The sequence below is a fragment of the Bos javanicus genome, chromosome 8 (genome assembly GCF_032452875.1).
Source record: "Bos javanicus breed banteng chromosome 8, ARS-OSU_banteng_1.0, whole genome shotgun sequence".
Taxonomy (NCBI): domain Eukaryota; kingdom Metazoa; phylum Chordata; class Mammalia; order Artiodactyla; family Bovidae; genus Bos; species Bos javanicus.
In genome coordinates, this window is record NC_083875.1 from 69,487,301 (window position 1) to 69,735,400 (window position 248,100).

At 49.9% G+C, this 248,100-nt stretch overlaps 2 protein-coding genes, 1 long non-coding RNA gene and 1 other non-coding gene across 5 annotated transcripts; 1 reads left to right on the forward strand and 3 right to left on the reverse strand.

Annotated features, from left to right (window-relative positions):
• Positions 1-6,475: 6,475 nt before the first annotated feature.
• On the reverse strand, positions 6,476-115,334 carry GFRA2 (GDNF family receptor alpha 2). 2 transcript variants are annotated; one of them, XM_061426945.1, is made up of 9 exons: positions 114,536-115,334; positions 109,231-109,545; positions 100,385-100,468; positions 72,847-73,201; positions 22,137-22,246; positions 21,347-21,487; positions 19,262-19,434; positions 8,596-8,649; positions 6,476-7,896 (listed from the first exon to the last, which is right to left on the reverse strand). In XM_061426945.1, the coding sequence occupies exons 1-9, from the start codon at positions 114,573-114,575 to the stop codon at positions 7,774-7,776; spliced, it is 1,395 nt and encodes a 464-aa protein (XP_061282929.1). In that variant the 5' UTR covers positions 114,576-115,334; the 3' UTR covers positions 6,476-7,773. The 2 variants fall into 2 exon arrangements, with proteins under 2 accessions (XP_061282929.1, XP_061282930.1); XM_061426946.1 differs by lacking the exon at positions 21,347-21,487 and having other exon boundaries at positions 114,536-115,279.
• TRNAG-UCC (transfer RNA glycine (anticodon UCC)) lies at positions 17,712-17,784 on the forward strand. Its single transcript has one exon. It is a non-coding gene; the product is annotated as a tRNA-Gly (tRNA).
• Positions 115,335-128,449: 13,115 nt separating the features above from the next.
• Positions 128,450-232,106, reverse strand: LOC133253331 (uncharacterized). Its single transcript, XR_009738288.1, has 3 exons — positions 214,452-232,106; positions 135,679-135,844; positions 128,450-128,568 (listed from the first exon to the last, which is right to left on the reverse strand). It is a non-coding gene; the product is annotated as an uncharacterized LOC133253331 (long non-coding RNA).
• A 3,704-nt stretch (positions 232,107-235,810) lies between these two features.
• On the reverse strand, positions 235,811-241,994 carry DOK2 (docking protein 2). The gene is made up of 5 exons (XM_061426948.1): positions 240,290-241,994; positions 239,011-239,292; positions 238,678-238,765; positions 237,413-237,597; positions 235,811-236,938 (listed from the first exon to the last, which is right to left on the reverse strand). The coding sequence occupies exons 1-5, from the start codon at positions 240,350-240,352 to the stop codon at positions 236,315-236,317; spliced, it is 1,242 nt and encodes a 413-aa protein (XP_061282932.1). The 5' UTR covers positions 240,353-241,994; the 3' UTR covers positions 235,811-236,314.
• Positions 241,995-248,100: the final 6,106 nt, after the last annotated feature.

Consider the following 248,100-nt stretch of genomic DNA (forward strand, 5'->3'; position numbering starts at 1 on the left):
CTCTGTCATCCCCTTCTCCTCCTGCCCCCAACCCCTCCCAGCATCAGAGTCTTTTCCAATGAGTCAACTCTTCGCATGAGGTGGCCAAAGTCCTGGAGTTTCAGCTTTAGCATCATTCCTTCTAAAGAAATCCCAGGGCTGATCTCCTTTAGAATGGACTGGTTGGATCTCCTTGTAGTCCAAGGGACTCTCAAGAGTCTTCTCCAACACCACAGTTCAAAAGCATCCATTCTTCAGCGCTCAGCCTTCTTCACAGTCCAACTCTCACATCCATACATGACCACAGGAAAAACCATAGCCTTGACTATACGGGCCTTTGTTGGCAAAGTAATGTCTCTGCTTTTGAATATGCTATCTAGGTTGGTCATAACTTTCCTTCCAAGGAGTAAGCGTCTTTTAATTTCGTGGCTGCAGTCACCATCTGCAGTGATTTTGGAGCCCAGAAAAATAAAGTCTGACACTGTTTCCACTACATCATACTACATTTGTTAAGCAGGACTCTATAGTTTAGATCTTTTTATTCATTTAGATGAGTCTCCCTTAATTCCCCAATTCAGACAGTGAAAAATCTGCCTGCAGTGCAGGAGACCCCAAGTCCATCCCTGAATCAGGAACATCCCCTGGAGAAGGGAATGGCTACCCACTCCAGTATTCTTGCCTAGAGAATTCCATGGACAGATAATAAGGTCGCAAAGAGTCAGACACAACTGAGTGACTAAGACTTTCACTAACTCCCTAATTAATCCAAATGAGAGGAATTTGGTCCCAGATTGATGGAGGGATGTAAGAAAATGCATAATGAAATCTGAAGAGGCCAAACCTGGGGAGGGGAATGGCAGTACCTAGACAAACCACAGGAGCGGAGGAGGCTGCTGAACATACTGACGTCAACCTCATAGTTTCTGCTCTCAACTCCACTCCCCATGGAAGGGAGAGGACCCTAAGCAGGGACTGGACCAGACAGTGAAAAGAAAGTGACGTAGTTCAGTCGTGTCTGACTCTTTGCGACCCCATGGACTGTTGCTCACCAGCTCCTCCATCCATGGGATTTCCCATGCAAAAGTAATGGAGTGGTTTGCCATTTCCTTCTCCAGGGGATCTTCCCAACCTGGGGATCAAACCCAGATCTCCCACATTGCAGGCAGACACTTCACCATCTGAGCCATGCAGATGTGATGGTAACAACAGGGCGGCCAGTTCAGGGACCTTGCGTGGATACGGTCCCTTGAGATCCTGCTCAATTGCATCCGGCCACTGAGAGGAAGAGCAGCCTGACCTGAAGCAGAGGACTCTGGGAGAGAAGGCATCACTTCTCCAGGGTCTGCAAATGCTAAACAAAAACACCCTCACCAGAAGGTGACACTGGAGAAAGCCAGCCAGGCAGAAGGCTCAAAAGAAGGAGGACAAAAGCAGAGTTCCTGGGAGAGAATGATCGTGATTCCAAGCGTGTGCCCAGTGGAGTCCCTAACAGGACATGGCCACGGGGAATCAGCTAACCTTGGACACAGCCAGAGCCCAGAGCTCACATCGGTGGTCAAAACCCCTCACCTGCCTATCAAAGGTAGAGGAGTTGCCTCAACAGTAAGGAAAGGAGTTTCAAGGCCACAGCCCCGGCCTGACAAAGAGGGTGGAGAGAGAAGGGGAGCAGATTTTCCAGGGAAGCAGCCTCCAGGGTTGGAAGTTAGAGGTCCTCCAAATGATGAACAGAACCCGAGGGGATCCCCGGGAACACCCATCTCCCACTGGAAATCAGTCACATGACCAGTTACACTTGTTCTGGGGGAGGGGACACTCGCAGTCCTCCCACTGTTCTGAGATGTAGAGTCTGGAGTCCACATGGAGATGCCCAGGACAGGACCAGACTGAGCTGTGCCCCCGATGCCTGGAGAAGAAGGCCCAGCCTGCTCTCTGAGCAGGGTCCCTTTCCCCAGACAGACTTGGGACAGATGATGGGGTGGAGGGGACGAAGTCCCACCAGCCAGCCGATGCCAAAGAGTGATGAGGCCCACAGCACTAGCTCAGTCCCACCCTCCCCGGCAGCAGAGAGGGACCCAACAACTCTGTCTGCTCCCCCAGACTGCCCTATCTTTTTCACACATACCCTAGGGCTGGACAGAGAGATGCATGGGTTTGGATGAGTTTGAGGGGCTACTGGAGGGGTCATCACCGTCCCCTGGGATGACAGCATCTGTGGACCATTTCCAATCATCAAGAAAGTCAGGTCTCCGCACTTTGGGAGAAAACATGATTTCAGCAGCCCCCCAGGTAGAAATGCTACAAATACACTTTTGGGGGGCAGGCCTTTTTGTCCTTCATGTCACTGTGGCCTTGAGCTCACCCAGCTTTCTAACACAGGGAGAATTAAGAGTGATTTCAGGTTTCTGGGGCCCCAGAAAATAAAAGGCCTTTCATCTTGCACTGAGGATAAAAATGAAGGATGGACTGGGCCAGCAGTGTCATTCTACAAGGGTTTGTTTGGCCAACAAGGCTGGACTCTGGCTTGAAATGAAGGAGAGTGAGAGCTACGGCCTTTATTTAAATTGTCAACTTCCCGAGCATGGGTGGGCAGGGGATGAGGGGAGAGAGGTCAGCCCACCAAGCAGGCTTGGAAAAAAATTAAGGGGGAGGTTTTCCTGAAAGCCTGTCTTCCGGCTGCAAGAGCTTCAGCACTTGAATCATGCCAGCCCTGGTGACTCCACAAGCTCCTCCTGCAGAGATGTTAGATGAGGATTACTCACTTCCGCCCAGTGGGTGGTCCCAGTGGAGGAGGCTCTGTCACCTCTGACAGCCCAGCAGGACCCAGGTCAAAGTGGTGACTCAAGAGCGCCCTCCCCAGGAAGGGAGGCCAGGGCCGGCTCCATGGGTGTTCCCCCATGGGTGTGGACTGTCATCTGAAAAGAGGGAATGAGGCAAAGCGTGAGGGGCACCACCATCAGCCATCCCTAGAATGAGCCCCAGGCAGCAGTCTGCAGTTCTGCATAAGATGCTTGGTGAAAAACTGGGGCAACCAAGCAGAGTGGCGGTGCTTATTGAAAGAGAGATGAAGTCCATCTCCTTCCAAGTTATTCAGTGCCAGGCTGGTGAGTTCAGAAATAGCTGGCAGTCATAGAGTCACAGAATCCTGTTGTGGACAGGAACCTCAGAGAGCAGTGCCTCTGACCCTTCCATTTGTAGATGAGGAAAGTGGGGCCCAGCTGGGTTAAGGGACTTGCTGATCGCTATGCAGGGGCTCTCAGGGCCCTGCTGCCCTGCTGGGCCTTCTCTGCATTCTCGAGTGACCTTCTCCCCTCCCATCCATGGAGCAATAGCTTCCCTCGCTCTGGACCCCAGGTCCTGCTCCACATCAGATGCCTTCCTGCAAACCAGGGAGTGATGCCCCCTCCTCAGGGTCCAGTGGGATGCTTGGGTGCATGAATTGAGAGCAGCTGAAGTTCAAACCCATAGACAAGACACAACCTCAGAATAGTCCATGCAGCTGCCATGCTCCAGACCACACCTGCGGGTGTATGACCTGCAGCCTACCTGGATGATTCCTCATAGCCCCTGCCCGAGGTAGGGCCTCTCCCCTAAGCATCCTCTTCCGCAGCTCACCTGCCTCCACCTCCCCATCACAATGGCAACCTGCCCTGTCTTCCATCCACCTGGGGGTGATTAAAGCCCCATCATCCACTTCACTCCCTGCCACTGAAGCCCTGTGGTCAGACAGCCTGGGATTGACAGCTTGGGCTCAGAGGTCATCTAGAACACGGTGGGCAAACAGCAACCCAGGGGTCAGTTCCAGCCTGGACCTGTTTCAATGAATCCAGTTTGACTGGAGCACAGCTCCATCACTTACATATTGCTACTGGCTGTTTTCAAGCTACAATACAATGGCTGAGTTGGTAGTTGCAACAGAAATGGCATAGCCCAAGAAGCCTATTACATTAATTACTTGGCCCTTGATAGAAAAAGTTTGCTGACCCCCAATCTAGAGCAACCTTTCTGAAGCTCAGGGAAGCTCAGTGACTTAGCTAGGTGAGCCAGAGTTAGAATCCAGGTCCCTGCACACCCTCTCCAGGAATACCCAGACTTCTGGAGGATAGAATATGGACTTGAATTAGACCTCAGACTCCCTCCACATTGACAGCCCTTTTTTCCTACAGGGAAATCACAGGGCAGATGGTTCTGCTCACAAAGCATCAAGGTGCTTTGACTCTGAACCCATTCCCAAAAGCTAGAGTTGAAAGTCTGGGGCTCCCACTCTGCAGTGAGTTCCCAAGAATCCCTGGGAGCAAAGCCTCTCTGGTCTGGCCTCGGGCCCCACCAGGGACCCCATGCCAGCCTGCCTCCTTCAGTTTCCAAGGCACTGTCCTGGCAGGGTATTCCATTCAACCCCAACCTCTTAGGAGGCAGGGCTGCTGGCCGCCTTACACAGATGAGAAACTGAGGCTTAGATTGAACATGGCCACCCAGTTAGTGAGCAGCACATTTGGAACTCAATTCAAGGTCTGCCTCAATGTATCCTCTTTCTGATCCTTGAGCTGTGTGGCCTCTTGAAGGCCTGGTGGAGAGAGCCGGGCCCAGCTACAGCCTGGGGATCAAGTCCTCAGAAGGCCTCGCAAGAGCAAGGTTGGGTTTCCTGGGAAACCTGTGCTCCAAACAGGGCCTGGGGTGCAGAGAACTAAGGTAACAGTTTTGTCTCTCATCTCTGAACAAGCAAGGGCCCAGCCATGAGGCTCACACACTAGGGGCACCCCGGGCCAGGGCATGGCCCCCTGGATGCCAAGTTCTCTGAGCCTCTGAACCAGCCTCCTTGGATTCCCCACCACCACTTTGGGTCTCTGCTGGGCCTTTAGCCTGGCTGAGTGGTCCTAGCTGCATTGACAGGAGGGCAGCGGGAGCAAGAGCCAGGTCAGAAGCTGAGGTCTGGGTTCTTAGCAGAACCAAAATCATCCCAGGTTGGAAGCTTCCCCCAGGGGAAGAAGCATCTTTATAGGGTTTCAGTATGTACAACACACTAGACCCTAGAAAACAGAATAAAATAGGCTTCTAAATGGATGCATGCCCCAGATCAGGAATCCCCATGAGACTAGTGACCCAAAACAAAACAAAAAAATCCTTATTTTATAGACTTTGCTGACTCTGGAGTAAAGGCACAGTGGGCCTATACATCATGTGTTTGACTCCCCAAAAGAACCCTAGAGTAATTCTGACTCTCTGGTGGTGGCCCCTACCAATCTTGCTTTGATCTTTCCTGCTTCTCTTCCCATCTCTGCCCCCCAAGCTTAATCTCAATGTCTAGGCTCAAATGTCTTAATGTTACTAAGATCCATTCAAATCATTAAACTAATTAGCATTAAGATAGTAAAACTTTATTCTTCACAGTTTTATTTACATATTTTTAGAGGGTCATGGAGAACAGGAATTGTCTCAGCCAAAGGAATGAATGTTTAATGGTAAAATTTTAGCTATGGGATACCTGAATGCGGAGATGTTTTAAGTCACAGTAAAGCTCTCCAGCCTCTATTCCTCCTTCATAAAGGCACCTCTGTTTCCTTTGGGGAAATCATCTCTCCCCATGATGCAAGGCAAGGGCTTATCTCCCATTAAGGATGCCAGAGTGAAGAACAGGGAAGCCTGGGATACTGCAGTCCATGGAATTGCAAAGAGTTGGACCTGACTTAGCGACTGAACAATGTGACACCCAAGGGGGGTGGGGGGGCAGGAGATAGGCGCAGGGCCCCAGTTCAGCCAGTTGGATGATGGTTGTTGTCATTCATCACAAAGGGGTCAGCACTCTGACCTTGTAGATTCTGCTTTCTGTCCTTTCAAATGTCTTTTGGTTCCTGCCCAAAATTTCTTGGGTCCCCCACCCCCCGCCCACTCTGTGGGCCACCTTCCCCAAAGGCTTCTAAGTAAACCAGTCTTTGCTGTTTGCAAAGAACATGGATTCCCGACTGAAGGGCCATTCCACCTTGCTCTACCCACAGGAAGGCTAGCGGTGGCTGGGGAAGAGGGCAGGCTGGCTCACTGCCCCTCCATCAGAGGCTGGGACCCAGGAGGCCAGGTTCCTGCCTTCACAACCACATGAAAAAAACAGGAGTCCCCACAGGAAGACCAACTGTGCCACCTCACAGGGCCAAGCAGGCATCCGTAAAACAAAAACATCCACGAGAAGTGACATTAGGCTGTCTGCCATCGTCCATCCCCACGGCTACTTCCATTCTCTTCCAGTTTGGGGCCAGCAGGCATTGGCCTGTTCGGGACGGGAGGGAGGAGATGACAGGTGAATGAACCAGTAGGCTCAGCACAACCAGGAACTCAGACCCAGGGAAAGTAAAATCGTCTCCATGCAGAGCCCCAGTACCTGGCCCGAGGACACACAATGGACAGACACACGTGTGTACACGTGGACACTCACATTCTCCCAGGGCTCCCCAGGAGAGCAACAGAGACGTTGGCACTGGGCCAAGAACAAACCAGGAGAGGCAGCACATCCAGAGTGAAGCAGAAGGCAGATTGCTTCCTAGTACGTTTATTGGAGCCTTGGCTACGCGTGATACCAATCAGGAACTCCCCTCCACGACCCCGTCAGCCCGACTGGGGCAGAAACACAGGGAGCCCACCTCCTTTTCTTCCCCCGTTATAGACAACATTATTAAAAAAAATAAATTTTACAATAATACATTTTCGCTCATCTGTTACAGTATTATTTCCATAGGTTCTTAAAAAAAGGAAAGGAGAGGGAACCACACGATATATGTATACGGATGTGTATATACATATATGTTGAGAAAGGAGCTGCGTTATGTACATACAGTGGGCAGTGGGCATTTGTCTCAGAAATGAGAAGAGAGAAGGTGGGCGAGTGAGGCAGGGAGGAGAGTGATGGAGGGAGTCGCAGAGACCAGAGCGTGGTGCCGGGAGACGGCCCATGGTGGTCTCCTCAGTCTCAGTGCCTGGCCCCTCCCTCCAAAGGGAGACCCACCAAAGGGACCCACAAGAAACCAAGGGAGTGGACAAGGAATCATTTCTCTCTGATTTCAAAGGAGGTTCTTTGCCACCAAGGAGGAAGAAGCCACCTTGAGGTGTTCCCAAGTTTTGCTCTCAACCCCCAGCAGGGTCTCCCAGGCAGGTTGGGCTCCACAAGCCCCGCCAGAGCTGCCCAGCTCTCCCCCCCATGCTACAGTGGGGATCAAGGGGAGAGCACCACACCCGTCCACAGGTCAGATCCAGCCCTCAGAGCAGGGAGGCGAAATAAACTCCATCCTGGAAGCCAAGTAAAGGTGCTGACGGTGCCCAACTGGACCCCCAGGGGCCAGCCTTGCTGCCCTGATGCCTGACGCCCCCCGCCAGTCCCCAGCAGGTCCCCTTACAGGGGAGCTTGAGAAGAACAGCAGCCATCCTGGCCCCGCCCATGTCTCTGGGCAGTAGGGGTGTCGTCTGGTCTCATGGCAGCAGGGTCCAGAGAGGAAAACCCCCAGAGAAAAGTGAAGGGTATCTCTAGACCTGCCATGTGCCCTCCTCGACGTGGGGTTTCCCCGGCCAGGGGGCCTCTGGGCCAGCTCTCAGGCTGCCCGCCTGCTTGTCTGTTTGGTTTAGAAAAACTTCTCCAAAGAAGAAACCTGGGAGGAGACAGGTTCAGAGACAAAGTGGGAAAAAACATCTTTTTTTTTTTTTGCAAAGTGTGTGTGTGTGTGTGTGTGTGTGTGTGTCTGTGTGTGTTTCCATTTTGTCAGGCGGGTGTTCTCATCCGTGTAGCTTTCAGAAATCTCCCGATGGGATCCCCAGAGCCTACAAGGCCAGCTTCAGCATCAGGAAGGATGCAGCAGTCAAGGCAGCCGACGGTCTGGCTCTGCGGGGGCCTGAGTTAGGTTTGATCACCCTTTTACTCCCTGGGATGATATTGGTTGTGAGCTGCGGCCAAGCAGAAGAGAGAGAGAAGCAGAGAAAAAGACAAATGAGTCAGTAGGGCTGGGCTGCCCTGGCGGCTCAGATAGTAAAGAATCTGTCTGCAATGAGGGAGACCTAGGTTCAATCCCTGGATGAGGAAGATCCCCTGGAGAAGGGTTAGGGTTAGGGTCCCCGAAGGAGACCCTGAATGGGAAGGAAATGGCAACCCACGCCAGTATTCTTGCAAGGGAAATCCCATGGACAGAGGAGCCAGGCGGGTTACAGCCCAAGGGGTCACCAAAAGTCGGACACGAGTGAAGGAACTTAGCACAAACATAGATATAGTCCTGTGCTGGGTCTCCCTCAAGGAAGGGCCCAGGTCCTTTTCCATCTCTCCACCTCTGCGGAGTGTCCCAGAACCAGCACAGAGCAGGCCGCTGGGTGCACATGTCTATAGAGTCAGGAGGGCTTGCCAGGATCTCGCCTCAGAGCAGCCTGAGCATCTCCCCCAAGAGACAAGGAAAGGCCCTGGCAGTAACTTCTGCACCCACCCATCCTCACCCCGCACAGAGTGAGCGCCCACCCCGGTTCAGGCAGCCTGGCAGCTGAGCTAGCCCAGCCTGTGTTATGGAATCTGGGGGCTCCAAGTCCAAGCCTCGCCTAGAAAACAACTCCCCTCCCCGCTCAGCCCCTGCACCCACCCGCACTGTGCCCCTCACTCACCTCTGTGAAGCACATGCTTAACTCTTGGGAGTTATTGGCCTTCAGCCCCTGATCCTGTGGGAAAGAAGGCTCTAGTAAGGGTGGGTCACATGGCTGGGTCCCTGGCCAGGCTTTGTCCCCATTCAGATGGGATCCCACGTTTCGCAGCCGTGCCATCCACTGCTGGCATCGCGCTGGGTCCCTGGCCAGGCTTTGTCCCAGATTCAGATGGGATCCCACGTTTCGCAGCCGTGCCATCCACTGCTGGCATCGCGCTGGGTCCCTGGCCAGGCTTTGTCCCCATTCAGATGGGATCCCACGTTTCACAGCCGTGCCATCCACTGCTGGCATCGCAGGGTACACAGAAAGAGCACTGGCAACACAGGGACCTGTGCCCTCCTCTGATACCCACAGTGATTAAGTCCTGTCTCCTCTGGGCTCCTGAAGAAGACAGCTCTAACTCTGCCCTCCAACTGACAGCATCATAGAGTGATAAGGTGCTCCCAGGTTTGACTACCACATTCAGAGCTCCACTTGACGAGGCAAGGACCATACTTTTCTTCCTTGCATAACAGCTGCTCAATAAACATTACACAGTAAGTACCCTACATACAAACAAGTTCCATTCTGAGAACACGTTTCTAAATCCAATTTGTTCATTAAGTCCAACAATGTTTGCCTAGGTACCCAACAAACTCGGCTATGCGGTTGTTGTTATTCTTCAGTTGCAAAGTTGTGACTGAGTCTTTGCAATCCCATGGACTGTAGCACACAGACTCCTTTGTCCTTCACTGTCTCCCAGAGTTTTCTTAGATTCATGTTCATTGAGTCAGTGACGCTATCTAACCATCTCATCCCTTCTCCTTTTGCCTTCCATCTTTCCCAGCATTAGGGTCTTTTCCAATGAGTCGGTCATACAGTACTGTACTGTAATAGGTTTATACTTTTCATACAAATAATACATAAAAACAAGCAAACACAAAATAAACATTTTTAATCTCACAGTTCAGCACCTTGAAAAGTACAGTAATATAGTACAAGAGCTGGCATACAGGGGCAGGGACTGAGCAAATAGGCAAGAAGAGTTACTGCCTGCAGAAGGGTGAGGAGATGGGAGATGGTAGAAATGAAGGATCAGCAGCAATAGGAGATGGACAGCAAGCTGCAATTTCACTTACACCTTACATGACTAGACATATGAACACACATTCACATTTTTGAAAGTTTGATACCTGAAGGTTTGTATGTAGGGGACTTACTGTACTCATTAATATTTGTTAACTGTCATTCATTAACAAGTCTGTGAATGAATAGATGAGAATGAATGAATGAATGCTGCAGATCAGAACTGACACCTGAGTGCCAGCTCCAGAAAGATCATGAGTCCTCTCACTGGGCTCATGGGGAAGACAGCTGTGATTGATTAGTGATGTCTGCCACTGGGGCCGGTTAGGCAGACATCTGGCCATGGTGTCAGGTGTTAGCCATTCCTCTGAAACAGATGTCTGGCACCTGGGAGCTCTGTGGTCCAGGTGAGGAATAAGAACCAGAGGGTGTGCATGAAATCAGCCTTTTGTTGCTATTATCGTAATAGTGATCCATGGGAACCAGCTGGGGGGTGTGATGATTCTATCTGGCCATTGGCTCTGGCCACCAGAAGCAACTGGAAAGCCCAAGAAATTATGCCTAAATCACTGCTTCTGGCCAGAAGTACTAATAATACCTTAAACATTACAGGGCATCTGGTCAGCTAAACAAGGCCCCAGCTGTCACACAAAGGCCCCAGCCAAGAGCAAAGTCACTACTGATGGAGAAGATGTGATCATGGTGACAATGAGCACAGCCGAGGTGGAACCAGGGACAAGACCTAGGAAGATCCTGTTTAAGACCACAGCACCAGGAGCAGCAAGTGCTAAGATCTAGCCCGGCCAAGCCACCAACCAGGGACTCTGCAGAAGGGTATCTGCCCAAAGGCTCTACAGGATCCAGGGACTGGATTCTACTGCCCAGGATCAAGTGTCCAAGGAGATTCGAGCATCGGGCAAGGAAGAAAGGGAGGGAAGGAGCAGAGAGGGAGGGAGGGAGAGAGTAGAAGGGGGAAGAGGGAGCTGACAGCCACGGACGGGGGGGAGCAGAGGAGGAGGAGAGGGAGCAGGGGAGGGGGAGGAAAAAGAGGGGAAGGGGAAGGAATACGAGAGGGCCCTTCACCCCCTCCTCAGACCCATGTCATTGTGAGAAAGGGATGCCATCTCCCAGGGCCAGGGCCAAAGGACTCCGACCCAGTGTGTGGTCTCTGGTGGGGCCACAGGGACTTGGTGGGGGAAGGACTGGCCCCGTAAAGATCAGGACAGGACCCTCCTCAGGCTCTATCAGTGACCCACCTGGGATCCATCACCCACAGAACTTGCCCAAACCCTTCTGAGCCAATGGCACTTCTGCCAGGCAGGCTTCAGGGTTGACTTGGCCCACAGTGAGTGTGTGCTGAGAGGCCCAGTGACACGCTGGGCTTCCTCTGGCTATCCTCAAGAACTGCCTTCATGTGCTGCAAAATCCAGCTGATAGATGCTGTCCTCAGAGACCCATCCCAGCCTTTCTCTTTTAGACTGCAGGGTCCTAAACCTTGGTGTCCCTGCTATGGATGAGCCCTGTTATCCAAGGAAGGAAGGGCCCCAGAGACCACAGCCCAAGGCTCCAGTTGGTTCAGCCACTGACCCCAGGTGAATCCCTTCATCTACTGGCACCTCAGCTTCTTCGTCTATAAGATAGTGATCTACAGTCAAGCAAACTTCACTGACCCACCGTGAAGATACATGAGACCACGCATATGGCACAGCAAAGCCAAGCATGTGTATGTGTGTGCTCAGTCACTCAGTCGTGTCCGACTCTTTGTGACCCCATGGACTGTACCCTGCCAGGCTCCTCTGTTCATAGGATCTTCCCAGCAGGAATACTGGAGTGGGCTGCCACTTCCTCTGCATAGACAAATTAAAGGCCCCTTAACCCCCAAGCATGACTCAGAGCCAAGCGGAGCCTGCATCCAGCACACTCCCAGGACTGGGGCTTCAAGGTGAGACTGGGTTTAGCTGGTGGACTGTGGCTACCCCAGCTCTGGAAGCAAAGCCAGGGAGAAGCCCCAGCCCCATGGAGATCGCACCCTGCCACCTGACTTCCAGAAAACCCAGAGCAGATAGTGAAGGCGTGAAGGTTCCAGTAGCCTCCCCCAAGGGCAAGCCCAAGACACCCGCCCCCATCCTCAGTCCTAGGCACACAGAACAGTGCAGGTGTTTGCTGGTCAGCCGACCTTTTCTGCCAGTGGTGGATGGAGGAGATGTAGAGCTAAAGAGGTTCCACTACCCAATGGCCAAGGCTTAGGCTCAAATTCACCGCCTCCCTCATCATTAACTCTCCCACTGTTCCCCACGGGAGGTTCCAAAGATGAATGAGTCACAGCCCTGTTCACAGCCCGATGAGAGAAATAAACACCCACACAGTCAACTCCATACCAGTTCAGCTAAGACTGGGGGGGAAGGGAGAGGCTGTGTCCTCCCCAAGCCCCCTCATCACGCTGCAGGCTGTCCTCTGAGCCCACAGCCCACCAAGGCCACCTTTGATGTCCATCTCAGCCGATAATCTTGGCAACAGGGAGGGAAGAGGATGGCAGCAGAGATAAGGTTCATCCTTCTAGAAATTTCTCCCACAGAGCCCTTTGCCCAGGAAGTTGGAAGGAAATTATTGCCTTCCTCATCTTTCTGGCCACCTCTGTCCACACTCCCAAAGCCACATCTGGCAGTCCCAGGGTCTTGTGGGTCCGGCCCAGGTGCAAGGGACCAAATGTAGTGTTGTCTCTATGGGAAGGGCTTCCCTGGTGGCTTGGATGGTAAAGAATCCACCTGCAATGCAGGAGACCGGGGTTTGATCCCTGAGTCAGGAAGATCCCCAAGAGGAGGGCACTCCAGTATTCTTGCCTAGAGAATTCCATGGACAGAGGAGCCTGGCAGGCTACAGTCCATGGAATCTGAGCAGTCACCACCACCACCTCTATGGGAAAACTTCTGGCTGGAACTGGCCGATCCTGTCTCCTGCTTCTGTTCCTGCCTCCACCCTCCCCACCCCACCCCCTGCCTCCAATCTCAGTGCCCCTGGCCTCAGTGCCTCCCCTACACATGCCCAGGAACTCCTCATCCTCCCCTCCCCGCTACCTCCCTAATACAAGCCCTCCTTTCTTATTGATGACTATCGACTATCGCTGACTGTCGCAAAGTTCTGCTAACAGTTCCCCAGTCTCCTTCGCTTGACAATCAATCTCCACCTGCTGTCAGATTATCTTCCCAAATCACACTTCGCATCATGACATCCCAGTTCAAAAGCTTTCAGCAACCTCTTCACAGTCACCACTTCATCCTGCAAATCAGGTTTGACTCGCCACCCCCTCCTTCCCATATCAGAACTCTGTGTTCTCACAAACTCATGATCTGTGTTCCTTTAGGTCAGGGGGCTTCCATGATAGCTCAGTTGGTAAAGAATCTGCCTGCAATGCAGGAGACCCCAGTTTGATTCCTAGGTTGGGAAGATCCACTGGAAAAGGGATAGGCTATTCACTCCAGTATTCTTGGGCTTCCCTTGTGGCTCAGGTGGTAAAGAATCCACCTGCAATGCAGGAGACCTGGGTTCAATCCCTGGGTTGGGAAGATCCCCTGGAGAAGGGAAAGGCTACCCACTCTAGTATTCTGACCTGGAGAATTCCATGGATCATATAGTCCGTGGGTTCGAAAAGAGTCAGACATGACTGAGCAAATTTCACTTTCACTTTCAAAGGTCAGGGGGAGATGTTTCTACAAAGGGTCAGAGAATTACGATTTTAAGCTCTGCCGGCCATCACATCCAGCCCAACACAACTCTGCCTACAGCACATGGACCACATGTGACAACTGGGTGGGGCCATGTTCCGTAAAACCTGATTTATCCAAACAGGCAGCAGGCCAGATGCGGCAGCAGAGCCCCTCCTCAGCTGCTCTGCACTGTCCTGAGTCCCTGCCTTGGCTCCCTTCTCTCCCACTCCTCCCCATTCCATGTGTCTGCATCCCTACATCATCCATCAATTCTCCCTATTCCTCCTGGCCCTGGAGCAAGGTCCACCTGCTCCATGAGTCCTGTGCTTCCAAAGCAGCTTCCTCCTCTGGATCCCATAACGCCTTATTTGTCCCTTGGTGTGCCCATCACTTCCTGCCCCATAATTCTCTGAGCCAGCATGCACTCTGACCCTCCCACCAGTATGAGGACCAAGGTACAGGCCTCACAGGCTGGTCAGCCTCAGTGTCTGCAACAGAGTGACATGCGGTGAATTTATATTCAATAAATGAGTGAAGGCACTGATGGATGAATAAATGAATGACTACAAGAAAGAGATGAAAAGAAGAAATATGTTAGCCTCTCAAAGTTTTGAATTGGGCCGAGTCTGTAAACAAGAAATATACTGTCTATAGCCATACCACCCTGAATCTGCCTGATCTTGTCTGATCTCAGAAGCTAAGCAGGGTTGGGCCTGGTTAGTACTTGGATGGGTGAAATATATGCATAATAGGCATATAGAAACACTGATGGGCCTCTGGGGCCCATGCTCTGATGGCCATAGGCCTGTGTGCCCAGTAAGAGAATCATCCAGAGAATAGGGAGGAGGAGGGAGAGATGGAGGTGGGACTCTTGGCAAGCCCATCAACTCATTTTTAATTCCCCCAAATTTCATGGGCAGTAGCAAGAGTTAAGAGCAGAAACTGGCTGATAGAGACAAGGAATGCAAAGGAGAAATTCCGTTACTAAGGTCCTGCAGCCCTGGGGAAGATGAGACTCCAGGTGACCTGATGGGGCCCTGCAAACTGGCCCAGAGCCACCCACGGGGAATGCTAAGGACACTAGAAACAAACCAAGTCCAGGGACAGTGGGAACCCACTGCCAGTGTGCCCCGCCCACACTGTGCCACCCTGGTGCGGCTCCATCACATCACAGCAGACAGGACAGCCTGCTACCCAATCCTCCTGCACCCTTGACAGAAAGACTTCCCCTTCATACCTCACAGCACACAGAAGGCACCAATGAGAGGGAGGGAAGCTGAATCGAGTTGCCTGCAACAAAACAGACCATTTTCTAGAACAGAGAGCTGGAAGTTCCCACAAATCGAATGCTCAGGACCCTGGGCTCTTTTTGTCAACCTGTGTGGGGCATCTGCTTGATGCCAGGTGCTAGGCACTTGATTGTAAGGGCTACCAAGGGGGCGATTTTTCCAGTAGTCATTTATGGATGTGAGAGTTGGATCATAAAGAAGACTGAGCATCGAAGAATTGATGCTTTCAAACTGTGGTGTTGGAGAAGACTCTTGAGAGTCCCTTGGACAGCAAGGAGATGAAACCAGTCAATCCTAAAGGAGATCAACCATGAATATTCATTCAAAGGACTGATGCAGAAGCTGACGCTCCAATACTTTGGCTACCTGGTATAAAGAGCCAACTTACTGGAAAAGACTGATGCTGGGAAAGATTGAGGACAGGAGGAGAAGGAGGGTGACAGAGGATGAGATGGTTGGATGGCATCAATGGACGTGAGTTTGAGCAAGCTCCGGGAGATGGTGAAGGACAGGGAAGCCTGGTGAGCTGCAGCCCATGGTCGCAAAGAGTTGGATACAACTTAGTGACTCAACAATAACAAAAGCGGCAATGCAGCTCCTGTCCTCCAGGGACGCTCGTCTGGTTGGGGGAGCAGAACACATCCTGATGGGGGCCAGAGGGTGTCAAACAGGAGCCCTAAGCAAGGAGAAGGCAGCTTGGCCAGAGCTGAGTCAGGAGACCACCCAAGGGACAGCATCCAAGGAGGATTCAAAGGCAGAGAGCTGAAGAGAGGGGAGGGAGACACCCTCCACTCAGAGGGACTGACAAGTTCAAGGGCCAGCATCTTGCTCAGCCTGGACCTTGGGCCTACACCAGGGGGTACACCATGGGCTTCAGAAACAAAGGGCCCTGGATGAGGGCACGAGGTAGAACAGCCTCCTATGGATTCTCCGCTGTAGGGACCATTGGGTAGAAGAGACGGAATTCACACTGGGGATGTGTGTGTGTGAGAGAGAGAGAGCAGGGACAGAAGGAGATACCATTCTGCAGATCCTGCTGCACTCTCTCCAAGCTCCAGAGAGCACCAGGCTGGCAGGGCCACCCGGAGAGGGGACCACAGCCAGGAGTGGAAACATACAAGAGCCAGACTCTAGACAGTATCAAGGACCCCAGACAGAGGGCCAGCTCGGGGTCTGCCCAGCTGCCAGCTCCTCTCTGGTACCTAAAACCCCCCACATTTCTGCTCAGCTGCCTGCCATGGGGACAAGAGTTCCTCTGTCCCCAGACCCTGCCCCCACTGTGGGAAAGTCCTCTGGGGGAGCAGATACAGAGAAGGTGACAGCACAGTGCAGCCAGAAGAAAACTGTCCGGAAGGCAGAGGCTGGGACAAGTCACTGTCCTCACTGGGCTTCCACCCTTTGAGGTCTGGGAAGCAGCTCTGAGAGCCCTTCACTCCTGACATCCAATCACTCATGCAGGGTCACCAGCTGGCTGCCATCTCTGAGTCAGTGAAGAGGGTCCCTAAGGCTTCCCCCAGGATCCACCTGTGGAGGAGGAGGAGGAGGAGAGTTAAATAACCTCACCTCTCTCTCCAGGGGTGTCTGGGATGCACAGCTTTCCTCTCCCTCCCTCCCCGGCTCAGCTCCCCATCTCTGCCCTCAATCAGAGACTCCCTTATGTCGCCATGGGTTGCAGTCATTCCCAAGGGCCACCACAGAGCCCCTCCAAGCTAGAAGAGCTGAGGAAGGACAGACCACCCACACCAGCCTCTAGCCAAGCTGAGGGCAGAGATGCAGCCTTATTCGTTCAGCACTTCCAGCACTTCCAGTAGTAACAGTAGTCTTTAAAAGACTAAAGCAGAATCAGAGGGACTTCCTGGCAGTCCAGTGGTTAAGACTCCACACTTCCACTGCAGTGGGTGTGAGTTCAATCCTTGGTGGGGCAAGATCCCACATGCCAAAAAATTTAAAAACAAGAAAAAAGCACTTCCTTTTCGGTTTCTGAGAGAAGAAATGGGGGTATAGGGATGGTGATGGATGGGTCCCTCTCCTGGGAAGGCCGCCCATGCTGTCCTTCCCAGAGTAACTTAGTCAATAGACCTAAGGGGCTCTACGGGAGACAGGTCTGGAGGATCCCCCAGCCAGACAGCTCCCCGCCCCCGGGATTCAAAACAGCTAACATATAGGTAAGGTTCCTCATGCACATCGTCTTCCATAGAGATCATGCATTAACCGCCCTGTAACCAAACCGAGTGTAAGATGAGACAGTGAGCCTGCAGCCCCAAGCTGGAGCTGAAAGAAACCAGCCCCCGAGGGGCTGGAGAGGAAGGCTGGCAGTGCCCAGAGGGACCTGGGGACCAGACCAGAGCCCGGTCACCTGACAGGTGGCACAGCCCCACCAGCCGAGTTGCCCGTTGCTCTAGCATGAAATTGAGCTGGTGACCGTCTGTGGAGCAGCCCCTGAGCCCTGCCAGCAGCCGCTGAAGCATGTTCAGTGTAATTAGGAGCTGCCCAAGGGTGACGTGCACACCGCAGCCCCAATCAGGAGGGGTGACCTAATAGAGGGGAGCGGGGCATGGAGGGGCCACGCTGGGCAGGCCTGAGGGCACTTGGAGGTCGGGTGTCCACGAGAAAGGGAAGAGGGAGTGGGCTTCCCAACCAGGACGGGCACCAGCAGGGGATGCCCAAGGGGCCTGGATGCCACTTCCGGGCCCCATCCCTGCTCAGGTCTCATCTCAGGACTCCAAAAGCCCGCTGTTCTTTATCTCTGGGGGTACTGAGATTAGTGTTAGTGTTAGTCACTCAGTTGTGACCAACTCTTTGCAACACTATGGACTACAGCCCACCAGGCTCCTCTGTCTATGGGATTTCCCAGGCAAGAACACTGGAGTGGGTTGCCATTTCTTCCTCCGGGTGATCTTCCCAACCCAGGGATCAAACCTGGGGCTCCTGCATTGCAGGCAGATTCTTTACCACTGAGCCACCAAGGAAGCCCTACTGAGGTTATATGGACCATCAAAAATTGCATATATTTGAAAATTCCCTGATGGTCCAGTGGTTACGACTCTGCACTTCCACTGCAGGAGGCCCAGGTTCAATCCCTAGTCAGGGAATTAAGATCTCACAACGCTCGAGGCATAGCCAAAAAATGTTGTATATATTTAAGATGCACAATCCAATACACATAAGTACTGTGAAATACTCACATGAGTCAGTCATCACATCCATCACTTCACACCTCTACCGTTACCTTGTTTGTTTGTTTGATTTCTTTTTTGTGCTGAGCACACCTAAGGTCTGCACATTTAAAGTCTTAGCAAGTTTCAAGTACCCAGTACAATACGTCAACTACAGTCACATGGCTGCAGCCAGCTCTCCAGGACTTATTACTCATCTTGCAAGAATGAAACTTCATAGAGTGTGCCTACTGGTGATCCCACCAGCCCACCCCACTCAGACTGCATCTTCATTGCCCTACACAGCCAGGCTTGTTCTTGCTGCCCCCACAGCCATGCTCACACTGAGCCCCATTGACTGGACTCCAGACCCCACCCCTCCTTGGGAATTCCAGCCCCAACTCCTGCCTGAAACATCCCTTATGCCCCACCATCCATGCCCTCGCTAATCCCTCCCTCCTCTGCTTCCCCTGATATTCTGCACCAGATCCTCTTTTAAACTCTTTCTTCTAGGGTGTGAGTGTGTGCACAAGTATATATAAGTGTGTGTGAGAGAGTACGTGGCGGGGGGGCGGTGGGGGTGTTCCAATCAGATCAACATCCTAGGCAAAGACTCTACTATAGCAAATGGTATGATGGCATGAGGGAAGCTCAGCAGAGACAAAGGCTGAGTGGGGAGTCCTGTGATGTGTCTCCACAGTGCCATCCACATGCTCCCCTCTTGTGGCATGGACCATACCCCATGTCTGGTGCTTGTTGAACTGTCTGACCCTCAACAATACCCCCAAGGACCACAAAACACAGGACTTTGTCAGCCTCATTCACCAATATCTCCTTAGCATCTCACATAAGATCTCGACCAAAATGTGTGCATCACACCATTGGATGGATGGACGGATGGATAAACAAATGAACATCATGGGTTGTGGAGTCAGAGGTAGGTTTGAAATCTTATTCCACCACTATTGAACCAGCTGTGTGACCCTGAGGGTGTGGCCTAACACCCCTGGGCTAGCTTTCTGTATGTAAAACAAGGATGCCAGCATCTCATTGTGTGAGAATTCAATGAAATAGGTAGAGTCCGCTAGCTAGTCTACAGTACCTGGTCATCAGTAGATGGCAAGTGAACGCTAACCATCTCATTTCTCTGGCACCCCTGTGGTATGTAGTACAATCCTGAGATAGAACAAGTGTCTAATACTTGTAAGGTGATGTCCAGCGAGTGAATCATGGAAAATTAACTCCCACCAGCTCTTTCTGCCTCTTGCATCTTGACCCAAAGGGAGGAGGTTGTGTGCCCCATCCCTGGTCCCCCGTCTGTAACCTCCCACCCTGCCCCTGACATTAGATTCTTCTCTCAGCCCTCCACCTGCCCCAGCTCCATATCCGCAGTGCCCGAGCTATAGCCCCTCACCTGGACAGATGTGCAGGTACTGATGACACTGGTCCCCAGGCTGGTGCTATCACTGAGGTCATCTGGCAACGAAGGCGTTTTGTCTACCCGAGGGGCCTGTGTGGCCTGGAATGGGGGGCTTTTAGGGGACAGGTTCACATCTGTACCATTGCCAAAGGCCTGGATGGCATTCCCTATGGGGAAAGAGAGCAGGGAGACACAGAGAAATCAGGGGCCCCTCCGTCACTCTGCCCCTCAGCTGAAGGTATCCCAACAGCTACCTTCCCTGTGATGGCCTGGAGCTGGGGGCAGGGTGGAACTTGTCTGAACTAACTTGGCTGAAGCTCCCTTTCAGATACCTAGCAAGGTCTCATACCCAGAGAAGAAAAGAGCAGGAGGGAAGCTGGGATAGAAGATGTACTGGATGAGGAATGAAGAGGAAGAGAGAAGTGGGAGCATGGGGAGCCAGGCGGGGAGGAGCAGGCCATGCCCAGGGCGTGAGCTGTCTTCTCTGCAGCATTCGGTGCTGCAGGCCATGCCCCCCACTGCATGCCAATGGCCCCCAATGCAGCCCCCCTCCCCAGGTGGCCTCACCCACCCTCAGTCAGTCAGTTAGACTGATTCACTCAGGACTAACTACTGAGACCTTTTGGACAAAATTGTGTCCCCAGTACCCAACCGTATACACAAGACCTACAGGAAGCTCCACCTCCAAGCCCCAGAGGCACCTCAAGTTCCTCAGGTCGCCGCCTGACTAGGCGCCACTCCCTCCACTGGAACACTGGCCCCCCGCCACATTTTCAGCACTGAAGGTCTGCCATCTCTTCTCCACTAAGTCACCCAAGGCCGAAACCTCGGTCACCCAGGACACTTCCCTAACCACCCTCTTGCCGGCCACGAGCTGACCTCTGAGAGGTCGCTCCACCCATCTCTCCTCCCCATCCCACCCCAACACTGCTCTGGGTCAGTGGGCACCGTCCTCCGCCCGGGGCACCTGCTACATCCTCTAGTGGACTCGGTTTTGGGTCACCTGTGAGAACCATATCCCTACCCTCACCCCCTCCACACGAGAAGCAGACAGTGAGCCTTCTGAAATCAGATCTGACCACGACACCACCTGTCAACACCCCTTCACCAACCCACATACCACCTCTGCCACCTGCAGGACCCTAAGATCCAAACGCCTTCAAGTCTGCTTGCCCCCCTCCACGAGGAGGACTCTCTCCACCTGTCCAGGTAACCCCAGGCATCCTCGCGCTCTGTGGCAAGGATAAGTGGTCCACAGGTTCCCAAAACCCACCTCTGCCTAGAGCAGACCAGCAGGCCCTTGCTGCCACTTCAGCTGACCAGTGCCCAGCAACCCCCACTGTGGGTCAGCTTCCGAGAAGCCTTCAGGGACCCTTACCTCCAGGATGTCTTGGGCATCCCCACCTTGTGCTCCGGCAGAACCCTCTGCAGACCTCCACCCTAGCACAGCGCCCCCTGTACTATGATGGTCATGATGCTCTAATGGTGCCCCCCTTCAGAGGGTGAGCTGCTCAATGACAAGCCCTGTGACTTCCATCTCTAAACTCCCGGTGCTGTCAGAAAGGCAGGATGGACAGATGGACAGAAGGAAGAAAAGAGGAAGGGACAGGGGGAGGAGATCTTTCAATGGGGGGAGGTGGGTGTCAGACTAGAAAGACCGGGCAGATGGAGCTTGTGGCTGACTTCTCTCTCTGGCCTTCAGATTAGTAGGAGTTTGATGACTTAAGACTCCAATTCCCAGGGGAAATCAATCCTTAAAGGGAGAAGTTAAAGAAGCCGAGACCCTCATCACAGGGCAGTCCCCAAGGGAACCTGGTGAAACCGTCGGGATAACAGACTAGAAACCTTCAGCCTTAATGTGACAAAGATTGAGGCCTCCAGAGGCCTCCGGACAGCTCCAGGGAGCATCTCCAGGAGTGCAAAACCCACGGTCTGCGTAGTCAACCCCCTACTGGAGAAGCTCCACAGGGACCACCAGCCACTGCAGGGGGAAGGAGGGCAGGACCCGGCACAGTTCCAGGGCCCCCAGGACAGGAGGGGCGGGAGGGCTCCTGACGGAGTGGATGTGGGCGGACTCACGGAGGCATGGGTTCTCTGTGAAATCCTTCAGAAACTTCTCACACTCTTCCTCCATGTTTCCACTCCCACGACAGCTGCACCAGGGGGACACCACGATGCCCGTGGGGCTGGAGTCCACGTAGTTGGGTGTTATATCAAACCCTGGGCAGGGAGACAGGGAGGCCAAGCAGAGAGGAACAGTAAGGCTTCCCTCCTGGCCCCCAGACCCCAGGCACATCATAGAGGAGGCTTGGGACCCGTCCCCCACCCCTCCACCTGACCCCTAAACACATACACATCACAGCTCACAACCCAAACCACGAGGGTCGGCAGGGGGGTCATGGCATAGAGGACAGCAGAGGGGATACTCAGGAGCCCCCACCCAGAGCACGGGCCCTGGCTCTCTCCTATACCAACAGTCAGGGAGACTAAGGCTCTCTCCCGGGTTTATGTCCCAGTGCCAGCATTGACTAGCAGGGTGAACATGTGCAAGTCACTCAGTTTCCCTAAGCCTCAGTTTTCCCATCTGTAAACTGGAGCCCTAACCCCCACCCAGAAAGCTCTGTTTTGAGATTTACGTAAGACAGTCCATGTAAACTGCTCAGTGCAGAGCCTAGAATGTCACACAATGAACATCACCCTTCTTATTTTGGAAGCTGCCTAAGATTCTTGGGGCTCCTCCCTTGTGATAAAACCCCAGCTCCCGTCACAGCTCCTATCTGAAACCAGGCAGAGGAGGAACTGGACTTCAGTCCCTAACTGGGCCAGGGGCAGCCGGGAGCCACTGAGATCCCAGGCTGGGGTGGCTTACCGATCATGCCAGCGTAGGAGCCCAGACACGCTTGGTAATTGTCGGTGGGGCAGCTGGTGAGCGTCTGGTAGGAGGCACGGCAGTTGGCATGGAAGTCCGCCAGCCGGGACCTGGGGTCAGGAGAAGACCATGGAGAAAGCACGTTAACCTGGCTGACCTCCCGTCTCCTCCAGGGCACAGCAGCTCCTTCAGAGCCTCCCAGGGCAGGAGGAAGCCAGGAAGGACAGAGAGGAGGAAGATGGGGGGAAACAAGTTTTGGGGGTTTCAGGCTAGGAACTCCTTGAGGACAGGACTTCCTGGAAATTGAGGCATCCAGTTTTGTTGTTGTTCAGTCACTCAGTCGTGTCCAAATCTTTGTGACCCCATGGACTGCAGCACACGAGGCTTCCCAGTTCTTCCCTATCTCCCAGAATTTGCTCAAACTCATGTCCATGGACTCAGTGATGCCATCCAACCATCTCGTCCTCTGTCACCCCCTTCTCCTCCTTCCAGTCACCCAGTTTAGGCAAAACCCATTCTGAACAGATCTCTCACTTGGAGGAACACAGAGAGAACCCAGGTGGGTTTGCTGACAATGTCTGGGACTCAGACAGGAAGGCCGGGCTCTGCTTCCTGCTTGGTCACACTCCTGGTGACCTTTCCCAAGTCCTTCAACACATTGTTACTGCCACCCTACAATCCCTGCCCAGGGACTTCCCTGGGGGGTCAGTGGTTAAGAGTCCACCTTGTAATGCAGAGGATGTGGCTTTGACCCCTGGTCCAGGAACTAAGATCTTATAATGCCATGGAGCAACTAGCCCGAGAGCCACAAGGAGAGAGAGTTCATGTGCCACAACTCAGGATCTGCATGATGCAACAAAGATCCAAAGCAGACAAAAAAATAAATAAATAACCTCTGCCCAGCCACCTCATAGGGCTTCCCTGGAGGCTCAGAGAGTAAAGAATCTGCCTGTAACGCAGGAGATCCAGGTTTGATTCCTGGGTTGGAAAGATCCCCTGGAGAAGGAAATGGCAACCCATTCCAGTATTCATGCCTGGAGAATCCCATGGACAGAGGAGTCTGGTGGGCTACAGTCCACAGGGTCTCTAAGAGTCAGACACGACTGAGCAACTAACACTTTCAGCAGGATCCTTCTAGAGGTCAGTGGGACCAACTCGCAGGGAGGTTAAAAAAAAAAAAAAAAGAGTCCCCCTAGGATAAGACATCCCTCGGGCATTCCTGACCCTTCTCTTCTACATCAAATCAGAGCAGAGCCTCCAGGGCCGTCCCTCCACTAGCTCCTCAACCCTGCAAGGCACAATCAGCATTTTCTTCCCCTGGTGACGTAACCTGTCATCACCTGCTCCTCTCTGTCAGCATGGATAAAGCTGCTTTGTACCCATCTGCACACAGCTCTGAGTTCCCAGAACGACCGTGAGCTGCCGGAAGGCAGCCGCTGTCTGAGCCTGTCTGTCCCCAGCCCCTAGCACCTTGTGTGGAGTTCACAGGAGGCCCAGGGCACCCAAGTCTAACCTGCACAGGTATTTCTATTCCTTCTTCCTCCTGCCCTACTGCCCCGGCCCCAGGGCTGTTGCCATCAGCCTGGGCTGGGATCACTGCCTTTCTCCCTACTACTCAGGCTGTAGTGTATAAGAACGCTACAGTGGCCACAGGAAGGACCATCCGCCACCCTGCCCATGCTCTGACCACACCACAATATTTCTCACAAAGCCACCTCAAAGATCACCCCCAATTCAGCTCCCCTGCTCCTCCACTGGAACTCTGTCCACATCAGGAAGGAGAAGGGAGAGAGAAAAATGAGAAGTTGAGAGAGACCAGGAACAGGACAGCCTAAAAGGAACACCCTCAATAGAGGCGTCCACTTAGGTCCTCCCACGGGACAAATCCGGATTTGCCAGGAGGCACCACAGTCCCAGGAAAGGGGGTATAGGAGAAGGAAGAAGCAGCTCTCCAGAGCAATTTGATGCCAAAGAAGCCTCATGTGTCCCTGAACTCCTGCAGCCTGCAGAGACAGCAAGGGGCCGGAGATGGAAGGTGAGCTCCAAGCTGAGAGCCAGGGGGCGGGGTCTCACTTCAGCTCCGCTCCTAACTCACTGCAAGACCTCAGATGAGTCCTTGCTTCTTGCGGACTCATTTTCCTTATTTATCCAATAAATAGAAACTGTTTTCACAGTCGGGGAAGATGACAACGTTCTGGAGATGGATGGTGGTGTGGCTGCATGACAATGGGAGTGCACCCAATGCCACTGAGCTGTGCACTCAAATATGGTGAAAATGGCCAATTTTATGCTGTGTATAACTGACCACAATCAAAACGTGACTTAAGCAGAGGTCCATTCATACCCACTTCTTATGACCAACTCCTCACAAAAATTCTGAGATATGCCAAGCAGTTGTTAGCACCCATCCCCCTTTACAGAGGAAGAAGCTGAGCCTCAGAGGAGCTGAGTAACTTGCCCAGGACCCCAGAGCTTCTAAACAGCAGAGCCAGAACTCCAGCCCAGAACTCCAATGACAAGGGCAGCCCCTTTAGGCAGGCCCCCCACCCCCATCCCACTCCTCTACAAAAGTATCTTGTCCTCCACAGGAAAAGAGAAGCAAATTTGCATTGTCTCCACCCTACCTCCTGCCCATAAATCACACACTGTATCTGCTCACACAGTCCCCCAAACAGGGAAAAACAGTACTTCCAACCAAGCTCCCAGCCACTGCAGAATAAGACTTGGTCTTGAATGGTCAGATCAGCGTCTGTTCTGCTACATGAGCCCAGCAAATGAATGAAGGTCAATGAGAGGTGGTCTCTGCCCACACCCCAGACCTCCAGAGACCTGCCAGGGAGCCAGGAAGGGAAACGGACTTAAGCAAGGAGGATCTGGAGCCAACAAACCAAAATCTCTAAGCAGCTATCACAGGTTGAATTGTGTCAGCCAAGGAGCCACATGGCTTCCCTGGTGGCTCAGATGGTAAAGAATCTGCCTGCAATGTGGGAGACCTGAGTTTGATCCCTGGGTCGGGAAGATCCCCTGGAGGAAGGCATGGCAACCCACTCTAATACTCTTGCCTGGAGAATCCCCATGGACAGAGAAGCCTGGTAAGCCACAGTCCATGGGGTCATAACAAGTCGGACAAGACTGAGAGACTAACACACACACAAGGAGCCAGATGCTCATCCCTGGTGCCTGTAAACCTGACCTTATTCAGACATAAGCTCTTTGCAGATACAGCAAGATGAAGTCACAGTGGATTAGGGTGAGGCCTCAGTCCAATGTCTGGTGTCCTTATAAGCAGAAGAGAAGAGACACAGACATACGGTGAGAATGCATGTGAAGATCCAGGCAGCACTTGGACTGATGCATCTATAAGTCTGGGCTTCCCAGGTGGTGCTGGGGTAAAGAATCTGGCTGTCAATGCTGGAGATCCGGGTTTGATCCTTGGGTCAGGAAGATCCCCTGGCGGAGGAAAGGACAACCCACTCCAGTATTCTCACCTGGTAAAACCCATGGACAGAGGCGCTTGGCGAGCTACATAGTCCACGGGGATGCAAAGAGCTGAACACGACTAAGCTACTAAATATCCACACACCCTTGCAAGTCCAGGGACGCCAAGGAGTGCCGGCAACACCAGAAGCTAAGAGAAAGGCATCGAACAGATTCTCCCTTCAAGCTTGCACAGGGAGCACGGTCCTGCCAACACCTGGATTTTGGACTTCTGTCCCCTAGAACTGTGAAAAATCAGTTTCTGGGTCTTTTTAACTGCATTACAATTCCTCTACAGTGTTGTATTAGTTTCTGCTGTACAACAACATGAATCAGTCATATGTATACATATATCCCCTCCCTCTTGGACCTTCCTCCCACCCACCCCTCTAGGTCATCACAGAGCCCCGAGCTGAGCTCCCTGTGCTGCACAGCAGCTTCCCACTAGCTGTCTGTTTTACACATGATAGTGTATCTATCGGAGAAGGCAATGGCACCCCACTCCAGTACTCTTGCCTGGGAAATCCCACGGATGGAGGAGCCTGGTGGGCTGCAGTCCATGGGGTCGCAAAGAGTCAGACACGACTGAGTGACTTCACTTTCACTTTCATGCATTGGAGAAGGAAACGGCAACCAACTCCAGCGTTCTTGCCTAGAGAATCCCAGGAACGGGGGAGCCTGGTTGGCTGCCGTCTATGGGGTCGCACAGGGTTGGACACGACTGAAGTGACTTAGCAGCAGTGTATCTATGCCAATTCCAACTCCCAATTCATCCCACCCTCCCTCTCTCCCTATGTCCACATGTCCATTCTCTACATCTGCATCTCTATTCTAACCTATACAAACAGCTTCCCCTGTACCATTTTTTCTAGATTCCATGTGTATTTGTTAATATATGATATTTGTTTTTCTGACTTACTTCACCCTGTTTGACAGACCTATATCTTTTCAGTTTCTGTTTTAAGCCACCCAGTCTGTGGCACTCTGTTAAGGCAGCCACAGGGCACTAACACAGCACCTTCAAAGACTTCATTGTTTGCTCTGGCTGAAGGTCTCCCTCTAGAAGGAGCCAAGAGGATGTGGTCAGGCCCCAGCAACAAGGAGCACTGCAGCTGGGCAGCAGGAAGCCATGGCTGAACTCCTGCAGGGCGCAGGGCTGTGAGATTACCAGCAGAGATGCTAGCTACCATCTCCTCCCCACCAAAGAGAAGTTAAAACAAGATCTCTTAACCAAAATACAGAAGTCCATTCTAATGCCATTTGATCACATGGAGAGCCCAACCCCCTCCTACATCTCCTCAAGGGCTCACTGTCAGTTCTGCCCCTGAAACCCTTTCGCCCACCAGGCACATGGACTTCTCCCACCTCTGTGCTCAACTGCATACAGACTTACTGATATGGCCGTGTCTGCTCCCCGCAACTGGAACATACATTCCCAGAGTGGAAGACTCTACTGACTTCTTCATCTATATCCTCCAAACACCTTTGGACTAGTGGGAGATATCCACTGGTCTTTTTTCCAAATACGTATTGAGGCCCAGCCATGTGACTGACAAAGCAGTGATGGGAATGGCACACATGTCAGTGAAATGTCAGAAAGGACATCGATGGGGTTAGGGCTGAGTGCCCACCAGGCCTGGGCCAGGCCTCCACAGAGGTCAGTGCCAGCCCAGTGTCCTGGAGGAGCATGATGCCTGCTGCAGCAGACCTGAGCGACCTCCCCATCCTACATGCAGGCCTCACGTCCCTTCTGCAAGGGTGGGTCTCCAATCACTGACACGGAACATTGAGGTGCTTAGCAGCCTCACGTCCACGATGCCCCTCAAAATATCACCAGACCCCAGGCTAGAGACAGCGGGAACATGTGAAAATGAGAAATTGATGCCCACAGGGACAGACAAGGTCATCCAGAGAGAGGGGGTAGGTGAAGGAAGGAAGCCAGGACTCAGAAGGGGAAAGAGTTCTGATGCTCAGTGAGAAGGGGACGACAGATCCAGCTGCTGCGAGAGGAGGAACAGCTGTCACACGGCTGTGCACAGTCCACTGCTTGCCCGACACATGACCTTGGGCAGGCCTGTCGTGTCTCTGGGCCAGCGTCCCCAGTTATTCAACGGGGTGGGCCGTGCCGGCCTAGCTCCCTCGTCGGGTCTGTTAGAGAGCTGGGCACACAGAGGAGGCACCGTCCTTACCTTTTTTCTCTTGTCCAGACATCTTGTCCCCAGCACTGTGCCTGCCACTGGCAAACAGGAAATAGCTTTTCCTGTGTTTGATGTAGAAGAAATACCTGTTCGCCTTGTTGTGGTAGGTCTGGGCCCCACACAAGGTGAGTGTATCAAGGAGAGATGACAGCTCCCACCGTCTCTCCATCCGGCTCCGGAGTCCCCCTGATGGACCCAGATGAACAATGGCCTCCCTGCCCCACTTCACTGTCCACGCCACACTGAGGACACAGGAGCAGCAGGGGGCCCTTAGCCAGATCCAGGGTGACCAACGAGGAAGGGCCACCTCGCTCCTCCGAGGCTGTGGCCTATTTCCTTCACAGCAGCCCTACGGTTGTCTTCAGAGCACAGGGAAGGTAGAGAGAGGAGCAGAGGGGAACGGTGGAGGGAAAGGCAGCGGCTAGGCCTTCTGTCACTCTATTTCTTCAGCCTCAGCATCCTTGTCAAACCAGAGTGACCACTTAGGAGGACACCATGTCCAGGTCTCCAGGAGGCCTTTGATTGTTCAGCTTCCCTCTGTCCCTCAAGACACAGCCAAATCCACATAGCCCACTCCCTTGTCCAAGCAGCCGGCTCCATCCACGGCATTAGAGACCAGTGGCGTCAATTTCCTCCAAGCCGGCGACACTCTCAGCTCCAACCACAAGTGAATCAGCCAGGTCCCAGTAGGTACAGTCTCCAAGGCAAATGTTATCCTTTCATCATGCATGGCAAGCCAGCTGGGGATCTTGGGCCAGCTGCCACTCTTCCCTACAGATGGTGTGAGTTCCCCAGTCTCTTGGACTCCATTCTCACTTCCAGCAACAGACTTTTCCTCGCCCAGCCCCATTGCTTCCCAGATGTTTGCCTTGAAGAGGCCCCATAGGATAGATGGCATAAGAGAAAGCATGAGAGAAAGAGAAGACAGACAGACAAAGGGAAAAAACAGAGAGCCAGCAGAAGAACCATCAGTGAACACAAGCCAAGTCCACTCTCAGTGAGATGGAGCAAAGACTGCCAAATGCGTTCAGGGTAGCAGGTGGATCTATCTGAAACACGCAGACCTCTTTGGGTTGGTTTCATCAGCCACTGTAGCCTATTCAATCACAGGAAAGCAGCAGGAGAGGAAGAGAGACACTTGACCCCCGATTTCATTAAACAGCCACCAGATTAAATGTAGGACATCCAATTAATTTGAATTTCAGATCATTGATAATTTTTTTTTAGTATAAGTACATTCCATGCAATATCTGGGATATACTTATACCAGTTTCTTTCTTTTTTTTTTTTTTCTTTTTTCCAGTTTCTCCAGCATTCAAGTTTAACTGGGTAGCCTGTATCTTTGTTAGATCTGGCAACCCTATCTGATGGGCTGATGTGCTCCTGCAAAGGGAAAACGAGGCAAAGCTGGAAGTGCCATGGTCAACCCAGACAAGCCAAACCATCCAGACCTGGCCGGTGGGAGAGGGTGGACTTCCTATAGCTCAGTAGTTCTCAAAGTGTGGTCCACAGACCCACAGCACCAAGTGTAAAAGTGGGAATTTGTTAGAAATGCAGATTTTCCAGATGCCACCCCAGATATAACAGATATGAAATCCAAAGGCAGGGGCCAGCAATCTGCACTTTACCCAGCCCTCCAGGTGACTCTAATGCAGGAAAAGTTTAGGGATGCAACAAATGGTACAGGCTTCAGAGCTGGGCTTGCGGGGACCCTTCAGGCCCACTCCCTGGTCTCAGCTTTAAATACGGACATGTTATCACCCAGTCAATGGAAAAAAGTAATGCTTCAGGCTGTAGCCCAAGAAGGTTCACAGTTAGATGGCTAGGCGTATGCACATTTGTACACACACAAACACACACACATACCTATCCCCATACAGAACAGTCACACTTGGGTATACTTCCCAAGTGGTGCTAATGGTAAAGAACTTGCTTGCCAATGCAGGTAACGCAAAAGACATGGGTTCAATCCCTGGGTCAGGAAGATCCCCTGGAGGTGAAAATGGCAACCAAGTCCAGTATTCTTGCCTGGAGAATCCCCATGGACAGAGAAGCCTGGCGGGCTATGGGGTCACAAAAGAGCTGGACATGACTAAGTACACACACACATCTCAATTCTTTGCTTTGACCTTGTCAAGAAAGCACAGGTACCTGTTATGAACAAATCTCTCCCTTGGTCCAGGTTGCAAACACCTTCTCTTACACAAAGGCTTTCTCCAATCTGTCTGGCTTAGAATAATACTATGGTAAATTGCACCCCAGAACCCCAAAGCGTTCCAATGCTGGCCAATACATAGCTTTAGCGTCTGAAAGTGAAAGTGTTACTCACTCAGTCATGTCTAACTCTTTGCGGATCATAGCCCACCAGACTCCTCTGTCCATGGAACTCTCCAGGCAAGAATACTAGAGTGGATAGCCATTCTCCTCTCCAGAAGATCTTCCTGACCCAGGGATCAAACCTGGGTCTCCTGGATTGCAGGTGGATTCTTAACTTCTTAGCCACCTGAAGATCTTGTTAACTTTGCCAAAGTCCCATTTATCAGGTTAGATCTGTTACATTGCTGCCACAGAAATCAATGGGTTTCTACTAGTTTAGAATCACAGGAGGAGGACAGGAAGCTAATATTTACTGAGGGCCTCCACTCTGCCAGGCATGGGTGTCGCATTTGACTTTCTGAACAATCCCACGAAGTAGACTATTTCACAGCAAAGACACAACAACTCCAAGAGGCAGGTCACATGGTCACACACCCTATAGCCAGCACAGCAGGGCCAGGTGCCTACCAATGAGAACGAGGTCTTTCTGCAGCTTTGCAGCCATGACCCACCACTGCTAACGATGCTTCTGGGGGCAGCCACCAGCGCTGCTGCGTGCTAATGAGCAGGGCACTTGAATATTTCATGGAGGGGAAAAAGGATTCCCAAGAAATACAAATTACTCACGATGGGCTTCAGAGCTGATTTAGGGGAACGTAGAGGAAATGGCTTTAATAGACCCAAGTGCTTCTGGAATGGCTTTCTGAGGTTCCCTCCAGCGATGCAGGGCATGGTTAAGCAGGCTCAATGTTACGTGACACCAAGACAGAGAGAAATGGATTTCCCCCATGGGCCTGCTTTCTGACACCTCCGGGGTTCACTGTAGACAGCCTGAGCCCCGTTCTTTCCTGCCTTCTCTCGGAGGCTGCTGCAACTTCTCATGAAATTACAAATCCACTTGGTTTCCTTCCCTCCTGCTTATTCTTTAAGTATACGTGGATATTTACTCTTTCTGTCCAGAATAGCTGCTCCCCTTAGGGAGAGCAATTCCTCCTCTGGCCAGGTAGTTCTTACAGGCTGTCAACCATATGCTCCACCTTCTGGGGCTACAGGTGCACAGATGACCCAGGCTGCCCCTGCTACACAGGTCTCTCTTCCTGGCCACACTGACCATCTAGGATAAGGAAGCAACACAAGCTAAGCCAAGCACTGCCCTGCCCTGAGGTTTTCCTAAAGAGCAAGGAACAACTTTCTTTTCTTTCTAGTGATTAAAGCACCAGAGATGTGAGCCCAGAAAAACTGGGACCACAGATCTAGCCTCACAGTCACAATAAAGATAACATGCAGCTAGCCTGCCAAGAGAAGCAAAAGTTAGAGACAAGGAGAAACAGAGGGAGACCTATTTGCACTTGAGTCCTGGAATACACCCTTGCCCCTTCTATATTTTACTGAGAGTCAATAGATTACTTTTCCATTTTTCTCAGGGTAGTTGGGTTTCTGCCACTTAAAACAGAAAATTTTCTGACTACTACTTAGCTTCACTCTCTGATTTTATCTGATCTTCTTTGCCCAAGTTCAAAGCAACCACAAAAGGCACACACTGAAAGGGACACATACCAAAAACCCACAAAGGGTCTATCTAACCCATGTGAGACAGCCAGGATCACAAGAACACTTCAGTGCAAGTAACCTGGAAAATGGATGATGGTACTATTCATGAAGGAAGACAGACCTGGCCTTGGATTCTTCACTCAGCTTAACTAGAGAGGAACGGTTCCAATGGATAAGCCACAGAAAGCCACATCGCTACTGAAAATGACAAGGATGCTGTTGTTGCTGTTCAGTCAACAAGTCATGTCCAACTCTCTGTGACCCCATGGACTGCAGCACACCAGGCTCCTCTGTACCTCACTATCTCCCAGAGTTTGCTCAAATTCATGTCTGTTGAGTCGGTGATGCTGTCTAACCATCTCATCCTCTGCTGCCCCTTTCTCCTTTTGCCTTCAATCTTTCCCAGCATCACAGTCTTTCCCAGTGAATCGGCTCTTTGCATCAGGTGGTCAAAGTACTGGAGCTTCAGCATCAGTCCTTCCAATGAATATTCAGGGTTGATTTCCTTTAGGATTGACTGGTCTGATCTCCCTGCTGTCCAAGGGACTCTCAAGCATGTAGATTATACCAATATATGAAAATTCAAACATGAAATAACGTTAAGGGATAAAAAGCAGGAGACAATATACTTATGCACCGTAGGCAGAACAGGGGAAAATGGTCAGTGAACTGACACAATCCAGAAATAAATTTCAAAAGATGCTAATAGAATCCACTGTTCATTATATGCTCTTTTAATAAAGTTGGTTTAAGATAGTCACTATTTCTTTACATTTAATTGAATGAGGCCTCAGGAATCCTGGGTTATTATAAACAATGATTTCTTGAAGTCTCTGGTTAGAGAAAATGTTACTGGTCCCAGAAGCACCAGAAACTGACCCTTGATCACAAGAGAAAGAGGCTGAGAGAGCAAAGCTGCCATCTCAGAGTCCTGGCCCCTCACTCCAGGGCAGCCCTGAGTCCTAGGAGCTGGCAGGTGGGAGAAGAGTCTGATACCAGGCTGGGAAATGCAGACTGAACCCTTCTGTATGTGACTAAGACCTCAGGGCAGGCTGCTGCCAAAAGCAGGATTTGTTCTCCTCCCCCAGGAAGTCCTGAATTCTATGAGAACCCCACCTATACACAGAAGCAGGCCCAGCCCTGAGGTCCAGTTTATGGCATCATGTCATGCTGGCTGGGTCTGAACCCTGGCTCAGCTACTCGCTAGCTGTGTGGCCTTGACTCTGTCATTAAACCTCTTCTAGGCCTCCATTTCCTCATCTGCAGAAGAGAAGGGATCACAGTACTTACCTCCAAGTTCGGGAAGATCCCTTGTAGGAGGGCATGGCAACCCACTCCAGTATTCTTGCCTGGAGAATTCCATGGATAGAGGAGCCTGGTCGGCTACAGTCCATGGGATTGCAAAGAGTTGGACACAACTGAGCAATTAACACTTTCACTTTCACTTTTCATGCTCAGGATGGGCTTCCCAGGTGGCACTAGTGGTAAAGAACACATCTTCCAATGCAAGAGACACAAGAGACATGGGTTCAGTCCCTGGGTTGGGAATATCCCCTGGAGAAGAGAATGGCTACCCACCCCAGTATTCTTGTCTGGAGAATCCCACAGACAGAGGAGCCTGGTGGACTACAGTCCATGGGGTTGCAAAAGAGTCAGATACGACTGAAGTGACTTAGCATGCACACGCACACCCATGATGCTTCTCCATCCTCTCTCTTCAGGCCAAAGGAACAAAATCTCTCTGATCTATTAACAAGCATCTCCTTCATTTATGCGGTCACACAAAGTGCTTCCACTAACATCACCAGGCTTTACCCTGAAGCTAGCATTATTACCGCTGCTTTACAGATAAGGAAATAGAGTCAGAAAGAGATTAATCAGCTCACTTAACATCACAGCAGCAAGGCAGAAGTTGCTGTTGTTGTTTAGTTGCTCAGTCGTGTCTGACTCTTTGTGACCCCACGGACTGTAGCCCACCAGGCTCCTCTGTCCATGGGATTCTCCAGGCAAGAATACTGCAGTGGGTTACCATTTCCTCCTTCAAGAGATCTTCCTGACTCAGTGATCGAACCTGGGTCTCCTGCATTGCAGGCAGATTCTTTGCCCCTGGGGAAGCCCAAAACACTTAGCTTCAAATCTTAGCTCCAAAGCCAGTGGGTCTTCCCCTCCACCCCGCTGTCCCCACCCTGACCAGGCCTTCTCTTTTCTCAACCCAGTGTTTCGTCCCCTCATTTGGAAGCTACAGCAAGAGGGAGGTTTATTTCTCTTCCGGTGTCATCTCAGGGAATCAGCCACCCCCCTTTTCCATCGATTCTGAAACTCACCCAGGATCCTCTCTCTCCTCCAGGTGAGCCATGAGGGCATCAATAGCAAATGACCTAGAGGGACTTCCCTAGTGGTGCAGTGGATAAGAATCCGCATGCTAATGCAGGGACTACGTTAGAAGATTCCACCAAGCAACTAAGCTTGTGTACCGCAACTTCTGAGCCCTCATGCCCAGAGCCCATGCTCTGCAACAAGAGAAGCCACCACAACCAGAAGCCCATGTATTGTAACAAACTGTAGCCCCTGCTTGTAACAACTAGAAAAAGGCCTGTGCAAAGTAATGAAGACCCAGCGCAACCAAAAAGTAAATAATAATAAAAAGCAAAAAAACCTGGAGGGGACTTCCCTTGTGGTCCAGTGGCTCAGACTCCATGCCCCCAATGCAGGGGGCCCAGGTTCAAACTCTGGTCTGGGAACCTGATCCCATATGCCGCAACTAAGAGGTCTCCTGCCACAACTAAAGATCTTGCATGTCGCACAGAGTATCAAAGATCCTGCATGCCACAACTTAGACCCAGCAGAGCCAAATAAATAAAATATAAAAAAAGAAAGAAAGAAAAGAAAATGACCTGGAGATATCTGTGGTTGGAGCCACTGGACCTCAGGTGATCAGAAGCCATCAGTTAGAACCAGGCCACCATCAAAAGATTAGCACACCAACCAGAGTGGCCAACAGAAGCCTGCTTTAGGAGAAGACAGAGAGAGTCTGGATGGGGCAGAAGCCAACCTGAGCCCACGTGGATCTCCCACCCGGGGCCCAGAGATGGGAGCCAAGGCCATATCCTTCCTCTAGACACCATCACTGGATACAGTCCTTCCTGTTCTCTAAAAACACAGACAGATAGGCAGATGTCCTTTTATCCAGTTCCCGTTCCCACAATCCCTTCACCTGTGTTCCAAACCTATTATTACCTGGTAAGAGGAGAAAAGAATTAAACGTATGCATCATTTGATTTTAATTGAAGGACTGTTCTATTTCATTGAACTGCTAAGTAAGCTGAACAAGAGATTGTGTTTACATAAGCAAACCCTGAGTCACTATAGACTTGCTGTCACATTAAGTCAATACTTATGAAGGCTCTCTATTTAATTATTCAGTGAGGATTGACTTATTATTGTGTTAAGAGTATGGTTAGCCTTGAGCTAGGTAGCCAGTCAGCTGAAAGGTTTCTTTGGACTTTCTCTGAATGCTGATATGGTTCGTGCTGGTGGTAGGAGGCTGGCTTCTCCCCTCTCTCCCTCCCTATGGCCACCCTCTCTCCTGCTCCAGAGCAGAAAGCTCCAGGTTCACCTCCCTCAAGTCCATTAAGTCAGGGGTAGGAGGCGATCCTGCAGTGGCCAGGGAGCAGGCAAGGTCCCAGTGGCCAGTGGTCAGGCCCTCGTGTGATCTTCCTAAGCCTGGGGATTACTCCTAAGACCCTGACACGTTAGGGCTCGTGAGCTAAGTTGGGGCTTCCCTGGTGGCTCAGTGGGTAAAGAATCTGCCAGCAATGCAGGAATCACAGGAGATGCGGGTTTGATCCCTGGGTCAGGAACATCCCCCGGAAGAAGCCATGGCAATCCACTCCAGTATGCTTGCCTGGAGAATCCCATGGACAGAGGAGCCTGGCAGGCAACAGTCCATAAGGTCGCAAAGAGTCAGACAAGACTGAAGCAAATTATCAGGCATGTATGAGCTAAGTTGAACACTCTCAGCCTTCATCCTTCCCATTTTAAGCTGAAGACCTCCCACTAAAAAGACCCAGATCCCTCCCCAGCTTTATGAATTCCAGCATTTCCCCCTCCCTCCCACCTCCACAGAGTGTTTCTTGACCTTCGTCATCCATTCAAACCCTATGATTCCAGGGCATGTTTGTTACAGAGACTCAGATAGGTTCTGACATCAAATTATAGTTCCTGAAATGTAACATACAGACGAAAATCCAGCCTAAACTGCAGACCAGTGTGAGGGGCACAGTGATGGAAAGCAAAATGCCAGGCACCAAATGACCTGGGTTCAAGTCCCAGCTCTGCAAATCACAAAGGGTACAAGCTTGGGCGTGTTACCCCACAGTGAGCATCCTCATCCAGAAATAAAGGTCTAGTCATTTCTGGGAAGAGTCACTAAGGTTCCCATACAGCACCAAGAACTGTGCCCAGCCTGCGGGTCTCAGCTTTTTGTGGGACTTACTCTGACTCTGGTGACTATGGCCCCACTCATGACCCCTGAGAGAGGACTTCCTAGGATTCAAGAGCCCAGCATTTGCCACCCTAACTCCACCCATAATTGGGACTGTGATGACCTCTCCAATTCACCTCTCCTCCTCTTCCTCTCCCTTGCCCAAACCCTCGCAGAGAAAGCAAATGGCACATATTCCCCAACCATGATGGTTCACAGATCCTTATCCTATGGTCTCTTCCTGTTGGGAATGCCTTCCTCCAACCACATGCTCCTTAACTCCTCTTCCAGTTCACCCTTCCAAACCCAGTTCAGGAGGTGGGGCTCTTCCAGAAAACCTTCCATAAGGCTTTGCCCCAACTCTGAACCTGTTTCACAAACTCCAATTATTACATTTGCACCCCCAATCATACCATAATTTGTATTTTTTGTATCTGTTTCTCAAATTAAACTATGAATTCTTTCAGAACAGCAAACACTTTATTCATGTTTGAATCCTCCGTGCCTGGAGTAATGCTTGACACTGAATAGAGACTCAATAGCTATTGGATGGAAGAAGGAAAGGAGAAAGAGAGGAAAGAATGGACGGATGATGGATGAGTAGATGGATAGATGGATGTGTGGGTGGGTGGGTGGATGGATGGATGAGTGAATGGATGGATGAATGGATGGATGGATGAGTAGGGGGGGACGGCTGGATGAATGAGGGGGTGCGTGGGTGGGGGGATGGATGGATGAATGAGTGGGTGGATGGGTGGGTGGATGGATGAGTGAATGGATGGATGAATGAATGGATGGATGAATGAGTGGGTGGGGAGGATGGATGGATGAATGAGGGGGGTGCATGGGTTGGGGGATGGATGGATGAATGAGTGGGTGGATGGGTGGGTGGATGGATGAATGAGTGGGGGGGGGAATGGATGGATGAATGGATGGAAGGATGGATGGATGGTTGGATGGATGAGGGGGCAGATGAATGGATATTTGAGTGGATGGGTGGATGAGCGGATAAATGAATGGGGACTGTATCTGAAGGCACAGACTTTCGTCTAAGCATGAAGAGTCAAGAACTCTGAAACACCTCCCCTTGAAAAATAAAGTTACAAGCAGCTGGCAGCAGGGCAAATGCATCAGCTTCACATTAACTTTCGCACTAAGATAGGTCAGCCCCCCAGAATGCCCTTGGGTGGGTCTGTCTCCCTCCACTCCTCAGGTCCTGCCCACTGGTTGTCAGGAGCTTGGAAAAGTATCTTTGCCATCTCTGGCAACAGCCATTCACTAAAGGAGGCCCCTGTGGTCTGCAGGAATTAACACATATCCTTAAGCATCACTCTTAACACGAACAAGTGCCTTGAGGACCCACAGAGGAAAATTCAATGAGTCCCTGTGGAGAAAGGCTGGGTAAACTGTCCATTCTCACACAAGCAGAAGAGCAAAGGAAATCAGTGTCAGGAAGAGTATGTGGGTCAAAACGCCCACTGCCTACAAGCTATAAACCCTGGCAACATCACAGTATACCTGTTAGTGCCTCAATGGCTCCGATACCTACACAGAAGAGTGTGGCAATGAAATCACACATGCAAAAGTGAACAGTGAAATCATAAAAGCAAAAGTACTTCTGAAAGACAGAACTCACTCTGTACAGGTTTATTCTTTTTCTCTCTGGGAATGATGAAGACAGAGTAAGAGCAGGAGCCGGAACAGGGACAGAAGGCTGATGTGACAGAGGGAGAGTAACCTGCACCCTGCAGCCCAGCCTGAGCAAGACGCAGAAAGGACCGGGAGTTCGGGTCTGCTCTCCCACAGGACTGGGAGAACTCACCTTCCCCCTTCGGACACAGAGGCCGCAGTGGGCCATGGGCCCTCAGTCACTTCCCCACCACCACCAGCATCCTCTTTCCAAACCTTCTAGAGCCCACTGCAGAGACAAGTATTTTTCCGATCAGGCAAATCTCTGGGCAGCTATGCCACCACTAGGAGTCTTTCTCATTATATAGACTAATGAGAACGCTGTGCTTCCCGGGAGGAATTCATCAAGGCAACATCTATTATAAACGACATTTTTCCTGAACTAACAAAGGATGTGAGGCTGGGGAAACTAGTTAAAAGGAAATGTTTAGCTGATTCCAGAAACCATTCAGAAATTAATGACCCACCCCCTTGCTGGCCAGCACTCCCCTCTGTGCTCCGCCTCCCACTTGGACCCCCTGCCCTAGCCACCCACCTCCCACCACTGGAGCCAGCAGGTAGGGGAAGGAGAGAGGTGCCTGCTCCCAGGAATACACTGCCCGAGGAGGAGAGCCAAATCTTAGGCACTGGCATCACTGAAGCATATAAGACCAGATTATTTGTGGTCCCAGCTTGCTGATGCAAGATGAAAAATACAGCAAACTCCGGCTGCTGAACTCAGCTTTTTTTCCCCCTTCTCTTCTTTCTCCTTCGCTGAGGTTAGTGTTTTACAAAAAATGGCCTGAAAAAATAAAATCTATAAACTGAGGGGTTCCAACCTGTCAGCTTGAGGTCAGGCGCACAAAATGAAGGCAGTATTCGGAGAGGAGAGAACTGAATTTGGGTCTTCTGTCTCACCTGCAAGCAGGATGCTCACTTACACGTGTCCTCACTTGCACACCCACATGAAGGCCATGACAGACGCCACGCACACAGGTCACAAGCATCCCCAGGCAGAAAGTTCTCATTCTTCCAACTTGTAAGCCCTGAATCTTGAGCAGGTCCTTCCTGCTTCTAGCTCCAGTTCCACAACAGATGTCAGCTCCATGACTGACATCACAGGACCAGGAGCCATGACCCTTCCACATGGTGGTACAGGTACCAATGTTGACTACAGGGAGCTGCGGGCATCCCGTAAGGAGTGGGCTGGGTGGAAATCAGAGGGAACATGGCAAACGACTCAGGGAAGGTAGGTGGTTATGGAGTCCCACTGCATTAGCCACCAGCCCTCTGAAAACTACTATAAATCAATGAAACATTAGAACCCTGGAGCTTCTGAGATTTGAACCGGAGCCTATGGCTTCATCTGAGAAGACCAAGTGTGAAGGCAGTCCATCCCCAAGTGGCAGAAAAGAGATGGTGACTTCTATGTGAAGACAACACCAGGAAAGGAGCAAGAAGACTCTTAGTGAGCTCATCAAGGGTTTGAATGCATTTAAGTTGGGAAAGATGGAAGGCAGGATGAGAAGGGGATGACAGAGGATGAGATAAGCTGGACGTCATCTCTGACTCAATAGAGGTGAGTTTGAGCAAACTCTGGGAGATGATGAAGGACAAGGAAGCCTGGCATGTTGCGGTCCATGGGGTCACAAAGAGTCAGACACAACTCAGCGACTGAACAACAATTTCAGAATAAGCAGATTCTGGAGCTCAGAAAAATTCCCCACTGCTTCAACTGAGTCTCTCACACATACTCTGCAGGGCTCTATCAAGGCCGAGGTTCAAGGAGGGAACAGGACACAGGAGTACAAGGTACAAAGGGAAGAAAAGACCATGAATGGAAATTGAGACACAGGGAGGGGCAGACCCAGAAGAGACAGAAAGTCACCATGGCAACTGTACAAGAGAAAGAGAAGTGGACCCAGCGGTGGAAAAATATAAATGAGTGGGTTCTTGAGGCAGAGACTAGAGTAACATCCCCGAGTTTGGATGCAAAGAACCCTGGAAAGATGCCTTTCCAGGGCACGTGGGCAAACTTAGGCAAAAGGAAGTCCCTGAGGAGCCAGCCACAGACTGAATGTTTGTGTTCCCACAAAATTTATATATTGAAACAATCCTCAGTATGATGGTTTTAGGAGGTGGGGACTTCGGGAGGTGATTGGGTCATGAGGGTCATTCATGCTCATGAATATCATACAAGTTCTTTTTTTTTTTAATTTAAAGAGATATTATTGAAGTATAGTTGATTTACAATGCTGTGTTAATTTCTTCCATACAATAGTAGTTGAGTTTTTAACATGACAGTGCATTTGCAGTAGCATACAAGAATATTAATCATATACACTGGTTAATGGGTTTACCCTGTCAGCTCAGAGGTAAAGAATCCACTTGCACTGCAGCAGATGCAGTCTCAATCCCTGGGTGGAGATCCCCTGGAGGAGGGCATGGCAACCCACTCCAGTGTTCTTGCCTGGGAAATCCCATGGACAGAGGAGCCTGGCGGGCTACAGTCCATGGGGTTGCAAAGGAGTTGGACACGACTTAGTGACTAAGCAACATTGGTTAGTGGTAACACTGGCAATTACCAGGAACAAAATAATTATTATACATGTTCCTATGAAAGAGATCCAGAGAGCTTGTCCCTTCCACCATGTGAGGACACAGTGAGAAGACAGCCAAATATGAACTAGCAAGTGGACCTAACCAGACACCAATGCCTGTGCCTTGATCTTGGGCTTCCCAGCCTCTAGAACTGTGAGAAATCAATGTTTGTTGTTTATAAGCACTACCCCCCATCCAGTATATGGTATTTCTGTTATAGCAGCTCAAATGAGCTAAGACAGGGTTCACCATCAAGCCTTCATTCTCTCCAGTGAGTTCAGGGGCAGGGCTCCCCAGGCCCACTTGGAAAGTTCTAAGCCCCCAGGGGAATTCTAAAATGAAGGTAGTGTCCTCACCCTATCAACCCCAGCTGCTCATTCTGTCCTCTTCCCATTAGGCTAGAAAGTGGCTTGACCATAACACCACTGGACATCCAGCACTTCCTGTAAAACAAATGCCAGTTCCTGAAGGCTGCCCCTGTGGCAGGCTCTTGCTGGGCAAGAACATTACCTTCCTGTGCAAGAATCTGAAGGACTGCTCTCTGGGACCTGGGCTCAAACATTATCCTCCTTGCTCCTAGGGTGGAGGGAGGAGGCAACATTTCAGTGTGTCAACGAAGGTGGACCCCCCACAGCAGCTGGCACACAGCAGGGCTGACTTGACAGACATGGCCCTGGTACAGGAGTCAAACAGGGCAGGAGAAATGGATGCTGATGGGCACGGTGGGCAGAAAGCTGCAAACCATGATGACCCAGACCCACCAGGACACAAGAGGAACCATGTGTCACCAGGGTCTGCTCAAGGAGAGCCACCAGAGGACACCCCAAGAGGCACAAAGCCTGAAGATATCAGTTCATCAGGGTGATGATGTCTGAGCCCCAGTCCCCAGGGGGCAGAGTCCTTCAGATTCCTGCACAGGCAGGAGAGCCTGACAGCATCCTCCCATAGATGGTCTTCATGGGGCCTGGCAATTCATGGTGGCCCTTCCTGCTGCCCCTTGGCCTAGATGTCCTTAAAGGTAACCTGAATTTCATCTGGGTATTTCTGGGAGTGATACTGGGGTTCAAAAGAAAAAGTAGAATCTACCACCACATTTGAAATGGGGTACAGTGGGTTTTAATATATGTGAATGAATGTGGCAATGAGGAAGGTAGACCAGTTGTACAGCTGACAGGGGAGCTATCCCTTGACTACCCAGCTTCATTCCTCTGCAGTAGGAGGTCTACAAATAGTAGGTGGACAGGCTGTTAGAAGATCTTAGGCAGAACCCTCTCAAACCAGGAGGCAAACTGGGAATGGCAATTAGAAATCAGGTGGCTGGTGATCTGTTGGCAAAGGATCGGTAAGGGGTGAAGGCTGCCATTTTAATGAAGGTGTCCAGGACTCTAAGACAATGGTAATTCCATGTGCATAAAACTGAACAGAAATGAAATCAAAAATAATTATGTTCTGGGGGACACTCAGGAGTTGGCAGAGGATCCCCCGACCCACCTTCTAGGCTCGAATCCAGGTAGCACACGTAATGGCATCCCAAAGAGTGTCATTCCTGGTAGAAGTCTCTGTGGGCCACACTCGGTGTTGACCAGGCTACCACAACCTGCTGCAATGGAGCCATGGCCCAGACACAATCTCTGGACACCTACCTTCCAGGCTAGGACTTTCTCCCACTCTCCCTCATACAGCAGACCTTCTCAACACCCATTGCTTTTGACCCCTCCTGCTCTAAAGGAAAGCAGAAGGTGGCAGCAATGGCCACAAATGAGAACAAGATACCACCCAAGCTTCCAACTTCAGAGCACAGCATGCCAACTGGGAGAAGTTGGGGAGTCAATGATTAACATCATCTGTATTAATACCAGCTGTAGTAGTGAGTGCGTACTCAGTCGTGTCTGACTCTGCGACCACATGGACTGTAGCCCACCGGGCTCCCCTATCCATGAGGTTTCCCAGGCAAGAATACTGGAGTGGGTTGCCATTTCCTGCTCCAGGGGATCTTCCCGACCCAGGGATCAAACCTGCATCTCCTGCAATGGCAGACAGATTCTTTACCACCGAGCCACCTGCTGCTGCTGCTGCTAAGTCGCTTCAGTCGTGTCCGACTCTGTGCGACCCCATAGACGGCAGCCCACCAGGCTCCCCGTCCCTGGGATTCTCCAGGCAAGAACACTGGAGTGGGTTGCCATTTCCTTCTCCAATGCAGGAAAGTGAAAAGCGAAAGTGAAGTCGCTCAGTCATGTCCGACTCTTAGCGACCCCATGAACTACAGCCTACCAGGCTCCTCCGTCCATGAGATTTTCCAGGCAAGAGTACTGGAGTGGGGTGCCATTGCCTTCTCCGACTGAGCCACCTGGGAAGCCCTTAATACTAGTTAGTTCATCCCAAAGGAGGTTTCTGAGCCCCAAACTGAGGCATTAGGGCTGGGTTGTTTCAATCCAGCTCCCAACAAAGAGCAAGCCCTGCTCGCACCACAAGGAAACCGGCTGTTGCCCCACACACACACAACTACACACTCGGGGCTGAGAGGCTCCGAGGTAGGCAGCCAGGTGGAAACCTTCACGGAATCCCTATGCCCAGCCCGGGGAGTGCCACAAGGAGCTGAGCCAGCCCAGACACTTGGAATCTAAAACCTGCACTATGGAAACCCGTGGGTTTTTTAATGCAGTTTATGTCTCCTACATTTTTATGCAGTTTATGTTTGCTATAATTATTTCCATCTCAGTCCTTACTGAGACCTACTGAACTAATAGTAAATAATAATAGCTAACAATTCCAAGCATCTGCTGTGTGTCCGCTAAGCACCTCTAAAAGTATTAACGGATTTAACCCTCATAAAATCCCCCACCAGACAGAGAAGGAAACCAAGGCCTGGAGAAACGACTGAGCATGCCTGGGAAGTGCTGGGGGCTGGGACTTGAAGCCTGGTCTGTCTGGGGTGCAAGCCCAAGGCCACTGGTCCTCTCAGAGGGGCAGATGGGCCTGGACCGCGGCTCCTGTGTGGGAAGGACATCACCCACTGGGGTTGGGTATGATGGGGGCAGCAGAAGCCAAGAGAGAGGCCTCACGGTGGGGTCACAGCCATGAGGGCAGAGCCAGTAGCTGCCTGACCTTGAACCTATTCCTCCTGTTTCCCTTCCCCCTCAAGAGTCACTGGGCTTTGTTGTCATGAGGAAGACTGGTCCCTTATAGGCCTACAGCACATCTGCTTTTCTTGGTCTTTGCCTTCAAAATGGTGGTCTTTCTCCAGCTCCTCTCTCTGTCCAGGAAACCACAGTGACCCCTCACACACTGCAGAACAGACCCCAGCCCAACCTCACCCAATCAAGTGCCCTGGAACCCACCCTCCCACACCCTCTGCCTTCCTTAGAAATCCCCCCTTAGCATTCTCCACCCTTCCATGCAGCACCTGCTCACTGGAGGTCCCTCCTCTCTCTCATGGGAAATTGATGGTCATGAACTCTGCCTGGGCCCACCAGCCTTGGGAGTCTCGGTCTTTCTCTGGCTGATGACTCCCCTGGGGAGGTGTGGGAGACCCTGTTTTAGTGTGTTCATATTCCAGGGCTCTCATGGCAAGTCACCACAAACCGAGGGACTCAGTGTAGTGAAAGCATTAGTCGCTCAGTCGTTTCCAACTCTTTGAGACCCCATGGACTGTAGTCCACCAGGCTCCTCTCTCCGTGGGATTCCCCAGGCAAGAATACTGGAGTGGGTTGCCATTCCCTTCTCAGGGGATCTTCCTGACCCAGGAATTGAACCCAGGTCTCCCGCATTGCAGGCAGATTCTTTATCACTGGAGCCACCAGGAGAAATAAGAGGAATTAATTCTCTGTCAGTTCTGAAAACTAGAAGCCTGAGATCAAGGTGGCAGCAGGGGAGGGGGCTTCCCCACCTCTCACAGCAGCTGGTGGCTCCCGGGGATCCTCTGGGTTTCCTGGCCTGAAACTGCATCGTTCCCATCTCTCTGCCTCCATCCTTCTCCCTGTCTGTCTGTCTGCCCCGTCCTTCTTTAGTGTTAGTTAGTGTTAGTGTTAGTCACTCAGTCGTGCCCGACTCTTTGCAACCCCATGGACTGCAGTCCACCAGGCCCCTCTGTCCATGAGATTTTCCAGGCAAGGATACTGGAGTGGGTTGCCATTTCCTTCTCCAGGGAATCTTCCCAACCCAGGGATCAAACCCGGGTCTCCTGCACTGCAGGCAGATTCTTTACCAACTGAGCTACAAGGGAAGCCCAACTGGCATGCTGCAATTGGCATTTAGAGTCCACACTAACCTAGTGTGGCCTCATCCTTATTAATTACATCTGCCAAAGAAAGAAAGTGAAAGTGAAGTCGCTCAGTCTTGTCCGACTCTTTGCGACCCCATGGACTATAGCCTATCAGGCTCCTCCATCCATGGGATTTTCCAGGCAAGAGTGCTGGAGTGGATTGCCATTTCCTTCTCCAGGGGATCTTCCCAACCCAGGAATCGAACCCTGGTCTCCCGCATTGCAGGCAGACGCTTTACTGTCTGAGCCACCAGGGAAGCCAAGACCCTATTCAAATAAAGCCACATTCTGGGGTTCCAGGTGAACCTTCTGGAGTTTGGGGAAGGGCTATTCAACACACTTGCATTCACCCATCTCCTTCTCCTTACAGCAAGCACTTGACCTCACCTACTCCCAACGTCAGCATGATTCAGATGCAGGCTGAGACCCTCTGTATCTGGCCTGAACAGCCACTCCTCCAAGAATAGGCTTTTACTCTCCATTGTCTCAGTCTCTGAGACTACCCTGCCCGTGCTGGGAGAGGATCTGGGCGCCTCCAGCACAGACCCCAGGACCTGCAGCCCTGATGCCCTAGGGGACTGATTCCCACTGTGCTCTCCCCCTGGGCAAGGACAGCTATGGGCCCTAAGCTTCACTTCCTCTGGTTCCCAGACTCCAATCCTGCGTCACCCCAGGGCCAGGCATGCCCCAGCATGGGAGCGAGGGATGCTGCAATTGGCAGCAGACTGGCTGTGTCAGGAGCCAGCTAGACTCATGCAGGAATGCTGCCCAGTCTTGTGTAGCCACCAGCAGCAGCCTCCACACTTCGCAGAACCCCATCTTCAAGGCTGAGGTCCATCCGTGTGTTCTGTTCACGCCACAGTGGTCTCTCTGCACTGGCATCCCATTGCCACCAACTGTGTGGATTCACGGCAAATATTTTGATTGCTTTCCAAAGGATAAACAGGCAGGGGTCATTTTAATAGTAAAAACGCCAGCTGGATATTAAAACAAAAGTTTTTGGATGTTCCACACAAGCAAATGGCAGATAAATCTGGGCCACTCTCCAGCCCAGGCGGCCTCCTTCCACCATTGGAAGAATTCTAGAGAACACAGAGAAGGAGGAGACATCAGCAAATAAATTCCTGCTCACAGGTGCACCTTTGTTGTGGTGGTTTGGTTGCTCAATCGGGTCTGACTCTGTGACCCCCATGGACTGCAGCAGGCCAGGCCTCTCTGTCCTTCACCATCTGCCAGAGTCTGCTCAAACTCACATCCACTGAGTCAATGATGCCATCCAACCATCTCGTCTTCTGTCGTCCCCTTCTCCTCCTGCCCTTAATCTTTCCCAGGATCAGGGCTTTTTCTAATGAGTCAGCTCTTCGCATCAGGTGCCCAAAGTATTGGAGCCTAAGCTTCAGCATCAGTTCTTTCAATGAATATTCAAGACTGATTTCCTTTAGGATGGACTGGTTTGATCTCTTTGCTGTCCAAGGGACTCTGAAGAGTCTTCCCCAGCTCCACAATTCAAAAACACCAATTCTTCGGCACTCAGCCTTATTTACAGTCCAACTCTCACATCCATACATGACTACTGGAAAAACCATAGCTCTGACTATACAGACCTTTCTGGGCAAAGCGATGTCTGTGCTTTTTAATACGCTGTCTAGGTTTGTCATAGCTTTTCTTTCAAGAAGCAAGCATATTTTAATTTCATGGCTGCAGTGATTTTGGAGCCCAAGAAGAAAATAAAGTCTGTCACTGTTTCCATTTTTTCCCCATATATTTGCCTACAAAGTGGATTTGTTTGTCACTGCACATCCAGAATCTTCTCTACTGGCTCCCTTACCCTGCCGATGCCAGGCAGAGGCCCCAGAGCAGACCCAGTGCCAGGGTTCCAGCAAGGGTTGGTTCTGAACTTTCACAGTGAAGATAATCACCCAGGATGCCATGGGGAAATTGGATCTCTGGGCCCCGAATCCAGGAAGCTGTCTCAAAAGGTTTTAGGAGGGATCTGGGAATCAGCCTTTTAATAAGAGCTACAAATAATGGAAATGGGGAGACCCATGTGGAGACCCTGCATGGTAACTGTGACAACACAGCCCCTGGAGCCAGCCCTGCTTCAGACTTCTGCTCCACCCTATATCCTGTGTCATCTTGGGCAAGTCACTTAAAAGTCTCTGGCCCACAGTGCCCTTATGTGAGCAGAGAGAAATAATAATCGCATTGTAAAGAGCACTTGAGGGACCTCCCTGGTGGTCTAGTGGTTAAGATTTCACCTTCCAGATAGTTAGGGAGTTGCATGGATATCTGCATGCTGTTATATTTAAAATGGGTTACCAATAAGGACCTACTATACAGCACATAGAACTCTGCTCAGTGTTATATGGCAGACTGGATATGGCGGGGGGGCGGTGGGGCGGGGTTCAGGGAGAATGGATACAGGTATATGTATAACCAAGTCCTTTCACTGTTCACCTGAAACTATCACAACATTGTTTGTTAATCAGCTATACCCCAACACAAAATAAATAGTTTAAAAAAAAAAGACGTCACCTTCCAATGCAGGGGAAGCTTCCCTGGTCAGAAAGCTAAGATCTCACATACCCCTTACAGATTAAAAAAAAAAAAAAACATAAAACAGAAGCAGTGAAAGTGTTAGTCGCTCAGTCATGTCCAACTCTTTGCGACCCCATGGTCTATAGTCCACCAGGCTCCGGCGTCCATGGGATTCTCCAGGCAAGAATACTGGAGTGGGTAACTATTCCCTTCTCCAGGGGATCTTCCCAACCCAGGGACTGAAGCCGGGTCTCCTGCATTGCAGGCAGATTCTTTACCATATAAGCCACCAGGGAAGTCCAATTATATATAGCAAATTCAATATAAAGACTTTAAAAATGGTCTCAGTTCAGTCATTCAGTCGTGTCTGACTCTCTGCAATTCATGCGCCCCCATGAATTGCAGCATCACAGGCTCCCTATCCATCACCAACCCCCGGAGTTCACTCAGACTCACGTCCATCGAGTCGGTGATGCCTCCAGCCATCTCATCCTCTGTCGTCCCCTTCTCCTCCTGCCCCCAATCCCTCCCAGCATCAGAGTCTTTTCCAATGAGTCAACTCTTCACATGAGGTGGCCAAAGTATTGTAGTTTCAGCTTTAGCATCAGTCCTTCCAAAGAACATCCAGGACTGATCTCCTTTAGAATGGACTGGTTGGATCTCCTTGCAGTCCAAGGGACTCTCAAGAGTCTTCTCCAACACCACAGTTCAAAAGCATCAATTCTTGGGCTCTCAGCTTTCTTCACAGTCTAACTCTCACATCCATACATGACTACTGGAAAAACCATAGCCTTGACTAGATGGACCTTTATTGGCAAAGGAATGTCTCTGCTTTTGAATATGCTATCTAGGTTGGTCATAACTTTCCTTCCAAGGAGTAAGAGTCTTTTAATTTCATGGCTGCAGTCACCATCTGCAGTGATTTTGGAACCCAAAAAAAACAAAGTCTGACACTGTTTCCACTGTTTCCCCACCTATTTCCCATGAAGTGATGGGACCGAATGCCATGATCTTAGTTTTCTGAATGTTGAGCTTTAAGCCAACTTTTTCACTCTCCTCTTTCACTTTCATCAAGAGGCTTTTTAGTTCCTCTTCACTTTCTGCCATAAGGGTGGTGTCATCTGCATATCTGAGGTTATTGATATTTCTCCCGGCAATCTTAATTCCAGCTTGTGCTTCTTCCAGCCCAGTGTTTCTCATGATGTACTCTGCATATAAGTTGAATAAGCAGGGTGACAATACACAGACTTGACGTACTCCTTTTCCTATTTGGAACCAGTCTGTTGTTCCACGTCCAGTTCTAACTGTTGCTTCCTGACCTGCATACAGGTTTCTCAAGAGGCAGGTCAGTTGGTCTGGTATTCCCATCTCTTTCAGAATTTTCCACAGTTTATTGTGATCCACATTGCCCAAAAAAATCTTAAAAGTAAAAATAAATAAATAAGAGCACTTGAGGCTAACTGAGTGTGACAGGTCCTCAGTGACAGGTACCTAACACACAGCTCTGTCAATGTCACCTACCTTGGAAGGCACGCCCTTCTGGGCAAGACTGGTCTCCCCAGGGAGTGGTATCCCTAGCAGCAGCAATAAGGGGAAGGGACTTGTCCCCTTGGGCAGCCAGGCCTCCTGGGGTCTGGCGAGCAGAGTCTAAGGCCTGTGCCCAGGGAAGCAGATGCCAAGTGGCACCTGCCACATGGGGTAGCCCAAGACCAAAGTACGATGGAGATAAGGCAGAGAGACGCTTGGTCTCAGGAAAACAGATACACCCCAGGCTGAGGCTAACCTCTGTGTTCCCTTCCCTAAGTCTCTCTTTATTTAAGTGTCATTAACAACTGATCCTAGTTGGGCTGTGAGGTTTTAGAAAGTGGAGAGGCGTTATCATTGGAGCTTGAGTATTAAAGGCAAGCAGGGCTTCCCCCACCCCATCACAGGAAGGAAGTGTTGGTGGTCATCCCAGAGAGAGCCCCAATGGAAGAGGGGCCCAGGAGAGGAGGGTAGGGGCCAGGAGACCTCCCCACCTTTTACTGTGGAGAGCCTGGGTTTCATTATTATTAAAGAGGATGGCAACTTCTTTACAGAAGTAGCATCTACAGTTCAGAGAAACTGAGAGAGTGGGTTGATAAAATTCACAGACCTGCTCTCCCATAGAAGCTCCCTCTCCCATGGGGACACACACTTTCCTTTGCTCATGCACCCTCCTCTGAACACATACTCATTCCCCAGAGAATACACACGCTTGCACAACTAATCCCGTGCACAACTACTGAGCCAGCGCTGTAGAGCCCACATGCTGCAACCACTGCAGTCCACTCAGCCTAAAGCCCGTGCTCTGCAACACGGGCCACCAAAATGAGAAGCCCTCGCACTGCAACTAGAGAGTAGCCCCCGCTGGCTGCAACTGGAGAAAGTCTGCGTGCAGCAACGAAGACCCAGCGCAGCCAAAAATAAATACATAAATCCTGTTGTTGTTCAGTCACATCGTGTCTGACTCTTTGCGACCCCATGGACTGCAGCACTCGAGGCTTCCCTGTCCTTTACTATCTCCCGGAGTTTGCTCAAACTCATGTCCATTGAGGCAGTAATTCTATCCAACCATCAAAGAGAACATATATGCTTGTATCTCTCTTCCTCCCACCACCATCCCCAAAGGGCACCCCCTGGGCGGAGTCACCAGAGAATAGCTCTTTCCTCCTGTTTGCTCCCACAGACCCAGGGCCCTGCTCTCAGAGATGGACAACCTAGAAAGGGAGCTGTACCACCCAGGATGCTCTGGAAGGATGACCCATCATCTGGACCCCAACCAAGAAATCTAAAGAGGGGATGGGCCAGTGGGCAGACCCCCCACATCCTCTCTTCCTGGCAAGAGGGGGAAGTGTAAAGGTATTTCTCTGGTTCTCAGTGTTTGGGGTCAGGAGGGACCTTGGAGACCAGTCAGCCCAACCCCTCCTCACTCCAAAAACGAGGAAGCTGCTCCACAGAAGCCCCTGTTTCTGCTCCTGTCCACACACCAGAGAGGTTGAGTCTGGCCTTGCACAGTCATCCAAGCAGAAAGCACTTCTCCCAACGGCTCAGCTGATCCAGTGGCGCCTCACCCGGTATTTCTGTCCCTGAACCTCCCTCCTGAGGGCACACACCCTCCACCCGCATCTTCCCATATAAAGTTACAAATCATGAGACAAAGACACTTTGGACCTCGCTGGGTGGCAGGAAGCTTACCAATGCCCTGACCCCACAGTTCTTCTCCATCACATACTTCCCTCTCTCCTGCCCAAATCCTGGTAAGATGGCAAGTCACAGTCAATGCAGCATGTAAGCTGGGATAAGCATCATTTCCTTCATCCCCTTGCCTTTCAGATAAAGGAGCCAATGCTGAGAGGATACAGAGCACCCCTGAGGTTTCCCAGAGAGAAGGGGCTGGTTTAGGAGCAGGACCCAGGGTTTCTGGTCCAGGGCTCATCCCATCCACCAAGCTACTGAAAGCACCCCAGCTCACACTTCCCTCATGTGAATATAAAGTGGTACAGTCACTATGGAAAATAGTATGGAGGTTCCCTAAAAAACTACAAATAGAGTCACCATACGATCCTGCAATCCCACTCCTGGGCTTACATCTGAACAAAACTATAATTCAAACAGATACACACACCTTAATGTTGATTGCTACCCTGTTTACAATAGCCAAGACATGGAAGCAACCTAAAGTCCATTGACAGATGAAAGGGTAAAGAAGGTGTGGTACACACATACAATAGAGTGTTACTAGGCCACAAAAAGGAAGGAACTAGTGCCATTTGCAGCAAGCTGGGTGGACCTAGAGTCTATCATACTAAGTGCAGTAAGCCAGACACAGGCAAATACCATAAGATATCACTTAAATGCGGAATCTAAAATACGACACAAATGAACCTATTTACAAAACAGAAGCAGATCCACAGACATTGCAAACTAACTTACGATTACCAAAGGGAAAAAGGGGGAGGGGTAAAACAGGGATTTGGGGTTAACACATACACACTACTCTATGTAAAATGGGCTTCCCAGGTGGCACCAGCAAAGAACCTGGCCGCCAATGCAGCAGACATGAGACATGGGTTCAATCACTGGGTCAGGAAGGTCTCCCAGAGAAGGAAATGGCAACCCACCCCAGTATTCTTGCCTGGAAAATCCCATGGACATAAGAACCTGCCGGGCTACAATCCATAGGGTCGCAAAGGGTCGGACGTGACTAAAACAACTTAGCTCACATGCACGCAGGCGTAAAATAGATAAACAACAAGGACCTACTGTATAGCAGAGGGACTATAGATAATATCCTGTGATAAATCATAATGGAAAGGAATATGAAAAAGAAAAGAATGTGTGTGTGTGTACATATATATAGTGCACCTCAGAAACTAATACAACGTTGTTAATCAACTATATTTCAATTCATTTTTTTTTTAACTTTCTGAAAAGAGGCTCTTGGCCATGCACTCTCTCTACCTGGTCCTTACAGCACCCTGCCTGGGTCAAGCCTCACTGCCACCATCGCCAACTCAGGTGCTCACTTGTCACACGATGCATAAGCAACAGCCCTGGATGAGACGATATCCGCTGCTGGTGGGACAACCGTCACCCCTCCTAGGCCCAAACCCCCCTCATCCGAACCCCCAGGCCCACTGTCTGTGACAAAAAAGGTGGAATTGTGCTGCTGCCCAAGGTCAACAGGGAAAACCACCAATGATGAAGATTTGGCCATGTCCTTTGCAAAGAGAACCGAGTTCGCCTCTCCTTATCCATCTGTGTGGCCAACTCTCATTCCAAAAGTCCTTAATATGCTCTCGTGTCCCTTTTCTTGTGTCCCTTTTCTTGTGTCCCTTCATCTTAAAATATATTTTTTTAATCTGAAAGGCTCTACCGTAACAGCACTTTTGTAGATCACTTCTCAGGCAGCTCGCCAAGAACAAGGAAGCCGCCTGAGTGGAGAGTATAGTGTTTATACACTAAAACAGATATTTTACTCCTAAGAAAACCCTTTATCACTTCGCTTCAGGTCTAATGGTGCTTAGTGCATAGATAATCTGAACACACAGGTGATCTGGTTTTTCTGTTCCAGAGAAAAGCAGGGAAAGAAAACAGGGGACAGAGGAAAACTCCCAGGGGCAGGGAGAACCTTCAGCAAGAAGTGACGGCAGACACAGGGTATAAGACAGAAATTCTAGAAAAGCAAAACACAGTGACTCAAGATTCACAGTGTCTAAGGCTAATTAGTACAGGAGCCAACAGTCTCCTGTAAGAAATACCTAAGGCATAGTGGGTGCCATCTGTGTGAATTAACTGGTAGTCAAGGAGAGCACTGTGTCATTAAGAAAAGGTTAAGTTACCTCCTGCAATCTCTGTTGCAGGCCACAGAGAGCATTTAGGATTCACCAAGCATTTCTGGCGCCCTGCATCATGCCAGCCCTGGGCTAGGGGCAGGGGTCTGTGTGCTGGCACAGCGTGCAGGCCACATGGCAGCTGCAGGCAGAAGAGCTTAATGCAGAAGACACCGAAGATGAACTGAAATAATGACAGGTGCTCTCACCTTCCTCCCCCGATATCCACACGTTCCCTTGCGAAGGAGAGCAGGCATCTGAGGCCGGGAGGCCTGAATGTCCCTGCCGCTTGTTTTACTTGGCTGTGCCATCTCAGGTACAGCATGCAGGATCTTGCTTGTGCCATGCGAGCTCTTTGTTGGGACTCTCTCATTGTCTAGTCGTGTCATGCCAGCTTAGTTGCCACAGGGCATGTGGGATCTTAGTTCCCCGACCAGGGATTGAACCCTGCACTGCAAGACGTATTCTTAACCACTGGACCCACCAGGGAAGTCCCAGAGGAGGGCTTATTTTCAGAAGCCTTGGGAAGGCAAACCAAGAAGAGGAGGTGCCAGGGCTTGGTGATGGAGAGGGAAGGCAGAGAAGCCCACTGGAGCTAGAGAGAAGGCCATTCCCCAAGTTAAAGGAAACCTGGGCTCCTCGAGCCCTTGTGAGGAACCCCCAGGGGATGTTGAACTGGGAGCCCCACGGCCTTGAGGGTAGTGCCTGGTGGAGGGTCTCTCTGAGCAAGTCTGGGGTGAGTGGAGATGACAACTGTGGGGGCTAGGGGGGGGCGTCTGGCCCACACGGTAAGGCTGGTGGGCAGGGCAATACCACAGGGTGGACCATCAGCTCCTCACCCCTGGAGGCTTCCCACGCCTGAGCCTAGATCCCGGGGAGTGGGGCGGAGGGGGCACAGACAAGGAAGCTACATTCACTGGGGCTGCATTTCCTGCCAGCCAGGCTGGGGCGGGGAGAAGCTGGAGCGACCAAGAAAGATCAGGAAATGCGATCTGACCCAGGATTGTTGTCCAGTGAAATCCACATGTTACAACTGCAGTGCATTCTAAGAAGAGCTCTGAAGGGTGCTGAGATGAGCGGGTGTTGGGAACAGAGAACACAGCCTCCAGGAAGACAGAGAAACCTCAAAGAGCCGGTGACCTCAAAGGGTCTGCTAAGATCAACAGGCTCCTTCCATTTCATTAGCAGGAAGGCCTAGGCAGGGGAGCCGGTTCCCACTGGACCCCAGAGGCAGGGAGAGCAGAGACAAGTTACACATCCAGGGAGGCTGGGGTCCAGGCGCCTGGCAGGAGGCCAGCAGAGGAGGCTGCAGGCAGGAGTCTGAGATGGGGGGTCTCAGATCCTAGATTCTTCTGATACCAGAGGCAGAAGGGTCCTGGGGTTGAGTGCTTTGAAAAGTTCATTCGGAGGACTTATCTGATGGCTGCTCACTGCTAAGCTGTTAGATTGCAAAATCCATTTCCAAATGGCCTGCTCATCTGGGAGGAGCTGCAGAGACTGTATATCAGGAGCAGCCACCCTCCCGACGGTCCGCATCCATCTCCCAGCTTCCACAGGCTGCAGACATTCCCATTCCCCAGAGCCAGCCCCGGCCCCATGTGTGTGTGTGTGTGTGTGTGTGTGTGTGTACATGCACTCACACACGCGCTCAGTCATGTCCGACTCTTTTGTGACCCCATGGACTGTAGCCCACAAGGCTCCTCTGTCCATGGGATTCTCCAGGCAAGAATACTGGAGTGGGTTGCCATTTCCTTCTCCAGGGATCTTCCTGACCCAGGGATCATACCCGTATCTCCTGCATTGGCAGGAGGTTTTTTTCCACTGCTGAGCCACCTCGGAAGCCCTCTGCAATCCCTGACCCCCTATCAACTTACCAGGCACCTACTCTGGATCCAGCCCCCCAGGTTGCCCACAGCCCAAGCTCAGGCAAAGATGGGTCATTTCTCATTAGAATGAGCAGATGACAACCCTGGCATTTATGCACAGCATCTGGTCAAAACCAAGGGAAGAAGCCCCCAGTCCTATCCTCCGCAGCCCCCACACAGCACCCTATACCTGAAGATGTGTGTTTCAATCCTCCCAGGAGAAAGAAGACAAAGAGAGAGAAAGGCCTGGCCCCGTCCCCATTTTAACCACCTGACAGGTTATTGTGGGCCCAGCAGGACCCACAGCTGAGCTGGGGGCCACTGCAAACCCTGCTCGAGTTAAAATACATCTATCTGCAGCATTCAGAAAATAGCTATCTACAGTGTTGCTTTCAGCTATAATGGAAAACTGATGGCTTTTATCTCCCCAACTTTATGACTATTGATGGGATAGAGGCTGAGGTTTGATGACCATTTAATAGCCGACCCTGTGCAGTTAGAGGAGCATCAGAAAGCAATGAAAGCACCGAGATGATTGTCTGGCAGAGAATTCTCCACTGAGGTCCAGGAAGCAAAACAACCACCCTCCCCAGGCTCCGACAGAAGAAAATCAAAGTCATCATCATTTCTGTTTCTCCCCCCTCCTTTCTGCCATTGACCTCTGGGAGGTTGATCCAGAGGGGAGGGAGGGCAGTGGGGGAACAGGAGCAATGCAGGTGTGAGCCCTTATGGAGAAAGGAAGAATGCGGAAGGGGCTCTGGACTGAGGTCCCAGGATGGGCACCCCACACCCCACCTCTCCCAGCCCAGCCTTCATTGTGCCATGGACAAACAGCTGGGACTCTGGCAGGACAAAAGGGACTCAGGACTGTTTGATGAGCTTCCTGCAAAGAGCTGGAAAGAAAAGGAAGGAAGCAGAGGTCTGGTCTAGCCCATGATCCAACTGGTCTTAGACCTTCTGTCCACAGTCAGAAGCCAAAAGCCATCTCCAGGGCTCTGCATGGACTCAAGCATTGAGTCTTCCCTGACATTCCGCCCCTTCCCTCTGTGGGGGAGACCTACCCATCTCTACCCACTTTCCTCTCCAGGGTACAGGCCTTTAAACATGACTGGGAAGGGTGGGAGGCAGTCAGAGGAGCTGGGGGGTAATGGGAAGGGGGAGATTCTTTGCAGCATTCCAAGTACCTTCCTGGATCTTCTCTCATTTCCTATTCTACAACAGCCCCATAAGGTAGACAAGACAGATTTGATTCTGTCTGTTCTTTAAATGACGGACTCAATGGACATGAACTTCAGCAAACTCCAGGAGATGGTGAAGGACAGGGAAGCTTGGGGTGCTGCAGTCTATGGGGTCGCAAAGAGTCAGTCACAACTGAGTGACTGAACAACAACAAATTATTTAAATGGACTTCCCTGGTGGCTCAGTGGTAAAGAACCCACATGCCAACGCAGGGGACACAGGTTCCATCCCTGGGTCAGGAACATCCCCTGAAGGAGGAAATGGCGACTCACTCCAGTATTCTTGCTTGGGAAATCCCGTGGACAGAGGAGCCTGGTGGGCTACAGTCCATAAGGTCGTATAGAATGGGACATGACTGAGCATGCAGGCACAATTCCTTTAAATAAGGAACCTCAGAGATGTTCCAGGTCCCAAGTCTGGGACCCCAGTGTCTGACATCCCTGTCCAGTCAGCCCTCCACCATGCCAAGCCACCTCTCAGGACAGGGTGCTGCCCAGACCTGACCTTTTGCCTGAGTCCTGTCCCTTCCTAGCTGCGTGACTGTGGGCAGGTAACTCTACCTCTCTCGCCCTCAGCTTCTTGATCTCTAGAATGAAATTGCGGGGAGTGGGGGAAAGAGCTTCAAGCCTATTGCCAGGTGGAATTATGGATCCCCCAGGCTCCACCTTCAGATACAAGGATATCGTGCTCTGTCCACAGCTGCCACCTCCTCAGACAGCACAACTTCCTCCCATCACAAATCAGGACGAGGCTCACTGCAGGCAGGGCAGGCCAGGCCCCAATCCGGCCAGCACCCCCGTCATACCTCACAACAGGGTCCCTGCAAGCCACACCTCCTTCAATCGGTGCAGGAGACGGGGTGCTCAGGCCAGTGGGTGGCAATCTCCAGAGTCCTCTCTCCGCATCTTGGGCCAGTGCAGGTGCTCTGGTGAGCTCTATCTGAGGCTCCCCTATGCCAACTCAACTTCCTTAAAGACACAGGTGCTAATTAAAACAACTAGAAAACAATGAGCCCAAAAAAGAAGGAGACAGAAGAGGTCGCCAAGAGGTGGCCAAAGTGGTTCCTCCTCCCTGGGCATCTGTGCATGAGTTTCCAGCAGGGGAAGGAGGAGGCAGGGGCCCCCAGACCTGTCTACCTGCCCAGATTTCTTCCCTGCACATTTTCCAGAAGGTAAAAGCCCACCTCTCCTGCTAGCACAGTTCCACACCTCCTTCCAATGGCAGCAGAGAGAGCTGGCCGCTTAATGACCTTGGCCGCTGCAGCCCTGAGTCTTCTGAGCTCACTGCTCACCACTTGGGAGCTACTATCTGTTGATTTCTTAGGGATTTCCAATCGTCTCTGCTGCAGCGAGGGGAGGATTAGCAAGTCGCAGGCAATGATCCTTGCTCGGTTACTTAAAACTCCCCCTGAGAAACAAACAGAAAAGCGAATGGAGAAAATATGCCACTGCCCCAGACCTTCCTCGCTTCCAGGCTCAGCCCGTCAACACTCTCCAGCCCTCTCCACTGTGGCTGCAGCTCTGATCTCCACATTAGCAGCCGGCTGATTTTTTTTAACAATGCCAATACACATACTGACTCCTAAAACCTTCCACTTCAGGCATCGCCTTCTGTCTTTGGCTGGATGCTTAAGAGGCCTCTGCCTTTTCCATTCTCAAATTGATGCCCTAGTACAGTCCTCATCCTGTGCACTGCCCTTAGAAGTTACAGGAAATGACTACCAGCTCCTGAACGGCCTGTCAGCAGAGAACAACCCAAACTCACAAATGGAAACTTCCCAGAAACACACCTACCCACCGAGAAGACCCCGGCTCAGCCCAGTCACCTGTCCTCCCCTGCTTCACAAGGAAGGCCTGAGTCCACGAGACAACAGCTCTCTGGTTGCCTAAGTGTCCCCTTCTGTCCCAGGGCCCAGAATGTCTGTCCCCTTCCACATGCCAAGCTCCAATCCAATTATGAGATTCTTACATGACAGAGCAAATGTCCACATGTAACCATAGCAAGTTCTGCGTGTCACCCACAGAGAAAAGGAGACTGCCACCAAAACCAGTAAACCTGGACAAGCCAACACATTAAACATTAATATAGCGGGGAAAAGCACTAATAAAACAGCACACACTACACAACATCACTGTTGTCAAAATGTGTGGATACCTAGTATTAAAGCCTGGAGGTACACATTCTCCTGAACGTACACTCATTTCAGGGTGATTTCAGGGTGCTGGACTTGCGGATGATGTCTACTTTCTTGAGTCGACCTTCCTGTCTTGGCAGAATTATGTTTTATGGCGAGCACATACAGCTTTTGTAATTAGCAAAAGCAGGAAAGTGAAGTTCATTTTGAAAACCAGGAGAAAAAGAAAAAGAGAAGGAAGAGAGGGAAGGGGAGGGGCAGGGAGGAGAAGGGAGCACAGGGGCCTCCTGGTTCATGCGATCCATTCCCTTCACTTGAACTTGAGAGACAAGAGATTCACAATCACACCAGCTCAGAAGGGACAAAAGTCCCAAACCTGACACTCATCTGAGGCCTGGCAAGGGGCCCCCAGCCTCTGCTCTGTACCTCTTAGGATGGGGCACATGTGCTTAGTCGCTCAGTCATGTCCGACTCTGTGACCCTATGGACTATGGCCTGCCAGGCTCCTCTGTCCATGGGATTTCCCAGGCAAGAATACTGGAGTGGGTTGCCATTCCCTTCTCCAGGGGATCTTCCTGACTCAGGTATAACCTAGCTCTCCTGCATTGCAGGCGGATTCTTTACCATGTGAGCCACCAGGGAAGCCCCTTAGAATGGGGAACTCCTACCTAACAAGATAACTCATTCCAGTTTCCAACAAGATCATAGAGTTAGTTATGGGCCGAGGTAGTTGCAATAATATTAGGATTTAGTATAACTCCTAAACCAGGACTCTTCACCTGCCTCTGTTTCTTCCTCTTATTGAGCAACAAGTTTGGAGTCTGCTGGAATTAGGAACTGACAGGTGGGAGGCTGGGAGGGGCTGCAGGAGTCCCTATCTTCCCAGTGTCTCCCCAGAACATTTCAGAGCTCTAGTTACACACACACACACACACACACTCCTCCCTCCACTGGCGCCTGTGCTCCGAGCAGGACATCGCTCTCTTCTGGGACATCCATGTCCAGTCTGGTTTCCCCTTCTGCCCCGTTCCGGAAGCTTCCTTCCCCCACAGCTGCAGGATCCCCACTCCACATAACCTAACATGGCTCTTCCAGCCACACGGCTCCCTTCCTCTGAACACCCACAGCAGGCAGTTTAATCCTTACAACACTTAATTAAGCAGGGCCTCCTCTTCATATTAAATGTTTCCACACGTGTGAGCCTTGTCTCCCCAAATGAGCTTACAAGCTCTTTGAAGGGACTAATGTTTACTGTGCGCCTCTGTGCTCAGAGGCTCTTCCTCACAGCTTTATTTCACTTAATCCCATAATCTCAATCTCAAGCCTCGACCTCTCTCCCAAACTCCCACATATACATTTCCACTTGCCTGTTCCAAAGGCTTCCCAACAAATAAGTTCAAAACCCCAACACCTTTCCTCTATGCCCAGACTGGGGCTTCCCTGGTGACTCAGACGATAAAGAATCTGTCTGCAATGCAGGGGACCCGGGTTCAATCCCTGAGTCGGGAAGATTCCCTGGAGAAGAGCATAGCAACCCACTCCAGTATTCTTGCCTGGAGAATCCAGGGACAGAGGAGCCTGGTAGGCTACAGTCCATGGGGTCACAAAGAGTCAGACCCGACTGAAGAGACTAACATTAACACTATGCCCAGACCTCCTGCTCCCATCTCTCAGGTAGTAATGACTTTGTCAGCCAGGCGGTCAACAGGTCAGAGACTGCAGTGTCCACCTGCCTCCTCCCACTCCCTCACTGTCCACATCCAGCTAGTTCTGGGAACCGGCCTCACCCCTCACACCCTCTGGCTTGGCACTCCTGATCTCAGGCCCCATCACAGTGGGCCCCTAGGACACCCCCGTCTCCAGCCCCTCTCTCCTCTGACCCATTGTGTGCCCAGCGGCCAAAGGGATCTTCTTTTCTAAAGCACTAACAGTACTGGGTCTCCTGCCTTAAACACATCGTGGCTCCTTGTTGTCTTCTAAGAAAATCAGACTTCTTGGCTAAATGCACAAAGGTTTTATAAGCTGATTCTCCCTTGCCTGCCCCTCCTTTTTGAGACACACATAACCCCCGAGAGAACCAGAAGGGCCACCTTCTAGAACAGGCCTGCTTGCTCCTCCTTCAAGCTCAGCTCGGACACCTCCTCCAAGCTGCCTTCCATGATGGCCCCTGCCAGCCTTGGGGGCTGGCCCTCCACCTCACAGCCCGCACAGCCCAAGGTTTAACTCAGCATCCTGGGTGCTGAGTACCTAGCAATGGAGCACCCCGGAAGTCCTGGGGAATAAGGGACCAAGCTTCCTCGCAGCTGTAACTGTCCTGATTTTTACAAGAAGCACAGAGGTTGTGTGATGTTAAAAAACCCAGTCAAGCTCTCACAACTGCCAAGGTAAGGATCTGAAGCCAGGGCTGCAACTCCAGCCCCTCTGAAGAACACATCCAGGGAGTCTTTTCTTAAGCACCCCCAGCCCAACAAAGGCCGAGTGATGGAGAATTCCCGTGCTCTGAAGGATCCTGCTGGACAAGTACAATGCATCCTGGGCCAGGTGCGAGCAGCTCTCCCCAAACTTCCCTCTCACTCCATATGAGTCAAACTTTATTTCTTGGGCTCCAAAATCAGTGCAAACAGTGACTGCAGCCATGAAATTAAAGACGCTAGCTCCTTGGGGAAAAAGTTATAACAAACCTAGACAGCACATTAAAAAGCAGAGATGTCACTTTGCTGACAAAGGTCCACACAGTCAAAGCTATGGTTTTTCCAGTAGTCCTGTATGGATATGAAAGCTGGACCATAAAGAAGGCTGAGCACCAAAGAATTGATGCTTTTGAACTGTGGTGTTGGAGAAGACTCTTGAGAGTCCCTTAGACAGCAAGGAGATCAAACCAGTAAATCCTAAAGGAAATCAACCCTGAGTATTCATTGGAAGGACTGATGCTGAAGCTGAAGCTCCAATCCTTTGGCCACCTGATGCAAAGAACTGACTCATTAGAAAAGACCCTGATGCTTGGAAAGACTGATGGCAGGAGGAGAAGGGGGTGACAAAGGATGAGATGGTTGGATGGCATCATCCACTCAGTGGACATGAGTTTGAGCAAATTCCAGGAGATAGTGAAGGACAGAGAAGCCTGGCGTGCTGCAGTCCATGGGGTCACAAAGAGTTGGACACAACTGAGTGACTGAACAAGAACAACCACTTGAGGATCTTACTGTTCTTTGGTGCTTAATTCAATGTCCTAGTTCTTCTCTAGGTGGGAGGGTGCTAATGGTGGTCGCTACGCTTACTCACCTCAGACACCCTGGGACAATGGAGCCATTTGTAGGTCTCTGGGTCTTCTAAGATATCCCCTGAAAGGGCCCTGAGGAGGACAGCTGGCCCCAGAATACCAGGCTAATCTTACTTAAAAAGAAGGAGGGCAGGATTTCTCACCTCTGCAGATACCACCCTGGGAAAGCAAAGACCACATCCTGGCTGGCCACAGGAGAAGTCGCAGCCCCAACCAGCACAGACAGGAGATCCGGCACAGGCAGCCTGGCAAACCTTTTAGGCACTCCTCGGGCTGTTCTAAGAATCCCTCGATGAAGAATGCTGAAGAAGCAAAGTTCCTCTTGGCAGCGCCAGAGTCATCTTCTCTAAGAGGGTGAGCCAGCTAGGTTGTTCAGAAGAGCCTGGCACTTAGAGAAAGGTCTCTTCCCACACTGTAAGGAGTCTTTCGGCTGTGGCTGGAGAAACTGAGCCCGTGGCCACGATTCTGATCAGGTTTCTTTCTTTCTTTCTTTCTTTCTTTCTTTCTTTGTGGCTATGCAGCTTGTGGGATTTTAGTTCCTGGGCCAGGGATCGAACCCAGGCCCTTGACAATGAAGGCACGGAGTCCTGACCATTGGACTGCCAGGGAATTCCCTCTGATCAGGTTTCTGTCATCATCACTGCATCAAAATTGCTGTTGAGGAGGTCACCAACATCCGCCACTTTCCCAAATCCAGTGGTCACCTGCCTCTCCTCACCTGATGCTATTGGCAGCATCTGGCACACCTGTCCACATCTTCTTTCTCAAAAATCTCCTTTGACTCCTGGTGTGCCATAACAACACCTGCAAACCCTTACCATGCACTTCCAGGAGGGCAGGCACATTCTTAGGGCCTCCTCTCATGCTAGCCTCTCCCTAGGAAAACCTACACAGTCCCCCGGCCTTAAACACCATAAATATGCCAATGACCCCCAGAACTTACAACATCAGTCAAGCTCCAGATAGGGCTGTCTCAAAGGCATCTCAAAATTCACATGCCTGGGATGGAACTCTCCCCCTCCAAGCCTTCGCCATTCCAGAAAGTGGCATCATTGCCCACCAGGTGGCTCAAGCCAGAAACCCGTGAGCTCTCCTTGAGCTCCTCTGTCTCCCTCACTCCCACATCAAGGTACATCATTTCCATCTCCAAAATATCTCAGATTTACCCACTTATCTCACTCTGCACAGCCACCCTCTGGCCTGGGCTGCTGTCATCTCTGATCTAGTGATACTTAAACAACCTCCTCTCTGGTCTCTCTGAGGTCATTCTTGCTGCCTCCCTTAATTCTCCACCCAGTAGCCAGAGTCATCACCCATTATCACACTTTAGATAATATTACTAGTTGACTTCAGAAGCTTCCTTCTTTTTATTTATTTATTTTTAATATTTGTTTATTCACTTGGCTGTACCAGGTCTTGGTTGCGGTTCACGGGATCCTCTATCTTCATTGTGGCACGCGGGATCTTCAGTGGCAGCATGCACACTCTTAGTTACAGCATATAGGACCTAGTTCTCTGACCAAGGATCAACCCAGGCCCCCTGCAGTGGGAGCGTGGAGTCTTAGTTACTGGACCACCAGGGAAGTCTCTAGATTTATTCTGAGTACACTTAGAAGAAAAAAAGCTTCTGGGGACCTCCCTGGGGGTCCAGTGGCTAAGACTCCACACCCCCAATGCAGGGGCCCCAGGTTCAGTCCCTGATCAGGGAACTAGATCCCACACGCTGCAACTAAGAGTTCACATGCCAAAACTGAAGAGTCCACGTGCTGCAAGTAAGACCCAGTGCAGCCAAATAAACGTTTTTTTAAAAAAAGAATAAATCCAGACTCCTTGCTCCAGGCTGGGATGGCCCCGTGCGACCTAGCCCTGCCTGTAGGTCTCTCCCTGGTTCCCTCAGCTCCAGCCACACGAGCCTCCTCTCACGGCCCCAGAAATGCCAAGTTTCTCCCCTCATCCAGTTCCTGCATGTGCTATTGCCTCTGTGTGAGATGTTCTTTCTCCCACCTGTCTTTCTTCTGGCTCCTCACTCTTCAGGTCTCAGCTTAAATGTCACCCCCGCAGATAAATGTTCCCTGACCGCTCTGCCCAAGAAGGTCCCCCCTTCTTCCCCCATTACATTCTATTTCTACATCCTGCTCATTTCAAAGATATTAATCATATACTTTGCTTGATTATCATATATACTGTATTGCTTGTTAATCATATGCATTGTTTGCTTGATTATTGTCTATCTCCTCCATCAGACTATAAGCTCCAAGGGGGTGTGGACCATCTCTATTGTGCTCTCCAGTATCTATATCCGGTGTCTAGCACAGTGCCTGGCACATAATAAATATCTGTTAAATAAATAAATAAATTTTATGTATGTATACATATATATAGTGGTACATTTATATATTCGAGCTTCCCAGGGGGCACTAGTGGTAAAGAACCTGCCTTCCAACGCAGGAGATGTAAGAGACACGGGTTTGATCCCTGAATCAGAAAGATCCCCTGAAGAAGGGAATGGCAACCCACTCCAGTATTCTTGCCTGGGAAATCCCACGGACATTAGAGGCCGGCAGGCTACAGTCCATGGGGTCACAAAGAGTTGGACACAACTGAAGTGACTGAGCACAGCTCGATATATTATATATAAGAATATTTTTAAAAGAGACCGAATTGGGAAGATAAAGTGTTAACAGAAAGCCACACGGTCAGTGCCACATGAAGGATGCAGACAAGTTCTAGGAAGCATCAGTGACAACAAGGTCGTACTGCATAGTGGAGGGAACTGTATTCACTGTCCTGTGCTAAACCACAATGGAAAAGACTAAGAAAAAGAATGTGTATGTATGTATCACTGAATCTCTTTGCTGTACAGCAGAAATGAACCCAACATTGCTAATCAACTAAACTTCAACAGAATTAAAACAATGTCTACATAAAAAAATAGAATGCATCAATGGAAGGAGAGGCCATGAGAGGGCTCAGAGAGATGAGAACCAAACAGACGCTGAATGAAGTATAAGTCTAGGGCTTTCCTGGTGGCTCAGATGGTTAAAAAAAAAAACTCTGGGGCAGCACAGGAGACCCAGGTTCAATCCACAGATCGGGAAGATCCCCTGGAAAAGGGAATGGCCACCCACTTCAGTATTCTTGCCTGGAGAATCCCCTGGACAGAGGAGCCTGGCAGGTTACAGTCCATGAGGTTACAAAGAGTTGGACACGAATGAACAACTAACACACACATACCAGGTGCTACAAACTGAATGCTTGTATCCCCCCAAAATTTATCTGTTAAACCTTAATTCCCCATGTGATGGTGTTTGGAGGTGGAGTCTTTGAAACACAATTAGATCATGAGGGTAGAGCACCATGACGGGACTAGCAGCCTCATGAAAAGAGGAAGAAACACCCAGTCCCTCTGGGCGAGCACCAGCCAAGGAAGAGCACATAAGAACACTACTCTGAAGAGGACCCTCACCAAGAGCCCAACTGTGCTGACACCCTCACCTGGGATTCCAGCCTCCAGAACTGTGAGAAAGAAAGCTGGGTAAACACTCTGGTCCATAGTATTTTGTTATAGCAGCCCCAGGGATAGAGACAGTAGCAAGGAAAAAGCCCACACCTCTATCCACTGGGTGGAAGCAGAAATATCAAGAAGCCCAGTGAACGAAGCAGCATCTGGGTAGCTGAGAGCATGCCCTGCCCCATCCACAACAGCCAATCATAGGTGACGCCTCTAGTGTGAACAAACCTGACTGACCTGTACTCTGATTCTCTCTGCATAAGCGGCATCCACTCACAGTGGGTCATTCCTCCTGCCAATCACCCAGGGATGAGCGGGTTCTCACTCAGAACTCCACCAGTGGTAGCCTCAGCTAGACAAGGGGTGCATCTCGTCTCTCTCGGGTGTGAGCTTTAGGGAGCCCAGGTGTCCAGACACCAGCCCAGATGGTAAAAGCTACAGGTGCTGTCTGTCCAGTCATTCTGACCTCCCTGTAGTGGCCAGAGCAAGAAGTCATGGAAACCCTATCTTGCAAACTAAATATCTAGGCTGCAGCTTCTCTCTGTGTTTGTTTTCCCAGAGCCTTTAGCAATGTTCCACATTCCAGCCCTGTGTCAATTTGCCACAGGAAATTCCAAGAGGAATACTCTGGGCACTCTTGGTCCAAAGATCAAGGGTGAGCAGGACCCCTAATGAGGCCAGAAGCAGAAGCCAGCATGGGATCCCCAAGGAGAAGATGGGTCTCACAGTCTCTGGCCAGACAAAGGATCCCAAGCCCCTCCCCAGCCACTGCAACCTTGCTGGTTGAGTCTTCTTCAGGAGGATGGTGACCTCTTTGTCCCATGGCACTCCTGGGCACAGCTCTGCTCCAAGGCCAGACGGACCTCTGAACAAGGTTCATCCGTCTGTGGCTCATCTGCCCCAAGAAACAGCTGCTCTCTGGGCCACCAGGGTAACCCAGGGATGGCTTGGTAGGGAGCAGAGCAGAACTGGGATTTCAAGAGAACCCGAGTGGAAATGCTACCATCTAGTTCACTGCGTGGCTCTATCCCCATTGCAGAGGCAGTCAGTCACATGTGTCCTGTCACTGGACTGTCAAGGGCCTCTACCTACTTCATTAACTCTCCAATCCCAACATGAAGCCTGGCCCAGAGTGGATGATCAACAAACAGCTATCAAATGAATAAAGGAGGGACTCCCCTGTTGGTCCAGTGGTTAGGAATCGACCACCCAATGCAAGGTACACGCGTTCCATCCCTGGTCAGGGAACTAAGATCCCACATGCCATGGGGCAACTGAGTCTGTGCGCCACAACTCCTGAAGCCCACGTGCCTGGGGCCTGTACTCCACAATAAGAGAAGCCATCACAATGAGAAGCCTGCCCACCACAATGAAGAGAAGGCCCCGTTCACTGCAATTAGAGTTAACATGCAGCAAAGAAGATCCAGCTCAGCCAAAAATAAATAAATAAATTTTTAAAATTTTTTAGAAAATGAATAAAGGAATGACCCCAGGACCCCCATTCCTCCTGCTACTGGTGAACCAGTGGTCCCAGGAATGACTAGCTGGGTTCTAGCAGATCTGCCCCGTCCACGATTCTGCCCCTTCCATGTCAGTGGCAGGCATCACTAATCAATCACAGCTCCCTTTGCTAGATTCATAATCCTCTAGGCAGCCAATCCAAGTTGGCCATCTGGAGATGGAAGAGGTTCTTAATTTGGGGGAGGTCAAGGAATCCTTTAAGAATCTAATGAAAGCAACAAGTTTCTCCCCAGAAAATACAAATAAAACTTTACATATGATTTTAAGATATTCAAGATTCTCTCCTTTTAAAGGAAAGGCTTGAAAGCCCTCCAACCACCTATGAAAATAACCATTTTGAGCTAACCTGCTGAAAACACCAGCCAACAGATTCTGTAGACTCCAAAAGGAGCTCAGGGACAGCCTCAGAGAGCCAAGAATCAAACCCAGACCTGCCCATCTACACTGCTTACAGATACCAGACACACTTCAAGCTAGGCAAGGGGGCAAGGGTCTTGCTGAAGGGGCACCTCCCCACTCCCTGCAGACAGCTGAGACAGGGGACCCCAACCCCTCCGCCTTCCCAGCAACCCTCTCGGACAAGGACAATGTCCACTGCATAAAGGAGCCCAGCTAGGGTAGCCCCAGGCTGAAAACTATTTATACACGTCCTCAGCATCCAGAGGTTAAATTACAGCTGGAGATGTGGCACAGGGCCAGCCCTGAGTTATTTATATCCATATCCTCTTGGCAGACCAAGAAGAACAGGGCATTCTAGGGGGCCTCTCTAAGAAAGACCTACAGGCACACAGTTTACAAGACAGCACAATCACAATCATCCTTCCCATAGCCCCGCAACCGCACCCTACACACACACACACACACACACACACACACACACACAGTCTGGACCATCCTTGCAATGACTGTAAACTGAGAAAGTAGAAACCAAAAGTTTGTTCTAAAAAGGAAGTAGGTCATGGCCACTGAAGGGCTGGGGTAAGGGAAATTAGCCAAATTCCGTTGAATCATTCCAGGAGATTCTCCAGGCTTTCCAGACTCCACATCAGAAACCTTTGAAAGGAAAAGCCTCTCCTGGTCCTAAGTCCACAGCACTCAATGCCCATGAGACATGAACCAGATGAAAGTAGAAGGCAGGGTTCCCAGGGTGAAACTTCAAGATGAGTTGGACCCATGGCTCAAGCAGGAAGCTTCCACTCTCAGAGGCTCCCTCCCTCTGACCCCAAGCTGATCCTGGCCCAAAGAGCAGGGGAAGGATTTAGAAATGCTTCCAACACCCTGGGGCCCCAGCAGGAAAATACCCTTGTTTAACCAAAGCTTCTTCAAGCCCTTCTGTTTAGTTCTTAGTGACAGTCATAAGACAGCACAGCAGAGTCTGTTAAATATCACACGGGATGCACAAGGCCTGCTGCTAGGGGCAGTGCACAGCACATCAATGGGCTTGCTTTAATGTCGTGCCAGGTGAAGGGAGTCTTGTAGAGCCCCCCACAGCAGTCCTGGGCCAAGATTCACTCAAACAAAAGCCTTGGCACAGCTGGGCCAAGTCCCAGAGCTGAAGGGTGAGGGGGGGCCGACAGGTCCAGTGAAGTGCAAACTGGGCATTAGAGCCCTAGAGTGTGGGGCATGTTCTAGCAGATGCCTGCCATGGCCGCATTCCCAAAGAGTCAGCCCAGAGAGGCTCTCCCATGACCCCCATCAAGGCCAGTTCCACCCGTTAAAGTAACCAGGAAAGAAAGACTTGAGGGTCCCCAGTTCTTGCTCCAAACACAATGGCACTGGGCTCTCCCTCTTTCACAGTCAAGATGCCCACCTGTGGTGCTCATCAGGTGGGCAGAAACCTGGAGGTCACCAAGGCCAGGAGGGAAGGGAGGACACAGTGGAGAACTGCCTGGTCTCCAGGGGTCCCTCCCCAGGCATTCCTCTCTCCCTGGGCTCATCACGGACCACAGAGGCAGGGTCCATGCGTCAGTAAGCCAAGCCTGCAAAAGCATGGAAAGAAGTCAGCTCCTCTCCTTCAAACCCGTCCTTCCACCCCATCTACCTTAATGAGGCATCTCTGGTCATTTCCTCTTGTACCAAGAGCTCACCTCTCTGGAAACATGACCTCAAGTGGAAGCACACGGGGAGAAGGCAGACAGGAAAGCCGTGTGATGGACTTAGACCCAAAGACTAGGAAGTGTCCTGGGAGAATGGGGAGCATCCTTGTTTGATCAGTGAAGAAGCCCAGGGCATAGGCAATGAAACAGTCACCCAGGACTTCTCAGGAGACCAGGGGTAGGGCAAGCACAGAAGGTAGGCTTCCCGGCTGCAGGGTCACCATGGCAACCTCGTCCACCCACCTCCCACACTGAGTCACAGGCAGAGCTCCCCAAGGATACGTGGCCACACTGCAACGGATCCCCAGGTCCTGCCAGACTCACCCTAAACTCAGGTTCTGCCTCCATCCCTGGTCCTCCCACTTGCAGGTGCGTGCTTAGTCGCTCAGTCGTGTCCGACTCTGCAACCCCATGAACTGTAGCCCACCAGGTTCCTCCGTCCACGGGATTCTCCAGGCAAGAGTACTGGAGTGGGGTGCCATTCTGTTCTCCAGGGGCTCTTCCCAACCCAGGGATTGAACCTGCATCTCCTGTGTCTCCTGCATTGCAGGCAGATTCTTTACCCGCTGAGCCATTGGAGTCCCACTTGCAGGACCACACTTTAAATCTGCCTGGGGATGGGAGCTGGGTGGGACCAGAGTTGTGGAAGATGCATTAGAAGAACACCCTGGTTCTAGACCAGAGGCTCACCCAGCCACATCTGGGAGTACCTGGAACTTCCTACACGGGACCCAACTCAGTAATCCAGATGCAGCATGTTCCCTGGGAGTCCCACGGTTGCCGTTGTCTAAACTTACAGCAGGATGCATGGCACTCGTAGGCTTGGCTCAGTGCCTCTCAGAAACTGTCAGCCCTCAGGTCCTGGGACACCTCATTCTTGATCCTCCGATAGTCTTGTTTAAACACCCTGCTCCATGCTCTCCCATCTCTTTAGGAGCTATGTGTATTGTGCTCCCTTGTTGTTCAGTCGCTCAGTCATGTCCGAACTCTGATCCCATGGACTATAGCACACCAGGCTTCCCTGTCCTTCACTATCTCCCAGAGTTTGCTCAAACTCATCTCCATTAAATCAATGTTGTAGTCCAATTATCTCATCTTCTGCTGCCCTCTTCTCCTTTTGCCTTCAATCTTTCCCAACATCAGGGTCTTTTCCTCCCTTGCTGCTACTGCTGCTAAGTCACTTCAGTCGTGTCCGACTCTGTGTGACCCCATAGATGGCAGCCCACCAGGCTCTGCTGTCCCTGGGATTCTCCAGGCAAGAACACTGGAGTGGGTTGCCATTTCCTTCTCCAATGATTGAAAGTGAAAAGTAAAAGTGAAGTCGCTCAGTTGTGTCTGACTCTTCACAACCCCATGGACTGAAGCCTACCAGGCTCCTCCTTCCATGGGATTTTCCAGGCAAGAGTACTGGAGTAGGTTGCCATTGCCTTCTCCCTTAAAACACCACTAATAAGAGGGATTGCCAGTGTTCCCAAGCTTGCTCTGCTCAGGACCCCAGAGAGACATCCACCTGAGGCTTGATGCCAGGCCCACTGCCCACAGCCCTGGTACACCTGGCCTTAGTCCCAATGCCCCAGCTTTTGGTCACTGATCCTGGACTCAGGCTTGGCCTCTAGCCCCTCCAGGCCCTCATCCATCCTGTCACCCACATACGCTGTGTGTCATGCAGCCTGACAAGGTCAGTGCAGCATTCAGGACAAGGAGAATCACGTCTCCACTCAATAATCAGTAGGTTCCTCCCATCACATTTTGGGAGTGATATCCCCATCAAGTCTTGACTTTCTCTCAGCTCTCAGGAAGCTGAGTCCCAGCCCAGGACCACCCCCCACCCCCACCCCCAGAGCACACATGTGCTGCCTTGGTGCCCGACTTCCTTTTCTGGGCACGAGTTTTCTACCTCTAATCATCCTCTTGTTGTGTTCATAGATTCATTTTGAAAGTGAAAGTCGTTCAGTCCTGTCCAATTCTTTACGACCCCATGGACTATATATAGTCTATGGAATTCTCCAGGCCAGAATACTGGAGTGGGTACCTTTCCCTTCTCCAGGGGATCTTCCCAACCCAGGGATCGAACCCAGGTCTCCTGCATTGCAGGCGGATTCTTTACCAACTGAGCCACAAGGGAAGGCCAAGAATACTGGAGTGGGTAGCCTCTCCCTTCTCCATCAGATCTGCCCAGCCCAGGAATCGAACTGGGGTCTCCTGCATTGCAGGCAGATTCTTTACCAACTGAGCTATCAGGGAAGCCCACCCCAATCGTTTTTGTAGGCAATAAGGTATGTTTCTTTAAGTAAGCAAGAGAAAAGCCCACCTTCTTCAGGCTTTTCCAGCTCCACAGGGATCAGTCCTTCTCCAAACTCCAGCTCATTTTCCAAACCAAGGCAGTGCCTCCCCTCAGCCACACAGGCCAGGAGCTCCCTTCCCTCTGTAGCCCTGTTCTCCCAGATCCCCGAAACAACCCCAATCCCATTCCTCTACTCCAGCTTCTTCATTGAGCTCCAGGACCATAGATTCAGATGCCCCCAAGACATCTTGGGCATGGCAATAGTCCATGCTGCACATTCAACATGCCTGTCGAATGGCTCCATTGCCCCCTAATTATCAAACGAGGAAACAGGCCACCACTCACGTATTCATTCAACTATGTTCACAGAGTGCTTGCCATGAGTCAGGCTCTATGTGCAGGACGAAGTGTGGAGTAAAGTGGAAGTGAAAATGAAAGTCGTTCAGTCCTGTCCGACTCTTTGCAATTCCATGGACTGTAGCCCACCAGGTTCCTCTGTCCATGGGATTCTCCAGGCAAGAATACTGAAGTGGGTAGCCTTTCCCTTCTCCAGGGGATCTTCCTAACTCGGGGATCGAACCCAGGTCTCCCACATTGCAGGTGTATTCTTTACCATCTGAGCCATCCCAAGTGTGGAGAAAATGAAAGAGAAATGGCATTGCCTCCAGGGAACTTTCCACCAGTCCCCAGGCCTGTCACACACTGATACACTTCTAATACTGATATGCTCATACACTTACACGCTGATACTGATTCATGGATACTGAACTGACACACTTCTCTCCATGCCCACAGCCCCTATCTTATCTGGGTGCCCACAGCACCCAGACCAGGGTGCTACTTTGGAGGAAAACACTGGAGATAGGGTCCAGCTCTGAAAACAAGGGAGCTATGCGACCTTGGGCAAGTTACCTCCTCTATTTGATCATTTGGCAGATAAGTATGATAAGAGAACCTTCCTCATAGCCTTGTTGCAAGAACTAATGAGATAAACTGTATAAAAGACTGCTGTCTGGGATGCAGTAAGCAGGCTCTGCTCATCTGCTTATCACAGTTGCTATCTCCCCAGCAGCCACACCTCTGACCTCCCCTCCCCAGGACCCAGCTCCACGTGCACCCACCACCTACAGGGACCCATAACCCCAGGCTCTCTCCTACCCGCCAGCCTTCGCATACACTTTTCCCACATACAAGTAACACAAGATATAATCTGAAAAAGATGTTTCATCCATACGTCCATTTAACAGCTGCCCTCCACAAGAAGTGGGCTCACTGTGTGTTCCTTGTATTTGCATGCCAGACTCGCTCCCTGGCTTTCTCATTCTCATGTTCCAAGGTTCAGCTTAAGGTCCTGTCCTCTGTATCCCCAGGCTGAGGCAAGGCCCTCCCCGTACACACCTGCATCCGGGAGCCCACAGCTCTCAGCCCACGGCACTGGGATCCCTGCTCCCCTCCTCTGTCACCCTTCTGGATTGGGTGCTACTCAAAGAGCATTGTGTTCACCTCTGCTTGCCCATGCTTTAGAACCACTCACTGGATGCCACAGAGGCTCAATATATATGTTAATAACAAACAGGAAAAACAGGAGAATTATGGACACACATTTCAATTCGTTTTAACAAAACAAACCTTCCAAATAATTAGATACTCATTAAGCAATTACTTATGCCAAACTCTGCGCTAAGCTTTAACACACATGTCATCTAATCTTCATAATAATGCTGTGATGTGGGTGCTTTATTCCCATTTCATGAGTAAAGGAATGGAGACTCAGGACATTTGAAAAACAGGCTCCAAGCCACACAGCTAGTGAGTGGAAAAGTCAGGACTCAGACCCAGGACCATCAGATGCTCCACACTCCATCCAACATTTGCTGAGCTCAGCTCTAAGTGTGAAGGAGCTGCCTCTGGGATGTGCAAAAGCCCTTCCCTGATGGTCAGAGGACCTCACTGGGATAATGGGATAATGGCTGGGGCTTCCTTAAAGGAGGAAAGGTGGACTTAAAGTCACTGAAGGTCCTCTCTTACTCCAGGTTCTAGGGTCTCTGATTTTAAATTAGGAGCTCCTACAGTGGTTCATCTTGGTCACCCCACAGCGCTTAGCATGAAGCTGGGCACACAGCACAATAAATCTGTACTGAATAAAGGAATGCACAGATGAATGGATGAATGAATGAATGGATGGATGGATGGATGGATGGATGACAATACATTTTGCACATATCCCAGTCACCCTCTTTGTTCAGCTCAGGATGGTAGCCCAGCAGACACCGGAACACAGAGCGGGCAGAGAGCCCCCTACCGGCTCCCCGCGGAGCTGCAGCAGCCCCTACCTGCACAGGTGGTCTGTCCGGCACAGGCTGCGGAGGTCCAGGCAGTTGGGCTTCTCCTTGTCCTCGTAGGAGCAGCTGGGCAGGATGGTCTGGCGGCGGCGCTCGGCGCACGCCTGGTCCTGACAGGAGCAGAAGAGCATGCGGTAGGTGTATTCGCTGGGTACGCGGTCAAAGAACTGGCGCAGGGCCTTGTGGCACTTGCGGCGGTTGCAGCGCTCAGTGGGCGAGATCTCACGGTTGCAGATGGAGATGTAGGAGGAGCGCAGCTTCTTGCAGTTATCGTTCAGGTTACAGGCCTTGGCGGCATCCAGGCAGTGGTTGCTCTTGGTGCTGACCGCCGGGTCTGCCCCTGTCCCTGGAGGGAAGGAAGGGGGCAGTCAGCCCACGATGGGGACAGCCCCCAGTCATTGTGCTCTCTGCCTTGGCTTCCTCATCTGTTAGATGGAGATTATTTAGCAGCCCTCCTGCCTAAGGCTGTGATTAAGATCAAGTGAGTTAACATGTGGGTCCACAGAGTAAGCCGTATGTATGGTGTGCTTTTAGGATGACAACTGTTAATCCAAAGCCTTATTTAAAATTTATTTCAATAACAGTATGAAGTTTCCTTAAAAAAACTAAAAATAGAACTACCATATGATCCAGCAATCCCACTCCTGGGCATATAACCAGAAAAGATTATATCTAATTCAAAAAGATATATGCACCCCAATGTTCAAAGCAGCACTATTTACAATAACCAAGTGTCCACAGGCAGAATGAATGGATAAATAAGATGTGGTGTATATATACAATGGAATACTACTCAGTAGTAAAAATGAAAGAAATTATGCCATTTACAGCAACATGATGGACCTAGAGATTATCATACTAAGTGATGCAAGTCAGACAGAGAAAGACAAATATTATATGATATCACCTATATGTGGAATCTAAAAATAATACAAATGAATCTATATACAAGACAGAAACAGACTCACAGAAGACAAATTTATGGTTACCAGAGGGGAAAGGGGAGAGGGAGATAAATTAGGAGTATAGGATTAACAGATACAAACTACTATACTTAGAACAGATAAGCAACAAGGATTTACTGTGTAGCACAGGGAACTATATTCAACATTTTGTAATAACCCATACTCGAAAATAATTTGAAAAATATATATGTATATAACTGAATCACTTTGCTATACACCTGAAACTAACACAATATTGTGAATCAACTATACTTTGATTTTTTAAAAAAAATCACAAGACAAAAAAAGCAAGCAACTGGGTGTTCATGGCTCTGTTCATGAAAGTTGGAAATGGGGAAACAAAGGGACTGGCTCAAGAGCACAAAACAGGATGGCAGCTGATGCAAGATGGGTCCCTGGGCACCCAACAGCCACACACGTGAACAGGGCTTCTGATCAGGGGCACTGCCAGCCCTTAGGAAGTTCCCACTCTAGGATCTTCAGTAGCCAGGGTACAAACAGAACAACTATCACCATCCTCATCCCCACCACTGTCACCACTGAAACTGTCCCCACACATTCCAAAAGGCCCCATGGTGTGGGGGTGCCACTGTGCCCAGTTTGTGCCGAGAGCACTGAAAGCAAGCACTGGACTCGAGCTCGGCAGTGTAAGGAGAAGGCTGAAGGCCAGCCTTGGACTCCAGCAGGGCTGAGCCCTCATCAAGCAAAGTGCGGATGTGCTGAATGCTGGGACCTTAGCGTTAGAGCCATGGCTTTGAGCTTTGTGCCCCTGTCTGCAGAGCAAAACATCTTGGGCACAAAGCTGTAATCCCGTAAATCGTCAGGCTCCTTCTGTGGTGTCCACTCCACCCCCCAAGTCTCAGTTGTTCTGAGAGGAACACACAGCAGAGGGACCCACCACCACCACCCACAGAGTGTCTCTTGTCCATCCTGATGACAGAGCAGAGAAGCAGGAGTTCAGTCTGCAGGCGCCTCTCACCCTCCATGACATGCTAGTGAGAACTGAATGGAATCTTCAAGCACACTTCAAGCACCAAACCTGAGCAGGAGCCCAGATCCAGCCAGCACCGCGGTACACCACAGACAGCCACCGGCTCAGGATGAAAAGCCATAGGTTTTCATTCATTCCTCATCCACCCAAAAAATGCTTTTCAGTATTTCTGTCTGCTCAATGCCCCACCCCCACAAGGGTAGGAAGGCCTACGGGGACGCCACACCCACCCTCCCATGGCACTTCCAGCCCAGGTCCTAGTGTTCTGATCACTCGATCATTAAAGATCAAGTCCCACCTATGCACAGCCCTCTACCTTCGAGGTGTTGGGCTGGACATGGAAGTGTGAGATGAGGATCCTCTCAAAGACCTCACAAATCTAGCTGGGAAACCAACAGAGTAATTAAGACTGGACATTCTAAAACTGAGGCATCTGCATTGATCCCTGGTCCTGATACTTGTCACTGGGTGGTCTTGAGCAAGTGACCAGGCCTTCCTTTACTCGGTCTCCTTGTCTGGAAAACAGTACCTACCTCATCGCGCTGCTGTGAGTATGATCAGCTCATTTCTCTCTCTCTTGTGATAATTTTGCCCTGTTACTACATCTTCTCCATCAGGTAATACACTGAACATCTTTAAGGGAAAAAAGGAAATTGTGATCACATACCCCCTACTAAAGGGGTTCCCCTGGTGGCTCAGTTGGTAAAGAATCTGCTTGCAATGCAGGAGATCCGGGTTTGATCCCTGGGTCGGGAAAATCCCCTGGAGAAGGGAATGGCAACCCACTCCAGTATTCTGGCCAGGAGGATTCCATGGACTATCCACAGGATCACAAAGAGCTGAACACAACTTTCACTGCACTTCACCTATCTTTCTCCTCCTCTTTAAACAAAACCCCTCAAACAAGTCATCTGTACCAGTGGTCACCTTCTCCCCTCCCGTCCTCTCCTAGACCCACCGCAGCCTGGGGTTTCCCTTCTCACTTGGCAGTGATCAGAGACCCTAGGGCTTCCTCCCGCTCTGCCCGCCGGCACACTGGATACAGCTGGTGGCTCCTCCAGCCCCCTTCCCTCACGCCTTCGTGCTGCCTCCCTGAGCTCTCCTTCCAGGCCTGCTTCGCTGCTTCCACCTTCTCCACCAGGGCTCAGGCCCCTCTTCTCTATATGCACCCACTCCCCTGGGCCTTCACTCACGCTCAGCCCTAAACACCATCAGTACGCTGTCAACTCCCAAATTTATACCTCCAGCCAGGTCAGAGACCTCCACTCTGAACCCCAGATCAAGACGTCCAACTGCCTGCCCATCAGCTCCACCTGGAAGGCTGACACCCGCATCTCAAGCCACACTCCACATGCTCCTCCAGGGGCATCCCCACCCCCAGTCTTCCTCAACCCTCCAAAAAACAAGCCCAGGCTTCCACTAGCTCAGGCCAAAAATCTTTGCCCTTCCTAAACTCCTCTCTCATCCACATCAGAAAGACCTGGTAGGTTATACCCAGAATCCAGTCACCCTCACCACCACCACCTTGGTCCTGACCATTGTCACTGCGTACTGGTAAGGGCCTCCTTTCCAGTCTCCCTGCTCTGTCCTTTCACCCCCACCCCCTGCCCACCCCCAGAAGTCTTCTCTGATCACAGTTGGAGCAAACCTTCTAGAACCTAAGGCAAAGATAATGCTCCCAGGCCCCAAAGCTTCCAGTGGCAGCCCCATCTCATTCACAGGCCTCTCCATCCATGCCGTCCAATATGGTGGGCGCTCCTGAACATGGTCACTGAACAGGAAGTGAAGCTAGCCCGAAATGAGATGTGCACACCAGATTTTGAAATCATAATAAGAAAAAATAATATAGCATTTCATTTCAAATCACATTTTCCTTGATTATATGTTGAAGCAGTAATATTTGGGATATAGTGTGTTAAATAAAAATATCATTAATTTCACTTGCTTCTTTTTAAGTTTTTAATGGAGCTGGGAGAAATTTCAGAATTGGTGGGGGAGGGATAAATTGGGAGACTGGGATTGCCTTATACACACTACTATATGTAACCATATATAAAATAGATAACTAATAAGGACCTACTGTGTAGCACAGGGAACTCTACTCAGTACTCTGTTATGGTTTATATGGGGAAAGAATCTACAAAGGAGTGGATACATGATGTATATATAATTCATTCACTTCGCTGAACTCTTGAAACCAACAACCTTATAAGTTGTTAATTATACTATATGCCAACAAAATTTTTTTAAAGAAAGAAATGTGAAGGGCACATGTGACTCACACATACTTCTGTTAGCCAGGGCTGCCATATATGACCTCACTTCACACTCACTTCCCCTGCACTTACTCCCTTCCAACCATACTCGCCTAATTGCTCTTGCTGGGATGTGCCACTCGTGACCTGACCTCAGAGCCTTTACACTTGCTGTGTTCTGCCTAGAATGCTCTCCCCCACCCCTATGACCACACAGTTCCTTTCCTCACTCCTTTCAGGTCTCTGCTCAAATGTTACCTTATCTGTGAGTCCTCCCTGACCATCCTGTACATAATAACAAGTCCCTCCCCTCACCCTCTATTCCAATCTCTTCCGCAGACCACTCATCACCATCTGCCACAGTATATACTTATTTATTCATCTGTATTTTTCAACTAAATACAAGCTCCATGAAAGCAGGGGGTGTGTCAGTTACACTCATTGGTGTATCCATGGTTGCCAGTGTCTGGTACATAGTGAAGGCTGAATCCGTGTGTGGTGGGTAAAAGAATAAATGTATTTAGAACAGTATCTATAGATCATAATGAGCTTCCCTCATGATGATGGCTCAGTTGATAAGGAAGCTGCCTGCAATGCAGGAGACCCAGGTTTGATCCTTGGGTAGGGAAGATCCCCTAGAGAAGGGAATGGCAACTCACTCCAGTATTCTTGCTGGAGAGTTCCATGGACAAAGGAGCCATGGGGTCGCACAGAGTCGGACGTGACTGAGTGACCAACACTTTCTTTCCTTTCACTCGTTCATAATAAATGTTCAAAACATGTTGGCTAATAATATTAAGGAAGCCAAAAGTGACACAGGACCAGGATATCAGTCAGTACAGGACCACGTCCAAACATCAACGTGGAGGGACTTCCCTGGAAGTCCAGCGGTCGAGACTTCACCTTCCAATGCAGAGGGTGCGGGTTTGATCCCCGGTCATGGAGCCAAGATCCCACATGCCTCATGGCCAAAACTTGCCCCACGACTTTAAAATTGGTCCACATCAAAAAATCTTTTTAAAAAAGCATCAGTGTGGGGCCCAGCCCAGTAGTGCTCAGAAGTGAAAGCCAGGGGGCAATCTTCAAAGACAGACCTCACTCCCAACACCCTGCCTAACCAACAGCAAGCAGCCTGATGAAGGCAGGAAGAAAAAAAAAAAAAACATGCCTCTCCCCTTCTTGTAAAAGTTAAAGGGGAATTAGGGCAGACAGGGAATCAAGATTCATTTTCCTACATATTCAATTAACGAATCTTTTTTTAATTTATTTATTTTTTAATTGAAAGACAATTGCTTTACCGTACTGCATTGGTTTCTGCCATACTTCAATATGAATCAGCCACAGATATACCTACCTATGTCCTCTCCCTCTCGAACCTCCCTCCCACCTCCCACCCCATCCCACCCCTCTAGGTTGCAATTAACAAATCTTCATTGAGGATCCACCAAGTGCCAGACACCTCCCCAGACCCATGGCTGGGGTCAAGGTCAAGGTGATGCTCATGTATCAGGGAGTTCATGGCGCTACCTGTAGGAGCCAAGAGAAAATCATCCTGCCCAGACCAGAAGGTCCCAGAAGCAGGGATCGCTCTGCTGCAACCTACAGGGTGAGGCAGAGGAAGCAGAAAGAGTGGAAAGGGGGTCCCAGGCAGAGGGAACAAACAGCAAGATCAGAGGTTGGCAAGAATCTATAGCAATGCAGCATGCCTGGAGATGGAGTCTGGAAAAGGGACCACCAGAGATGATGCTGGGGAGCCAGGCAAGGGTTTTCAGCCATGGAATTGGGGCAGCAAGGGGCGGGGGGGACACGTGCCCTTCCAAGCAGTTCCCTGAGCAGCTGCCAAGCCACTCTGCCCGGGCCAGGCGAGGACCCAAGGATGCCTGTCTACACAAAGCCTGTTCCAGGGGCACCGCCTCCATGGGAGGGCCCTCCGGGACCAGCCAGGTGCTCTTCCTCCTCCAGTGCACCTGTCAGGATGCTGGCTGGTAGAAGCGAACAGCCACACAGCCTGGGGCCTGAGGTGAAGGAAAAGAAGGCTGTGAGGGTCCCCAGAGGGAGCGGGACAACAACCACGAATGAACAGCAGCTAAATCAGGCCCTTGGCTGCCTTCAGGTTCCCAAGTGCACCCTCCCGCTCCCCTCAGCAAGTTCCCGAGTAAATGCAATGTAATTATAGCCTCACGGCTTCCACTTGGAGCGTGAAGAGTGAAAGCTTTTGCTAAGGGGGTGGGAAATGTAAACCCCTGGGCCAAAACTTGGTAAATTTCCTAGAAACACACACACAAAGGTGGCGATAGTAACAACAATCGCCTAGTTACCAGGAAGATGCCCCTTCTGATCCTCCTGGAGGGGAGACAGAGGCCAGTGGGTGGATGACAGGGCCCCACTCCACCCTGGAGAGAGGCCCTGGGGCTGGGCTGCTCTGATTGACCTGTTAAGTGAGGAACGAACTGCCCAGGCAGACAGGCCTGGCACAGCCTCTCCCCAGCCCATGCACTGCCCCTGCATCTGCACTAAGGCACCTGTCCCTAGGGTTCTCCTGAAAGCAGGAGGAGAACGGGATGACACAGGATGAGATGATTTGATGGTATCAGCAACTCAATGGACATGAGTTTGAGCAAACTCTGGGTGATGGTGAAGGACAGGGAAGCCTGGCGTGCTGCAGTCCATGGGTCACCAAGAGTCAGATACGACTGAGCAACTGAACAACAACAAACCTCAGGAGTCCAAAAAGTTATGCTATCCTTTTCAAGAGTCCCCACTGGGGGACTTCCCTAGTGGTCCAGCGGTTAAGAATCTGCCTACCCATGCAGGGGACCCGGGTTCGACCCCTGGTCTGGGAAGATTTCACAAACCATGGGGGTAACTAAGTCCGTGTGCCACAACTACGGAGCCCACACGCCACAAACACTGAAGTCTGAGTGCTCTGGAGCCCACAAGCTGCACTACTGAGCCTGTGTGCTGCACCTACTAAAGCTTACACACCCTAGAGCCCATGCTCCCGGCAACAAGAGTAGTCACTGCAATGAGAAGCCCACAGCGTCAAAGACAGCGCAGCCAAAAATAAATAAATATTAAAAAAAAAAAAAAAACCTCTCCACTGGGGAAAAAGGATGAGATGCTGGATTGCAAATACCAGCCTCCCCCAGCCCAGTGTGGGGCTGTGGCTCCTGAACCAAAATATCCAAACAAGCAGGGAGGGAGGTCCCCGCTACCCCACCCCTATCCCGCCCCATCCCTGCACAGACCACACAGGACCTGCCAGGGATTCAGGAGCAGGAAATTCCTCCCAGGCCTGTGCCAGCCCAACTGGCCAAGGAATAAATGGTAACAGCTGCTCCTGGGAAAGGGAGGTGGGATTTAACCACGCCTGGCACTTCCCAAAACACATTCTCCCAGCTCCAGTCCCTGGGGACACAATCTGGCTTCCCCCTGAGGGCGGGGCAAGGAGGAGCCCCACTGTGGAGGGGCAGCTTCACCCTTGCCAAGCCTCATCCACCTACCCTCTTCCCTCCTGGGACTCCGCCCTGCCAATGATGATCTGTCTTCAAACATTCAAAATGATATCCTTGAATATTTGCTTTTACAGAACTAGGCTTACCAAACCACAGTTACCAGGTACCACCTATATGGTTTTGGCCATGTTACCAGTGGGCTTCCCTGGTGGCTCAGGTGGTAGTAAGGAACCCGTCTGCCAATGCAGGAGACTTGGATCCAATCCCTACGTCAGGAAGATACCCTGGAGGAGGAAATGGCAACCCACTCCAGTATTCTTGCTGGAGAATTCCATGGACAGAGGAGCCTGGTGGGCTACAATCCATGGGGTCACAAAGAGTCGGACAAGACTTAACAAATGAACAACATCACCAGTACACTTGCACTAATATTTAATTTTTTAATCTCTTAATTCTTAAACAAAATGAAATATTCACTTTTTAAGTTTTTGAATACCTACCTAGATTGGTCCTGCATGATAACCGTTATGTTAATTCTGAATTTTTCCAAGACCTCTTAAAATGCACAGCTATTGAAATTAAAATACTTATCCCTATGCCCATCTCCCATTCCAGCAACAATGTGCCTGCCCGTGGAGGGAAGTAACTGATTCAAAGTTCTCAAACTCTGGTGCATTTGTGACTCACTTAATCTGCCTGTTACTCACAGAGGCTCAGCCAGCCCCACGCCAGATGCTTGCAGTGGAGAGATCTGTGGCTGGCACCCAGAGAGCTGGATTTCACAACTCTGCGTGATGCTGAGGCTGCCTTCCAAAGGTGGAGAACCAGAGAGTAACAGGAGAAGCGGAGCTGCCCCGGCTTGGTCCCCAAGCACACACACCCCCCACAGCCCACCCACAGTCGACCAAACCCATCCTCAACAGAGGAAGCTTATGGGCTTCTGTTGTTACCAGGGCATGTCCCCAGGGGCTTCACTCTCACCCCAACCAAAAAGCCCATGAGGGTAAACCTTCCAATCACAAATAGGCCTTTCCCTGGGGAAGCAAAAATAAGATGTTCCTCTTTCCACAAGGCTTCAAAGCAACGGGACCCACGGTTTTCAGCTCTCCCTTCTGACCTTCCAGGAAACGGCCACGCTTGTCCCTTGCCCTGAACCCTGCTCCTAGCCGCCACGTCCACCCTCCAGCTGACCCTGGGCCTGTGGGCCATGCTCTGCAGCTCGGCCCCTAAAGTGGGAGTCAGAAACCTGGGCCCTAATTCCATCTCTGCCTCTCCTGAGCGTGGGAAGCCCCCAGTGAAGTCTGACCTCTGGGTTTCGTCTCCTGACCTGGAAAATGACAGGCTTTGAACTACCTGGTTTTCTGTGTTTTGTGACTCTCCTGCCTACTCCCATCCCCCATACACAGACCTGTGCAGGGCTCTGAGGTCTGGAGGGAAGGAGGGAGCTCCCCGTCCCACCCTGTCTCTACAAACCAGCTGAGGAGTCCAGCTTGCCCTGTGCAAACGCAACAACATGTATGCACACCACAACCACAACACACACACACACACAAGGCCTCACAATTGCACCTGCCTCCTCCACACACAGCACCAAATCCCAGTGTGCCAAGCAGCTGTCAGCCAACAGCTGTTTCCACGTGCTGACGACACACCTTAGAAATCCAGCTGTGAGTTGAGAGAGAGAGTCCGGGCTCTCCAGGGGCTTTTATTCTAGGGAGAGGAAGACTGGCAATAATCACATGAACAAATAAATAAGGCAAATTAAAGTGTTATAAGTGCTATGAAGAAAATCAAGTGAGTAGAATTCAGAAGAGAATGAGGGAAGAGGGAAGGGCTGTCCTAGGAGGTGACATCCAAGCTCAGAAAGAATGATGGGCAGGAATGAAACGTGGAAACAACCCCAAGTCAGAGAATCCCAAGCAAAAGGAAGAGCATGTGCAAAGGTCCTGAGGCAGGCTGAGCTCAGCGTGTTTACAGGCAAAAGGAACGGGAAATGGCTGGAGTTTTGTAGATGAAACAAATGTAAGAGGGAGAAGAAGCCAGAGGGGCAGTCAGCAGAGGGCACACGTGACTTGCAGGGCAGCATAAGAACTTCAGATTTTATTCTAAGATGCAAAGCGCTTATTTTAAGGATGGGAGTCACCCAACCTCAAGTACTTTGCCTGACATATGGAAGACAGAGTTCCCATGAAGGGGTGAGGGTTAAAGCGGAGGCCAGTTCCAGGCTGTTGTAGTAGCCAGTGAAAGACTGTGGCAGCTTAGAAAGAGTGAAGACTGCAAAGATGTCCAAAAAATGAGCCCAATCTGCAAATAACTTAGAGATAAAGCCAACAGGATGGATTGGATGCTGAAAGGGAAGAAGGAGAGAAATCAAGGAAAACTCTTAGGTGGATGGTGGACTCATTTTGTGAAACAGGAAAGACTTGGAGGAAAGAAAAAGGGGCAGAACAAAATGTTTTCAACTGATGTCTGAGATGCCTATGAGATGTCCACGTGGTGAGGTTGAAAGGCAGGAGGATCATGGAGGCTGGAGTTCAGGAGAGAGGTCTGAGCTAGCGATAAAACTGAGCATGACCGACAATGAAGGCTATTTAAAGCCATAAAACTACACGAGGATGAAAATAAAGAAGAGGACAGGCGTGGTCAGGACAGAGCTCAAGGAGCCATCATTTAGTAGAGATTGGACCATGAGGTGATGGACAATCAGGAGATACTGGTGCCATGGAAACCAAGACAAGAGTTTCAAAAAGGAGGTCAGTCAACTGAGTCCAGATAATAAGGTGTGCAAGGGGGGGCAGAAAGGCACTCAACAATGAGATGTAGACTTCACAAACTCTCAGCAGGGCTGGATGGAAGGCAGGAAGGGTGAGGAGGGCAGAGGAAGGGGTAAGGAGAAGAATTTCTATGTGAGGAACCCACCTTCCCTGCGGGTGGCAGTCACCCTGACCATCACCTCCATGCTTCTTGCCCTGTGGGGCCACCCTGCCCAGTTCTCCCTCAAGACTCACTAACTTTTACAACAGTCAGGTACTGAGCATCCACTACATACAGAACACTGCTGGAGAAGTAACGGGCAAAACTCCTGTTCCTAGAGCTTACATTCCAGCGTGAACAAGAGATTATAATCAAGTAACAAATGGAAATTTTCCCCTTGGCCTGAGGCTGACTCTGCAGGCTGCACAAACATCCCTGCCCATCCTGCCTGGGGCTGCACTGGTGATAAAGACCAGGGACTCCCAGCTGTGTTTGGGGAGTTGGAGGATCCGGTGAGCCACTGACTAGCAGAGCAAGTGTGCACAGGTAATACAACCTCTTTCCGCCTCTTTTTGCTCATCTGCAAAATGAGGATACAACACCCACCTTGTCTACACACAGAACTGCACTAAAGACTACAACGGGATAAAGTGAAAGTGAAGGGCTGAGTCGAGTCCGACTTTGCAACCTCATGGACTGTAGCCTACCACACTCCTCCATCCATGGGATTTTCCAGGCAAGAGTACTGGAGTGAGTTGCTGTTTCCTCCTCCAGAGGATCTTCCCAACCCAGGGATCAAAGCCGGGTCTCTCGCATTTTAGGCAGACGCTTTACCGTCTGAGCCACCAGGGAAGTCGTCCCTAATAGCTCAGTTGGTAAAGAATCCGCCTGCCACGAAGGAGACCCTGGTTCGATTCCTGGGTTGGGAAGACTGGAGAAGAGAAAGGCTACCCACTCCAGTATTCTGGCCTAGAATATTCCATGGACTGTGTAGTCCATGGAGTCGGAAAGAGTCGGACACGACTTTCACTCACAGCATCCTAGGGAACGATAACAACGGGATAAAGCAGATGCAAATACCACCAGCAGTTTCCAGCCCACAGCACATGTGCAAAAAATGCTTGTTTAAGAATGTGGTCCCTGCTGTTGGAGGGAATGTAAATTGGTGCATCCACTGTGGAAAACAGTATAGAGGTTTCTCAAAAACCTAAAAACAGAGCTACCAAATGACCCAGCAACTCCACTCCTTGGTATACATTTGAAAAGGGCAAAAACACTAATTCGAAGAGATACATGCACCCCAATGTTCACTGCAGCATTATTTACAATTGCCAAGATATGGAAGCAACCTAAGTGGCCATAAAGATGATGTGGCATGTGTGTGTGTATATATATGTATATATACACATATATATATATTCCAGTGTGTGTTAGTTGCTCAGCCGTGTCCTGCTCTTTGCGACCCCATGGACTGTAGCCCACTGGGCTCCTCAGCCCATGGAATTCTCCAGGCAAGAATACTGGAGTGGGTAGCCATTCTTTTCTCCAGAGGATCTTCCCAACCCAGGGATCGAACCCAGGTCTGCATTGTATATATATATAAGTATGTATTTGTATGTATTGGAGAAGAAAATGGGAACCCAATGCAGTATTCTTGCCTGGAAAATCCCATATACGAGGGAGCCTGGCAGACTATAGTCCATGGGGTGGTAAAGAGTCAGATACAACTGAGTACACAAGCATCTGTGTGTGTGTGTGTGTGTGTGAGATGGAATAGTACTCAGTTACAAAAAAGAATGAAATTTTGCCGTTTGCCGCAACGTGGATGAGCTCGGAGGGCATTCTTCAAGTGAAATAAGTCAGACAAGATAAATACTGTACGATGTCACTTATATGTGCAACCTACAAAATACAAGTTAGTGAATATGACCAAAAAGAAGCAGACTCGGATATAGAGAACAAATTAGTGGTTACCAGTGGTGGCATGGGGAGGGGCAACACAGGGTGGGGGCGTGGGAGGTAGAAACTGTCGGGTAGCATGCAGGCTCAAGGATGTATTGAACAACACGGGGAATATAGCCAATATTGTGCAGTAACTATAAACGGAAAGTAACCTTTAAAAACTGTATAAAATTTTTTTAAAGATTTTTTTTGTGGACTATTTTTGTCTTTATTGAACTTTGTTACACTAATGCTTCTGCTCTAAGTTTTGTAGCCCCAAGGCATGTGGGATCTTAGCTTCCCAGCCAGGGATTGAACTTTCACCCCCTGCATCGAAAAGCAAAGTTTTAACCACTGGACTGCCAAGAAATTCCCCCCAAATTTTTTTTAAAGAATATTTTCCCTAGAAAGACCCTCCCCTCCATCCCTCTGCTTTGACACGGCCCTGCTGAAAGTGGCCTGTCCAATGTGCCTCTCTCTCCAGTCTCACACATCACACACAAAAAGCCAAAAGGGCCCCTGGTCTCCCCATTCGTAAGCAAGAGAAGGGTTTCAGAGCTCCCTCTGCTTATCTGAGAAGCCTGAGACAGCAGGACCTCAGCGATCCTTCTCATCCCTGGCCCCCACACCACCGGAATTGGTGGCCTGGAGCCCCACATCACCCAGCAGGAAGCGGCATGAAAAGACAACTGAACTTCCCAGGAGATGACCGGCCAATCCCAGCATGCACTCCTGCCAGTGCTTGGCTGTCATTCAAGGCCCAGAGATCCGGTGGGACCCCAGACTTCATCCCCCACAGCTCTGGTGCCCACCCTCCTCACATAGGCCCCAGCAGTCGTAGTCCAGGCTTCCTATCACACTCGATTTTCTCTTGAAACTTCACCCTCACCTTCAGCCCCTCACAGCATGCGGCCACACCAGGACTCTCCCGGGCACCTGCATTTTTGGAAACAGGCCAATCCACCAAAAGTCAAGTTGATGAATGACAAATTCACGGCAAATCAATTCTAAAAGAAATCAACTGCTTTTGAATATCATTTTATATTTTGACAAATTGTAACTGCTGTCAGAATTCTTTCTGTAAATGGCCTATCAGTCTTGATTTTATGTTTCTAATAAAAATTAAAACTTCATTAGAGTATTTCACATTTGAAGGGACTTTTTAGCCACTTTTGAATGCTCGTTGTCCTTTTAAATATAGTCTTGGTGCAATTTTTTTAATATTTAGGAATTTTAGCATTCTCATACCTTTTCCCACAACAGCCTATCAGCTTTAATTGTTTATAACAGTTAAAAGCCAAAATTGAGCCATTTCATATTGGTGTGGTTCACCTTAATTCTTTGTCAGTTTCTTTTATTTCTGGTGAATGAAAGTAGGATTAGAAGCACCAATCATAAGCTGAATTTTTTTTACTGATTATGAAATATACCTTTCTTGCTCTAAGAAGTCAACATCAACTCCCAATGCTTAGATTCCTGAAAAGCTGAATATATCTTAAAAAACAACAGTGAAGACCATTTGTAAAAAAAAGAAAAATCTTCAGAAGCCATGAAAATCATTCAAATGTGCATTTCTAAAAGCTTTAAAAATAATGAAAAGAAGGATTTCCCTTGTGGTCCAGTGGTAAGACTCTCTGAGCTTCCAATGCAAGGGGCACATGTTCAATCCCTGTTTGGGGAACTAAGATCCCATATGCAAAATGGCGTGGCCAAAAAATATATTTAAGGGGGGGGGGGAAAGTAAAATAATAATAATGAAAAGAAACAAGTTTTGGCAGATCCATAAATTGGTAAAATCAATCAGTGATGTGGTCATTTGGCATACTGGTTTTGGAAGAAGTGACCATTGGGCAGCTTATAGACAGCTGATCACTGAGCCCAGAGGTGGTGGGGGGTCCTGCTTTCTCCTCAGGGCCATTTTTGGGCCATTTCTCCTCCTACGGGACTCCTGATACCAGTCCACCCCCCTACTTCTCCTTGGCACTGTTATCTATGGACCCGATCATTCCCTGCTGCCCCCGCTCATGAATGACCTCACACCCAGCTCACTGTCCTCCCTTCTGCCCAGTCCCTGCTACCCTGCCCAGCAGCTGCCCCTCCACACTCAGCCTCCCTGCCTGACTCAGCTCTCTTTTCATCACTGGCCCTGGTTTCAGCCTCCTCTGCATGGAGAGCCCCTGCCTCCCTCCCTGTCTACATTCTCCCTAAGTGACCTCATGATCCCAAGGCTGTTAGTACCATCTATATGCTAACAATTCGCAATCTGTACATCAACTCTGACCTCTCCCAGAACTCTGGGCTTACATCCAACTGCCTACTTGGCATTTCCAGGTGGAGGTCTAACTAGCATCTCAATGTCCATGTGGCTGAAAGAGAACCCTGGATCTCTGCTCCCCGCCCCAACCTGCTCCTTCCGTCACCTTCTCCATTCTAGTAAACGGTGGTAGCAGTGTTGTTCAAGCCTAAATTATCAGATCCCAGTAGATCCCAGTTCTGTGCATCTTTTCCTCTTTTGCTGTCATAGCACGTGAGCCACTGCAACAGCTCACAGGCTCTCCCTGCCCCCTGATCCACCCTCCCATGGCACAGGAAGAACCTTTTCAAAAACATAAATCATACTGTGCCACGCTGGTATTTGAAATCCTCAAAGGTTTCTCATTGCTCTTAAAAGGAAATCTTAACTCCTTAACTTGCCTGCGGCATCTCAGGGAGTTGGCCCCTGCCCACCTCTGTGCCCACCTCCCAAATCATCACTGTCCCAGCCCACCTTCCAGAAGTCTCACCCTCCACCACACGGGTCCCCACCTGTGGGCCTTTACCTGCTGTTCCTTCTGCCACTCCCAGAATTTCCTACAGCAGCATCCTTCCCGGGAATCATACTTGGGCATTTCCAATCCAGAGTAGCCACAAGACAATTAGCTCCTCATTGTATTTTAATCCTTACTCAGCATTCATCACTATCTCACTTATTTTTGAGAATTTGCTTGTTGGCTTGTTTGGTTTTTCTTAGTCTCAAGCTAATCGGATGTAAGCTCCATGAGAGCAACAGACTCTTCTGTCGTGTCCACTGGATCAGGGCATGGCATGCAAGGGATGCTCCGTGAGAGATGGACTGACACGCACACCTCTGCAGTATGGGTACCAAGCGTCCAGAGCCCAGCAACATAACCTCCTGACTGTAGAAAGCCGCGAAACTCACAGTAAGTTTCAGTCTGTTCATTTTTGTTGATCAGAGAATGGCCTTCCATCCCCTAACATCCCTCAGTATTCACCCCTGACCCCCACTCCCAGGGCTTCCCTAAGAGGTCAGAAAGGGCCTGAGGGCAATGTCTGTTCCCCAAGGGAAGGACCACCACTGCCCACATTCCCACTCAAGTCTCTCCATCCCTGCCTCCCTCCCCTCCCCCCACTCCACGTGCAGAAGGGAGCCACAGCCAGAACTCATAGACACACATCACCCAACACTTACACACCACCCACACACATATGTCACCCAACATACATACCACCACACACACACACCCCCACCCCACACACATACCACCCCACCAACACCACACACATGCGCACCCCACACATATACACACCACACACATACACACCACCCTACACACACTACACACACACACCCCACACACCCCACTCTACACATACACACCACCCCACACATACACACCATCCCACACACACTACACACACACCACACACATACACACACACATACACACCACACATATACACACCACACATATACACACCACACATATACACACCACACACATACACACCACCCTACACACACTACACACACACACACCACACTCTACACATACACACCACCCCACACATACACACCACCCCACACACACCGCACACATACACACCACCCTACACACACTACACACACACACCCCCCACCCCACACACATACCACCCTACCAACACCACACACGCACGCACCCATACTAACACAACCCCACACGCATATATCACTCTACATATACACACACCACCCCATGCACCACCCCCCACACACCCCACTCCACACATACACACCACCCCACATACACTACACAAACATACACCTCACACATATACACCACACACATACACACCACACATACACACACCACCCCACACATACACACCACCCTACACACACACACACCCCACCCCACACATACACACCACCCCACACACACTACACACATACACACACCACCCTAAACACACTACACATACACACACCACCCTACACACACTACACACACACACCCCACACATATACACACCACGTATACACACCACCCTACACACACTACACACACACACACACCACACACACATACCACACATATACACACCACCCTACACACACACACACACATGCCCCACACAAACACAACCCCACACGCATATATCACTCTACATACACACACACCACCCCATGCACCACCCACCCACACACACCCCACTCCACACATACACACCACCACACACACACACACCACCCCACACACACACACCATCCCACACACACACACACCACACACATACACCACCCTACACACACTGCACACACACACACATACCACTCATATACACACCACACATATACACAGCACCCTACACACACCACACACACACACACCACCCAGGCATTCACCACACACACTTATCCTCCCCATCTACACACTACACACATGTACACATGTGACCCCAGTCAGATCTGTTCCTTTCTCTACACATCCATGGGGTTAAAAGAACATGCTGACAGACCTAGTTAGGAGGAGCATTCCCAAAACAGTTACTCAAATCCTGCTTTCTACCCAGATAAATAAGAGGAGCACAGTTCCTGGCTAAGTCAGGAGGAGCATGAGGGGCACCAGGGTGGGGTGAGGGGTGGAGAGGGTGTTGTGGGGAGGAATGGACCGAGCCCTGCATGCCAAGAGTGCAGGGTGAGCCCGGAACCACCCTCACCCCCGCTGCCGGCAAAGCCTGTCTATCCACCCACGGGGAAGCAAGTAGGTGCCCCTAGAAGATGCTATTTGAAGGGAACCAGAAACACTTTGCCCAACCAAGACCTCACCCCAACCATAGCACCTGAGCCTCTATCTTTAAAAAACCTCTCATTGGGTTAAATATTGTTCTCTCCTTTTTTCTTTCATGGACACAAAGAGAAGTAAACATGAAGCCACTGGCACTCTGCTCACACCTCCTGCAAGCAAATCCTCCTGGCCGGAGGAGCCCGGGGGAGAAGAGGAAATGAAACGGAAGACAGGAAGCGCTTGGCACCCGGATGGGGAAGCTGGCCTCCTCCCATCGGTCCCAACTGCTGACCAGCATGGCCAGAGTCACGGGTCACCACCCCCCACCCATTTCTCCCTGTCCCCACAGCCCCTCCCCATGCCACACCCTCTCCACCCTCTCCTCGCCACCAGACACATTGTCCCTGGAAGGGGAGGTGGAAGAGGTGACAGAGCTGCAGCTAAGGCCCAATTTTCACTGATGCTCAGAGACTCTGACAGCTGTTAGAAGAAGAATGTGATTTTGAAATTTAAATAACACGCTTCTGCATTCGGCTCAGGCAGACAACCTGAGGATAAGCAGTTTATCGCCTGAGCCACCATGCGGGGGGCAGGGAGACGGGCTGCAGTTCCCCCCGCTATCCCCTGCCCTGAGTCCCCAAAGCCTCTTCACAGGGGCTGCCTTGGGATCGAGTTCCCTCTGAGAGGCACCAGCCGACCTGCTGGGCCATGCTTGTCTCTTCAGCTCAGCAACTTCAGGGGAGGAGGGGCAAGGGGGCCCTCAGCGGAGCCAGGGAAGGGAGAGAGCCTCGCAGGGCATCCGAGAGAAATGAGCCAAGCCCAACTCTCCGGGTCTCTACTCATGCACTCCGGTGACCTTCACGGGGGACTGACTCTGGAGCCCAGGGCTAAGCCACTCCTTCACCCAAAGGCAGCTCAGCCCCACCCCACCAGGGACTCAACCCGAGTCAGTCACGCTGAGCTGTGTCCCAGAGAATTCCTGAGCAAGAGTCCCAAGGGAGGAGACCCCGAGAGGCCAATCTTCCATCTGCCACAAGGGTCTCCAGTCACTGTCCTCTGAGCCCACGAGACCTAGAAGTGGGGGTAGCCTCTGAGCCACGATGCTGCTGGGATTGTCACCCTCAGATCCCACTCCCCTCCTCCAAGACTTTGCTGATTTCCCCTGGCGCCACCTACTGCTGCCTCCCTTGGGCTCTTAGGGCTACACTAGCACCATGGATAAACCACCTCGTGGGTGTCTAAGCCATGTCCACCTGCCCCAACGATCCAGTGAGGACACAGTCTGATTCCCTTCAAAGCAGCATCTCAGGTAGTGCTTGCATCACACCGAGATCCACCTCTTCCATGAAACCCTCAGAAGCCCCCAGTCCTTCTCTAAACCTCAGGGCTACCCGACAGGCAGCCCACATGGGGCACCTCAGACCCACCTGGACCTCTTAGCCAGCCTTCCTGGTGCAGCTCTAAGAGCTCACACTAAACCACTAGCTCCCGCCAGCACCTGGCAGCATCATCTGTGGCCACTACCTAGGGTGCTCCTGAGCTCCACTGCCTTCTGGGGAGGTCACCACCCATCCTTGCAGGGCTCCATTTTACAGATGAGGAAAATGAGATTCAGTCAACTGATCCACCCTGTAGTCATTCAGTGAGTAGGGTCCAGCTAGGATTCAAACTAGGACCAGCAGGTCTCTAGTCCGCCACCATCCTCTAGCCCAGGATCCTCCATGGATGGGTGTCAGTGCCAGTGTTAGGCACCCAGGGAAACACAGAGATGCGTGGGTGCAGTGACACAGAGCCCAACAATCACACTGCAATCATATTCGTGCCCCCAGCACGCAAGAGTAAGCACTGTAATAAGAACGAAGCACAAGGGCACAGAGGGGGAGGGTGATGTCCCTCAGGGGCCATTTCCAAAGCTTCTTGGCAAGGGTAGGGTTCCCTCCTCTCCTGAGGCCCCTGAAAAAGGACCAGTGGAGCCTCCAACTAGAACACCCCAGAGGTGCAGAGAAAAGGGAACCCTCCTGCACTCTTGGTGGGAATGCAAACTGATACAGCCACTATAGAGATCAGTATGGAGATTCCTTAAAAAACTAGAAATAAATCTACCATATAACCCAACAATCCTACTACTGGGTATAAACCCCAAGGAAACTGTTAGGTAGGTAGAATAGGGAAAAGGAGTCCAAAATGGCGGTGGCTACTACTCATTTAGGGAAAAAGGCCCTCCAAATATTACTAGAAAGGTCCTTCAGAGGAACAGGCCTCCAAACAACTATAAAACAGGTGGTCTCCTCTTGTCCCACTTGCCAATTAAACAACCCCCAAGGAGCTCAAAGACCCCAGCTGGCCCAGCCCATCCAACGACGTGGGGCCTACCCAGGAGAGGACTGGCAGATGGACTTCACCAAGATGCCAGTTTCTCAAGGGTATAAATACCTATTAGTCATGATAGATACATTCACAGGATGGATTGAAGGCTTTCCCACCCGGACTGAGAAGGCTGAGGAGGTGGTAAAAAAAACTGCTTCATGAAGTCATTCCAAGATTTGGTCTGCCCAGGTCATTACAAGGTGACAATGGGACATCATTTACTTCTAAGGTCACCCAAGGAGTCTCGAAAGCATTGGGCATTACTTATTATCTCCATTGTGCCTGGAGGCCTCAATCTTCAGGAAAAGTAGAAAGAGCCAATCAATTCTTAAAATCAGTGATAAAAAAGATAACCCAGGAGACCTCCCTGGGATGGAAGGGGGTTTACCAATAGCTCTCCTCCGCACCCGCATTGCCCCTAAGGAACAGGTTGGTCTTAGTCCTTATGAGATTCTATATGGGAGACCTTTTGCTTATGTCAATGACCTCTTCCTAGATCCAGAGGTTCAGACCCTCCAGTCTTATACCATGGCCATTGGGCAATTCCAACAGGATATACGCTTGTAGGGTATGAACCAGGACCCAAAAGATTCTAAAGAGTCACCACTGTATGCTCCAGGGACTCAAGTCCTAATTAAAGTCTGAAAAGATGGGTCCCCAAAGGCTCAACTCCAGCCCACATGGAAGGGCTCCTACCCTGTAATACTTTGTACCCCCACAGCAGTCAAGGTACCAGGACATGACTCCTGGATTCACTACTAATGAGTCAAGCCATGGAAGAAAACAGAAGAGGACACTTGATACACCTGTGAGCCCCTGGGAGATCTCAGATACCTATTCAGAACTACCAATGAGTGCCATTCTAATGAACACCCCCAAAATCTGGTTTCTGGGGATAAGATTTCTCAGGATAACTCTAAGGAGCCAACAGAGCTTGACAGAGACTGTACTCCAAAACAGACAGGAGATAGATCTTCTGATCCCTGAACAAGGAGGGACTTGAGCTATCCTGGCGATGTGAATTTAAAATTGACCAATGTCCCTACTAGTCCTTGTTATGCTATATTGATGATGCTTATGATTATTCTATGTACTGTCAATTGTCTAACCTGTTTTGTCTCTGCCCAGGTCAACCAGCTACAACATGCAGTGTCAGTTCAACAAAGATATAAAACTACAGCTGACCACGGAAAGTATCACACACCCTTGGACACCGCTATAAGGACTCTGAGGTTTGAGACTAGCAAGAGGGGGAGGCCCAATACCCCTCGCCGCCCCAGCTCAGCAGGAAGTAGCCAGAAAGACCTCGATGCCCCTATTCCCAAAGAATTGGGCCTTCCATCTCTTGAGGGGGGAATGTTAGGTAGGTAGAATAGGGAAAAGGAGTCCAAAATGGCGGTGGCTAAAAGACAAGGAAGGTCAAAGGAAGGTCCGAGGACCAGAGTGAAAACTTCAGGCAGAACAAACAGCACTCCTGGATAAGCCCAATGTGCATAGGGCAGGCCCAGGTGGAGGGAAAAACATATAAAAGGAGGAGCCAAAGCGCTTTCTCTCGGACTCTATCTCCCGAGTGCGCGCACGCTCTCTCTCTCTCTCACTCTCCTGCTATCTTCTAAATAAAATAGAGCTGTAACACTGATTTGCCTAAGAGCTGTAGCACGGTTTGTCCAAGACCCGAGAGCTGTGACGCACCGAGGGCTTTAATGTCCGTCGCTCCAAATCTTTGTTGTGACGAGACAAAGAACCGAGGAACATACACTCGAGTGACAAAACCATAATTGAAAAAGATGCATGCACCCCAATGATCATCGCAGCACTGTTTACCTAAATGTCCATTGACAGATGAATGGATAAAGAAGTTGTGGTACATACACTCAGTGGAATATTATTCAGCCACTAAAAGGAATGCATTTGACTCAGTTCTAACAAGGTGGATGAACTAATAGCCTATTATGAAGAATAAAGTATCAAAAAGAGAAAGACAAATATCATATTTTAATGCATATGTATGGAATCTAGAAAGATGGTAGGGATGAACCTAACTGCAGGGCAGCAGTGGAGACACAGATAAGAGACTTGTGGACACAGGGAGGGAACGAGAGGGCAGGACAAATTGAGAGAGCAGCGGGGAAACACATACATTACCATATGTAAGATTAGATAGCCAGTGGAAATTTACTGTATGACTCAGGGAGCTCAAATCCAGTCCTCTGTGACAATCCAGAGGCGGTGGGATGGGGAGGGAGGTGGGAAGGGACGTTCAGAAGGGAGAGGACAAACTTATACCTATGGCTGATTCATGCTGATGTCTGGCAGAAATCAACAAAGTATTGTAAAGCAATTATCCTCCAATTAAAATTTAATTAATTAACTTTTTTAAAAAAAGAACATCTGAGGAGTGCAGTTTGGTGCTCCGTGATGACCTACATGGATGGGCAGGATGGGAGAGAAGATTCAAAAGGGAGGGGATATGTGTATACATATAGGTGACTCACTCTGTTGTACAGCAGAAACTAACAACATTATAAACCAACTATACTCAAATAAACAAAATAAAACAAAAATTTCCTTAAAAAAAAAAAAAAAGAACATCCTCAGGCCTCTCCTGGCTCCATCCAAGCAAGACAGCCCACCCCAGACGCTCACAGCCAACTGACACTGTCACCACCCATCACTTCTTCCTCTAACCACTAACAGAAGGCCCAAGCCAGGCCTCTCACCAGCCACCCTGTGTTCCCACCTGATCACAGTGAGCTAAGGCCACAGAGGCCCAGCAGGCGCCCCAGGGACCCACTGTCCCCTAAAAATCGCCCAGCCACCTCCCACTGCAGCCCCCACCCAGCATGAACATGGCTGGGAGGGAGCCTCATGTCACCAAAAGCCATGCAACCATCTCCCATAAACAGGCTCCAGGACAACCTTGCCTGAGCCGCTGATGGCCTTGGAGAAATCACTCACCTGTCAGTTGTAAAAAGTGAAAGTTGCTCTGCTGCTGCTACTGCTAAGTCGCTTCAGTTGTGTCCCACTCTGTGCGACCCCATAGACGGGAGCCCACTAGGCTCCTCTGTCCCTGGGATTCTCCAGGCAAGAACACTAGAGTGAGCTGCCATTTCCTTCTCCAATGCATGAAAGTGAAATTTGCTCAATTGTGTCCAACTCTTTGCGACCCCATGGACTATACAGTCCATGGAATTCTCCAGGCCAAGAAGCTACATGTTTGAGTCCAATATCCCAGGTACTGGGCCAGGAATCTACATGCAATTTCTCAATTTTTTGTTGTTGTTTTTGTTGTTTAGTCACTAAGTTGGGTTCAAGTCTTTGCAATCTGATGGGCTGTAACCCATCAGGCTCCTCTGTCCATGGGATTTACTAGGCAAGAATACTGGAGCAGTTTGCCATTTCCTTCTTCAGGGATCTTCCTGACTCAAGGATCGAACCCACGTCGCTTATGTTTCCTGCGTTGGCAGGTGGGCTCTTTACCGCTGAGCCACTGGAGAAGCCCAAATTTAATAGCAGATATTTGCATTTATTGTTCTTGTCCTCTGTCCACAGGATTTAAAACCTGAGCAGGTAGGTGTTGCCATCAGTCCAGCATTGTGTAAGAAGAAACCAGGGCTTAGAGCTGAAGCACCGGAAGAAGTCTGAGGAACATGACGGGCAGGGGGACAAGCAGGACTGAATCCTGATGTGGACTACCCCTTCACCTGGAGCCGCAGTTTCCCTTGTTGCCAAGTAAGGAGTGGGCTTAGATGATCTCTAAGTTCCCTTCCAACTATAGAAAAGACAAGTTTGCATAAATTTACTCTGTACCCACGGATAAGATGGTTGGATGGCATCACCGACTCAGTGGACGTGGGTGGAGTTGGTGATGGACAGGGAGGCCTGGCGTGCTGCAGTTCATGGAGTCGCAAAGAGTCGGACACAGCTGAGCAACTGAACTGAACTGAACCCACGTATCTGGCAACGCCTGTACCCATGTATCTGGCAACACCTGCATCAGGTGCCCAAGGCCATGGAGGCCCCCAGCCTCACCAGTAACACAGAGAGAGTGCCCACTGACAGCCCCGTAAAGGCCCCTGCCTGCTGCTTCTCCCTGGCCCTGAGGCATGGCCCAGCAGTCGAGAGGGAAGCCACTGCCTGGCCCAGGCCCTTCATCCTCACTTTTACGGCCTCACCCCTTGTAGATGAAGCATTTCCTTTCCCTCACTGTTCGCATCACCCCTTGCAGCCCTGAGAAGCCTGTGCACCACAACTAGAAAGTAGCCCCACTTGCCGCAACTAGAGGGGGAGGAGCAACTAGAGCGCGCAGAGGAACAAGGACCCCACACAGCCGAAAACAGATCAATAAAGAGACAGTAGCAACTTAGCCCCAAAGATACAAGAGCAGCCTCCCCCAAGTCCCTGGGTTCCAAATGGGAGTATTACAGTCTGGAGAATTCCCAGTTCTGCCCCTCACCACAGCCTTTCCACATCAAGATGGTGGAGGGGGCAGCCTAAGACCACATATAAATGTGTGGAAAGGTAGGAGACAGTGCTTCATACAATCGTATTGGGCGGCAGCCTTATCATCCTGAAGCATCAGTGCAGGACCTGAGGTCTCCCAGGCTGGGCCTCCCCAGCCAGCGAGCCACAGGTGGGTCATACACCTGCCCAGATATTGACCCCTCAGCCTCCTGGGCAGGCAGGCAACAGCCATGACCATCTGAGCTCCAAGCTGCTCTACTCCATCCTATGGATGTCAAATAACACCACCGTCGTCAGTGCGCCTTGATGAGGTCAAGCCTGCTCTAAGCTCACATCTTCCTTTTTCAGAAAAGAGACATAAGGTCTGGAGCAGGGAAGTGACCTGCCCAAGCCCATCAGCTGATCTGTGGCAGAGACTATGCTGGAATCAGGCTCGCAGTTCCCCACTCAGCCTTCTTTCTGCTGTGTGCCTCCTACCACGGTCTGCTTGGTTTCTTGGTGGCCAGGTTTCCCTCAGATAGAGCCACCCCATGCACCAACTCGAGGGCTGCTCTGGGTGAAGCAGGGGCAGCAGGCGCAATGAGGGGGAGCCTTGCCCTCACTGTGGGGAGTGGTCCCCAGAGCCCAGGGATCCAGGGTCATGCGGGGCCCAGTTAGATTGAGTGAGCTGCAGACCAGCAATCTCCTCATTTGTCTTGTCAACCTCCTTGTCCTGCAGAATGCCAAATCCATTACAGAAAGATTTTCTGCCAGGAAGATACTTAGTGTCAGTCTAGGAAGCACTGGAGATCCCAGCTCGGGTGAAGACCTCTGACCTTCAACCTCCAGGGAGCAAGCCAAAGCCATTTCTTCCCTGGAGGTAAATCCAATGGCTCCCGCCCAGACAGTGGCACCTTAGCTTGGGGTGGGGTAGGAAACGGGTAGGTCAGGTTGCTAGGATTTCCCCATCACAGCATCCACATGCCAACTACCTCCTCAATCTGCTGGAGTCCCCAAGCACTGCCTCCGAAAGAGTGGCCCAAGGTGGTTTTCTATCCAAAACTAATCAAGAGATGTGAGAATCAAATGTCTGTGCTAGGGGGGGCCTCAGCCAGTCCATCAGCCAGTTCAGCCCCTGAGAGATGGGCAAGGCTCATCACAGAGTCATCACAAAGCCATAAACAGAGACAAGATGGGTACCTCAGCCATCACCCCATTGCAGGGTGTGAGAGTGAGAGCCCAGGGCAGGCCACTCCATGCAGGGACCATCTGTGAAGTCACCATCCCATCCACCGCCATCCCCGCCACTACCAGTGCCAAAGGCACATCCAAATGGTCCGTCTTTGGCCACTGCCTCCCTTTTCATGGGTCCCAGGATTTCTCCCACCAGGTACATGTGTTATCACCACCTCTTAATCCCTTAGAGCATGCCTTCTCAACAGAAAAGGAGGGTATCAGCCCTAAAGGAGCAAAAATGGGCTCCTGGGTAAGCAAAAAAAAAAAAAAAGGAGATATGACAGTGGCATGTGGCCCTCCAAACCTCAACCCTATCCGACAAAATTTTATTACTTAGCATTGGCTATGGACTGAATTGTGTCCCCACCCTAAATTCATGATGCTGAAGCCTTAAACCCCCTAGTGTGACTGTATTTGAAGACATGGCTCTTAGGAGGTAATTAAGGTTAAATTAAGGTCATATGGATGGGGCCATGATCCAATAGGATTAGTGTCCTCATAAGAGGAAGAGGCCTTTCTTTCTCTTTCTCTCTGTCTCTCCCCCCTCTCTTCTTTCTATCTCCCTGCTCCAATCCCCCACATCCTTCCCACCCATCTACACCCCCTACCCTGAGAGGACACAGTGAGAAGGCTGCTGTCTGCAAACCATGAAGCAAGCCCTCTCCAGAAACCGAACTTGCCAGACCTTGACCCTGGACTTCTGGCCTCCAGAACTGTGAGATAATAGACTTCCATCATTTAAGCCATCCAGTCTAGGATATTCTTTTATGGCAGGCCCAGCAGACTGAGACTATTTCTCTCTTTAGAATTAATTTTTCTCCTTAAAGGGGCAACAATGAAAAAAAAGAAAAATTTGGGAAATACTGTCCTGGATTCTTCATTGGAAAGGGCCCAGGGTCTCGCTAGAGAGTCTTTCATTTCAGTCTAGAGTTCTGCTTCTCAACTGGCAGTGACTGTTCCCCTCAGGGGACAAGTGGCAGTGTCTGGAGACGCACTGGGTTGTCACAGTTTGCGGGGCTGCTCCAGGAATCCAGTGAGTAGAGGCCAGGGATGTTGCTAAACACCATACACAGGACAGCTTCTGCCACAGAGAGGATTACCCAGGTCAATGGCAACAGCACTGCTGTTGAGAAACCTTGGTTTAGAGCAAAAGAAACTTCAGAATGTTTCACAGTCACAAAGTGCCAGAAGCCTGAGATTTGGGGCCCTACACTCACAGGTCTCGGTGAGAAAGCCCACCCTGGTCCTCTTTAAGCACGACTGGTGACTCCAGAAAGCTCATCCCAGCCTCCACAGAATTCCCAAGACCAGAAGGCCCTCCCCAGTGCCCAAGTAGAGGTAGGCTGCCCTAGACCCATTGGTCACCCAAAAGCCAGAGGGAACAAGGTCAAGAAGAAAGAACCAAAAAAACTCACGGGGCTCCTACACACAGACCATGGCAAGCAAACTGGAGCTCAACTGAGCCTCTCACTCCCTAGGCAGCCTGAGGCAGGAGTGGCCAGGAAGCAGAGGCTCTCCTCAGAGGGATTTCAGAAGCAGAACGCCCAGGGGAGACAAGAATTTCTGAACAGAATGGACGATGGTGACAGGAACACAGGCCACCTCAACTAACAGCTCCCACAAGCCCAGCAACATGCTCAGCCATGGTCAACCATTGGTTCATTCTGACCCTACGGCCATCCAACAAGATAGGTGCCCTCCCCTCTGCACCAAAGAGCAAACTGAGGCACAGAGAGGCTGAGCAAATTTACCAAAGTAGAACAGCTGGAAAGGACCCAGCCAGGCAAGATGAGTGACAAAATGGGAAAGCAATACCAGATGTCAGATTCAAGACCTCCTGCATGGCAGGTCATTCTAGGCCATTCCCATAAATGCTTTAGGCCACACACAACCTCGGTGGTGGTGAGAAAGGGGGAAGGTGTCATGGTTTTCTCTTTACAGATGAAGACCCCAGATTTGGAGGTGTTCAGGGGCTTACTGGCGAGAGGACATCTCACCCAAGCCACAAGGTTCGATCTGCCAGCCCCAGGGGACCTGAGCAGAACTGTCAAGGCCCCAGCACAAGCCCACTCACCTGAGAAGATTGAAGCAAGCCTGAAGATGTCCGAGAGGCGGGCGGTCACTGGCTCATAAGGTGAGGCTTCATAAAACTCCTCGCCTGGAAGAGAGAACCGCATCAGACCAGGCTCACATCCTGCCCAAAGCTTTGCACACTTTATGTGGGTAAGGTATTTCTCTCCAACCAGAGCAGATCAGACTGCCCAATACAGCTCTCTCATGACTCCCTGCATGCCCCGGCCTCTTCTAAGGACTTCTATATGCTTCTGGAAAGAAGGCACAGGGGAAGGTGGAACCCTGATACTCACCATGGAAGGCCAGGTATTAAACAAATCCCAGGATTTGAAGCCAAAGGACTCTCCAACAGTCATTTAGTACAACTTCCTCATTTCACAGGAGAGGGCTCTGACGTGGCCCAGAGAGGTGAAGCAACCTGCCTGAGATCACACAGCTCCTCATGGCAGACCTAGAGCTACCTGGCCCTGACACTAACATCCTCTCCCATCACAACAGACTGGCTCTGCCCAGGCTTACTTGGGTGCATGCATCCTCAGTCATGTCTGACTCTTTTGCGACTCCATGGACTGTAACCCACCAGATTCCTCTAACCATGGGATTCTCCAGACAAGAATACTGGAGTGGGTTGCCGTCTCCTTCTCCAGGGGAACTTCCCAACCCGGGAATTGAACCCACCTCTCCTGCATTGGTGGGCAGATTCTTTACCACTGAGCCACCTGGGAAGCCCATACCCCAGCTTAAGGGGACAGGATTTCCCCATTGCTTCCCACCATGTCACCAGGAGTGACTGGCTGAGGTCCACTGGACGGAGGCCTGACCAGTGACTCCTGTATGCCTTCCGACCTGTCTTCCCCTCCACCTGCTGCCCCTCCCCCAGGCTCTGGGGTGCACCAGAGGCTCGAGGATGTGAATGAGTGACAGCAGATAAATGGCGGATGACTGCCCTGGAGACCCAGCACCACCTCAGCGGGACTCCTGCCCCCTCCACCAGTACCTCAGCAGGAAAGGGAAGATCCTCGAGACGGACATGATGGTGAGAAGAAATCAATGGATAATCACTCAGACTGTGTGTGCATGCAGAGGGGGCGGGGGAGACAGGTGATGACCACAGCCTCACACATTGATTTCCTGTCCACCTGAGGCCCAGAGCCACAGGCAAGCTCACCACCTAAAGAGGAGTCCATGGGGGTGGCACCCCTGCAGGGGGCCACCTGAAGGAAGGGGCCGGCCTCCGGGGCTGGCCTCCGGGGGAGGGGGGTCTTGGAATCTGCTTCTTCAGCCAGGCCCCAAAGTCACCCACAGGCTAGCCCCTGACTGGCTCTCTGCTGGTCCAGGGACAAGGCATCTCTCCACTATACTAGGATGACCCCCCAAAAAAGGGTACAGACCCCCCCCCCAGAGGACATGAAGGGGCATCTCTCCACTATACTAGGATGACCCCCCAAAAAAGGGTACAGACCCCCCCAAGAGGACATGAAGGGGCATCTCTCCACTATACTAGGATGACCCCCAAAAAAAGGGTACAGACCCCCCAGAGGACATGAAGGGGCATCTCTCCACTATACTAGGATGACCCCCCAAAAAAGGGTACAGACCCCCCAGAGGACATGAAGGGGCATCTCTCCACTATACTAGGATGACCCCCCCAAAAAAGGGTACAGACCCCCCAGAGGACATGAAGGGGCATCTCTCCACTATACTAGGATGACCCCCCAAAAAAGGGTACAGACCCCCCCAGAGGACATGAAGGGGCATCTCTCCACTATACTAGGATGACCCCCCAAAAAAGGGTACAGACCCCCCCAGAGGACATGAAGGGGCATCTCTCCACTATACTAGGATGACCCCCCAAAAAAAGGGTACAGACCCCCCCCCCCAGAGGACATGAAGGAAGAGCATGCCCCCTGAGAAGTGGCCCCACCCTTCACTGTATCTCACAAGAACACCCTTAGGCCCCACCCGATCCAGCACACAGGGCGCCTTATGCACAGGGGGTGCCCACTGGTATCTGCCTAATCCAAAGATGACTCTTTGGTCCAGGCCTGTCTCCAACCCCACCTCCCCCCCGGGGCCTGCAGGGCCATCATGGGCTTGCAAGATCTCAGCATCCTCCCCTTTGCCCACCAGCACTGGAGAAACTCCCTGAAGGGGGCGGGGGGTGGAGCGTACCAGCCATGCTAGCTGGTGCAAACAAATAACAAGAGAACTTAGGAAGTGCTTTTGTAATAACGATGAGGTTATGTTGTGCTTTCTTCATACTGGCACTATTAGAAGTGCTTTAGATGTACTAACTCATTTAATCCTCTTAATTTCCCCAGGGGCTAGGCACTATTATTCTCCCTATTTTTCTGATCAGGGACTGGGGCATGGAGATGCTACAGCACTTGCCCAAAACACACAGCCGGTGAGTGGCAGAGCTAAGTTTCAAATCCAGGCTGTTGGCTCCAGAGTCCAAGTACTTAACCAGTATGAATACTGCCTCCAAAAATAAAAAGTGTTACCGAAACCAAATTCTTAAACAAGTACTACCAACCCTGAAGATTCATTGGAAGGACTGAGGCTAAAGCTCCAAAACTCTGGCCACCTGATTCGAAGAGCTGACTCATTGGAAAAGACCCTGGTGCTAGGAAAGACTGAAGGCAAAAGAAGTGGGCAGCAGAGGATGAGATGGTTGGATGTTATCACCAATTCAATGGACATGAGTCTGAACAAACTCAGGGAAATAGTGACAGACAGGGAAGCCTGGTGTGCTGTAGTCCATGGGATCGCAAAGAGTTGGACACAACTGAGCGACTAAACAACTCTTGCATACTTTTCACAGAGCTGTCTTCTCCTGGCTGGACCACTTCCCTACAGCAGGGCCTGTCCTTCCCTATAGCATCTGACACAGCACTGTGCCTGGGTACAGATGGGCTAGTATGACTGATTGGCCCAGGGGATGGATCTCTGGGGAAAAAGAGCCTCTTCCATGACTGGTTGGGAGGGGCCCATCCTATTTAAATCAATTCTCCTTGCCTGCTCCTGCAGCAGAATTCACCATCAGGAAATCTGAGGTCTGCCTGGCAGCAAGACTGAAGTCAAATGCAGGATGTCAGACTCCAGGCCCACGAGCTGGGAGAGGACATGTAGGGAGAACCCTGTGCACTTCACATTTGCAGAAGCAGGATGACCTTGAACTTCAGCATTGCCACTGGAGGAGGCAAGAAGCCTGGTCTCAAGTGCCCTGTGCAGCCAACAGTGACATCCCTCCCCTCACCCCAATGTAAATACTGGTGATTACGGGGGCGGTTATGGCAGAGGGGAAGACGAGCTCAAGGCCACAGCTCTCCCCCAGGGCAGTGGTCACTTTTCAGTTACTCAGTTGTGTCCAGCTCTTTGTGACCCCATGGGCTGCAGCATATCAGGCTTCCTTGTCCTACACTGTCTCTCGGAGTTTGCTTAAACTCATGTCCATTGAGTCAATGATGCCATCCAACCATCTCATCCTCTGTCACCCCCATCTCCTCCTGCCCTCAGTCTTTCCCAGCATCAGGGTCTTTTACAATGAGTTGGCTCTTCATGTCAATTGGCCAAAGTACTGGAGCTTCAGCTTCAGCATCAGTCCTTCCAATGAATATTCAGGGTTGATTTCCTTTAAGATAGACTGGTTTGATCTCCGTGCAGTCCAAGAGGCTCTCAAGAGTCTTCTCCAGCACCACAGTTCGAAAGCATCAATTCCTTGGCACTCAACCTTCCTTCAGAGAAGGCAATGGCACCCCACTCCAGTACTCTTGCCTGGAAAATCCCATGGATGGTGGGCTGCAATCCATGGGGTCACTAAGAGTCGGACATGACTGAGCGACTTCACTTTCACTTTTTACTTTCATGCATTGGAGAAGGAAATGGCAACCCACTCCAGTGTTCTTGCCTGGAGAATCCCAGGGACGGGGGAGTCTGGTGAGCTGCCGTCTATGGGGTCGCACAGAGTTGGACACGACTGAAGCGACTTAGCAGCAGCAGCAGCAACATTCCTTATGGTCCAACTCTCACATCCATACGTGACTACTGGAAAAACCATAGCTTTGACTATATGGACCTTTGTTGGCCAAGTGATGTCTCTGCTTTCCAGGACAGTGGAAAGGGGTCTACTTAGAAGAGTCCAGGGTCTGGTCCCACCAGCAGCTTGCTGTGTGCCCTGTGAGGCCTACCACACCTCTCTGCATCTCAGCCTCCTGCTAGAATGATCTCAAGGCCCTTGGCAGTTGGGACTGTCTGAGAGTTCAGCTCCCAGCTCTGCCCACACATGGACTGCTGAGGTCCTCAGTCCATGCAGTGAGCTCAGCCTCAGGTGGGGAGGTGACAGGTAGGGCCTCTCTCTCAGAGGCAAAAGGTGGGACTAAGTCTGTAGGAATTGCATCCACCAGCAGGGACCCTGGAGAAGCGAGAATCTAAGTGCAAACCCACATGAGTCTCTCCACTCCTTGATCCCCTCACCCGTCCAGACCCAAGTCAGGTTATCAAAATGCTAAGGTCAGGAAGATCCCCTGGAGTAGGACATGGCAACCTACTGCAGTATTCTTTCCTGGAGAATCCCATGGATGGAGGAGCCTGGTGGGCTCAGTCCACGGGATTGCAAAGAGTTGGACACAACTGAAGTGACTTAGCACACACACACGCACAAGGAATAGGGAGGAAGTGCCTGCATCTTCCCGGGAGACCACTCTTCCCACTCCAGGAAGAGCCCCCTCTCAGGAAGACTCTGTCCTTCGGAGGAACACCACCTGCTGTTACTAATAAAAGGCCTCCGGGTTCCCCAGTCAGCCCCGAACAGAAACCACTGGCCCAAAGACCCAGGGGAGGGGACTGAGCAGTCTGCAAGGGGTAGGGAGCATGGTTCTGAGGAAGGAGAAAAGCAGGGGCCTGACTTTCTAGAGTGGACCCAAAGAAGGGCCTCCCAGACTACAGGTGCCCACACAGGGCCCAAGGCTTCCTCAGTGCTCTCGCCCTCTGAAGCACACAGTAGGTATTTAACAGATGTTTGTTGAGTAAATGAACCAACAAACCATCTCAAGCATTGGGATCCAGAGACTCTACAGTCAGAGCCCTCTTGGGTTGAAGGGGCCTTGAAGACGTGGCAGAAGGCAGCATAAAATGCATATTATGCTTTCTGTTGTCATCAAAACACCTCACCACCCAGCTCCAAGCAAGGTCCCCAGTGCGCTGATGTGGTGATGCTGAGGGTGCCAGTCCAATGGGAAGGGTCTCCAGTGGCCCATCCAGCTCTCTAGCCCTAAACTCTTCTATCCCCTCCCTTCCCATTCTGCACCTACAGCAAGCCCACCCACCTTCTGCCCAGTCTCCCTTGGGTTGAAACCAAAGGCCGTGGAAAGAAAGCAAAAACCTAAACAAACCGGCTTCCTGAATTGGGGCCCTTACTGTTCTGTGCATGGGGAGAAGGAAATGGCAACCCACTCCAGTATTCTTGCCTGGGAAATCCCAGGGCAGAGGAACCTGGAGGGCTACAGTCCATGGGGTCGCAAAAGAGTCAGACACGACTGAGCAACTAAACAGCAACATGGATTTGTCAGTTTCTGTTATGTGAGTTTTGTAAGAAGTTAAATAAGTCTTCTTTGTGATAAATATGTATTCTGTGCATGGAGTCAGCCTGGGAGGGTAGGAGGAAGCCAGCCCCTTATCTCACAGAGAACAGAGCGCCCCTCTCTGTGGCTAGTTCCCTCTCTTTGCTAATTTCAAGTTCTAGGACTCCAGGTTGCCAGCAACAGAGAAGTCACCACTCAGTTCATGAGGAATTACTATGTTACTAATGGTGGTAATACTGTTAATAATTCCAAGCCTGTTTATTCCTAATTTTAGGACAAATTTGAAACTTCTGAGCCACTGGTCAGGAACTCATCACTATCCAGGCTCCACCCTGGGCCCAGCTTCCTCCTGCCCCTCCAGCAGCTGGGGCAGGGGAGGCGGGCTGATGACCCTCAGATTCCAGGCTGACACCTCCCCTCCCCTAAGGGCACAGTTCCACATCACACCCCTCTCTCTTCTTAACCTCAGCCTCTCCATTGCTTCTGTCCTACTTTAGAATTTAAACTAGTCGACTCTCTTTTTTAAAAAAGTCATCCTTTGTTCTCTATCTTCACATGCTTGCTAAGTGGCTTCAGTCATGTCCAGCTCTTTGCGATCACATGGACTATAGCCTGCCAGGCTCCTCTGTCCGCGGGATTCTCCAGGGAAGAATACTGGAGTGGGTTCCCATGCCCTCCTCCAGGGGATCTTCCTCACCCAGGGAGTGAAACCACATCTCTTTTGTCTCCTGCATTGTCAGGTGAGTTCTTTACCCCTGAGCCACCTGGGACGGCTACGGCTAAGTCACTTCAGTCGTGTCCGACTCTGTGCAACCCCATAGACAGCAGCCCACCAGGCTCCCACATCCCTGGGATTCTCCAGGCAAGAACACTGGAGTGGGTTGCCATTTCCTTCTCCAATGCATGAAAGTGAAAAGTGAAAGTGAAGTCGCTCAGTCGTGTCCGACTCTAGCGACCCCATGGACTGCAGCCTACCAGGCTCTTCCGCCCATGGGATTTTCCAGGCAAGAGTACTGGAGTGGGGTGCCATTGCCGAAGCCCTGTATATTCACACCAAAATTCAAGAAGTTGTCCACAGTCATCATTCCCAGTTCCCCAGCTCCCAGGCACCCCGCTAAGCAGGCTTCTGCTCCCAGTGGCCACCTAAGGAGTCTCCCCAAGGGCACCAGGTACACTCTCCATCCCTCTCCTGTCCGGCCTGAAGTCTTGGAGGCTGTTGATCCTCCTTCCTTCTGACAGTGAGCTCCTCCCAAGGGGCTCCCTCCCACCTCACCCCCACAGCCTCCTCATCACCCCTGCAGCCCATCTTTCAATGGCAGTGATCCCAGTAGTTCAGTTCCTGACCTCCTCCCAGTGTGACTGTACCCAATCCCTTGGCCCCAGTTACCACCTGCAGGCTGCTGGTGACTTCTTTTTTATTTTTTATTGTAGTTGATTTACCACATTTTTATTTATTTTTGGCCACACCCTGCAGCATGTGAGATCTCAGTTCCCCAACGAGGGATCAAACCCACACCCTCTGCATTGAAAGTCGGAGTCTTTATCACTTCCAAGGAAGTCCTTGCTCATGACGTCTCAATCCTTAAGTCCAGTCCCCCTTCCTCACCTGAGCCCCAGCCCTGCACGCCCAGCTGTCTATAGGGCAGGGCCGATGAGGGGCATATAACTCCAAAACAAACGCATATCTCCAGCCCTCCCCCGACTCAACACCTTTGCCGTGAGGAGCCCCCTCAGCCACTCAGCTGCCCCAGACAGAAGCCTGGGGGCCCTCCCTGACTCTTCGGGCCTTTCACAAAGACCTGTTGATTCCAACTCCTGGGCAGCTCTTAGATCTTTCTTTCCTACCACTGTCCTCGTTCAGCCGCCACGTTCCTGGCCTGCACCACAGCAGTGGCCTCCAAACAGTCTCTCCAATCTGCTCTCCTGTTGGAACCATGTGAACTTTTTCCTGAAGCACAGATCATCACATAAAACCTCCAAGGGGTGCTGCCCACCAGATCCAAACCCCTCCCATCTCTCCTCCTCCATCCCCACTCCACTTGCCTCTAGGTGGCGGTAGTGGTAAAGAACACATCTGTCATGCAGGAGACAGAAGAGATGAGGGTTCAATCCCTGGGTCGGGAAGATCCCCTGGAGGAGGGCATGGCAACCCACTCCAGTATTTTTGCCTGGAGAATCCCATGGACAGAGGAGCCTGGTGGGCTAGAGTCAGACACGACTAAAGCAACTTAGCACCACTGAGTTACCTGCGTGTCTGTAAGGAAGGTCAGCTAACCTGCATTACCTGCTGCCCTTTGCCCAAGCTCTGTCCCCCACCTCCCACACTCTCCCCACATGCCTTCACGAAATAACTGCACCTCACTCTTTAGTCTCAGCCTGAAGCCCGCCTCTTTCAGGAAGGCTCTCTAGATTTTGCAAAAAGGGGTTAGATGCCCTTCTTTGGCTCTTCCAGAGCCCCCAGTGCTTTCCGACAGCACTCACTACATCACCAAATGACAGAAAGTCCCTGACTTATCTGTGTCCCCCGAGAAGAGGAGCTCCACAAAGGCAAATGCTGCCCCAGCTGCTCTGGACTATTAATGCCTAGCAGCCAGGAAACTCCCAGTAAACAGCTGTTGAATTAATAAATGAATGTCTGACCCAGGAGGCCTGCAAATCCTCCACACCCTAGTCTGGAGGCGGAGGAAATGGGGGAGGTGGTTGAGAGGCTTACAGGTTTGGCCTTGGAAATTGGAGGAGGGCTTGCCCAGGGCTCTGGGACCTGCTGCCCACGTGCCCTCCAATCCCTGCTGATGGTGCCTAAGACAGGTCAGGGGTCAGGAAGCTACCAGAAGGGCAGGCCTCCTGGAAGCAGGCAGGCAGAAGAGGGGCAGCAGAGAGTGGCAGGGGCTGGTCTGCTCACATGCAAACCTCACAGCTCCGCCCGCACGCAGCCAGTCCCTTCTCTCTCCTCTGTGCTTTTCTCCATCCACCTGGGCACTCTGGCCTCACCTGCCCTTGTTACCGCGACACACAGCCAGCCAGCCAGCCTTGGTCCACTCCCCATCCAGACCCCCATCCCCTCTCATTCCACCACCCTGACCCTTTCTCCTCCCTAGCTCCTCCTTGGTCTGTCTCTCCAGCAACATCTGCGCCCCCCCTCTCCAGGTCAGATGATTACCTCCTCTGGGTGCTAGGTTGCCCAGGAGGTGGAGAGAGACACAGCGGGCCAGTCCATCCCGTTACCAGGCCCTCCCGCTGAACCCAGGACCCTGGCCGGCCTTACCCTCGGTCAGCCCCAGGTGGATGCTCCAGTAGATCTGCAAGCACTGCAGCTCCTTCTTCATGCCCCGCTTGCAGCGGCAGTCGTAGAGCGGGCTCTCCTGCAGCACCTCCAGGGCTGCCTGGCACTCCTTGTTGGCCAGCATAGTGTTGCGGTCCCGGCCGGCCAGGCACTGGCGCAGCGTGCGGTAGCGGGAGCTGCAGTTGGATTCGGCCGCACACAGCTCATTGGCCCGGACACAGTCCACTGGGGGGCGCCAGCCGTGGAGCTCGGGGCCCTGCGGGGAGGAAGGGCTGGCCAAAGAGCGGAGGGTCTCGTCTGGGTGGTGGGGAGGGAAGACAAGCATGAATGAGGGCCGCAGTCTCCGACCCCAGAGGCAGGCCTGGGGGCCCTTCTGGGAGAGTCACACCGGTTCTATTCAACACAGCAAGGCCGATTCAAGGCTGCCTGCCCCAGCAAGTCAGAGTAAGTGCTGCTAAAGGGGCCCAAGATACCACCATCTCTCCTCAGACCCCAAAGGAGAAAAGTTGTCTTCGGCCCTGGCCCTACATGACCCTTTTCTGGTTCCTTCCACGGCCCTGGGCCCAGGAGCACAGCCCAGAAGAGCCAGAGGCCCCAGCCAGACCACAGACGGTCTAAGATGCCAGGAGTCCAGAGAAGGATCCCTCAGCCTCAGCAGAGAGCTGGCGGCTGATGGGCCTCCTAGGGCAGGCCAAGGGGAGATCTCAGTTTCAGAGTAGCCAGGCCTCCTGCCAGCAACCTCAGGTCCAAACAGGTCTGGCCAAGGAACCAGCTAGGCTGACTGGTTAACTCTCACAGCCTGTTAGGCTCTCAAAGACCAGATCAGTCCTCGCGTTCCACCCTCAGAAAACTGAGGCCCAAAGAAGGGACGTGACAACTCAAGGTCACACCCAGGCTAAAACGGCCCCTCCGACCCCCAGTCTGTCCATTTTGAGTCCCCAGACTTCATAAGGAAACAGGGACAGACAAGCCTGAGGTCTGAGGAGAGCTCAGAGGGAAGCACTCCTCTGGGGGACCCGGCCCTCCACACCATCCTGTCCAACAGAGACAAAATCCACCATGGAGACAAGTTCCACCCCAGCCCCCCAAAAAATGCTGGGGCCCAAGCAACTCCATCCCACCACGCCCACAGATACCTCTCTCTGTCTCTGTCTCCTTCTCTCTCTCATTTCTTTTCCTCTTTCTTTCCTCTCCTCCCCACCCTTCCTTGATACCCTCTCCCCTCTGTTTCTCCTTCTTTCCAGAAGCCAAGTAATAAGTCAGCTGCAAGTGGACCCTGGCCTCGCACATGGACCCTCGCCTCCCCAGCATGGCCTCCAGTGTCCAAACCCACAGTCCTCGAAAAGGAAGGGGTCCGGGAAGGAGATACGGAAGGGAAAGGTACAGAAAGGGCCGCTTGGTCCTTCCAAAAGCAAGCTCCCCAAACAGACATCATCCCAGTCCCCTGGTCCCCTCCAAGCCCCTCACTCAGATCCTGCCCCACAAAAAGGCCATGCCATGGCCCGGAGCCAAGACTGAATTTTCCAAGACCAGAAGAGTGATGGGGGGGTTTCCGCACTCCATTCTGCCCCGAAACATAATAAGATCTTAGGCAGAAGTCTCCCCCATCCCCTAATCCCAAAGAGTCTCCTCCATTTTGACCGAGAACTCCCACTTCTCACTCCTTTCTCCCAAGAGGCCCTGCTCAGGGAGCAGCTAGCACAGGGAGACAGCGACACCTAGAGGCAACGTACTGCACTGCAACCCTGTCACTACCCACGGGGCCATGGAGGGGAAACGCATCTAGAAATGAACTCCTGGCGGACCAGGCCTATCCCACCAAGAGAGCAGGGGGTGGGCCTGGGGTGGAGAAAACCTCAGGGTCCACAACAAAAGACTTTCTTTCTCTAGCTGACCAGACCTCTACCTCAGGACAGGAGGAGCTGACAGTTATGGCCAGGCTTGAGCAAGACCACTAAAGAAACCAGCATGGAATGTGGGCATAGACATAAGGCATCTGCCCAGGGTAGGATGGAGAAGCGCCCTCCCACCCAAGCCCAGGCGCGGGCTTTATTGCCAGGCTTCAGCAAACTCCTGGGTCTCTGCAGGACTCGTGTGCAACAGGGCCCTCCAGGATCAGCTCTGTTGACCCGGCCTCACCTGTACCTGCCGTCCCACCTAGCCAACCAGGTAGCCAGCCTGCTGGAGCCTTAGGACTGGCCCAGCCCTGGGCCTTCCACTGACTCTCCTCACCCCAGCATCCCAGCAGGCGTCTCCTCTTCCACCTTGGCGTTACCTGAGGCTGCACAGCGGGAGATAAAACGAGAAGGTGGCCTCCTCCCCAGGCTTAAACGTCAGCACACTAGCCTAGGGAACTGGGGCAATAAGGACACTTCCTTCCTGCCCTACAGGTGGGTCTACAGCCCCAAGAGACATCCTTATAGAGTCCTGGGCTCCTCTGCCTAAAGCAAGGGCTTCCCTCTTCCTTTCAGCTCCTGGGCAGAGAGATGTTCCATAGGAAGGTCAGTGCATTTTCCAACCAAACTCCCTGACCACCACCTACCCCTGACTCTTCTCGGTGGTCCCATGACCCCCAAAACCAAGAAGTCCAGCCAGAGAAAGAAATCATGGCAACCTGGTGCCTCTGGCCAAGAATTCTAGGTGAGTAAAGGTTGGAAGGCATTCTGGTGATGTTTCCAGGTTCTAGATCAGGAGAAAACTTGGATCTCTCAAGGAAAGCACAGACATGTGGAACAGCTTTTGGAGACACAGCAGGGACTGTGAGACCACAGAGACCTACAACCGCCCAGGTACATCAAATGCCCCGATGAGAGGGAGAATACCAGTGGGAGGTGGGCTCTCTGACCAACCCTGGTCCCCACTCCCATCACTGTCCCCATCTCACTTTCTCTCTGGGTTTGTCAACACTGGAGGTCAGGATGGCTGGGCCAGGAAGGCATGCCCACGCCCAGACCTCACTCAGAACCTTGGGAGGAGTACACCGAAGGCCCCTGCTCCTAGGAACGTGCTTCACTCTATCCCTGACTGAAAACGCCCACCCCACTTCTCAAGCTCCAGAAAAGCCTCTCCCCAAAGCCAACTTTCCAACCAACTCCCAACTGTGGGCTCCTTGCCAGGCAAGGGCCCTGGGGCTGAAATTTCCTTAACAACCAACATATCCCTAGTTCTCGGCTGGCCTAACCCAGAGCCTTTCAATGTCCTGTGGTCACTTAGGCAACACGCACCCCAGCTTTGAGAAGGGGCTTCTCCAGAGAAAGGAACTGAAAGGATGTGGCCGCCCCCCCTGCCGCTTTTCCTCCTCTCATCCCCACCCCCACCAGGGTCACAGACACCAGGGAGGCATCTCTGAACAGGACCCCAGGCACACCTACACAGGCTCAGGAGAACAGTCTCTCCTCAGGCCCCTCGGCTGGGACCCCCACCTCTGCAGCCTGGGGGGCTGGACTGGAGACGACTAAGGGACTATCATCCACACCTGGGAGCCCTGCTGGCCTGGGATGTGTGCAGTTCAGGAGCAAGCAGTCTGGCTGCTTTTCCTGAAATACAATTTTCTTTTCTTCTTGGCCCTGCTCATTCTTGGCCCCAGAAAGCTGGGTTTTCAAACCAGCCGTGGGAGAAAAGGTCAGCTTTTATAATAGCCCCTTCGGAGTGAGAGGGTTACCGGGAAAGGCTTGCAGGAGCACAGTGGGGCCCAGAGCAACCATCCCAGCCCCTCCCTCAGCCCCTCCCACCTGAGAACACTATTGAGAAGAGCCACCTCTGGCTCCCTGAGGCCGGACTGTGAAGGCCACACCCTAGAGCTGGGCCAAGCCCCACGGCCCCTACGAAGGCAGGAGGGGCTGGCAAAGGGCCCAGGGCCCGATCAACATGGACTGGACTTGAATCCCTGGTCCTAGTCAAGACACTTCTTAGGACACCCTTCATGGCTTTCTGTGACCTGCACCTAACTCCCTCCTAGGCCTTCCCTCTCCCCTCCTCCAGGAGGGAAAGGGTGCTCTTATGACCCATCTGGGCAGGCTGGCTCACCCTGGCTACACAGCAGGCCAAGGTGGTAGGAGCAGCATCCACAATGAAGCAAATGTGTGGTCCTTACATACACACACACACACACACACACACACACACACACACACACCCCGTTAGCCTGCCCTCTCTCTGGAGCACTTACTGGGGCAGCAGCCTTGCCTGGGACTCCTGGTCAGCACACAGCCTTTCCAACACCCACTTTTACTCACCTCCACCCCCAAGAATGCTCCCTCTACACCCGCTTCCCAAGCAGCTGAGATTTCCTGCAGCATAAAAAGGGGGCTAGGGATTGGGAATTCTGGGTGGGAAAAAGACAGTCGGGGTTCAGGGACACCAGGCAGCCCTCCCTTCCCTGCCCTTGGGGGAGAGGGCTTACAGAATGAGCAGTGGTCTTTGTTCAGGCCAGGTTTTCCCCTCAGCCTCCCTCCTTCTTCACCCAAGGAAGCAAACTTTGGCCTCCCTCCCATCTCTTCCCACCAGCTACCGGGTGCCTCCGCCCCAAAGGTGGCAAAGACAAGGCTGTGAACTGCGGCTCAAATCCTCCACTCCCGCCCACCTAGATGGCTCGGGTCTGCGCGGGAGGGAGGGTACAGGGTGGGGAGAAACTTGAAAAGTGTTTCAGGGAGTGGAGCCGCGGGGAAGGGATTCGGAGAGTGGGAAGCGGGTGTCTTTTCCAGGGGTTGATTGGCAGGCGGGGGGTGGCTGCCAGGACTGCCCCCACAGATGTCCATCCCGGAGCTCCTGGAGAAGCCCGTGCCCTCCACCACGATCGGCTCGAGGAGCCGCCGGGAAAGGTAGGATGGCAGGATTTTCCTCTCCCCGACCCTGAGCCTCTCCCCTCCCTTCTCTCTTCCAGATCAAGAGTTGGATTTTTTTTTTTTTTTTTTCTTAAGTTGCCGCAATTTGAACCCTTTATGTTGAGAGAAATGAACGCTATCACTGCATGTGAGTGAGCGACTGTGTCTGCGTTCGTGCGCTCAGGGATGGTCTGGGTGTTCTAAGTCTCCTTCCCAACCCTGCGCGTACGCAGCCAGCAGCGGCTCGCGTCCCTCCACCCGCATCCTCGCCGCCGGCCCCGCTCGGTTCCGCTGCGCCCGGGCCCGGCTCGCCCCGCCGCGCGCTCTTCCCACCGGTCGGTCCCCCGCCAGCGCCCCGCTCGCCCCCAAGGTTCCAGGCTGCTCGCCGGCGCCAGAACGCGCACGGCAGCGCAGCCCCCCAGGCTCCCGCGGACACACTGTCCTCGCCTCCCGCAGGTACTCACCTAAAAAGAAGAAGAGGCAGAAGGCGTTTGCCAAGATCATGTTAAATAAATCCCACAGTTTTTTCTGTCTTTCTCCCTTGGATAAAAAATAATAACAACAACAATAATAATAGCCAAGCAGTGATAATCAGCCCCAAATCCAATGCGGAGATCCCAGCTAGTCCGCCGGATGAAGATCCTGAGTCCTGCGATTCTCGCCTCTGGCTGGAGGGGGTGGGGGAATGGAGGGCGGTGGGCCGCGTCTGGACGCCCCCCTTGCCCACTAAAATCAAATACACACGTATCTGTGTGTGTGCGTGTGTGCTCTCCAAGCCGACAGCCGGTCCGCAGGTCTGCCCTTCCCTCGGCTCGTCCGGGAAGGCGCGAGTCCCCGCGGGTCCGATTCCCCTGCGCTTCCCGGGAGGGGACTGAGGAGGTGGGGGGAGAGGCGATCTGAGAGTGAAGCGCTGGAAGGAAGTGGCGAGGGTGGGGGTCAGAATAAAACGCAAATAAGAAAGAAATCCACCGACGGGTGTCAGCGCCTAGGAACGATCCAGTGGGAGCTTCGAGGACGAGAGACCCGAGTCGCTTCTTTCGCACAAGACGGAGGAAAGATTCAAAAAAATCTTCTCCCGCTAACCCCTGCTCGTGTCACTTTTTTCTAATGGAATTCCAGTGACCGTGTGTCTCTGCGTGCGTGTGTCTTTCTTTCTCCTCTGCTTCCCTCTCCTCTCCCCGGCTCTCGCTCTTTGCTCCCGCTCTCTCCGGCTCTCCCTCGCTCTCCTCTCCCTCCCCTTTCTCCCTCTCTCTGCTCCTCCCTCCGCCCGCCCCCTTCCCCCTTCGCGGCTCCCTCGCCGCGGCTCTCGCGCCCGCGCCCCTCTCCTCCGCCTGGGGCTCGGCGCTCTGGCTCCCAAGCGCTGGCGGCGCGGGGCGCGGGCGCGCGGCGGAGCAGCGACACTCTGCAGCGGCGGCGGCGACAAGGCGGTGGCGGTGGCGCCGGGGAACGCGGGCCGAGGGGAGAGCTCCGCCGCCGGCTCCCTCTGCTCGGCCGCCCGCCCTTCCCAGGATTGACCTGCAGCCTTGGCCGGAAACTGACCAGCTACCCCGGCCAAGGCTCGGGCTCCAACCCAAACCCACCAAAACCTCCTCACCTTTCTCTTCCCGCTGCTCCTGCTGCTGCGCGGCAACCCCCACGCCCCCTCCTCTCCCCGCCCGGAGCCGGCTGCGCCCTCCAACCCCCACCGCCCCCGCCCCCGCGCCAGGGCAGCCCGCTCCGGGAGGCCCTGGGGAGGTTCAGCGGAGGCCCGAGGGATTGGAGTCCGTGGCTCTCGAGCCAACCCGGGGGCGTAGGGGGAAGGGCGCTAGAAAAAAAAAAAAACCCGCTGGAGTCCGGGTCAGGGAAGGGGGCTGCACCATCCGATGGGCGTCCTTCGACCCAGGAGCCGAGGCAGAGCGTCTCCCCGAAGACGCAAGGGAGATGAAGGACCCCCTCCGTCACCAACCGCCAGCGTCCCCGCACAGCCTCCTGCCCGGGTCGAGCCCCGCGCCCGCCTACACGTGTGCTCTTCATGCGGGGCTCGAGAACTTTCCCCGCACACCCTCGGCGCCCTCGCCCCCTACACTCCCTGGCGTCGTAACCCTTCGAGACTCCCCTTCCCGACTTGTCTCCCTCCCCTAGTGCGGGAAGAAAGCTGCCGAGCCAGGGCGTCCTGACCACCCCATCCGAGGCCGGCGAACCCTTCCACGAACTGCGCGGGAAGGATCGGGGATGCTGGCTCGCACCCCACCCTGGTGGGAGCGCCCCGGGACCGACGCAGGTCTCCGCGCCAAGATTGGCGGCGAGCTGGGCTCCGGGGAGTTCTCCCGAGGCAACCGGCAGCTCCCTGCTTCCGAGGCTCCAGGTGGGGCCCCCTCCCCCTTCCGGGAAGGGGGCGACTGATCCATATGTCCACGGGCCGGGCTCACCAGCGTGTTTTAGTCACGGGATTTACAGTAAACGCTCAGAAGCACCAAAAAGGAGGGGCGTCTGGCTGGGAAAGGGCTGAAGGAGAAGTAAGGTTGCTGACACATTCTGGCAAGTGGGCGAGAGGCGGTGGGCTTCGGGCACGCGCGGGCAGACCCACGCACACCCGACACCCCAGTTTCACGCGCCCATCTGACACATTCTCGGCTGCGTTAAAGCTGCTCTGCACCCCTCGGCGCCCTCGCACACATTCCTGCACGCAGCTCCGCGCGCACCCCGTGTGCCAGGGTGGGGTACACGCAATACCTCGTAAACTTTCCGCGCTACGCAAAACCGGATCTGGGCTGGACCAAAGATGTAGGTGTTAGTGCATTTTAAAATGCATTTTTAAATGAACAAGACTCTGGAGAGGCGTGAATGCTAGAAATGGACCTGGGCTCGAAGGGAGGGGTCACTTAAAAAACCGACAGGCTTCGCAAGTAGAAAAGCTAGAGGGAGCAACGTTTGTCTTGCGGATTTAGGCGGGAACGCGGCTTCTTTCCAGCCTTGGAATCGCCGAGCCGAGGGTCTTCTGCGAACGCCTCACGTTTGCCCCATCCTAGGGCATCAGCCCTCAGTCCGTACTGTCCCAGGGCCATTGAGTGGTGCCCGCTTGGGGGCGTGGCCCTAGCAGGTGAGCGAATCTGAGCCAGGAAGGCTTGGGGATTGGAGCTGGGGAAAGTACCCGGGGGCTGACCTTCTTGCCATTCTTCCGGGCCCCTCCAGTTCTAAGAAAAGACTAAACACCTTCATTCCTAGAACTGGGGGGGTGTAAGGAACCAGCTTCATAAAAGTTTAGGTTAAAGGATGAAAACCTGATGAGAATTATACTCTTGAATCAGAAGCCGGGTGTGTGCTTAGTCACTCAGTCGTGTTCGACTCTTTGTGACCCCATGAGTCACAAAGTCAGAGCCCTCCAGGCTCCGCTGTCCCTGGGGATTCTCCAGTCAAGAATACTAGAGTGGGTTGCCATGCCCTCCTCCAGGGATCTTCCCAACCCAGGGACCGAACCCAGGTCTCCCACATTGCAGGTGGATTCTTTAGCCTCTGAGCCACTGGGGGAAGCCCTCAGTGGCTGGAGTCTGGTGTAAATAAATTTCCCCCCTCCCCTCTCCTACTCCCTGAATCTTCTGGCTGCCCAAATGCCCTTTACCACTCCCACATTTCCGCATCCCCACCGGAGGTTTTCCCTATCCCAAGGGCCCTACTCTAGACTCTGAAATTACTGTTCGGCACATTGCTCTTCCTCCTTCATCTCAAAAACAATTTCTTTAACTTTCTTTGAGCCCTGACTGGACATTAGAAAGAAATTTCTCTGAAGCATATTTAGGAGCTTTAATGAGAAAGCAGTGATGAACACCCAGGGTGTGCCCACTGATTCCCATGGTGGTGGGAGGGGTATCTGGTAGCAGGAGGCTGAAGTCCTTCAGGGACTCCGGGTCAGTGGACAATGCCACCAGGCCAGCATTCACCTTGTGGCCATGAGGCCCTCTTTTCCCACCTGTCTATATAAGCGTCACTCACCACACCTCACTCTCTGCAGATCCACCCTCAACCTGAGCTGCCCTTAGATATGGCAGCGTACAAGTGTCACATGATAACCCACGTGTCTCCTGTGTGTAAGCACCCCTACCCCATGTCAAGATCTGCAGAGGAAACATAGACAGACATGTGCCAGCCATAGGCAATTTAATCTCTCAGAGCCTCAGTTATTTCATCTATAAAATGGGGATTTAAAAAAAAAAAAAAACCTGAGTCTTCCCTGGTGGTACAGTGGCTAGGACTCCATGCTCCCAATGCAGGGGGCCCTGGTTCAATCCACATGCTGCAACTGGGACTTGGCACAGCCAAATAAATTAAAAAATTTTTTTTAATTCAAACTGTAGAGACAAGATGAGATATTGTACACAGAGCAGCGAGTCAAATGCCTGGCTCTAAGAAAGTTGTTCAAAAAACGTCACCCTTTTCCTCTGGGATCCAGAAGGATTAGGAACCTATGTATAAGGCATACAAACCTAAGTGGCAAATGAGAAGCAGAGATAAAAAGCAATGGGGATTCAAGGGAAATAGAGACAAAAAGGTCAGTCTTCCCCAGTGACTCAGTGGTAAAGAATCCACCTGCCAATGCAGGAGATGCAGGTTCAATCCCTGGGTCAGGAAGATCCCCTGGAGAGGTAAATGGCAACCCACTCCAGTATTCTTGCCTGGGAAATCCCGTGTACAGAGGACTCAGGCGGGCTACAGACCATGGGGTCCCAAAAGAGTCAGACACAACTCAGCAACTAAACAACAATTGTAGAGGGTCAAGAATAGGAGACCTTGTAAGAGGGAGTCTCAGAGAAAGGAGAGACTCTCAGGAAGTATGAACAGATGCTCTTAAAGTTCACGGATACACATTCCCACACCCTCCAAGACTATACCTTTCATCAGCCTTTAAGGGTCAAGCCCAGTGGCTCGTGAGCTTGTGGGTAGATGAGTCTCCTGCCCACCCAAGACAGCCCCTCCACCGTCACAGATACGGGAGCTACAATATGCAGGGAGAGGGAGAAAGGACACTTGGCTGTTCGTTTCTGTTTCCTCATCTCTCTAGGCCTACTCATCTGGTGGCATGGATTCTCTGGAGGGTAAGAGCAATAGGCATGTAAAAAGACCAGTGGAAGCGAGTAGGGTTGCTGGCCCACCCTAGGACACACGCATGCGCGCATGCACTCTCGTTAACACAGCTCAACTGACCAGAGCTGAGCTACTGCCAGCAGAATCTTATCCCTTCTTTTCCTTCTGTGGAGCAAAAAATTCTGAGGATCACATGTCCCAGAGAGAAAATCCAACCAGGAATATAAAGAAGAAGAAGGTGCCAGGTAAGATACATCAGAAATCAGGGAGTTGGCAAACAGAGGTGCCCTCAGGCATGGGACAGCAGCTGACCCAGGACTTCCCACAAAAGCAGCCCAAGTTTACTGGATTCCCTCCAACAGTGCCGAGGGCTGTGGGAATACAGCTCTGAGCAGGGCTGCTCCTGCCATGGAAGCCGTGCACAATAGAGTTAGGTCAGGTAGGTATCCATGAACAGCCTGAGCAACCCAAAGACACACTGGAACCGAATGAGAGAAAGGAAGGGTTAGTACCTGGGAGTTTCGGGAGGACTTACAAGGAAACATAGGATTGGAGCTGGGCCTGGAAGGATGGTAGAATTTGGCGGAACACAGAGGGAGGCAGTGTTCTGGGGAGGGGACAGCATAGGTCAAGTGCAGTGGTAAGAACAGTTCAAGGGGACTTCCATGGTGGTTCAGTGGTTAAGAGTCCACCTCCCAATGCACGGGATGAGGGTTCAATCTCTGGTTGGGGAACTAAGATCCCACTTTTTGAGGGGCAATGAAGCCCGTTCACCACCACTAGATCAGCCCTTACACTACAAAGAGAAGCTCACCAGCTGCAACAAAGAGCACTTGCACTCCTACTAAGACCCAACACAGCTAAACAAGAAAGACAGGATTGAGGAAGCACCCAAGAGTGGGGAGGAGCCAAGGGCACAGGTGGGGAGGGGCCTGTCAGAGAAGGTCTGGAGGGTCTGATGGGAGGCACAGAGGACAAGCACTGAAGCCCTCCCTCCTGCTCCCTTAGGAGCCACTGATGATTTTTGAACAGGCCAGTGGCATAAGAACGGTGTTTTAGAAGATTGATCTGACAACTCTGTGAAGGATGGAGACAAGAGATCAGTTAGGAAGCGACTTTAACAATTTCGGCCTGAAATAATGGGGATCCAAAATAGGAAGTGGTGGTGAGCCTGGATGGAAGGAAGGGGTTGTCAGGGGCTCTAGAAAGATGAATCAGCAATATGTGGTAGATCCAACAGAGGGGACAAGGAAAAAGGAAATTATCTTCTAGTCAGACAGTGACCAGCCAGAGGACAGGCCTGGGGAAAGTAACTAGCCCTGACTTCTCAGACTTTGTCACTGGTTATAATAATTAAGGGAGCCAACTTTATGGAAAGATATATATTGATATCCCTTTAATTTTGATAAAACTCTATGAAGTAGTTACTCTTAATAGGCCAAATTTACAAATGAGACAACTAAAGTCAAAAAAAAAACAACAAACAAAAAAAGGTAATATAACTTGCTTAAGGTCATATTCTAAGTGGCAGAACCAGGATTTGAACTTTGGCAGTTGGGATCCAGGACCCCACCCTGGTAACCTCTGTTTCCTGAATAAATAAGCAAAGGGGCAGCTCTCCAGACTATGAATTTTTATGTCAAATTTCAGAACATCTTAAATATTCCCTTTCTCCCTGCCCTGTCCAGCAATAGAGTGAAGAAATTGTGAGAACTGCAATTTCTTTTTTACCTTTCTTGTGATCTCTTCTGGTCTCATCCTTGCAGTTCAAGTCTAAAGCCTAGAAAGGATGCTGTCTTACCATGGTACATGCTACAGTGTCCAGCTCAGTGTCCTGGGCCTAGGTCATGGACATCCATGAGCTTTCTCAGTCCCGTTCCAGACCCATCTGCCTCCTAATGGCAGGCTGACACATTCACCAACCTTCCCTCCCCACATGGCCACTCCAGGTCCCTGATTCCCAGCCTGGCCAGAGTGAAATTGTCTGGGGATGGAGAGCAGCAGGGATTTAACTAAAGCTTCTAATTCTTGAAGAATAAACAGAGCTGCTGGCCCAGGGTGGGTGGGACCGGGCTAGAAGGAAAGAAATACATACTGCACTCAAGGGCATTGATTTCTCTAATTGATTTGTCAGTGTTCCCATGCTTCATGTTCTCTTTCGAGGTAAGCACCCAACAAGAGGTGGGAATCTGGCTTTACTTTGCCTCTCCCTAGGATCTCTGGAGACCCCTCTGCTGCCCCCCGCCCCCCCACCCACCACACACACACACACACACACACACACACACACACTGCCGGCCCCAGGGTAGCCTGTTAGAAGGGGAGGAAGCTGCTGCTACAGTGGGGATGCAGGAATGCAGATGAAGAGTTACTCAGGCAGAAAGCTGGCAATACCACCTTCTGTGGATATAGCCTGCCTCACCATTTCACAACTTCTTTCTCCGTGATCCTGAAGTCCTTACACCATCCCCCTCTCCCTTTGGGAAGAGGACATGGCTGACTCAGCACCCCTTCCAAGTGAACAAACTCAGCCTTGAAGATGGCCCATGACGTAGCCCAGGTTACAATGCAGTCAACAAGTGGAGGAGCCAGGACTGGAAGGAAAGTGGGGCTGAACACACCTTAGTCTAGTGAGCTTTCACCTTCAAACAGAGAAACCCAGCAGCCAGAGAGCCAGGGCTCTACTGCTTTCTCCTACATTAGGAGATGGATTAAAGGCAGAAGGCACTCAGTAATTTTCAGCACTTCGTTTCAGGTCTGAGGACAGGTCTGAGAAGGTTTGTTTCTCTAAACCCCTCTTTACCCCAAAGTCACACGCATCCTGAAAAATCTGAAACCCAGCACTTCCCCTGCCACCTTCGCAACTCCCCAGTGGCAGCAGGAGCTGAGCTGGTAAATGTCCCTTCTGATATGCTACTGTCAGCTTAAAATATCCCAGTGAGTGTGGAAGCCTCCCCACTGCCCGGGCTACCCTGCACCCAGCCTGTGCTGGCACCGTCCCAGCCACACTCCAGCATTGTCCAGGTGCCAACACTGCCCTTGGCAGACCCCCACTGCCTGGAACAACCCCACAGCCTCTCTCCTGAGCACGCCCACCGCCCTCAGCTCTCAGGCGCTGGCTGGCAATCTGCCAGGTTACCCAAGGTCAGAGGCAGAATGCAGGGAGAGGGGCAATGATTGCTTTTACCAAGCTGTGGGGAGCTGGCTCCTGCTGCCTGGCGCCCCCCAGGAGAGCTCTCAGCACCAGCAGCCCCCCACAGGGACCATGTCTTTATTTAGCTAAGCCTGACAAGGTAGGCGGAGCCTCAGAGCTGGGTCTGAGATGGACTGTCACTTGGAGGGCCCAGCTCAGTCTCCAGGGACTGAAAGGCGGCTCGCAGGGGCTAGAAACAGAAAGTGGGGACCAGGATGTTCCTCTCTGAGCAGACAAGCTGTCTTTGGGCCCGGCCTAGAGCTTACCAGATGAGCACATTTGCCTGGGTGCTCACCTCCCTCACCCTGACCTCTCGTCCTGGGAACTTCTTTTCCCATTATCCAGAAGGTTCTCTCCTTGCCCCCACTGTCCTCATATATACTAGTGCTTTCTTGCTGTCTTCTCCTTCCTACTGCTCTCAGGGGGAGGGTTACTGTTTACCCAGAAAGAATGAATTCCAATCATTAGGCTCTTAGGGTTGGAAGGAAACTTCCATGACAATAATAAACAAGTACCAACAAGTGCCTTGCGCTCAGCAACTCACAGTGCTTTCCCCTATGAATTTATCTCAGGCCTCCTGCACAGCCTCTGAAGTGGGCATTTTTCAGACTACAAAACCTAAAGTCAAGGCACCCAGGGACTTGTCCATGAGTGACTTGTCAGCGAGGAGCTGACCTACGACTTGAATCCAGTCCTGAGGGATTTTAAAGTCCTGTATTCGGGAAGTGTCCCTCCTTGAGGGACAGGGAAGCCTGGCATGCCGTAGTCCATGGGGTTCCAAAGAGTTAGACATGACTTAGTGACTGAACAGCAACAACTTGCTTAAAACATTTCAATAAAATAAAATACTTTTTAATAATAAAAACTAAGACAATGTCACAGAAACACTTGCCAGGACAGGGGACTCTCAGGGCCCCTGTTCCCTGATTCCAGACAGCTTGGATAGTTGAATTGTTCCTTTGCCTCCCCATGACTTCACATCTACAAGGATGGGAAGCAAGAGGGAGTTTCCCAGAAGTGCCTCAGGCTACACACACTCCTGGACAGCCAGATGCCTATCATTCTCCCTGGCAGCTGGCCTGCCTGGATGCTGTCTGCCCTCAGCAGAGGAGGGCAGGGCCACTCCCATCAAAGCCATCAAGTGCAGTCCCCACCTCCTACTTCACAGTGAAGCCATCACACCAGCAAAGCTGGCTCCATCCAGAATGGGCCATTTCCAGAGGTCCAGTGTCCCACTGCCTCCCTGTTCCAAGATGGGTGAGTCCCTGCCCCTTGGAGGGTGTGGAACTGGCTACACTAGGGATCTGCACTGCTAATAGTGGTGAGAGCTGCGGGATTCTGTAATTTCCCCAGCCCTGGCTTGGTCCCATTTCTTCCTGTTATTGCCACCTGGCTCCTGGAGCAACACCCCAGGGGGCATGTGGAGCATTTTGGAATGAGGGTCTGACTAGGGCTCAAGTTCCAGTTTTGACTTGGGTTTGCTGGCAGCCTCAGAAGAAGTTCAGTACTGTAGCACCATGAGTTGGCACTCAGAAAGAGTTGGAAGAAAAAAGGAAGAGGAAGGAAGGCTGAACTATAGGCTATTGGAACTTCTGTCCTCGCCTCCATCTCCATGCCAACTCCTCAATCTTCAACCAGGGCACCCCATAGAGTGAGAAAAGCATCCTCGGGTTCCAGCCAACAGCCTTGTCCCCAGCTACACGAGTGACCTTAGGTCCTCTAGAGTGACGCTCCCCACCCCACCAGCCTCACAAGGGAGAAAAAAGATCAAATCAGATGCTGAACAAGACAGTGCTTGGAAATGTATGAGGTGCTTTGCAGATGCAGGCCGCAGTCTCTCTGTTTGGGGGCAGCCCATCCACCCCCCGGGGGATATCTGGGGCCCCCCTCCCTTCTCTCCCACCCCCGACTTCAGGGAGGAGCAGCCCACACCTCAGGCACTGCTGGGGCAGCTCTTGCTGCTCTAGTGACTTGAAGACAAGATAAAGAGGAACATCCCCATTTTGACAATGGAAATACTGAGGCTTCCAGAGCTCAGCACTTACCACATTCTATCAAAAATGCCCATTTTCAATGGACAGGAACATTTAAAATGGTACCTTTTATTTTTTAATTTTTTAAATTATTCAAGTATGATAACACATTTACTAGCAAATTAGAAAATACAGAACAAAGTTACATATACTTCCACTATATATTAAAGTTATAAAACATACCTCTTTAAATGGCATGTTTAAAATGGAAAACCAACAGGGACCTATTGCATAGCACAGGGAGTTCTGGCCAATGTTATATGGCCACCTGGATGGGAGAGGAATTTGGGGAAGAATGGATACATGTATATGTATGGCTGAATCTCTTTGCTGTCCACCTGAAAATGTCAAAAGCCTGTTAATTGGCTACACCCCAATACAATATAAAAAGGTTTTTTTAATGCCCATTTTCATTGTGTATACTCCTCATCGACTCAAAGCTCTCTGAAGACAAGACCTATGTCTTCACCACAGATCATCAGAGGCTGGAACAGTAAGTGCTTGTTGGATGAATGAAAGAATGAGCCAATGATTCCTTTTACCTGACATAACCTTAGCACAAAGATGCAGGCCAGGACCACTGACCTGTTCCAAACACTTATCTCCTGTCACTGGACTGACTGGGGTAAATGACTCATATATGAATGCTCCTCTTTCCTCCTATTCTGTTCTTCTGTTTTTCTTAGGAACAATTGACAAATCTGACTAGAGGATTTTTTTTTTTTTTTTTTTTTGCCATTTAAATTCTTTTCATCGTAGATTGGCTTATGCCACTAAGTCACTTCAGTAGTGTCCAACTCTTCGTGACCCTATGGACTATATAGCCTGCCAGACTACTCTGTCCATGGGATTCTCCATGCAAGAATACAGGAGTGGATTCCAATGCCCTCCTCCTGGGCATCTTCCCAACCCAGGGATCAAACCTGCATCTCTTACACTCTTTGCTTTAAAGTCTAAATCTGCAAAGACTTAGTACATTGATGGAAGTCGGGCAGGTTAGAATTTCCAGTCTACACAGCAAAACTGTCTAGTCTTCTTTGATAGTGTGTGGACTGCCCCCCCACTCCCACTCCTGACCCAGTTACCCTAGTAATTGTTCAGTCTTAAGACTGAACCTTGTTTCTCCCCCAGCCCCATTCCCCTGAAGTGAGTAACAGAAGCACAGCCCACAGTGCTGGGAACACAGGGCTTCCTGATAAAAAAGGTTTCCCCCCTTCCTTTGGCCAAGCCACAACACAGCATGTGGGATCTTCGTTCCCCAACCAGGGATCAAACCCACGCCCCTTGCATTGGAAGATCAGAGTCTTAACCACTGGACTGCCAGGAAAGTTTCTGAGCAGAAATTCCTGCCTTCCCAAAGACGGTCAGCACCCTTGGTCAGCTCTGACCCCCTGATGTCCCCATTGCAAGGTGACCCCTGATGAGGGACCCCCATTGTCTATGTTTGCTGCTGCTGCTAAGTCACTTCAGTCGTGTCCGACTCTGTGCAACCCCATAGACAGCAGCCCAACAGGCTTCCCCGTCCCTGGGATTCTCCAGGCAAGAACACTGGAGTGGGTTGCCATTTCCTTCCCCAGTGTTGCCTTCCACCAAACCCAACTGGTTTCCCATTTCCTCTCAGCCGACTGCCATGTTGCAAGGCAGTCTGATAACCCATCCTAAGCCAAGAGAAAACCTATGTATTTGAAGAGTTGCCACTGTGTCACTGCAGTTTCCAGCACTAGCAAAACTGATAATGATCTGTTTTTTGGTAATCAATCCCAATCAATCAGTCATTGAATTCTTCAATGCCTTCTTGGTTCTCCTCCCTGACTGACGCATATGCATTTTAAAGAAATAAGAACAGAGAGACAGGCCTTAATGCGAGCTAATGGCTCTCTAATAGTAGAAATAAGGCACCAGAAGAAAGGAGATACAAATGAGAATCCAAGAAGGCAAATCTGCCTGTGCAGCATCTCAGCCACTCCCCTGTCCTCACCGGAGCACATGTGTTAATTGATCGAAACTAAGACTTTTCAACGCAGCACTCCAGGCAGCCACAACCAGTCATTTGAGTTGACTCATGAGTTCCTTTAATCCCCTTGTAAATGCTGCTCCGTGAACTCTGAATACCCTCTGTTCTAAGATCCAGGGTTCCGGGAGGTACCTGGGAAGCTGGTGTTCAAATCACACTCTGGGATACCCCCCATATATGCCCAGACATGCCAGCAGTGTCCCAAGGAGGTGTCCAAAAGGCTTTTCCAAAGACAGAAACCATCCACCCCACTAAGGAGGACAGGCAGCGGGTGTGTTGGAGCAGACCTATCATGCCAAGAAAAACAATCAGCTCCAGTTGGAACCTGATGACTGATTTAAACCAATCCCCGCGTACAGAAGTGCTTCCAACTCCTATCAGTCCTGAAGGAGGGCCAGTTCTCCTCCAGGTGCTGCTCACAGCCTCTGTGGGATCCATCGCGCTCCTTTCTCCTGCAGTCTGACTCAGGTCGCCAGAGGATGAGAAAGGGCCTCCCTTCCGGCCTCTCCCACAGGAGGAGCCTGGAGTCAGGGAGGCCATGAGGCACAGCTGATGTTGTGTCTGTTGATGAGCAATTGAGGGCGATAAAATGGGCTGCACAAACGCCATACCAAGCTGGCCACGCCAGGCACAGGGCAGGAGGCCATGAGAGCCCTGCAGGGATGCAGGCAGCCAATGGGCCCACGTTCCCCACCCCAGACCCCTGCCTTTAGGGTTACAGTGAGAGTTTCCTTTGGTGCCTCCCTGCACCCTCTTCCTCCTTCCCATTTGTTCAAGGAGACATGGAATTGAGTCCTGCTAAGCTCCAGGGTCTTCCCTGGTGGCTCAGCGGGTAAAGAATCTGCCTGCAATGCAAGAGACACAAGAGACACGGGTTCGATCCCTGGGTTGGGAAGATCCCCTGAAGGAGGGCATGGCAACCCACTCTAGTGTGCTTTCCTGGAAAATCCCATGGACTGAGGAGCCTAGGCAGGCTACAGTCCAAAGGGTCACACAGAATAGGACACAACTGAGTGACTAAGCATGCAAGCAAGCAATCTCCTGGTACCATCCTGCTGTTGAGGGCGCTTCAGACAAGGCCTTTCCCCCAGGGAACCCTTCCCAATCCTCTCCTGGACACACTCCTTGGTCCACCCTTCTCCAGTTAGGACACCACCACGTGGGCCTGCTGATTGGCCTCTGGAAATAGGAAATGTAGAAGTAGCAGAATGCCTTACAAGGCACCATGGCCCATACCGTCTCTTCTGACCCTTAAAAAAAAAAGGAAAAAGAGCCCGTGCAAAAAGACAGGTAAGACTCTGCACTCAGAATTAGGCTGCCTGGCTCCGCCTCTTACCAGCTGCGTGTCCTTAGGAAAGTCCTTTAACTTGCCTCCCAGTGGGGACAGTAGTCTTCCTTGCCTCCCTTACACAACCCAGTGGTTCATCAGCCATCATGAAAGCACCTACTGTAATAGATACGGACACCAAATCGACAAGGCGCTGCCTCTGTCTTAGATAAAATGGTATCTAAAAGCTTCCAGCGTGGTTGGGGGAAGCAGATGGACAGATAAGTACAACAGAGTTTGGAAACTATGGTGCTGAATCAGGGTATAGTGGGGAGAGGGGTTGACTGAAAACTGGATATGTATAGAAATGAGGATTTTAGAGCAGACACTGCTTAAAGAAATAGCACTAAAGACTTACCAGGGAGCATTCCCATATGTGTAATTGTGCCAAGGGTCAAAAAAGGTAATAGGTGTTAGCCTGCTCTATAAAAAACTATAAAAAGCTGTCCAATGCAAAGGGTTAGTTATGCTATTAACATAAAATGTCAGGCCTCGGCCAACCAAGATGGGTTGTATTGGTTAAACAAGGTTGTGTGTGTGTGTGTGTTAAGTCACTTCAATTGTGTCTGACTCTTTGCAACCCCATGGACTGTAGCCCGCCCGACTTCTCTGTCCATGGGATTCTCTGGGCAACCAATACAGAGTGGGTTGCCATGTCCTCCTCCAGGGGATCTTTCTGACCCAGGGATGGAACCCAAGTCACACAAGACTATGCTAAAGCAAAAAAAAAAAAAAAAAATCTGCAGAGTCTCCAACATTTACACCACCAAAGTTTATTTCTGCCTTACACAATATGCTCTGTTGGCAGGGGCTCTACTCCACACAGTCACTCAAGGATCCAGACTGGCTGATGGGCTGTCATCTTCCACCTCCTGGAATACAAAGCATCCTCAGTCACTATAGCTGGAGTGCAGAGAGCCAGCCAGAGTGATAGGTGTCACTTTCACCTACAACCCATAGGCCAGAACCAGTTATGGGGTCCTGTCTAACAGCACAGGGACTGATCGATGTGGGGAAGTCTGGTGGGCATCAATGTCTTTATCACATGAGCCACAGAAACCTCTCTGCATCCCGAAAAACTTGAGTGTTTGGCTAATCAGAGAGTCCTTTAAGGAAATCTGTGTCTGATTCCCTGGGGGCCAAGCAGTCTCAGGAAGATGGTACTGAACCTGAATTCTTCCTAATTCCAGAGTGACTAGCTATGGCAGAGAACTAAGGGACAGCCTCGAGATTTAAGTTATGTCTGTGACTCAAATAAACCCAGAGTTAAAAATCAGATCAGATCAGATCAGATCAGTCACTCAGTCGAGTCCGACTCTTTGCGACTCCATGAATCACAGCACGCCAGGCCTCCCTGTCCATCACCAACTCCCAGAGTTCACTGAGACTCACGTCCATCGAGTCAGTGATGCCATCCAGCCATCTCATCCTCTGTTGTCCCCTTCTCCTCTTGCCCCCAATCCCTCCAAGCATCGGAATCTTTTCCAATGAGTCAACTATCATAGCTAACTCATAATGAGCACTTACGGTGAAGATCGCTCAGTCGTGTCTGACTCTTTGCGACCCCGTGGACTGTAGCCTACCAAGCTCCTCTGTCCATGGGATTTTCCAAGCAATAGTACTGGAGTGGATTGCCATTTCCTTCTCCAGAGAACTTCCCGACCCAGGGATCGAACCCGGGTCTCCCACATTGTAGACAGATGCTTAACCGTCTGAGCCACCGGTGCTAAGTCCATAACATCTGTGTTGATTGATTTAAGCCTCACAATAACCCACGGAGGTAAATAGCCCCCATTGATATATGAAAATAATAGACTAAGTCCAAGTTCTTCACACTCTTCAATGAGTAAAACAGCAGAGTAGGAAGTTGAATGCAGAACTAGCCCATCTCCAAAAACCACCAAGTTATTTACCACCAAGTTATTCCACTGCAGTCCCAAGATCCAGATTTTCTCTGGGTATATGATATTGGTAAGAGAAGGAAATGGCAGCCCACTCCAGTATTCCTGCCTAGAGAATCCCGTGGACAGGGGAACCTGGGGGGCTGCTGTCCATGGGGTCGCACAGAGTCAGACACGACTGAAGCGACTTAGAACGCATGCATGCATTGGAGAAGGAAATGGCAACCCACTCCAGTGTTCTTGCCTGGAGAATCCCAGGGACAGAGGAGCCTGGTGGGCTGCTGTCTATGGGTTCGCACAGAGTTGGACACGACTGAAGCAACTTAGCAGCAGCAGCATGATCTTGGGTAAGTCAGTTCACATCTCTGAACCTCAACTTTCTCATCTGTAAAATGAGATTAATAGCAATACCTGTCTCATAGAGGGACTTCTCAGGTGGTACAAGTGGTAAAGAACCTGCCTGCCAATGCAGGAGACACAGGAGATATGGGTAATTTGATCCTTAGGTCAAGAAGAGCCTCTGGAGGAGGGAAGGGCAACACACTCCAGTATTCTTGCCTGGAGAATCCCATGGACAGAGGAGCCTGGCAGGCTACAGTCCAAATGGTCGCAAAGTCGGACATGACTGAGCGACTTAGCATGCACACATGCTTCTCATAGGATTTTTGAGAGACTCCAAGGATTATCTCCAGGGCCTCCTTGGCGGTCCAGTGGTTAAGACTGCATTCCAAAAAAGGGGGTGGGAGTTTGAACCCTGGTTGGGGAGCTAAGATCCCACATTCCTCATGGCCAAAAAAAAAAAAAACTCATAAAAATGAAGCAGTATTGTAACAAATTCAATAAAGGCTTTTTAAATGGTTCATATTAAAAAATCTTAAAAAAAAAAGATTACCTGTTAATTATCTTAGAGAAAAAAGAGTTTTTGTCAACTATACATTCTCTGCTGGTACATGACCAAAAAAATACCTGTGGATTAGACATCCCCTAGGGACCAAGCAGGAGTCTGGAGAAAGATCACACCTGTTGGATGAGGGCAAAGCAGGACAGGTCCCTTATTTCCCCAAGGGTTCTTGCTGACACACTGGAAACAGCCCCAGCCAGCTGGCCAGCTGCGCTAGGTGGAGACCTTCCTTGCCTCTTCCACTGGCCCCAGGCTCCCTTTGGCAACTTGGCCACAGCTTCATATTTGTTTATTTTTCCTGCAGAGGTTTTTGCAGTGTATCTCCCAAGTAGGACAACTACATCAATAAGTTCCATTGCATCACGAGTGTGATGAAGAACAGAGTCTGGCTTGTTGGCTGAGGCTTCCGGTCCAGGGCACAAGGCACTGTCTCACATACACGTCCTCCCCACCCCTCAACAGTCTGGCCCCTTATGCCCTCACCAGCACTTTTCCCCCTCCTCTAATTCCATTCTGGGCTTCCAAGATAGCTCAGTGGTAAAGAATCCACCTGCCAATGCAAAAGAAATGGGTTCTATCCCTGGGCCGGAAAGATCCCCTGGGGAAGGAAACGGCAACCCACTCCAGCCTTCTTGCCTGGAAAATCCCATGGACAGAGAGCCTGGTAGGCTACAGTCCATGGGGTCACAAGAGTCAGACACAACCAACTAAACAACAACCACCACACTTTCGTTCCGCCCCGGGGCCCCGCTCTAGCCTGCTTGGTCCACACTTCCATCTCCCAAAGCACTGACCACAGATCCTATTCTTCCCCATCCCAGAACCTTCAGTCCTCCACCACCTCAACACAATCCTTCCACCATCTCCGCCTGTCAGATCCTTCCCGGATACAAAATTGTCAATAGCGGTTATTTCTGGCTGATGAGATTACAGGTTATCTTTTTCTTTCCAAGATTTGGAGCAATGAGCCCATTCTACTCTTACAGTCAGAAAAGCACAGTGAAGTCATGCTTCAAGACCCTGCCATCCTGCAAGGCCCCCCTTTACTCTAACACCTAGTTACCTGTCTACTCTGAAATCCTACAGCTCTCAGCCCTACCACAAATGTCTTTGTACTTGAGTTAGTTGACTGTGTGTAAATGTTTGAGCACGTCCTTGCGTGCTCAGTCATGCCCAACTCTTTGCAACCCCATGGACTATAGTCCACTAGGCTCCTCTGTCCATGGGATTTCCCAGGCAAGAAGACTGGATTGGGTTGCCATTTCCTCCTTCAGGGGATCCTCCTGACCCAGGGATCAAACCCGTGTCGCCTGTGTCCCCTGCATTGGCAGGTAGGTTCTTTACAACTAGCTCCACCTGGGAATGTCGGATACCCACAACCAAATCGTAAATGCCATGAAAGCAGGGACTTTTCACACACATCTGCCCTCCCTGCACAGCCCTTTGCATATAGCTGGGTTCCATGCACATAGTGAATTGTGAATGTGACTTGGCAATTACAAGAGTTTCAGGGATGGACGTGATATGCCTTACTTTGGTTTGGGGGCCAGAAGGTACAGGGGTGGTGGTGTTGGAATCATTGCAAGTTAGAATGCAGGGGTCTTAGACTTCGTATAACCCAATGGCCTGTATTTATACAGACTCTCTAACATTGAGTTTGCCCAGCAATAGGATTTTCTTACTCCCACCACATGAGCAGCCAAACTAAGGCCTGGAGCAGTAAAGCAATTTGGCCCACGAGTCCAGAACCCACATCTCCTGTCACCCAGCCCACGCTTTAACCACTAAACCACAGCTGCCACTCCAAGACCTTATTAATAGCCATTTCTCCCCCCAGTCAGTGGTTGGACATGGCTTGCCAGGTTAATAATTTGTTCATTAGGTGCCTAATGAATTACTTGCTAATTGCTAACTTGATGAACAGCCAGCAGTCCCCATCTGCCTGGAGAAATGGAAGCAAATAACCACAGAAGAGCTGGCCAAGCTCTGGTCTCTGGAGAGCAGGAATTTTCAGCCTGAGAGGGTGGTGGCCATGGCTCCCAGGGAAGAAGACTGTGTTGGCCAGTCGCCTGGAATACTGAGAAGTTCCCAGGGAGTTGTACCTTCCAGGTAAGCCAGTACGGACGGGTGACTCTTGTTGGACCTATAAGCTCCCTACAAAAGTTTAGGGCTGCCCAGATCATCTTCCAATCTTCAAGTCTTCTCTCCACAAAACGTCCCCTATTGATTTTCCTTCTTCTTTTTTTTTTTATATATTTATTTATTTGGCTGCACTGGGTCTTAGTTGCAGCATTTGAACTCTTAGTTGCAGCATGTGGAATCTAGTTCCCTGACCAGGTATTGAACCTGGGCCCCCTGCATGGGTAGCACAGAGTCTTAATCACTGGAGCACCAGAGAAGTCCCCTTAACGATTTTCTTATATTTCCATTTTCTCTGAACTTCTACCACTTGAAGTCGGTACTGTTCAATTTAAATGTCATCTTATGTTTTCTCTGAGTGTCAGTCTGGTTTCCCCATCTTGAAGGCAGACACAAGATCGCTATTGGACTCCAAGCCTCCTGAGAATATAAGCCACATCTTTCTTGTTCATCCTTTCATCTCCCATACCAACAGTGCCCAAATTCATAAGTATTTATTAAAGGAATGAATAATTCATACTTTCCTGGATACATCTATAATAGCTTGCTAAGGCTGCCATAACAAAATGCCACAGACTGGGTGGCTTCAACAACAGAAATACATTCTCTCACAATTCTGGAGGCTGGAAGTCCACGATTAAGATCCGACCAGTCCATTCTGAAGGAGATCAGCCCTGGGATTTCTTTGGAAGGAATGATGCTAAAGCTGAAACTCCAGTACTTTGACCACCTCATGCGAAGAGTTGACTCATTGGAAAAGACTCTGATGCTGGGAGGGATTGGGGACAGGAGGAGAAGGGGATGACAGAGGATGAGATGGCTGGATGGCATCACTGACCCGATGGACATGAGTCTGAGTGAACTCCGGGAGTTGGTGATGGACAGGGAGGCCTGGCGTGCTGCGATTCATGGGGTCGCAAAGAGTCGGACATGACTAAGCGACTGAACTGAACTGAACTGAGGCTAGGGTTCTCCTTGGCTTGTACACGGCCACCTTCTCACTTCGTCCTCACATGGCCCTTCCTCCGTGTGTGAGTATCCATGGTGTCTTCATGCATGCAAATTTCTTCCTATAGGACACCCTTACAGGATTTGACTAAGGCCCATTTTAACAACCTCATTTTAACTTTATTACCTCTTTGGAGACCTTAACTCCAAACACAATCACATTCGGAGAGTGGAAGGTCAGGATTTCAACACAGAAATTGGGGATGGGCACAATTCTCCATATAACAATTTCCCACCCTGCAATGCATATCTCAGTGCTCCACATGTATTAAAGCATGGGTCCCCAACACCAGCCCCCACCGGCCACACAGCAGGAGGTGAGCCACGAGGGGCAGGTGAGCAACAAAGCCTTATCTGTATTTACAGCCACTCCCCATGGCTTGCATTACTGCCTGAACCATGCCCCACGTCCCCACCGTTCATGGAAAAACTGTCTTCCACGAAACCAGTCCCTGGTGCCCCAAAGGTTGGGGACCACTGTATTAAAGAGTCATGCATGCTAAGTCGCTTCAGTCGTGTCTGATTCTTTGAGACCCTATGAACTGTAACCCACCAGGCTCCTCTATCCATGGGGTTTCTCCAGGTAAGAACACTGGAGTGGGTTGCCATGCCCTTCTCCAGGGAATCTTCCCAACCCAGGGATCGAACCAAAGGCTCCAAAGTTGGAGCTTTCCATTTTTTCTGGGGGAAGGGTTCATCTTGGTGACCTGGTTCGCAGTCGTGCTCATATCCCAGAAAAACTCCAGGGTGGAATATTTAAGGCAAACCCTCTTGGTCATGTTGGTTCCCAAATCCTTACAGCCCTGTTATTTTTGAAATCACTTTCGAGCAGTACTGAATAGAGATGATGATTTTTCACATTTGCATAGCAATTTTTCTTATCAGAGCACGTTCTCGTTTTATCCCTCCAGCATGGCTGTGAGGGAGGAAGTGGAGGGTTACAATGTCCATCTTACAGACAAAGAATTGAAGTAAGAAGGAATTAATCAGCTTTCCCGAGTCGTGACTTTCACTCCCAGGTCCCTTCCTAGGAACCCCTGTAGGACAGACCTCAGTCATTTCCATCTGTGTCTGAAGACCCAGCGAGGACCAGGCACAAAGGGACACTCAGGGATGTTTGGCATTAATAAGAATGAGCTGCAGTTAGAATCCTGACCCAGCATGGAAAGAGGCTGAAAAATCAGTATTGACTACCGCCACCCACCCTCTCCCACCCTCAAGGGCCCAGTAGGCAGCCAGCTGCAATGCCTAAAGTTCCCATGCCAGCCTGCTTTTCAGTCAAGACCCCAAAGCCCAAGGTTAAACTGAACATGATTCTGAGAGATAATATATCTATTTTCACTTCCACACTGCTCCCAGGGACAATAATGAAAATGTGTTTATGATAAAATCACAAAATCATCTCACATATTATTTATTTTTATCCTTTTATGTCACAAGTATTTTTAGAATCTCCCTCTGATATATTGTGGAGTGAAGCAGGGTATACATTTTCCCAAATGCATTATCTCATTTCATCCTCAAAACAAAGCTTAAATGTGGATGAGAAGGATATTATACCCATTTGGCAGAGAAGTAAAGCAAAACAGAGAGGTCAAGTATTTGCCCAAGTGGAACAAGAAGCAGTGGGCCTGACTCACACTGCCTGTCCTTTGCTCAGCATCTCTAGATTGGTGTGGGAGGAAGTCTGAGGAAGCTAACCAGGAGGGGCTCCTTCTTAGGACCGATTTGTTGTTTAGCTAAGTTGTGTCTGACTTTTCTGCAACTTCACAGACTGTAGCCTGCCAGGTTCCTCTGTCCATAAGATTTCCCAGGCTAGAATACTAGAGTGGGTTACCATTTCCTTCTCCATGGGATGTTCCCAACCCAGGGATCAAACCCGAGTCTCTGGCCCTGCAGGTGGATTCTCTACGCTGAGTCACCTAGGAAGCCCTCTTAGGGCAGGAGGAAAAGAGAAAACCCTGCACTAGCAGATGCCGGATACTATATGCAGATGTATCATCTTTGGCACAGAGTTTTTGAATACTTTGTACCTGAATTATTTCAACTGAGGTGCAGACTCTCCAGCCCCACACTGGCCCCATCACATCTTACTGCATCAGTCTCCACTGTGCATGGTTATGTTGCCATCCAGATGCTAATGGATTTTGAGTCTGCAGTCCTCTTTGGTCTGTGAATAGCAGCCTCGCAGTGACCGTCCTTGAAAGAAAGAAAGTGAAAGAGAAAGTCACTGAGTCATGTCCGACTCTTTGCAACCTCATGGACTATACAGTACATGGAATTCTCCAGGCCGGAATACCGGAGTAGGTAGCCATTCCCTTCTCCAGTGGATTTTCCCAACTCAGGGATTAAAGCCAGGTCTCCCACATTGCAGGAGGATTCTTTGCCAGCTGAGCCACTTGGGCAGCCCAATGGATATTTGGGATGGAAGAAATCCCAAATGGGATGGTACAAGACGGGGCTCAGGAAGGGGGCATGGGGTAACAGCCAGTGCAAACTGCACTCCCCGTCCCCCTCACCCAGCAATAGAATTCTGCCAAGGTCAGCAGACCCTGCACCACGCGATGGAGTCTGGAGATTTAGGCCCCCAGAGGCTGCTCCCCCTACATTCCTGGGCATAACTGGACCACATTTTCTACCCTCTTTGATCATCCTTCAACACATGGTGTGAAATAGGCAGATTAAACCAGCCATGGTCTCTCATCAGCTCAGCCAACCAGGAGAAGGTGTGAGCCTCACAATCTCCATAAAAAACCCATACAAGAGGCACACAGCCGTTGACACAATAGTCCCACTGCTGGCTCCCTGCCAGCTTTTTTCTCTGATGAACACAGGTGGTCCAAACCCAAACAGGTCCCCTGCTGCCATGTATAAGCCTGGACTCCTGGGTAAATGACCTGAAACATACAGTCCTTGTCCACCCCTCCTCACCAGGCATGTCTGTCTCTAGCCTGAGTGTGCTCAGCCTCCCAGCCTCTCTCCTCCTCCCCTCATTGGTCTGGAGCTTTAGAGTTGCTCTTTTGTCTCATACTGATGTCATCTAGCTCTTCAAGCCCTTCCCTTCCTCAAGCAGAGTCCATCCTGGGCCTTTGCTGCCAGCATAGATCAAAATCTGTGACTACGTGGTGCCAGCTTTTTGGCATGCTAAGGATGTAAAAGGAATGAGAGGTGGGAGCATGGCAACTCCCAGTAGGATGGAGGGAGAAGGAGGCATCAAAGGAGCTGTCACTCAGAGACCCACTCACAGCAGGACTTCGGCAATGCCAAGGATCCAGGAGTGTGTTACTGCGAGAGTGGGTTGCACACGCTCAATGGATCTGATGGTGTTGGTGGGAATGTCAGCTACGGAGGCTGAATTCTCTGGGACTCTGTTGCACAAAGAGAAGGCAATGCAGGACGAAGGCCCTGGCTCCTGGAAAGGGGCCCCAGGAAGGAGGTGAGAGATGCACTTAAACACGCCTAGTACTTCTTATGCCCTGGGTACCTGTCTTGGTGAAACTGGGAGGGTCTTCCAGCAACCAGGCAATCTCACTGGGGTAGAAACCTGGAAAGCAACTTCACTCTCACAGGACATCAGAGGTAGGGGGCTGCCTCTTGATGGCTTTGCAGAAATATTTGACACTTCCACTCTTTCCAGAAAATTCATTTTCAAACCCTACTTAGAACAGGATGGTGGCTGGGCTAGCCTCTCTGGGCCCCCAGGAGAGAGGGGGAGCCGTGTGCACGGAGCAAGACAGAGCCAAACCCCCATGCTGGGCCAGGACCAAACATGTACTTGCAGTCACTTCTTTGGAAGCCACCAGGGCCCCTGTGGAGTGTCCTCTGGGTGGCATCTCTCTGTTCTCTCTGCCTCTTGCCTGCAGCCCTGGAACAGAAGCCAGAGCTGGCCTCCCTTGAGGCAGGCTCACAAGTGGTCCACACCTCATTCAGTGCTGCCAGAGGTCCCACCAGAGGCTGGGGGCTGGATCTTCTCTGCAGCTCTGAAACTGAAAATGTTAGTCATTCAGTCATATCTGACTTTTTTGATCCCATGGACTGTACTTCACCAGGCTCCTCTGTCCATGGGATTCTCCAGGCAAGAATACTGGAGTGGGTTGCCATGCCTCTCTCCAGGGGATCTTCCCAACCGAAGGATGGAACCCGCATGTCTTATGTCTCCGGCACTGGCAGGCGGGTTCTTTACCACTAGCACCACTGCAGCTCTAACCCCTTCTAAATTCCCAAGCCACTTTTCCACAGCTCCTAGAGACTGTGCGGCTGGTTTCCCCAGGCTGGATCAGCCAGGCAGTTGAGTGCCCCTCCCAGGACTAAATCCCAAAGAATGTCTCGGCTAACCAAACTCTAACCAAACTCATGGGCAGGGCCCAAGAATGTGGAGTGTCCCCTGTCCTCCATCCACCTCGGGTGCTTGGTGGGCTCGAGGAGCAGCCGTTTATAGTCCCAAAGTCCACAGCCCCTCTCCACAGGTTCTTCAAATGCCAGAGACCCTGGGGTCCCCCTGCGTACAAAGTCCTCCCCTATGCACACCCCCAAAGGCTGTCCTGAAGAGCTCCACTCTGGGAGTGAAACGGGGGTCTTCCCCTCCACCCCCAGCCCAGGACACTCACTGCAGAGTCTGCCTTAGCTTCCTTTGTTGTTGTTGTTTTTTTTTAATTTAAAAAAAAATTAATTATAGATTTACAGGAAGTTATAATTTAAAAAAAACAGTATGACGGGTCTCATAGACCCTTCATGCAGTTTCCCCTCACAGTTACAATGGACATAACTCTCCTACAGTATCACCAGGAAACCGACAGAGCACCGCGAGTGCCTGCAGTCCCCGGCCACTTTCTCACAAGCAACCACCGCTGCAACCAAGATACAGAGCCATCCGTTGCCACCAGGGCCCCTCCTCCTCTTCCTCCCCCTCTCACACCTCTGCCCCCATCCTCACCTCCCTAGCCCCAGGTCGTCACTAGCGGTTTTCTATCTCTGTTAAGTATGTCACTTCCGGTCTTTGCCCCACTGAGCTAGTGGCCACTGGAAACCACCTCAGAGACAGGGCAGACCCCAGATGAGAAGACTGACCAGGGCTGGCAGGCCCAGGACACAAGTGGCCCCAGGAGTCCAGCCTCACCTGGATCCAGGTACCTCACATACCTGGAGCCTGTGTGCCCCAAACCTGCCTTCACCTGCCCGTGTCGGGCCTTCTCACTCCTCTCCCAGTTTGCCTCCATCCTCTTGCTGCCCTGGACAGGGTCCCTCATCCGTCTGGCACTGGAAAGCAGCTGCTCTCTGCTGCCCTCATCAGGCAGTCTGCTGCTCCAAGTGTCTGGGCCCCAGGATTTTAATTTGAAATTCTCCCAAGTCATGCTTCCCCATACTGTACTGACATAATTCATTTTTATTACCTAAATATAGGGCTTAATATTTTTCCCTGTTAAATTTCATCTTGTTTGTTTCAGGCATCATTTCAGCTTATCAGGATGTTTTCAAAGCCTCAGCTATCTCTCTGGACCTCAATTATCCCTTCTAACTGTCATCTAAAAATTTAATAATGCTGCCCTCTGTGTCTTCACCCACGTCACAGATGAAAGGTTGACTTGAAGCGAGTTCTGTGGCACAATACTAGGAGCCCCCCTTCTAAACTGAGATTTGAGATTTAATCAATCTCCTTTAGGGAACAATTTTTCAGCAACTGTAGGTCCCCCGCAAGTGCATATCAGCTGGACTTCTTTTTTTTCCATTTATTCACAAGGTTGCCATGAATGATTTTACACTGTCCATTCAAGGGTTGGCCAGCCGAGGTAGCTAAGCCTCATCAGTCTCTCAGTATAAAACATGCTCACACTTCCTTTTGTACCCAAGTTATAGCGCCTTTGAGTCTCTACTCATTTCATCAGGAGCCTGATTCCCAAATATGCCCAAGAATACTCAGGATTGTATACGTTTATCTAAAACACAGCCCTCCAAAAGGTTACCTAACTGTTTTACCTGCAAACAAACCTGAAACTCAGAGGCCAGTTTTGCTCCTCGGCCTTATTTGTGGAGGCAAAGATGGCTTTCTGAGGTCAGTCATGACCCTCAGTCGTGTCCCACTCTATCTGAGGTCAGACAGAGGACATCAAATCTGCCCAGGACCCAAGTTTTGCATCTGTAATTGGAAGCCTGCAGTTTTCCCCCCTCCAAACTTTAAGCTTTTTATTTTGTATTGGAGTGTACCCAATTAACAATGTTGTGATAGTTTCAGATGAACAGCAAAGGGACTCAGCCATACATATTCATGTATCCACTCTCCGCCAAGGCCCCCCTCCCTCCCAGGCTGCCACATAACATTGAGCAGAGTTCCCTGTGCTATACAGTATGTCCTTGTTGGTTGGTCATTTTGAATATAGCAGTGTGTACATGACCATCCCAAACTCCCTAACTGTCCCTTCCCTCCCTCACCCCACCCTGCAACCATAAGTTCATTCTCTAAGTCTGTGAGTTTCTTTCTCTTTTGTAAGTAAGGTAATTTGTATCATTTCTTTTTAGATTCCACATATAAGGGATGTCATACAATATATCTCCTTCTTTTTCTGACTTGCTTCACTCAGTATGATAATCTCGAGGTCCATTCATGTTGCTGCAAATGGCATTATTTCATTCCTTTTAATGGCTGAGTAATATCCCATTGTATATATGTACCACATGGAAGCCTGCAGCTTTCCCCCAGACTCACCAGGGCCCCAGGACATTAGGGCTCTAGAACTGTCTCCCCCATACCCCTGACTGATGGTCCTACAGGCCTGACCCCAAGCCTGAGTCCCCCTTTCCTACTGGTAAGTTTCTACCCATGGAGCCTTGCTGTTCTTTCCTGCCTGCAGCCATCAAATACATCCATGTAGACAAGAGGTCCCATTCCCCATCTCTGTGAGGACCCCTCTGCTCCTGTGTATGCTCAGGATAAAACCTGAGACTTAAGAGAGAGGTACCATCAACAAGGTTGCCCTCTACCCAAGTTCCATGTCACATGGACAGTATCAGGAGAAGGGTAACCCCTCATCCACCACTCTGGGCTGAGCAGAAGCACCCTGTGCCACCCTGATGATCAATTTAACAGCCGTCAAAAGAAGAAAGCAGGTGGGATTATCTGCTTTGTTCTAAGTGAACTCATGCTAGCTTCTAGCAATCACCTTTCTTTTCTAAGAACTCACAAATCATCAATTTCAGGCATCTGTTTCAGAATTTTGCCAAGAATCAACATTGAAATGACTGAATAATCATTTCCAGAATCAGGGAAGGTTTCAGGCTAACTGGGCCTGATGAATGAGTAAGATCCTTAAGTGGAAACCAAGGCTTCTCCAAGTCCTGTCAGCTGTTCTTCCCCTCTCACTCGCCATCATGACCACATTCACACCCACATGTTCACACACGTACCCAGGAGACACCCTCCACTGAACTATACTCAGAGGCCCCCACAGCCCCTCTAACAAGGACATGCCATCCAGCACAAAGACACTCTAAGTCAGCATTCCTGATTCCTCCCCATCTTTTCATCTCATTCAGAGTGGCTGTGTCCTCTGTCCATCACCCCCATCCCTTCCCAGGAGGTAATAGACATCTTCATATGTGTAATTGTAACTATGGCTGAGGAGCCGCACGATGGCGGGGCAAAGGGAGCCAGGCACGTGGGAAGGTGCTCAGACGGGCTCTGACCCATGCCGCACACACACCTCCATCTGTCAGCAGCCGCCCTCCCTGTGTGGGAAGTTGATGGAGCGTTGACTGCCAGTTCACTAACGTCCTTGTCTGCAGACGCTGCAAAGACACAGTTTTCCAAAGAGGAATTCTGAGGCTTAGACTCCAGTCTTCTCAAAATGATAGTAATTAAAGTGGAGAAGGGCAGCACGTCTGGGCCCCTCCTTAACCTGTCATTTCTGGGCTGATGATGGGAATCTTCAAGGTCACTCTGTCCTCCTCCTAGATGACCCCCTTCTTTTCTTCCTGCTCCTCTCACCTCTCCAAGCCAGGCCTCAGACAACCAAGGGCCCAGCTTTCCCCAATCATCAGTAAGGCCAACCAGGTCCCCTAGAATGAAAGTGTTAGTCGCTCAGTCATGTCTGACTCTTTGAGACCCCATGGACTGTAACCCTCCAGGTTCCTCTGTCCATTGGATTCTCCAAGCAAGAATACTGGAATGGGTAGCCATGCCTTTCTCGAAGGGACCTTTCCAACCCAGGGATCAAATCCTAGTCACCTGAGTCTCCTGTATTGCAGGCAGATTCTTCACTGTCTCATCCACTAGGGAAGCCCTCCCCTAGAATAGCAGGTGCCTTCAAAACTCAGCTCTTGGGAGTTGCTGAGTCTTCTTAGACTGGTCATCTAGGCCTCATGGAGTCTGGGGCTGGAGCAGAGACAGTGTCAGAGCTGGAAATGACCTCAGCACCATCCAGACCTTCTAATTTCACACAGGAGGAAACTGAGGTTCCAGAGAGAGAAGTAACTTGCTTAAGTTCAGTTGAATAGTCACAGAGTGAGAATGAGGGCTCAATTCTCCTGATTTCTGGTTTATTCCACTAACTCAGAGCCATTGACTGAAGGCAGGCACTGTGCTGGGTGTTTTACATAAATTATTTCTAATTTTGAGAAAATGGAGTGATCAGTCCAAGGTTACATACATCAAAAGTGGTAGATGAGAGATGCAAGCTCATTATCCCATTCTTTCTCATAAACAGCCATCAAGGGCAGCCAGAAGCCAGTTTGTGTGGGTTTGTGAATGTATAAGAGTGTGTCTCACACTCCAATAGGAGAAGTCCTGAAATCTATGACCCACCTATGGGGTTCCACTGATAACATTCCATGTCCTTCACAGTAAGGACCGCCCATGGCCAAATGTCATCAAAGGTGGGGTCAGGAAGGACAGATGCACCTGAATACAAGAGACAAGAAAGGATTCAGAGGAGAAAGTATACCTGGAGGTTGACCAAGGAGTAAGACCTGGAACATAAGATGGAAACAGGAAGAACCTTGGAATTAGGGAACTCTCAAGGCCTAAAATTCATCATTCAAAAAACCAAGATCATGGTATCTGGTCCCATCACTTCATGGCAAATAGGTAGGGAAAAAACGGAAACAGTAGCAGATTTTATTTTCTTGGGCTTCAAATCACTGCGAATGGTGGCTGCAGCCATGAAATTAAAAGATGCTTGCTCCTTGGAAGAAAAGCTATGACAAACCTAGACAGCCTATTAAAACCAGAGACATGACTTTACCGACAAAGGTCCATATAGTCAAAGTCAATACAGTTTTTCCAGTAGTCATGTACAAATGTGAGAGTTGGACCATAAAGAAGGCTGAGTGTCAAAGAATTGATGCTTTTGAACTGTGGTGCTGGAGAAGACTCTTGAGAGTCCCTTGGACAGCAAGGAGATCAAACTAGTCAATCCCAAAGGAAATCAACCCTGACTATTCTTTGGAAGGACTGATGTTGAAGCTGAAGCTCCAGTACTTTGGCCACCTAATGCAAAAAGCTAATTCATTGGAAAAGACTCTGATGCTGGGAAAGATTGAGGGCAGGAGGAGACGGGGGTGAAAGAGGATGAGATGGTTGGATGTCATCACTGACTGGATGGACATGAGTTTGAGCAAACTCTGGGAGATAGTGAAGGACAGGGAAGCCTGGTGTGCTGCAGTCCACAGGGTCACAAAGAGTCGGACGTGACTTAGGGACTGAACACAACAAAGTGGACCTAGTAAAACCTTAAGCCCCTCTTGGGTATTGCTTATTCATAAAAGAAACAAGGGATGCACATTCCCAATCTAGCTCCCAGATGTCTGCGCACTCCCTCCCCATATTCCATCCCCTACCTCATGGATTTGACAGGAGGATTGATCAGATCTCAGAGGAAGTGATGGGATAAATTTGCTCCTAGGGCACTGGCTCCATACACTACTTGCTTACCCAAGCTCTTGGGAAGGTAAGAGGTTTTGCAAAGGAAAGTTAGAGGAGAGGCAGTGGAGGGGAGGGAATGGAAAAAGACCAACCCCATCATGGACTTGGGCATAGCCCCCTGAGGCTTTTGTGGGTGGTGGGGCACTGCTTTCTTAGCTCTCCCCATGAGATGAAACAATTGCCATGTCATTGTCAGTTGAGTTATAACAACTTCCTTACCGTTTTTCTTTGTAAAATGAGGCTGATAATAGTATGCACCGCACAGGTTGGTTGTGAGGGTTAAATAAGACGCAAAGTACCTGCCAGAGTGGCTGGCACATAATCAGCCCACAATAAATGTTAGATTTTTATTATTGTTTTTATTTCTAGCTTGATGAAAAATGCATTATTTTTACACTGTTATAAAACTAAGAAAACCACGAGTTAGGTCCTACAAATTTCATTGCCAAGATCATGTACTTTGGACAGTTCTATTGCATTTGTGTTATTTAAACAAAAATTTCCCTTCTCGGGCAAGTTCAGAGGAAAGCATTTCCTCTACCGACCCAAGGCAGTGCTTATGCTCATAAAATACAACTTTTTCATTTCAAGGTGATTTCTAACTGCTCCTCATCACAGTATAATTCTGAGGTCAGTGGGGCAGGCATTGTTCCATTTCCTTTATTAGATGCTGAAACTCATGGTAAAGGAAGTTTGTTGCTGGACATAAAGCTTGGTCCCTGGTGCCCTGCTTAGTCTGCAATCCAGAAACATTGAATACGATAACTCCGCAGAATGCCTGCCTGTCCTCCCCAGCCGTCACTATTTGTGACCTGCCTCTGCCCTTTGCTGAGTCCTGCAGCTGTCCCAGGCTTCTTTCTAACCCAACGGGACCCTCACCTGAGAATGAGATGTTCAGCATCTTGAGGAGTCTGGAATTGTATGCAAAGATGCTAAAATTGCTCTTTTAAAAGGCACATAATGCAGAGTACATCATGAGAAATGCTGGGCTGGAAGAAGCACAAACTGGAATCAAGATTGCTGGGATCAATAACCTCAGATATGCAGATGACACCACCTTTATGGCAGAAAGTGAAGAGGAACTAAAAAGCCTCTTGATGAAAGTCAAAGAGGAGAGTGAAAAAGTTCGCTTAAAGTTCAACATTCAGAAAACTAAGATCGTGGCATCTGGTCCCGTCATTTCATGGCAAATAGATGGGGAAACAGTGGAAACACTGTCAGACTTTATTTTGGGGGGCTCCAAAATCACTGCAGATGGTGACTGCAGCCATGAATTAAAAGACGCTTACTCCTTGGAAGGAAAGTTATGACCAACCTAGATAGCATATTCAAAAGCAGAGACATTACTTTGCCAACAAAGGTCCATCTACTCAAGGCTATGGTTTTTCCTGTGGTCATGTATGGATGTGAGAGTTGGACTGTGAAGAAAGCTGAGCACTGAAGAATTGATGCTTTTGAACTGTGGTCTTGGAGAAGACTCTTGAGAGTACCTTGGACTGCAAGGAGATCCAACCAGTCCATTCTAAAGGAGATCAGCCCTGGGTGTTCTTTGGAAGGAATGATGCTAAAGCTGAAACTCCAGTACTTTGGCCACCTCATGCGAAGAGTTGACTCATTGGAAAAGACTCTGATGCTGGGAGGGATTGGAGGCAGGAGGAGAAGGGGACGACAGAGGATGAGATGGCTGGATGGCATCACCAACTCGATGTACATGAGTTTGAGTGAACTCCGGGAGTTGGTGATGGACAGGGAGGCCTGGCATGCTGCGATTCATGGGGTCACAGAGTAGGACACGACTGAGAGACTGAACTAACTAAATAATACAGAGATGCTTTTCCAAACCACAGGGAGTTCCAGTACCCAACTCTGCCATTACCAGCTCTACCGCAACCCCTACCCCTGTTCACAACTAATCCCTTTCCTTGCCTAGCCTGCTTTCAGAAAGACAGCCAGCCTCACCTTGGTATTATTGCTTTGACAAGGGTCACAGCTGGTACAAGCTCTGACTGGTCAAAGCCCATATTCCTCCAGGTATCAGAGTTCTTCCAAGTATTAGCTATCTTGAATATCAGTGTTTCCCATTACCACTCCCTTGTAGGCTTACTCCCCAACAGGTTGGCTGACCACCATTCACCAAACATGTAGGGCCATCCTCCAAGGTTTGGCTCAGCCTTCTCTCCTAGAAAGGCTTCTCCTAACTGACCCAGCTTCTGCCCATCCTCATGGATCCTGGTCAAAAGGCTTTTCCTACAGGAAGCCCTCTTAGACTATCCCAGTGCACACTGTTTACCACTATTTTCTAGCTCCCTAAAGCCATTAGGGCTTCCCAGGTGGTGCCGGTGGTAAAGAACCCACCTGCCAATGCAGAGGACATAAGAGATGCAGGTTCAATCCCTGGGTCAGAAAGATCCTCTGGAGAAGGAAATGGCAACCCACTCCAAATTCTTGCCTGGAAAATCCCATGAACAGAGGAGCCTGGTAGGGTACGTCTACGGGGCCACAAAAAGTCGGACACGAGTGAAATGACTTAGCATGAAGCCATTATCGTTAGGCTGCTTTTTTTTTTTCAAACTGCAAGTTGTATATACTTAAGGGTCATGGAAATCAATTCCATAGGTCACAATGAGTAGTCTTTAATAAAATTGAGTAGAATACAAAATATCAGAATATACTGCCAGTGATAGGTATTGATGCTGGCATGCCCATGCACGTATACATATATACGTGTTGCATACAGATGCAGTGTAAGATCCATTTCTCAGGGGAAGGTGCAGATAAGGACTCTGCACTCTGAATGGCCTGGATGTCTGTCCCCTACCTGTGCTCACAGACTCCAGGACCCCTGCAGAGACAACAGCTGAGAAAAAAAAAATTGCTCACTGTGAGTTGCAGTTGAAATTTTTTGACAAATATTGGGTATGAATGCTTTCTATCCTCAGTAGAACCAGGAACCTATAATCTGTCCAACTTCTCCACCAGAGATGCCAGGACTGGGATGGTTGAGAAGGGAGGAGGAGGAGCCTCCGGAAGCCCCTCCCACCTGGGAGAGAAAGCGTGAGCCGGCAAACTGTCCACCACCTTGCATTAAAGCACACTGCTGCCACACTGAGGCATGGGTTCCAGGTGACCGCGGCAGGAAAGAGAGAACTGGAGGGCTGCACACCACGACACATCCCTTCCCCGCCCAGCCTTTGGCCAAACCTTGTCCCATAGCTCCCACTGAACCCCCAGGAAGATGGGAAGTGCAGAGAAGCACATAGATGCCTGGTGAGCAGTAAATGTCTCTACCAGGACTCTGGGTGAGCCCTTCGCCTTGCTACTAACTACACTTCACTCTGTGTAAAAACCTACCCTCTCCATCTGCCCAGTTATCCATTCCATGGGGCTCTGGGTGTTTGTTCTCAAGTAAACACTGTACTAACTTCTGGAAATACAGATGACAAAGACAGTACCCCAGTTTGGATCACCCCAGAAGTAGACCATGAGCCAGGGATCAAAGCACATGTGACCAACTTGGGGTGCAGGAAACACCAGCCAGGTAGAAGAAAGGGCCCCAAAAGATGCATTTTGTTATGCCGCCTACTTCGTCGGGTGTCTAAGTGCAATCCCATGGAGAAGCTCTGGAAAATAGTGAAAATCACACCTCAAAATGATCCCCACTGGAGGATTAGGGAGTTCAGCTATTTCTCAACCCATTCCTGTAAGTGATGAAATTCTCATCTTCTTGCCAAATTCTTGGTTTTCCAGGCTCTCTTGAACCTAGCTATCACATAACTCGATTCTGGCCAGTGGGAAGAAAAAGGAGATCTGCTGGCAAGGGTTCTGGAGTAGCCTTTGCTCTCTTGAGCCCAAGAACAGATGGATTTACTGCTGGTCCTTCCTCTCCTCTGCCCCTGAATGCAAATGTGATGCCTTAAGTTACTATAGTCATCTTTCGACCATCAGGTATTGAGCAGGAGGACAAGTTAAGCATGGCAGCGTGGAAAGGGAGGAGGGACTTGGAACTCTGACAGCATCACTGAACAGCCAAACAATGTCTGGCAACAGCCTGTTTTCTCATCATGTGAGAAGTGTAAGGTCCTCTAGACTTAAGCCCCATCTACTCCAGTACCCTCCACTTGCAGCCCAATGCAATCCTAACCAGCCTAAGTGGATGACTTCAGGGAAAGGATCCTTTGTACATGTCTAAGTCACGCCCAGGGCTGGTGAGAGTTTTGATTTGGCTGGAGGACGGCATGTGCATTACAGATTGGAGGGGAAGAGGCTGCAGAAGAAGGTTAAGCACAGAATATCAAATGTCTACATTGCCATTTAAAGGATTACAAAGGAGAGGTTTACAGAGCCCCACACAAAGACATGTGATAATCATTTGTGTTTCAGAAAATAACTGCAATCAATCATACAAAGAGGGAAGGAATATTAATAGCTTGGGAATTCACATACTCAACTATTATATATAAAACAGATATTCTAAGGACTTCCCTGGTGGTCTCATGATTAAGAATCTGCCTTGCAATGCAGGGGACATGGGTTCAATCCCTGATCAGGGAGCTAAGATCCCACATGCTGTGGAACAACTAAGCCTGCACACCACAATGAAAGATCCCACATGACAATGAAGATCTGAGTGCAGTAAGTAAGGCCCAATGCAGCCAAATAAATTCATATCTAAAAAACAAAACAGGTAATCTACAGGGCCTACTGTGTAGCACAGGGAACTCTACTCAATATTCTGTAGTAACCTATATGGGAAAAGAATCTGAAAAAGAATGAATACATGTATAACTGAATCACTTTGCTATACATCTGAAATGAACACAATATTGTAAATCAACTATACTCCAAAATAAAACTAAATTACAAAATTTTAAATCATACAAAGGAAGAAAGCTCACCCCCTTAAAGATACAGATGATCTCCTGTGGGTAGCACTCTTCTGCATTCTCTGCAGCCTCTGTTACAGCTGCCACTTAATACTGAATTGAATTGAAATAAAGTTACCTTAATCATTGTCCTGTGACATACACTGCTTGAATCAACTGCTAAAGCTACTCAGGTAGGTTTCAGGTATATTTCAGGCTCTGCCACTAACCCAGTTTGTGATACTGGCTGTGTCACTTCTCTCTCCAAGCCTCAACATCCTTACCTACACAGGAAAGTATAGAACTTAGTCACTTTCTCCAATAATGCTGGGTACCTTAACGGACTACATATTGGCAACCAGGATAGGTATCCAGGGTCACTCCACTTTATTTCCACGAACAGGCTGGGGAAGTTGGTGGAACAGCTTTACTAAGACCCTTAGCCACCAAGTGCTGAACAGAGAATACAGGTCAATAGCTATGCCATTCCAAACTGGATTTGGGGGGAAAAAAAACCTACAGATAAAATATATGTATTTCTATAGGTCTCGGATCCCAATCTGGTTCTTTCTATATAACGTGTATGCAAGTTTGGGTGGGAGGCTTTGTCTTCATTCTTTCAACTATTATTTCAAAACCAAAGATGAGGGGAGCAGGGGAACCAAATGTTTTCTCATGTGGCATTCAAATAGTGATCAATGAACCCTAATTTAGGCACATGCCAGGGAGATCCACAAAGATGAGGCATTAGACTTCATGCTCACACACCTCTCAGCCCTCCAGTCCTAAATTATATTTGACATTTAATTAAAAACCCCAAGGCATTGAAGTCAAGAGCTGAACTACTACATTTCTAGAAAAGGAGCTGCTCTTTAGGATGGATTCATTTATCTCCTGTCACCAAAGGCATCAACACCTCCCCACCCCAGCCACCACCCCCAGCCCAGCTCCAACTCACCACAGGGAAGAAATACAGTGATGGGAGGAAGGGGACCATCCCTCTGCCCTCCCTTCCTCCCATACATAACTCCCTCAGACTCTGCACCTGTCAGGATAAAGCTGGTCCTGCCCTGGTGTCAGGTCACCCAGAGTCAACACCCCTTCTGGCTGCCCACCCATGCCCCACCCCAAATTCCCCACTCATTTCTTGTCCTAGAAACAGCATTTTTGCCTGTCCAGGGACATAAAGGTTTTCAGCATTGAGCATTTTTCCTTTTCCCCTTCCCCTCCTCTCTCTATCCATCCTTTCCTGGCTGCAGAACTCACTGAGCACCTCTGCCTTTTAGGGTTGTTCTTAATGTAATGGGGGCACATAGACCCGTAAGACTCGACTCTTGATCTTTTGGTAGAAGCAGCCCAGTGTCTGCACTGGACGGAATGAGACAATGTTTAATTTGTGCCAAGGGGGCTCCAGACAACAGGGGCTTTGTGGGGTGTTTGTTTGTTTGTTAACTTTTTATTTTATATTGAAGTATCAATGTTGTGTTGGTTCCAGGTGTACAATGGTGATTCAGTTATATGCACGTACATGTATCTATTCTTTTGAACTGTGGTGTTGGAGAAGACTCTTGAGAGTCCCTTGGACTGCAAGGAGATCCAACCAGTCCATTCTGAAGGAGATCAGCCCTGGGATTTCTTTGGAAGGAATGATGCTAAAGCTGAAACTCCAGTACTTTGGCCACCTCATGCGAAGAGTTGACTCATTGGAAAAGACTCTGATGCTGGGAGGGATTGGGGGCAGGAGGAGAAGGGGACGACAGAGGATGAGATGGCAGGATGGCATCACTGACTCGATGGACGTGAGTCTGAGTGAACTCCGGGAGTTGGTGATGGACAGGGAGGCCTGGTATGCTGCAGTTCATGGGGTCGCAAAGAGTCGGACATGACTGAGCGACTGAACTGAACTGGTTCTTTTTCAAATTCATTTCCCAAATTCAAATTAGGTTGTTACAGAGTATTGAGCAGAGCTTCCTGTATTATGCAATAGGTCCTTTGACGACAAAGGTCCATCTTTGGCTAGATCTAGTCAAAGCCATGGTGTTTCTAGTAGTCATGTACAGATGTAAGAGTTGGACCATAAAAAAGGCTGAGTGCCAAAGAACTGATGCTTTTGAACTGTGGTACTGGAGAAGATTCTTAAGAGTCCCTTGGACTGCAAGGAGATCAAACCAGTCAATCCTAAAGGAAATCAACTGAATGTTCATTGGAAGCACTGATGCTGAAGCTGAAGCTCCAATACTTTGGCCACCTGATACGAAGAGCTGACTCATTGGAAAAGACCCTGATGCTGGGAAGATTGAGGGCAGGAGGAGAATGGGACAGCAGAGAATGAGACGGTTGGATGGCATCATCAGTTGAACAGATCTGAGTTTGAGCAAACTCGGAGAGATAGTGAAGGACAGGGAAGACTGGCATGCTGCAGTCCATGGGGTTGCAAAGAGTCAGACACAACTTAGTGATTGAACAACAACAACAACAGTAAGTCCTTGTTGGTTATCCATTTTAAATATAGCAGTGTATACATGCCCATCCCAAACTCCCTAACTATCCCTTCCCCCCGTCCTTTCTCCCTAACCATAAGTTCTTTCTCTAAGTCCAGACCACAGGGGCTTTGGAGTCAGAGGCAAAGGAAACTCAGGCTGGCAGGAAAGGCTTAATGAAGGAGTTGGGGCTTGTTCTGAATCTCAAATATGGATACCATCTAGGAAAGCAGGGGGAAGAAGGGAAGCATTCCAAGCAGAGAGAAGAGCACACGCAAAGGTCTGGAAACAAATAGCGAGAAGGCCTTTCTGCCTAAAGAAGGGGGTAAGTAAAGGCAAGCAGAGAAGCTGGGAGAAGATCGGTGGGAGAAGTCTATTGATAAGAGGAAGTGCTGGCATGGGGTCCCTGCAGGGATTCGGCATTGGAAGAGTACAGCAGGCTGAGACTGCGTGCTGCTTTTCAACTATACTAGGGACCGGCTATGTATCCTTGGGCAGGCTGCCTCCTGGGATTTTCTTCCCTCTGTGAGCATCACCCTCATCCCTGCTTTCTTCCAACCTGCCTTGGGGACCAGATCAGCGCCACATGGTACGGGGTCCATGTCTCTGGACTCTTCTTCCACACGTTTGAGATATCAGACCAAATGATCCTTCCCTAAATCATATCCAAGCTTCCCAGGTGGCACAGTGGTAAAGAATCTGACTGCCAATTCAGGAGACACAAAAGATACAGATTCAATCCCTGGGTCAGGAAGATCCCCTGGAGTAGGAAATGGCAACCCATTCCATGGACAGATAAGCCTGGCAGGCTACAATCCATGGAGTCGCAAAGCGTCAGATATGACTGAACATACACACACACACACACACACACAAATTAGCTCACAAACCCAGCAGAAGATCAGGACTCATTAGCAATGATTCAAATGCACAGAAATCTCACTCTGCTAAAAGCAGAGCATTTCATAACCTCTTAAATCACCTCATTCACGATTTCATCCTCAGAAGGTTTAGGAGCTAACAGAGGCAGCAGCTCTCTCAGGCTTAATTCTGATCAACCTAGAAGAAATTACTGAGTAGTGGAAATGATAGAAACCATGGATAGAGACACAGGAGCTTAGAGGAAAGTAAATGTGTCTTCTCACTGTTCAGAGCAGCCGAGAAAGAGAACAGTGGTGCAGAGAGAGAGAGACGTGTGTCAAAGACTTTTGGAAGTCTAATTTCCAGTCATTCAGAGAAAAGGTGGCTACAATTCTGTGACCAGAGACTCTAAAGGGGGAGACAGCTCAAGTAAGATGGGTAGCAATTTCTGGAGACAAGATTCTCTCTATATGATTGCAAAATATTCCAGTGGGAAAGAGAGGAAAGAGAAATCTAAAGTACATAATAAGAATTTTAGTCGCACCAGCAGCTTTCTGGCTTCAGCAAGAAAGCAGAATTACTCAGCCCCTCCCTTCTTCTACATCAAGGAGGGTGATCTTTGCCCTGAAAATCCAGTTTTAGCCATATCACTCCCAGCTCTACAAAATTCCATGGCTCCCTCTTTCACTGTGAAAGGCTTGCCCAAAGTGGACAGCCTCAGCTCTGCCCCCACTCCCATTGCCGCATCCAGTGCCCTAGTCAGGGGTCATCAAGATACAGCCCATAAGCCAATCAAAGTTCATCATCTGTTTTTGTACAGCCTTCAAGCTAAGAATGCATTTTCATATCTTTTTAATGATGGGGGAAAAAATCAAAAATTTTTACTTCATGTTGGTGGGAACGTAAATTGGTTCAGCCACTGTGGAGAACAGTATGGAGGTTCCTTAAAGAACTAAAAATAGAATTACCATAGGATCCAGAAATCCCATTCCTGGGCACATATCCAGAGAAAACTATAATTCAAAAAGACATGAACATGCAAAGACTATGCATTCGAAAAGGCTATGAACATCCATTCCAATGTTCATAGCAGCACTATTTACAATAGCCAATACATGGAAGCAACCTAGTGTCCGTCATCAGATGAATGGATAAAGAAGATGCGGTATGTAGATACCATGGAATATTGTGTGTGTGCTCAGTCACTGCAGTCATGTCAGACTTTGTGACCCCATGGACTGTGGCCCACCAGGCTCCTATGTCCATGGGATTCTCCAGGCAAGAATACTGGAGTGGGTCGCCATGCCCTCCTCCAGGGGATCTTCCTGACCCAGTGATCAAACCCACGTCTCCTGCATCTCCAGGTAGATTATTTACCCACTGAGTCATCTGAGAACCCCTACAATGGAATATTACTCAGCTATTAAAATAGAATGAAATAATGCCATCTGCAGCTACAAGGATGGACCTAGAGTTTATCATACTAAGTGAAGTCAGAGAAAAACAAATATCATGTGGATATCACTTATATGTTGAATCAAAAAGAAGATACAAGTTAACTTATTTACAAAACAGGAATAGAAAATAAAGAAACAAGTTACTTACAATAACCAGAGGGAAAGGGAGAAGGAGGGATAAATTAGGAGTTTGGAATTAACAGATATACACTAGTATATATAAAATAAAATAAACAAAAAGGACCTACTGTCTAGCACAGGAAGCTGTATTTAATGTATAATAAATAGCTGTATTTATATATATATATATTATATATACACAAAAATATCTTCTTTTTCAGATTCTTGTCCATTACAGGTTATTATAGGATATTAAATACAGCTTCCTGTGCTAGACAGTAGGTCCTTTTTGTTTATTTTATATATACTAGTGTATATCTGTTAATTCCAAACTCCTAATTTATCCCTCCTTCTATGAACTCCTTATTGCCAAATTCAGACTTAAATTGAAGAAAGTAGGGAAAACCACTAGACCATTCAGGTATGACCTAAATCAAATCCCTTATGATGATACAGTGGAAGTGAGAAATAGATTTAAGGGCCTAGATCTGATAGATAGAGTGCCTGATGAACTATGGAATGAGGTTCGTGACATTGTACAGGAGACAGGGATCAAGACCATTCCCATAGAAAAGAAATGCAAAAAAGCAAAATGGCTGTCTGGGGAGGCCTTACAAATAGCTGTGAAAAGAAGAGAAGCGAAAAGCAAAGGAGAAAAGGAAAGATATAAACATCTGAATGCAGAGTTCCAAAGAATAGCAAGAAGAGATAAGAAAGCCTTCTTCAGTGATCAATGCAAAGAAATAGAGGAAAACAACAGAATGGGAAAGACTAGAGATCTCTTCAAGAAAATCAGAGATACCAAAGGAACATTTCATGCAAAGATGAGCTCAATAAAGGACAGAAATGGTATGGACCTAACAGAAGCAGAAGATATTAAGAAGAGATGGCAAGAATACACAGAAGAACTGTACAAAAAAGATCTTCACGACCCAGATAATCACGATGGTGTACTCACTGACCTAGAGCCAGACATCCTGGAATGTGAAGTCAAGTGGGCCTTAGAAAGCATCACTACGAACAAAGCTAGTGGAGGTGATGGAATTCCAGTTGAGCTATTCCAAATCCTGAAAGATGATGCTGTGAAAGTGCTGCACTCAATATGCCAGCAAATTTGGAAAACTCAGCAGTGGCCACAGGACTGGAAAAGGTCAGTTTTCATTCCAATCCCAAAGAAAGGCAATGCCAAAGAATGCTCAAACTACCACACAATTGCACTCATCTCACAGGCTAGTAAAGTAATGCTCAAAATTCTCCAAGCCAGGCTTCAGCAATATGTGAACCGTGAACTTCCAGATGTTCAAGCTGATTTTAGAGAAGGCAGAGGAACCAGAGATCAAATTGCCAACATCCGCTGGATCATAGAAAATGTGAGAGAGTTCCAGAAAAACATCTGTTTCTGCTTTATTGACTATGCCAAAGCCTTTGACTGTGTGGATCACAATAAACTGTGGAAAATTCTGAAAGAGATGGGAATACCAGACCACCTGATCTGCCTCTTGAGAAATTTGTATGCAGGTCAGGAAGCAACAGTTAGAACTGAACATGGAACAACAGACTGGTTCCAAATAGGAAAAGGAGTATGTCAAGGCTGTATATTGTCACCCTGTTTATTTAACTTATATGTAGAGTACATCATGAGAAACGCTGGACTGGAAGAAACACAAGTTGGAATCAAGATTGCCAGGAGAAATCTCAATAACCTCAGATATGCAGATGACATCACCCTTATGGCAGAAAGTGAAGAGAAACTAAAAAGTCTCTTGATGAAAGTGAAAGAGGAGAGTGAAAAAGTCGGCTTAAAACTCAACATTCAGAAAACGAAGATCATAGCATCCAGTCCCACCACTTCATGGGAAATAGATGGGGAAACAGTGGAAACACTGTCAGACTTTATTTTTCTGGGCTCCAAAATCACTACAGATGGTGACTGCAGCCATGAAATTAAAAGATGCTTACTCCTTGGAAGGCAAGTTATGACCAACCTAGATAGCATATTCAAAAGCAGAGACATTACTTTGCCAACAAAGGTTCATCTAGTCGAGGCTATGGTTTTTCCTGTGGTCATGTATGGATGTGAGAGTTGGACTGTAAAGAAGGCTGAGCACCGAAGAATTGATGCTTTTGAACTGTGGTGTTGGAGAAGACTCTTGAGAGTCCCTTGGACTGCAAGGAGATCCAACCAGTCCATTCTGAAGGAGATCAGCCCTGGGATTTCTTTGGGAGGAATGATGGTAAAGCTGAAACTCCAGTACTTTGGCCACCTCATGCGAAGAGTTGACTCATTGGAAAAGACTCTGATGCTGGGAGGGATTGGGGGCAGGAGGAGAAGGGGCCGACAGAGGATGAGATGGCTGGATGGCATCACTGACTCGATGGACATGAGTCTCAGTGAACTCCAGGAGTTGGTGAGGGACAGGGAGGCCTGGCGTGCTGCGATTCATGGGGTCACAAAGAGTTGGACACAACTGAGTGACTGAACTGAACTGAACTGATCTGAGTCACTTTACTGTGTACCTGAAACTAACACAACATTGTAAATCAACGATATTTCAATTTTTAAAAAAAAGAATTCTACTTTATGACATGTAAAAATAATACATAATTCAAATTTCAGTGTTCATAAATAACGTTTATTGGCACATGGTCACACTCAAACAGGTACACACTGCCTCCTTTGCTAGGGCTGCCATAACCAAGTACCAGCGATCAGGGGGCTTAACAGAAAACGTTTATTTTCTCAGAGTTCTGGAGGCTGGAGGGCCAAGACCAAGGTGTCGGCAAGGATGGTTTCTCTGGAGGCCTCTCTTCTTGGCTTGCAGATGGTTGTCTTCTCCCTGTGTCCTCACGTCGCCTCCCCTCTGAACATGTCTATGTCCTAATCTCTTCTTATAAGGACACCAGTCATACTGGATCAAGGTCCACCTAGGGACCTCATTTTAACTTAATCACCAGTTTAAAGACCCCCATCTCCAAATGTATTCATATTCTGAGATACTGGGCGTTAGGACTTCAATGTATAGATCTGGGGGGATACAACTCAACGTAATTCTGCCTATGACTGCTTTTGCACTACAACAGAACTGAATAGTTGTGACAGAGACCATAAGGTTCCCAGGTGGCGCTAGTGGTAAAGAACTCGGCTGCCAATGTAGGAGACATGAGACATGGGTTCAATCCCTGGATCAGGAAAATCCCCTGGAGTAGGGCACAGCAACCCACTCCAATATTCTTGCCTGGAGAATCCCATGGACAGAGGAGCCTGGCAGGCTACAGTCCATAGAGTCACATGGACAGAACTGAAGCGATTTATCACGTGTGAGTACATCCACAACAGAGACCATGTGGTCCCCAAAGACCCTTCCAGACACACTTTTCTTATCTGTGGACTATTTACAATTTGGCCTTTTGCAAAAAAAGTTTGCCAACCTCCCCTAGACAATCTGTACTTTCTAAAGATCCCTCCAACACCATGCCTCCCTTTCTTATTGCAGATCTGAGCTCCCGCTGAAATGTACTGCTGCTGCTAAGTCGCATCAGTCATATCCGACTCTGTGTGACCCCATAGACAGCAGCCCACCAGGCTCCCCCAACCCTGGGATTCTCCAGGCAAGAACACTGGAGTGGCTTTCCATTTCCTTCTCCAATGAAAGTGAAAAGTGAAAGTGAAGTCCCTCAGTCGTGTCCGACTCTTAGCGACCCCGTGGACTGCAGCCTACCAGGCTCCTCCGTCCATGGGATTCTCCAGGCAAGAGTACTGGAGTGGAGTGCCACTGCCTTCTCCAGTACACGAAATGTACACGCCTTCTCATTTTCACTGATAAAACCCTTCCTATTTTTCAAGACACAACCCCCGGCCATAGCTTTATGTGTGACCACTCCCAGGGGCCTTTGCTTTCAAGCCAAAGAAATGAGTTTCTCATGAGACACTTCCAGGTAGTCAGACACAGTGAATAAAACAGCAGCCCCTTCCACTTTTCACATGCTCCACACAAGGGTGGGTGTGGGGCTGGAGGACTGGCACCAGAGTCTCTGGGAGGAACGGCAGACACAGCTGGGACTTAGATGTGATGGAGCTGTCATCACTCTGGAAATGGGTGAGTCTGAGGAACAAGCCTTAGAGACACAAGCAGAAAGAAAAAGTGGCAGAAGATTCTAGGTCAGAGTGCTCTAAAAGTTTGGGTATCAGAGGACAGAAGAGGGGCAGCTGAAAGAGGAGGAAAGTCAGTGACAGGGACTGGGAAGGGAGCTTGAACAGAGCAGGAGGGCATCATGGTATCTCGGAGACAGGGTCCCGGCAGCACAGTGTCCCAATGCCCTGAGCGAGATGCTGGCATTGAAGGGAAGTGGCACGGAGAAATGAGTCATGGGTCTGGGCCTCTCATGTCACCAGGTTGCATGACAGGTTAGGTCACCTGAGCACAAGTCTATAAAGGAGACAAAAATATCAGTGGGGCAATTTCTCTGGTAGCCCAGCGACTAAGACACTGTGCTCCCACTGCAGGGGGGCCAGGTTCAATCCCTGGTCAGGGAACTAGATCCCACATGTTACAACTAAGACCTGGCACAGTCAAATAAATTTTTAAAAATGTTTTAAATCAGTGGGATAAAGAAGTAAATTAGTACCAAATTACTCAGGTAATACATGGCTTCTTCAATAAGAAGGTCCCCACTCCCACCAAAATGGACCGGCTTGGGTAGGGATCACTGACACTCCTCTCAGGCACCAACTCCAACTCCACTGAAAAAGAGTGGGATGGGTATTTTACAAAACCTGTCAGTAGTGTACCATAATGTAAGCTGCTACCCGGATATGTACCAAAGTGGTCCAGGCCCAGGCTCCAGTTCTGCTGAGCATCAGTCTGTGACGTATCCTTCCCTTAGCCTCAGTGAACTCATCAGAAACACAAAGGGCTAGGTCAGGTCCTTCCAGACTCTTCCAGCAGTAATATTCTGGGAGGGGATGCTGAGAGAGATTGGGCATAATGTGTGCCCTGTGGAGGCCTGCCAGGTGTGGGGAGAGTTGGGAGGGGGGCAGGCAAGAGAGAGTACCAGCTGGATGAAACCCAGAAACCTTCACTGTGGCTTATTTGCCTTGAAAGCTTGATAAGGGAATGATGCAGAGATCGGGGAGGGTGGGGAGGGCGGACAGTGACCTTGCAAATGGGGCCACTGGCAGACACAGGGTGTGCTCAGCCAGCTGTGTGCACAGACACACACTTAGCTGGTACACACTTGTCTTGAATGCACATTCAAGCTGAGGGGGAAGGAAGGGGCTACAGAAGGAGCTATGGAGAAGGAAATGACAAAGGGTGATCAAGAGACCCCGTTCTGTTTCAGTCCTGCCCGAAGCCATGTCACTTTCCCATTTTATAGAGAGAGAAACTGAAGCCGATGGAGGATGGAAGTCCCAGGTGCTGACCATGGTCTGGGTGGGTCTCACTTAGACTGACCAGCAAGCGGGAAAAGAGGGAGGCAGGGAGGAGACTGTGGTGAACGAAGATGGCTCAGATGGGGGGTGCGATGGAAAACACCTCACTCTTTCTAGAAGAAAAAGCCACAAGCAAACAGAGCTCCCATCAGCAGGGAGGAAAGAGGAACATGTTCTCGGCACTGAGGCCTGTGGTCAAATAAGTGGATCCACAGCCTCATCTCCTCACTCCCTCATATCTGTTTCCATGAGCCCAACCTCCGGAAGGACACTCCTTCCAGAGCGACTTAAGTCCTAATCTCTGTACCGCCACTCTTTGTTTGAAGACACTATTCCCTTGACTCCCAGCCATACCCTAGGCCTCACTCACCAACATTGCCCTCCTAAAGATTTCTCAATCCCTTAGACTCATGCCTATCTTGTTAATTCTGCTCTTTCAGTACCATGGTATGGAGTCTAAGAGCCACTGGGGGGTTCTACCAGCTTTCCATCTTGTAGACATGCATGCTGTGTGTTAGTCACCCAGTTGTGTCCAATTCTCTGCGACCCCCTGGACTGTATTCTCCAGGCAAGAATACTGGAGTGGGTTGCCATGCCCTCCTCCAGGGGATCTTTCCCACCTAGGGATCAAACCTGTGTCCCTTATGTCTCCTGCATCGGCAGGCGGGTCCTTTACCACTAGCGCCACCTGGAAAGCCCATCAGCCTCCCTGGGGCCCTCATGCATGGATTCAGCCTGTCCTCCTGGCTAAAAGCAAGAAGAGAGAGACTGAATTCTCTGGCCAGCCCTGCTGCTGTGAGTTCAGTGCAAAGTCTCCCAGAGGGTAATGGGTCCAAACTGCCTTTGGGGAAGTATCTCCCGCCGGCCTCCACTGTCTGTCCTGCTCCTTGCACTAAATAGATGAATTCTTATCTGTATGAGCATCCTGCAGCTACTGTAATAAATTACCCCAAATGAGGTAGTAAAAATCCCAGAGTAGGAAATAGCAACCCACTCCAGTACTCTTGCCTGGAAAATTCCATGGACAGAGGAACCTGGCAGACTATAGTCCACGGGGTTGCAAAATATCTGACATGAATGAGCATGCACACACAGGTAGCAGAAAACAAAAGACATTTTCTCAGAAGTCCAAAATTCAAGGTGTCAGCAGGGCTGTGCTCCCTCTGAAGGCTTAAGGAGAGAATCTTTCCCCACCTCATCCAGTTTCTGGTGGCTCCTGGCATTCCTTGGCTGTGGTAGCATCTCTCTCATCTATGCCTCTGTCTTCACATGGCACTCTCTTTGTCCCTGTCTCAAATCTCCCTGTCCTGTCCCTTATAAGGACACGTCATTGGATTTAGAGCCCATCCTAAATCCAGGTTGACTTTATCTCAAGATTCTTAATTGCAGCTGCAAAGACTCTATTTCTAAATAAGGGCACATTCCTAGATATCGAGGGTTAGGACTTGGACCTGTCTTTTCACAAGACAAAATTCATCCTACTATACTGGTGAAATGGCAACCCACTCCAGTATTCTTGCCTGGGAAATCCCATGGACAGAGGAGCCTGGCAGTCTACAGTCCATGGGTTGCAAAGAGTCGGACACAACTTATCGAGTGAACAAGTACAAAAAAAAAGAGAAATGCATACTGGTTCACTGGTGCTTCTCTTGAAAGTGATCCCCTCTATCCAGCTTTGAGGTCCAGAGTCTCCTATGAGTTATCCAAGGCTTCCCATCAGACTTCGCTGGTGGCGCAGTGGATGGGAATCTGCCTGCCAACACGTGAGACATGGGTTTCATCCCTGGTTCAGGAAGATTCCACACGTTGCAGAGCAGCTAAGCCTGTGTACCACAACTACTTAGCTCGCTCTAGAGCCCATGAGCTGCAACTACCAAAGCCCATACACCTAGAAACAGTACTCCACAACAAGAGAAACCACCGTGATGAGAGGCTCTGCTCACCACAGTTAAGAGTAGCCCCCACTCGCCGCAACTAGAGAAAGCCCACGCAAAGCAACGAAAAACCCAGTGCGGCCAAAAAGAAAGAAAGAATGATCCATCTTCTTAAGAGAAAAAAAGAAGGTTCCCCATCCAACTTACCCAGCTCCATTTCCTACGCTCCCCACATGTGCCCACAGCATCCTCTCCTTTCCTGCTCTGAGTGTCCTCAATAAACCCCACTCAAGCTGTCCCCCTACCCAAACTGTTCCCCACCACCCCAGCCATCGGGTCCTGCCTCAGAGCCTTTCCCTGCCGCCCCAGCCCCGAGGGATGGTGGGGAAGGAAGGACTTGACCCCAAGACCCTGAGCACTGACTCTGTCAGCATCTGCTTGAGCTCAGACTGGCCCCTCAGTGTCTCCAGACTTCAGTTTCCCCACTGAAAGTGGAGACGATCCCTCCCTCACAGACTGGTAAGGAGTAAATGGCACAACACATACGAGAGATTCTGCCAGCCAGTAAATTCCCAGTAAATGTCTGTTCTCTAGTTATTTGATATTCCCTTCTCTGAGTCCAACTCCATTTACAGTCAGCCCTGCTCTTAATGGTTTTGTTCTGTGGGCCTCATCTCCCCAGGTTAGGCTTCTCAAGGAAAGGGACAGGAAGCAGGCCTTTTCTGGGGTCTCTCACGACACCTGGATAGACTTTAGTCAGAAAGATCCGATGCCTGGGATAAACTCCAAGGAAATGCCCACACGTCGGTATTTCAGGCTGGAGAGGAAGATCCCAGACCCTCTGGTCACCTCCCTGGTCTACTTACCCCCAGGCCTCTAGTCCCACGGGAGACGCAGGGCCGGCCTGGCTCCTGCAGGCAGCGGCCAGATGGGGGGTAGTAATGGAATGAAAGGCCCTGAGATCAAATTCCGCAGTGATTAAGGTGAGAGGGACAAACTCCAGAGGCCCATTGTTGGTGTAATTAGGGTGAAGAGTGAATCATGGCAGGCCGAGAACCCCGAGGCCAGACAGGCGGGGCCCAGCCTGTTCCAGCAGGACCGGTGTGGTCAGCCAGGCCGAAGGAGACCGCTCTCCATTAGGTCCTGGCCGGGAGGGGCAAGCGGGCTGCTGCTCTGCATCATCTGGGGAGAGCAGCTGAGTGGATGTGACATAATTGAATGAGGCCTCCACGTCCTCCACTCGGAGCAGGGGAATTAGCGGTCCGACCCTCGCCTCTGGAGACCGCCACCCGCTTCATCTGCCTGCATTGCTCCACTCAGTGGCAGCCTACCCAGGGTGGGTGCCAGGAAAAGGCTCTGGCCAGGGCTGTGAGGGGGAAGGAGGGGTTGGGGAGACAGGCAGGGGGAGCAGGGTCAGTCAGGGATGCCCCAGAAGAGGGGGCGGTGGGCAGAGGGATGGGCAGGGGCAGGGAGGCACAGGGTGTTTGCCAGGCTGCCAGAGAGATGGCGGGGCACTAGCCAGAGCGAGGAGGGAGGAGGGGGATGGAGGGACGGCAGATGGGTGGAGACAGGCAGAGATGGGGAGATGAGAGCGAGATAGGCAGGGAAATAACAGGACGGCGGCCAGAGACAGAGAGAGACGCTGAGCAATGGAGAGGAAGAAAGGGGCTAGATAAAAAGAAACTTCGTGAGAAAGACCAACTGATGGGTAGCAGGAAGAATAAGCAGACAGGAAGACAGGAGCTTTGTGGAACATGGGCTAGGCCCTCTCCTGCAGTAACGACGGCCTTTCTTGTCCCTCTATGTGCTCTCTGTGGCCCGAGTGCGATTCTAAATGCTCTGCATGAGACTTCCCTGGTGGTCCAGTGGCTTAGACACCGCACTCATAATACAAGGACACTGGGTTCAATCCCTGGGCAGGGAATTGGATCCAGCATGCCACAACAAAGACTGAAGATCCCACGTGCCACGACTAAGACCAAGCATACCCAAATAAATAAATCTTTTAATTCTCTGCACTACCTCATTTCTATCCTCACAACACACTATCTTCCAAAGAACCCATGGTTGGAGAGGACAGGGTAGTTGCCCAAGGAGACCCAGCTAGAAGCCAAGGAACCAGAGTTGAAGCTAGGTCGAGCCTGACATCATTTCCCCTGCCCCTCACCACCACAGCAATGGGGGCCCTCTGGGGTTCAGCCCCGGGTAAATCCGTTCTAGGCTAGGGCTCCCCAGGCTGGCCAGATTCAGAAGACTTTCTGGTGGCCATGATGTGGAGTGTGATACAGGGGATTGTGTCTCTTTCACCTTTTCTGATCTCTGTCCCCTGATCCTGAAACCCCTGGTGCTCCCTGGTGCCATCTGCGGATCCCTTGCCAACTCTCAACACTGGGGAGTAGGTCTCCCCAGAGTGTGGACTGATATCATTTTAAGGGATGGTCTCTGCCAAGAATGGTTAATTTTAGCAGGGGACTCAGGGAGTAGTAGGAGAGACACCTGGGGGGGGGGGCCAGAAAGAGCCCCTGTAATGTCTGTAATCCAGCATGGACTGATTCCTCCTGTAGGGACTCTTGAAGCACATTCTGGCTCTGGGACCTCTGTCCGTGCGTGCATGCTGTCGCTTCAGTTGTCTCCGACTCTTTGTGAGCCTACAGACAGCAGTCCACCAGGCCCCACTGCCCGTGGGATTCTCCAGGCAAGAATATTGGAGTGGGTTGCCATGCCCTCCTCCAGAGATCTTCCCGACCCAAGGATTGAACCTGCATCTCTTATGTCTAACCTGCACTGGCAGGTGAGTTCTTTACCACTAGTGCCACCTGGGAAGCCCTGACCTCTGTCTAGGTAGGAAGAAAAGGTGTCTGGAGACTGTTGTTACCTGTCGCCTTTGTGCTCCATCTCCATCTCCACCCCCATGAAAAATTCCCAGCCACCGGCACCAATTTGGAAATCTCTGCCAGGCAAACATGCCGAACCTCTCCCCAGAAGCAGAGGCAGCCTTGCTTCTGTCAGGGAGCACTGATCACTTCTGTCAGGGAGCACTGACTGCTCCCCCTCCCGGAAGGAGCTCAGCTGTCCTCCCTAACTGCCCTCTGTCAGGGTTCAGAGGCCTCAGTCTCAGGCAACCCCACTTGCCTAGATGCTGTGTGCTCTTTGACCCAGCCAGACCACCCTGAGAGCCTGATGAGGGTCCCCTGCTGCACCCAGCACCTCCCTAGCCCCCTGTGGGGAAGACAGAGGGGGTGCCCACTTCAGCTCACAGACAGCTCTGTGAGCCCTTCATGGGCAATAGGTTCCTAACAGCAAAGCTGGAATGCTGGGCTCCCGGGAAGGAGGTGCTGAGCCCTCCTCCCACCTGACTCTGGCCTGCAGGAAGTGGGCTGGCAGAGGAGGCAGGGGGAGGGGCGTGGAGGGAAGGAGGGAAAAGGGAAGAGGTAGGCAAGAAAGAGAGTGACGAAAAGACACTGATGATGGAATTCAGAGCTGGAGGAAAGACTTCACCCAGCCCCTACTTCTACCCAGAAGGACCCAGTTAGTTGAAGGGACTCACCCAAGTTCACCCAGCTCATGCCAACATTGGATGGGGTCATGCCATAGCATGCTCATTGTCAGATCCTGATGTACATATGGCTCCAAGAGGAAGTTTAGTTACTGAGGAGCTGGGAGTCTAACTCTGCCCCAGGAACCAAAGCAATGTCCCCTTTCCTGCTGGAAAAGCCTCCGTGGCCTCCCCAGCTGAGGCTGCCTCTCCATCTGGTCCAACCTACTCTCCATTTTGCTTCCCCTAGCACTCCCCATGTATCCTTGATCATGCTTACCACTTGCTGTCTGGTAACACCCTGTACTCTTCCATGTAGGCTCACGCTGGAATCCCCTTCACTTCACAGCTACCCTCAGGTGTCAACTACTCGGGGACAAACCTAGACAGCGTATTAAAAAGCAGAGACATCACTTTACCAACAATGGTCCATCTAGTCAAAGCTATGGATTTTCCAGTAGTCATGTATGGATGTGAGAACTGGACCATAAAGAAGGCTGAGGACTGAAGAATTGATGTTGTTAAACTGTGGTGCTGGGGAAGACTCTTAAGAGTCCCTTGGACTGAAAGGAGATGAAACTACTCAATCCTAAAGGAAACCAACCCTGAATATTCATTGGAAGGACTGATGCTGAAGCTGAAGCTCCAATACTTCGGCCACTTGATGTGAAAATCCAACTCATTGGAAAAGACCTTGATGCTGGGAAAGACTGAGGGCAGGAGGAGAAGGGGACGACAGAGAATGAGATGTTGAACACCAATTCAACAGATTTGAGTTTGAGCAGACTCCGGGAGATGGTAAAGAATAGGAAAGCCTGGCATGCTGCAGTCCATGGAGTTGCAAAGAGTCAGACACAACTGAGCTACTGAACAACTAGGAGGACTTCCTTGAGGCTTCAGGGACTCAGGAACCTCTCCCCTACCTGTATTTCCATGACACATTCTGGTACCTCTCTTATGGAGAAAGGAAAGTGACATTTATTGAGGTTTATCTCTACAAATAAAGAAATAGATTCAGAGAACTTAAGTACCTCACCCAAGCTCACACAACTATTAAGTGAATGGTAGAGGCAGAAATAAAATCTAGGGCTAACTCTAAAACCCTGTTGTGCTTTGTTATGCATGCATGCATGCTAAGTCACTTCAGTCATGTCTGACTCTGCAACCCCATGGACTATAGCCTGCCAGGCTCCTCTGTTCATGGGATTTTCCAGGCAAGAATACTGGAGTGGGTTGCCATGCCCTCTTCCAGGGGATCTTCTTGACCCAGGAATCAAACCCATATCTCCTATGTTTCCTGCATTGGCAGGCAGTTTCTTTATCACTAACACCACCTGGGAAGCTTGCTTTGTATTATAGTTGTATATTGCCCATTTGTAGCCTCTTGGGCAGTAAGTTCCTTCATGCTGGAGCTATGTCTTCTCATCTCTGTTTGTCTAACACCTAGTAGAGTGTTTGGTTTGAATTGGCACTCCAAATAACCATTTTTAGTATGGATAGATGAATCGGTGGATAGATGGATGAGTGAATAGGTGGGTGTATGAATGGAAGGATGGATGAATGGATGAGGGATAGGTGGATGGATGGATGGATGGATGAGTGGATGGATGGATGGATGGATGGATGTCAGAAAAGTACACCATCTCCACCTGAGAAAGCAGAAAAGCAGCCTTCTGCTTTTGGAAAGCTTGGAAAGTCCATGCTGATCTGTAGAGTGGGGTTTGGGCACTGCCCCAGGGATCATAATCAGCCAGAAGCATTATCTCAAGAGTCTTAAGAAAGAAGTGGTAGTTGGGATTGCCTCGGAACCTAGAGGGTGGAGAGCTGCTACACCATCAGGGCAGGAGAGGACCACTTCAGGAGTTGGCAAGGATTCTTAGACCTGAAAACACCAGCACTAAACTGGAATATTCTTACAGATAATGATATCCAACTTCCCATCAGCCCTCCCCTCCTGTTTTGCAGATGAATAAATTGAAACTCAAGGAGAGGAAATGACAAGCAATATCACACAACTCAGGTGATTCCAGACAGTCAGTTTCTATAGAAACAAAGAGACTTTATACAAGAGGACAGGCAATTTGGGTGAATTAGATGACATTCAGTGCCGTGTCCTGATCACAGGAACCTCTGCTCACAGGCTGTGAAGGGACCATGGAAAGATGTGATGTTAGGGAAGTCCCTGGTGACTAGGACGCTAACCACCAAGCCCCAGGGCACTGAAAGGGGTGCATCTCTCTCTGCTGGCATCCTTGCTCAGCCCAAAGGAGGGGGTGGCAGAGTAGCCCCCTTAGGCTACCGTGAGACCCCAAATCTTGATCTGTCCCACCTGCTTCTATTCTCAGAGGCTGCTACAACCCCAGGCTGTTGCTTCTTCAGATGGCCCTCACTCCAGTTTCTGGGTAACTGCCCCGGGGGGCCAAGGAGCCCCCTCTCAGGTCATGGTTATACTCTGCCCTTTGCTCTAGGGGGTACAGTCAGTGTGTCTAGACACATCTGCGGTGCTCTGTTTGGGCCTCCATAACTTGATTACAAATATCCAGTTACCCTCCTATGCCCTGGCGAGCCAGAAAGGAAGGTGAGCATGCCATTCTTACTCCAGGTGGGGAAGCAAGGCATTGAGTGGCACTGAGCCATCTGTTAAGGCTCACCCAGGAAACAGAGACACAACCCTGACTTCAAGGCCCCTCAATCCCAGTCCACCCAACTCTGCCTACCCTCTGGCTCTCGGCAAACCTCAGAGGCACAGCCAAGCTGAAAGAAAATTCTCCCGGAAAGATAACATCTATTCTTTTCCTCCTATATTCAAGATCCACATCCTCCTATCATCTTATTTTCATTTCTGAGTGCTTATGGGCTTCCCTGGTGGCTCAGAGGGTAAAGAACTTGCCTGCAACGCAGGAGACACAGGTTTGATCTCTAGGTTGTGAAGATCCCCTGAAGAAAGGAATGGCAACCCGCTCCAGTATTCTTGCCTGGAGAATCCCATGGACAGAGGAACCTGGTGGGCTATAGCCCACGAGGTTCCAAAGAGTTGGATGGGACTGAGACACTGACACACACAGGCCTCTTGAAGGCGCTTCAAGGAATTCCCCAAAAATGTCAGGAAGAGGGGTACATCGGGGGAGGGCAACAGGAGGCACAGGGAGGGAGGCAGCAGGGCTCAGTATAAACCATCAGGGGCTGTAAATGATAAATAAGAGACTGCTAGGGGCCACAAGACAGGCCCACACCCATCCTCCCTGTCATTCCCTCCAGCCCTGTCACCCCCCACTCCCCTCACCCCCACACTCAACGTGGCAATAAATTCTTCAGAGACACCGGGGCTGGGTTTTAAGCTCCACGCAAATCTTTGATCCCTCTCCCTCCCTCAGTGAGCTGAAGCAGTTGCCCTTTCCCCCAGCCCCTCCCACCACTCTTCATCTGGAACCAAATGAGACCCAGAGGCTGAGCACTGGTACCCAGGTCAAATTCCACCTGGGACAGCTCTGTCTCTTCCTCCCTCCGTTTTACCCACTCTGCCCCTCTGCCTTCTAACCCCTCTGCCTCTCCCACTCCACTGAGGAAAATGTCAACAGAGTCAAGGTTGCAGCCCACGTATCTGAAAGACCCTGGCTGTCAGAGGAGGGTGGACAGGAAAGGAGATCCACTTTCCTGGCTGACCCAGGAGTGATCCAAGGGTCCCCTCAAGAACTCAGGGTCTCGTAAGCAGTGTCCCTCAGGAGAACGTGCAACGAGATTTCTTTTTTGTTGTTGTTTTTTGGCTGTGCTGGGTCTTCATTGACTTGGGCTCCTCATTGTAGCACTCAGGTTTAGTTGACCTGAGGCTGTGAGATCTTAGTTTCCCAACCAGGGTGAACCCACGTCCCCTGCACTGGAAGGTGGATTCTTTACCACTGGACCACCAGGGAAGTCGCTGAGACTCAACTCCTAACTCTGCTTCTGCCACCAACTATGTGACTCCCAGTGGATCCTGTCCCTCTCTGGGCCTCAGTTTCTTTATCTACGTAATGAAGGCGCTCAGGGATTGTTGCTAAGGAGATGAGGGGAGGAGTCAGCAAGGGGACGGCGGGCCCCTCATCTCATCCTGCACCAGGAGCAGCCCTACTCTTGTCTTTTTTATTTGGAAGGCTTCGGGTAGGATTTCACTTGAAAAAAGGTCTGGTGGTCGAAAAAAAAATAAAGCTTAAATCCATTGGCCAAGAAATGACCTCTGTGATGCCTTTCTTCTGCCTCATTCTGTGATTCAATCCATTCTCGTATATCTTTTTACAGGCTACTCCAACCTGGACTTCACATATTCTTGCCTGTGGTCCCTAGCAGATGGTCATAGTCATCAGACCACATGCCTTGATTTGAATTCAGATAGTAGGGACCCCCACACCTCTGGCTGGATATATAATACATGAACTCCCAACTTAAGGTTCAGGAAACAGGAGCGCCTCCCCCAAAAAAGATAAACAACCCAGCTAAGACCTCTATACCATGTGTGGAGTGAGTGCTTTAGCTAAGAAGGCTTGCAGGGCGTCCCGGATACAGAGGTGGCCAGGGGTTCCAAGAACGGATGACAAGGGGCTCAGCGAATGGGCTAATCAGGCTTCAGGGGTGAGCTGGAAAGTACGATGCCAAGAGTCAGAAAATATGTGTTCAGTCACTCAGTCGTGTCCCACTCTTTGTAACTCCATGGACTGTAGCCCACCAGGCTCTTCTGTCTGTAGATCTGTCCAGGGAAGAATACTGGAGTGAGTTGCCATTTCCTTCTCCAGGGGCTCACCCACAGATCGAACCCACGTCTCCTAAACTGACAGGCGGATTCTTTATCGCCGAGCCCCCTGGCAAACTCCATCAAGAGTTGAGATACCTGGGCTTCACTCTGACTCTGTCACCTACTTGCCTTATGACTAGGACAAGCCCTTTGCATTCTTACCCTCAATTTCGCCATCAGTTTCAACAGCACCTAGGATTCTACCTAGCTCCCTGTGATTCCCCCCTGCACCTGCCCCAGGCTCCTTCCTAGAGGTGGTGTTAGTCATGGTTTTCATGGGAGAAGAGAAGGACAAGGAGGAATCCAAAGTCAGACTGAAACCTACAAATTGGGGACCAAACACAGAATGTAGGCCTGGCTGCCCTGGTTCTGCCTCTGCCCCACCTTGTAAGTCAGGAGGGGAAGAGGAGGGTGGGAGAGAGGAAAGACAGGATGAAGAGGGACCACATGCCGTCCTCTGCCTGGCCAGGTTCATTAGCCAGCCTGGAGGAATCCCCACTGCTCAGAAGGAAGAGCGCTTCATGAATATTCATAGTCACGAGAGGCCTTATTTGCATCGTTCAAATCCCAAATGCCACGAGGATCAGCAGTCTCAGTCCTCCTCCCTGGCTGCCCTCCTTGTGGAAGGGGATAGCCTGCCCATCTAACCACCACCACTCCTGCAACTGGCCCCCTCCCTCACCTCCTCTGTCCTGGCCTTCACTGTGTGACCTGGCTCAGGCCCTCCCCAAGGCCCTGGGCATGTGCCAAGACCCTCCACTCCCAAAGACCCTCCACCCCCCAAGCTGAGTAAACAAGGAGATCTGAGCCAGGCAAGTGGGCTGCCAGATCCTGGGAAGGAGGACAAACAATCCCACGGGGTTGTCAAAGATGTAAGATGAAGATAGGTGGGTAGGGGCATACGAGGGACCTGTGACATCACCAGCCCTGGGGGAGGCGCAGGGGGTCAGAGGAGGGGGGATGTGGATGCGGGAGGGATAGGTGGTTTTTGCCATCACGTAAAGGCATCATCAGGAGAGAGGGATGGGAGAAAGAAGGAAACCATCACACCTAAAATCCTGAGAGCACTGTGCCTGCATCAGCCCTCACCACTCAGGCCTCCTTCAGAATGCAATTTCCATTTAGAACAATCCACAGGTCCATCAGTCAAGGATTAGTTAAATAAGTGGTACCTCATGCATAGCACAGAATATTATATAACCATTAAAAAGAATACGGTATAGATTTTTTTTTAAAGAAACCCACAATGGCCATGATACATTCATAGGTAATAAAAGGAAATTGCAGAACTACTCTTAGCAGGATCCTACCTTTGTAACATAAGTAAATAAGTAGATAGATAAATAAATAAATCATCAAGGTTAGTGGATAAACCAGAAAAACATCTATAAGGACACACAAATGCTATTTCACAGGACTCAGGGAAGATTAGAAGGGATATTTTTACTTTTCATGTTAAATATGCTCAATAATTCCTTCCCATTTGAAGCTTGTGTGTCTTACAATGATTGATTTTATAATCAGGACAAAAAAATTAAATTGGGGGAGGGATATAAATTTCCAATGAAAAGGTGATGATCTTGCTGCTATAGGCTGCCTTCTGCAGTGCTAGGGGAACCTGGGCCCTGGGTTCCCCTACAGAGGGGCTGTAGGGAGAGGGCATCAGTGGGTGTGGCCCCACCCCTTCCCCACCCACAAAGTGTCCCCCAGTCCCGGGCTCCAATCTGGTCTTGACCTTGAAATCAGGCTCTGTTTACTTCATTGTGTGTTTGCCCAAGCCTCACTCTCTGGAGAAGCACATTAACTAATTTCTGTAAATTCTTGCCTATTTACAAAGCACTGACACATTTTCATTCATTCATAAATGTTCCTGAGCCTCTCCTGGAAGGCAGGAGCTAGGGGTAGGCACTGGGGACACAGAGACCAAATAAGCCACATGCCTGGGAGACCTCAGTCAGTATGGATGCATCACCCTCAGGGCCATGTCACAGGTGTGCTCAGGTGTGTCAGAGTGCAGAGGCCCCAGGCCTAGCTAAGCTTTATAGTCAAAGCTTTGGTGTTTCCAGTATCAATTATGCATCTAAGAGCTGGACAGTAGAAAAGGCTGAGTGCTGAAGAACTGACGCTTTTGAACTGTGGTGTTGGAGAAGATGCTTGAGAGTCCCTTGGACTGCAAGGAGATCAAACCAGTCAATCCTAAAGGAAATCAATCCTGAATGTTCACTGGAAGGACTGACGCTGAAGCTGAAACTCCAATACTTTGGCCACCTGATGTGAAGAGCCAACTCATTGGAAAAGACCCTGATGCTAGGAAAGATTGAAGGCAGGAGAAGGGGACAACAGAGGATGAGATAGTTGAATGGCATCACCGACTCAACAGACAAGAAATTGAGCAAACTCTGGGAGATGGTGAAGGACAGGGAAGCCTGGCATGCTGCAGTCCATGGGGTTGCAAAGAGTTGTACACAACTGAACAACAAAGCTTAAGGGATGCTAAGGCATTAGCCAGGTGAGGAACGGAGGCACCCCATAAACAAAAGAGCTCTGGTCACAGGACACCTGTGAGGGCCAGACCTGATCCTAAGAGGTTAGATGCCTCCTCACTTAATACCCATGATGACCCTCATTATCCCTATTCCATGGAAAAGGAGATGAGCATAGGAAACAGGAGAGAGCCTGGGAAGAGGCACCTCGGGTTCACAGCAACCAAGGCAAACAGGCCCTGCTGGTCCCGCCGAGGCATCCACAGTGCCCTCCTGTACCTGCTCCCACCTCTGGGCTTGACTAGATAATTCAGAACCCTCCTCTGGAGCCCAGACTCACCAAAGTGTGGTAGCATTTGAAATCCAGGGTCTCCCAGGCTCCCAGTTCTGCCTGCCTTTACCTCCCGCTCTGGGCTCTCCGAGGCCACACCAAGAGGACTACAGTCCGGGGCAGACAGGTCTCCCACAGGGCCCTCTGAGCAAACAAGGCTTGTTTGAGTCCCCACCCCTTTGTTCATGGTGTTCCCCTGCCTGAATGCTGTTCCTACACATTCCCACACACAAAGATGCCAATGCTACTCCCGCTGAAAAGCCTTCTTCATTTGTTCCAGTTGGACTGGTTACTCCTCAGGAATCCTCAGTTACAACAGAAGGACTCAAGTGATTAATTGTTCTTTAATGACTTCCCTGTCTGTGGAAGAGTGCGGGCATGCCTGTGTGTGCTTGTGCACGTGTGTGTATACAACGAAGTTGCAACTCCCTGAGGGCAGTGACGTGGTCCTTTTCTTCCTGCGTGTGTGTGCTAAGTCGCTTCAGTCGTGTCTGACTTTTCGCAACCCTGTGGACCATAGCCCTCTGTCCATGGGGTTCTCCAGTCAAGAATACTGGAGTGGGCTGCCATGCCCTCCTCCAGGGGATCATCCCAGCCCAGGGATGGAACCCCAGTCTCTTAGATCTGCTGCATTGGCAGGCCCGTTCTTTTTCACTACTAGCACCACCACTGTTCTCATCTAGAAGCAGGAACTCTCCACCTGCTGCCATAGGAATTACCATCAACTTCCACCCTGCCCCCAAGCCCCCAGCTGCACCGCAGCTGCACGAGCCCCTCTGTGTCCTCCAAGGCTGGATGGTGAGGGAGGAGTCAATATGGAGATGTTGAATGGGCCTTGGATGGTGCTTCTCTGGCAGGACCCATCACTTCCTTGTCTGTCGTGCCCCTCTCGCCCATGGTCATCTCCCAAACGCACCTGCCAGTCATGGAGAACTCAGGAGCAGACGTTCCCATTAGCATCTCAGGAACCCAGCCAGGGCTTCAGATCGAGGAAGTAAGTGGTGGCTCCAGGCACCCTAAGCCCCTGGGCCCCCCACCCCTACCCCAGAAGATGCTGGGTGTTCCTGCCTCCCAACCACCGTGCAGGGAGTAAGGACTGGCTAGGGAGCCCATGCTTCAGGAAAATGACTCAGAGAGGTGACTGGAGTGCCTTTGGGGCCTTAGCTACAAAAGTGGGTCACCGTGGGGAGAAAAAGTAGCTTAAAAAAGAAGAAATCTGTTTCTGGAAGCTGGTTTCAGTGCTGGCTGGGAGCTGAGTGTCCCCAGAGGAAGTTCCAGAAATCCCCCGGTTTTCTTCCCCAGCATCTCTTAAGCTACCAGGTCTCCAGTCCTTGAGCCCCAGCAGCCAAAATGAACTCTAGGTGGAAATGAGGGAAGCCTCTCCTGGCCCATTCACCATCACTGCCACCTCCCGGGGGCTCCTATCCCCAGCCGGTGGGCCAGAGCCAGGGCTGGGCACCTGGAGTGGGGGCTGTGGGACTATGTGGGCTGCCTCACTCTGCTTTCTGGGCTGTTTCTAAACTGCTCCACTTCCCATTAAGTAGGACACACTGGGGAATGATGGCACGGAGCTCTGAGAGGGCCCAGGGGGATGTTCAGACGTTCCCCAGGCCAAGGAAAGGCCTCTCGGGGTCAACTAAAGGCAAAGCCCAGGAGCAGGGGAGGGATCACCCAAGACCACCCCACTAATGAGTGGTAGAGAAGCATTAACAACAGCTGTTCAAAGCATTCATAGCATAAGAGAGATGGGTTGGAAGCCAGAACTCCCAGGGCCAGTGCAGAGCCATCCAAGACAAGTGACCTCGCTGCTCCAGACCTCACTCTTTCCATCTCTAAAATGGGAATAACAATGTCTACTTCATGGGTTACTATGAAAATTGAACGAAATACTTTATGCAAAAGGCTTTTGTGTATAGGACTTAATAATATTCTATACAAATATCAGGCATTCTTCTTCTTAACTATGGTCCCTTCCATCAAAGCTCCCCCAGACTGGCCAGATGTTGAGATGCTGAACCTGGGGTCAGGAGGGCTCCTTATACTAGTCTCTCTCCTTTTCTGCAGAAGAAACAACGCTGTGTTTCTAAGTTTCCACCTGCACAGCCTGCCCTGACCCTGAGACCGTTGTACTCAAAAGTGTGGTTCTGTAGGACTGTCAAGGCATAAGCAACCTCTGACCTCTGACCTCCAACTTTCGAGAATGCCTCTTATGAGAAAAGCAAGAAACAGGTCTCTGTCGGGTGCCTGCTGTGGGTCAATCACTTTAGAACTTGCGACACCACTATCCTAACCATTTTCTTATGGTTACTATTATTATACTAATATTATTGCTACTATTATTGATAATATCATTACTATTACTATTAATATTATTATCTCTATTATTATTACTCTCATTTTAGATATTTGAGTGACTAGTTTGAGTCAAATTCTGGCCACATACCACATTCTGGCTGCAGGCTCAGCCCCTGGCCCTCCAACCTGGTTTTTTTTTCAGCTTTAAGTCGACAGGTGGCTTCATTTTCTTTTTTTGTTATAGGGCAGAAGCGCAGACAGTCAGGTTCATCACATTCATCCATCCCTAGCACATTATTAAGACAGCGTCCAGATAAAGCAAGGTCCCCTCTTGTCTTCCTTCTGTCCCCTCATCCCCGTCCCCACTCTGAGTCCGTCTCCTCCACATCGGCACCTACTCTGATACATCTGCTGCATATCCTTAACTATGTATACATCCCTGTAAATTATGGAACATTGTTAGCAGTACGTGCTTTGAATTTTCATAAATGGTGTTGCGTTATGAATTTTTAGTCTGCATTATACGTTTTTTGGTCAACACTTTTTTAAGACCTATCTTTGCTGTCAGTGACTTGCTAGACGATTGCAACACTGTGGCAGGCATGCCCATCACAGGCCACTTGTCCATCCCACACTGATGGACGCCAAGGCAGGCTGCCAGCTCCCCTCTGCTGCAAACAGAACATCTGTCCTTCCATATCTTTATGACTTTTTTATGTCCCTTTATCCATCAATGGAGACCTTCTCCACAACCCGTTCCTATGGATAGGATCCTTGGATAATAAGCCGTGTATGTGTGTTAGTCGCTCAGTTGTGTCGGACTCTTTGCCACTCCATGGACTATAGCCCTCCAGGCTCCTCTGTCCATGGAATTCTCCAGGCAAGAATACTCGGAGTGGGTGGTCGTTCCCTTCTCCATGGGATCTTCCTGATCCAGGGATTGAACCCAAGTCTCCTGCATTGGCAGGCAGATTCTTTACCGTCTGAGCTACCAGGAACACCCCTCAGAAAGCATATGCATAGTCAGTTAAGTAACTTAGTAATGACTGGAGTCAGAATTTGTAAACTGCCTAGAAAGTGAGGTGAAAGTGTTAGTCGCTCAGTCGTGTCTGACTCCTTACAATCCTATGAACTGTAACCCACCAGGTTCCTCTGTCCATGAGATTTCCCAGGCAAGAATACTGGAGTGGGTTGCCATTCCCTTCTCCAGGGGATCTTCCTGACTCAGGAATCAAGTCTGGGTTTCCTGCACTGCAGGCAGATTCTTTACTGACTAGCCACCAGGAAAGCCCTAAACGTTGCCTAGAAGAGTGGCTAAAGCACAGTAAACACTATGTCAGGTGTATTCAGTAAAAATAATTAAAGGGGCTTCCCTGGTGATCCAGTGGCTACGAGCCTGTGCTCCCAATACAGGGGGCCTGGGTTTGATCCCTGCTCAGGGAACAAGATCCCACATGTCACAACTACGACTAAGCGCAGCCAAATAAATAAATGTTTTTAAAATGGTAATTACAAAAAATAAATCGCACTAAATTACCAGATTGCCTTCCCAAAGAAGGGTACCAGTCTACACTCCTACCTGCATTTCAGGAGAGACCTTGCTTCTGCCTATTCTTACCAACGCCATGGTGGCTCAGACGGTAAAGCGTTTGCCCGCAATGCGGGAGACCCGGGTTCGATTCCTGGGTCGGGAAGATCCCTGAAGAAGGAAACGGCAATCCACTCCAGCGCTCTTGCCTGGAAAATCCCGTGGACGGAGGAGCCTGATAGGCTACAGTCCATGGGGTCGCAAAGAGTCGCATACAACTGAGCGACTTCACTTTCACTTTCACCAATGCCATGCTTGGCCCAGCTTTCTGACCTGTACCATTGTGGGGCTCAAGGTTACCCCTCAAATTGTTTAAATTTATGTTTCTCTTGTTCCTAGTAAAGCGTCTGCCTGCAATCGAGAGACCCGGGTTCGATTCCTGGGTCGGAAAGATCCCCTGGAGAAGGAAATGGCAATCCACTCCAGCGCTCTTGCCTGGAAAATCCCATGACTGAGGAACCTGATAGGCTACAGTCCATGGGGTCACAAAGAGGCAGGCACAACTGAGCGACTTCAATTTCACTTCTACTTTAGACACTTGTGAATCATCTGGCCTCTTTTCAGGGTGGAAGCAGGGTTAGAGACAGGATCCAACATGAGCCAGGGAGTCAGAGAATCTTTGGGACCTCCCATGGTTGAGGTTGATTTCATGCTTTTGAAAAAAAAGAAAAAGAGATGAAGAAGGAAGGGGGAGGACTTCCCTGTTGGTGCAGTGGATAAGAATCTGCCTGCAAATGCAGGGGACACAGGTTTGATCCCTGGTCTGGGAAGATTCCACATGCCGCAGAGCAGTCAAGCCCGTGGGCCACAATTGCTGAGCCTGGGAGCCACAACTACTGGGCCCGTGTGCGGGAACTACTGGAGCCTGCACGCCTAGAACCTGTGCTCAGCAACAAGGAGCCCTTGCAATGAGACCCTCTCACATTGCAACTAGAGAGCAGTCCCCGCTCTCCAAAACTAGAGAAAAGCCCAAGAGCAGCAACGAAGACCCAGTGCAGCCAAAAATAAAGAGAAATTTAAAAATAAAATTTTAAAAAATTAAAATAATTTTAAAAGGGAAGAAGGAGAAAGAGGGGAAGGTGGCTGAAGAGGAAGCAGAGAAAGAGCGCATTGCTTTCTGTGCAGGTGAATTGTGTCTGTGTTTCAACCAAGGACCCTCTCACCCCTGCCAATCGCCCACAGCCCAGTGGCACTTGCCATCCCCCAGAGGGCTTGTTAAAGTGCAGCTTTCTGGCCTCATTGCCAGTTTCTGAGTCAGGGGGTCTGGGGTGGGGCTGAAGATTTGCGTCTCTAGTGAGTTCCCTGGGGATGCTGCTGCCGCAGGTCTGGCCCCAACTCTGAGAACCAGGACACTAGAGGAGCTCGCCACCCCAGCCAGTGTGGCGTGGTCACCTTGGACAGAGCGCCACCTGCAAAAACACCAACGAGGTCCAACTCTTCAAGACCCCATGGACTGTACCCACCAGGCTCCTCTGTCCATGGGATTTCCCAGGCCAGGAAGTGGGTTGCCACTTCCTTCTCCAGGGGATCTTCCCAATGCAGAGATTGAACCCACGTCTCCTACATGGGCAGGCAGATTCTTTCCCACTGAGCCACCTGGGGAGCCCCAACCAAGCCTTTGAAAGAACCTAAAAATCCAGCAGGCCACCCAGAGTGGCCCCACCTCCTGCACGTACTAATGGCAGCTCTCATCTCCAGGGCCCAGACTGGGAGCAAGTGAGTGAGGCCCAGAGGAGTAACAGCCAAGGAGGCACTCACTTTCAAGGCCAAAATCTGCTGGGCAACAGCAGAGGGAACTGCAGGTGGGGTCCCAGTCCAGGCCCAGCCCACTCACTGTTCCCCTTCCGCTGATGTTATAGTACTAACACACTGGATTCTGTCACACTATTCATTTTCATAGGAGCTCATTTGATCCTTGAGACAACTTCCATCCCCATTTGACAGATGGGAACACAGAGGCCGGAAGGGTCCCTGTGGCAAGTCAGAGAAGAAATTCCTTCTCTTCCCCTCTCAGCCAGGCCAATCCTTTGCACCACTGCTGCTGCCCTGCATGTTCCAGGTCTAAAGGAAGTGACATCAAGCCCCCAGTAAGCACAGCCACCACCACACTGCTGGCAAGAGTCTCAAAGGGGCCACATGACCCCCGTCTCCCTCAGCTCCTCACCATCTACCATGTCGCCCACCTCTAGCATCTTATCTGCATCTTCCCTGAAGCTCTTTGAAGGTGGTTTTTGGATGTGGGGCTGCACCCCTGTGCTGTGCTGTGCTGTACTGAGTCGCTCAGTGGTGTCCAACTCTTTGCAACCCCATGGACTAGCCTGCCAGGCTCCTCTGTCCATGGGGATTCTCCAGGCAAGAATACTGGAGTGGGCTGCCATGCCCTTCTCCAGGGGATTTTCCCAACCCAGGGATCGAACCCAGGTCTCCCACATTGCCACCTAATTCTTTACCATCTGAAGTCAGGCACTTCCCCAACCTCAAAGCCTAAGAAAGAGCCTGCGGTCAGCAACAGAGACATCAATGGTTTAATGGGCAGGGGAGCTTACACGTCCAGAGCAAGGTCCTGGAGCAACATGCCACGTGTGTGGCAAATGATGGGCAGGACGTGGCAGCAGAGAAAGAGGGAGATTACTAGTTATAGGGGAATTGGCTCAGTGGTTGCCAGGGAAACCAGCAGAGGGGAACACCCATCACCACTCCTTTGATTAACTATCAGAGTGGAGATAAAGATTAAAACAATCACTAGCAGGGGCCCAGGGCAAGACTTTCCTGGTGGCTCAGATGGTAAAGCGTCTGTCTACAATGCAGGAGACCTGGGTTCGATCCCTGGGTTGGGAAGATCGCCTGGAGAAGGAAATGGCAACCCACTCCAGTACTATTGCCTGGAAAATCTCATGGACAGAGGAGCCTGGTAGGCTACAGTCCATGGAGTGGCAAGGAGTCGGACACGACTGAGCGACTTCACTTTCACTTTCACTTTCTACTGATTAAAAGGGAGGGTCATCCAGGTGAGTAGGATGTAGGTGACACAGGTCCTGGTCAAGCAGGGGAGCAACAGAACAGTCATCTTGTGTGACCTGATCAGACACGGGGACTGTGTTCGAATTTCACGGTGGAGGACTCTGATGTTCAAAGAAGTCAAGGGCCTTGTCTGAGACCACAGAGGTAGTTTGCAACTGCTCACACTCTAGACTGACCCAGTCCCATTAACCCAGCTGCAGCCCTCCCGCCCTCCTGGTGCCTGATCTCAGACCCCCTCCCTTCCTCCTCCTTAGCTGCAGGCCTCTCATAGCCCAGCCTGCCTCCTTCAGGAACCATTCCATACCCCCAGTACCTTCCTAGGCACTCCCAGAAGGCTCTATATTAATCAGAATCCTCCAGAGGAAAAGGAATTGGCTCATGCAGTTGTGGAGGCTGGCAAGTTCAAAATCCAAATGGCTGGTCAGCAGACGGGAGACTCATGAAAGCGTTAGTTGATGCTACAGCTTGAATCTGAAGGCCATCTCCTGGCAGAATTCTCTCTTCCTCAGGAGACCTCAGTTTGTTTTCTCATGTGACCTTCAGCTGATTAGATGTGGCCCATAACACTACATGGGCTTCCGTTATAGCTCAGCTGGTAAAAAAAATCCACCTGCAATGCAGGACACCCTGGTATGATTCCTGGGTTGGGAAGATCTGCTGGAGAAGGGATAGGCTACCCACTCCAGTATTCTTGGGCTTCCCTGGTGACTCAGCTGGTAAAGAATCTGCCTGCAATGTGAGAGACCTGGGTTTGACCCCTGGTTGGGAAGATCCCTCCCAGTTCTCTTTTTTTTTTTTTTAATGTTAAAGGTTTATTTTATTTTATTTTTAATTTAAATTTATTTATTTTAATTGGAGGCTAATTACTTTACAATATTGTATTGGTTCTGCCACACATCAACATGAATCCGCCACGGGCATACACATGTTCCCCATCTTGAACCCCCCTCCCACCTCCCTCCCCCCTCCCCGTACCATCCCTCCGGGTCATCCCAGTGCACCAGCCCCAAGCATCTTGTATCCTGCATCAAACCTAGACTGGCGATTCAGTTCTTATATGATATTATACAGGTTTCAGTGCCATTCCCCCAAATCGTCCCACCCTCTCCCTCTCCCACAGAGTCCAAAAGACTGTTCCATACATCTGTGTCTCTTTTGCTGTCTCGCATACAGGGTTATCATTACCATCTTTCTAAATTCCATATGTATACGTTAGTATACTGTATTGGTGTCTTTCTTTCTGGCTTACTTCACTCTATAATAAGCTCCAGTTTCATCCACCTCATTAGAACTGATTCAAATGTATTCTTTTTAATGGCTGAGTAATACTCCATTGTATATATGTACCACAGCTTTCTTATCCATTCATCTGCTGATGGACATCTAGGTTGCTTCCATATCCTGGCTATCATAAACAGTGCTGCGATGAACATTGGGGTACACGTGTCTCTTTCAATTCTGGTTTCCTCAGTGTGTATGCCCAGCAGTGGGATTGCTGGGTCATAAGGCAGTTCTATTTCCAGTTTTTCAAGGAATCTCCACACTGTTCTCCATAGTGGCTGTACTAGTTTGCATTCCCACCAACAGTGTAAAAGAATTCCCTTTTCTCCACATCCTCTCCAGCATTTATTGCTTGTAGACTTGTGGATCGCAGCCATTCTGACTGGCATGAAATGGTACCTCATTGTGGTTTTGATTTGCATTTCTCTGATAACGAGTGATGTTGAGCATCTTTTCATGTGTTTGTTAGCCATCTGTATGTCTTCTTCGGAGAAATGTCTGTTTAGTTCTTTGGCCCATTTTTTGATTGGGTCATTTATTTTTCTGGAATTGAACTGCAGGAGTTGCTTGTATATTTTTGAGATTAGTTCTTTGTCAGTTGCTTCATTTGCTATTATTTCCTCCCATTCTGAAGGCTGTCTTTTCACCTTGCTTATAGTTTCCTTTGTTGTGCAGAAGCTTTTAATTTTAATTAGGTCCCATTTGTTTATTTTTCCTTTTATTTCCAATATTCTTCCCTCCCAGTTCTATTGCCCCAGCGCACAGTGCTGTTCAGTGACCACATCCATGGCCTGCTTCCCCATCGGCAACTCCCCACTCCCTCCCCTCACTCTCCATAGTGCGTGCTTAATCACTCAGTCAGGTCTGACTCTTTGTAACCCTTTGGACTGTAGCCTGCCAGGATCCTCTGTCCATGGGATTCTCCAGGTAAGAACACTGGAGTGAGTTGTCATTTACTCCTCCAGGGGATCCTCTCGACCTAGAGATCAAAGCCACATTTCCTGTGTTTCCTGCATTGCAGGCCAATTCTTCACCAACTGAGTCCTCAGGGAAGCAGAGCCTAATTCAGATAATCTGGCAATGACATTGAGCAGAGGGAGTCCAGCCCACCATGTGGCCCTGGACTGATCCTGACCACTTTCCACGAAAGCTCTTCTCCTCCCTCCAGCCATCTCTCACACCCCAGGGACTTCGCTTTGTCTTTGGATGTGGCAGCCCCTACCACAACTTCCCAGGCTTTCATGGGTAGGACTGAAGGAGAGGCTACAGGGCTGGCTTCCTGGGGAGACTGCTGTGCTAGAAAGGACAGGACTATGCTGGGGGAGCCCAGGGTCCCGTCTGCCCCTCGGGAGCAGGACTGGGCCATACAACCCAAGACCTGTCCTGACCCTCCTACCATCCTCCCTGCAACCTTTTACCTGGGTGACCTCACATAAAACACATGTCAAGCTCTGTTTCACAGCAAACGAGACGTTGCATAAAGATGACTGAGGATAGGGGCAAGGGAACAGAGGGCTCAAGGTGAATGTGTGTGCTTTTGTGTGCGCGTGTGCATGAGTGCGTACGTGAGTGTCTGTGGGTGTGCATACAAATACACCCTGGGTCTTTTATGTTCACATGGGCAGTGAAGCCATCCCTCCTCCCATGCGAGCCCTGTCCCACTAAACACATGCACACCAGCCCAGTTCAGGCTCCGCATCTCCCTGGCTGAGCCTTGGAGGCTACTCTACAGAAGGACAGTTGGGAGCCTGGGAGACAGCCTGCAGCCAGGATAGCAGAGGCAGGTTGGGGCTAAGAGCCCCTTGGGGCCAGGAGAGCAGAAGTGAGGCTCTTAGAGCCAAAGAGGAGAGAGCTGAACTCCTTACACCTGTCTAGTGGGGAATCACCAAGGACGGACTTGGATAATAGATGCAAATTTCCAGGGCAAGGACTGGGATCTAATTGCCAACATCCATTGGATCACTGAAAAAGCAAGAGAGTTCCAGGAAAACAACTACTTCTGCTTTATTGACTACGCCAAAGCCTTTCACTGTGTAGATCACAACAAACTATGGAAAATTCTTAAATAGATGAGAATACCGGACCACCTTACCTGCCTCCTGAGAAATCGTATGCAGGTCAAGAAGCAACAGTTAGAATTGGACATGGAACAACAGACTGGTTTCAAATAGGGAAAGGAGTACATCAAGGTTGTACATTGTCACGAGATGCTTACATGCAAATAAGCAGGCCAGGCCTCTATCTGCATTAAGCACAATTACATTTTTAACCCCTTGTTTGGCAGAATTAGCTCCCAAATGGAAGGGGGCCAAGGAGGAGCCCACTCCATTCTGCAGAGGAAAAAACTGAGACTCAGCCACCGAGAGTATCTGAGTGGGAACCTGAGAAGCGACCCAAACTCAGAGGAAGTCCCGAGCCCCATTCCAAAATCCTTCCCCTCCCAGCCCCCAGGAATCTGCTTGCAGCCTAAGCCCCAGGGTACAGATGCACGTGTGCAAACCACCCAGTCCCCACCAAGGGACCAAGCCTGCATCAGGTCACTATCGCCTTCTGAGATGGCCCACACTCTGTCTGTGTAGTGTGTTTAAGAAAAGGGCTTTCCTGGTGGCTCAGATAGTAAAGAATCCGCCTGCCATGCAGGAGACCCAGGTTCAATCCCTGGGTTGGGAAGATCCCCTGGAGGAGGAAATGGCAACCCACTCCAGTATTCTTGCCTGGAGAATCCCATGGACAAAAGAGCCTGGAGGGCTACAGTCCATGGGGTCACAAAGAGTCTGACACGACTGAGCAACTAACTCTTTCTGAAGGATAAAGGGACCAGGAAGAGGTTAGGGGAAGGACTAACATGTTCATGGATATGGAAGGGAAAGAAGACAGGCACAAGGAGGAGAAGGGCCCTAGGGCAGCATCTGCCTTGCATTCCTGGAGGGGAGCAGAGCAGAAGAGGAAAGAGCAGCAGTAGCCAGCCCACTCACTTGCAGGGCATGGCCTCCAGGAATTTTGAACAAGAAGATCTGGGTCCTAATTCCCCTTCTGCAATAGATGTGTGACCTTTGAAAGTCATTTAAGTTGCACCTTGGCTTCAATCCCTATAAAGTGGGAACTAGTGATTTCAGCTCTGCCTCCTTCACAGAGGAAGCAAGGATCAAATAAGATGCTGGATGTAAATGCCAGGTGGATGGGTGCCGTCCATATCATTCCTGGCCAGGGAGTCGGCCAGGGAGTCAGCCAGGGAGTCAGCCGGGGAGCTGGGGTCAGAAGGTAAGTGTTCCTCCCACCACTGAAAGGCAGCAGGTGGGCGCTAGAATTCATCCATAACACTTTCCACCTCTTGAGTTCCTGTACCCAGTGACTTGGAGTGGGGTCAACCCTGAGCAGCTTGGCTTCTGGTCTGGGCTCCAGCACCAGTCACCTGGGAGGCTGTGGGCAAGTCACTCCCTTCACTGGGCCTTAGCTTCACCGTGAGCAGAATGAGGACTTTGAACAGAATGTCCTCTGAGGCACAGCAGGGAAGCCTGCTTCTAATCCGGAACAGAGAATCCTGCTAAACCCTGCGGGGGAGGGGGGGTGGTGCGGCGAACTCAATTGGAGTTTGATTTTAGCTTTTGCTTCTTTAGCAAGAAATTCTCTGCTGCACATGGAGTGAGGGAAAGCATGTTCACTTCCAGTTCAGAGGGGTGGGTGGCCTTCTGTTCTAAGAACGGGGTCTTTTCTGGCCTGGAGAGCCATCAACAGGTCTCTTCCGGTGACTTAAGTACAGGGTCCTTTCTGTCTGGCTCTCAAATCCTATCATGGAGGGAAACCTGGAGGATGCAGAATGAGTCTAAAAAAGCAGCTAGCAGGACAGTGAGGAGGAAATGGCAGAAAGGGCCTTGGTCATGGGTTTAGACCGTGGGTCCTGTGGGCTGGAAAAAAAAAAAAAAGCACAGCCTAAAAGCTGAGAATTTTTATTTGGTAGACTTGCTGAGGAGGTAAGCCTGGGAAGCAGCCTCTCAGATAGCTCTGAGGGACTTCTCTGAAGAGGGAAGGGAGGAGCCAGGATATACAGGACTTTTTGGGAAAAAAAAAACAGGTAGTCAGAACATTAAAAGATTACTGTTAATTAAAGAAAAATCAGACATCTCAAGTTAATGAATTTAGCTCTTTTCTATGTATGAAAAAAGTGAAAATCATTCTGTCATGTCCAACTCTTTTCTACCCTATGGACTGTAGCCCACCAGGCTCCTCTGTCCTTGGGATTCTCCAGGCAAGAAAACTGGAGTGGGTTGCCATTCCCTGCTCCAAGGGATCTTCCCAACCCAGGGATTGAACCTGGGTCTTCTGCATTGCTGGCAGATTTTTTACCATCTGAGCCATCAGGGAAGCCCTTTCTATGTATGAAGAGATCCAAGAGTCTGCGCTCAGTGAAATCATTCCTTTGATTGATTGATTGATTTTATTTATTTTTGGCTACAATGGGTCTTTTTTTTTTTTTTTTTTTACTATGTATTTATTTGGCTGCATCAGGTCTTAGGATCTTTAGTTTTGACACATGGGATCTAGTTCTCTGACCAGGCATCAAACCCCCAGCATTGGCAGTGTAGTCTTATAGACACTAGACCAGCAGGGAAGTCCCTGCAATGGGTCTTCATTGCTGCATGTGGGGGGGTTTTCTCCAGTTGTGGTGAGCAGGGGGCACAGTCAATCCCTGGTTGGGGAACCAAGATCCTGAATACCATGCAGCCAAAAAAATAATAAGTAAGATAAATTAAAAAAAAAAAAAAAGAATCAAAGTACCACAAACTGGAACAAAAGGGGATGCCTCTGCATACAAGTGACTAGGATCCACACTGGCCCCTGGCCTCAAGCAGAGAGGCTCCACCATCACTTTCAGAAGCATTTTTCCACCTTGGCACCATCGGCATTTTGGACATTTGGTGTAGGATAAGTCTCTGTTGCAGCAGCTGCCTCACGCATTGCAGGGTTTTAGCAGCATCCCTGGCCTCTCCACCCACTAGAAGCCAATAAGAAGTCTCTAGCTATGATACCAAAAATATCTCCAGACATTGCTAAATCTCCCCTAGGAGGCAACATCTCACCCGGTTAAGAACCACTGCCTAAAAGGTTTAGAGAAGACAGTGTCCGGAAAAGATACAGGCTATACTTCTGACCGTGAGAAAGGCCAGGTTTTCTCTCCCATCACCTCCCCAGCCCTACCTTCACTAAGAGCAACAAATACAATGAAATTTTTTTTTCTTTTGGCTGTGTTGGGTCTTTGTTGGGACGCACACAGACTTCTCTACTTTCAGTGCACAGGCTTAGTTTCCCCGTGGCATGTGGGATCTTAGTTCCTCGACCAGGGACCAAATCTGAATCCCTTGCATTGCACGGTGAATTCTTAACCACTGGACAACCAGGGAAGTTCCTATAATGAATTTCAGAAGGTAAAGAATCTGCCTGCAATGCAGGAGACCCAGGTTCGATCCCTGGGTCAGGAGGATCCCCTGGAGAAGGAAATGACTATCCATTCCAGTATTCTTGCTTAGAGAATCCCATGGACAGAGGAGCTTGGTGGCCTATAGACCAAGGGGTCACAAAGAGTCAGACACGATTGAGCAACTTACACTTTGGATGGATTAACCCCCAAATGATTCTTGGGGCTACATGGGTAGCCCTAGTAGTAAAGAACTCACCTGCCAATGCAGGAGACGTAAGAGATGCAGGTTCAATCCCTGGGTCGGGAAGATCCCCTAGAGGAGGCCACAGCAACCCACTTCAGTATTCTAGCCTGGAGAATCCCCACGGACAGAGAAGCCAGGCGGGCTGCAGTCCGTGGGGTCGCAACGAGTAGGACACAAGTATGCAACTAAAGAGGGCACAGCAAGGTCTGATTAAAAGCATGCTCATCCTTGGTACCAGCACTCACTGCACAGAAGTTTGGAGCTTGTGATGGGATCAACTGGTAGAATCCATGAGCCTCAGATGCCAGATGTGTTAGAATCTTATCACTGGGCCAGAAAGGGCAGGAGGGCAATTGAAGGCTTGAGGGAAGGGACTCAGAGGTAGAGTGGGCCCCACCACCACCCCGGGCCCAAATCACAGAATGCAATTTGAGTCCAATCGAGCTCCTATTGATGTCCATGGATCCAGTGAATACACTCACCCAGCAGGAGTCCTCGCTGATTGCAGAGGTCCATCTGGATTTAAGCAGAACCCTAGGCAGTGCTTGGAGGTGCAGAAAACAGTCTTGGCTTCTAGAAGAGGTGGCAAAAGTTAGCCAGAGCGACAGTGCTCCAATCAACAATACTGGGACTCAGACAGGCTCCATCCCAGGGGCAGACTGCTTGACCAGTCATGATCAGCAGAGCTCGGAGCAAGGCCAGAGCTCATGGGCACCTGGGGACACCAGGGACTCACCCAAGACACACATGCTGGCAGTGGAGGAGCCACTAAAGCCTCCCATTGCCGTTGATTCAGCTGTTAGACCCTGTTGGAAGGAAAGGAGCCTGGCTTAGGGAAGCTTCTCTTATACACCTGAGAGCCACACCATCCGTCTCCACACTGCCGTCTTAGGGATCTCCTGGTTGATAAATTGCCCATCCGCCTCAAATGCAGAAATCACAGTAAAGTTCTCTGTTGTCACTACATCAAGCTTGACATTTATGGGGTCCAAGGAAAGCCTCCAGCCAGGAAGATTGCAGGATGCGCATGACACAGGGTGGAGGGGGAGAAGGGGTGGCAGAAAGAGCTGGACTTTGGACTCTGCCTACCCTGTGACCCATCCCAGCTCAGCTGTGTACAGGCTGTTTTGCCAAAGGCAAGGAACTTATTCTCTCTGAGACTCAAGGTTCTTCTGTCTTAAATGGAAGGAACAGGAGGTGCCGACATCAAAGGACTTTAGGATTAAATGAAATGACATACACAAGGCTTTGGCTCGGTGCCCAACATACGAAAAGTCCTCCACAAATGCGCTTTCTTCTATGATAGCCCCATGACATTCCAGGAGTGGCCCCCACCATGAAAGCCATCACACTGACACAGGGCACGGGGCTCGGGCTGCAGGACTCGAGAGAGTGCCCACCCCAGGCGTCTGCATCAGCTTCCAAATCAGCGCCCCCAGCACTCGGCTTACAGCTGCAGGGACTCAGAGAGCAGAGGAAGGACCATTGTAAGAGGATCCACTGTTCATTCATTCACATCACTTGGCATGTGCAGGCCTTCAGTTTCACTTGTTGGGAGCCACGAGCTGTGCATGTGAGAAGTTTGTGCAGTACATCCAGTCGAACTTAGCAGCGGTATGGCAGCAGCTAGGCTCAGGGCTCCACAAGGAGCCGTGAGCCTGCCTGCCCCAGTTCTGCCCACCACCATTGGGCACAACCACTGAGGGCCAGAGTGCTTAATCCAGACTACCAGGCTGGTGCCCCTGTTACCAGCAGCAAAGTCAGAGACTTGCAATGTTAGCCCCTCTGGAAGAAGCCATGGGGCACCGCCTGGAAAGGAAACACGAGTCTAGCTTTGCATTGGAACAGCCCAACACCACCTTTATGGCAGAAAGTGAAGAGGAATTAAAGAGCCTCTTGATGAAAGTGAAAAAGGAGAATGAAAAGGCTAGCTTAAAACTCAACACTCAAAAAATGAAGATCACAGCATCCAGTGCCATCACTTCATGGCAAATAGATGGGGAAACAATGGAATCAGTGACAGACTTTATTTTCTTGGGCTCCAAAAATCACTGCAGATGGTGACTGCAGCCATGAGATTAAAAGACACTTGCTCCTTGGAAGAACAGCTATGACCAACCTAGACAGCATATTAAAAAGCAGAGACATTACTTTGCCAATAAAGGTCTGTCTAGTCAAAGCTATGGTTTTTCCAGTTGTCCGTGTATGGATGTGAGAGTTGGACTATAAAGAAAATTGAGTGCTGAAGAAGTTGGAGAAGACTCTTGAGAGTCCCTTGGATGGCCAGAAGTTCAAACCAGTCAATCCTAAAGGAAATCAGCCCTGAATATTCATTGGAAGGATTGATGCTGAAGCTGCAACTCCAATACTTTGGCCACCTGATGGGAAGAACTGACTCACTGGAAAAGACCCTGATGCTGGGAAAGATTGAAAGCAGGAGAAGGGGATGGCAGAGGATGAGATGGTTGGATAGCATCACCAACTCAATGGACATGAGTTTGAGTAAGCTCTGGGAGTTGGTGATGGACAGGGAACCCTGGCATGCTGCAGTCCATGGGGTTGCAATAGCCTCAGAGAGATGGGGTTTTTTCTAGTTATTTATTTTTAATTGCATTACAATATTGTGTTGGCTTCTGCCATACATCAGCATGAATCAGCCATAGGTATACATATGTTCCCTCCATCTTGAACCTCCCTCCCACCTTCCACCCCATCCCACCCCTCTAGGTTGTCACAGAGTTAACTCCCTGTGCCATACAGCAAATTCCCACTGTCTATCTATTTTGCATATGGTAATGTATACATTTCCATGTTACTTTCTCCATTCGTCCCACCCTCTCCTTCCCCAGCTGTGTCCACAAGTCTGTTCTCTGTGTCTGCATCTCCACTGCTGCCCTGCAAATAGGTTAATCTGTACCATCTTTCTAGAGCCCATATATATGTGTTAATGTATGATAGTTGTTTTCCTCTTTCTGACTTACTTCACTCTGTATAATAGGCTCTAGATTCATCCACCTCACTAGACCTGACTCAAATGCATTTCTTTTTATGACTGAGTAATATTCCATTGTTTGTGTGTGTGTGTGTGTGTGTGTGTGTGTGTACCACAGCTTCTTTATTCATTCACCTGCTGATGGACATCTAGGTTGCTTCCATGTCCTAGCTATTGTAGGTGCTGCAATGAATATTGGGTGAATATACATGTGTCTTTTTTTATTATGGTTTTCTCAGGGTATATGCCGAGGAGTGGGACTGTTGCATATGGTAGTTTTATTCCTAGTTTTTTTAAGGAATCTCCATACTGTGGCTGTACCAATTTACATTTCCATGCGTCTTTTTGAAGAAAATCAGCGCCAAGTTACTTTGTACTAGGCATCCATTGCTTTCTTTCCTCACCTCCTTCTAGCCAACATCACACTTTATTGGTGAATATCTGTGTCCACACTCAACTGTAAGCTCCATGAGAGCAGAGGCCATGGCCAGTTTGTTCTCTGCCATGTCCCCAGCACCCACTCCCTGTCTGATGGATGAATAATTAAAGATCTTGAGAATACAGACTGTTAAAGGGTCTTTGAAAAGACAAAGCTTGGGATGTCATTAAATTGGGTGATTTGGGACTTCCCTGGTGCTCCAATGGTTAAGAATCTGCCTACCAATGCAAGGGACACAGGTTCAATCCTTGGTCGGGAAAGATCCCACATGCCATGTGCCACAACTACTGAAGCCCATGCACCTAGAGCCTGTGCTCCGCAACAAGAGAATACACTGCAGTAAGAAGCCCACACATCACTGTTAGAGAGTAGCCACTCCTCGCCACAACCAGAGAAAGCCATGAGCCACAGCAAAAACCCAGCACAGCCAAAAATAAATAAATAAATAATTTTAAAAATCGGGTGATCTGGAAACATTTCATGAACTCCGTGGTTATTATTGTCACTGCTAACACCTAATGGTTTGGTGAGACTGTGAAGACCGAGGTGCCTTATGACTCCGCAGGACCCGCACACACCAGCCCAGCAGTGAGTCAGCTCCACCCTCTTGAGGACCTCATCCAAACCCGTGTGGAGAGGGCATCCACAGAAATGCTGCCAGGGACCCACAAATTCCCTCATCACTCACTGAGGAACATTGGGATGGAGTTAAGAACCCTAAAATGCAAGGCATGCACTGCCCCTAGAACTCCCCAAGCAACAAGAACTCCAGGTGGAGAACCATATTCTGATACTGGCCTGATTTTGAAATCAATAAAAGGTGAACCCACAAAAGGTGTTCACAGGATCCCACACCTTCTGCACACATCAGGCGTCCTAGGTGAAGAGGAGAGGAGTGCGACATTGGCCCTCAGTGCTTAGACACCACACAGTCTGCAAAGGCCACTGCTTGCCTCCCGCCACCAGGCAGCGACCTCACTATCCACGATCTGCTCATTTTCAAAACTAAAGAACAGCTTCCAGCCTTCCTGAGGCAAACACATCTCTAGGATGTTTTCCTTCCTTAAAAAACAACAGTCACAAAACCAGTGTAACTCCTATAATTAAGAAGATGTCCATGGTATTGGACTCACCATCTTGGGGATGCTTCCAGGAATGTCAATTAATTATGGAGCTCTAAGTCCACATGGGATATTATAATAAACAGAATTCACCATTTCTGACCAGCAATGCTCCACCTAACCCCACCCGGGGTTGTGCTCAGCCATGAGATGCCAGCAGGAACTGATAAGCCAATTGCTTTTGACTGGCGAGCAACATCATCTGGGCACAAATTGATAAAGAAGCCCTAGAGATTATCACAAAAGTCAAGAAGCCTTAAAACTAAATCTCTGTCCTTGCAATTATAAACCTTTTCTGCAAATCTTTCCCAAGGACGGGCCTTCCTTCTTAATTATGCTACAATGTATGCGTCCCTGCAATGAGAAGCTCTGCTCAGCATTTATGACTATATGCTTATCTTTCAGCCTGAAGATGTATTTTCACATGCGGATGTGCTGAACTGTCTACTCGGCCACGTTCCGGAAAACTGCCCCTGAAAACACCCCAGGAAGGGGAGGGACGACCGCAGAAATGGACATGTAGATGAGGCATGGTGAGGAGTATAGTCAAGGCACAAGTGCTTCAGAGAGAAATGATGAAAAAGAACCCATTCCCCTAAAGGAGGAAAGACCCCTCCCCCAGTCTGAGCAGCAGAACAGACTAGGGGGACATTTAGTACAGGAGCAGATTTGAAGAACTGAGACCGAGAAATGTAATACACGCTCCTGTTTTTATGATACTTACAAGCTGATGGGGGAAGGGCAATGCCCAAGGTGTCATGAGTGGTAAAGAACCCGCTTGCCAGTGCCAGACATGGAAGAGATGAGAGTTTGATCCGTGGGTGAGGAAGATCCCCTGAAGAAGGAAATGGCAACCCACTCCAGTAGTCTTGCCAGGAGAATTCCATGGACAGAGGAGCCTGGCAGGCTACAGTCCATAGGGTCACAAGGAGTCAGATAAAACTGAAGCGTCTTAGCACGCAATATCCAAGAAATTTACAAGTTAAATATCCAAATGAGCCATGCAGAGCCTGTGCTATAGGAACTCACAAGAGAGTTGATTAGGAGCTTTGGTAGCAGCAGGGAACCGTACACAGAGGGGAGTTTGGACAGCAGACGACTGGTGTCTCTTAAAGGATTTTTCCAGTGGACTGTGAAGTGGGGTGATATTAAGGCTCAGAGGAGGCTGGAAAATGACCCCCAGAGCCCTCCAGGGCAATGGGGAAAGGACAGGCACAGGGCTGGGCAGAGACTGGAAGAAACCAGCGAGGCATACTGAATGAAGGACTATGAATGCAAACTCCACCGCTAGGGTGACTTTACGACCTGGTTTGCCTGGTCAGTCCAAGTTTACTTCCACTGTCCCACTGTGATTATTAATGGTGCTCCCTTACACCCTCAAAAGTCTCCCAAATTAAATGAAAAATTATACGGTCACCCTCGGGGGAAGGATCTTTGGGCAGTAACCTACTACTGATAGCCCAGGTGGTTAAGAATCTGCTAGCAATGCAGGAGACACAAGTCCAGTTCATGGTCAGGGAAGATTCCACATAGGGTGGGGCAACTAAGCCCGTGCGCCACAACTTCTGAGCCTGTCCTTTGGAGCCTAGAGTAGCAACAAGAGAAGCCACCGCAAAGAGAAGCCCATGTACCACAACTACAGAGGAGTGCCTGCTCGCTGCAACTAGAGAAAAGCCTGTGTAGCTTTTCTGTAATTCTCCCCTCCACTAGGCCTCTAACATACCCACTAACAGGGACTCTGAGATCATGCAGCTACAACCCCACCCTGAGGGAGCTTTTCCAGCCCAGACACATGCATGTCCTCATTCCCACCAGAAGCCTCCCCATCCCACAGAACCCAGACCCTTTCTTTCTCCTATCGCCGTCCCCTAGAAATCCTTGGCTTCCCCCAGCAAAGGAAAGGGTTAATTTAAATTGAAAAGATAAAAAGTTGTGATCAGAACAAGAGACTCCAGGAGCAACTGAAAAGATATCCCACGGACTGGGAATAGATGGTGGCCACATGTGCATTCAAGAATGAATTTGTAACCCGTGGCTGATTCATGTTGATGTTTGGTAGAAGCCAAAGCAATATTGTGCAGTAAGTATCCTTCCATTAAAAATAAATAAATTTTTAAAAAAGAAAAAAAAATAAGCAGGTGACAATAATAATAATAAAGAATGAATTTGTAGTCACAAAATATTAAAAAATCCCTGGGATTTTGCCGGTGGTCCAGTGTCTAAGATGCCATGCTCCCAACACATGGAGCCCAAGTTCAATCCCTAGTCAGGAAACTAGATCCTACATGCCACAACTAAACCCAGGGCAGCTGAATAAAATTTTTTTTTGGCTGTGTTAGGTCTTCATTGCTTTGCAGGCTTTTCTCTAGTTGTGGCAAGTGGGTGCTACTCTCTAGTTGCGGTGTGTGGGCTCTCTTGTTAGAGTCCCCAGGCTCCAGAGGACAAGCTCAGAAGTTGTGGCACGTGGGCTCAGTTGCCACCCTCCATGTGGAATCTTCCCTGATTATGAACCAAACCCATGTCTCCTGCACTGCAAGCAGATTCTTTATCACCTGAGCTAACCAGGAAAGCCCTACTTGGACAAGTTTCCTCTCCCCTTGATGGTGGCAGAGGAGAAGACAGTTTCATCCACCAGATTGACAGAGATTAAAAATGTTTGATACAACCCAATATAACAGGTATGACTTTGTTCTGCAACACTCTGGTGCCAGAAATGTCACATTACTCATTTGTCTAAATCCAGCTAAACATGACGACAAGCCCCCACTCTCCAAAATCGGCCAAAAAAAAAAAAAATCAATCTTAGTCATGATTTGGAGGCCCCTCTCCCTCGTGAAGATCATACTAACTAAAGGCCTGGGGGATGGGGGTTATACATTTAAACAAGAGGGGCCAGAGGTACTGGACTTCAGCCTGTCATGGGCATCACTAAGACACCCATTGTCCCAGCCAACATATTTCTTCAAAGGCACCAGCTCCACACCCTCCATGCCAGACTTAGAGCTCCCAAGATCACATCACTTAGCTCTGTCTCCTGGAATCTAGACGCTACCCTATCAGAGGTCCAGCAGCCTGCCAAGTCCTTCTGTAAGTCCAGCACAGTCCCTGGGATGCATGGACCCCTGCCACCCCAACCCCACTCTGGGTCACCTCCCCAAACCCTATCAATTCCAAAACAGTATGAGACTTGGGGGTGTAAGCCCCTTTAGATGACTACCCTGACATACTGTTGAATTTTGAGGAAGACAGCTACCATAGACTGAATTGTCTTTCCCCACAGTACATATATTGAAACCCTAAACCTCCAGTGGGATTTCTGTGAAAAGAGGGCTTTTAAAGAGGTAATTAGGGTAAATGAGGATACCCAGGTGGTACAGTGGTAAAGAACCTGCCTACCAATGCAGGAGACACAGGAGATATGGGTTCGATCCCTGGTCAGGAAGATCCCCTGGAGGAGGGCATAGCAACCCACTTCAGTATTCTTGCCTGGAGAATCCCATGGACAAAGGAGCCTGGTGGGCTAACATCCATAGGGTCACAAAGAGTTGGACACAACTTAGCAACTGAGGATGTAAGGGTCAGGCCCTGATCCAATGGGACTGCTGTCCTTATAAGAAGAGGAAGAGCCACCAGGAACGTGCACCACAGAGAAAAGGCCATGTGAGGACACGGTGAGAAGGCAGCCACCTACAAGCCGAGGAGAGGGGCCTCAGGAGAAGCCAACCTTGCCAGCACCTGGATCTGGGATTTCCAGCCTCCAGAATTGTGAAAAATAGATTTCTGTTGTCTAAGCTACCCAGTTTGTGGTATTTATGGCAAATCTAGCAGACTAATACAACAGCGAAGCCTGTGCATGTGTGTGTGTGTGCACGTGTGTGTGTGTGTGTGTGTGTGTGAAATAAAAGCAGCAATCCTAGAGTCCAGGCAAGGGACAGTCCTCAGCCTGGGTGGTGGCTTTCATGTCCTGTGGAGGCCTGGCTTTCGATCAGGTCGACCCTTTAGTCTGAGTTAAATGCCCCAGGGAATGGATGAGGGTGCGGGGCAGGATGGAAGCACTGGGCTTTTTATCCATACTGCAGGAGGAAGGTTGGTGTGACCATATTTTTAGCCAATCATCTGGGAAATGTTCCCCGATGATTATTTCTGGGCAATGGGATTATAAAGGGACTGTGTTTTCTGTGTATCCGTGTTTCCTCAATTTTCTAGGTAAACACAAATTGCTTCGGCAATAATTGAAAATAGTAAGTTATGAACTTTGAAAATGTCTACCATTCTTCCGGGCCCACGTCCAAAGCCAAGAGCTCCATGTGCTGCACCCCCACAGCTGAACGCATGAGCCTTTTCTGCCCTGAAAGCCCGTGGGAGTCGGACTTCACTGCTTCCTCCGTCTGGGCTGCAGTTATTTCTGTGCGTGATTTTGCTGACTGCTAGCCACCCACCACCTGCAGCCCCCAAAGAGTGCCCTGCCCGCCTCTGTGGTCACTGCAGAGCTTGGTCTGGTCTGGCCATACTAATCTTAAGCACTTTTTCTTTTTTTTTTAATTGGGACATAGCTGCTTTATAGGGCTTCCCAGGTGGTACTAGTGGTAAAGAACCCACCTGCCAATGTAGGTAAATGTAAGAGACTGGATTTGATTCCTGGGTGGAAAGGATCCCCTGAAGGAGGGCACGGCAACACCCTCCAGTATTCTTGCCTGGAGAATCCCATGGACAGAGGAGCCTGGTGGGCTACAGTCCATGGGGTCACAAAGAGTTGGACATAACTGAGCAACTAAACAATGACAACAACAAACTATAAAATACTGGCCTGTCCAATAGGCTGCCCTTTCCCCACCCCAGCCCCCTCCTCACCAAGTTGTCCCCTTGGAACCAGAAGCCTGACAACAGTCACCTGGGACCAGGTAGGCCCCAAAGTTCAGAGGGAACGTCAAGATCCAGTTGACTTTACTCCCACACGTAACTTCTGATTCCATTCTGAGCCAGCCGAGGCCGTGGAGTAATCGAATTAGGCAAATATTATGGGGAAGAAAATGGGCCTGTAAGTAGCTTAAAGTGATGGAAATGACCTGAAGGTGGCCATGCAAATGGTCTGTATAATATCCTGTAATAACCCTGTCCAGGCAGCCCGAGGAGGCAGGCTTCCAATAATGAGGTGTCTGATTAGAATAATGTTCAGTGGGAGAACGTGTGAGTGTCCGCATAAATCAGTCCTGGAGAGCCTCCCCAATTAGCCGGGAAGAAGACAGGCAAGGTGGGTGCCGACACCACACTGGAAAGGAGGCTGCCGGGCAAGCTGCAGAGATGGGGGAGAAAATGAATCAGCCCCACAACCATCATGACATTTTCTAACACTCCACAGTTTATAAAGCCTTTTCCTGTGCAGTATTGCATCTGGTCCTCACACACCTGTTTTCAAGACTAAATGAGGTCATGGTGTCTTGTGAGATAATTAATGGTCCATTTGGGTCATGGCCTTCACCATGCCAGAGCCCAGCATGATGCCTGGCACACAGTAGTTGCCCAATAAACAGAAGCTGGGGACTTCCCTGGTGGTCCAGTGGCGAGTACTCCACACTCCCAGTGCAGGGGGCCTGGCTTTGACCCCTAATCAGGGAACTAGTGGAGAAGGCGATGAAACCACACTCCAGTACTCTTGCCTGGAGAATCCCATGGACAGAGCAGCCTGGTGGGCTGCAGTCCATGGGGTCGCTAAGAGTCGGACACGACTGAGCGACTTCACTTTCACTTTTCACTTTCATGCATTGGAGAGGGAAATGGCAACCCACTCCAGCGTTCTTGCCTGGAGAATCCCAGGGACGGGGGAGCCTGGTGGGCTGCCGTCTCTGGGGTTGCACAGAGTCGGACACGACTGAAGTGACTTAGCAGCAGCAGCAGCAGCAGGGAACTAGATCCCACACGCCACAACTAAAGGTCTCACATGCCACAGGGAAGATTGAAGACCCCATGTGCTGCAACTAAGACCTGGCACAGCCAAATAAATAAAGATTAGTATTTATTTTAAAAAATAAACTGAAAAGCTATTAAGGATTCCAGAGCACAGAGGTGACAGTTCTCCAATCTGCTTTTCTCCCTATTTGTTTGGGGGATTCTAGGCTCGAATACATCCTCAGGGAGCTTTCTTTCCCTTTCTCTGCTCACCAAACATTGAGGGGTAGATTAACATTGTCCTCAGCAGATATCCAATTGAGAGATGTTAGTTTCTGTCTTGGCGTTTCCCAGGTGGCGTAGTGGCAAAGACTACGCCAGCCAGCGCAGAAGACGCAAGAGACTCGGGCTCAGCAGATTCCACCCTTAGGTCGGGAAGATCCCCTGGAGGAGGAAATGCCTACCCACTCCAGTACTCTTGCCTGGAGAATCCCATGGACAGAGGAGCCTGGCGGGCTACATTCCTATAGTCACAAAGAGTCAGACACGACTGAGCAACTGAGCACGCACACGCAGCTTCTGTCTTAATCGTCCCATCTCCACCCTGGCCTACAAGAAACTAGGCAGGATGCTTCAACAGGCCCCATGAGGCACCTCACTCCATTCAGCAACTGGCATAGTCTGCAGTGTGGCATTCATTCATTTATATATACTCATATATGATTATTGGGGATCCAATACAGGCCGGGGCCAGGCACCAGGAGGAAGAGAAGAAAATGGAGCAAACCAGCAGCTGTGGGAGCCCAGGCCTGGCAGAGGACATCCAGCCTGTGGCCATGCCCCTTTCAGGGATACCAGAGGCAAGGGACCGCAGCAGGGGACAGTCAGGGAGCAGGACCAGGCCACATAGCCTCAGGGGAGAAGCACTCCGAGAACCCTCAGACCTGTGGGCAGCTGTAGGCTTACCAAGGTTTCCACGCTCACTCCACTGTAGGCCCCACAACTCACTTCTGACAAACACATCCTTTCTCCCTGTCCCACAGAGGAAGACACTGAGGCCCAAAGAAATTAAGCCACCTTGCTGAAGATACAGCAAATACGCAAAAACTTAGCTTTGACCCAGGGTTTCAGACTCTAAACCTGATCTTTTCCATGTGAACAACTGTATGCATTCATGGAACACAGGGGTGCACCCATCGCCTCACTTTGTAGGTCTGTGTGTGATCACTCACACTTAAATGAGTGCTTGGCGTCCACAAACGCAATCCCATACGTGGACACAGCTCCACGTGCATGTGAACACCAAGCAACCCCCCAGCATGGACCTGACCTCCTGGGCTCTGGCCTTTTGATGTCAAAGTGTAGAAATTTGGGAGAAGTGGTTAAAGGGCCGAAACAGAGGTCCAGGAACTACATCCTCTGGGTCCTGAAGTGCTGGGCTGCATATGAGGCTTCTGGGGAAGTCTAGACCAAGATGGGGAAAACCTGACCTTGTTGTAATCATTCAAAGCTCAAACAAATTTGAACATTCCTTATAAATAATCCATCATGCATGAATTTGCTACCTGCTTCAATGGGTGAATGGATGGATGAATGAATGAATGAGTGTTGCCTCAAGCTTTAGTCGGCTCAGACTACTACAGCAGACCTCAGAGATATTGCAGGTTTAGTTTCCGACAATGACAATAAAGTGAGTATCACAATGAAGCAAGTTACATGAATTTGTTTATTTCCCAATGGATTGAAAAGTTGTGTTTACACTACAGTATAGTCTACTAAGTGTGTGATAGCATTTTCTCTCTCTCTCCCTTCTCTCTCTCTCTCCCTTCTCTCTCTCTCTCTCCCTTCTTTCTCTCTCTCTCCCTTCTTTCTCTCTCTCTCTCTATATATATACACACATCTTGATTTTTAAAATATTTTAAGGATTTCACTGGCGGTCCAGTGGTTAAGACTCCGAGCTTCCACTGCATGGGGGCTGGGTTTGATCCCTGGTCAGGGAATTAAGATCCCACATGACACTCAGCCAAAAAAAAATTTTTTTATTGCTACAAAACACAAACCCATCACATGAGCTTTTAGTGTGTCATAATCTTTTTGCTGGTGAAAGGTCTTGCCTTGATATTGATGACAGCTGACTGACCACAGTGGTGGTCGCTGAAGGCTGCGGTGGTCATGGCAATTCTTTAAATAAGACAAAAATAAAGTTTTGCAACATCAATTGACACTTCACTTGTACACTTAGAGGCCATTGTAGGGTTATTAATTGGCCTAATTTTTCAATATTTCTGTGTCTCAGGGAAAAGGGAGGCTTGAGGGAAAGGAGAGAGATGGGGAAGGGCCAGTCAGTGGAGCAGCCAGAACACACACAACATTCATTAAGTTCACAATCTTATATGCATGTGGTTTGATGCCCCAAAAAGATTACAACAGTAACAACAAAGATCACTGATCACAGATCACCATAAAAATATAATAATAATGAAAATATTTGAAATATTTTGAGAATTATCAAAATGTAATACAGACATGAAGTGAGCAAATGCTGAGGAAAAAGCGGCACCGATGCAGAGTTGCCACAAACCTTCTCCTAGTCAAAAAATTCAATATCTGTAATAAGCACAATTAAACAAGATATGCACTTATAACAAAATACCTTAGGCGACTTAAGCAATGGACACTCATTGTCCTATAGTTCTGGAGGCTAGACGTTAGAGATTAAGGTGTCAGCAGAGCTGGTTTTTGTGAGTCTTCTTCCTGGCTTGCAGACTGTGTCCTTGTTTGGCCTCTCCTATGTTCTCACGTGGTTCAGCAGGTAAAGAATCCGCCTGCAATACAGGAGCTGCTGCTGCTGCTGCTGCTGCTAAGTCACTTCAGTTGTGTCCGACTCTGTGCGACCCCATAGACGGCAGTCCACCAGGCTCCCCTGTCCCTGGGATTCTCCAGGCAAGAGTACTGGAATGGGTTGCCATATCCTTCTCCAATGTATGAAAGTGAAAGTGAAGTCACTCAGTCGTGTCCGACGCTTAGCGACCTCATGGACTGCAGCCCACCAGGCTCTTCCGTCCATGGGATTTTCTAGGCAAGAGTACTGGAGTGGAGTGCCATTGCCTTCTCTCGCAATAAAGGAGATACAAATTTAATTGCTGGATCAGGAAGATCCCTTGGAAGAGGAAATGGCAATCCACTCCAGTATTCTTGCCTGAAAAACCCCAGGGACAGAGGAGCCTGGTGGGTTAAAATCCAAAGTGTGGCAAAGAGTCGGACATGACTGAGCATGCATGGAGAGAGAAAGAGAAATAGGGGGAGGGATAGGCAGGGAAATCTGGTGTCTCTTTCTCTTCTTTTTTTATTTTTTAATTTTTCTTCCTCTTCCTATAAGGATACCAGTTCTGTTGAATCAAGGCCCCACTCTTAATATCTCATTTAATAATTCCCAGGTGGTAAAGTGGTTAAGAATTCACCTGCCAATTCAGGGTATGCGGGTTCGATCTCTGAGTCAAGAAGATCCCCTGGAGGAAGAAATGGCAACCTTCTCCAGTATTCTTGCCTGGAGAATCCGATGGACAGAAGAGCCTGGCGGGCTACAGTCCATGGGATTACAAAGAGTTGGACATGACTGAGCACGCACATGCACTCATGTACCTCCTTAAAAGCCTTCAGTCAGTTCAGTCAGTTCAGTCGCTCAGTTGTGTCCTACTCTTTGCGACCCCATGAATCTCAGCACACCAGGCCTCCCTGTCCATCACCAACTCCTGGAGTTTACTCAAACTCATGTCCATCCAGTCAGTGATGCCATCCAGCCATCTCATCCTCTGTCGTCCCCTTCTCCTCCTGCCCTCAACCCCTCCCAGCATCAGAGTCTTATCCAATGAGTCAACTCTTTGCATGAGGTGGCCGAAGTACTGGAGTTTCAGCTTTAGTATCAGTCCTTCCAATGAACACCCAGGATTGATCTCCTTTAGAATGGACTGGTTGTATCTCCTTGCAGTCCAAGAGACTCTCAAGAGTCTTCTCCAACACCACAGTTCAAAAGCATCAATTCTTTGGCGCTCAGCTTTCTTCAGTCCAACTCTCACATCCATACATGACTACTGGAAAAACCATAGCCTTGACTAGATGGACCTTTGTTGGCAAAGTAATGTCTCTGCTTTTTAATATGCTGTCTAGGTTGGCCATAACTTTCTTTCCAAGGAGTAAGCATCTTTTAGTTTCATGGCTGCAGTCACCATCTGCAGTGATTTTGGAGTCCAAAAAAAATAAAGTCTGACACTGTTTCCACTGTTTCCCCATCTATCTGCCATGAAGTGATGGGACCAGATGCCATGATCTTAATTTTCTGAATGTTGAGCTTTAAGCCCACTTTTTCACTCTCTTCTTTCACTTTCATCAAGAGGCTTTTTAGTTCCTCTTCACTTTCTCCAATAGGGTGGTGTCATCTGCATATCTGAGGTTATTGATATTTTTCCCGGCAATCTGGATTCCAGCTTGTGCTTCTTCCAACCCAGAGTTTCTCATAAGCAGGGTGACAATATACAGCCTTGACGTACTCCTTTTCCTATTTGGAACCAATCTGTTGTTCCATGTCCAGTTCTAACTGTTGCTTCCTGACCTGAATATAGGTTTCTCAAGAGGCAGGTCAGGTGGTCTGGTATTCCCATCTCTTTCAGAATTTTCCACAGTTTATTGTGATCCACACAGTCAAAGGCTTTGGCATAGTCAATAAAGCAGAAATAGATGTTTTTCTGGAACTCTCTTACCTCTACCTAAAATCACATTGATGGTTAGAGCTTCAATATAAATTTGGGGGAGACATAGTTGGTCCAGAACACCTCCATACAATGAGCCAGAAGCAAGCTCTGGGGTAGAGCACAGAAACATAGGAAGACCTCCCCATGACTTTCACCCCAGGAGCACCCCTGCAGGGCCTGGTGGTTGCTCGTCTTGGACACAGCTTCCTTCTGCAGGCCTGGGGCATGTGCTCCTGGGGCAGAAAAACTGTCAGAAAACAGGAAAGCTAACATGCAGACTCTTTCCTCATATGCAGAGCCTTTCCCCTTAGCCCTTCCCCAGTTCTGTAGGTGGGGCTGAGAGTATGCATAGTCCAGGAGCAGCAGCAAGTAACACAGCCTTCGGAGAAGTGGGTCTGAGAAGGAGGAGAGATGAATATCCACACCTGAGAATCACCTGAACCAAGGCTGAGCTATCAAGTCTAGCTTGCACAGCTGGAAGGGAGCCTAGAGACAAGCCTACTCAAAGCCCTCATTTTACAGATGGGAAAACTAAGAAAAAGGATTTGCCCAAGCTACAACTGGGCTCCAGATCATGTGCTAATGGCTTTCATGAACCCAAACCCAAACAGTTTCAGAGTGATATTTCTCATAGCACAGGCTAAGGACCCCCATGGCTGCTTGTTTTAAAGGCAGATTCCTAAACCCCACACTCTTAGAGTCTGTTTCAAAATGTCTGAGATGGACCCAGCATGTTAATCAGCTCCCCAGGTAGAACTGCTGCTGCTAAGTCACTTCAGTCGTGTCCAGCTCTGTTCAACTCCATAGATGGCAGCCCACCAGGCTCCCATCCCTGGGATTCTCCAGGCAAGAATACTGAAGTGGGTTGCCATTTCCTTCTCCAGTGCGTGAAAGTGAAAAGTGAAAGTGAAGTCGCTCAGTCGTGTCCGACTCTTCACGACCCCATGGACTGCAACCCACCAGGCTCCTCCATCCATGGGATCTTCCAGGCAAGAGTACTGGAGTGGGCTGCCATTGCCTTCTCTGGTCCAGGTGGAACTGGTCCCTTCCAAAACTTGAGAATGATGCTCCAGAGAGAGGTCTGTGGTAGTAATACAGAAGCTCCCAGGTGACACAGGGACAGGGAAAGGCAGAATCTAATGGTGACATGGGAAGGGGGGCAGACCCCACCTGTGACCAACACAGAGCTTACAGACAGTTTCACATGGGACAGTGAGGGAGGAGGTGGACCCCACCCATTCATCAAGGTCAGCCAAGTCCACCCTCGTGATGGAAAGAGTATGGGTACCACAGCCAAACTGCCCTTAGATCAGAAATACAGGCACATCCTTTTCTCTGGGGAATTTCAGGATTTGGCTCAGAGAATAGTAATAACCAGCCAAGCATGGAAATCTTGATTCTTAACTTAGAAACTTCATGTACATAGAAGTATTTCCTGTCTGAATCTGAAGGGAGAAGTCACAGCACAGACAACGGAGGGGACAGAGTGGTGTGAGTGCACTTATCAACCGTGTCCTGCACGTGGGAACTGCCCAAACTCTTATTAAAGTCTGCAATGTTAGAATATATTTATGTATTTGCATACTGCCTCTTTCAGCCAATCAGAAGTCCCTTCAAATAGCAACCAAGCAGTGCTGGGGTTGCGAGGCCACCTGGTGGTCACAGGAGGAACTGGCTGACTTTTCCTGACTCCCTGATGGTGCGTGACTCGCCTTCCTTTTCTTATTTTTTCTTTTATTACTTCTGTCAATTGACCCCCTCTCAAATCATCTCTGGAGAAGGCAATGGCACCCCACTCCAGTACTCTTGCCTGGAAGATCCCACGAACGGAGGAGCCTGGTGGGCTGCAGTCCATGGGGTCGCTAAGAGTCGGACACGACTGAGTGACTTGACTTTCACTTTTCACTTTCACGCATTGGAGAAGGAAATGGCAACCCACTCCAGTGTTCTTGCCTGGAGAATCCCAGGGACTGGGGAGCCTGGTGGGCTGCCGTCTATGGGGTCGCATAGAGTCGGACACGACTGAAGAGACTTAGCAGCAGCAGCAGCAGCAGATCATCTCTTTCATGCAAATACACACGCATTCTTTTTAATCCCCTTCCTCTTATTAAAGTACATCACTTGGGGGTTTTCAAACTCAAATACCTACAGGGTCTAACCAGAAAATACCCTCATTAAGTGAAGACCTGGTGGGTAAGCACCAGACTACTGTTACCCTGTGGGAGCTTAATGCTACAAGGCCAGGCTGCTAGGGCTTCCCATTGCCAGAAATCTGGGTATCTTTTAATGACATTTCAACATCCTGGCAGGTAATTCTTTTAAAGTCTGAAATGCTATGTGGGTACTGTACTGTGTACCTGAAATTTGTTAAGAGGATATATCTTCAGTGTTCTCATCACATATACAAAAAAGGGTGAACTATGCAAGATAATGAGAATGTTAATTATCTTGATTGTGGTGGTGATTATATTTGTATAATGTACACTATACAAAAACATCAAGCCATACACCTTAAATGTATACAATTTTTCTTTGTCAATTATGTCTCAACTCCGGGAGTTGGTGATGGACAGGGCGGCCTGGCGTGCTGCATTTCATGGGGTTGCAAAGAGTCAGACATGACAGAGCGACTGAACTGAACTGAAAGATGGAAAAATGAAATTTTAAAAATAGAAAAAAAATTGCTACATTGGATAGTATGACACAGGCTCAACAAAACATGCCTGAGCATCAGCAACTTGTGATGCTGGGATAATTCTTGTCTCCTGTTTTCCTCGTTTTTCCCTCCCTCTCCACTTGCCAAATCCTAAAGGTTACAATGATTGTTAGACCTGAGAGTCTTTAGGCCAATGTTATCTCAAGAAGATAAAGTGGTGCAGGAAAAATCCTTGAATTCTTCAATGAAATCAGATACTTAAAGAACTTGAGTGGGCTTCCCTGGTGGCTCAATGGTAAAGAATCTGCCTGCCAATGCAGGAGACATGGGTTCAATCCCTGGTCCAGGAAGATTCCACATGCCACAGAGCAACTAAGCCCGTGCAACTATTGAGCCTGTGCTCTGCAACAAGAGAAGCCACTCCAATGAGAAGCCCATGCACCGCAGTGAAGTCTAGCCCCAACTTGTTGAAACTAGAGAAAAGCCCGTTCATCAGTGAAGACCCAGCACAGCCAAAAATAATAAATAAGGAACTTGTGCCATCAGCCTCCGTCCCTCAAGAGAGCCCAGAAGAAGCGTTTACAGATTCTTCCCAATGCATAGCCATAGGTCTCCTCCTCTTCTAAATTAACTGGCTTCCCTCAAGCACCAGGATTCTAGATAAATTAAAAATGAGCTCTTATTCAATGAAATTGTTTTTCTGTTTTGTTTAATTACTAGTATTGTGGCAGTATTGTTTTTTACCATTTCCAATGCAAATGCAGTGTTTCTGCTTCACTGTGGATTAAGCTGGGTTTTATGCACTAGCCCAGGAAGCCAACCATCACTTAAAAACTACTCCTATGGGAAAATATGTGCCAGTTCCAAAGATCCAACTTTTACACATCAGCTCTGGGAAGTACAGTCTGTTAATACGCTGAGGGCTGCCTGGAAAAATGTTGTGTTTTGAGGGGTACATTTTGCTTTTCACACTATTCTTACTCGAATCACAGACTGTGAGGGTGAGAAGATCCTTAGAAATCACTTAGTCCACCCCCACATCTCACAGATGAGAAAAATGTTTACATGTGAGAGAACAGTAAGACAGAGTGACATGCCCCAATTTACACAGCTAGACACTGACCTGGGTCCCCAGGCTCCCAGTGCAGACACTACAGCCTTTTCAGATGATGGGAAATACCATGGCCAGGAGGCAGCCAAGCAAGAAAGGAAATGAAACAATAGTGGCCCGCGTTTATTGAATACTTGGTACATGCCAGACACCATGATAGATGCTTGAGAGCACTTATCTTCCAAAATATTATTTGCAATACACAGACGGGACTTCAGAGGTTAAGCTGACAGTGCGTAAGTGTCCAAGTTGATTGTCACAGTTAATAAGTAACCAGGAATTCAAGAAGCTATGCTCTTAATCAAGGTGCTCCTCCAAGTTGCTCAGTTTAATCCACTGCTCCACCCTATCCTAGCCATCTGGTGTATTTGTGTTGTTGTTTAGTCTCTCAGTCATGTCCGACTCTTTGCAACTCTATGGACTGTAGCCTGCTAGGCTCCTCTGTCCATGGGATTTTCCAGGCAAAAACTGGAGTGCTGGAGTGCATTGCCATCTCCTTCTCCAGGGGATCTCCCCAAGCCAGTGATCGAACCTGCATCTCTTCAGTCTCCTGCATTGGCAGATGGACTCTTTACCACTGAGCCGCCTGGGAAGCCCCATCTTGTATATTTAAGGCTTCACAACCCCAGAACTGTATCCTCCTATCCATTTGTAAGAAAGGCGTAGGATTTCTCTGTTGAGAAGTACTATTAGGATCTTTTATTTCAGGTAATAGACAGTCTAGATGTCCAAAAAAGTCTCCCAATAAAAAGCACCAAAAATATGATAATGAAAAATAAATTAATTTCATAAATCCATAGCTGAACTAAGGGAAAAGAAAAATCCCCAAAGGTCAAAAATCATCAGAAAGCCCTATCTCAAGAGGTAAGTGCTGATTAAAATTCAGGCTGGGGTGGGGGTTGGGGGTTCAGATAATCCCTGTTGACCTGGAGCTTGGGTTTTAATGGATCAACATGAAAAGGAGTAGCCCAAGGGACAAAATGTGGGCTCAAGAAGGGTGGGAGGCAGATGAGAGATGCCATCACAAAGCCAGCATACCTTTGAAGTGAAGTGAAAGTTGCTCAGTTGTGTCTAACTCTTTATGACCCCATGGACTAGGCAGCCCATGGAATTCTCCAGGCCAGAATACTGGAGTGGGTAGCCTTTCCCTTCTCCAGGGGATCTTCCCAACCCAGGGATTGAACCCAGGTCTCCTGCATTGTGGGCAGATTCTTTACCAGCTGAGCCACAAGGGAAGCCCAAGAATACTGGAGTGGGTAGCCTATCCCTTCTCCAGCAGATCTTCCTGACCCAGGAATTGAACTGGGGTCTCCTGCAGTCTCTTGCAGCCAGATCCTTTACCAACTGAGCTATGAAGGAAGCACACCTTTTCATTCTAAATAAAACTACCCCACACCTGACAATGGTCAGGATACCTGCCTGTCTCTGCTCTGGGTAGTCTCTCCTTCTTGTTGTTGTTCAGTTGCTCAGTCTTGTCTGACTCTTTGTAACTCCATGGACTGCAGCATACCAGGCTTCCCTGTCCTTCACCATCTCCCAGAATTTGCTCAAACTCATGCCCATTGAGTCGATGATGCCATCCAATCATCTCATCCTCTGTCATCCCCTTCTCTTCCTGCCTTCAATCTTTCCCAGCATCAGGGTCTTTTCCAATGAGTTGGCTCTTTGCATCAAGTGGCCAAAGAATTGGAGCTTCAGCTTCAGCATCAATCCTTCCAATGAATATACAGAGTTGATTTCCTTTAGGATTGACTGGTTTGATCTCCTTGCAGTCCAAGGGACTCTCAAGAGTCTTCTCCAGACCACAATTCGAAAGCATCAGTTCTTCAGTGCTCAGCCTTCTTTATGGTCCAGTTCTCACATCCATATATGACTACTGGAAAAACGATAGCTTTGACTATATGGACTTTTGCTGGCAAAGTGATGTGTCTGCTTTTTAACATGCTGTCTGAGTTTGTCATAGATTTTCTTCCAAGGAGCAAGTATCTTTTAATTTCATAACAGCAGTCACTGTCCACAGTGATTTTGGAGCCCAAGAAAATAAAGTCTGCCACTGTTTCCCCTTGTAACTCCTGATCCAAAAATGGTCCTGTTGTGGATTTAGGGTGAAACTTACAGCAGCTAGGAAGCATCACAACAAAAAAATTATTTTAAAGTGGTTTTGCTGGAAAAAAGCAATCACACAGACTATCTCTAGAGAAACACCATTCAAGCTTAGACATCAAAGAATTCCTGAAATAAGCACCAAAGAAATGATCTGCACTCTTAAGTTCATTGCAGTATTATTTACAGTAGCCAAGATATAAATACAACCTTAGTCTCTACTCAAAGATGAATGGATAAAGACACAGTGTGTGTATATATACATATACATGTATATATGCACAATGGAATATTCAGTTCAGTTCAGATCAGTCACTCAGTCGTGTCCGACTCTTTGCGACCCCATGAATCGCAGCACGCCAGGCCTCCCTGTCCATCACCAACTCCTGGAGTTCACTCAGACTCATGTCCATCGAGTCAGTGATGCCATCCAGCCATCTCATCCTCTGTCGTCCCCTTCTCCTCCTGCCTCCAATCCCTCCCAGCATCAGAGTCTTTTCCAATGAGTCAACTCTTCGCATGAGGTGGCCAAAGTACTGGAGTTTCAGCTTTAGCATCATTCCTTCCAAAGAAATCCCAGGGCTGATCTCCTTTAGAATGGACTGGTTGGATCTCCTTGCAGTCCAAGAGACTCTCAAGAGTCTTCTCCAAGACCACAGTTCAAAAGCATCAATTCTTCAGCACTCAGCCTTCTTCACGGTCCAACTCTCACATCCATACATGACCACAGGAAAAACCATAGCCTTAAATATTACTCAGCCTTAAAAAATAAGGTGATCTGCCATTTTTCAATAATATAGATGAACGTGGAGGGTTTTATCCCAAGCAAAATAGACAGAGAAAGACAAATATTGTATGGTATCACTTACATGTGAGATAAAAAAGAAGTGGGTAAAACTTCACCTTCCAATGCAGGAGGTACAAGTTTGATCCCTGCTCTGGGAACCTCATAGCTCAGTCAGTTGGTAAAGTTGCACCGCCTGTGATGCAAGAGACCCTGGTTTTATTCCTGGGTCGGGAATATCCACTGGAGAAGGGATAAGCTACCCACTCCAGTATTCTTGCACTTCTCTTGTGGCTCAGCTGCTAAAAAATCCGCCTGCAATGTGGGAGACGTGGGTTCAATCCCTGGAACGGGAAGATCCCCTGGAGAAGGCAAAGGCTACCCATTCCAGTATTCTGGCCTGGAGAATTCCATGGGCTAAGTCCATGGGGTGTCAAAGACTCGGACATGACTGAGTGACTTTCACTTTCCCTGGGAACTAAGATCACATATGCTTTGGGGCCAAAAAACCAAAACATAAAGTGGAGGCAATGTTTTAACAAATTCAATAAAGACTTTAAAAATGGTCCACATCAAAAAATCTTAAAAAAAAAAAAAAAGATGGAACTCATAGAGGCAAGTAGAAATGGTGGTTGCCAGGGGCAGGGAAGTCAGGAGTTGGGGAAAGGATGAAAGTTTTAAGTAACAAGATGAATAAGTTCTGAGGAGCTAATGTACAGCTTGGTGAAAAAAAAATTAATAATACTGTATTATGTGCTGGGTAAAAGAGTTGATCTTAAGCATTCTCACAAAAAAAAAAAAAAAGAAAAGGTAACTGTGAGATGGTGGATGTGTTAATTCACTTGACTATGGGACTCATTTCACAGTGTATACATACATCAGATCATCACATGTGAAAGTGAAGTTGCTCAGTCGTGTCCGACTCTTTGCGACCTCATGGACTGTAGCCTACCAGTCTCCTCTGTCCATGGGGTTTTCCAGGCAAGAGTTCTAGAGTGGTTTGCCCTTTCCTTCTCCAGGAGATCTTCCCATCCCAGGGATTGAACCCAGGTCTACCACATTATAGGCAGATGCTTTACCATCTGAGCCACCAGGGAATATCCCATACATCAGATCATCACATTGTACACTTTAAATATATTAAAATTTTACTTGTGAATTACACCTCAATAAAGCTTGGAGAAATAAATTATCTCAGAATCAAAAATTACAGAATACAGGGAACTCCCTGGTGGTCCAATGGTCAAGAATACACCTTCTAAAGCAAGGGGGTGGGAACTAAGACCCCACGTGCCACAGGGCAACTAAGCCTGCAAACCATAACCACTGAGCCCGCACGCGTTGGAGCCTGCATGCCACAGCTAGAGAGAAGTCTGAAAGCCACAGCCAAGATCCCCTATGTCACAACTAAGACTCAACGCAGCCAAATAAATAAATGGACTTTTTTTTTAAATTATAGGATACAGCAGAAACCAAGGAGTACCTACAGAGAAAAGCCAAAGGGTGAGAAGTGAACTGGGTTTCAAGGTGCTGATGCCAATCCAGGTGATGAGAACAACAGTCACAACTTACAGTCGAAAGATACTTACCATGAGGTATGCTCTGTGCTACAAGGACATCCCTGTGTAACCCATTGCTACATATTCAACCAATCAACCAACGACTGGCTTCGAAATAAGCCTAAAATAGCAAAATTGGAAAGTGCATTACCGACCACCTACTCTCATGTTTTTCAAACTGCAAGTCTTGCGATTTTTGTCCAGTTAGATAGATAAATGATAGGTAGGTAGAAACATAGACAGATAGGAGAGAAAGGTGCACACATATATATACACAAATGCATATATGTGTGTGCGTGTGTATACGTTTATATAAGTCAAGGTTCTCAAGAAACAGAGAGATAGGAACTATATAGAAATAGATGGACAGACAGAGATAAAGAGAGATGACAGATAGATAAATAGATAACAGATAAATAAATCTTTATCCTCATATACACACACAATATGAATACATATAATGGGTCTCAATTTAAAGCATATTTTTTTTTACCACAGATCAAAGTTATAAAACAAAAAGGCTAGGAGGGAATTCCCCGGAGGTCCAGGGGTTAGGACTCAGCTCTTCCAGTGCAGGAGGCGCAGGTTCAGTCCCAGCTCAGGGAACAAAGATCCCACAAGCCACGCTGCATGGCCGAACAAAAACAAGGAAACAGCAAAAGAGCCAGGAAACAATGATACAGTCCTAAGCCACCATTTACTTTCATGGGAAACTGAAGTCCAGAGAGGGAACAACCACAGTGGCCAGCCTGGCTAGAGCAGAGTCCACACAAGGGCTCAGACTTCCTGTTGCTCCCAGTGGCAGCAAGGCAGCACTGGGAGCCCTCACCATGCATAGCCCTGGGCTGGGAGGCTTGCTCGTGCAGCCCTTGGAACAGGAAGCACAGAGCAAGTCTGGCTCTGCCCAAAACAAGGTATTAGGCAGTCATACTTCTGACCATTGGCTGATGCCTCCTCCCTCCCCACCCATTTTGCAAAAATGCCTGTGGCCCTTCTGCTACCTCTCCCACCATCAACACCTGGTCTCAGGAAAAGAGTTCGTATCTTCCCTCACACAAAGCTCTAAGTCACTCCCATGCTAACTTCTTCCGATTATTTGCTCTTGTCCTAAAGGATTGAAAGTTTAAGCCAAAGACAAGAATTTCTCATCCTGGAGTTTTTCCTTCTCTACTGGCATCAGCAAGCCAGGAGAGAAGCATTGAGGGCTCCAGTGGGGGAGGGGAGAACACACTTGACCCCTTTGGTACCTGATGACCTACTGTGTGAGAGAAGGGCAGGCCTAAGAGCAAACTCCAGGAGATGGTGATGGACAGGGAAGCCTGGCTTGCTGCAGTCCATGGGGTCGCAAAGAGTCCGACATGACTAAGTAACTGAACAAGAGATGACCCAGGGGTCAGCATTATTCCTCTCCCCATGATCTCCTCCAGTTGTTCTTCTCTCTGATATGCAGCCCTCTATCCTTCAACTTGCAAGGTTGATAAAGAAATTCACAGATAAGATTATAGAGTTATAAATCTGCTTTTCCAACAGCAAATTTTATCATTCTTGATAAAGTCTGTCCCTTCAAAGCCATAACACTGGGGATGAATTGCTTATTTCAACAATTCATTTCAGGATCTTTGTTTTGGGACTATTAATAATTACCAATTATGCAATGCCTGTTATAGATCAAAAACCACAGCAGGCACTTTACACACTGTAACTTATTAAATCCTGGAAAAGAAGTATTGTCCCCTTTTAAACAAGACAAAGCTAGTTTTATTCTGTTTCAAACCTCATCGGTGGCCACAAAAACTCTAATCCCCAAGTTTAGTCACCACATTTGGTCTAAATGACTTTAAAGAAAGTGAAGTCGCTCAGTCGTATCTGACTCTTAGCAACCCCATGGACTGTAGCCTACCAGGATCCTCCATCCATGGGATTTTCCAGGCAAGAGTACTGGAGTAGCTCGCCATTTCCTTCTCCAGGGGATCTTTCTGACCCAGGGATTGAACCCAGGTCTCCCGCATTGCAGGCAGACACTTTACCATCTGAGCCACCAGGGAAGTTCAAAAATGACTTTAGGCTGTTTCCAGAAATCCAGTCTACCCTTGAAACACAAAGAGTGACCCCCACAGAGAACAGTGAGTCACAGGCTCAGTAGGAACATGTTGTGTCGTGGCAACATCTTTGCAAGAAGGTCACAGCCCACAGGACTACTCTCATGTCTGAACTAGTGTGTGTGTGTGTGTGTTTAATTAGTCAAGGTACTTTTATTTTCTATTGGGATGTAGCTGACGAACAACGTTGTGATAGATTCAGGTGGACAGCAAACGGTCTCAGCGATTCATATACATGTATGCATTCTCCCCTAAACTCCCCTCCCACCCAGGCTGCCGCACAACAGTGAGCAGAGTTCCGTGTGCTGTACAGTAGGACCTTGTTTGTTATCCATTTTGAATACAGCAGTGTGTACCTGTCGATCCAGAACTCCATAACTATTCCTTCCCCCCAAATCCCAAACTCCCTAACTATCCCTTCCCCCCATTCTTCTTCTGGCAACCAAAAGTTCGTTCTGTAAGTCTGTGAATCTGCTTCTGTTTTGTAAATAAGTTCATTTGTACCATTTCTTTTTAGAGTCCACATATAAGTTATATCAAGAGATATATATATCTTGAGATATATATATCAAGATATATATATATATATCAGAGAAGGAGATATTTCTCCTTCTCTGACTTACTTCATTCGGTATGATACTCTCTACGTCCATCCATGTTGTTGCAAATGGCATTATTTTATTCTTTTTAATGACTGAGTAATATTCCGTTGTATATATGCACCACATCTTCTATATCCATTCCTCTACGGATAGACATTTAGGTTAGCCCAGGTATTACTTTAAAGATATAGGTCCACAACATAGTAAATCAACTATACTTCAATAAAATACAATTAAAATTAAAAATAAAGATGCAAACTATGCTCTAAGAAAAACCTGCCTAAATGTCTGACCCGGCACTTTGAGAGGCGAGGGAGCAAGAAGAAGGGGTCTCAGGAGTTTCTGGTCCTGACAGATGAGGGGGCGTGGCCACACGTCACCTGGTGCCCTCTGTCCAGTCCCACCCCTTCCTTCTCACCCCACGAGCTGCATTTCTGCTGGCTGCAAACAGCTAGCGACAGAGAGGTTGGCTGGTTCTCGAGTGTATGGTTTGGCTGGCCTGAAAGTCCCTCCCGCCCCTTCCCCTACTAATATAAGACCTACCTGGGGGTTCTGAGAAGTTGGCCTTATTTTTCTCCCCCTTCGGCTCCCCTTCCCTCTGACCTGGATGACTGAAGTTTCTCAGCTTCATGTGGGTGCTTTGCAGGTTCACTGTCAAGCTCCCCTTCTGACCAACTCTTCTTCCCCTACCTTCTTTAAAACAGACATTTCTCCAGATAAGACAGACAGATGTCCTATAAACATGGGAAAAGATACTCAACATCATTAATTTTTAGAGAAATGCAAACCAAAACTACAATCACCTCACACCAGTCAGAATGGCCATCATGATAAAATCTACAAACAATAAATGCTGGAGAGGATGTGGAGAAAAGGGAACCCTCCTACACTGTTGGCGGGAATGTAAACCAACACAGCCGTTAGGGAGAACAGTATGGAAATACCTTAAAAAAAAAAAAAACTTGGAATAAATCTGCCATAGGATCCAGAAATCCCAGTATTGGGCATATGCCCTAAGAAAACCACAGTTCTAAAAGACACATGTACCCCAATGTTCATTACACCACTATTTACACTAGCAAGGACATGGAAGCAACCTAGACGTCCATCTACAGATGAATGGATAAGGAAGATGTGGTACACATATACAATGGAATAATGCTCAGCCATATACAAGAACAAATTTTAATCAGGTCTAGTGAGGTGGATGAACCTAGAGCCTGTTGTACAGACCGAAGTAAGTCAGAAAGAGAAAAACAAATATCGTATATTACCATATATATATATATGTGTGTGTGGAATCTAGAAGAATGGTATTGAGGAAACTATTGTTAGGGAAGGAATGGAGACACAGATGTAGAGAATGGACTTGCGGACACAGTGGGGGGAGGAGAGAGTGGGCCAAATGCAGACTACAGCACCAACATATGCACAATGCCGTGTGTAAAATAGATAGCTGGTGAGCAGTTGCTATATGCCACAGGGAGTCAAGCCTGGTGTTCTGTGATGATCTAGAGGGGTGGGATAGGGAGAGGGGAGGGAGGCTCAAGAAGGAGGAGAGATACACACATAGAATTATGGCTGATTTGCATTGTTGTATGGCAGAAACCAACATAACATTATAAAGCAATTTTCCTCCAATTAAAAAATAAATTTTTCTTTTAAAAAAAGCTTTAAAAAAAGAAATCCTGGAGTTGCCACCCATCAAAGTGACCCTTGGCACAAACACTACATCCTTTCCTGAGTCCACTTTCGCTCCTGTCTTCAAACTTCCAACACCACCCCCTCCCACCTCCCCCCTCAACTGTGATTCTTATTCCTCTGAGAAAAGGGAAGTGACCAGGAGAGGGTTTCGGGGGCTCCCACCACTGGATCTGCTGTTCTGCTTCTCCTCCTAAGACCGTGTCCTACCCATCAGCAACATTGCAGTAACCAATGGACCACCCGCTTCTCAAAACGCTGGCTTCCCAAGGCTTCCAGGACAGCCAGTCTCTCTCCTGGTGCTTCTCTCAGCTCCCTAGCTGCCCTCTCTCTGTTGTCTTTGCTTATCTGTCCTCATAGCCTTTCTGATTGCAGCGCCCCAGAGATCAATCCTTCTCCTTCTTGTCTTTTTTTTATAAACACCCACATTCTAAGTGATCTCGTTATCTCATGGCTTTAAAATGCCATCTAAATGCTGCTAACATAAATTTCTATCTCCAGCCCAAACTCCTCCCTAAGTTTCCGGCTCATTTTTGCATCTGCCCACCCAGCATCTTCACTTGAAAGTCCCATCTTCACCTTAACCTACCCCTGATTTCCCCTCCAGACCCACACAAGCTACAACCTTGTCCATCTCCAGAAACCGCAATCCCATCCTCCCAGCAGCTCAGGCCTCAACACCTTGGAGCCCACCTGGACACGTCTCTCTCATCACTCATCCAATCAGGATATCTCACTGGATCTACTTTTAAAGAGTATCCAAAATCCAGTTATTTCTCACCATTCACTATCACCTTCCTACCATCGCCTTGGTCGACACCAGCATCACCTTATCGGGGTTACTTACTGCTCAAGCTTACTGCTCTGCTTGCCCGAGTCAATTCTCAACACAGCAGTGGGGTGATCTCTTTGAAATTTGTCAGATGACTGATTTCTCCGCTCAGAATCCTGCCTTGACACTTAGGATAAAATACAATATCTTCACCAGCATGGAATCACCAGCCCCCTCAAGACCTGGTGCAACCCCCCACCCCTGCCAACCTCTTACCTTCCTTTCCTGCTTCTTTCTTCCTGGTCACTCTGCTCCAGCCCTGCGGGCCTCTGCTGTTCCACCTCTACGCCTGTTGCTCTGTCTGTCACGAACCTTCTTCCCTGTCCTCTTAGCGTGCTAGATTTTCCTCCTTAGCACTGTCACCACCTGGCAGAACAGCTGTCAGTCTCCCCCTCCTCCACACAGTAGAGCTTCAGCGCTTTCTCCACTTCTGCTCACGGTGTGGTATCCAATACAGTTCTCCTACCCGTGCCTCTGGGAAACTCTCTGGGCCGGCAGCTTCCTCTCCATCCTAGAAGCCACAGCATCTAATACCCGTCCCAGCCCCGCCCAACTCACCCACCCATTTGGCCCTTCCCATTTGTCCTTCTGCCCAGTGCTACCCAGTGGCTGGTCCAGGAGACCAGACACTCCCAGGCAACTTCCGGAACCACTGGGCTTTGCACTCAATAGGATCTCAGTAAACTTTGACTGCTTGCAAGGAGATTTCTGTGATGATAATTTTGGATCCCGGGGGCTGGGGGTAGGGAAATGGTTGAGGGTCCTTTATAAAACACTTCCACCTCAACCCTGGGGCACCTACTGGCCCCAGAGCTGACTTATCAAAGGCCCATTTAGACCTCAAGAACACCACCTGTTCCTGAAAGCTAAGAGAATCCCTTGTTCCTCCATCCAGAAGGAGAAGCAGGGATCACCTCACAGCCTTCCCACCCACTCTTAATGCATTATTTCCCCACTTGTGGGTCAAGTTCCACTGCTGACCCTTGGACAGGCATTCAAGGGCATTGACCACATGATGGTCAATCATGTGGTTCTCCTTTTTTGATTCTCTTTCAAAGACCCTGTAACGGGAAGAATTGTGTCTCCCAAAAAGACACATTGATGTCCTAACCCTCAGGACCTCAGAGTGTGGCCTGATTTGGAAGTGGGGTTATTGCTGATGTAGTTAGTTAAGACAAGATCATACCGGGATTTCTCTGTGGTCCAGTGATTAAGTCTCCGCCTTGCAATGTCGGGCACGCACATTAGATCCCACTTGCCAGAGAGCAACTAAGTCCACGAGCCACAAGGAGAAAGTCCGTGCACCACAATGAAAGATCCCATGTGCCACAACTAACACCCGAGGCAGCCAAATAAACAAATAAAAAGATGAGATCATCCTGAAGTAGGATGGACCCTGATCCAGCACGGCTGTTGTCCTTATAAGATGCGCATGGGAGACAGAGATACTGGGAGGAGACCACAGGACAACAAAGGCAGAGATGGGAGCGATGCAGTCACAGACCAAAGAACAGTAGGGCTGGCCAGCCAGACACCAGTAGCTCTAAGAGGCAAGGAAAGATTCTCCCCTAAAATTTCAGAAGAGAACACAGCCCTGCTGACATCTTGATTTTGAACTTCTGGTCTCCGGAACTGTCAGATGACAAATTTCTGTTGCTTTAAGACATCCACTTTGTGGCAACCCTAGGAAAGTAACACAGATCCTGATTACCTCGAGAAGGTCTCATCTGGGGCTAGCAGGGCTGTAATGCCTCTCCAACACTTGCTAATTTTCCTCTTTACAAAGAAAAAACAGGCCTCAGGCTAAGGGCTTTTGGCAGGAAAGGCAGCTAACTAAATTTTAATAACCTTGTTTTGATCTCATTATATTTATTTTGATGATTACCATCTATTTCTGGCAAGTGATAACTGGTTTTCCTTGCACAATAGTAAAACAAAGCTTCATTTTTAAATAAATAAAGTTGAAAAGGAGTTCATTTAAAGAAAAATAGTATGACATATTAATAAAAGTGGACTAAAATCATGGCAAAAATAGCAAAGGTAGTGATGGGGGATGAAGACAGTCTCAAAGAAAGCCAGGCCCAGCTCACCACTATAGAGCTGCCTGTGGTGTCATGAATCATAAGTTCAAAATGAATAAAATGAAAATGACAACACATACAATTAGAATATGACATAGCAAAATGGTCATCACGTTGTTCTTGCTTTTCTATACCTTTTCTCTATCACACTCCATCCCACCTGCCTCCTTGGTCTTCCTTCATTTGGGGACAGGGCCTACATACAGCCAGCCCCGTTCTAGTCACCAAAGAAAACTGATCTGATAAACTTCATCCCACTGAGCTTGGGGGCTTCCCTGGTGGCTCAGTGGTAAAGAATGTGTCTACCAATTTACAAGGTTTGGCTTCGATCCCTGGGTCAGGAAGATCCCCTGGAGGAGAAAATGGCAACTCACTCCAGTATTCTTGCTGGGAAAACCCCAAAAACAGAAAAGCCTGGTGGGCTACAGTCTGTGGGGTTGCAAAGACATGACTGAGCACACACACATACACTGAGCTTGGAGTCAAAGGATGTGGGTGACAAGTGATCTGGGGTAAATCCCTCAGCCTTCCCAGACTTCAGCTTCCTCTCTACAAGAAAAAAGTGTTGAAAGAAAGTGTTAGTCATTCAGTCGTGTTGACTCTTTGCGACCCCATGGACTGTAGCCCACCAGGCTCCTCTGTCCATGGGATTCTCCAAGCAAGAATACTGGAGTGGGTTGCCATGCCCTTCGGCAGGTGATCTTCCTGACCCAGGGATAGACCCTGGGTCTCCCACACTGAAGGCAGATTCTTTACCATCTGAGCCATCAGGAAAGCCCCCTCTACAAGGGAAGATAGAACTATCTTCAGGCTCTGAATTCTGTGCTTCTGGGATATTAGTGATTTAATGCATTTCTTTTGTGCTACTAAGTCGCTTCAGTCGTGTCCAACTCTGTGCGACCCCATAGACAGCAGCCCACCAGGCTCCCCGTCCCTGGGATTCTCCAGGCAAGAACACTGGAGTGGGTTGCCATTTCCTTCTCCAGAGCATGAAAGTAAAAAGTGAAAGTGAAGTCGCTCAGTCGTGTCCGACTCTTAGCGACCCCATGGACTGCAGCCTTCCAGGCTCCTCTGTCCATGGGATTTTCCAGGCAAGAGTACTGGAGTGGGGTGCCATCATTTCCTTTGTAGGGACCCCTATTTTACTTTATATTCACAAGAGTAATTCCCCAGTAGAGGAATTCCAGGTTTGGGGGGCACATGGAGGAGTAGGATGGAGCACTTCTAAAGTCCTTTGTCTCTACAGGAGGCTGGCATCACCCCCAAATGATGGGCCTACCATCATCTCAGGCCCCTCCTCTTCCTCTATGGGGCACGCCCCTCCCCACAGGCCCTTTGCCTTCCACTCTATTAGGAATCAAGAAGCCAAATGTCCAGTAGGTTTGAATGCCACATTTTTTTTTTTCCTAAATGAACGCAAGGCTCATCTGAAGCTTTTTTTCTAAACATGGATTTATTTATTTGGCTGTGCCGGGTCTTAGTTGCGGCACGTGGGAGCTTCACTGTGGCCTGCAGGATCTTTGAGTCCTAGGCACAGAGGTACTTTGTTGCAGCACGTGGGATCTTAGTTCCCGACCAGGGATTGAATCCGCGCCCTCTGCACTGGGAGCACAGAGTCCTAACTACTGGACCACCAGGGAAGTCCCTGAATACTACACCTTTAATTTTTAAAAATAGGTATTCAGTTGCATGCGTGTTTGTACAAAGACACACACACAGTTGGGGGCAGGAAAGGGCCAGGGAGAAAAATCAGCTTTGACAACCTAATAAATGTCAATTTCTGAAAGGGGCTGGGTTAGAAGATGAATCTTCACAACTTTAATTGGAGACATGATGGTCGCACTTTGCAGGGGCAGCCCCGCCTCTCTGCCAGATCCCGCCACAGATAGCAAGGCCCTTGCCTCACTCTAATTGACAAGAGGCCTCTGTCTGCTCAGATTTGTTTCTGGGATGTCAGGGATATTATAAAGGGGTGGGGGATGCTCAATGTCCCTCTGAGAGGAGAGAGAAGCAACAGAACATGGGACAGAGCAGCCCTGGGACCATGCCCATGCTGTGCTCCTGAAATGAGATCCAGTAGAAACAAAGGAGCCCTCCTGCTGGTGATGTTTATCCCCACCTGGTGGCTAAGCGGTAAAGAATCCGCCTGTCAACGCAGGAGACACAAGAGACACAGCAGGTTCGATCCCAATCCCTCGGAAGGAAATGGAAACCCACTCCAGCATTCTTCCCTGAGAAATTCCATGGACAGAGGAGCCTGGTGGGCTGGAGTCCGCAAGGTCACAAAAGAGTCGGACAAGACTGAGCAGCTGAGCACAGCATAACAGAAAATCAGGGGTGCCTTAGCAGATCCAGTGGTGGTGTTCTAATCCAGGGGCAGAGGGAGGGGCGACAAAGAGGGCTGAGGTTAGGGGCAGTACTAGGGGAGTACTAGGCAGTACTAGGGAGTACTAGGCAGTACTAGGGAGAAGGCACGGAAGCCCAGGGTCTTCTCCCAAGAGACCATTTCCCATAGTAGTCGAGGGGACCAGTCCACCACCACCAGACTGGAGTCAGAGCCCAGCCCCACCACCACTGTGCCTTGGATACAGCGCTTGACCTTGCGGGGCCTCAGTCTTATCATCTGTAAAATGAAGATAATCACAGTACCCACCTCTGCTTCAAGATGTGAAAGAAGATTGGGGAGAGGATTTTTTTAATATTTATTTATTTGTTGTTAGTCACTTAGTCAAGTCCAGCTCTTTGCGACTCCATGGACTATAGCCCTCCACGCTCCTTCTCGAACCAGGAATTGAACCGGGGTCTCCTGTATTGCAGGCGGATTCTTTACCATCTGAGCCACCAGGGAAGCTTGAAAAAGTGAAAGTGTTAGTCACTCAGTCACATCCGACTATTTATTTATTTGGCAGTGCTGGGTGTTAGCTGTGGCACGTGGAATCTTAGTTCCCTGACCAAGGATCGAACTCGAGTGCCCTGAATTGGGAACACAAAGTCTTGGCCACCTGACCACCAGGGAAGTCTCTGGGGAGAAGGTTTAAAGGGTTAATTCAGGGGGGCTAACTAGGTAGTGCACTCATACCTGCCCAGCACATGGGAAGAACTCAACAAGGAAGCCCTTCTCCAGCCAAGTGTGCCTCTCTCAGCCAGAGCTCTGGAGCCCACACTCCTTGGCCGACTATGGAGCCTTGGCACCACCACCCGAGTGAGCTGCAGGTTGTGTGCATTAGACAGCTCAGCTGTGACCAACAACCGCCAAACTGATCAATCTGGGTGGGAACCTCAGTCCTCATCACCAACTTCTCAACCCACCATGCCACGCCCACCAGTTGCTGTCCTCTAAAACACAAAGGAACACTTATTACCTAAAGACCCCCCACTCCAACTCCTTTTATACCGCCACCCCACTGCAGACTCCAGTCCTAGCTATGCAACTTAGGTCGTTTTTATATCAGTAAAACCCAAGTAATAGCCCAAATAACTAGCATGTACCCAGTGCTTTAAAGTTTACCAAACCACATGTAATTTCCAAACATGCTTTGTTAACACACTCACATTGTTCAAAAAATTAAAAGTATATGTTTAAGAGGCAAACAACGACTCTCCCTGTTATCCATCTCCTACCCTACCAGAGGCCAGACTCACTACCCCTCCATACACACACACACAGGTGACCACTGTTCTTAGACCCTCAGAGATCCTTCTAGAGCTTCACAATATGCCTTATACTTAATACAAAGCATTTTCCTCTTTCCTTTTTACAGTTGTATAATATTCCTCCATATGGACCATAGTCTCTTTTTTTTTTTTTAATTTATTTTTATTTATTTTTGGCCATGCTGAGCAGCATGTGGGATCTTAGTTCCTTCACCAAGTATTGAACTCGTACCCTCTGCAATGGAAGAGCCGATTCTTAGCCATTGGACCACCATGGAAGTCCCCAACCATAGTCTCTTAAAGAGACATCTATGCTGTTTCAAATCTTTTCCCATTGCAAACAACACTACAACAAACACCATAAACATAGACCTGTTGTACTTACACAAGTATATTTGTAGGCTGAAATTCCCAAAAGTGGAATTGCTGGGTCAGAAGATATGTATATTTATAATGTTGATAGCTATTGCCAGACTGACCTCCGTGGAGATTACACACTTTACCTTCCCGTGAGAAATATGAGAGGGCTTCCCATGGGGCACTGGTGGTAAAGAACCCGCCTGCCAATGCAGGAGATGTAAGATGTAAGGAAATGGCAACTGACTTAGCATGCATGCACGAGAAATATGAGAGTGGTTTTTCCTTACAATTTCACTATTTAGAGTATATTATCAAATTTCTGGACCCTTGCCAATCTGATAGGAAAACATTATTTACCAGAGTAATTTTAATTTACATTTCTCTTATTTTGAGTGTGATCGAACATCATTATATACATTTAAGAGCCATTTGTATTTCCTTCCCTTAGATGTATTCTGCTACCCATTTATCTCCTTTGGTCTCCACAACACCCTTATAAGCTGCAGAGGGCAAGTATTAAGAAGGTCTACATTTTTTTAATGATAAAGATCAGGCTTAAAGCGTCTAAGATACTGGCGCAAAGCCACAGGCTGGTGTATGGCAAAGCCAAACTCCATCCTGCATTTTCCTCTCATCTGCCTTGCATCACCTCTGTGGAACCTGAGATATGTCGCAAGGAGGAGCAGGGGAACAGGAGTCCTGAGACCTGGCTATTCTCCACGGCTGTGAGTCACCGGCTCTGAGCCTTCCCGCCAGAACCTCCACTCCTGGGCGGACTTTCTGTATCTATAAAACCAAGATTTGAACTAAATCACCAAGGTCCCTTCCTGGAAATGATTATAGTGGGAAGCACTCCATGAATCTTTTATTATTATTTCTTTTTGAGTGGAGGAAATAAAACCGTTTTCAAACCTCCCAAGATGAGAACTTTCAAAGCATACCCGTTTATGTGAATCTAGTCTAATCAGACACGCTGAGAGGTGGCAGGGGAAAGGAGATGGGGGTGTTGGGGGGCGGGGGGCGGCACAGCTTCAGGCAGTGTCGGGAAGAAGGAGGGCTATTGCACTGGAGAACTGGAGATGGCCTGTGCTGAGAGCTGATGGTGAGATTTTCAGGAGTTTTACAAGCCGATTGATGTCAGAGTGATAGCTGAAAGCGGCCAGAGTGGAAATACGCACACCGTGGAAATCAGCAAATGCTACAGATGATAGTATCCCCATCTCCCGCCACCAGGGACGATTGTCTCTACCACCTCACCTCTGCTGGAGGGTCTGCAATCACAGGCAAGGAGGAGACTGGGCACTTGAATAGAGAAGACTCGTCAGCAGGGTAGAGGGTTCCGATATGGAGGCGAGCATGTGCAGTGCCTGCACGGTGCGCTGCCAGGCAGCAGGTTCACACCCGCCGCCGCACCTCCAGAGCTAAGAGCGTGGACCCTGGGGCACACTGTGGGGGGATCAGATGCCTGCTTCCTCGAGCTAGCCATGTGACCCTGAGTAACAGCTCGGCCTCGGTTTCCTGGTCTGCAATAACCATGGCTTCTACCTCAAGGGCCTTTGTGCAGATGCACGAGTTCATCCATAGGAGGCGCTTAGAACTGCTCCATCAACAATGGTTACCGTTGCTTTTACTGCAGCTGCTGCGCAAACACGCTGGAGGAGCATCCTCGGAGGGAAACCTCCCGGTCTGTAGTCGTGGGGCCTTGGCAGCCCTCTCGTCCCTATATGACATTCCCTCCCCTTCTCTAGAGCCTTCTCTGTCCCTTAATCCTGTTGGGTCTGCCCATGAGGAACACAGCTGTCAGAGAATGCCAGCTCTGGGTCCCCTCCTTGCCATGCCTTCCAAGCCCACGATGCCGTCTTCAGGGTCCTGTCTTGAGGTGGAGTCCTTTCGGTTGTGAGGCAGCCTTTCCTTAGCTAATCTCACTCTGTCTCTTGGCCTGAAGCACCCTTTTCTCCTCCGAAGGATAGTGTACTGCTGCTGCATCACCTCCCCCAGGAAGCCTTCCCTGATGTCTCCTTCCTCTAGTTGGGTGCCCGGTTCTCCAGTCTGTATCTGTAGCAATCCCCCACCTTCCCATTTCCCAGCACTTCGCCTTGAGTATATGCCCATCTCCCCCACCAAATTCCTTGAGGCAGGAATATGTCATTTTATTTTCTCACCTCTTACCTGGTCTTTTGCCTAGAAAAGACTCTAGGATGGAATGACGGAGGGATACATCCTCCCCTCTCCACACAACACTATCCCAAGCTTTGACTTTCTATTGCTGAATGACCCCCATTACTCCACAGGGCTACACTGCTCCCTCCAAATCTTGGTGCAAAAAAAAAAAAAAGAGAGAGAGAGAGAGAAATTACCCAGATTAGGGCTGGGTAATGAGCCATGCTGGGTGAGCAAACACCATATTCCTCACTAATCTTGGTTTGTCCAGAGCTTGCCAACTCCACAGCCTCCCTCCTCCTGCCAGCTCAGAGAATATTTCCAGCTGGTGGTCTGCCAAGGGCTTGGCTCCCCAGGGTCTCCTTCAGTGAGACCTGGGAGCTCTGTGACTCTTGAGGCACTGGGTGGAGGAGGAGGCAGGCAAGCCCAGAGGGCAAGCCTCAGGGCACTTGCACAGCCCTGAAAGCAAGATTCTTTACCATCTGAATCACCAGGGAAGACCATCATTTCTAGAGGCCTCCCTTATAAAATGCAAAGACCTCTACAAAGCGGTCGTGCATTTAGTGAAACTTTCAAGGATTATTCTAGCCGGAAAGAGATGAGAGCCAGAAATTTGGTCTGGATAGAGGTATTAGTGTGTCTGTGTGTGTGTTTGCGTTGAGAGTGGGAGATGTATTTTTCCGTTCATTCAGATATTGATCAAGCACCTGTGAAAACTCAGTGTTCTTGGTTCTGGGGATACAAAGTGAACCAGAGATTAATATATTCACCCTTGCAGAGTTTACTTTCTTTTGGGGGGAGGGGAACAATAAACAAAAGATGAATAAAATGTTTGGAATGTCAGATGCCGGTCTGTGCTATGGGGAAGAAAAAAAGTAGAGGAAGAGGAGGATCAAGGTTGGAGGGAGTGCAAGCCTCCTTGTGGGGGGCTTGCTATGAGGGAAGGACTAGCCTCTTGGCCTCTGCAGGTGCTAGGATAGAAGGATACTCTTGCAAATGAGCACATAGGTGAAAGTCAGGCCCTCAAATCACACAGCCTATAGCCACACCCTCTCTGAAGCCCAGTTCAACTCTCTGATTACTGAGGAAGCTGTATCAGCCACCATGACCTCTCATGTCCCCCACTGAGGCTTATTTTGGCTTTGTCCTGACTGTCAGGGTGACTGAGCAGCTGAGCATGTACACACACTCCCACGGGTTACCCTTGAAGATAATAATGACTTATGATTGAATAGAAACACACAATTCCCATTCACTTCTCATGATCTTATTTAAGCTGCCCAACAACTCCATGGAGTCAATGGATATTATTAACCCTATTTTGTTGTTGTTTAATCACTCAGTCATGTCCCACTCTTGCAACCCCATGGATTGTAACCCACCAGGCTCCTCTGTTCATGGGATTTTCCAGGCAACGGTCCTAGCGTGGATTGCCATTTGCTTCTCTGGGATGCAATTTGCCTAAGGTAGCACAGTTGTCAGGGGCAAGTCCAGGACCTAGTTCTCTTTCCACTCTGCCACATTGTCTCTTGAAAATCTTCAAGTCACAAAGAGATGACTTCCTTGCAGGAACTGCAGTGAGTAGCATTGGAAGGCAGCTGCCTGGCGCCACCCCACCATGCAGAAAGCTCTGGCAGGCTGCGGAGGGCTTGACTGAGTCCAACACAGACACATGGGAGCTTGCTGACCTTGGGCAAGACTCAAATCTGAACTTCAGTTTCCTCATTTGTAAACTATAAACAACACCCACTTCTTGGAGACCAACAGAGAGAATATGGAATGCCCTGGGTTCAAGGAAGCCCTGTGCCCCAGAGAGGCACCATGGTCACAACACCCCCAAACACACCCACACCCACGTGCTTGACACAATGTGGCCTAATGTGACACAGCAGCCTCCACAGCTGACTGTGACTTCCTTAAAACTGTCGTCTTCCTTCTGGGGACTTTCCTGGTGGTCCAATGATTAAGACTTTGCCTTCCAACGCGGTGGATGTGGGTTCAATCCCAGGTCAGGGAACAAAGGTCCCACATGTCCCAGGGTATAGCCAAAAATTTTAAAAACAAATAAATAATAAAATCTATAGTCTTCTTCTCAAGATTCCTTTTGTGAAAAGAACTAAGTGGACCAGGCCTACAGCTGAGAGAAGCAGGAAAGACAGCCATACAGAACAGGGATGGTTTAGACTTGGAGACAGAGGTTCCTAATATCTGAATGAGGGTGAGCCCAACTTGGGACCAGGGAGAGGGAAGAAGTGGATGGACTGAGGGACAGCTCTGCAGCCAGCTTCCAAGTAAGGGGAAAGTGAAAGTGAAAGTCACTCAGCCGTGTCCAACTCTTTGCTTCCCCATGGACTATATATGTCCATGGAATTCTCCAGGCCAGAATACTGGAGTGGGTAGCCTTTGCCTTCTTCAGGGGATCTTCCCAACCCAGGAATAGAACTGGGGTCTCCTGCATTGCAGGCAGATTTTTTACCAACTGAGCTGTCAGGGAAACCCAGGTAAGGGGAAGCAGGATTTCACAGCCTGTGCAGGCATCTGCTGATGAAGGACCCTAGTCCATGGAAAGTGCCTCCCAGGTGTTGCTCACAGCTGTCTCAGGTGCTGGCTCTCTGTCTTCCGGCACTGACACCACCCCTACTGAGACCACCGCGCCTATGTCTTCCGCTTCTGCACTTTTTAAATACTGAAATGTAGTTGGTTTACAATATTACATTAGTTTTAGGTGTGCAACATAGTAATTCAATATAGATCACACTCCATTTAAAGTGATTTTAACATATTGGCTCTATTCCTGGTGCTGTACAATATATCCTTGTGACTAGTCTACTGTATACATAGCAGCTTGTAACCTTTTAATCCCCTACCCCAGTAGTGCCCCGCCCCACTTCCCTCTCCCGGCTAATAACCACTCATCTGTTCTCTGTATCTGTGAGTCAGTTTCTGTTTTGTTATATTCACTCATTTGTTTCATTTTTTAGATTCCAAATATAAGTGATAACATAAAGTATTTGTCTTTCTCTGTCTGACTTATTTCACTCAGCCTAGTACGCTCCAGGTCCATCCATAATGTTGTAAATGGCAAAAAAAAAAAAAAAAGAAAACCTTAAGCCACTGAGCCCTTGGATCTGCTGACAGTGCTTGGCAACCTGTAGCAAAACAAGGAAACTCTCCCTCTCCCTTCTCTGTTTCAACCTCCATTTTAGAAATGCCTAACCATGCAGCCAGTGCTTTAGGTGAAATCAGGGATGCTGAGAGACAAGTCTTCAAGATAGATGGCTCCACTGTGGTCTCTGTGAATGGTGCTGCCTGCACTTGTACAGTGCACAGCCTGTGCCATTGTACACAATGGCCCTGTAGACACTCTACAGTCCTCAGAGCACCCCATCTCTCCGACAGCTTGTGCTTTATTCCACGGTCAAGCATGTCAGGCTCACCTGAGCCCTCATTATAAATGGCACCTCCTAGAGTTGTTCACTGCTCAACCTGCACAAGCATGCACAGAGATTCTGCAATGCCATCCCCTTCTATAAGGTAAGTCCTCTCCTAAGAGGCTCCTCTGTCCCTCACAGGATGGGACCCACTCTCACCCATTCTCACCAGTTCTCCAGACATTTTTGAATCCCAGCAGTAGGTCCCACTACACATTAAATTAAGACTTTGAAGCTGTATTTTCTACACTCCCTCTTGTCAAAGTCATTTCTGCTTCCTTGCTGTCCTGAAGATTTCCCCAAAACAAAGGACTATAGAGTTAAGGGGGACATTGAAGTTCTTCTAATCCAGCTCTATCATCTTCCACATGGAAGAATAAGCCCAGAGAGGGAAAGAGACTTGCCCAGCATCCCACAGCCCACAGCCAGTTAGGGCAGAGCTGGGATTAGAGCTCCTGGCTCAGTGCTCATCTAGCATACCTCTTTATAGACAGATGGAGGATAAAGACACAGAGATACTGAACAAGAAAAGATGCCCCAGGCACCAAGCCCTCTGCACCACGGCTGTCCTTGCTGCCTTCACCATCAACAAACTCAAAGGGATTTTTTTTTTTTAATCTTTTTTTAAGGAGGCACATCTGTCTTGTCTACTGGGAAGAAGGATCCTGTGCTGGGTGAGCCGAAACAGAAAGCAGGACCAGGAGAGCTCAGTTTGGCTGTCAGGCGTCTGACAAAGTCTGAAGGTCCAAACAACCCACAGAAAGGTGGCCCGAGCTCTGTCTTAGGCTCAGGATGGGCTTGGCTTGTCAGTTCTGTCTGCGCTGGCCCTACTGGATGCACACTGGATGCCGGGTTCTGAGTGATCTATCTGACTTCTACAAGATCAACACAAGCCTCCCAGCCTTTGCCCACAAAAGCCTGCTGAATGCTCTATGCCCCTACTCTGCAACGGAGCCCACCTTGCCTGGCCGTGCTCCCCTGATCCCCTTGATCCCTCCTCCAGCACCATCTCCCATCCCAGAGCCAGCCAGGTTCCCACTCCTCCTCAGCCAACATTCCTGGAGAGAACCAGGGCTTTTCTCTTTGGTTCTCAGGCATAACCCCAGATTTGAAACAACCAACCTCCCAGGGCACCCAGCAGCACAGGAACCTGGCTTCACCAACCACTCTGCTTTTCAAAAGCTGCAGCTTCTTGATGTTTCTCCATCCCCGGTGACCAGGCAGGGTGGTCTTACCCCAGCTGTTGTTCTGGAAGCTACCCTAAATAACTCCTCCATCCATTCCTCCCACCCCACTGGAACCTCTGCTTCCCCACCCACTCTCCATCTCAGTTCATTTCCTCTCTTGTCCACATCTTCCCCCCTACTCTAATCCTACCTGCCTCTCCACCCTCCATCAGCCTCTCCCCTGCCCTAACCTTATCCTCACTCATGGATCAAGTCTTTTCTGTCTATAGGTGTAACAGAAGCCTGGGCACCAGAAGTGGCAACTGCACCCCATTCTGGAGCTGTCTAGGCAGGAGAGCTGCCCCTGAGGATGAGGGTCAAGGATACCATGGGAGAAGGACTAGCGGGGGAGTGGGGTATAGTTATTGGAGGAAACCAGAAAGGGAACAGGCTCACAGAGCGGCCCTTTCTGTACAGACCAGGGAGGTAACCAGCAGAAAATTAACAAAAACAGCCTCAGTCTAAGCAGTTTGCTGTTGTTCAGTCCATGGACTGCAGCAGGCCAGGCTTCCTTGCCCTTCACTATCTCCTAGAGTTTGCTCAAACTCATGTCCATTGAGTTGGTGATGCCATCCAACCATCTCATCCTCTGTTTCCCCCTTCTCCTCCTGCCCTCAGTCTTTCCCAGCATCAGTCTTTTTCAATGAGTTGGCTCTTCGCATCAGGTGGCCAAAGTATTGGAGCTTCAGCTTCAGCATCAGTCCTTCCAGTGAATATTCAGAGTTGATTTCCTTTAGGATTGACTGGTTTGATCTCCTTGCTGTCCAAGGGACTCTCAAGAGTCTTCTCCAAGCACCACATTTCAAAAGCAAGTCTAAGCTATACTGCCCTTGATTAATCTGGGCCTCTGGCTCATACCCCAGGGCATTTGCTTGAGGACTTGCCACAGTGACATTGGAGAAGGAAAGAAAGCCTTGCTCAGAAATAATAGAGTAAGGGACTCAGGAGGCCCCTCCGCTTTGTCCCTCCCCATCTACCCAAAAGGCCAAACATGATCTCCCTGTGGGTGTCGCCAGTGTCAACAGTAATTATTTGTTCCTGTGGCTTAAGCACAACCATAAACAAATTTTAATAAAATGTAAATACATCTGAGAGGGATTTAAAAATTAACTTGGCCTCAGTTTCTTTAAGTGGAAGATAAGGACTCAGGCAAGAGGAGAGCTAAGGCCCTTTTCTGGCTCAGACATTCTGGTCCTAGAAGTGTCAGCAGACGGGGGTTTCTCAGCTCCACACTCCCCTCTGCACCCCTCGCCCCAGCATCCCAGGGTCCTGGCTTTGGGGGAGTGAGGCTGCGGCATGGAGAGGTAGCCCAGGAAGACAGGGGACAGAAATAGGGAGAAACCCGTCAATTCAGGGTTCTAGTCAGAGTCTGGTCTGCCAAGAAGTGATATAGAGAGCAGACTTGCAGACACAGTGAGGGAAGGAGAGGGTGGGACGATTGAGAGAGTAGCATGGAAACATACACATTACTATATGTAACTCAAGTATTCTGACCTGGAGAATTCCAGAGACAGAGGACCCTGGTGGGCTATAGTCCATGGGGTCCAAATACCACCATATGTAAAATACACCATATGTAAAACAGATAGCCAGTGAGAATTTACCGTATGACGCAAGGAGCTCAAACCAGTTGCTCTGACACAACCCAGAGGGATGGGATGGGGTGAGAGGTGGGAGGGAGGTTCAGGAGGGAGGGGACATATGTATACCTATGGCTGATTTATGTCGATGCATGGCAGAAACCAACACAATATTGTAAAGCAATTAAAAACAAATAAATTTAAGTAATAAAAAAAGTTTGTCCCATGCCCAAGGCCAGCCTGTGCCTCCTGCACCTGTAGGCCTGGCTGCCAGCTTGCATAGCACCAACCAGCCCATGACTCCAGACTCAGGCCAGGCCTCTCCCCTTCAGCACTCCTTCCTGCCACCACAGGGACCTCCTTCTACATTCCCAGGCCAGCTCCTTCCACACTCTCTCTCCCAAGAATGGTCAGTGGGTCCCTCGAAGACCTGCCCCAGGGCAAATGCATTTTAAAAGAGGCCTGGGGAGTTCCTTGGTAGCCAACTGGTTAGAAATTCGGGCTTTCAGGCTTTCACTGCTATGACCAGGGTTCAACCCCTGTTCAGGGAACTAACTGACATCCCACCAGCCTCACAGCCAAAATAATAAATTAAAAAATAAAATGAAAAGTTGAAACATAAAATTTCCATTGTTGCTGTTGTTGTTCAGTCACTCAGTTGTGTTCTACTCTTTACCACCCCCATGGACTGCAGCACACAAGGCTTTCTTGTCCTTCACCGTCTCCCAGAGTTTGCTCAAATTATGTGCATCGAGACGGTGATGCCATCCAACCATCTCGTCCTCTGTCATCCCCTTCTCCTCCTGTGTTCAGTTTTTCCCAGCATCATGTTCTTTTCTAATAAAAATAAATAAATAAAAGAGCTTTGCTGGGAGAGGTTTGGGGAAGAGGAATTGGACCAAAACACTGATGATAGGCTTCCTGGAGTTCGTGAAGGAAACTTTCTGGAGGGGGAGTCCTCTCAGGGCTCCACAAACCATTTGTGTCCACCCCCACCCCCAAGTAAAGTGGGCTTCATTTATTCTTTCCATCCTAAAATAGTTAATCTGCGCCTACCTCGTGCCTAGAAGTGCATTAGGTAATGGGAGTACAAGGATGAATTAAGTTAAGAATGAATCCTGGAACTTCCCAGGTGGTCCACTGACTAAGAATTTGTGTTCCCAACACAGGGGGCCCAGGGTTGATCCCTTGTCAGGGAACTAGATCCCACATGCCAAAACTCAAAGATCCAGCATGCTGCAACTAAGACCCAAGCAGCCAAATAAACTTAAGAAAAAAAGAAAAGAAACGAATCCTGCCCATAGCACATTTGCAGTCCAGTGGGAGAGACCCCGGACCTCCTTCCTGCCTACCCCCTGCCAGCCTCCTCCTGCTCCTGCAGGGCAGTGGCCCCGGGGCTGCGTGATCACAACATGTTCGCCCCTTGGCAGGCTGTGCTAACTGGCCCCCCAGGTGCTTCTACCCAGCTGAAGCCTGCCGCCACACCCAGGTGTGCCAGCTGCCAGGCCACAGCAGGGATGGAGCAACTCAGATAGGGGGAGGCCATCTCCTCTGTGGCTTCTGCCCTCCACCTTGCCTCAAGCCACAGGCCTTCTAGTCTAGGAAGAAACTTCCTCCCAAGCGCTTCCATTCCTGGGCTTCATGGCGCAGGCCAGCTCCGCTCTGCCCAGGTGGATGGAGCCCGCCGACTAGGAACCACCTAGCCAGGGGCTGTAAGGCTTTTGATGTTGTTCCTTGTCCTCTCCTTGAATGCTCTTCTGGTTTTCTTCATTCTCATCAGAATCCCAGCCAGGTCCTCCCATGTCAATGAAGCCTGAGTTCACCCCAAATCTAAACGACTTAGCTTCTCTGGGCCTCCAGCCTCTGGCTTATGAAACGACATCTCTGCCTACCCACCTGTCAGAGCCCCTGGGAGGTAAAAGAAGGTCGTAGAGAAGACAGAGCTCTGTAGTCCCAGCACCAGTCTAGGAGCTGTGTATCCATCCATTCAGTCTTCACAAGAAGCTTCTGAGAAACATACTCTCTCCATTTTACAGATGTGGAAACAGGTGCACAGAGAAGTCACCTGAAGACACATGGCCAGCAGGAGCAGTGTCAGAATCTGAATGCGGGTTATCTGCCTGCCATGCGGGAGACCTGGATTTGATCCCTGGGTCAGGAAGATCCCCTGAAGGAGAGCATAGCAACCCACTCCAGTATTCTCGCCTGGACAATCCCATAGACAGAGGTGCCTGGTGGGCTACAGTCCACAGGGTCGCAAAGAGTCAGACACAACTGAGGGACTAACACTTTCACTTTCACACACTCTACAGGCTACAGTATGTGTGTCTAACCAACTACACCTAACTGCCCCCACAGCACTTTATAAATAAAGGAAAGCTGTACAAACTCAAGAACATTATTATTACCCAAAAGCTGTAGTCCCCTCAGGCACACCTCAGGCACCACCCAGCCCTCTCTGATCAGACACCGAAGCCCAAGGCTGAGCCAGTCCCAGGCTGCAGGCCTCAGAATTACTTAACAGCTATGGGCTCCAGCTCCCCTACAGATCCCTCAGACCCTGCTTCTCCCTCCCTAACCTGCTGGCCGCCTCTGGCCCAGAGATCTAGGGTCTGGTGTCGGGAAGAGTATTCTTTCAACCTGGTGGTCTGTGACAACCTACAGGGGTGATATGGGGTGGGAGAAGGAGGGAGGGTCAAGAGAGAGGGGACCTATGTATACGCATGGCTGATTCATGTTGATGTATGCAGAAACCAACACAACATTGTAAACCAATTATCCTCCAATTAAAAATAAATACATTGTAGAATAATAATAATAAATAGAAAAGAAGAGGGCTGGCAGGGAGCACAGAGGAAAAAGGCAGGCCTGGCTGGAGCCTGGAGATAGATGGTCTTGCTCTGCACTGGCTGGCATGGGATGGGCCTGGGAGCTGAGGAGTGAGGCAGGCCAGTAACATACAGCCCACCAGGGGAGAAGCCAACCTGATGCCTAATCAGATGAGACTCCCCTTCCCAGATCCCCCTCATACCTCTATCTTCCCCTCCCAGCTCACTGATCTCCCTCCCCTCTCTTCCCAACCCCTCCCTCCCTAAGATCTCCAGCTGCCCCTGCTGACTTTATAAATGGCCCTGGCAGGAGGTGGGCACCTTGGCTAATTGAATCAGCGTCCATGAGGCAGGAGGCTGGTTAGCATCACGGCTGAAAGGTGGTGGCAGCAACAGCTTGAGTGCAGCCAGCAGGGAGGAGGCTGAGTGAGCAGAGAGGCCTCGACAATCTGGGTCTCGGTTTATTCTGAAGCTCCAAGGTGGGAATCCACCAGAGGACCTTGGTCGCCCCAGCACAGCCTGGGAGCAGGCTTATGGGATGGACCAGAAGTCAACAATATACACACAGACACGCATACACCCCACATATTGGTCCTATGCTCTGGGGGGGAAAAAAGGGAGGCAAAGAGGAAAACAAAGAAACAGGAATGCTATGGAATATTTGTGTGTGCGCACACAGTTACACCTATCTATGTATACATCTCTATGTATGCTGGGCTCTCTGTCTGACTCTTTGTGACCCCACGGATACGGCCTGTAGCCCATCAGGTTCCTCTGTCCATAGGAATTTCCAGGCAAGAATACTGGAGTGAGTTGCCATTTTCTTCTTCAGGGGATCTTCCCAGCCCCAGGGATGGAACCTGGGTCTCCTGCATCGCGGTTGGATTCTTTACAGATTGAGCCCCCAGGGAAGCCCATGCTGGGCACCAGTCCTGACGCCATTCTCGCCCGCCCTGATGCCACCTCTGCATAGTAATTAGCAAATAAAAGCAGTCTCTAAGTGCCTTGGTCACGGCAGAACATCTCATGGTATTGGCAGCTGTCACAGAGCTGTCTCTTGGTCTTATATTGCCCTGTCCCCTTCAAGACCAGGCCGTTTCCTCATCCATGAATTTGCTCTTTGACAACAGGCTGCTAGAGATATACTTTAAGAAGGGCTTCACCTCTGTGTTTCTGTTTGCAGAGATTTATCCCTGAGGCTCACGCCTGCATGAAGCCATTCCTGTACAACCACTCTGTTCAGGAGCCACACAGGTGCAGAGCGGGCCTGGTCCATGGTGGCAACTAGGGAACAAGGCCCAAGTCCAGGGTGACGGTGCCACTGGGGATGGGCTGACCCGGCTCTCTGGAGGACCTACCCCATCTGGTCACATCTGAGAAAGACCCCGTGGGCTTAGTCAGCATTCTCAGGACTCTCGTGGCCCCTCCCACTTCCCCAAATGCTCTGCTCCCCTGCCCCCACCAGCTCTCACCCCATCTTTCCCCAGGGCCCCAGTCTACCACTTCCCCTTTCGAGCAAAGCTAGCTTCAGAAGGAAAAACTCCGAAGTCCCAGGATCTCAGCAGAGAGGGGAGAGGCCAGGAGAGAAGCAGTTTTCAGCTGGGGGCCCCGCACCTCTTGGTGGCTGGGTCCACAGTCCTCCAAGAGGGGCTCTGAGGATCTGAAGGGACCAGCTCTGAAATGCAGATCCTTGCAATTATCGCCCCATTCTTCTGAGCAGTAAATCTTGAAGTTCCCTTCTGTAGGACCAAGCCCCCACACGGGATTAGGGTTTAAGCCCCCAGTGGCCTTTTCCACAGGCTAACACTGCCCCCTGCTGGGCTGAGCTGGGGTGTCTGTCCCAAGTACTCATGGAAATTGAAAAAGAGACATCCCTGGTGGCTCAGTCAGTAAACTATTCGCCTGCCAACGCAGGAGACGCGGGTTTAACCACTGGGTCGCTGGGTCGGAGAGGAGAAGGAAATGGCAACTCACTCCAGAATTCTTGCCTGGGAAATCCCATGGACAGAGGAGCCTGGCGGGCTACAGTCCATGGGGTCGTAAGAGGCAGACACAACTTAGGGACCAAACCACGACCACCATCCTTGCCTGAGAAGGCCCCAGCTCCCACCCCTCTCCTGGAGAGGTAACTACTGAAACTCCTGCCTCCAGTGTCTTCTGAGGCTGGGATGAGGTGATGACAGCCGGGTTAGTCCTTTGGTGCAGGCAAGAGTCAAGGTTCCTGGATGACTTCCCTCTCTCTCTCCAGCCTGCTCACCCATTGCCTCAAATTCCTTTAAAAGGGGGCAAAAGCATGAGCTGAGATCAAAGGTGCCCACAACCCACATGCGAACCTGGGCAGCCCATTGGTCTCTATCTTGCTTCCCTCCCCGCTCTGGAGCCCATTTCCAGCTGCTGCTAGGACCCCTCTACCTGGATGGAGTAAACCCATGCGTGGGTGCATGGGTGCTCAGTCACTTCGGTTGTATCCGACCCTTTGTGACCCCATGTTCCTCTGTCCCTGGGATTCTCCAGGCAAGAATATTGGAGTGGGTTGTCATGCCCTTCTCCAGAGAGTCAAGCCATCTTAGCCTAAAACTGTCAGAAACTCAGCTCACCTTCTTCCACAAACCCAAATCTCTCCACAACACCCCATTTCTCTGTGTTACACATCCAATGTGACTCCAAGATCCGCAAGCCCTGGCTCTTCCACAGCATTTGGACCCCCAGTCTCTCTGAATTTCTCCTTCCAATTCAGCTCACTGGGGCACCAGTCTATCTTCCAAGTAACCCGACAGCTGATTGACCTAACACAGAGCTCTATAGGATTCTCTGCTTAAAAGCCTTGTCAGTGTGATGGCCATGTATTGATAATTCTCGAAGGTAATTAATGGATTCATGGGGATTTATTACACTACTCCTCCCACTTTCCTGTGTGTTTGAAATTTTTTAAAATATACATTTTAAAAAATAAAGCCTTGTCATTCCTCCTTCCCCTTTAATTAGGTACAAATTCCTGCACAGCAGGGTTAGAATCTGCCTTCTCAAGTAGATTGCCCCATGTCCCCTCCATTTTTATTTATTTACTTATAATTGGAGGATAATTGCTTCACAATATTGTGTTGGTTACTGCCACACATCAACATGAATCAGCCATAAGTGTACATACGTCCAGGCTTCCCAGGTGGCTCCGTGGTAAAGAATCTGCCTGCAATGCAGGAGACGTGGGTTTGATCCCTGGGTTGGGAAGACCCCCTGGAGAAGGGAATGCCAACTCACTCTAGTATTCTTGCCTGGAGAATCCCATGGAGAGAGGAACCTGGCAGACCACAGTCCATAGGGTCGAAAAGAGTTGGACATGACTGAGCGACTTAGCAGGCAGACAGGCATACATATGTCTCCACCCTCTTGAACCTCCCTCCTACCTTCCCCTCCATTCTTACAGAACTCTTTCCTAAGCATGTACATACCTCCCCCAATGCCTCCATTCACATTCTTCTACCAGTATCCTCTTTTCATATCCCTTCCCACCCTTGAAGGGCCACCTTAAGTGCCGTGTTTGATATGAAGCCTTTCTTGGTCCCCCAGAGAACAGCTATCTCCCCTGACTCCCAGGCTTTCGTTCTCCTCTTGTGAAACTTACATCCCCTTTTGTGACAGACATCTGTGTCCTCATCTCAGCCCACCTCTAGACTATAAGCATCACGAGGCAAAGGGAGGCTTTACAGACAGTGCCCCGTAATACTGGCTGAGTTGGCCAGTAGCATGAACATACTGACAGCCCTTTCCATGAAAGCAGTTCTTGATGAAAGGAGACTGCACAGAGCCTGCAGGGAAATACTGGGTTGGAACTTTCGGGCCAACCCAATAGAAACACAAGGGCCAATGCGGAACTTCAGAACAGGAAGGGCTCTCAGAGCCCAAATGGAGAAACTCCCTCAATTTACAGACAAAGAGATAAGTCTTAGAAAGGCAAGGGATGAGTTCCATTTCTACTCTGGCCTGTCTTCCACTCCAGGTTTAAACACACACACAGCTTCCTCACTATTTTGGGGGTGGTGACCCTACCCTAGCAATGGGTTTAGCATCTTTCCCGGAGTGCCTTGACTTGCGCAGACCTCTACATCTGTGGCCAGATGTGGGGACCCAGCTGATGCCCAGAGAGGATCCTGCTGCTGGGAGAGGTGGTGTCAGTGGTGACCAGTTGAAGCATCCACCCCCAGCAGGGCCGTGCCTGTCCCATCCCCTCCTCCCACACTCTCATGTTGCACAGAAATATTTCTGAAACGTTTAATGCCACAGAGAAGTCCAAAACTGGCAGAAAGCAGCAGCCATTCTCCTGCATGCCTGGGCCACGGCTGTCCCCTGAAAAGGTGGCCCACACAGACCGAGGAACCAGGGCGATTTGCTGACATCCTTTTGTCCTCTAAATGCCAGAGGTTCCACTTAGGCCGGCGGGGGTGGCAAAAGAAGAGGAAGTGGAGAAGGAGTAGGAGAAGGGCGGTCTCTGCAGGCACTCTTCCTGCCCTCAGATGGTGACTCATGCCACATGCCCTGAAGGGGACAATTCCTTGGACCAGACTAAACTGATCAAGCTGAGGGTTCAAGAAGGAGCAGAGCAGGGCTCCTGGGATGCGGTGGCCAGGAGTCACCACCAGAAGCTGGAAGAGGAGGCCTGCCTGCCACTCCAGCTCCTTCTCACCAGCCTCTAACTTTGGCCCCATCTGGACAGGACTCCAGCACTGGCGTCCCATGGGGATCGCATCTCCTCCACGCTCCATCACTTTGGGCCTTTCTTAAGTACAACATTGTCATACTCGGTCCCTTGTGGCCAGCCAGAGGCGGCGAAGTCCTGTCCCACTATGTAGCCATGCTTGAGGCCACTGGAGTCCCTGTCAGCTGTGGCCTGCCTCCTCCAGGCCTCACCCCGGGGCTCCTGCGGGCTGTCATACAGGGCCAAGGCGGCCATCCCCTCAGGCTCATCGTATATGTGGTCGGGTCGTGGGGGCGGGTGATCCTCGATGCTGTCGTACAGAGGGTCAGCTGGGAGCTGGGGAGGAACAGCCAGGACACCCCTCAAGCTCTTCCCCAGGCTCCGGGCCACTGCATCGAAGGGCACTGCATACTCTCCCTCTAGTCCGCGCTGCTGCCGGGGCGTGGGCACCGGGACAGTGGGCGACGGTGGTGGCAGGGAGTCGTGGGGTCGGGCGTACGGGCTCTCTGGCCGGGGCAGCACCGCAGGGACTGGGACTGGCTGGGTCTGGGGCCCAGGAGGGGCGGCGTTCTTCTGGGCAGAGATGGCCTCTTCCAGGGCCAGGAAGATCTCATTGCCTTGCCTGGTTTCGAACTCAAAGTTGCCCTCTCCTGAGACACAGCGCCGGCCAGCCTCGAAGGAAAAGGTTACCTGGGTGGGGGAGAAAGCCTATTAATGGGAGGCCAGCTGCTCCTATACCCAGTTTCCAATCACAAACACGTCACCTCCAACTTCCCTCCAGCCTGGGAGCTGCTCGGCCTTCTCATCAAGCTGCTTCCTCTCCAAGTCTTTTCTTACAAACAAACCCCTCTCCTTTTTCCTTCTTCCTTCCATCCATCGGCGTATGAAGACTGGCAGAGTTCAACCTCCACACGCCCACTACTCCCAGCCAGGTCTTCCTCTTCTTTCCTTCCCCCACCTCCACCTCCGTGTCTCCCTCCCCAGTTCTCTCCTCCAGCCCCTGGGCTGGGCTGATTTTCTTTTGCCGGTCTTTGGTCTTCGTCTCACCTTCTCTCCCTCCTCCATTCTCTCTTCCTTTGAGGGCCCCTTGGCCCTCTCCCTGACACTCTCTTTTCTCTCACAGTTCATCCTTCCTCTGCCCTACCCCTGGCAGCCCCTGCTCACCTTATCCCGCCCAAAGCGTCGCAGGAACCTGTAAGGCCATTCATATAGCTGGGTGCCCGACTCAGGGCCGCCCCACAACTCCAGGGCACTCTCCCCAACCCGGAGGGTGTAGGATCCCCGGAGCCGGCACCTCTCACTGACTTCTGTGGGTCTCATGGTCACAGCAAACTCCTTTTGGGGAGTCCCTGGGGAGGAGACACAGTTCATGGGAAAAACAGCCAACCTCTTTCAATTCTGTATGTGTGCGTGTTCAGTCACTCAGTTGTGTCCGAACCTTTGTGACCCCATAGACTATAACCCGCCATGTTCCTCTGTCCATGGGATTCTCCAGGCAAGAATACTGGAATGGGTTGCCATTTTCTTCTCCAGGAGATCTTCCTGACCCAGGGCTCAAACTTGGGTCTCTGGAGTCTCCGGCATTAGCAAGCAGATTATTCACCACCACTCTAAATAAGCAGGCCAGGTCTCCAGAAGAAAAGTATTATCGGTGGCCCCAAGACCCTGGTGCTTGTATTCTGAAGGCTTAGCTGCCCTGTGCCAAGTCAGACTCCCCAAGATGCCAGGAACCCCCACCCCCTCCCCCAAGAGGCATCGTGCCCTAGCCACGAGCACCCCGACTCCTCCGTGGCCACATCCTTCCTGCTCCCGTCGCCAGAGTCACAGCTTTGTCTCCTCCATCTCATTGCTCGCCCCAACCCAGCTGCCTCCCCATCCCTCCCGCCACACCTGCAGGTGCTACCCCACCGCCCCAGCTCTCCCTGCCTACCCACCCTCTGCCGAGGCCATGGGGGTCGGGGGGCCCTCCAAGGGGTGGAGCCTGGATGCACCCCTTGCCCTGTGTCTTCCTGCTCCCCCCAGGCAGCCCCCAGAGCGCTAGACAAGAGGACAGGAGGGGGACTGCCTTGTGAGCAAAAAGCTCCCTTGCTGCAGGACACCTTAGATCCACAGAAGGGAAACCATTCTTTTTACAGACGATTGCTCAGGTCCCATCAAGGGAGAATTCCAAACCAGCACTTTCACCTGGGTCCCTCAGCCAGGCCTGGATCAGAGGGAGCGGGCCAAGGGTGAATGGTTGACATTTAAGGCAGGCCAGCCTCCCCAACCTTGGGCCTGGCCGGAAGCGATGAGGAGCGGCTGATAAGGGGCTGGCTGGGGCCGGGGGCAACCACAAGGCAGGAAGACTGGGCCGGCTGCCGGCCAGCTCTCACCTCCTCCCCACCACGCCCTGGAGAGAACAGCCAGGGGAGAAGCAGGGGCCCCCTCACCTGCGGTCGTGCTGCTGTACAATTCATTTTCCTCCATGCGGGGCCGGCCACCCTTCCCCTCCAGCCCTGACAGCTCCTTCCGCCGACCCTGGGGAGAAGGCCCAACGTTCACCACCATCGGCATCTCCAGCCCCACCTCTGGCCACCCTAAGCTTTCTTGCAAAATGCACTCAGTCTGCCACCCCCACCCCCCACCCCCCCATCTTTATTCTGAATTGGGATCCACACCCCACCAAAGAACCACCCTCAGCATCCTGACCTTGACTCGCTCTACACCTGCCCTCGGCAGGCACCCAGTGCTCCACATCCTCTCTACAGCCCTGGACGACTCACGGGGAAGGCCAGGAGGCAGATGGCCTGTATCCAGTCGCCACGCTCAGCGGTGGGGGCTGCCAGCAGGTACAGGCGTTCCGTGGTCTCCAGGAAGAAGGTGCTGGTGTCCCGGGGACTGCTGGCCTCCCCGCTGGCTTCGGACACCCGCAGGCAGTCATTGAGGCGGATCACTCTCCGGGGGGCCTCTCCCCGGCGCGACTTCTCGGAGCCCTCCTGGAGCTCCAACCGGGCCAGTGCACAGCCTGAACCTCCATACAGTGCAGCCCCGAACCGGCGCCATTTCTGGCCCCAGATGGAGAGATGGTGACCAGCGGGGAGAGGAGGACCCCAGGGGGAGATGTAGGGGAAGATCACAGGAGACCCAAGGAGGCAGAGGGCTTAACACAGGCCTTAAGAGTTAGTATGTGTTGAAGATGCACCCCAAGTGACCCAGAAAGAGGCCTCCAGTGACAGCAGGGAGGAAGCCAGAGGCAAGAAAAAAGAAAAGGCACAGGGGTGAGCCCCATGATGACAACTGCAGGGAGACTGGGTAAGCTCAACGCAGGGAATCCCAGATGAGAGGCAGAAAGCATGTGAGTCCTGAAGCCCAGAGGAGGCAAGGAGGGCAGCCTGAGAGCCCAGACTGGGGAGCTCCTCTTTCTGCATGAGGCCCCACAGAAGGCCCTGTCCCCAGGAACTTGCTGACGCTCCTGAACCTTCCTGACTCGTGGCCTGAGGCCATGAGAGGGACAGAGAGAGAGAGAGAGAGAGAGAGAGGAACCCTGGGGTGGGTCCCCTGAGGGAAGGAGGACTTCCCTATTCAAAGAGGCCAAAAGAATGAAAAGGAGTTTAGACACAATGGGGCCCTGGCTCCCAGAGAACCCGACTCAAGTTCAAAAGCAGCCAAACGCACCCCACTGGGCAGGAAAGGAGGAAGGAACCTCCACGGCCATCCCGAATTATCCCCTCCACTGTGCAGTCCAGTCCTTCCCAATGTGTCCCAGTGAGGAGAAGTCGCCACAGAACAAGAAAGAGTCAGAGTCCTCTGGTATCCCCTCCTCCTGGGGTCACGGCTGTCAGCAAAGGCCATGATGTGGAGGCTGCTCAAGGGAGCAAGTGGCTGCTAAGGAACGAGCCCTCCCAAGCTTGTGTTCTGCACCCAGTGTGGTAGATGGCAGTCTCCATCACCCCATAAGGGTTTTGGAACATTCCAGGGCCTCCTCTCCTCTTCGGGGAGTCGCTAGCACCCCACCTTCCACCACCTCTCAGCCCAGCCCCAGACCAATGGTGCTCTTCTTACCTTCCCAAAAGTCTGCTGCTGCTGGAGGTACAGGAAGCCCTGCTTCACCACCACGTCCTCCATCCTCGCAGCATCCCGGGGCCCCTGAGCGCCAGCTCTCCCCTTCCACACCCACCCGCTCTCGCTCCTCTCTGCCCTAGGTTCCCCCTTCTCTCAAGTTCATTTCCTCTCTGCCTAGAGTTTTCTGCACTATTCTCGGCTGCTTGATGACGACAGGCCGATAGGCCCTGTGGTTTCTTGCTCTGTGTGTGTGTTTTCTTTCTGACGAGTGGGTTTCACATTCAAGCTTCCTGCATTTTCAGTGAGTGAGAGAGAATTTCCAAAAAGCCCAACTCTAGCGTTTCACTGAACGCAACTCAGGGACAGAGGCCAGCGGGGGGAGTCACCAACACAGGGTGGCTGGCCCTCTGGAACAGAGACCCAGAAACAAAAATTTGACTGTAAAACCAGGAGCCGAAGGCTCCGCCATGCTCAGCCTGGATGGTTAGCATGATGGAGCTAGGAGACACCTGAGAAATCAACCAGCCCAACATGCTCATCTAAAAATGAGGAGACTGAGGCTCACAGAAGGGCTGAGGACAGGTTCAAGGCCACCAAACCGGAAACCAGGTCTCTCAACTCAGCAGGAGCTGAGCCACACATGCACACTGGACACATTAGCCTCAGTACTTTCACACACTCTGCTGAAATGGTTTCCCTCTGTGGGGACACTCCCTGTCTCCCACAATGACACACACACACACCACCTCCTGAGCTTCTAGAAACATGAATGTCTCCACACTGAAGCGAACTACACTCCCCAAGCACATCTCAACTGTTGGAGACCACCTTCCTTTCAACCTTTGTGAGCATTGTAAAGACACTCGAATTCTATCTGGAGGTTATAAGTTACAATAGCAAACTCTAACATTAAAAAAAAAAGTTTCATGGTTATCAAATGTGCTTCACAGTTAGCAAAGGTCCCAGGTCCACACAGTCTCCAGACACACTTTCTACCCTTGGAAGAAGGAAGGGCAGGTGTGAACCCACCTGTTTGCAAGTCTCCTAAAGTCACAAGGCCAGAGGAGGAAGTGCCAGGGTAACTGATCTTTTAATTGAACAGTCTTTTTATTGCTGACCTCCAGGATGCCTCGTGGGCTGCAGTCCATGGGATCAGAGTCAGACACAACTGAGTAACTGAACAACAACAACAGATGCGACTGGTGGTAAAGAACCTGCCTGCCAGTTCAGGAGGAAAAAGAGGCGTGAGTTGGATCTCTGGGTCCAGAAGATCCCCTGGAGGAGGGCATGGCAACCCACTCCAGTATTCTTGCCTGGAAAAATCCATGGACAGAAGAGCCTGGTGGGCTAGAGTCCATGGGACCACAAGAGTCAGACATAACTGAAGCAGCTTAGCACGCAAACAAAGTCTAGACTCCATGCAAGAAGATACATGGCTTAGGGGAAATCTAAGTGCCTCAGAGAATATCTAACTTTGGGCCAAATGGTTTAGAGAAGCAATCTGACAGAGGCATAGTGCGGAAATATTGGAAAAACCAGAGAATTAGACTAGCACTCTTGGGGTAACCCCATAATGGGTGTTTATGTAACTGAGCCATTTCCTCTACCGCAGGGGTTCGGTCATCTTGGGAAGAAGAGCAGAGCAGTGCACTGCTTAGATCTTCTGCTGTACATGCCATGTGCTTTACCAAAACAGCTCCAAACATGAGCATTATGGGCTCTGGGAGGAGAGGACTAAGACACGTAAAGCTCATGACACTCAGTCCAGCTGCCTGGATTTGAACAGCGGGATCCAGCAACCAAAGGGGAACCAAGGATGCTGGTGAAGGGGGAAAACGCCTTGAGAAGGGGTTAAGAGTATGGAAGTAGGTGGCTTATTCCATCTCTCTGGGCTTCCCTGGTGGCTCATTGGTAAAGAATCCACCTACCAATGAAGGAGGCATGAGTTGGATCCCTGGAGTAGGAAATGCAACCCGCTCCGGTATTCTTGCCTGGAGAATTCCATGGACAGAGGAGCCTGGCAAGCTACAGTCCACGGGGTTGCAAAACAGTCAGACTTGACTTAGTGAGTAAACAACAACAATTCCATTTCTCCAACCCTTTAGGGGAAGCAGCATTACACAGGGGCTGCATGGACTGTGGATGACTCGGCATCTCCTTAGGGAGTGAGAAAAGAAGGGCTTCTAAGGCCATCCTGGGGGTTGTCAGAGCAGTGCCTTTCAAACGCTAATGTGCAAACCTGGTTGCAGATTCAGATGCAGTAGGCCTGGCATAAGACCTGAGATGCTGAAGTCGCTGGTGGGTGGACCGGACCTGATTAAGTAGCCAGACAACAAAGGATCCTCCCCTCCACCTCTCTGATCACTTTCCCCGAAGGTCAACTGGACGCATTCCACTCACAACCACAGGGGGGAGCCCGAGTTTGCCAGATTACCAGGAAATTACTATTTAATCCCTGGTGGTTTAGACCCTAAGGAATCGGTCTGCAATGCAGGAAACCTGGGTTCGATCCCTGGGCTGGGAAGATCCCCTGGAGGAGGGCATGGCAATCCACTCCAGTATTCTTGTCTGGAGAATCCCCATGGACAGAGGAGCCTGGCGGACTATAGGCCATGGGGGTCACAAGGAGTCGGACATGACTGAGCGACTAAACACTGAGCCCAAGAATTTCGCATACCCCGCCCCTTTCCATGCCATCCCTTGCCTACTGGAGAAGGAAAAGTTATTTTCCTGTGTCTGTTTGCCACAGGCTTGAACTCAGAGCAACCCCCACTTTTCCTGGCAGAACTTGTGGGGACCCTGCAGAGAAAGTACTAACCCCAGTATTTTCTGCCTGGCCACAGGCAAACCCTATGCGCAGGGACCCAAAAGGACACAGCAGAAGGGCAAAGAGCCAGAGGCCCTTAGATGACCCAGGCACCAAAAATAGGGAAAGAAAGCAACAAAAAGGCATAAGTGGAGGGCGGGGTGCCCCTAGACTCCTTTTTGCTTTTATTGGCAAGAAAGGGACACCCCGCACCTCATTTGTGCCTCAGTGTAAGCCACAGGATCCTTTCCTTTACAATGGTTTCTCTCAGCTGGAGTTAGGAACAGATCTGGAGATCAGGGCTCCAAGAACCTGGCAACTTTTTGTTACTATTCTCACCAGTGTTTAGCAACTAAATCTCTAATACAAAAGGACTTCTGGGCTTGTCTTTGGGAGCTAGAAAGGAAGGAGCAGAAGAGACTGATTCCTTGGGCAGGTTTAAAGATTAAGCAACCCCCAGAGGATGAATGGCTGGGGAGGGCTGGAGGGGGAGTACTACCCCAAAGGCAGCTCTGGACAGCAAAGAAGCAACAGCAAAGAAGGTATAGAATGGTGGGCAGGGAGTTGGTGGGGGCCAGAGAATGATGGAGGACTGAGCACAGAAATAAGTTGCGGGGGGCGGAGTTCAGTTCAGTTGCTCAGCTGTGTCCGACTCTTTGTGACACCATGGACTGCAGCATGCCAGGCCTCCCTGTCCATCACCAACTCCCGGAGTGGGAGTGTTCGTAAAAGCAATCCTGCCTTCTCCCACCCCAGTTGTTCCTGTCAGTGGGGGAGGAAAGATCTGTCTCTTGAGTTTTATTCCTAGTCCGCACTCTCCATTAAGTATATCATTATTAACATAATAATATTACTTAACATTGGCATAACACTCCTTAATGTTCAAACTCCTTAATGTTCTCCTGAGAGCCCCAAATGCACCCTAGGATGAGACTGAGATAGGAAGAATTCAGGTTAAAAGTTATGTTTTTGAGCATCTCCTCTGTGCAGAGGTAGGAGGGACAGGGCATAAACAAGACATTTGCTGTTGTTATTCAGCTACTCAGTCTTGTCCAACTCTGCGACCCCATGGACTGCAGCACGCCAGGCTTCCCTGTCCTTCATTATTTTCCGGAGCTTGCTCAATCTCATATCCATCAAGTCGGTGATGCCATCCAACCATCTCGTCCTCTGTTGTCCCCTTCCCTGTTTTCATTGTGGTTCCCTTCTCTTTTTAAAAACATTTCTTTACTTGGCTGCGCCAGGTCTTATTGCGGCAGGATCTTGGATCTTCGTCACAACATACAAGATCTTTAGTTGCAGCATGCAAACTCTTAGTTGTGGCATGTGGGTTCTAGTTCCCTGACCAGGGATCAAACCCAGGCCCCCTGCAGTGGGAGGATGAATCAGTCACTGGACCGCTGTTACCAAGTCCAAGCTCACTCTGCTTGCCACACAACAGGCCAATGAATCCGAGAGACAAGGTGTTGAGACAAGGAATACAACTTTATTCGGGGAGCCGGCTGATTGAGGAAAAGGTGCCTCAAAATAACCATCTTGTCCAAGTCTGGATGCCAAGTTCTTTTATAGACCAGAGAGAAAGCAATGAGGAACTAAAGTCAAAAGACAGATGAGAGGGAAAGGCAGTGGGGAATTAAAGACACCTCCAAGGGAATTGGCCAGGCTCTCGGGAAAGGGTTGTTGTGTGTGCTCATGCTCAGTCATGTCCGACTCTTTGGAATCCCAAGGACTGGAGTCTGCCAGGCTCCTCTGTCCATGGGATTTTCCAGGCAAGAATACTGGAGTGCGTTGCCATTTCCTTCTCCAGGGGATCTTCCTGTCCCAGGGATAGAACTCCCAAGTCGCCTGCATTGGAGGCTGATGCTTTACCACTGCACCACCTCTTGGAGATGCTTTGCAAGCCTTGGGAAGGGATGTGTTCATCTCTTCTATTCACAGGTGGGCAGGGACAGATTAGCTCTCAATGAGCTGAAAAAAGGCACTTTAGTTTACAGTCTAGCAGAGGGGCAGGGTCCTCTGAGGCAAGCTATTAAGTATGATTATAATAACAAAAGCAACAAAAAGCAAGTCAAAGAAAGTTTCCAACAGGGACTCAGTTGGCTTCTCTGCAACACCACCAGGGAAGTTCTTGAGTTTTCTTTCTAGCTGGAGACTCAGATGATGAAAAAACTAAATATGTAAATACCTTAAAACAGACCATGATCAGTGCTGTAAGTATGACAGTGATGGGGGGAGGGGACAACTTTCTATAGAACTGGTGAGAAAAGCCTCTCTGAGGAGATAACAATTGAACTAAGACATCAGTGATATGGAAACCAGCCACTTGAAGATCTAAGGGGAAAACACTGCAGGCAGAAGTTCCTTCAAGGGCAAAGGCCCCTAGGCAGGAACAGCTGAACGTGAAGATCTGCAAGAAGGACAGAATGACCAGAGCATTGCAAGCCAGAGGGGACCGGTTTTTTTCCCGAATGTATTCTAAGTGCAATGGGCGTTGACTTGAGGATTTTAAAGCAGGGATGTGAATGATCTGATTTATGATATTAAAAGGGTGTTCTGCAGCTATAGGGAGCATGGGTTGTCAAGGGGCAAGATCAGAAGCAAAGAAAGCAAGGATTCCATTATCTGAGCCCAGCAGAAAACTGATGGTGGTCTGGATCAGGACGTTAGTAATGATGAAGATGAGTGGCCAGATTTGGGTGTGTACTGGACTTGCACGTGGACTGGCTATGAGGGACTGTTGAAACACTAGATTATCATTTACTGCAAAGGGGAAGATAGAGGGAGAGAAACAGGTGTGGGGAGGGTTGTTGGTGGGCGAAGATTTGGGTCTGACCCCAGAGGGAGCTGTTATTTCTACTCCATCAGGCAAGTAGGGAATTGGAAGTCTACCCCATTGCAATCATCACTCCAAGAAGACAGCAAGGAAGCATCTGACCCACCACCCCTGCTCTGTACGCTCAAGGAGCTAAGAACTGGATACTGAAATGTTGGAAAACAAAAACAGAAAAATCCCACATCCTAAAGGTTAGACTTGTCAGAAGCAACAATCAAAAGCTCTGTCTCCAAAGTTTTCTCCAAGTAAATCTAATTGGCAGTGAAGCTAAAGGTAAAGGAGAAAAGGAAAGATACCCATCTGAATGCAGAGTTCCAAAGAATTAGCAAGGAGAGATAAGAAAGCCTTCTTCAGAGATCAGTGCAAAGAAATAGAGGAAAACAATAGAATGGGAAAGACTAGAGATCTCTTCAGGAAAATTAAAGATATCAAGAGAATATTTCATGCAAAGATGGGCACAGTAAAGGACAGAAATGGTATGGACCTAACAGAAGCAAAAGATATTAATAAGAGGTGACAAGAATACACAGAAGAACTATACAATAAAGATCTTCATGACTCAGTCAACCATGATGGTGTAATCACTCACCTAGAGTCAGACATCCTGGAATGTGGAGTCAAGTGGGCCTTAGGAAGCATCACTATGAACAAAGCTAGTGGAGGTGATGGAATTCCAATTGAGCTATTTCAAATCCAAAAAAATGATGCTGTGAAAGTGCTACACTTACTATGCCAGCAAATTTGGAAAATTCAGCAGTGGCCACAGGACTGGAAAAGGTCAGTTTTCATTCCAATCCCAAAGAAAGGCAATGCCAAAGAATGTTCAAACTACTGCACAATTGCCCTCATCTCACACGCTAGCAAAGTAATACTCAAAATTCTCCAAGCCAGGCTCCAACAGTATGTGAACCGTGAACTTCCAGATGTTCAAGTTGGTTTTAGAAAAGGGAGAGGAACCAGAGATCAAATTGCCAACACATGCTGGATCATTGAAAAAGCAAGAGAGTTCCAGAAAAACATCTACTTTTGCTTTATTGACTACGCCAAAGCCTTTGACACTGTGGATCACAACAAACTATGGAAAATTCTTAAAGAGATGGAAATACCAGACCACCTTATCCACCTCCTGAGAAATCTGTATCCAGGTGAGGAAGCAACAGTTAGAACTGGACTTGGAACAACAGACTGGTTCCAAATCAGGAAAGGAGTACAACAAGGCTGTATATTGTCACCCTGCTTATTTAACGTATATGCAGAGTACATCATGCAAAATGCTGGACTGGATGAAGCACAAGCTGGAATCAAGATTGCCAGGAGAAATATCAATAACCTCAGATATGCAGATGACATCACCCTTATGGCAGAAAGTGAGGAAGAACTAAAGAGCCTCTTGATGAAAGTAAAAGAGGAGAATGAAAAAGTTGGCTTAAAGCTCAACATTCAGAAAACTAAGATCATGGCATCCAGTTCCATCACTTCATGGCAAATAGATGAGGAAACAATGCAAACAGTGACACACTTTATTTTCTTGGGCTCCAAAATCACTGCAGATGGTGACTGCAGCCATGAAATTAAAAGATGCTTGGTCCTTGGAAGAAAAGCTATGACCAACCTAGACAGCATATTAAAAAGCAGAGACATTACTTTGCTGACAAAGGTCTGTCTAGTCAAGCTATGTTTTTCCATTAGTCATGTATGGATGTGAGAGTTGGACTATAAAGAAAGCTGAGTGCTGAAGAACTGATGCTTTCCTGGTATTGGAGAAGACTCTTGAGAGTCCCTTGGACTGCAAGGAGGTCAAATCAGTTAATCCCAAAGGAAATCAGTCCTGAATTTTCATTGGAAGGACTGATGCTCAAGCTGAAACTCTAATACTCTGGCCACCTGATGTGAAGAACTGATTCATTGGAAAAGACCCTGATGCTGGGAAAGATTGAAGGCAGGAGGATAAGGGGACAAGAGAGGATAAGATGGTTGGATGGCATCACTTACTCCATGGATCTGAGTTTGAAAGCAAGCTCTGGGAGTTGGTGATGGACAGGGAAGCCTGGGGTGCTGCAGTCCATGGTGTTGCAGAGTCGGACAGGACTGGGCGACTGAACTTAACTGAGCTTAACTTGCATATAGAACCCTGGCTGCAAGGAAGTCTGGGTAATGTAGTTTTTAGGTGTC

Bases quoted from the DNA above. Each gene is read 5' to 3' on its own strand.
- GFRA2 (XM_061426945.1), bottom strand. From the start codon at position 114,575: ATGATCTTGGCAAACGCCTTCTGCCTCTTCTTCTTTTTAG. The intron at 100,469-109,230 runs GTAAGGCCGGCC...TCTCTCTTCCAG, and splicing joins CCACCTGGGGCTGACCGAGG to GCGAGGAGTTTTATGAAGCC. The intron at 19,435-21,346 runs GTGAGTCCGCCC...CTTTCCCCATAG, and splicing joins CACAGAGAACCCATGCCTCC to GGAATGCCATCCAGGCCTTT.
- DOK2 (XM_061426948.1), bottom strand. From the start codon at position 240,352: ATGGAGGACGTGGTGGTGAAGCAGGGCTTCCTGTACCTCCAGCAGCAG. The intron at 239,293-240,289 runs GTAAGAAGAGCA...ATCTGGGGCCAG, and splicing joins AGCAGCAGACTTTTGGGAAG to AAATGGCGCCGGTTCGGGGC. The intron at 236,939-237,412 runs GTGAGCAGGGGC...TCCCCCACCCAG, and splicing joins GACGCTTTGGGCGGGATAAG to GTAACCTTTTCCTTCGAGGC.